The sequence below is a fragment of the Schistocerca serialis genome, chromosome 3 (genome assembly GCF_023864345.2).
Source record: "Schistocerca serialis cubense isolate TAMUIC-IGC-003099 chromosome 3, iqSchSeri2.2, whole genome shotgun sequence".
Lineage (NCBI taxonomy): Eukaryota > Metazoa > Arthropoda > Insecta > Orthoptera > Acrididae > Schistocerca > Schistocerca serialis.
Window position 1 is genome coordinate 851,085,647 of NC_064640.1, and position 288,358 is coordinate 851,374,004.

Below are 288,358 nucleotides of genomic sequence, written 5' to 3' on the forward strand. Positions count from 1 at the left end.
CACCTGTATGGATGGACATTACTGATGAATGGTATTTGTTACTTATTGTAAAACTAGTGAAGAATAAATGTGTCACGACCAAAAACTGCCCTAGTTGTTTCTGTCACCAAGCCTCTCCCTTGAACACAGTGCATTGGCACGGCAATAAAGCTGGTTCACTGCACATCATGACAGTGATACCACATGTCCCCACTTCACTGGTGACCCCGACGTGATCCAAGGCTAAAAACACATGGTGACGAACGTTTGTCGGTATGAGTAATGTGGAACCGTGAGTAGGCTGAACAGTGCTCCTTAGTGATAAACGTTTTTTGTGTATGAACTCTTTTTTTGTATTGTTTTTGTGCGCATATGTTTCGTTCGTGAGCTGTCTAGTGTTATTCTTTTTTGTGTGATTTCCTTTGTCGTGTTATTTTGTGTGCTTTACTCTTTAGTGAGGATTCGACTCTGAGCTAAGATAGCGACATTGGAAGAGTTGCAAAAGGCTGTTGAAGACCCATTCGCATGCAACAAGGGGCTGGAGAGTGAGCTACAAGCATGGACTACACGTGCGGATGCTGCACAGCCACAGACAGCCCAGGACAATTTTGGCGCGCAAATCCCTGCCGCAGTGATGACTCCTATGATCACTGGAACGCCAAAAAGCACTGGTCAGATGTTGATCAGGCTGCCTCCCATTTGGCCGCGTGATCCTGTAATGTGGTTCAGCCAAGTGGAGGCAGTCTTTATGAGCAACCACATAACCTGCAACCTGGCAAAATTTGGACATGTAGTGAGCCAGCTCGACCAGAATTACACGGCCGAAGTGCAAGATGCCCCGCTGACGCAGTCATCCTACAGACGGCTCAAGGAAGAGCTGATCCGGCGGATCTCATCATCTGAAGAACAACGAGTGCACCAACTGCTGCGGCAAGAGGAATGCGGCGACTAGAGGCCCTCGCAGTTCCTGCGTCACTTACGGAGTCTCACACAGTCCAACATGGTGCCAGATTCGCTGTTATGCACTATCTGGGTGCGCAGCCGCCCAGCAGAGGTGCAGGCAGTGATAACAGCACAGATGGAGATGCAGCTGGACACTGTCGCTAACTTGGAAGACCACAAGCACGATGCGCTGACAACAGAGTGGAAGCTTACGACACCTCCCCCCCCACCTCAGTGGTGGCATGCGCCTCCCACACCCACATTGGATGCTGACCTGCACAAGCTAGTGCAAAACTTGGTCGCACAGGTGGCAACTCTCTCCACGCAAGTCGACTGGTTGGCGCGCTCGCGGCAAGAGGGCAGCACGCATCGCAGCAGCAGCAGACCGGGCTACAGGCGGCGCAGCTGGCAATGCAGCAACAGCCGCTCCAACTGTACCCTGTAGATGTCAGATCACGCAAAAATCGGCTTCTGCTGGTACCATGCCCATTTCAGCAATAAACCAACCACGTGCCAGGCTCCTTGCTTGAACCCAAATGCCAGCTACGATCGGATCTAGGCACACCCGGCTGCAGTGTGATATCGAAGCGTCTATTTGTCGTGGAACAGGGTGCAGGCGTGAGGTACCTTGTCGACACCGGTTCGGACCTTTCGATATTCCCCTGTTCTATGATACGAGACTGCAGGCGGGTCGAGGCACTCTCCCTCACAGCGGCAAACAATTCAGCAATTAAAAGTTACAGCACACACAGCCGCAATTTAGATCTAGGTCTGTGCCACACATTATCATGGACTTTTAATGTGGCCGGTGGCAATGAGCCGATTCTGGGTGAGGACTTTCTCGGCCACTACAGGCTGCTAGCCGATATCACAAATGGCCAGCTCATCGACGTGACAACAAATTTAAAGACAGTGGAACAGCTCCGGCAGGCCCCATTCTACAGTGTGAAACCTGTGAAGTGCCCCAGTCCTTACGGTGACATCCTTGAAACATTCCTCGACCTCACCCGCCCAGCCAACGCACCGAGAGACATTAAACATTCGATGGTGCACCACATAATAACCACGCCTGGACCACCCACATTGTGGCGCCCACGTCGACTCGCGCCTGATAGACTTGCAGCAGCAAAGGCAGAGTTCGAGCCATGCTGCAGCAAGGCCTCATTCGACCATCGAGCAGCCCATGGCCATTGGTGTTACATTTGGTACCCAAAAAAGACAATTCGTGGCGTGCATGTGGGAACTACCGCGCCCTTAATTTGCGAACGGTGTCGGACTGATACCCAGTCCCACACCTTCAAGACTTCAGTTATGCTTTGGCGGGCTGCGTGGTGTTAAGCAAGATAGAGTGCGCAAAGGCATACACCCAAATTCCGATGGCGCCCGAAGACATTGAAAAAACAGCTATTGTAACGCCCTTTGGGCTTTCCGAAAGCCTATTTGTGACTTTTGGTCTTCGGAATACTGCCCAGACTTGGCAGCGGTTCCTGGATGGCGTCTTGTGTGGCTTGCCATTTTGTTTCGCGTACCTCGACGACATCTTGGTGTATTCCAAGACGACCGAGCTCCACTGCCGCCACCTAATGACTGTCTTTCAGTGCCTGAGTGAAGCCGACATCGTTATTAATGCAGCAAAATGCGAATTCGGTGTGACGGAAATCGAGTTCCTCGGCCATTTAATTACCCCCACTGGATCGACGCCACTACTGGAGAAAGTGCAAGCGATACTGATCATGCCGCGACCGCAGACACACAAAAAACTATGTCGTTACCTTGGCAAGTTGAACTTTTATCGCTGACACCTGCCCAACGCTGCCGCCGAGCAAGAGCCGTTGACTAAGGCGTTACACGGTCCTACCTCAAAGGGAAAGACCCCTGTGAATTGGACAGACCTAATGGAGCAGACCTACACGGACTCAAAACAGAATCTCACACAAGTGACACTGATCGCTCACCCAGTAGATGATGCATACTTAGCTGTAGTCTTGGACTCCAGCCAGGCCACCACTGGTGTGGCGTTAGAGCAGTGCATCGGCGGGAGCTGACAGCCTCTCGGTTTTTTCTCTAAGAAGCTATACAAATCGCAACACGCTTGGAGCGCTTATGACCGAGAGTTGCTTGCGGTGTATGTGGTGGTGAAATACTTCCAACTGTCCTTAGGAGCACGACAATTTGTCATTTTCACCGGCAATAAACTGATTATGCACGCGTTCCATAACAACCACACTAAGTGTTCACCGCACGACTCAAGCAATTAGAGTTCGTGTCGCAATTTACAACATACATTCGACACATTTAGGGGATAGAAAATATTGTCGCCGATTATTTGTCTCGAGCGTGTGCCGCTATCTCACCCTCTTTGAACTTTGAGGACATCGCCCAAGTACAGGAGAGTGATGAAGAACTGCACCGCTTCCGGCACGACACTTCCAGCAGCCTGCAACTGTAGCTGGTGCCTGTCCCCGGCTCTGCACAGAAGATTTGGTGTGACATCTCAACTGGCATGCACCGACCGTTCCTTCCGGAGCAGTGCCTTCGACTGTGCACACAGACGTTCACACCCCAACACCAACACCACTGCGATGTTTGTGGCCACACGTTTCATCTGGCCCGGGCTTTGGAAGGACTGCCGTGAATGGGCGCGCACCTGCACGGCGTGTCAGTGCGGCAAATTCGGGAGGCACACCCACGCACCCGTAAGCACCTTCCCTGATGTGACACGCCGAATTGCACATGTTCACGTGGACCTCATCAGCCCGCTTCCTGTCTCTCGAGGCAAGCGGTATCTCTTAAACATGGTGGACCGCTTCACTCGCTGGCCGGAAGCAATGCCTGTCGCGGACATCACCACCGAGACCATCGCCACCACATTCGTGGACAGCTGGGTGGCACGCTTTAGATGTCCCAGTCATGTGATAACTGTCCGCGGCCGCCAGTTTGACTGCGCATTGTTCATGCACGTCACCAGACTGTGTGGCATCCGGCTACACAGGACAACAAGCTACCACCCGGCGTTGAATGGCATGGTCGAACGGTTCCACAGGACTTTGTAAGCCACCCTAACTTGCCACGACACCTCATGGCCAGAGGCACTCCCACTGGTGCTGCTCGGCGTGCGAGTAACGCCAAAGGAGGAGATTAGTGCGTCACCTGCCGACCTCGTTTACGGTCAACGTCTGACAATCCTGGGCGATTTCATTGAAGAAGTACCACTCCCACATGACACCGTGGCACCCACTCTGGCAGAACGTCTGTGCACTCACACGGCCAGCCTCCGAGCAGACGCACCGATGCAGCAAGGCATCAGGAAGCTATTTGTGCACACTGACCTACAGTGCTGCACGCATGTCATGTTGCGTATCAATGCAGTACAATCATCTCTCTGGCCGCCCTACTGCAGACTGCACCAAGTGATCGCTGAGGTGACAAAATGCTCGTCATCAAGTGCAACGGGAAGCCATCTACAGTGTCAATTGACCACGTCAAGCCAGCCTACGTCTTGCCCACTCCAGCAGCCACGCTTTTCTTCGACCCAGCAGGAGACCTGATCACAGACGACACTCCCTCAGCCAGTAGCCAGACGGAGCCCGCACCCATAGCCGCCGGTGATGCACAGCGCCAGCCTGCTGTCATCACGCCACCACGTGTGCCTAACACCACCCCGCCCAGGCAGCTGGCATGGCCACTCGGACCGCGCCCACCACTGGTGCACCGGTCGCTCCCACCACAGCCGCCAGTGGACTACGTCCCGCGCGCCAGCCACCGTCTCCGATTCAAACAGCAGTGCTGCATCACCAATGCGCCACACCACCCACAGCAGAAAAAAAGCGCCCGAGCTGCCGAACCCGTCAGAATCTGGCGTGCACCTGCCGCCATCTGCTGTAGAGACCTAGTCTCCAGCTTACCACGCTTTCAGCTGGTAACCCCAGACAATGCCTCCTGTATCTCTCGCAGCTCCTGGACGCGCGTTCGTGTCCCTGTGCCTCTGCCACATTGGGCGTTGAGGCCGGATTGACATCCGTGCCAGTTTACCGATTCGCATCACCGTCGAGCTGCAGATATCGCGCTCCGCACCGCCCGGCTTGTCCGTATCAGCTCCCAGACCTGTTTTCGAGTCATGATAGTACCATACTCATGCATGTTCTACAGACCTCCGTTGTCTCAAACGTTGAGGTCGGTTCGAGTGCTCTGCTGCTTCCGCGACTGAGTCACTCAGCGAACTTGTGCAATGTATGAACACTTGAACATGTCACTCTCAATACCATTCTGAACAATGTAAATAGCGAACTTTTTCTGTAGCTCTTGTGAATACCCGACATTGTTATTAAGAAGTCAGTGCCTTAGAGATGTCACACCAAATTACCTGCATAGTGAGACATAGTGCGTTGAGTGGTTTGGCAATTATTTCATTTAATGCAAAAAAATTATCTTCTTCTTCTGTAGCTGCAAATTTTGTAGTATAAACAACTGTCTTATATATTTTTACTTCAGTCATCAACATACATTTTAATCACTCTAGCAAATAATTGTGACTACTTGTGACAGTTTTACCTTGTACCTTAACTACAATAAAGTCACCTTTCTGCACTGTTTCAATATTTTCAACACTTGTGTACAAGTTAGCAACAGATGAATCAGTGTATTGGACGTGATCAGAATCTTCAGAGCTACTGCTCCTTTCTGCCAGTATTTGGCATACTTAATTTAATTTATGCTTATTTGGCAATAGCTTTGCTCTTCTGTCTTTTGCTGCTGCCTCTGTCCATTGTTTAACTGTTGTACTGTTAAGGACAGTTTATTTTCCTTTCCTTCTGTGTCTCATTTTTTTACTTGTACCAGCTTTAGTACATGGCCAAACTTATAATGTATGTGTAATTTCTGTTTGCTTATCTTCTGGCTGGTGTCCAAGATTCTGAACATTGTCATCTGCAGATATGCTTGCATGTTCTCCCAGTGAATCATTTGTTATTTGTTGTCAGACTGGGAAAGGTCTGCCCAATATGTAAGACGATAAAAAATTGTAGGCATAAAATACGAGAGAACTGATACGTTTGATACTCCTAACATGAAAGCCTTTCCAAATGTCAGGAAATGCAACACCAACAAGGGCTGTGTTATATATGGTATTTTTCTTGGGCACTAGAATGTGTTTCTTTGAAATTACTCATGAGATCAGAGCCTTTAGAGGTCAACATAAAGTTGAATTTCCAGGCAATTTCTGACAGCAAGCAAATGAAACTGCATGAAAAATGGTTTTTACTTGAACGTGCAAACCTTACATTTATGTAATTTATTAGATGTTTTGCAACTGTCTGGGGTTAACTGCACCAATCCACTTAATGACAAATTTTACTGGTACACTTAACCCCACCTTCACTTTATCAACGATCTTCAGCATGAAGGGAAAATGACTCCATGCACAGTTCATATTTCATGGAGTATCATAAAGCAGTAAACAATTAATCTAACTCAAAAAAATAAAACTGTAGGAAATATTGTTAAATGAAAAAATAAATTACTCTTACCCATGGATTTCAGTTTTTTTAATCTATATCTGCAAATGTAGCTAACAGACAACATCCATATTAGCTCACACAGTACAGCCCACCTAAGGGAACATATTTGTGGTATGAAAAAACAATTTTCCCTCTTGAATTGTTTATAAATGTGATGGTTGAATTAGCTTTCAGAATAAGTTAACCCAACTTTTCCTAAGTATATGAAATTCAGAAAGTCATTGCCCCAAAGTAAAATTTAATTAAGTTCAGTTGTCTGTATGAAAATTCATCTTTTCAGTGCATGTGTGCCATATTATAAGTCTCTCATGCCAAAATAAAGAATATTACAGTAATAATAACTGTTGCATACTCAAAATTTTAGTGAGAACAAAGTGTGTCATAGACTTGCTCTTCAACATGAGGAAAATAAAGTGATTATTTGAATACATTTTTCTCTGCTATGTGATAGAGAGTAATGTCTTGTCATTAATATGGGTGGTTGCTGTTGAGAATTATGCAGTAGAGTCATTTTTTGTGTATAAAGCCAAACAGAATGAAGAATATGAAGCAGTAATGTATTATGTAATTGAGAAGTATATTATAATGAATTGATGAAATAGAAAGTGAATATGAAGTGGCAAACTGAATTAAGTGCTTTGAAGTATATATGAAACAGTAATGATTAGGGACCCTGCCTTTGTAACAGCTTCTTTTGCAAAAGTACCTCTTCAGTCAACATGTCTGAAACAGAATAAATAAGTGGTATAATGAGCATTGATAAACTGGAAAGTGAAATGATACACAAGAGAATAATATTCTTTTGTTGTGATGGCATGCCTAAGTAATATGACATATCTTGTTGAGAACCTGCTGGACATTACAGCACTGTATTCAGAAACAGAGTGATGCTTTCATGAAAAAAAAAAGGATAATAATACTGAAAATTATTTAATGAAGCTAAGTGAAGTACTAATTTATTTAATGACTTGTTGAATATAAATTGCCACAAAGTTCATTTCTATGATACTGTACTGTTCACCACCTATTTGTTATCATTTTCTAACAGGAATTAAAAATGCAATGAATTTCACTAACTCAATCTTCATTTCAAGAATGTAAGTCATAGTCAGAGGAGATCTTTGTTGTAAATTCTCTGTGTGACATTATACTGATAGCTGTGTTATTTTATAACACGTGAATGTCCAATTAATGAGTAATCATTCCTATTGGAGATACACAGATAGGAATTATTAGTGCACCAATTTAGAAAATTTGTTTGTCTTTTCATGTTTGTAAATGCCGAACACCACTTTGGATCAATACAATGCAATACTATACAATACAATACATCGGATGTGAGTGAAAATTTGAAGGAGAAATCCCAGAAAGAACCTACAGCAAACCATGAGTGTGGTTTTTGTGAAGGTGGTGCCAACGATGAGTAATGAACTGTGTTAACATGGTGAAAAATTTGGGAAATATCAAGAATAAGTTATGACCCATGAAGTTCTCTGACATAAATGTGTTTTGAAATATTGTAGTTACACACTTGTATGTTTCGAAATTTTTTAAAATTTTATGTCATAAGATGGCCAGGGAAGGCTGTTACGTAACATTTAGTTAGGATACCTGATTTGAAAATTAGTTTAAAGTATTATGATAACATTGTTTCTTTTTTATGTATTTTGATACATGTAAGACTCTTATAGACCACTGAATTATCCAGTAAGCTAATTGTCATAAGTGTCTGTTTAATTCAGTTGGAGGGTGAACAGATATAGAAAGTTGTAAAATACTGCAACTGTTGTGTTTTCTGCTCATATGAATAACTAAAATTCTTTCACTTTTTCATCCTGTATCTAATGCTATCACACACATAATATGAAAGATATACAGGAATGTGTAAATTTGTTATTTATGTGAAATTTTATTTAAATTTGTGGTTCAATTGTCTGTATTTATCTTCCTGATTAAAATGATGTAGTTTTACTAGAATACTCAGAAATTAAAAGTTGTGGTTAATTAAATTTCCTGCAACAACACTTAATGGGAAAACATATTGAGCTAATGGGCAGGATAGGAAGTATTATTACCACTCATTCAAAAACAGACATTCCCAATTTTTCATGACCATATTTTAAATTATCTGAAATTAATTAACATATGGGATAAGTGACATTAAAGGTTTGGACACTCATAATTTCAATAATCTATTTTGCTTTAATGTCAGTGGGATTTTGGCCTGTGATGGTATAATTATTTTTTTGCTATATTTTTTTCTGAATCACATAACAACTCTCACTAATTAATTCAGTCATTAATTAAGATTTTGGATAACTGAGGATCACAGAATATGGATTTCAGGAGAGATGCCCTACTTGTAGATATGGGATGTCAGACTACGAAAACATAATGATGTTCCACATGATTTTATGATTTATTAACCTGAAACATCTTTCATAAGCTAGATAATAGTAAAGTCCTTGAGTCCACACAAAATAGTAAAATCTAACCAAGCCAAATTTTAAAAAATTAAGTAATTTCATAAATCACATAAAGTTCTTGTGCCTTCCTTTAAATAGCCACCCCTCCCCCAAAATCACTGGGTTGTGTCCAACTAGTGTCAATTAAAGTGAAAGTCTGTGAATGGTCAGCAACCAGGTAACATCTCTATGTCAAGTTGAGTTAGACTCATGGGTGCACTACCAAACGAACAACGTCAATGCATCAGAAAGTTCTGTGACATGCTAGCACTCAGAAACATGCTATATCATTCCGCGTGAAAGTCCCAGACTAAGTATCAAAGGCCTAATATCTCATGTGAAAATTTGTGATTTGACATCATCTGCATGACACATATTTCACATATGTAAACTCAAAGTGTTAATGTTCAATCACTATTATTTACTGGACAGTATAATTCATGTTGGTGATTGTGTAGCAAGTTATATAATGTGCACTGTTAACTACATATTTCTGTCACTGAATGTTATACCACCATGAAATTCAATAAACATTGTGACTCTGATTAGTGGTTGAATTAATTCTCATCTGGATACATTTACGAAGGAGGAGGTGCATGTCTCCTCGCCTGTTTAAACTGTAATATGTAAAACTTGAACTGACAATCAACAATGCTATAGTGCAAATAAAGTAGGAGAATTCACTTTGAAATTTAACTATTGTGTGGTCTACATAATTTTGCACTATGCTTTATAGAATTGGTATTCAGCATATTATTTCAAAACCCTGAAATTTGAGACTTTGAGATACATGGAGCCAAGTGCATCAACAGATTATGGATATGTCACAAATCATCGTCACAGCAGATATGCTGTCCACAAGTGGCCATGCTAAATGGAAACAATTTTTTGATGTGTAAAGGGTGACAGTGCTCAAAAAGTAGGTATTGTTGGTGATTAGTGAGTTTGACATGGACAGAGATCTACATCTACATTTATACTGCGCAAGCCACCCAACAGTGTGTGGCAGAGGGCACTTTACGTGCCACTGTCATTACCTTCCTTTCCTGTTCCAGTCGCGTATGGTTCGCGGGAAGAACGAATGCCAGAAAGCCTCCGTGTGCGCTCAGATCTCGGCAATTTTACATTTGTGATCTCCTCGGGAGGTATAAGTAGGGGGACGCAATATATTCAATACCTCATTCAAAAACACACCCTCTCAAAACCTGGACAGCAAGCTACATCACGATACAATGTGCCTCTCTTGCAGTGTCTGCCACTTGAGTTTGCTAAACATCTCCGTAACACTATCATGCTTACCAAATAACACTGTGACAAAACACGCTGCTCTTCTTTGGATCTTCTCTATCTCCTCTGTCAACCCGACCTGGTATGGATCCCACACTGATGAGCAATACTCAAGTATAGGTCGAACAAGTGTTTTGTAAGCCACCTTCTTTGTTGATGGACTACATTTTCTAAGGACTCTCCCAATGAATCTCAACTTGGCACCCGCCTTATCAACAATTAATTTTATATGATCATTCCACTTCAAATTGTTCCGTACGCCTACTCCCAGTTATTTTACAGAAGTAACTGCTACCAGCATTTGTTCTGCTATCACATAATCATACAATAAAGGAACCTTCTTTCTATGTATTCGCAATACATTGCATTTGTCTATGCTAAGGGTCAGTTGCCACTCCCTGCACCAAGTGCCTATCCACTGCAGATCTTCCTGCATTTCACTGCATTTTTCTAATGCTGCAACTTCTCTGTATACTACAGCATCACCCGCAAAAAGCCACAAGGAACTTCCGACACTATCTACTGTGTCATTTATATATATTGTGAAAAGCAATGGTCCCATAACACTCCTCTGTGGTATGCCAGAGGTTACTTTAATGTCTGTAGATGTCTCTCCATTGAGAACAACATCCTGTGTTCTGTTTGCTAACAACTCTTCAATCCAGCCACACAGCTGGATATGGATGAAGCCATCAATGAGATGGAGGACAATGCCAAGAAGATGACACATAGGGCTGAGAAGGACCAGATGAAGAAGATGGGAGAGAAGGTGTTAAGGTTGTGGATGAATGAAGATAGGATATCTTGACCCTAGGTCCAGATCATGAAAATATCGATAACAAATCAGAACCAGACAAGGTGTTTGGAGTTTTGGGGTTCTAGGAAGGATTCCTCTAGAAGGTCTGTAAACAGATTGGCATAGAAGGGTGCCATGCAGGTGCCCATGGCTGTGCTGTGGATTTGCTTAAATACACTGACTAAAAAATATTGCAGTACCAAGAGGGAGTTGTGCAAAACAAATGAAAGTTGGTATGTGTGTTTCTGATGTCTATTAAAATTTCATGCTAGTCGCATAAGAGTGCTGGTAGTAGCGCCACTATGAGGATGCAAATGAGGCTTGCTTTAAATACATGCTGTAACGACTATAGTGTTGGTTGAACTTGGGACTAAACATAACGACTTGATATTAGTCAAGAACCACTTTAAGGCAACAAAAATGCCATTATCAGCACCTCACTGAGTTTGAGCAAAGTCATGTAATAGAGCTATGAGAAACTGTAAGTTCCTTCTGTGATATTGCAGTAAGACTTGGCAGAAATGTAACCACTATAGATGATCATTGGCAGGGGTGGTCACGAGAGAGTACAGTCACAAGAAGATGGGGGGTCTGGACAGTCACATGAGACTACTGAGAGGGAAGACCATCATGTCTGACGTGAGGCTCTGGCGAATTGTGCTGCATGTGCAGTAGCAATTAGCACAAAGTGACATAATGAATTTTTACCAATTGGTTGCTTCAAGGGCAGCTCTGAAACAGATGCCCTGTAGTGTGCCTTCCACTGACCCCAAACCACTGTCATTTGTGACTTCAGTGGTGTCAAGTGGCTCATTGGAGGCCAGGGTCGACGACTGTTGTGTTTTTAAATGAAAGCTGGTTCTACCTCAGTGCCAGTGATGGCTGTGTGTTGGTTATAAGGAGGCCAGTTGAGAGCCTGCAACCAACCAGTTCATGTGCTAGACACACAGGACCTACATCTGGAGTTATGGTCTGGAATATGATTTTGTATGACACCAGGAGCAATCACGGGATTAGTCCACACATCCTGACTGTAAATTTGTATGTCAATCTAGTGATTCAACCTGTTGTGCTGCCATTCTGGAAAAGCATTACAGGGAGTATTTTTGAACAGGATCAAGCTCGCCCACGTACTGCTGTTGTAATCCCACAAGCTCTACAGAGTGATGAAATGTTGCATTGGCCTACTCAATCATGAGATCCATATTCAATCGAGCACTATGGGACACCATCAGATGACATCTCCAGTGTCATCCACAAAGAGCATTAAATGTCCTTGTATTGACTGATCAGTTGCAAGAGGCTCCATCCCACAAAGAGACATTCAGCAGTTGTACAACACAATGCATGCATGTCTGCATGCTCGCATTCAGAATTCTGGCAGCTAAACTGATTATTAATGTACCAGCATTTCACATTTGCATTAGTTTATCCTGTGCTTACATTGACCTGTGATCCTGCAATGTCAATCATTTAAATATGTTACCTAGACCAATGTATTCCTGAAATTTCAATACTCTACATTAATAATTTTTTGGCGTTGTGATTTTTTTTCCTGGCAATGTATCTTCCTCTCAAAGGAAGATGTAATCAGTAAGGTTTAGAAGGAGTGAGGTAGTGGGTTGATGTCAGAAGGACATTGAGAGTGGTAGTGTTGGATGGCAGGCCATTGGCCTGAGGAATGTTGGTGTGTAGTGAGGTGTCATCAACTGTGACAAATAAGGATCCAGGTGGCTATGGAGTGGGGATGGCTGAGAATTGCTAAGTGGAGTGACTTGTATGTTTGATATGAGAGGCTAAGCTACAGGCAACTGGTTGGAGGTGCTGGTCAACAAGAGTGGCGATCTTCCAATGGGAGCATAGTAACCACCTACAATTGGACATCCAGCATTGTTGGGTTTATAGATTTTAGAAAGCTTGTAAAATATGTGTGTGCAGGGGGGGGGGGGGGGCGGTTGTTGGAGGGAGGAGGGAGATGGATTCAGGGAACAGACTCTGGGATAGGCATATGGATTTGAGTAGGAATTGAAGGTTATGTTGTGCTTCTGGGAGGGGATCACTATGGTACAGATTGTGGGTGGAGGAGTTAGAAAATAGGTGGAACCTTACTTCTGGCAGTCACAGTGCTGCCACAATTTCTGCAGAGCATTTTATTTTGACATGATCTTCTACAAGCAGCCCAGAGGAATGAATGGTCATTACCTGATTACCTGATTATTAATGTACTAGCGTTTCCTAACCATTGTCATCTGGATCCTTCCCCACCAACACCAGATTTCCTGAAATACAGATAGGAGTTATCATTGCAACACATACTTCAATCATGTAATCCTGCAGACCCAGTCATCGCTAACCCACTGGCACAAAGACAACTAAGGTACCCATGTCATAACCTTAGAATGTCAAGAAATAAAAGAACTTAAAAGAAATTATACATTAAGTCCAATCGACTGATGGAAAGCAAGCTAAGAACAAGGACTTCCTCATGTAGAAAGGCCCACAAAATATGCTGTGGAGACAGTGGAAGTCCTGAACCAAAGATTAAATGTCATTTGCCACATTGCTATGAAGGATAAGACGTAAAACGCAGTCGACAACCCCTGCATCCTTCACTATAACACCCTACAAATCAGATGGCAAACATATATGACAACATAAGTAGTTAAAACAAGGACATTACGTCATGAAATGGTGAACCATCAAAGGTTGACGACAATGAGCTCAAAGTGGTGGGGGATCACCACTTAACAAATGGCGATGGCTAAAACAACAATACCGAATATGCAACCTAGCTAAAATGATCTCCTCACAGCAAAGGGGCCAAGATGACGTTGGCCAAGCTGCTAGGGGAGGTTTAATTCCCTGGAGCTTGTTGCCATGAAGAGTGCACCAGTGGTGATGCCAAAGTGACACCACCTGCCAACAGACGGCAACATAGAGATCATCCAAAGGGATGGAAGAGCTAGCAGACTGAGGTAGGAGGATTCCAACCTTGTGAGCAGCATCAGCAGCCTGATTTCCCATCAGAGCAATGTGAACAGGAGACTGCATAACCATCACAGTGCCTCCCTCAACAGACAGCAAATGGTAGCTTTCTTGGACCCATTGCACTAAGGGATGGACTGTGTACAGCACACAGAGGTTCTGAAGGGCACTGAGAGAGTCAAAATATGACTCAATTAAAAAGCCTCTCCAGCTGCATGTATTAGGTAGCCTGATAGAGGGCGAAGAGCTCTGCTGTAAATATTGGGTGGTGTTCTGGAAGCCAAAACCGGAAATGGCCCATGTCAATGACTAAGGCACACTAGACACCACAGTCAGTTTTAGAACCATTACTGTGCACAAAGGTGCTGTCACTACGTTCTGTGCGGAGGTCGAGAAACTTACTGCAATAGATCAAATTGGGAGTAGTTTACTTAGGGAATAAATAAAGTCCAAGATAAACGCAGGCCACTGCGCAATGCCAAGGTAGTGAAGGGTTCACACCTACTGGAAAACTGGCAAGGAGTGTGAAGTTAAGCTGCTGGAATAGGAGCTGAAAGCAAACTCTGGGAGGTAACAGAGAAGAGGGACGCACCCCATACTGGCAGTCAAGGGAGTCATTGAAAAAGGAGGTGTAGGATGGGTGGCTAGGCATAGCAGATAAATGGCAAGCGTATCTGTTGAGGAGAACATCACACCGGTATAACAGCAGTTGCCCAGCAGCTTCTGCATAGAGACTCTCAACTGGGCTAGTGTAAAAGGCACCAGTGGCCAAACGGATCCCAAGACGGTGGATTGTATTAAGATGGCATAAAATTGATGGATGTGCAGATGAATAAATAAAACACCAAGAGTCTAGTTTCGAACAGAAAGGGATTTGTACAAATGGAGGAGGGTGATATGATCTGCTGCCCCGGAAGTACCACTTAGAACACGTAAGACATTAGGATGCTGGGTACAGCGTTCAGCCAGATGAGACACATGGGAGGACCAAGAAAGTTTTCTATCAAGCATGAGTTCAAGGAATTTCATAATTTCAGCAAATGGAAAAGCAACAAGCCCAAGATGTAAAGATGGTGGAAGAAACAGATTGCACTACCAGAAATTCATACAAACTGTTTTGTCAGTGGAAAAGCGAAAGCCATTGTCGATACTCCACGAGTAAAGATGCTCAAGACATGGCTGAAGATGCTGCTCAAGGATACAAGTATGTGGAGAACTGCAGTACATCGCAAAGTCATCGACAAAAAGTGAGCCTGTGATGTCTGGTGGGAGACAGGCCATTATAGGGTTAATGGCTACAGCAAAGAGAACGATGCACAGGACGGAGCCTTGAGGCACCCCAGTCTCCTGGATGAAGATGTCTGACTAGGTTGTATCCACACATATCTTGAATACTTGGTCTTTTTAAAAATTTCTGAAGGAAACAGGGCTGGTGGCATCGAAAGCCCCATGTGTATAGAGTACAGAGGATACCAGCCCTTCAGCAGGTGTCATGGGCTTTCTCCAAATCAAAAAACAAAGTCACCATTGGGTATATTGGCTGAAAATGGTTAATGACATGAGTTGATAAAGTGACGAGCTGGTCAACAGCAAAATGATGCGCTCGAAATCCACATTTTGCAAGGGTTAGTAGATTGCGAGGTTAGAGCCACCATACCAACCAGCCATTAATCATACATTCTATCATCTTACAAACACAGCTGATGAGAGAAATGGAGTGGTAGCTAAAAGGAATGTGTTTGTCCTTATTGGGCTTAGATATGGGTATGATAATGACTTCACGTCAGCATCTGGGAAATGTGCCATCTGCCCAAATGTGATTGTGTGTATGAAGGAGGAAGTGCTTGCCCTCAAGAGAAAGGTGCTGCAACATCTGAATGTGAACATTATCTGGCCCTGGGGTGGAAGATCAGGATGAAGTGAGAACATGATCTATTTCCCCCATGGTAAAGACAGAATTGTAGCATTCACTCTTCTGAAAGGAGGAGGGTATCATCTAAGCCTCCTCCACTCGTTTTCGAGGGACGAAGGTGGGGTGATGTTGGGTGGAGCTCAAAATCTCCACAGAATAGCAGCCCAAGGTGTTGGAGATAGCTACCAGGTCCACAATGACATCACCTGCTACAATCATACTGGAAATCAGGTAATAGACCTTAGTCTACAAACAGACGATGGAGGTTGCCCCCCACATGACGGAAGAGGAAGTGGAACTGTTAAAAGAACTAGTAAATGAAATCCAGCTAGCTGTTTTGATATAGCGAAGAATGCAATGACACTGCACTTGCAACTGTTTACAGCAAATACAGTTTGCCATCAAAGGATGATGGTTATAAATGCAGAGAACAGGTCTTCGCATGTGACTCACATAACAGTATGCCTCAGTTCTCCTGGGGACCAGTACACAGCATGGTAGAGATGAAGTGCGAGGTATGGAATGTTCTATGATGGTAAGGATAATGTTTGTGAGGAACTATGCCTGGTCATCACAACTGGGGAAATGTTTTTTGAAGGTCTCCAGGGAGGACTAAAGGCTCCAGTCAGCCTCAGAAAGCTTCCAATTGGCTTTACACATAGGTGAGATAGGAAATCAGCAAACAGATAGCGCATGGCAGATTGTCACTCTAGTACATATCAGAGAGAATGGACTATTCAGGATGACAGGAAAAGTGGGCACTGGAGAACAAGAGGTCCAAATGGGAATAGGTGTGTGTGGAGTCTGAAAGGAATGTCGGTGCTCCATTATTAAGATAGAGAGGTTGAGTTGATTGAGGTCAGCCAAGAGAGCACCTCTCTGACAGGTTCTGGAAGAGCCCCAAATGCGATGGTGTGCATTAAAGTCACTGAGCAGAGGTGAGGCAGTTGATCAATAAGCTGGAGGAAGCCTACCCTGGCGACACCAAATGATGGAGGGACGTATACACTGCAAAGAGCAAAAGTTAAGCAAGGAAGGATAATGTCAACTGCAACAGCTGGCAGCCAAGTGTTCAGTAAGATGGTCTGGCTATGAATGTCATCCCAGATCAGCAATATGACTCCCTCATGAGATGGAATGCTGTCTTCTGCAGGAAGGTCAAAGCAGACCAGAAGGAAATATGAGAGGTCATAGCGATCTCAAGGATGCAGTTTTGTTTCTTGGAGGCAGAGAAAGAGTGGATGCTATAATTCAAAGAGCAGCCATAATTCCTCCTATTTGGATCTAATGCTGTGGAGCTTCCGCTGGAGGCTGCATGGTCGCTGTTGCAATTGATACAGCATGGAGGAGGAGGTGGCAATTGTCCTTGCGAGCAACCCTACCACAAATAACTCATTTGGTTTTGTTTCAGCAGGACATGTGAATTTAGTTGTAATGTTGCCACTAGTGGCAACACATCCAGTTTGGAATGTACAGTTGGATCATGATCACTTCATAATCTACTTTGATCTTCGGTGGGAGCACTGCTTGATCAAACGTGAGAAAAAGAGTGTGTGTAAGCACTAAAGTTGCATCACCCTTTTTCATTACCTGATGGACTGCAGTGATGTCCTGATCAGAAAGGTAAGTTTGGATTTCTCCCTTGGTCAGACCTCCAAGCAGTCTAGTGTAAATAACACCATCCAAAAAATTCAGTATTCAGTGGGTCTCAACATGATTGGCCCTGAAAATCACAATTATACTCCAAATACAAAGTTCCATTACATAAATGGTAGCAATATTTCACAGGACCTGCAATTGCAGCAAAACCTTTTTGAATAATAAACACATTAACAGTAGCAAAGGACTGACCTTCTTCAGTATTTGATACCCTGAGGGAGTGAGGTGCCACTGGGAGATTCTTTGCATCTTTAGCCTCATTCTGTTTACATTTAGTAGATGTAGACAGAAATGATGATTGGCTCATTGTGAGAAAATCCCCCATGATTGACAGTGCCTTCGATGGTGCTTTCCTTCCAACTGGGGTCCTACCAAGGGAGCCTCACCTGCCTTATGTGATTGTTCACACCTCACGTCACACCTCCCAAACTCCTGATAGAGTGACATATTGGCAATTGGGGAAGGTAACAGCTCAGGCAGTCATCCCTCCCTGCGCCTGGCCTGTAGCAGGGGCTACGTGCGAACACAACCTGTTGACCTGGGGCTAGGAATAACACATTACCAGTCAGCTGTTACATGTCAAACATATAGGCCAGCCTTCAGGAGCAAACAGGAAGGAAGAAGAAACAAAGAGGAATCTCAAATGTTGAAGCAGAGGAACGGCAGGAGATGGTGAATGAAGAAAGAAAGAAAAACAGTTGAGGAACTGTTCTGATGTCAGGATACGAAAGCTTCAGAACGAATTCCCAAAACTACCCAGACATATTTCCCAAGGGAGGGCAAAAAGAACAGCTGGAAGATAGACATTCAGCACAGGTGCTGCAAAGGCTTGGGCTGTACCTGACCTCTCAAGATGTTGACAGACCGTTAGGAAAGTTTGAAGAAAATAATATAGCCTATTCACCTTCACACATGTGCTCCATGAAGCTGACTGGAAGGGTGTACATTGTGATAGTGATGTTGACTGTAAGGTACAAGAATTTGAGTATTCTGTACAACCATGAAGATGTAGCATTTCCAACCAAACTTAGATCTAAGCAAACTATATGGAAAATGTCTAGTAATAAATTGCTGGTGTCAGGAACACAAACCTCTTGTACAAACAAAAGACTGCTCTATACTTACAGTAAAACTACATACAACAAGTTATTCAATAACTATTTCAAAGTCAACAAGTTTGTTGTGAAGCCAAGACAATGTACAACTAGCAGTTTATACTCAATTCAAGTAATAAATCAAAAGCTATATGGAAAGTCATCAGTGAGACGGGTGGTGAAAAGGAAAGACGTCAATCAACAACATGCGTTAAGAATGAAGATGGTGTTTCCTCTGATCAAAAAATGTATGTGAAATATTCAACAATCACTTTATAAACATTGATGACAAACTTTCTTCTTTTATCAATCCTTCTGTACCTAGTCACTGTACAAGCTTTGTGCTACTCCCAAGATAACTTTTTCCTTGCCCGCTCACACCTACTGAAATTTGCAGTATTATAACACAAAGCCTAATGAATAATCCTGTGGTTAGGATAATATTGCTTATTATCTTCAAAAACCAGTCTGACATCTTGTCCATTTATTACCAGCTCTGTGTTGTTAACCAGCCATAGCTGGACAGACTGCGTCAAGATTACAGTAGTATTACAACAATAAAATGAATGAAAGACTGCAGTTTAAACTATGATGCTATAAAATATATAATGAAGAGAACAACTCGATTATAATCTAATGTACAATGACAATACAACTATGAAATCAGTTCTAGAACATAGTGCACAGTTCAGACAAAATTTTAGTCCTAAATTGCTCCATTGGTAATGACAGGATACCCTTAGGTAGTGCATTCAACAGTTCGAGAGCCGCCCTGTGGACACCCTTTGTGTTTTTGTTAATCAAGATCCAGGGCTTTCTATACTGTCTATTGTCAGTGCTGTGGTGATGAAATTTATTTCTCTTTCTGTAGCGTGCATGATTTACCTCCATATGAGCAAGGCAGTTGAATAAAGATTGGCTAAAACAAAGTATATTCTTGCAGCCTGCAGAGTGCCTCCACAGCAGCAGCCCATGTCTCATGCAGCTTTGGAACATTACATGGTACACTGTTGGTAGCTACTTGTCCGATATTACACCTTGTAATTTCCCCAGGAGATACAGGACCCAGGAAAGTTTGGAATATACCATTTTGTGGGCTGCTGCCATGTTAACATAGAATCAATGAAAAAGCCCATGGCTGCTGTGTCACACAGGGCTCCAGTTTCGTTCAATAAGGCTCCATGTCGTTCTGTGTTTTGTATTCACTAATTTTCATCTTGTTCATAATAAACTAGGCCTTGGCTTTGCTTAATAGGACTTCTGCTGGTTGAAAAGCCTGAGCGACACTCTCCCTTTTTGAGAACAAATGGTATTATCTGCAAACTGCAAGGTGTGCCCATTGATGCTTATGTCACTAACAAAAATCAGGAACAACAGAGACCCCATTACAGGTTCTTATGGTGCACTCCATTTCAACTTCTTTTCAATTGAGTCTACTCCTTGCACTGATACAATCTGCTGTCTGTTATTTAGGTCGGAATTTGCTCAACAGCTTGCCCAGCACCACATGATTTTACATTGCTGAGGAGGGCCTTATACGAGGTACAGTTGAACACCTTACTAAGCTCACAAGGTACCAGTGCTCTAGACTCTTTTGTCTTCAAAACCCTGACTTATATTTGTAACTAAGTCAAGTACTGCTACTGTCATTGACCTACCATTCTAAAGGCAATATTGTGATCACAAAAGAAGTTACTTCCTCCAAATAACTTATCCATATTAGAAGATTACTAAATACTTCAGTGAATAATGCATTTATTGTTTACTAAGCCACTGAAAAGGGAAAGGTGGACGATCATAAAAATGTCACTCTGACTTTTGTAATAGAACTATTGGAAACTCACAGGGAGAGACTGTGGTGTATGTCTTTTGCTTCAATAGTTGTTTTAAAATATAGCACACTGGAAGTTCATTTCAAGTTATCATCTGTGTTTAATGCATAATAAAGGACTATTGTTAACAATTCTCAAAATTTTCATTAATTGTTAACAAATCATTCCTATGCTAGAGTAATTTAGATGAAATTCCATGTTTCAGTACCAGCTGGCCACAGAAACTAGTGCCGGTAGGTTAGCTGCAAGTGCAACAACTATTGGCCGAAGAGCTTCCTTAGAAGTTATTGCTCATTGGTTCTCCAAAAGTTTGTCTTTTTAGAAAGGGTAATGATAAATGGAGCTTTATATTCATTTTGATTAATTCTATAGTGCATTTTGTAAAAGAAAACACACAACAGGCTATTCCTTGAGCTCACAAACTTTGACAACCATACATTACATTTGAGAAATTATGGTAGTATCGAATTAGGGGAAAATGCAGTTATCGGTTCAGATCATATCTTTTGAATAGAGTCCAAAAAGTTGTAATCACCAAACAAGTAGTGAAAGTGTTGGTTAAAGCAGTAAGTAGTAAGACAAGGAATTCCTCAATTTTCACACTTTGAGCAATTCTGTTTATCATACTTTGCAATGATCTGTCCCTAAACATTCAGGATGGTCTATTGGTAATGTCTTCTGGTGATTCTAATATACTGTTCTCATCAACTCAAAGCTCTGACTGCTGATACAAACATAAAAATGCAACTACAAAATTTCTCAGAGTATGTTGACAGACAGTACTCGACAGTAGGAATACTTAAAGAGAAGTCATTAAACAGACTGAGTAAAGTCATCAACACAGAAACAGTCAAATGTGCCTGCTTTGCAGTTGTACATTTCGTAATGCCACGCTGCATTACATTTTGGGACATATCTCTCAAAAATATATTTATTACACAAAAGAGGAAATAATGAAATAAGTGCCTTTCTCTTCCATCACTTGACACCTTTGAAAGAACTCAATGTTTTGCCACTGTCATGTATCTATATGAAACAGTGAGCTCAATTTTTAACAGAATTTACGTTCTTCACTTCAAATATTCTGATAAATTGTTGAAAGAGTGGCTAATGAGGTATTATTTTGTTTTGTTTTTAAATATTTGCAAATGTTCAGTTTTCTGCTTGCAGCCCACTTTTATAGACTTTTGTATGCAAAAATAAAACTCCATTATGAAACCTAGAAAGGGATACATAGCTGACATGGGAATTATTACTTCATCTAGTTAGGTGATTGTGAATTGCAGAGTTCATCCTAAATTCACTCTTGCTGTTAACGAAAAATACCACCAGGGAGAGTATACATGTAACAATCCCTAGGTCCATAAAGAGGCTTCTATAAGATGTTCAGTTGCAAAGTCTACCAAATGTACGCATTTATTAATTTTATTATGTACATTTCAGTATAGGTCTACAGTATGAATTACTGTACAATGTGGGACCATGTAAGGCCACCACCTACTACATAACAATTACATACAGGGAAAAACAGTGTATTAGTGAACAAACAAGAACAGGAAGCAACAAAGAATATGAGTAATTAAAGACACACTGCACTTGTCACACATTTATTGGTTGATTATGTCACTCCCACACAGCATTTGCTCTCCCCCCCCCCCCCCCCCCCCCCCTCCTAAAAGATGAGAGGGAGTTCAAATTTGAACTCACAGCCAGCTTGTGTGTGGGTGGCTGGACATGATGGACATGTAACTGCAGTCAGTGACACAGCCAGAACCGTAGAATGATGGTTGGTAGGAGTGCCATTGGTAGCAGACAGAGGGGGAGGGGAGTGAGTTTTTCCTTCCCCTGGTAACATTGTGTAGCCACTGGAAATCGGTGGTAGTCATTTTCTGGCAATCCAATGGACTTGTGACGATATTGTAGACCAGGTCTGGTAGAGATATGGTGAACCGTAGTATGTGTGCCCATGCCCTGTGATTTTACGGGCCACAGTTACTCCGTGGACGCAGTTGTGTGCAAAGCACAGATGCAATGCTTAGGTGTCCTATGTTGTTCTTATGTTTTGTGGGCCACTTGGAGTTTGCCTTCTGTTTCCAATAGGGTATCATTCAACACCATATTGTCCTCATGCAACTTGATTATTTCACACCTGATTGTTACATAATCTTGTTTCATGGTACGGAGATGTAATTTCAAGTTGCAGCAGTACGACTCCCAGTAACGTTGATGGTCATTTGAGGTGTTAGCACTTAAATTATACTTATTGGACATTGTGTACTTTGATGAATGAGCCTTTCCTGCAAGAATAGTATGACTGTTGACAGAGTGTATCAGTCATTCATTTAGTAAATTGGTGGTCAGTGCAGCCTGTGTGAGGAAATCAGCACCTGAAATAGGTTGAGCAATGTTGATTAATTTGTAAGTCCACTTGCAGTTCTCAAAGAGGCAATTGTCAGCCTCAAACGTATTGTGACCATATGCACATATGACGGACTTGTTAACTGCCATTAAATTGGCCTTAGTGTGGCAGTGTGCTGATCTCTGATCCCATTTGATTAATAACACTAGCCCTGAATAGTGGTTGGTAATGAACAGCCTTTGTGATGTAGTGCTGTGTAGTCATTTGGTAGTCATCAGCTTTGGAGGCATGCCGATAGAAGCGTTAGGCTGAGCAGTCCTATACTGTCTTTTTGACATAGGGTGCTAACTGTTCTAAAACAGTAGGTGCTGTAAATGGGTGTCAAACTGTTGCACCTGAGCTAAATCATCTCTCGGCGTTGAGGTGCAAACATAATTTCTTGCACTTCATTGCCAGTTGACCAAAATGTCTGTGGAACAGTAAACATTTGTCTGAGTGGTCTCATGGCTATGAAACCACTGTGGGCATGTGCAAGGGGCTCGTTTGTGCTCAGCTGTCACGATCAATAGTTGCAACATTTACGACTGCTTAGTTAGCCGCTTGACAGTGGCATGGGGAGTTCACAGGTCCTCGAGAACACTCTGTGACTTTCAGGCAGATGTGGCATGGTAGCGAGGCAGCAGCATGCTGGGCTGGTCACTCTTCCTTCAGAGTGAATGGAAATTATCAAGGTGGCCACTGTGGCATATGTTTTGGGCAAGGTGTGTGCTTTATTGGTAACTAATATAATGGTTACCCTTCCTGAGCAATTAAAATTAACCTCATTTTGGTAGCAATTGTTGTTGACAAATGTGTAACAGTAAAGCATCCAAACTGATAATCATTCCATGCAGATGTCTCCAGAATTCAGACAGAATCATGTCATCATGTCTCTCATGGTACAGGACTTGTGTGAGCCTTTGACCCATTGATTTTGTGCAATGTGAAATAAGCACCATCATGAGGGCATTGTAGGCTTGGTGCAGGGAGCATCATAATATAATGTCCAACACTACTGAAGTAACACGTTGATCAAGATTACTGGTCACCAAAGTGAACTATTTAAAAGAGTCACTATTTGCTGTTACTTGAAAATGCTCTCCATTTACTGCAACTAAGTTTTCAATTGACTGGTTGCAAACAGTTGGGGTGAATTTGCAAATACAGTGTGGGAGGACTGCGAAAGCTGATGAGAGGATATTTCTGTTGATCTCACATGTGGTACCAGTGAACACGAAATGACTGGAAATATGTTCACTCTGAATTTGATGTCTTATGACAGTGCTGTAATTATGTGTGAAGCAATGTTATGTGATTATATCACTGTGTCCAATGTCATGACCAGTGTGTTTGAAACCGAGATGTTCCAAAGTGGATCGGTGTGTGGCACGGAGTCTAGTGGTTGAAAAACAGGAGGCAGGCAATGTAGAATCTGTATCTCATTTTTAATGACCTGGACGGTACCACTGATGGAATGTAGAAGGTTATGTGTGGTATGCCTGACGGAACTTATCTATGCCAACTGCAGCAGATAACCTATCCACGAGAGCAGAATTGCTTCTTTGGGTTCACAAATTATGGAAGAACACTGTCTCCTACAAATAAAATACATTCACGGACTAACAGTGTAATACACTGAGGTGTCAAAAGTTATGGGTTGCCTCCTGATATCATGTTGGACGTGCTTTTACCCGGATTAGTGTAGCAACATGACGTGGCGTGGAGTCAATACATTGTTGGAAGACCCCTGCAGAAATATCGTCCCATGCTGTCTCTATAAGTGTGAATGTTCCTGGTACACAAGTTTGTGCATGAACTGACATCTCAATTAGGTCCCATAATTGTATGAAAGGATTCACATTGGGTGATCCTGGTGCCTAAATCATACACTTGAATTGTTCAGAAAGTTATTCAAACTGAGTGCGAACAATTGTGGCCCAGTGACCAGGTACACTGTCATCTATAAAATTTCCACCATTGTTTCAAACATGAATAGCTGCAAATGGTCTCCAAGTAGCTGAACATAAACATTTCCATTCAATGATTGGTCTAGTTGGACCAGAGGAGCAAGTCCATTCTATGTAAACACAGCCCACACAATTATGGAGCCACCAATAGCTTGCACTGCGCTTGAAATTTGCTACTGTCGAAACACTCTTGGCACTGCGGATCTCAGAATACTGAATTCCCTAATGATTTTTGAAGTGGAAAGTCCCGCACATCTAGCAGCAACTACCATTCCGTGTTCAAAGTCTGTTAATTCCCCTCATATGGCTGTAATCAGGTTGGAAACATTTCACATGAATCACTCAAATACAAATGACTGGTCTGCTAATGCATTGCCCTTTTATACACTGTATACATGATATTACCACCATGTGCACATTGCTATTCTATGACTGTTTTTCACCTCAGTGTAAACCACACTTTATTGTGCACAGATACAAAAGACACATGTGTACACATTAGCAAACAAACCAGAACAGGAAGCATCAAAGAACATGAGAAATTAGAGAGACACTGCACTTGTCACATATCAATTAGTTGATTACATCACTCCCACAACCGCATTTTGTCAATTCCCAATGTAAAAGTAGTTATCAAAATTATTCACGGAACCATTGACTGTATGTGAATGATTTGGTGTAGATAAAAATAAATAAATACCTTATCTCCATTCAGTATTTCAATTTTGTGGGCAAATAATGTAGAATAAGTGATCAAGTCTGCTCTGTTATGACACTTGCGGCAAAATTACTACATTGGATAGAGAATGTTTACAAGACTTGGCAATGTCAACACAGCACTAGGACTACTACCTACAAAGTTCTGTGACTATAATGAAATGGAATTAGATTACATTAGATTTAGTTTTTGTGCCAGAGACCCATAAATGAGATGATTCTCACGGGTGTGAAACAAGTCAGAAAGTATAACATAAAAAAACATAAAACATCTGAATATAATAATCACTACCCTGATCAATTATCAGCAGACTGTCAAAATAGGTAAATGCATTTCTGTAAACTAGAACACCTAATATTTACAGAATTAATACTCTGTCAGGATGAAACACAGCTATACACTATTAATAAATTTATCATTCATAAAATACCTAATCTTGTCAGTTGTGACCTATTGGTGCAAACTAAAATTTTTCCTTAAGATGGTCTAACAGTCGCTGTTTAGATATTTATTTGTAGCATAGAAGGAGTTGCCTATCAGAAAGTCTTTCAAACTCTGTTTAAACTGTGCTTTATCTGAAACCAAGTTTTTAATGGTTGCTGGTGATTTATTGAAAATGTGTGTTCCTGGATATTGGACCCCTTTCTGATCCAAGGTAAGTGATTTTAGGTTTTTATGTAGATTGTTCTTATTCCTAGTACTAATACTATGTATTGAGCAATTGGTTGGAAATGGAGATATATTACTTGCAACAAATTACATTAAGAATAAATATACTGAGAAGCAATGGTTAGGATACAAAGTTCCTTGAACAGGTTTCTACATGATTTTCTTGAATTTACACAACAAATGAGTCTTGTTATATGCTTTTGCTTGCTAAAAACTTTTGCTCGGCTTCGTCAGTTACTCCCGAATATGATCCCATATGACATTACAGAAAGAAAATAAGAAAAGTATGCAAGTTCTTATTATATTTACTACACCTGACATCATTCTGACTGCAAATCCCATCCCAACTGAATTTATTATCGAGTTATAATCCCAGAAATTTAACACTGTCAACCTCTTTGATCTGCATGTCTTCATGTGCTATACACATGCTAGAAGGAAATCTCTTACAGGTTCTGGTGTGTCTTTACAAAGTTTAATGTCAGTGAATTAGTTTTAAATCATTTATTAATGTCAGTGAAAACTTGATTAGCAGCCATTTCTAAATCTGTACTTGACTTCCTACTTATTGTAATGTCTGTACCATCTGCAACAAAACAAACTTAGCATCTGGCAATGTAATGGGCAAGAAGTCATTAATGCACACAAGAAAAATCAACAGACCCAAGATGGAACCTCCAGGAACACTACACATAATTAATTCCCAGTCAGATGAAGACTGACTGCTTAATGCTTGGGTATTTCACAATGACACCCTTTGTTTCCTGTTAGTTAAATAAGACTCAAACCATTTCGCAGCACTACTGTTGACACCATAATATTCTAATTTACTTAAGAGAATGCTGTGATTCACACAGTAAAAGGCTTTTGAGAGGCCACAGAAAAAGCCACTAACCTCTAATTTGTTATCTAGTTCATTAAGTACATTCTCACTATACATGTAAATAGCTTTCTCTCTATCAGAAAGTTTTTAGAAACCCAAACTATGACTAGGACAATATATTATTTGCAGTCATATACTTAAGGAGACACTTGAATACAACCTTTTCAAATATTTTGGAAAAGTTGGCGAAAGTGAAATTAGGTGATAGTTTGATGGAATCTCTTTATCCCCCTTCTTGTAAAGAGGCTTAACTTCGGCATATTTTAGCCAGTCTGCAAATGTTCTGCTGATAAGAGATTGATTACACAAATAGCTTCAGCCAGAATTCACCTTGCATGAGCACTCTTTGATTAACTTTGTTTATATAATTTACCATAACCACTAGAATACTTAGATGTTAAGGATTTTATAATGAATGCTACTTCTTTGGGAGATGTGTCATTCCATTTTACTGCAGTTATTTGTAAAGACTGGTCTCAGATACTCCACTGCACTGTTTACTGAACCTGAAAAGCCCAAGCAGTCAGTAATAGAAACAAAGTACTTGTTTAAGAGGTTTGCAACATTACATGCATTTGTCACCAAAGTCTCACATATTTTTAGAGCTATCTGTTCCTCTTCCTTTTTGGCCCTACCTGACCCTGTCTGCACAAACAAGGCAAAAAACACAAGATTATTGTTTCGCATGTATAACTTGCTCTACTCTGTATCTGCTCCACAGGATGATTTGCCCTGCAAAAAGTTTTAAGTTCGTTTATTTACCTGGCAGCTGCAGTTAAATGTTTTGCAGTACCATAGTGAATTCACAAGTAAGATATTTTCTTCGATACAACCAATATGTACACCTGTTGCAAGTCGTTTGATTTGACACCACTTTGGTGACTTGTGCGTCGATGGGGATGAAATGATGATGATTAGGACTACACAAAACCCAATCCCTGAGTGCAGAAAATCTTCGACCCAGCCGGGTCTAATTGAATTGAACCCGGGCCCTTAGGATTGACAGTCCGTCGCGCTGACCACTCAGCTACTGGTGGCCGACCCATGCATGTAATCAACCTTAATGCATCAACATCTACACATAAACAAGTCATTACAAGCAAGAGGCAAACAGAATTGTCATTATCCTGAACAAGTGACTCAAAACATGTTGTACAATTATTTATCATTTCTTTCAGGTCACATGAAGACTTGAATTCAGACACTCAGTTTGAACACCTATGGTTATGCTAGACATTGTCTACAATCTAAACCCATAGGATGTACTCCCCCAGATGAGAGAGAGAGAGAGAGAGAGAGAGAGAGAGAGAGAGAGAGAGAATATCTATTATAATTTTAATTCTCTACTAGTAAAGTTAATAACAATGTTACTTTCAGGGTAATCAGTGCATGTTTCAGCAAGTGGAAGGCAAGGTTGGTCATAACATTAGCAGATCAACAGTAAGCTCAATTATAAATTAGAAATTCAACTTTTCTTCAGATGAGGGCAGTCTAAGGGATCACTGTAATTTTTGCCAGATTTACTACTAGTCATACTTTGAATTCTTTCTCTATCATGTCAGAAAATGTAGCTGAGACAACTAAACATTACAAAGAGGTTATAAATCATATTCTAAATACATACTCGTACTGGACTATGTGGTAATCTATATGACTGTGAACTTTACTCAACAATATTATTATTCCATTACTAGAAATTTAAAGCCCAATAATGAAATTTAATTCACAATTTCTATTGACTGTTTTGATGAGATGAAATTTTCTTTCTAGATTAGATTAAGTTTTTGTTCCACAGACCCAAAAATGACATGACTCTCATGGGCATGGAACATGTCAGAAAGTATGACATAAAAAATATAGAACACATGAATACAACACTCACTTCCCCAATCATTTGGCAGGAGATTGTCACAATATGTGAACATATTACAATAAATTGGAACTGCTAATATTTACAGAATTAATACACTATCAGAATGAAACCTAGTTATAAGTATTTGACAAATTTATCGTCATACACATCATACCAAATCTTAACTGTTGTGACCAAGTTCTGTCAAAACAGAAATTTTTACATAAGCTGGTATAACTGTCCTTGTTAGGGTATTCGTCTACAGAGTAGATGAGTTTCCTAACAAAAAGTCTTTTAAACTCTGTTTAAGCTGTAATTTATCTGAAGCCAAGTTTTGAATGGTTGCTGGCAGTTAACTGAATCTGTGTGTTCCTGAATATTGGGCGCCTTTTTGGACCAAGGTACGTGAGGTTAGGTTTTTATATAGATTGTTCTTATCACTAGTATTGATATAATATATTGAGCTATTGGTTGTAAATAGGCACATTATTTTCAACAAATTTCATTAAGGAATAAATATACTGAGAAGCAGTGGTTAGAATATCCGATTCCTTGTGTCCACTACTACAATAACTTTGTCTAGACTTCGAAGCTGAACACGCTATCCTTTCGTACTGACAAGCCCTTTGGCGATGTTACACTGACCCGATAATAGCAGGAATTGGCACAAGCACGGAGGGTGTGCAAGTTATCCACTCGTAAACTGTTATATTTTGCTGTTATAAGAATAGCGATAACCAAGAAAAATTTTATTCAATTGAAATGGTTAAGCCCAGAAGTATTTGCATTTCGGTTGAAGAGATTTGGGAAGCTCCAACATTCCTGCTTGTTACGCTCGTTGAAATTGTGTGGGTTAATCAATATTATTATTATTATTATTATTATTATTATTATTATCGTCGTCGTCGTCGTCATTACGACTAAGGTATAAAGCTCTACAGGATCTCTCCAACTATTTTATGTCGATTCTTTACAGCTTCTGCACTTCGCCAACCCTCCTCCTTTCTCCGGGCTTGGGACCGGCAACAGCAACTGCAGAGCTACTTAATTCACTCCAACAGTAACTGCAGGCGGAGTTAAAGTGGTTTCCCACACCAACATTTCAATTTCTACGTTCACACTACAAACAAATTTACGATAAGTGCTACTGCTTTTGACTCTGCTGTACTTCAATTTTCTCTATCAATTGCAGCTTTTTTTTTTTTTTTTTCTTTTTTCTTTATTGTGTTTCAATTCCCCATCAGGGCAGGCTGGCAGCAGCATATGCGCTGCTCTTCAGCCGAAAGACATAGAACAAAACAATAGAACACATTAAAAAACAGCAAAGGAGAGAAGAAGGCGAACATAGATATAAAAAGGGAGAACATCATGGAAGGCAATAGACAAAGAAAAAAAAAAAACGGGGTGACTGTAAAATGGAGATAAAAATGGTTTAAAAGTAGCACACACAAAAAGCCACACACTGCAACGATTAAAAGAACACAAGGCACAGTATGACTGGAGCATAAAGGTGTTGACGGATGGCATAGCACACAATGTAACACTGACGGCGAACCTCAAGGCAGTACACAATTAAAATCACACCTCTTGACGCACACGAGAAACAGCACTGAACACAACACTGATGTGGCACACTGATGATGATCAATACAGAGGATCTGCCAGGTTCAAGGAGATGAGGGAGACCTGAAGAGGGGAGGGAGGGGAAGAGATGGGGGAGGGGAATGGGGGGCGTGTGGAAGAGGGCCAGGTAGGGAGGGATGTGGGAAGGAGAGAGGCAAGTATGGGGTGCAGGGCCTCAGGGGAGGGGGGGATGGAGGAAAATCCGCTCTGGGAGAAGGAGGAAAGAGGAGAAGGGGGCCCTGGGGAGGGAGGGCGGGGGGAACAAGGCCGGGTTATAGTTGGAAGGAAGGGTATATGTCAGGGCGAAGTTCGTCATCCGGGAGGGGGAGGCGTTGGAAATTGCCCTGATGAAGGAGATGGAGGGTGTGGAGGTGGAGAGAGGGAGGGATACAGCGATAGAGGTGCAGCAACGGGCGGGGGGTGGAGAGGAAGGAGGAAACCAGAGGGTGGGGGGGATCAACCCTGCGAACAATGTAAAGGATGCGGACATGTTGGAGGAACAAGAGGAGGTGGGGGAAGGGGATCAGTTCATACAGGAGCCGTGTGGGGGAAGGAAGGCGGATACGGAAGGCAAGGCGGAGCGCATGGTGTTCAAGGATTTGGAGGGCCTTGTAAAAGCGGGTAGGGCGGAGATTCAGGCGACGCTGGCATAACAGAGGATAGGACGGATGAGGGATTTGTAGGTGTGGAGGATGGTAGAAGGATGCAATCCCCATGTCCGGCTGGACAGGAGTTTCAGCAGGCGGAGGCGGGAATGGCCTTTCTGCTGGATGGTCAGAAGATGAGGGGTCCAGGTGAGGTGTCGGTCAAGGGTGAGGCCAAGGTATTTCAGGGTGGGGGTGAGTTGGATAGGACGACCATAAAGGGTGAGGTAGAAATCATGGAGGCGAAAGGAGCGAGTGGTGCGGCCTATGATGATTGCCTGGGTTTTGGAGGGGTTGAGACGGAGGAGCCACTGGTTACACCAAGTGGTGAACTGGTTAAGGTGGGTTTGGAGGGTACGTTGAGACCGTTGAAGGGTAGGATAGAGAGCCAGGAAGGCGGTGTCATCAGCATATTGGAGAAGGTGGACTGGTAAGGGTGGCTTGGGCATATCAGCTGTATACAAGAGATAAATGAGAGGGGAGAGGACAGAACCCTGGGGGACGCCAGCCGTGGGATAAAAGATACGGGAGTTGGTGTTGTGGAGGGTGACATAGGAAGGACTGTGCGAGAGGAAGGAAGCGACCAGACGGACAAAATTGATAGGCAGGGCGTAGGTTTGGAGTTTAAAGAGGAGACCGGGATGCCATACACGGTCATAGGCATTTTGGAGGTCAAGGGAAACAAAAATGGCGGAGCGACGGGAGTTGAGCTGGAGGTACAGAAGGTGAACAAGGTTGAGGAGTTGGTCATCAGCAGAGAAGGAGGGTCGGAAGCCACACTGGGTAAGGGGGAGGAGGTGGTGTTGAGCAAGGTGCCGATGGATACGGTGGGAGAGGATGGATTCAAAGACCTTACTGAAGACGGAGGTGAGGCAGATGGGACGATAGGAAGAGGCGGCAGAAGGGTGTTTGTTGGGTTAGAGGAATAGGAGGACGTGGGAGGTCTTCCACAGGTCAGGGTAGAAGCCAGTAGAGAGGATGAAATTATAGAGATGGCCGAGGACAGTTAGGAAGGAATAGGGGCTTTCTCAAAGGTGACGATAGGTGACACAGTTGTGACCAGGGGCCGTGTTGCGTTTGGACTGGAGGAGAAGTTTAATGTCTTGTGCTGTGATGGGAGTGTTGATGTCGGAGGGGGGCAACTGCCCCAAGTACTGGAGACTAGGAGCAAGTGGAGCGACTGAGGTATCAGCACGTTCCATGACAGTGGGGAAAAGGGAATAACCAAAGTGGGGATCATCGGGGATGGAGAAGACCTCGGAAAGGTGGGAAGCGAAGTGGTTGGCCTTACTGAGGTTGTCTGGAAGGGGGCGATCGTTATGGAGAAGGGGGTAGTGGGGAGCGGAAAGGGAACCAGTAAGACGATGGAAGGCAGACCAGTACTTGGAGGAGTTGATAGGGAGGGTGGCATTGAGTCGTGTGCAGGTCTGGCGCCAGTCCCGGCGTTTCGTTGCTGTAATAAGGTTCCGTACGTGTCGCTGTATTTGCCGGTGGCGTTGGAGTGTATCCCTGTCACGAGTGCGGAGGAAGGAGCGATAGAGGCGGCGGGATTCACGGAGGAGGAGGACATCCCGTGGAGGGAGAGTGGGACGGTGTGGGTGGATGGTTTTAGTAGGAACATGGGCCTCCACGGCGTCAGTAATTACCGTCTGAAGGAAGGATGAGGCGCGGATGATGTCGTCAGGATGGCGAGAGGTAAGAGGGTGGCTTTCGACCTGGGTGGAGATGGAGTCCCGGTAGGCATCCCAGTTGGCACGGCGATAGTCATGGACGACCTTGGGAGGGGGTGCAGGTTGCGGAGCAGGAGGGGGGCGGTTTGCAGACGTTATGGTGAGAAGGACAGGGAGGTGATCGCTACCTGTGGGGTCACGGACGGCGACAGTGATATGCCCAAGGAGGTTGGCGGAGGCAATGACAACATTGGGGGTGGTGTTACTTTCGGGTCGGGTGTGCTGGGGAATGGGAACAAGGTCACCCTGGGTAGTGGAGAGGAACTGATGCCACCGCCGTAGGGCAGCAGGAAGAGGAGCAGTGGAGCGGACATAGATGGTGGCACAGGTAATGGTGAGGGAGGGGAAGAAGACGCTAAGGATAAGGTGTTCAGTGGGGTCATTGAGGAGAGGTTGTGGCCGGACGGGGATATGCTTAAGGTGGCCAATCGCGACTCCACCCTGCGCACGAGGACCAGGAGCATCAGTGCGGTGGAGGATATAGGGGGAGGTGCGGATAGAATGGTGGGGCTGGAGAAAGGTTTCGTTCAAGAGGAAGGTGCCGACCTGGTGGTGGGAGAGGGTGTGCATGATGAGGTATTTGTTGGAGCGGAAGGAGCGAATGTTCTGGAAGAGGATGCGAGACTCGTGCTGCGCCATGACGGGAAGGAGGGGGGGAAGAGAGGGAAGGGAAGAGACTTAAACTAGGGTGTCGAGGCGGGTGAAGGTGAAGTGGGCTTGGTTGTGGGAGTAAGTGGCGAAGGTGTTCATGTGGAAAACAGAGCGAGCAGCAAGGGATATTTGATGGAAGGTGTGCGGGTGCTGAAAAGGATGAATGATTTGGAATACAACGGTAATGAACCGGATGATGTCCTCGGCCGTGGGGGGTGGATGGAGGGAATTGTTAGGATGGACAGGAGGATCGACGGGACGAACTGGGACTGTAAGTTCAGGGGTGGCTGGAGGGGGTTTAGCTTTACACTTGTGGGAGTGTGTGGGATGGGGGCCATTGCAGGTATTACAGGAAGGAGGAGCAGCGAGGTTGGGGCAGTTCTTGAGAAAGTGGGAGGCCTTGCAATGGGGACAGGTGGGGGGGTTTTTGCAGTTGGGAGTCAGGTGGTCATTGTACATCAGGCACCGCTGGCAACGGTAGGATTGGGGAGGGGATTTGGAGGATTCAACAGGGTGGCGACGGTGGTATATCAGGGCACCCTGGGTGAGGAGATGGTCTATGGATGGGGTGGACTCTGAGAATACCCGCATGAGGTAGGTGGGACCAGAGGCATTGTGGATACGGCGGGCAGAGCGGATTTCCAAGTCCGGGTGGGAGTTCAGTTCTACCAACACTTCATCCCCTGTGATCACTGGGCTGAGCTTGGTGATCACAGCGGTGTAGGTGGGGGGGTGACGGAGAGGCTGGGGCTGACGAGGAGTGGAAGCAGAAAGGAAGGGTGTCAGAGAGGCGTGGGGGCCAAACATAACTCGTGGGAGTTTTCGCAGGAGGTCTGTGTGAAAGGATGGGGACGGGGACTTGATAAGGACTGAGTCCCTGCGGGGAATGAGTTGGGAGATGGGAGCACCAGGTAAGTACTTTCGTATTTCCTTGGTGAGGGTACGAGCGTCGAGGAACTTAGGATCGGGAGTTGACAGGACAAAGGTGTGGAGGGTGGGGGCCAAGGTAGGGGTGGCAGGAGGAGGGGTGGTGTCCATGGTGACGGCAGGGGGAGGGGGAGGTGGTGTTGATTTTTTGTGGGAAGTGGCGGGAGCAGAGTCGGTAAGGACGCGCTTTTGGGGTTTTTTGGAGACTGGAGGCTGGGAGAAGGGGAGATGGACGGGGAGGAGAGGGAGGTGGCGGGTGGCAGATCCCTGTGGCATAGTGGAGGCACCGGGAGAAGCAGCTGGTTCAGTGGTGGCGATGGTGGCTCGGCGCGACATGATGCGTGCGGGAGATGCAGAAGACGAAGCGACGGGGTCGGTGAGAGAGGGGAAGCCAACCACCTGAGGGGCGGTAGCAGAGGCGGCAACAGAGGCGTACGTGAGGGCGGAGGTAGTAGTGGGAGCTGTTGAGGGTGTGGAGGCTGGAGGAAGAGTGTAGAGGTGTGGGCATACAGCAGGGGAGGAGATAGGGGGGTGGGTAAGTGGGGGAAGGGAAGGGGAGGTGGAAGGAGGGAGGCCAGAGGCGGCACTCCAGGAAGTGACTGTGGGAGAGGGGGAGGGGGAGGTGTAGATGACGGTGGAGGTGGGAGTACTCATTGCAGACGAACGGCGACGGACAGACGGACGTGCAGCAGGCAGCGTCGGCATCGGCGGGCAGACAGACAGACAGACAGACAGACAGACAAATACACACAATCTTCGAAGACGGAGATTCCACCCTGAGAGTAGCCTAGGCTTTGCAATCTGACGCTTTCGAAGGAGGGGATCCAACCCTCTAGATGAAATTTTGCAGCGCTGAAGACTCGCTATTTATAGGCTACAAGATTGCCGCACACAACTATCGATAGTTAACGAGTGTCGAACCATTGCAAAGAAATTTATTACACTTGTATTTCCATGGACCTAGGTTTCGTTGAATTAGTCAATTTACTTTGTTTTGCAATACTTGTAAATGTGTAATAGAGCGATACAAGTACAGTGTTTGGCGGTGAATCGCACAAGACTTTAATAACAGCGAAACAAGGGGAAGTGATATAGTTCTCAGAAGTTACCACATCCCATTTGAGGGCGTTGTGAGTATTAACTTTGAAGACGAAATTTTTGGCGAGCGGAAAGATCTGTGTTTGTTATCGTTTTGGTTCGTGGAACTGTAGTGGTAACTCAGCCATAGGCTTCGTGCTGTTCCGATTTATAAGAAACGAAAAGCAGAACGCAAAATGGGTTGCAAAATTGTTGGAGAGAGAATAGGAAACGTAATATACATTGACATTCTGGGAGGCAAGTGAGTTGATCAGTTAAAATGATTGTGGTTAGCATATCGTATTTTACCGTAGAATATAAATGTAGAGGATTTATCTAATACTGTGTCGTATGTGCCCAAGCTGCAAGTACAGCGTTGTACTGAGAACGTTATAAACTGCAGACTTAGTTTCATAGATGTAAGTAAATATTAAAGAGTACGAAGGTATGTTGTATGCAACTTAGTACTGTTTATATGGTTGATGGAAGGCTTCTTGAAAGTTAACTATCATTTAAACATTTTGAGTTGTTAAGTAGTGAAGTTCTTGAACTTTATTTTCAGTCACTGAAGTGTTTAACGATGAAACTTGCTAAAAGCAGAAGGTGACATCCAGCTAAACAGTAGATACTGTGAGAAATTTTTTCATTTGCAAAACAGGATACTGATGTTGCAGGTAAGGGTTTATGCGGCTTACATTCAGAAAATCAGCGTCTTCAAAATTCGCTGTTTAATTAATCTTAAGTACCAGTGGGGGGTAAATGGTTTAGGGTGTAAGTATATGAATTTCAGTGTTAGAATAGACAATTTTTAAATCTTTGCTGCACTGATTAAAAAGAATATGCTGTAGTACAGATTGAATAAAATTGTGCTGTCAGTCTTGTTTGTGGGCCAGTACAGTGAGAAAGATTTCTAAGTGCAAAGTAGGCAGTGCTGACGTTTTTTGGGTTGTACCAAAAAGATGCACACACTGAACAAATGTTCCAACAGTAATTAAGGTTCTATCTAGATAATTTAGTCCTGTTTCCTTGCCAATTGGCAGTCATTGCCTTATCAATATTTGTGAGGCGGAAAGCGAAAAGGGACCTCTTGTCGAAAATTTTGGAATTTGAGTTTTTGTAGTTTTTACATTCAGCATTGAATTCTGAACAACCTGTAAAAAAAATTTATTTCTATCTCTAAATTTGAGGAAGTTATGGCAGGTTGAATATTTATGACATAAAAGAGGTGTTTTGAGATATGGGCTTTTAAAGTTTCACTTTATTATCATTGCTTGACTATACATACTTAAGAAACAAATTCTGCATATATATTACACATAAAATGTCCTTTGTCAAGTGGTTTTGAATTTTTTAAATTAACACTTCACAATAAGTGGATTACTCCCTGAGACCTATATCACATCAGAGTGTAAATACATTTGAAACCAAATAAATTGGCCCCTTGTTGAGAAATATATAGCAAGACCCGTGCTTATTTTTTTGGCATAATATTTATATTTTTACATTATGTTATGGCATCTTTTGGATCAAATTTTGATTCTGCAGCAATTAATTGTAGTTGACAAACGACTTGATTTTCTGTTCATAAAAAAATGTCTGAATGGGGTTAAACGCACTTTAACAAGAGCGTTTTCACCTCTTCTTTTTTTTTACTGGAATATTTGTTTGTTCAGGTTCGTCATCAGGATCTTTACTGTCGCTGACTTGAGTTTCTGGTTCACATTCTGAGCCTACTTCAACACACATAATGTCTTTGTAGTTCTCTTTGGAATAGGGCCAGATGTTTTTAAAAGGATACTGTTTTCGTTGTCTTGTCATGCCTGGAGGAATTACTGCAGCAGGAAACCCAGTGGGTTCATTGTCATGGGGGAAGGTGCGATACACAAATTCATATCCATCAATGTCCAATTTGCAATGTACTCTACCTTTGTAGCTAACATTGAACTCAAAGTGGTTGTATTTAGTTATGTGAGGTACTTTGTTAGCATTACTATCCTTCAAGAAATTTAGCCAGTCATATGTATTCACAGCAACTTGACCTATTTCATTTCCAACAGCAACAGTTGAGTTAACATGTGTTGTAGATGTAGATTTCTCAATGCAGTCGGCGAACTCTTGTATGGAAGAGATATAGGTGACCCTAAATCTTTTCTTTAAAAGTCCAGATGCCCAGTCACATGCAAATTGTGTGTGACCTACTGGCATGAATGACAAAAAGATTCTCTTATTTTTGTTATTACTGATTCTCTGAGCAAGATATCCTAATAAGATGTTGTTCTTGTTCTGACCTACACAATTGTCAGCATGAATGAACATTGTCTTCTCCATGACTGTAGTTTTTTGAGTAGTTGTGGAAAAGACTGGCAACAACATTGGATCCCTTTGTTGTTCCTACACTTTCTGGGAGTAGATAGTTTACTTGTTTGTTCACAGTCTCACACATAACCCCAAATATTCCTATTCTGAATGGAACCAAGAACTAAATAGGTCCAGGCTGCAATGGGTTACTGGGTATGTAAACCTGCTGGGCCATGTCAAAACCGTAGTGTACACAACTTCTATCACCATCTTCAAAATTTTCCTTAGTCTTTTTGATAGTTCCCTTATAAAACTCTATTTTGCAACAAGTTGTAGATGGGACCTCATTTTTTCAATAGTTTCCATTTTAGTTTCTTCAGGCACTGATGCCATTGCAGTTCCTGGAGTGAAATGCCATTGGCAAAATGCACAAAGATCTGATTTGGGCTTCATGACAACTATTTTTGGGCATATCTCTTTCCAAATATTACTGAACACTTTACTTGATACTAGTTTTACGGACATATCATTTGTAAAGGAAGCCATGTAAGTTTCAAAAATTTTGGCTTTATTAGCACTTGAAGGTAGAAGTTTGAAATTTGCATTAAATTGAGTGCTACTTCTGCCTGGTAAAATTATGGCATGTTGTTCTGCATAGTTGTGTAAAATCTTTACAACAAACTCTGAATCAGAAAAAGAAGTCACATTCTTAGGAAGTTTTCTTGCATTACCATGAGCTTTGACAGTCAATCCTGTATCATTTTACATTTTTGTTAGAGCGCTTTAATCTTTTAATTTTAATATTGTTGGAAAACATGTAAGTGTTTTTACAAACATGCCGACCTTTTACTTAGTATTTACTTCTGGTTGTTTCCTCTCAGTTTGTACTTTATGTTTACGAGCTGTTAAAGAAGAATCTGAAGTTACACACCGCAATTGGCCTAAAATTACTTGATCTAATGTGTTGACATTGTTCTCATACTGCTCAATCTCAGCACATTCATGACGTATTTCCAAATAGTCATCAACTGAACAGTAATTGCAACATTCTTCTTTGCACCAGCAACCTGCTTTTAAAAACTCTGAAACGAGAGCATGATCTCTGTCAGCATCAAAAGAGTCAATTAAATTTATGCAGCCATCAGGTCAAAGTCTTGAGCACCATCGTTCTCATCTACAACTTGATCACTATTAACTTTTCGTTCTATTTCAATAATAACATTATCAGTAACATTATCGTTGTTACCTAAGGCTTCATTAAACTTCGGAATGTCTTGTAATAAAGAAATACCAGATAGGTTAACTGATTCATCACCTTGAGGTTCCAGTTCCTCATCACTTGATTCGTCTCTACTTCGCATTCTTCCAGAAAAATAATCTCGAAATACTTCATAAAATTTATCATATAAATCACCACCAACACCAATATCGTTTAGTGCTTTCATAAATCTATCTTCACACATTGCATACTTTAAACTGAGCAAGCTGTAAACACAAATTTGTAACGTCAGCTGTCAGCTGTTCTTTAAGGGCTACCAACTATACATTGGCAACATCTGTAGGCATTCCCAAAAATAGGACCACGTGTGTTGTTTGGCATTATTGAAATCACAAAATGGTTCTATTTTATACGAAATTACTCTGAGCTCCTTAAAATGCTTCTAAAATTTAAGAGATGCTACTTTGGGAAGTACTGCATGTATAGCTGCGATATTTAGAAAAGGGACCTCTTGTCGAACCAATGTTATTTCCACATAACAACAAGAGGTCCCTTTTCCGCAGACTAACATAGATTGTTTTTAATGATATAATTGACTCTTGTTGCATTCAAACAAGTTTCAAATCAATACGAGTGTGTACAGAATGAAATAAACTATTATTATATATATATATAAAAAACGAAAATTGATATTTTACACATTATTTAATGTTTTTGCTTGTACTGAAAATTTTACTCTTCCGACAAGAGGTCCCTTTTTGCTTTCCGCTTCACATTTACTATCTGAGGCTACTGTCATGTTATTTGCTCAAGATCAGGTGCTGATGCTACACCCATCTGCTTAGACCTGTGACGTACCTGTGATGTGGTGTTAATGTCATGGTGAGGTTTGATGTTGCTGTGTGTTTGTAGATGGTGTGTTGTAGTATTTGGAGGCACTCTCTTGTGCTGGATGTATGTTAGTGAGTTGTTTTACATGAATTGAATGTTTCAGGTTACTATTGGAAGAATTTCTGCTGGTTTTCTGCTGAGATAGTTTGAATTTTCACATTGTGCCTGATGGATTCATTTTTATGTTTGGAAACATTAGTGGCATGTGTTTCTTATGGTCAGAGATTTAATATTAATTTTTTCTTTTTTCTTCAGTTGTGAATAAGATACAGATATTTATGAGTAGGTCATTACTTGTTGCAGTGGGAGATATTTTTGTTTTTATTATATGTTTTATGATGGCGATGAATGAGTCGTCGCCAGTGTTGGCTGGTGACCAGTGCTAAATAGAAACATATAAATCACAGCAGGTTCGTCAGTAATGTCAATAAGGTGCTGGCTGCATGGTCTGGATCTGCAACGACTTAAATAATTAGAAGTCATTGGGAAAAATTATATATATTGTACTTAACTGGTTGTTCAGGATTCTTCTTGGCTTCATATGTATAATTATAAACAGATAGCTATTGAGGCCTCACTTAGACCATACATTACTAAGTGCCTTGTTAGAGGTTGCTTCCTATCAGCTGAAGGTTATGCTTCTTTTCTACTTGATGTTCCGAGCAAGAATTGACGAGAGCTCGCTAGAAACTTGATACAAGCTGCAGAGCAGCGCTAGCGGCGCTGGTTATGACTCATGGGTACAATGATACTAATACGGACAGCAATTGATAACTTCAACCACTGACAATTGTTATCATACGTTGATCCCACATTACCCCCTCGCAAATCTGCGAATGGCCGTTGAATGTGGCTTATGGCCGCCACGTGGGGGACGCCATGCTGATGTAGTTGAGGAGGTGGGGAGCCTGACTGCAGGCAAGGCGTGCCCACCTACGCCTTGCCATTCCGACCAACGGGATACAGGAAACGCCTGGAAATCTACTCCAGGGTGCACATCAACATGAGGCTTCTGCGCTTCTACAACTATGGGAGCAACCGAAGGGTCGACCTCCATCGGGTCGAGCACCTGACTGGCATCAAAGACTGGAAATCAGGAAGTGCAGACTGTTCTGCGGCGTTGGATGGCATTGTAACCTGAATTTCACTGTGGCCTATCACAGTTGAAGGCACCTGGTCCATATGGTCATCTGGTCCCCGCAGCGTTGCTGGCACTGCGGGCGACTCCCCTGTGAGACATGGTATGCGCGCTGGCATGTCATCGCGCGGCAAAGGCGAAGCTACGGGTGCTGGCACCCAAGGGTGAGGAGAGCAAGAAAGAGGGCCCTTCGGGGGCACCCCCGACGGCGCCGACACTGGAAACATAGGGCAAGTGGCAGAGACACCACGGCTAGAGACGCATCTGCTTCTAATACCTGTACACCTCACCAGATGGACCTGATATGACAAACATAGCACTTCCAAGATGGCAAAGGGTGCACCCTTTCAACCATCGGCGATTGCCGTGGGAATGATGAAAATAGACAATATCATCTGGCAAGAATTTGTGGGTCTGTCATGGCAGAGAAACGCGGTGTGGGGGATGCAACAAATGCAGAGTTCTGTGAGGATGACCTTGCAGCGATTCACCTGCAAAGCACCGTCGCATGGCTGCGATCGGTACAAAGACAAAAACAACAAAAGAGCATCCTCATGAGAATGAGTCAATCATTTGCGACTTAAATGTCCGAACGAATCTTTAAACGGCTCCGTTCGTTTGAGGGGAGAGTGGTGCTGAAGTTAAATGCTGAATACCATTAGCTTCATAAAAGGTTTTGAACCCTGCAGACACAAATTGAGGTCCACTGTCGGTGACAATGACTTGTGGCAATCCTTCTATGCTAAATATAGAAGATAAGTATTTGATGGTAGCAGATGATGTTGATGACATGTGAACAACAGATGGAAAACTGCTAAAAGAATTAACCATTGTGCATCCCAGACAGGACAAGCGAAATCTAAATGTAAGCTATTCTGTGGCAAAGTTGCCTTAGGCCAAGAGAAAATTTTCTGCGGTGGTGCGGATTGGTTTTCTGCACACACAGAACAAGAAGAACAAATCTTGGGTATGTTAGCAACAATACCAAACCAGGTACGGTGACGGCGAGCCAACTGTTTTGTCTGTACGATTCTCTAATGACCTTGGTGAAGAAGTCGTAGCACAGGTGACTGCAAAGAACGAGAAACAATAATACGAGACTGATCGATCTCTGCGCAGAGCAAAATAACACCACGTTGGACAAAACGTCGTCTGCACAAAAAAAAGATGAACCAATGGATCTTCGATCCAAATTTTAGACAAAGGCCGCTGCTTGGTAACATAAAGCAAAACAACACTTAATATTAGGTTGTTAGCTGTTGCTGTGGGGTTATACAACAAAAGTCATCAGAAAAACTTTCTACTGCATCATCATTTTGCACACCAGTGAACATACAAGCCTGTTCGGAATTGTCGAACAGCAAGTCTTCAGCTATTGGCAATCTGGATAACGTGTTGGCGTGGGTTTTCGTAACTCCAAAAATCAAAGCAAGAGCTTCCTTCTCGATCTGCGAGTAGTTACGCTGCGCAGAGGAGAGTAGCTTTGATGCAAATGCAATCAGGCAATCGTGCAAACCAATTTTGTGTGCAAGAACAGCTCCGATCCCAAAATCGGAAGGGTCAACCATGAGGCCAAGAGGTTATGTACTAGATAACAACGCAGATTTAAGCTGCTGAAAGGCACATTCGCATTCAGGCGGCCAATTGAACGAAACATTCTTTCAACATAGTCGATGTAACGCTGCTGCAAGAGATGATACGTGAGGCAAAAACTTGTGATAATAATTGAGCTTTCCAAGGATGGATTGTAATTATTTAACTGTCTTGCATGCTGGTAGCTCTGATATTGCTCTTATATGATCCGGACTTGGGTGGATGCCTTGAGAGTTTATTACGTGTCCTAAGTAGGATAACTGTTCAGAAAAAAATGTACACCTGTCCTTATTGAGTTTAAGTCCATGCTCATGTAACACTTCAAATAACTGTCTCAAATTATGCAAATGTTCATGCTGTGTAGAAGCAGAAGCTACGATGTCATCTAGGTAATTACACACTGAAGAAATCGATGCACAGAGTCTGTAAGTACTGCTGAAATAGTACAGGTGCAGAGCCTCATCCAAACAGAAGCCTCTTAAATTTGTAGAGACCTAAATGCGTTTTCACGACGAGGATCTTGTGGGATTCGTCATCCACAGGAATTTGAAGATATGCATCTTGCAAATCTAACTTGGAAAAATATTTACCTTGACACAATTTGTCAAACAAGTCTTCTGGACATGGCATAGGAAATCTTGCAACAACAAGTTGAGGATTGATGGCGGCTTTAAAATCCATGCACAGTTGCAGTTTGCCTGATGGTTTTGTTAAGATAACCGACAGTGAAGCCCATAGTGATGCTGTCACTGGTTCAATCACTCCTTGTTCCTTAAGTGCATGCAGTGTTTTAGCAACTTAATCTAGAAAGCGCGTGAGGTTGTGCATTGTCCTTCAATTCAGTATGCGTCTGAATATTTGTCTCGCACCCTAAACCTAACGAAAAAATATCGGCAAGCTCTTGACAGTTCGGAAACACTGTTGGTGGGAACACGTTTAGTGATGGCTAGTATGTCATCGTGCATAATTAAGGAGAATACATCAAATAAATCAAGATCAGGAATGTTTACAGATGAGGGTGAACACAGTACATGAAAAGAAATCACTTGAGTTTGCCCACGGTATGTCACTGGCAAACTGCCCAGTCCTAAAACCTGATTCTTTGACCACTGTAGGTAGCTAACGTAATATTTGTGTTACTCAATGGAGGTGAACCAAGCAATTCCTAAGTTTTATGATTCATGAGTGTAACAGAAGCGCCAGTGTCCAACTGAAAAGGGATCATATGATTCTGAATGTTCAGGTCTACAAAAAGTTTGTTCTGCCATCAGTGAAGAATGGCATTGAGAAGCAGTGTGCACTGGCTTATGTTGACAGGCAGATCGTGTGTGACGGGTCTCCTTATGTGGGCTTGCACTGGCATCACAAAGAAAATTCACACACTCGGGCAATGTCACAGGTACTGGAGGCGAATGTACAACATTTATTTCCATTGCTTACGGCTCATTTTGGAAACCGTTCCGGTGGAAGCTACTTTGTCTGGAAACGTAATATGGAGCATTAGCTTTTTGTCTTTTGAGGCACACTGCCTGGACATGTCCCTTCTTGTTGCAAAAATGGCACACGGCCTTGTGCAATGGACAGTTCTGGTGTGAGTGCTTTGAAGTACATTGCGGACATGAGCGCAAAGCAGGCGGCATCTGCCAGCGCATAACAGGTGTCTGTCTCCTGGAAGTGAATTGGGCAGGCGCGCACCGAGCCGGTACAGCATCATGTATGTGTGATGCGCGTGCAGCCAGCTTGCTAACCTGACAGACAGTGGGAGGCAATTCAAAAGAATTTGCAGCAAAATCCAAAGTGTCCTGCCTGTCCAAAATGTCCAACACCTGTTCTAAAGTGGGGTTGGATAATTTAAGAATTTGCTTTCTAATGCATGTGTCTGACATGTTTTCCACAATAGTGTCCTGTACCATGATGTCAGAATATGATATGCCACAAGAACATGAAAAGCCACAGTTGCGAGTGAGGCCTTGCAAAGTGGCTACCCACTCACGGTAATTCTGCTGAGGTGCACGTTTTCTGCGGAAAAATTTGTACTGCTGAGTGACAACATTCATACTTTCCTTGTAATAATCAGTTAATTCCTGAACAAGTCCTTCGAAACTGTGCTGATCTGGAGAACTTCTCGGGAAGAGTTTGAGGAGAATGCGGTACGATGCCATGCCAACACAAGATAAAAGCACATGCAGCCGTGTTTTACGTTGGATGTCATATGCAGCAAGGTGGTGTGAAAACTGTACGTGTCACTCATGCCAGCTTTCCACGCAGAAGTCAAATACGCGAAACGGCGGGGCTGTGACCTGCTGTACGACCGGCTCCTGTGCCGCCGGTACTTGTGGCACAGCTTGTTGTTGTCCCTGGACGAGCAGTCCCAATGTGTGTAGTAGTGCGTTGGGCTGCTGATTCTGTGATCATAACAGTTCTGCCTCTGGATTTGCCATCACAACAAAAGCAAATAATTACAAACGGGAGTAGGAAAAAATGTCATGCACTCACAATCACACCATGTGGAGAGGATGGGTGGCACAGCCGGGTATATAGTCTGTAAACATGTATAAATCGGCTGCTTTCACTGTTCCACTTTCCAAAAAATCTGTACCTTTAACCTTGTCGCCAATTGTTATGACGACGATGAACGAGTCGTCACCAGTGTTGACTGACATATAAATAACAGCAGGTTTGTCAGTAACGTCAATAACGTGCTGGATGAATGGTCTGGATCTGCAACGACTAAAATAATTAAGTCGTTGGTAAAAAAATAATATATATTGTACTTAACTGGTTGTACAGGACTCTTCTTGGTTGCATACATATAATTATAAACAGATAGCTACTGAGGCCTCGTTTGGGCCATATGTTACTAAGTGCCTTGTTAGAGGTTGCTTCCTATCAGCTGAAGGCTTTACTACTTGACGTCCCGAGCAAGAGCGCATGAGAGCTCGCTAGAAACTTGATACAAGCCACGGAGCGGCGCTGGTCGCAACTCGCGGGTCCAACGATACTAATATGGACTGTGGTTGATAACTTCAACCCCTAACAAGTGTGGTATCGAACATTGATACCACACTATGTATGGTATGAGTTTGTTGACTATAGTTTCTTTGTGTATATTGAAATTGGTGATGACCAACTTTTCATAAATTTTGGGATTTTTCTTGTCAGTGTGTGGTAATTGTGTTGGACTGTGATTGGTTGATATCCTGGTTATTGATGTACCATTAGAATATGTTTCTGATATTAGTCATGTGGGCATGGTTTGGTTTGTTGTACTGTGGTCTTTGCATTAGGTAGAGTAAGTGAAAGTGTGGAAAATAGATTTTAGCATTTGAATGTGTTTCTTTTTGTACAGTGGGCTTTGTTTTTTGGTGCTATATAGGTCATTTTGTGTCATCGGGTTTTGGAGTTGGGTGCAAGTTCACGATATCAAGACCTTTGCTTGAGGATTATGGGTGAAGTGAAATTTGCAACACCATGTTTTAGAGTTGTATGTTGGTTCCTGGTGTCGAGGGCTTTGTTGGAGCTATGTAGGTGAAAATTGTGGTGTTGAGTTTTATAGTTGTGTATGGGTTACTGGTATTGTAGTCCTCATTTGAGATATCGAAATTTACAACACCAATAGATTTTGTTTTTGTAATTAATTTGTGTTAAATTTTGAGGATTTCATGTGCTTGATTTTTGGGCAAATATTTGTTTTGCTGTAATGTCATTATTCTTACTGTCTTATATTTGTCCGCGCCCGAACCCACCTCCATCATAGAGTTCTCCTGTCAGTTTCATTCTGATGTTGGAGTTAAAGACTTCACATGTTATTTATGTTTGTTTGCAGTTGTAATAAGTAATGTCAAGGTCACCGTATTGTATGTGCTTGAAATAGTTTAAACCATGTTGATGACATTACTGTTCAAAACAGGTGGGTGGAGACATGATTTTTGTTTTGCCAATCTACCTTTTATAATAGAGCAGTAGATCCCTTTATATAGACTGATTTTGTTCTTCAGATATAGTTTGTGTGTCTAACTAGAAATAATGCTATGTTCCAAGGATCATTGGTCTGTTTGTACCAAAATGGTGTAGGTTACATTGGTTTTACACTCTGTGTCTTCTGTGTCTACATTCTAGCTACTTACAGATTAGCAGCTAGCTCACTGGCTGAAAAGTAATAATAATGAACATATTGGTCTCTGTCACTGCTCATGTTACTGTGAAGGAATATTGACATTTAGTTCTAAATAGCCCAAGCAATCGTAGTCTTATGCCACAAGGTTTTTGTTAAATACCTCTCTTCAGGCAGATGTTGCCAGAAGAAGCAATTTCAGTTCAGGTTTAAAATTGTGTAAAGGTTTCCAGCAACCAGGCACCTTTGATTTTATTCTTCAGTTTCTATTTACCATGACTGGTTTTGAATTCAAAAGAGATTTTTTATCAGATGGGACATACTTATTGCATATTTCCAGCATTGTTGTGGCTCATGTAGCTATGGCCAGAGAACAAAACATGTACACACTGAATGTAGTGAGAAGTATGTACAGTTCACGCCTGGCCACAGCAGCACCACTCCAGCAGTGCTGCAAACATGCACCATCTGATGATAAGGCAACAGTTGGCCCTCCCTATCCTGTGCATCATACTGCACCTGAGAATGCTGTCTGGTGGGTAAAAAAAAAAAATCTGTCATTATACTGGGCATATAGGTGTCATGAAAGAACTGTAGTGTGGCTGTGAAAAATCAGTTCAAGCTGAACTGTGATCTGCACCATCAATACAAGACAGAAATCTAACTTAGGAATTATATCCTATGGTGTGAAGATATTTGAGAAGCTCCCATCTGACATACAGCAAGTAATTGGTTATCTCAGCCAATTAAAAACATTCCTGGTGATGTCTCCTTCCACTGCTTATCTTAGTGCAAGGGTTTGATTCCTCCTTTGGATGGATGGCAAGTAGTATGTTGTAAACTATCCTGTGTAATAACAGATTTAGGTTACTGTTTTCTTTGAAAAATACTTAATTAACTAAGTAGATATTAAGTTCCTGTTAAGACAGTCTGCAGCTACCTAGCGTAACTGAAGTCACAGCAGCTTTCTTTCTAATTCATTAGAACACTTTTAACTGGCAGAGACAGAACTATTATTAAGCAGTATTGTGATAGTTTCTTGTTAATATAATGTAGGGCTTAAGCAATGTTTGGTTGTTTACTTGTTCCATAGCCCTGTAAGTTCACCTTCTTGGTGGGATGTACAGAACATGGTGAATGAGTAGAAGGAATCACTATTCTTTCGAAATTGTGATGGTTTATTTATGTCAAGCCAAATTAGTAAATGTATATCTTGTGAAGGAGCTGTTAGAATGTGTGACGTTTGCCTGCTTTATTTCTTCCTTGATAGTCCTCTGTGTCGGCGTGCTGCATTGTTATACTAGCTGAAAAATAGTGGGTGGAAGCTCAACACTGACTACTGTAAATGATGTAGCCAACAGTTGCACAATTGCGATTCACAGTTCTTTACTTTCACTGTTCAGAACCTGCCCAATATTAAACAATTATATGGCGGATTAACTATGGGTTATTGTTGAAAAGCCTCATTAATAGGTTGCAGGCAACATCAGCATATTGCTACAATAGTTTGCCATTGAATATCTATGAGCAGAAAAAACCTAACTAGGCAGTTCTTGCAGGATAATACGATGACACTATTTCTCAAATAAATTGAACAGACATTGTCATTAATTGTTCTAACACACGGCTTATTTGTGTTACACTTATTCCACTGTTAAGTTGATGGATTGTTGTTAATTTAACGAATACATAATTCCTGTCTGAAAATCGGCTGTGGACTGACTGTCTCAGCACCAAAAATCAGTTTTTTGTATATCCTCACAATAATAGGCACTGAAGCTTTACATTTTCACTGTATAAGTTACAGAAATTACAATTAAAATTTAACTCATAACTCATTCTTTTTAGTAGTTCCTTCTACCACAAAGATTAGGCCAAATCATTTGTTTAAATAATGAAATTAATATAGTTACACAAACAATACTTTTGACAAACCTGGTAATTATTTTGGAATTAATTAAGGGCTGACTTTGCTAATATGTTTTTGAATAGAGCCAAATAGATACTTTAAGAATCTGAGTAGTCTTTCTTCCAAATGTTTATATTTACTACAGAATTTATATTTGTTTATAAGTCAACAATAGAATCTGTCACAAAACAATTACTGATTTCACCCTATAACAAAAATTTAACTAGGAATGGTCAAAATAAATTAGGAAATTAATTACATATACAAAAGTAGGCACAAAATTAGACCTCGTGCTATATTCCTTAAGACGGAGGGCCAGCATTTCTCTTTTATGGAAATGCAGATTATATTCATACATGTAAAGGTAACTAGGCAAAAATTAAAATGAAAATAATTTAAGGAGGCAGGTGGAAAAATAAGAGACGAAGTAAAGAGATCCCAGCTTGCTTCGTCACAAATGCTTAAGGCCTTGAAGATGCACCTATAAAATGACTCTTGGTAAACACTAGCATCACTGTCCGCAGCTGCCCATTTACATTGTGAATGCAACATGTTACCAGATTAGCTGATTATATGCTTCACCATTTTACAGCTTAATATTTGCTCAAATGCAGCAGTTTTCACTCATAGGTGCTTCATTGGCAATGGAGTGGTGTACTCTACACACAAAATTCATGATACTAATCAGTACATATTTAATTCTTTTCTAATTTGACATACAGTGATGTTATTCTACTTATGTTTGTTCTTTTCACTCATTCAGTATATCTTTGATTTATTTTCAGAAAGATATCGCAACTTCAGTAGTACCACAACAGAACAACTACAGGAGCGAAATGTACACCTCGCCACTCTAAATTGGGGCCCAGCTCATCGCCAGACTGCAGAAGGACGTCTCTGTGAAATAGGATCCCCTGGACTGTATTTAAGCTCTTATGGGGTGTGATGGTTACAGAAACATCCGCCAGCTTGTCACAAGCTAGTAATGTTGGTGACTGGGCTGAGGATGCTGTTTTGATCAAGACTGACCCACATCTCGTTTTGGACAATCCCTCCACCACTCCAAATGCTCCACAAAAAACTGAGGCTTCATTGTCATGAAAGACTGCCCATCAGCTCTCGAACATACTAGGTACCGTGGCGAATAAGTTCCGCTGCCATCCTTAGCCTGATGTTCCTTCCATGGTGTGGCCAAGAAGGGGAACGATTTGGCGTCACACTTCTGTGCGTTGAATTGAACTTGTGATCGCTTAGAGACTGCTAGTGTTTCACCACCACCAGCAAGAGATGATGGACTAAGCTTCATCGTGTGTCATTCGCCCTGATGCCACCCACTCAGACCAAGGGCACTACCCACAGGTGCCACCTAGCCACAGTAAAGGCCACCTGGCAGGACGGCCATTGCCGGACGTCCCGATGCCCCAGGGGGATGGGTATCTACCCCTTGGCATACATGGGGATTTAATGGCGCAGGCATGAGCAGAGCGATCCCTGTGTGGTCAGGGGGCTACAACCAACACGGTACATGGCGGCCCCACCACAACAGACTGGCTACCATGCTGGATATCAGGTGCAAAGAAATCCATGGTCATCGTCGACACAGAAAGTGACACTGCACAATGCATGGTGGAAAACACATCCAGGAAGGTGTCCTCGCCCAATAGATGGGGAATGAGCGGGACTGAGATGCGACAATGAGGAAGTGGGCTAAAGATTTCAATGCACGATGGACATTATGCATCATGTAAGGCTCCCTTCCCCAACTGGCTTGATCTTCGGGAAAATTTTGAAGAATGGAGTTCAAAACCCTACAGGGGACAGTCACATAAAGGCCGAAACGTGGGAAACTCCTTTTAATCGCCTCTTATGACAGGCAGGAATACCTAGGGCCTATTCTTACCCCCGGACGTGCAGGGGGAGAACCATCAGTGATTTCATCGTACAGGCAAAGCAAAGATGACTGATGTGAATCTTCTACTTACTATCTAAACATTTTGGGGATGACTGGAAGAACATAGGAGATTTAGATTTCTGTGCAAACTTCATTGGTGCAGTTCCTATTGTAACTGGCAGTGAGGAAGGGGTTTGTACATCAGCTTGTAGTTGCTTGAAAGGAGCATGAGGACCTTACCAAATATTAAGAGAAACCAAAAGAATGGCAATTCTCAAGATTCTATAAATCAAAATATTTACCAGAAAGACATGCTGAGTTTGATATGAAATGATTGTGACCATATTTATTGTGTAATAAAAATGTTTTCAAAGACAAATGTCGCCAAAAAGGACATCATTAACACTATTATTCTACAATAGTAACAAAAATAAATACTTAGTTATGTATTTGCCTCATTATTTTTATATTTGTATTTAGTCATGGCGTATTAAGACCGACACATTTTCCTTAAATATGAAGAACAGAATTGCAAAATTGATTTCACTTTTTCATGTTTCTAGAACAACATTTCAAACATAACAACTTCACATTTTAAAATTTGTGAAAAATTTCCCAGGTTACAGGTAATGAGTTTTTTTGTCATTATGCAATTTGAAATGATGCTCCCCAGTTACACATAGTGGACAATTTCATAAGACAATGAATTCACGGGCAATGAACATAAGTACATTCTCTCAAAGAATGCATTTTGGACCTTCGGCATTAGTATCTAACTGCATAGATAGTAAATTGAGCCAGATATAGCTTACTGTTGATGCTATTTTTAATGTTGCTGCAAAATATTACAGGGTTACTGACAGATAATTACAGGTAAGTTCTTAAATATCCATGGCAGTGTTGTTCCAATTTGATGGGCATTTGGATGCCAATTTGAATTTCATTCGTCTTCTGCATCATCAACCTCAATGACATGCAGAGAATGCATCTACATCATAATTATCTAAGAAGATGTTTCATGAGACTTTTAGGGGTGCCACTGAATGGGATGAGGGCTTGTGGGAAGTAATCATCACGAATAGTTAAGTAAAATTTCCACAGGCATGATGAATTAACCCCATGCTAATATACAAATGGAGTAACCAATTTCGAATGAGATGTTTACCCTGTTTTTATTTTTCAAGGTAACTGCCACAAGACGTACATTCTTCCCAGACTACTCACCGTGCCATTTCTTCCTGTGTGGACCTCAAGGGCAAAGACCATATTCCTTGATTTCTAACAACCGAATTGAGAAAGTGCACCACCACAGTTAATGAAAATGTTAGACTATATCTGCTAGAAAGAACTCGATTCTCGTTACAGAGATAATGTTAGGATAATGTGTTTCTTTGTTTATTTTATATGAAAAATGGCCTTCCTGAACTTCCGGTTTCTGTTCACCTTATACACTGAAGTGACAGAAGTCGTGGGCTACCCCCTAATATATTGTCAGACCACCTTCTGCCCGACGTAGTGCAGCAACTTTATGTGGCATGGATTCAGAAAGTCATTAGAAGTTCCCTGCAGAAATACTGAGCCATGCTGCCTCTACAGCCACCCATGATTCTGAAAGTGTTGCTGGTGCAAGATTTTGTGCACAAACTGACATCTTAATTTTGTACCATAAGTGCTTGATGGGATTCATGTCAAGTGATCCAGGTGGCCAAATCATGTAGAATATTCTTCAAACTAATCACGAACAGTTGTGGTGTGGTGATATGGTCAATTGTCATCCACAGAAATGAAGTCCATAAATGGTTGCAAATGGCCTGCAAGTAGCTGAACATAACCATTTCGTCAACCATTGGTTCAGCTGGACCAGAGGATCCAGTCCAGTCTGTGTAAACTCAGTCCACACCATTATGGAGTCACAAACTGCTTGCACAGTGCCTTGTTGATAACTTGGGTCCATGGCTTCATGGGGTCTGCACCACACTAGAATCCTACCTTCAGCTCTTACCAACTGAAACAGGGACTCATCTGACCAGGCTACAGTTCTCCAGTCATCTAGGGTCCAATCAATGTGGTCATGAGCCTAGGAGAGGCACTGCAGTCTATATCGTGCTATTAGCAAAGGTACTCCTGTCGGTTGTCTCCTGCCATAGCCCATTAACACCAAATTTCACCATGCTGTCCTAACGGATACATTCATCATGTCCCACAACAGTTTCTGCAGTTATTTCATGCAGTGCTGTTTGTCTGTAAGCACTGACAACTCTATGCTGCATTTGTCAAGAATGTATACAGAGTTCCTTTAATACTTTGTTCTTATCTTCCTCCCTCATTCTTTCTTCCTCTTGTCTACTAACAGCATATCTTATTAAGAAAGAAAATGTATGCACTTAGACACTGGAATCTCCATTAATATGATGACTGCCATGAGGTCATAGCAGAGCCTCACCCCTAACACTGTGTGCCTGGTTTGGCCTGGTGGTGAAACATTTTTCCTCATACTTGCCACTTATCCTAATTTTCTTACTAACATGTATGGCAGTGAAATTGATGATCTTGAAACCTCCACCACCAATAAAAATTTATTCACAGTGCTAGAAAAGAAATAAAATAAGTTTACAATGCTTGCACTTCAAGATGACAATCACTTGAAATGATATCATGTAGCTGACGACACATTTCATGTCTTAAAGAAGTTAGACTTCACATCTTGCAAGACTGGCACTGAACTTCAATTAATTTCCTCCTGAATTTGATCCTTCATTTCCTGGATGGTGTTCGGTGGGTCCACTGGAACATCTGAGATTTCAAATGACCCCAAAGGAACAAATCACGTACTGGAAGGTCAGGGGATCTTGGAGGCCAGGAAATGTCCCCACTGTTGGAGATCAGATGACCAGGAAAGATGTTCTGCAGCATGTTAATGGAATGTTGCAAGGTATGGTCTTGTTGAAAGAATGTCTCTAAAGTTACAAGAAGATCAGGAAGTTGTCACATTAGGGTGTGTTTCACTATGTGAACATAATATTTTGTATTCATGGTACTGGCATTAGCACAGTTGTCTTAGAAAAAATCGCACCCATCAATTCCAAACACTAATATACTGCACCACACCACCACTTTATGACTGAAGTTGTGTTTCATGAAGAATTTCAGGATTTTCACATGATCAGTCGCTAAAGTTTTGCTTGTCAGCAAAGCCTGACACCTCAACATTCATGGTCAGATTGTTGCACAGACATGGGTGGTGGTTCTTGAACCCCAAAAATATCTGGTGAAAGAAAAGTATTTTCAGGAGCTCGTTTGCATCAGTTTTTTGCACTATCTGAATTTTGTATAGGTAGTTTTGCAGTTCTTTGTGCTATATTCACCACACACTGCAATCTGTTGCATCAAGTTTCAGCACATGCTTTTGTGCAGAATGCCTGGAATTTTGGCTGAAGGCTTCTTCCATTCTTGCAACATTCTCTAGTGTACACACCCATTTTGCACTTCCATCCCTCTTTTGCACCTCATCACCCATTTCCTCAAAGTTCTGTACCTGTACTTTGATAGCATGTGCTGATGGGACATGGGCATGACTTGCGAGATTGTAATGAGTACAAAAAACACACTGCATAGCTGCTTAGTTGTCATTTTTGGAAATCACCTTCGTGGCAACAACACATTGTTCACTGGCCCATGATGGCATCTCCACTGAACATAAATATCAGGGTCAGTGGCATCACTCCCGTTTTGTGATTCCTACTTCCAGTGTTGCCAAATCTCTCATTTCACTGCCGCACCTGTTGTTTGTTATTTTACCTTTCCTATCCAAAGCTAAATAACCAATGCATGTGTATATGACATTGATAAGTGCTTTAAGTGATCTTCAGTGGTTTCAGTTGTAGTTTTCATGTTCATGTTTCATTAATATTCCTGATGCACACTTAATTGTGATATCATAATGCAATGGACAATATGGAGATACTACTATACCTGAAAAATAAACTTACTTCCTTACTACTTTATTTTCCAAGAGGCTAAATTACTGCCTCAGATTAATTTTACAAGTAGTTAGCAAAGTTTGTGTCAAATGTTATCAAACAGTGTTTTTTCCAAAGATTGTAGCCAATGGATTCTACTCTCAGCCAATATTGCAACTTATTTTTACTCTCTGCATAGGACATTACATTACTATGAAATAAACACAAGTGACCTCAACTTACAACATTAGTCTTCCTTCTTCTCTGACTTTTGAACTATGAAAATGAAATGTGCATATGGCATATTTTGCCAGGGGTACCCTTTCATAGAGTTTGTCAGCTGCAAGTCGTTTTAGTTGATTTCATTTTGATGACTTACATGCCGGTATTGATGAGGACAAAACAATACCCAGTCCCCAAGCAGAGGAAATTGCTGACTCTGCTGGTAATCAAATCTAGGCCCCTTAAATGGCATTCAGCCACACTGACCACTAAACTATGAAGGTGGGAGTGAACTATGAAATGCAGTTAAATAAGTTCATAATTGAAGTATCAAAAATTCAGTTATATGCTTAAAATAATTAGACATCACTTTTGATTATAGATTTTCACAGTTATTAATTTACAAGATATGTCCACAAAGCAAGTTCCATTTGGTTATATAAAACAAACATGCACAGACACAGAAAAAATATTAATTGTAAAATATCTACAACTGTTAAACTACTTTTTTACATAGCTTCTAAAATTCTGTAGGCCTTCTTCATAGAAGGTTGCCACCTGTGTATTCAACCATGTGGTACCATGTTCTTTTAGCTCGTCACTATCATTGAAGTGTTGACCACCAAGGACAGATTTTAGGTGTAAGAAGAGAGCTAGGAGCAAGGTCTGGGCTGTACAGAGCATGATCAAATGCATCCCAGTGAAATTCCGATAAGAGCTGTGAGGTGGGGGAAAAAACAACACCTTTTGACAGTAATCCTTGGCACAATTTCGTGATGGTCTCTCCGTAACCATGTGCATTGATTTCTTACCATGAGGCCATATCAATCAATCAGAAAAATGCCTTTTCTGTCCCAAAAAACGGTGCACATGACTTTCAGAGGTGTCAAGATTTGCTTAGGCTTAACCTTTTTGGGGATGAAGTGTGCCTCCATTCCATTGATTGCTGTTTTGTTTCTGGGGTGACTTACATTACCCAAGTTTCATCCCCCATGACTAAAAAAGAAAACCATCGATTTCTTCACTCTAGTGTGTCAAAAACTGAAGTACACTGCCCATCCGTTGTTTTTTGTGTTCAGTAAGAAATTTGGCTACCCAACATGAGCAAAGTTTCCGAAATTTCAGTTTTTCAGTAACAATTTCATGAATTAGTGATAGTGAGATTTGCAGAACTTTCATAGCAAGGGCACTAAGTGTAAACTTATGGTTGTGCTTAATCTTCTCTTCAATTGTGTGAACAAGTTCATCAGTAACCACAGACGGGTGTTCACTCCTATCTTCATCGTGAACTTTATCACGTCTTTCATTGAACAGTCTGACCCATCTTCTAACCATTGAATCACTCATAGCATTTTGTCCATAAACCTCACAGATTTTCCAATGAATTTCCTTTGGTTTAACTTTCTTTGCATTTAGAAAATGAATCGCAGATCTGATTTCACACGCGACGGCATTTTCAATTATGGCTGGCATTATAAAGAAGCACTACAAAGCACATGTCGGCAGAAGCAATTTGAAAATGGCTTACATGTCTTCTCATTGAGGCAGAGTAACTGCCGTGCATGCTCGGAACTGCGATCGTAGCGCTGCCGCAGATAGAAATAGAAACAGAACTTAATTTGTGGACTACCCTCGTATTATTCAGTGTGGTCATTTAAAGATAGAGAAGGGATGAAATTATCATGACTAGACTTTTGAAAATATATTTCTCATTTATCTGAAACAACTCTGTATCTTCAGAGTAATTCTACTTTTTTAATAAAAATAAGGAAATGTGATTCTTGGATTATCTTAGAAGAGAATAATTTACAATAAGCACTGTAACTACACACACCTCAAGTGGAGGGTCATTACCACAGTAGCACCAGCAATGCCTGAATGATAAATTCTGATTTAGACACTGTAGTTAGGTCACTATTCCCATTTAATTCTGTTCTTTGATGTGGCCAGTAATCATGAAGAACATATTTCTGTCAGTCTAATGTGATATTTTATAGTTTTAAACAAATGAAATGGTAGTGTCATCCCAAAAACAATATTGTGGTGTACATATAGAAGGGAAAAAGCAGGGTTAATAGCACTGAGGGGATTTTAAAATATTGCTTCTTTGGAAACAGCTCATACAAAATAATACCAGTTTTTAAATTTTTCATAAAACAGTTTTTAAACTAAATATAGCATCACCTGGTTCCTTTAGAGGCTGTGAGGAAGTACATGAACAATGAGTATTATACAACTTTCTTAACAATGGTACAGTTTTAAGAAAATCTGCACATGAAAGAAATATTTTATGTACATCATGTTCCTAGCCAAGCATGTTACTCATATTCACTATCCATCAGAACTGCTAAAAACAGTTAAAGTTCAGCACACAGATTATTCCTCGCTGATAAGCTTGGCAATATTTACAGTTAACAGTGACTAAAATAGCTTTTTATGGATTTAAAATTTTTATTCAGTCATAGTCAGAGGAACAATACAATTCATTTCTACATCTTATGTTCTCAAAGTCTCACACTATTTACTGACAAAAGAAGTAAAATTATGCATCTTTCCACAGTATAGTTAACACCATAATCTTGAATTACAATGGAAATAATTTTTTTTCAAGTCTCTGTTCCTTTTTACTTACATTTTAGCCCAAGAAATATTTTATACTTAAGCTAAAGCCAATGACTGACTGTAGAAATATCTAGTAGGTGTTACACAAAATATATAACAGGAAAAACAAAGAGTCGTTAAGATGAAAAGTTCTCCTCATGCAGATCTTGTCAGAGTACGTCTGCCTATCACATTTATGATGGATTTACTAATAACCTCATTTGTTTTAGTTTTAGCCATCTGAGGGCCTATTAGTATTAAATTTTTAAAAATGAAAAAGTGATTTTTGATGAACAATCAATATTAGTCTGCAGAGAAAGTAATATTTCAATAATTTACTTGATTTTGCAAGAAGAGCGCCAAACTTCTGCCTGATACATAATACCCACAGTTAACAAATGTCACAGTACAGATTATAAACCAATACATAATAATAATCTTTCACACAAATAAGATATAAGTAATGTCATTATGTTGAGTCATAATTAGAAAAATATGGCGTAAGAGCAAAAATAAAAGAATTAGAAACTATCAAAGCAAGTTCATATCCCCCCCCCCCTTCACCTTTCAATAGGCAATTACATTTTAAAATCAAAGGTTTACTGTCAGTCATGAATCACAGCAGTTTGACAGCCTCCAGATTATCATGGCTTTCCAAAGTTGCTAAGGCTGCATATGATATGATGTGTTATTTCTTCATTAGTTTTCATTTTATTGACAATGAATCATTCTTTGATGTCAAATGTGATTGTCTATATGACACACACACACACACACACACACACACACACACACACACACACACACACACACTTAATAGGGAGCATGTCCACTGTTTTCACATGGATAACAGCAGTGAGGTGACACATAATGGCATGTAAGCAGTGAGGTCTTGGTAGGTCACTGTAGGGAGCTGGCAATACACCTGCACACCCAAGGCACTCTATTTCCATAAATTCTAGGGTGGGGGGGGGGGGGGGCGATGAGCTCTGATGTCACGTTCAATTGCATCGCAACTGTGTTCAATCAGATTCAGATCTGGCTAATTGAGGTGGCCAGCACATCAATTGGAACTCACCACTGTGTTCCTTGAACCATTCTGTCACACTCATGGCCCTGTGATATCACATTATCTTGATGAAAAATGCAACTGCTGTCGGTAAACATGATTGTCATGAAGGGGTACATGTGGTCTGCAACCAATGTACGATACTCCTTATCAATCATGGCCTAGCGTAAGCTCCACTGGACCCGTGAGTGTCTACTTGAATGTTGCCCAAAGCGTAAGGGAGCCACTGCCAGCTTGTCTCCATTCCAAGTGAAGGTGTGAAGGAGATCTTCCACTGGAAGATGACGGATTTGCACCCACACATTGGCATGATGATGATGGCATCGAGATTCAATGCTCTGCCACTGCACCAATGTACAGTGCCAATGGTCACTTGCTCTTTTCAATTGTAGTTGTTGATGTTGTGGTGTTAACATTGGCATATGCGTGGGTCATTGGGTGCAGAGGCCCATCACTACGAGTGTTCAGTGCACTGTGTGTTCAGACATACTTGTACTCTGCCTAGTATTGAAGACTGAGGATTGTTTTGCTGCAGTTTACTGCCTGTTCTATTTTACCAGTCTGCTCAGCCTACAACGTCCGACATCTGTTATGAGTGGCGGTCCCTCAACCCCATGACGTTTGGATGTGGTATCACCATGTGTTGAAGGCAATCACCACAGCACTTCTCAAATACCCGACAAGTTGTGGAGTTTCCGATATGCTCATGCTGAGCCTCGGGCCATTACCATCTGCCCTCAGTCAAACTCAGACTGCGCACCTTCCCCATTCTACACACACACACACACACACACACACACACACACACACACACACACGTGTGTAGCAGTCATTCCTCACAAGGTGACACTGCTATTGGACAGGTTTATATTGATAGTAGGTTGGTGACCCTAATGTTCTGTGCATGTCAACCAGTAACTTGCAATATCTCTGTAACACATGGTCAAATTACATTATCATGGCAAGTCCCAACTATTTAAAAAAATTATATTATTTCTGACAAAAATCACTTACACAGAACAGACAGAAAGAAAGAAGTTAACTTGATTTCTTTATCATCACAGTAATTTCTTTTGTATGGTTGATATGGATATTGTGAAAAAGCTAAAATGTTTAAAAAATGAGACCATACTAACTGATACCCATATGAAATGAAACAGAAAAGCCATTTTTAAATATCCTTATCAGGGTACAACTCCTTATTTACCTTTTAACATGAAATGCCTTAGTCTGAATGGAAATCTCTAAATAATAACAAAGACTTGCTGGAGGCCCATTATGCACACAGTAACTAGTACAAAATTGATACTAAAAACCAGTCATATCTGTAAATCACTTACACATAGCAGATCTGATATTCATTTACATGGCAGTACTGGCCAGAAACCAAATTCTTATAACAACCTCCAGACACCTACTTATATTTGTACTGTTCATTTACAGACAAACAACATTATGATTACAACAAAGTAATTTGGCCCTCATAAGTGGCTGAAAGTAACTTGTCACTAAAAAAAGGAAAATAAAAAAAGCAGTCCTGCCTGAGTACAGGAGATACAACTTTACATTTAAGAGCCCTGGAGTAAATTATAATAGATACCCAGTTGGCAGACACTGAGGAATGACTGCAAATGGAAAAACAAAATCATCCTGAAATTAATCATACAAGTTTTACCTAAGTGTTAATGAGGAACAGATGATGAAGAATCAGTATAAGAGGAAGAAGGTGGCGAGATAAACAGAATACCAAAGATATGGTTGAAATTTTTCTTTCATATTAGAGCAAAAGTGAGAATACGGAGAAACAATAAATGTCCTTGAAAGAAAAATGACTTATGTAGTTCAGTTTCTTCATGGTTACTGATCTGTCAGATGACAACATTTTATTTCTCTGTCTCCTGAACCCTATTTTTCTGAAAATAATTTTAACAAAAAGGAATAATAGTCTAGTAGTGCCATGACATTTAAATAAACCATCATTGCGGAGAATTAAGAGAGATTAAAACACTGCTCCACATAGTATATACACATTCTTTGACTTTTAGAACAAAGTTTTGATTTCACAGATAGAGGAGGAAAAATGACAGTTGTGTTACAAGTAAACAAAGTTGTCATGACAACATCTGTTTTTACATCTGCAAATATTTGTTGTTGACAATGAATTGGGACATTATGCAGATCCAAACACACACAAAACACGACTACCTTCCCTCTCCCCCCCCCCCCCCCCTCCCTCACACATGAAAGCCAAACATTAATCACATATTTCAACAAAAGCCATATGCACACAAATTGCAAATATTTTAAATAATTATAAAAGATATTTTAAATAATTATAAAAGATATTTTATATATAATTTTGATGAACAAAAAAACTGTAAGCAGATAGCTTAACATTATAATGAAATATTAAGAATGAAATGAATATTAGAGTGAAGGAATAAAGAAGTTTACATTTATAGGATGCTGATGACTGTTTAACAATAAATACATATCTCACTACAATTTTTACGTTTATTACTTCAGAACCCAGATCTCCAGAAGGAAATCTATGTAACCTTGTAGTAGGGCACATTTCTGTTTTCCTGATGAACTAGTGTCTCACAAGTTTAAACTTTTTTTAGCATTGGAAGGTTCGACACCTCTGGTACTTTTATATCTTCAAGCTTTATTTTTGATGGATTAAAAGGAAATCTTACTGGGAACATGAATTTTGTGTCCATCAGCAATGTGGCCTGCAAGAGCAACAAGGTTATGCAAATAGTGCATGAATTTACAGTTTAAAGAGTTAATGATTCCCAGACTTAATTAACAAAAATGAGATATGGTACTGCATTTTTGCAAATACCTGTTTATCTTCTGTGCTTCAAATGCCAGTACTAGCTCCACAACCTCATTTATTAAGTGTACATGACTTTCATAGTTGATACTAGCAACATTCTTCAAACCTTCAGTTTGCTTTGCTAGAATACAGTGTAACTGAATGCATTCCTCTCGCCATCTGTCAACTTCAAGTTGCAGCTGATTGTACTGCCCTGAATGAGAACAAATTTATAACACTGTCATAAATAAATGAAATTAATACTAATTCAAGTATAACAAAATAACACCAGTCGTGTAGAAAATCAGATGTTATGCTGTTGAACAGTCACCTGTGAATGTCAAGTTACCATCCCTAGAGTATTTGGAAACACAGACTTAAAATGCACATCAAGAACACATTCTCAAACATTATTTCTATTATGTTTGTTTTAATGTTATAGCAATTTTATACCTTTAGCATGTAGTATGATAGAATAATTATTTCTGTCTAGAACTGGCAGTATTTGTAAAAACCTGCACTTACAGAAGTCCTCAATTATTAGAAAGAGCGTCTGTGGAGGGAAAAAAAACTGTTTTTCAGAATGAAAACCATGAACTTGGGCGTTTGGGAACAACAGCAACAAGAAAGATCCTTACTATGATGAAGGAACAATTTGAACTTACTTAGCAATTCTTCTCGTCCTGGTCCATCATCTAATGTTTGATTAGAACAGCAATCATCGAATGATAGCTGAAGTTTAGTCATATTTGCATGTAATCTTCGATTTTCCACTTCCAGTTGCTGCAACTGAAATTGAAATATAAAAGGTGTCTCAAGAATGATGCCTCAGAGATAACAGATACTTAAAACAGAATTAAACTGACTCAACACTGCTCAGTTTATGTTCCTGGCTCAAAAAAGATTTTTATGTAATGATGTCACTTATCATTTTTTATGTGCAATTTGAGGTACCTTAATATGCAGTGGTCTTTATAGTATTGTATACTTGAGATTACCTCAAAGTCTGTCACACATCTATAAGTATGAAGAACATTGTCTCTTAACTGTGTCCACATTGGAGTCTATTTCTCAACAGAGTATTTGTTAAACAAACATGCTGTAAATGTCAATTTTCTCTGGTCCTCTTCCCTAACAGTTAGTTGAAAATGGAGCTATTTATACTTTTTAACACTACTGGTGAATGGGGTTGTTCATATTAGTAGTTGGGTCTTTTGCAGCTCTGTTTATTTTATAATCAGTTTCATCATACCAATAATAAACACCCACAGCCACTGCACATACCAAATGTTTAACAGTGTCATGTGTAGCCTGCAACATCAAATGTTGCCTAAAGAAATAGTTGTTTTATGTTATGGACTAAAATCTACATCCAAGTTTTATTGCAGTTTCAACACCATGTCTAAATGCCATAGTAAACATGTTTAAAATACTCTAATGCTAACTACAAATGAACACTTTTTAAAAAACAAAAATTATGACATTGTAGCCTCGTTGCCTGGGAGGCCCCATCCAGGAAAGTTCAGCCCCAGGTTGCAAGTCTTATTTCAGGTGATGCAATGTTGGGTGGCTTGCATGTCAGTGGTGGTGGTGGTAGTGGTGGTGAAGGTGGTGGTGGTGGTGGTGACACAACATGGCCGGAAATCGAACCTGGGCCCACGGCGTGGCAGGCAAACATATTACCACTCAGCTAAGCAGGTTGACTACTAATAACAAATCAATATACATGCGCTGCAGACCACCATATAGTGCACAGCAGAGGATACTTTGTGCCACTATTAATCACTTCCTCTCCTATTTGACTTGCAAATGGAGCAATGAAGAAATGAATATCTTAAAGCCTCCATACAGGCCCTAATTTCTTACATCTTATCTTCATGATCCTTATGTGAAATGCATGTTGGTAGCAGTAGATTCATTATGTAGTCAGCCTCAAATGTTGGTTCTCTAAATTTCAGGAATAATGCCTTGCAGAAAGAGCATTATCTTTCCACAAGGGATTCTCATTTAAGTTCATAAAGCATCTTCGTAACACTTGTGTGCTGATGGTGCCATGTACCCCTCATTCACCTAAAGGGATCAGCAACCCCTCAGACACTGATCCATCATGGGCTTGCATATGTACAAGGTATTGCCTCACTGCATTGAACTGATCACATAAAGGATGACAGACAGCAGGACGAGCACCACCAGAGGTCCTCCACGTCAGGGACCTATTTCCTCAACTGGGTTGTGTGCAGAACTGGATTGGCATGAATTCCTCCATGTCCCATCTATACAGGACAGTGCAAGCCAACACGATTTGACGGTTCACCACACCAGGGTTCTGGGCCAATTCACACACAAGCTCTAAGCAGCTAATGAGTCAGGGCCTCATTAGAAGCCCCCACAGCAGCACTTGTAACTTTCCAGTGATATCCTGAGACATACCTGTCAACCAGCTATGTTGAGCACTCAACCTCTGTCATTAGGGACTATCTGTGGCATGGTCTTCATGCCCCACAATGTTTATTCACTGAGTGTTCGAGGTGTGTGCCTGTTAGTGTCAGAGAAGTTGTATTATATTTTATTGAGAAGAGTTTTCCTTTGTTATTAAATCTCTCTATTGTGGCTGTAATAGACCCTTGTTCTTGTTTAGCTGTATCTTACTATTTCTTATTAAGCATCTACCCATGGGACAAATTGCAGATTGAATCTACTGGTAACAAATCCAGCTGCCCACTTTGAACTGCTTCATGTCTTCCTTTAATCCAACCTGATGGGGATGCCAAATACTTGAATGAATGAATAGCACTAGCATTCTATACACCATCTCCTTTATGGATGACACTTTGCCAAAATTCTTCAATTAAAATGAAGTCTACCATTCACCTTCCCTACTGCCATTCTGAGGTATTCAATCCACTTCATATCTACATCTACATCCAATCATTTCACTTATGTCGTACTGCACAACCACAGAAAAAAAAAACCTATACAAAGGGTAGAAACTGGCACATCCCCATTATGATTACAAAAGTGGCCTCCTGCTGCTGCTCATTTGATACAGAATTCTTAGGATAACACAGCTATAAAACATTCTCACAAAAATAGGAGTATGCCATGCTGAAACTTTTGCTTCCACTGATAGAAATACGTTGCACAGAAGCTCACTAAAAAGTGTATAATCAACTGTTTGAAATATTTCTCAATAATAGTTGCAAAGAGGATCCAAGTTTGTACCATTTATCCATCTTATTTGCTAAGTGAATAACAATTTCTGATAATTAGACAAAGTTAATTAGCAACAGGTAGAAAAAGTACCCTTTTAAGAAAGTGTCATTTGCAGCCTGTCTAAGTTTTCTGATTTATCATGGTATAGTTCTCTAACTGGATTCCTTCATGTCATGGTATAGTCCTCTAAATACATGTTTACATTAAGTATACCCCTCCTAACTAATCTTTCTTACTACTATATTGAAAGTCATTACTGAATTGAATCTTTACAATAGGAAATGTTCCCATACATCACAGCTATTAACTACAGGCAGTGTAGATAACTGTTATGAGCCTGTAACAAGAGGACTGAGTGGAGAGCAAAAAGTTTCACTTCTTAATCAATACTGGTTCTATGATACTGGTATAGGATAATTGCGGATTAGAAACTGACATTTGTTTTATGTGGGTGACATGAGCTGCGTACAATTTAATAAAGTATTGAAAAAGATTAGCTCAACATCCTTCTGGTAATGACAAATCAACCATGTCCTCCTCAACAGTAATATCTCATCATTCACCATAACTGATTTAGGAAAAATATAAAACATGTGTTTGAAACCTGGGAAAATAGGCAACTTTATCTCCACAAAAAATTAAGACCTGCCATGCAACTGCATGAGGTCGGGCTTGCTGATCACAGCTTACTGTAATTGTGATAGTGCTATAGGTTAACATCAACAGTGATTCGATAAACAATTAACCATTATGATAAAATTCTCTTGGCCTCACAATAACATCAAATGGTGTAAAATCATCAAGCCCTTGGGCCAAGTACTCCTCTGCCATTGTCAAGTGGTGACTATCTTTTGGTTGCTGCCATCATACTTATACAGCAGTGCTTCCTTCTTTGTTGTCACTGGTGTTTGCTCCAATGCCATATAGTGTAATACTTTCATTGCACACCCACAGTACCCACTTCAATTTTCTGATGGTAGGGTCCGAAGGCTTGCTTAACTATAGGCCATCAACTTCATTGAGAGTGTTGTTACAAATTTTTATCTCTACTGCTTTTTTAATTATGATATCCTAGAAACAACACATCTGTGTAATAACTGATGTCTTTTTGAATGAAATGTGATGTCTGTTTTCCAGAGCATGCTCTGCTACCACTGATCCCTCAGGGTAACAAAAGTGAAAGTATCTTGTGTTCTGCTCAGCACTGTTCATTAGTATGCACAGACTGTCCAACATAAAAATATCCACACCCACACAGTATTTTATGTACTACTGGCATTCAAACACCTATACCATCTTTCAAAGGACTGATGAGTTGTGAAACTTTTGTTGGAGCCCTGATGACCGAATCTATTTCATGCCTCTTTAGGAAATGGCTGATCTTTCCCATTATTGAGCCATAGAATGGAAAAGACACAAGCTTATATTTCTTCTCGTGGCCCTTCTGCTTCTATGTTTCCAGGAAGATGGCTTTTGAAATCTGGCGATTGTTGTAGCCGTTTTCCTTGAATACTTTCTGTAAGTGACTCAGTTCCTTTGGCAACCTTCCAGTGTATGAGAGAGCTTTCTATTGATGCACCAAGGTCCTCAGAACAAAACATTTCTGTGACAGATCGTGATAGCTGTTAGCTTGCAGATCCTGATGTGTGTGGGTGGATTTCCAGTAAACACTGTGACTGAGACACACATTGCCTTACAGCAGATGAGGACATCAAGGAACAGCAAGGCACTATAGGTCTCCACCTCAATTGTGAACTTTATATTGACATGGATATTGTTGATGTGATCCAAGAATTACCCCAGTTTTTTCACATCAATGAGACCAGATGATGAATGTGTCATTGATGTAATGATAAAAGCAAACAGACTTTGCAGGAGGCATGTCCAGCATGATGTTCTCCATAAACAAGTTGGGTATAACTAGAGCTAATGGACTTTCCAATGTGAGGCCGTCCATCTGATTTTGTATGATGGAGAATATAGAATATTTTAATCAGACAAATGCTTTTCACTGGCTGTGGCTCCTGCAAATCCTAGTTGCTTTTATCATTACATTGACAATACATTCATCATGTGGTCTCATGAATGTAAAAAGCTTGGGGAATTCTTGGACCACATCAACAATATCCATGACAACATCAAATTCACAATGGAGGTAGAGACTGGTAGCGCCTTGCACTTCCTTGATGTCCTCATCTGCCATAAAGCAATTTGTGTGTCAGCCACAGTGTTTACTGGAAACCCACCCACACATACTGCAGATACCTGCACATTAACAGCTATCACTATCTGTCACAAAAATATTCTGTTCTGAGGATCTTAGTGCATTGTGTGGAAGGTGTCTCAGATGCTGAAAACCTGCTGAAGGAACTGAGCCACATACAGAAAGTATTCAAGGAAAACAGATACACTAGTTACCAGATTTCACAAACCACCTTCCTGAAAACACAGGAGCAGAAGAACCCTGAATATAACTCAATGAAGCTTATGTTTTTTTCTGTTCTGTGGCTCATTAATCAGAAATATTAGCCACTTCTTAAAGGGGTATGAAACAGATTCAGTCTACAGGCCTCCAACAAAAATTTGACAACTCACGAGACCTGTAAAAGTGACGTAGGCCTCAGAATGCCAGGAGTATATAAAATACTGTGTGAGCATTGACAGTTTTCTGTCAGACAGAACATGAGAGATGCTTTCCCCTGTCATGTCATAAGAAATCAGTGATAGTGGAGCATGCTGTAGAGTATTCACATCATACTGCATTCAAAGTGACATCATTTATTACATGGACTAGTTGTTTCTGGGATAGCATAATTAAAGAAGTGATAGATAAAAGTTTGTGAAAACACCCTCAGCAAAGGTGGTAGCCTACCGTTGAGCAAGGATTGTAACACAGCCATCAGAAAGCTGAAGCAGGTGCAGCAGGGCCGCAATGCAAACATTACCCCATATGGTGCTGGAGTGAGCACCAGTGACATCATGTAAGGCAGTGCAGCAGTAAAGGATGTTAGCGGCAACCAAAAGACAGTCACTACTTGACAGTTGCCAAGGAGTACTTGACTGAAAGCTTGTGAGTTTTAAACCACTTGCTGCAACTGGAAGTTCAAGAGAGATTTAGTGGTACATATCACTGCAAAACCATGCATTAATATAAATCCTCCATAATATTTTAAATGACTCCACATCATACTTAATCAACATGGAATGAGGTTCAGAAATGTTATATTTATGTATGGCCAACTTCACTGATTTGTACATCACTAAAACTAACCGACTTACAGCTAAGATCTTCCCAATTTCATATTCAAAAAAGATAAAAGGAGCACTAACAACTAGCCCCATGTTAGCACTTTGCCATCCTCACATCTTGTACAAATTTAAACACTTGGCGCCGGCAGCACTAATTCAGATTACTTGGCTTGTCACTGGCCACTTGTCACCTTTCCATAGATGACAAGCTTCTAAAACATTGACTTTTGTGAGCTTTAATTTTCCAGAAATCCTCTATTTTGCCATGTCATTCCACAAACTCAAATTTTCTTTTCAAGTAACTTCTTTGCAAGTTCTACACTGTTATAATAATCAGCCATGAAGAAGTGGTGCCACTTTCCCTCAGAAGGTGTCAATAGTTCCATCACTGTTTTTGCTAAAGGCTGTCCAGCACCAGAATATATCTCGAATGAAGAAATGTATCCTGTACTCGAATCACACAGCATCCGAATGAGTATGCTGTATTTCATAATTTTTGATGGATTATAAACTTTAAAATTTAACTGTCCACCCAATGGTGTCATTCCTTCATCAGTTGAAATGTTCTGACTTGGATTAAACATTTCTTCAAACTTTTTGGAAAAATAATCTATTACGAATTGCACTTTGACTAGCCGGTCGGCATTATCCGGTTTACTGTTGCTGTTGGAAAAATGTAAAAATGATAATATATGTCTGAATCGGTTGCAGGACATCGTTTTGCAAAATATCAGTGTGTCTATCAATGGATTTGTTGACCAATAATAATCAATCCTTGCTGTATTTATAATTCTCATAAGTATAGCAGCCCAAACCAATTTCTATGCTTGGGTCCCATAACGTTGACAAATTTGGCATTTTTTAAATCCAGTTTCCTTCTCTTGCAATGTTGACTATAGTATTCGTTGGTTTCATTGCTAATATATTCAAATAGATCATTCCCGATATCTAATTCTACGATATCCTCGATGCTCTGTGTATTTTTGGGAAATATGTTTGGACCCGAGGATCCTTAAAATTTATTATTGGTCCTTGGTAAATCAAAGTCTGACGCCTGTGCACTGTCTTCTTCATCTGATTCAGCCGAATCAGTTGGAAACCGTAGCCTTCACTGAATTCTTCTTGGACGTATTTTACTATCTTCCTACAATTCTGCTTCACTTTAATTTTTTTGATATCCTATGTCTTTTTCCTAATCAGCCAAGTCATTCAAAATGTCAGACAAGATGCCTGCACCTTCATTGTAAATAATCCTATTGTCTCTTTCATCTGCCATGATGAAAGTGTGCAAGTACTTATAAAAACAAAAAACTTATTGATGTGTGTAACTTATTGTTACCTAAACAAAATACCAACAGAAAGCAAAAGATACTGAAGTGCTGGCGCTGGCCACTGCATCATACTATGCTCATGACACCACTGTAGTGTCACCGACCACTGAGCGATACTATGCAGATGACACCACTCTGGCGTCGCCGGCCATTGACTGCTATTTTGTGCACGACACCACTGTTGTATCACCAGACAACGTAGTGTTAATATTTCTGAATTATGAGAAGGAATTTGTTCTGTCCTGTGATGCAAATAACTAGCCAGGAGGGTGTACTATAAGCAAAGATGTGAATGGGAAAGAGCACCTTGCAGTCTATGCATCAAAACAGTTAAATGAAGCTGCAAAATTACTTGAGTGTGGAAAAGGAAATGTGGAGTTTGATGTGTGGTATCATGTACTTCAGGCGCTATATTTATGCCAGGAAATTCAAAGTCTTAAATGATCACACAGTGTGAAAATGGCTATTAAGCTTGAAGGAGGCTCCAAGCAGGTGGACTTGGTGGGAATTGAAATTAAACGAATTTGACTGGAGGAGATTTATAAGCCAGACAGAAAGCACATAAAATGCAGACAGATTAAGCAGAAAGTTTGGTGTCATATGGACACTTGGCTGTAACCATACAGAATGATAGAAGCTGCTAACTGCTGATGCTGACTTCAAGCTGTGGTGTCACCACCAGACACCACACTTGCTAGGTGGTAGCCTTTAAATCGGCCACGGTCCGATAGTATACGTCAGACCCGCGTGTCGCCGCTATCAGTGATTGCAGACAAAGCGCCGCCACACGGCAGGTCTAGAGAGACTTCCTAGCACTTGCCCCAGTTGTACAGCCGACTGTGCTAGCGATGGTTCACTGACAAATTACGCTCTCATTTGCCGAGATGATAGTTAGCATAGCCTTCAGCTACATCATTTGCTACGACCTAGCAAGGCGCCATTATCATTTGCTATTTATCTTGTGATGCATGTACCGTCAGACTGATGTTTACCAATTATGGATTAAAGTTAAGTATTCCAGAAGCTATGTACTTTTTTTACTAGACTCAGCTCCTTTAACTCTTCCAGACCTCACGCCAGCCTGCGTGAGCTTAAACGCGTGCATTTCGGCTACCTCATAGTTGGCTTGGCTGTCTTGCCAAGTCACAACACAAGCTATTCAAAACATAGCCACAATCTGCCATGCACAATGGAATGCTAGGTAGGCCACTGAAGCTTGAGCCATGCATCATGATGTCTGCTGCATTATGGGAAGAAGTATTGAAAGAAGTTCACAACCACATTCTAACTGGGCACAGAGGTCAAAGAACAATAGATTGTAAGGTTGCTCAACAATATTGGTGAAGAGTGTGAAGACAGGATGTTGACAAGTATGTGAGAAATTGTGTGCTAGGTGCATAGTGTGCTTCATCAGCAAGTACCACTGGTAAAGGGACACCCTCCTCTAACATTACCTTCTTTCAACAGAAGTTATCAATAGCAAAAAAAACTTTCTACCTTATAAACAGGTTAATATTATCTCATCGGTTTAACTAAAAGAATTCCATATGATTTTGTGAATGATGTATTATACTTCACTCTAAAATGTGTAAAAAGACATTATTTTATTGCAATTGATATGTATTAACTGTGTATTTACAGTTAAAATTACTTTTCTTTTGGAAATATTTGAAAACACAAAATAAAATCATGAAATATCTGGCTCACTTAAAATTCCTATTATTAATTGCACAATGTGATAATATTTATTAAATTTGTTTCTGGTCTCATTTATAAAATAATTATATAGCTTTGTGAAAACTCTTCTTTTGTCAAGAAAGTTTGTAAACCCTGTTTTGTAAACTCTTTGGACTGCTGTTAGTACCACAGAATGAAGTAATACTGGGCACAAATCTGATGGAATTGGACATGTTTTTAATTTTGGCAATAAAAATACAATTTTTGGTTTTATGGAAGTGTAAATTGTAAAGACAGTGTGATATAGAGAAATGTGATACAATAAAAAAAGTACAAAAACAGAAATTACACAACAGACTTACTTAACAGTTATCATGTCATCTGAAAACCTACAAAGTCAAAAAATTTAAGCCTCAAGAATCAACCCCTAGATGTGACAAACTGGAGCCAATGATGAGAAAAGAAGGTAAGTAAAAAAGTTTATTTGTCAATCTTACTCCTCTCAAAGCTTATGAAACAAGTCAATTATTTAGAAGAGTGAAAACCAACTGTTGATGTGAGGGAGGGTAATTTTACAATTGGTGGCATGATCAGTTGACTGATAATGAAGTTTTGTCTGTTAGAGAAGGGACAGTGATTTGTGCCTTTTGCAGTTTATATTGAATTTCCCATCACTCAGAGAAAGAAGACCGAGAGCTGCACAGTCAAGTTATAACAACAGTGATGAGATACTTCCAATAATGATGGACCGGATCAATTGAAAGAGGGCTTTACAACTACAATGAGGGACATCAAAAAGGAAAGCTAAGTACAAAGTATTTGTGAAATTAATTTGTTTGTGTACTTGTGTGATTGTTAACAAAATGAAGAGAGATGAGGGCAGGGGTGACGTAGAAGTGAAAGCTGTGGGACCCAGTCAGGACATGTATGAGCCAAGTGAAAATGTAGTCAGCAAAGAAACAATAAAAACTGATATTTTGCAGTTAATTTTGGCAAAGCTAGAGGAAATGAAGACAGATAATAACAGTAAATTTAGTGCATTATTAAGCAGTCAACTGAAATAGGCACGGACAATGATAGAAAATTTACTTCACTACAAGGACAATTAAATGACCTAAAAGCTGAAAACAATAGTAAAATGGATAAGGTACAATACCAAACAGACCAACTTAGTAATCAGGTTTCAGAGCTAAAAAATGGGTTTTCCAAGGGATTAAGAAGTGTGAACAAAAAAGTTGATGTCTTAGAAAATAAATTTATTGTTTTGGAAAATGAGTTAGTTGCCGAGTCTGCAAGACAGATGAAGAATGTTAATGACATCAGAGTTGAACAGAAGGTCATAGCAGAAAAAATGGAAAAGAACTTTAGTAGTTTAAATCAAAGAATTTTAAATGTTGAAAACAGTATGCAAACTAATGTAAATATTTTAGATCAAAAAATTTCAGCAGTTCAGGAAAACTGTATTTACAAAAATCTGCATCAAGCAATAGTGTTGCGTGGCACAACATTCCAATCAAAATTTTTTCTGGAGGACAATTCACATCCAGTAGATCTTCTGCACCACTGTAAAGAGAGTTGTGTGTCCGGCATGAGTGACAGTCAAAAAATTAAATTTGTTAAAAGATGTCTTGAAGGCGAAGCTCTGTCTTGGGTAAATCTAAATTTAAGTCAGTGGGAAACATCTCAAAGTTTCAAAAAAAGTTTTTTAAATAAATTATAGTCAGAAGCTGAACAGGGGAGAATTAAAAGTGAACTTTTGAATGGTCCTCATTATAGGAATTGGGCAGTACCCTGAAAGAGTTTTGTAAGAATCAACTTCAGAAATTTATGCACCTTGATAAACCATTTGATGAAATGGCAATGACTGATGCACTCGAAAGGAGATTACCAAAAAGGTTGCAGTGGGATTTAGTGCACAGAACTGATGATTGCCTTGAACAATTTTTACGGTATGTTGACAGGCTGGATAGGGCAGTAGAAAGAAGCATGTACCAAAATAATCAAAATGAGAGAGATTACAATGGTAATAACTACAGAAACAGAGATAATGGTAGCTTCTATCAGGGTCAAAATGTTAATAGAGACAGAAATTTTTAACATCAGCAGGATAGGAATAATGGGGATAACCAAGGGCAATTTAATAGAAGAAACAATTGTAGATGTAACTACTCAAGAAACAGCAATCCGCCTCAATGAAGGTCCATAGTTTTGGGGCATGGAAACACAAAAAGCATGGGACCTTCAATTTGCACTTTTAATTAGACAATAATGACAGTGTTAATAAAGTGGCACAGATATCTGAAGTTGAACAGAAGGAATATCAGATTTCTCACTTATGTTTTGATAAAAAGTTTTGAGATACTATATTTAATTATAGTGTTGTCAGTACTAATTACAATCCAGAATGTGACACTAATGGGTGTTTTGGTGCAGTATGTACTAAGGATTTCTTCTTTTGCTCAGAAAACAGTGTTATTGATGTATACCAGTCAGGTGATGACTCCACTGGATCTGAACTAGATAGTATATTTTATATAGATGCGAATGAGAGCTGTGAAATGACTGAAATTGCTATGTCTGAGACTGGTAGCTTATTGAGAATGAATGTATGATCATCAATCATAATCACCAATCATAATCATCATCAGGGATTATGATTATGATGATTGTCATGTAGTTGTGGAGTTTAAGAATAATGAAGTTTCAGAGTTATTTGTGAATAAAGGTAAGGTGATGTATGTGATGGTGTAAGTGAGAGTCCTGGAATACCAGTACAGTCAAAGCAGATTTTCATTAATATCACACAGAGTAAGCCAAGAGAAAAAGGTCAAAACATTTTTAAGTTTGTTTTGGACGAGACTGATGGTAACATAGATAAATGTGCATTCTGGAATAAGTTAGCTGTGGTTAGTCAAAATTTATATCCAAATTGGTGGAATGAAGTCAAAGAAGATCTGAGCAGGAAGTGTAATTTTGACAGTAATATATTTTTTGTGTTCCTTCTGCAATAAGTGAGGTCAGTTGCACTATGGAATCCATTCCTTGTCTTTAATCTATACCTGACAAAATGAGTAACCAAAGTGATTCTATGATATCAGCAAAGTTGATTAAACCCTGTAAAAACAGTGTGGATGTATCATTTAACAAAATTGAAAGTGATATTTTACATGAAGTGTCTATTATCAGAGATGATGATTCAGATTTTGGATGTCCATACATTAACATTAAGATTGATCAGTGGGAAGGGAACTGTTTGTTTGAGACAGGTACCAATTTGTGGTATATCTGAACAGTTTAGAGACAAGATCCAGTATAATAAGAATTTTGTGGAAATGTCCATTGCACGTGTAAAGATAGGAGGAACTAGTGGTAAGTAAAGCAAGTATGTAAAATGTTAAGTACTGTTAACTTTTAGTATAGAGGACAAGACCTATGACCATGGATGCTTAATGATCTAGAAGAAAATACACACTACATTTGCAGATTCATAAGACTACATAATTGTGGTGTGTTTATCAAGAATGTAGTATGTAAGATAATGTCATTCCTAGAGTTTTGTCTTATCTATAGGCTGTTCAAATTTATGATGCACTATATAATGATGTTTTGTAATAGATTTGTGCTTTAGAATATGATACATATATGCTATGAGACTACATGAGTAGATCCTTTTGCAATTTTGAAATGGGATAATATACATAATTTGTACTGTAAAAAATAGGAATAGTATGTTAGTATATCTGTGTGTATCACCTTGTTAGTTTATTCTTTCCATTGCAGTTAACTCTGTTTATCAAAGTTTCATGTGTGAACCGTTTTTAAATTTCATCTCACACAAGTAACTGCTTTTGGAAACTTAATAGGGAGAGCATACTCCGTGTGATGTAAAGAAGGTATTGAACAGCATATTTAGTACATAAAACAATGTTTCAGGATTTGGTTGAATGCTAGACTGAAAGTTTGAGAACTTTGAATCAGTATGTACTTTTTTTATCAGTTGTAAATGAGTCTTCTAGGCCTTTATGTATGTAGGTTAGTTTGTATGTCTTCCACACTATTTGCTAGCATAGTCAATATAACAAGATGTACACATGTCTACTTCCATACACTGATATTTATCCTCAAGCTACTTTATTATGTCATCATTTAAAGCTATTTATGACTCTCCCTCTCCCTCCTTTTATGAATCAACATATCCTCAAATACTCTGGTTTATGTGGCTGATTGATTTTGTACTATATTCCTACTCATAATTGAGTATATTCCTCTGGTCTGTACCCATCGTCGTATTTTTAGAATCGGCTCACTCATCGTACACTTAGGCTCTGAATTTTTTCTCGTCTCTTTTTAAGGATTTGAAGGTGTGATTTTATGGATGTATACTTACAATTTGTAATTATAGTCTCTGTACTTATTTCCAGAGTGTAGAGTTGTAATGTTATAGTTTTGACTTTGTATTATTTGTCTTGTAAAAGTATGCTCCACAGATCTCAAAAGCTGAACGCCAAGCCCTGACATATGTATAGATTATGACTTGTATAGCAGATATTTTTCTGTTTTCTGTAATATGTTATGTACCAGATACTTCTATACATCAGTATTCAACCTTTTGGCATCATTTTGTACACCGATTGTCAAACTTTATAGTCTGTCACAAAATATTGTAAACAAACAGTTTCAAAATTTTGTGAAGGGGATACTGTAAAGGGACATCATCCTCTAACATCACCTTTATTCAACAGAAGTTATAGATACCAAAAATACTTTCTACCTTTTGAACAGGTTAATATTGTCTCAGCTATTTAACTAAAAGAATTTCATATGCTTTTGTATATGATGTATTACATTTCAGACTAAAATGCACAAGGAAAAATTATTTCATTACTTTATCACAATCTATATGTATTGACTCTCTATGTACAGTTACAATTGCTTTTCTTTTAGAAATATTTTAAATTACAAAATATCTGGCATACTTAAAATTCCTATTGTTAATTGCACAATCTGACAATATTTATTTCTGGTCTCATCTATAAAATGATATAGCTTGGTGAAGATCCCTCTTTTGTCAAGAAAGTTTGTAAACTCTTTTTGTTTTGTAAAATCTCTTGAATATTTTTAGTACTGCAGAATGAAGTAGTAGTGGGTATGGATCTGATGGAACTGAATGAGATTTTAATTTTGGCAATAACAATGCAATTCTTGGTTTTATGGAAGTGGAAATTGTAAAGACAGTGTGATATCAAAAAATGTGATACAATAAAAGAAGTACAAAAGTAGAAATTACACAGCAGACTTACTTAATAGTTAGCATGTAATTTGAAACCTACAGAGTCAAAAAAATTTAAGCTTCAAGAATCAACGCCTAGATGTGACAAACTAGAGCCAACAATAAGGAAAGAAGATATGTAAAAAAGTTTATTCGTAAATCTTCCTTCTCTCAAAGCTTATGAAACCGGTCAATTATTTATAAGAGCGAAAATCAACTGGTGATGCAAGTGAGGGTAAGATTACACAATTCAATGATTACCAGGGTCACCCAGGCCATTATAGATGGTTGGAATGAACAGTTTTTGGTCCATTGAGCCAAAAATGATGGGCAACCACTCTTTTTTGACTATCATAGACCACTTTTTGTGTTACCTTGCAAAGATTACAAATCAGCTAGCAATTACAGTAGCACAAGCAATTGTGAATAACTGGTTACTGAAGTTTGGTATCCCCAACATGATAATCACTGAACAGGGCACCATCATTATGTCAGAGATAATGAAACAGCCATTACATCCATCACACATCTGGAAACAAAGAACCAGTCCTTGCACCTGCAGTCTAAAGAGAGGACTGAACACATTCACCAAACCATAAATAAGGTGCTGAGCTACTACTTCAACAGTCACCATAATGACTACGATGTTTACTTACCCTGTGTAATGGCTGTGTATAATTGAAAGGTGCACATTAGTGCTGGGTTGTAACCATATAAGGTGACGCATGGAAGAAAGATGCCATAACTTTTTGAGGTATTAAACCTAAGACAGGGAAAAATGGGAAACACATGGAATTATTACAAAGCATTAAAAGATATAAGAAAGTAAATGCAAAAGGCAAGCAATAAGGCATTCGATTGGCAAGAGAAAATGGGACAGTATAAAGTTAAACTGCCAGAGTACAGAGCCAAGTGAAGGGTAGTGTTAACTGGCCCCTATAACCAAAGAGTAAACTGAAGAAATTTATTACGCAATATTATGTGCCATATCAAGCTGTGGAAATGACATCACTAGTAAACATTCCATTGCAGTTTCTGACACACAAACCATTGCTCAGGTGGAGCACAGTTAATCTTTTAAAGGTGCTTCAGATACTACTACCATTGCCAGCACCACTACCTTGAAAGGAGATAGATGGCAAGAGTAAAGGGAAGTAAAGAATCAAACTTGCATGCAGGCTGCACACAAGATACTATATGCTCTTAGGTCACGCACATAAGTGGTTTCTATGTATATTTTATGAATATTTTTTGTATGATTTATTGTATGGGAGATATGGAGTACATGATAAACTTCGTGGTAGATTCTGTTGTGTTTGTATAGTTTTCTTATTTTTCTGTTAGTGTTTTCACTTTGATCTGTTTTCTAATAATAGGCTTGGTATGAAGTGCAATACAGGAGTGGAACACATGTATATCAGCAATACAGAATGAGTTATATCATGTCTGGTGTATAACAATGGACCATGGGCAGTGTTCTCATGAGGGGGACATAGGGTGATGCAGATTCCATTTCCCCAGGTGGTGTTGCCACCAAAAATGGGCATGAGTGCAGTCTTTGCAAGCAATTTTGGTTACTTGCAATATTTTACTTGTGCATGAATTTTTCTTGGGATAAGGTGTTCATTTCTTGTGCTTTCATGTCAAGAAGAGTATGCTTGGATTATGGGAACCATTCCAAACTGTTGTATTTTTTGTGCATTTTTATTGTTATTTGTACTGTTTATGTAGTGAGTTATGGGTTGTGTATTCAGTTTGAGGGTGTATCCAAAATTATGTTTGTTTGTTCTAAATAGTGGAAAGCTCTGGAGAAGTACACACAACTAAGGACACATGAGGTGATGCTGATCTCCAAACAAAGGCGATGCTATGTGTTAGTGTTAGTGGATGAGATTTGTCAATGGCAGAGAGGATGGGTTACAATATGCCTAACTCAGATGCTCCAGACTGACACAAAGGTGTGTGAGAGTTATTTTTAGGTTGGTTAGTTGGTTGGTTGGTTGGTTGGTTAGTTGGTTGGTTGGTTGGGGTTGAAGGGACTAAACAGCAAGGTCATCAGTCCCTTGTTTCAAATGTGGTCCATTCAGACAGTCTGACATCTCAGAAAAGTCAGAAAGATGAAAGAAAAAGGCTGAAAAAACGTAAAAGTGCAGTCGTGCCGTCAATGGTAAAAACAAAATGAGGGAAGTCAGCAAGAGAGCAACTCCAAGGCTATGCTAGAAGCAGGAAATATCCCGCCTCTGAATGCTTTTAAATAGCAGGTGGTCTTGCCTCTACTGCATCAACCACTAGAATGTAGATGTGTGTACTGGAAAAGGAGACTAACTAATTCTAAAAAGTGATAAAAACAGAGTAAAAGGGAAAGAAAAGAGGATATTGGCCCTGCCCCAACACCAGAGTGAGGTTAAAAACCTTAAAACTGAGAATAAAAACCACTTTCATGGAGGAAACTGAGAACCAGTTCGACCATCTGGGACCTGTCAGCCAACATTAAAGGTAAAGTGTGGGGAAGTCTGTACTTAGTCAGAGCCAAAAGAAGGCGGCATTCCACCAAAATGCTGAGACCAAGGGATGGCAGGAAAAACTCTGGTCAATAGCCAGAAGGCCACTCATTAAGTCCGTACATAACAAAACATGGTTGCGTTGGGACTGTTTAATAAAGGTAAGGGCCTGGGAAACTGCCATCAATTCTGCAGTATACACCCCACATGTAAGTGGGAGGAGATGATATTCCATGCCAACAGAGGATATGAGGGCATATCCCACATGATCATCAGATTTAGAGCCATCAGTGTAAAAAACAACAGCATCCAGAAACTCCCATAAAATTTGGCGGAAAAAACAACAGAACACCATTGCGGGAGTGGAATCTTTCGTACCTCGAAGGAGCAGGTGGGTGATGCCCATGGTCTGAGAACAAGATAGAATAGGAAGGATGAGTGAGAGAGGAATGGACAGCGATTGCATAAGAAACCAAAAGCTGGGACCGCCGAACAGAAAGGGTGATGGGGGGGGGGGGGGGGGGGGGGATCCCAACTTCCACCAGGAGTTTATCAACAGGGCTAGTACGGACGGCACCGGTGGCCAAACTGATACCACAATGGTGGACCGGATCCAGGAGGTACAGTGTGGAAGGAGCAGCTGAACCATAATCTTGACAACCATAGTCAAAGCGAGACAGCACTAAAGCCTGATAAAGGCGGAGAAGGATGGAGCAGTCCGCACCCCAAGAGCTGTGGTCAAGGAAGCGAAGGACATTGAGTTCACGGAAACATCCTACCTTCAGGAGTCTGATATGGGGCAGCCAAGTGAGCTTGCTGTCGAAAAGAAGACCCAGGAAATGAAACTGTGGGACCACAGGCAATTGTTGTGCATCATGATAGAGCTCCAGATCGGGGTAGATCGTAGTACGGCGACAGAAGTGGACCACCCATAGTTTTAAAGAAGAGAATTGAAACCCATGCGAGGGAGTCCATGCAGAGGCACGCCGTATAGCTCCCTGGAGCTGCCGCTCTGCAGAGGCCATCGAAGAGGAACTAACCCAAATGCAGAAATCATCCACATACAGAGCAGGGGGTGACCAAAGAACTGACAGAGGCCACAAGGCCATCAACAGCAATGAGGAAAAGTACTACACTCAATACGGAACCCTGTGGGATGCCATTATCCTGGGTCTGTGGAGAACAAAAAACAGTACCAACCCAAACCCTGAACGACCGATGGAACAGAAACTGGCAGATAAAAATCGAGAGTGGGCCTGGAAGACCCCACTGATGACGTGTAAGTAAAATGTGATCGCGCCAAGCCGTGTCATAGGCCTTGCGAAAGTTGAAAAATACTGCAACCAAATGGGGTGCTGGGAAAAAGCCTGCGAAACTGTGGATTCCAAGTGAAGTAAACGATCAATCAGAGACCACCCCTCTTGGAAACCACACTGGTAAGTGGACAATAGACCCCGAGATTCGAGGATCCAAGTGAGCCCACGGGCTACCATCCATTCAAGTAACTTGCAAACAACATTTGTCAGGCTAATTGGCCAGTAGCTTTCGACAAAGGGGGGTTCTTGCCAGTCTTAAGGACAGGAACCATGATGCTATCCCTCCACTGAGAACGGAAGTCACCCTGGAGCCAAATACGGTTAAACACACAGAGAAGATGTTGCCGTTGAGGAGCACTGAGATGTTGAAGCAGTTAATTATGAATGGAGTCTGTGCCAGAGGCCGTATAATGAGAAGAATAAAGAGTGGAAAGAAGTTCCCATTCAGTAAAAGGTTTGTTGTAAGATTCTGATTGACAAGGGGTAAAACATAATGTGGAAGCTTCGGCCCGCTGTTTCTGGTGAAGGAAAGCAGCCAGATAGGAGGCTGATGCTGATGCTGTTGCAAAATTGGTCACAAGATGTTCCATGAGAATCAACGGGTCTATGCAAAGGCCATCCAGGACGTGAAGGCCTGGGAGGGTGGACAGCAACCTTGGAGAGAGTGAAGTGTAGCCCATACCCATGACATAGGGACAGTAGAACCGAGGGAAGGAACAAAGCTTTCCCAACACATCCATTTGCTCTATTTGATTAAGTAAAGGGGCTTTAGCACGAAGGCATTTAAAGTTAATAAGATTGGCAACAGATGGGTGCCTCTTAAGGTGTTGCAAAGCTTGACTGCGATCACGGATGGCAATGGCAATTGCCATACTCCACCACAGGACTTGCTTGACAGTGATCACGAATGTCAATGGCAATGGCCGTACTCCACCATGGGACTTGCCGGCGGCATGATGGTCCACTTGAGCGCAGTACAGCAAGGCTAGCAGCGCGAACAATTGCATCAGACACATCACATAGGACGTCATCAATACAACCTGACAAACATGGAGAAAAAACGAACTGTGCAGTATATAGAGGCCAATCGGCACATTGGAAAGACCAACCTAGATAGATAGATAGATAGATAGATAGAAAGATAGATGTTCTGCAAGAAACTGGTCTATGAGAAGACCCTATCTAGATGGAAATGCACTGCCCCACACGGGATGATGAGCAACCCCGAGAAAGAGGAAGGGAGGAGGAAGTTGCTGAAGAAGGGCAGTTAAGGCAGCAGGTGTAAGAGTCCTGTCAGGAGGGAGCTTAAGATTGCAAACCGTGACCTCAGAGTCGAGGTGAACCCTAACAGCAACCGCTTCCAATGTAGTTTGAAGAGGAATCCACAACGTCCGTACGGACCAACGTACAAAAACCACCAGAGGCCCGCAGGGGGCCGACCCGATTTCAACAGAAAACATGGAACCCACAGATGGTCAGTGAGTGATCATCAGTAAATTGAGATTCCTGTAGAAGCACAAAAGCTGTAGAGTAAGACGAAACAAGGGATATCAATTCTGGAAGCTGATGGTGGTATCCATTACAATTCCACTGGCTAACCGCAGAATGATGATTCAAATGGGGGTTGAACAGGCTAAAGCCAGTCATGCCACCGGGTCACCACTTGTCACCGACAAGGAGGGGCGACACCCACGAACAACAGATCAGAATCAGGATGCAAAGGTGGGGATGGGACCTCTGGTGACACCAGAGGCTCCTTGTCCCAGAACTTATGTCTCTTCTTCTTTTCTGTTTTAGATCATGGAGGGCTGTGTGGCATAAAGGAGCCAGCTGCAGCAAGATCGGGAACAGAAAGAGATCAGGTGACCTGGGGGCCCACAGACCATGGTTCTCGTGGTCATCTCGTGGCAGCAGACCTTTGACCTGGAAGGTGCCGGTAAGGGGCATCCCAGGAGGGGCGCCCTTGACCGGCAAACGCCGAGGAAATGGGACACGTATAGGCTGGTGAGGGGGAACAGCGCCCAGAGGAGAAGATGTGGGAGCCGCAGGGGAGGGGGAGGAGAGGGGTTCGGGACTGGCGTAAGGGAGGCGCAGGAAGGGCTGAAGATTTAACTAAAGCATAGCTAGACGTCATGGACACAGGGTGAAGACGTGCATACTTCTTACGAGCCTCGGTGTAGGTTAAATGGTCAAGGGACTTCTACTCTTGTATCTTCTTATGAACTGGGCAATCTGGTGAACATGGAGAATGATTGGCATGGCAATTAACACACACAGGAGGGGGAACACAGGAACTCCTCTCAGGGAGTGGATGTCCACAGTCACCACAGGGAGGGGCCTGCGAACAGCGGGAAGACTAGTGCCCAAAATTCAAGCACCTAAAACATCTCATAGGTGATGGGATGTATGGCTTCACATCACATTAATAAATAATGATCTTTACTTTTTCAGGGAGCTTATCCCCTTCGAAGGCCAGGATAAAGACACCAGTATCAATGCAATTGTCCTTCGGACCCTTCTGAACACGCCAAACAAAGTGAACACCCTGCCAGCTGAGATTGTCCCGTAGTTTCTCATCAGTTTTAAGGATAAGGTCCCTGTGAAGAATCACACCTTGAACCATGTTTAGATACTGTTGGGGGGTGATGGACACAGGAATTGTGCCAAGATGGGTACAGGCACGAAGGGCCACAGACTGGGCAGCTGAAGCAGTTTTTATCAACAACGAACATGACTGCATCTTTCTCAGAGAGTCCAATTCGTCAAACTTGTCTTCAATGTGTTCCACAAAAAAGAAAGGTTTGGTATCGGTGACAGTATCCCCATCAGTCCTGGTGCAAACTAGATAGTGGGGGAAAGGTTTCGCTCCTAGCTGATGAGCCTGACCCTCCTCCCAGGGGGTAGCCATGGATAGGAAGGCCGAAGGAGCAGGAGAAGCAGCACTAAAAGAATCAGTTCCACGCAGAGAGATGGCTGCAGAAGAATGGCCAGAGTTCTGGACCTGTATGCGTTTCATTTGCATAGCGTTCGCCCTGATACCACCCACTCCAATCAGGGGCTCTCGCAATGGGCGCCACCCAGCCACAACAAGGGCTGTCTGGCACGGTGGCCATTGCCAGGAGTTCTGATGCTCCAGGACAACAAGCAACCACTCCTAGGCTTACACGAGGAGGTCACAGCTCAGGTATCAGAAGTGTGATCCCTGTGTGTTCAGGGGGCTCAACCAAAAGGGTACATAGCGACCCCACCACACGGGCTGCCTACCGTGCAGGCTATGCATCCTAGCATCAGACAACGATATGAAAGAAAAGGTGGAATGAACTAGGAGGGCACATGTCGAAGACACTAGGTAAGGCACTCTTCCCCAAATTGCTCACACTATGGAACTGAAGTTTAGTAATGGAGGTCAAACCCCAGAAGGGAACCAGGGAACGCCAAAAGGATGAAGTGATTATCCAACAAAACCAAACTGCAAAGCCAACAGAACCAGGAGGATAACAGGGCCAACTTAAAAAAGGACACCAAGAGAGGGAGAGGAGAGGGGGAAGGGGAAGGAGCAAGGAGAGGAAAGGAAGGATAGGGCACGGAAATGCAGCCCTGGAAAGAAGGAAGGCTGCAATAGCTTGGGGCCCCATGCTCGCCATGCACGTACTCAAGGAAGGACCGTGAGGCCCATTGGGGGGGGGTTATTTTTAGGGATAAAAGATGCCTTAGGATGCCAAAGGGATGTCATGGCACTGTATCCTTACTTTCAAAGTTCTGGAATGTATTATATCTAATCCATATTTACAACCAAAATAGTTGTTATAAACTGCTATGAGCAAGGATGACAGAAAGGGAGGATGAGGCTAAAATTATGAGGTAGTGTGCTACTGGTAAATGGTACAACTTGTGGCATAGCAGGAACTGCCTTACAGCTAATATCAATGGAACCACTATAATGAATATGATACAGCCATTATTGTATTAGCTGAAAAAAAAACTACTGAAACTACTACCAATCCAGACTTAAACTTACATAAGCAGCCCTTAAAACCTGACTTCCTTTCACTGGTTAAGCTTACAGCTACACAGAAATCATGCATTACTGCAGAGCAGGTGCTCCAGCATGTGTGGCAACACCATGATCAGTTATTCATAAAAAACATGACACAATGTCCTGGTGTCTGGTATCACCATGGTTGTGACTACTGTGTGTTACTTGTATCTACTTTAAGTGGGAAACTGCCTGATTCCTTTAGCTTTTATTATGACTACCAGTAAACTGTGTTAATATTCGGAAACAGTACTTAAGTTAGTAAACAGCAAATGAACAAAGTGGTTCACACTGAACCTGAGAAGAGAGAAGTGGAGAATATCGGACATATATGAAACATCTATTAAGATTTTCTTTATAAATGTTAACATATCACAACTGGAGAGACTGAATCTGAAAGTGGAAGGTAGTGCTCTACCATGGCTTTGCCTGGTGTAGCAAACAACTGCTGTGTTCATTCAGCAGAATGATGTCATGAGGAGGGAAGCGTACATCAGCTCAATAATTAGGTGATATGGCACAAGAGTGCATATTCAGCACTCAAGAACATGTATTCAGTACACTGAAAATGGAGAAGATGCCAGCCATCATCTACAGAAGTCCAGAAGTTGAAGTTATGATGCCTCCCTACTCCAGTAGAGCTTCTGGAGGAGCTAGCAAGATAGGAAAACCATGGCAAATGAAGTCAGTTTCCCAATGATTAAGTCTGACAATAGCAACCTGTTGTGACTTACAGGTCAGGACTGCTGTCGTTTGAGAAACACTATCCAGCCCAGCTCATCTACATACATACACACCCCTCTCCCCCCACACACACACACACAAAACCTAATTTAGTCCATCAGTCTCAGTAGCATTAATCTGCACACAGAAGGCCCAGTTACGCAGTTTATGCTGGCCACTAGCTATGAAAAGAAATTTGCTTGCAATCAAAGATGAAGCAACCAGCCATTGCTGTCAGACTTTGCTGTCAAGAGCTGCAGGCCTCTGCTTGAGCTGAGCCTGTATGCATTTTACTGGTTGACTACCATCTGCCAACAGCCACCTCCCTGGTGGGCCATGGTTTTGAGGCTGGTGATCTAGCTACCCTTGCATCACTGCCCTCTGTGGACACATGTAATTGCTGTTCACTGCTCAGAACAGGCACATGCCATTGTCATCAGTCATCCCAGTGGCTGCAGTTTAACCCCACCTACTCCATTGAATTCTCTGGCGGGTCATAAAAGCAAGTGAGAACTAAGGTGGCTTCCTACTCCCTGTCACCTGTAGCCATTACTGCCTTGCATCAGCACTCTGCTGCTGTGCTGATTTGCTGATTACAGCATGATGGGTTACCATCGTACTGTGTGCCACCCTGGACCACCCTCCTTGCAGACAACTGCTGATGCCAGCACACTTTAGCAGCTATTGTCACCTACATCATGGATGCAAATGACACTTCCCTGATGCCATCACTGTAACTGTTATGAATAAAAGACTTTCTCAATCAGGAACATTTATCTGATGGGTCACCATACAACAACTGCTACCACCAGCACTGCAGACATGCTAGAACAGGGAAACTGCACTACAGTCTGAAATATCAGCAGCCCAATTCACTTGCCAGCTCAGGGGTGATGCTCTACTGCTCATCATGGGTACAGCACTGACCTGTGCAAGTGATGTCACAAATGTAAACAATGTGTGCCAATGCCATCATAGCCAATCTACTTACTGCTTCCCTTTTATATCTTTTGACAGATAACTACTGTCTGGTTTCTATGAAAGTTGTAGACAGCCTGCAGTTCCACGTGTTTTATCCACACTACCTTCAGAAATGTAGTTTTGTCTTCCAAGGTAAGCCCTAAGCCACAGACTCAGTATCACTTCATGTGTTCTTATATTCTTCCAGGAAGATGTATAAATATGATAGTACAGGATCTTTGGCTGACAGTCTCATCTTGCATAAATATGTTGTTATTGTTATTGATGTTACTTTTAATTATTAATAATCGAGAAACAATTATTTATATTCTACTATTACTAGTATTAATGAATGATTAGTAATTGTTAAGATCAATAATAATAATAATAATAATATTAATAATAATAATAATAATAATATGCCAGTCGTAAAAGGCAATGAAAAGAACAAACCACTAACAGGGCTAACCCCCCCTTTTAGTGTGATTAGTTGGTTCAGGACAGAACTAATGAAGCCTCGGACAAGTGCTGTCATGGTCGGGGACGACGCTTGAACCCTATGCCCATCCACAATGGTAATGACACTGCTAGCCACACGGAAAATGATTTAAATCCAAATAGAGGTGTTTTGCAGGATATGCTTCCTGCAACCACCCTAGAAGGAAAACAAAGACAGAGGATGAGATGGTCTGATGAAGTTAACCGACACCTCATGTTCTGTTATTACCAAGCAACATACTTAGGAACCAACACAACTGGATATAGATCACAAGTATACACAACATTTATTACCAGATACCCAGAATTAAAATTCTTAACAGAACGACTAGCTGATCAGATCCATGTAATAATAAAAAATAACAGGATACCCCAGTCAGAATTAGAAAACATCAAGCATCAAGTACAACAAATACTGGAACAAAATAATATGCAATCAGAAGAAGAATAAAATACAGTAATGGACTCAAACATCCCAGAGCAAACAAACAAAGAACACCACGCATCAATTAAACAATCAGAGGAAAACGAAATCTTAAGACAGCCACCAGAACAAGCACAAATAGAACACGAAGTGACACACATGTTAGATATAGATGAAAAATTTCAGCTGACATATACAGAATACAAAGACACAAACACAGACATTAGACCATTCTTGCATAGACCACCAAATAACCCACAAGTCGAAACAACAATAACAACTATCGACACAATCATACACAACAAAATAAATGCAAATACAACTATGGAAGAGTTACAACTACTGGTTTATATAGGAGCACTCACTACACTAAATATACACACTAGGCAGAGATCAGAACCAACCAACACACAGAAGAAACCCACAAAACCAGCTTGGCAACACAGGCTACAGATTAGAATAGAATAACTGAGAAGAGACATCGGACAGCTAACACAATTTATAAGAAATGAAATATCAGACAAAAAATGAAAAAGGTTAGGTAAAATCTCACAACAAGAACTGATAGGGCAATTAAATGAAAAGAAGCAGAAATTACAAGCATTGGCGAAACGACTTAGAAGATACAAAAAAAGTAAAAATAGAAGGAAACAAAACCAAATATTCAACACAAACCAAAAGAAATTTTATCAGACAATAGATAACACACACATTAAAATAGACAACCAACCAAACATAACAGACATGGAACATTTCTGGAGCAACATATGGTCAAACCCAGAACAACATAACAGACATGCACGGTGGATACAAGAAGAAACAGACACATACAAGATGATACCACAAATGCCTGAAGTGATAATTTTGCAACATGAAGTCACCCGAGCAATTAATTCTATGCACAATTGGAAAGCCCCTGGAAAAGATAAAATAGCAAATTTCTGGCTAAAGAAGTTCACCTCAACACATTCACATCTAACTAAATTATTTAACAGTTACATTGCAGACCCATACACATTCCCTGATACACTTACACATGGAATAACTTATCTGAAACCTAAAGATCAAGCAGACACAGCAAACCCAGCAAAATATCGCCCCATAACATGCCTACCAACAATATACAAAATATTAACTTCAGTCATTACACAGAAATTAATGACACATACAACACAGAACAAAATTATAAATGAAGAACAAAAAGGCTGCTGCAAAGGAGCACGAGGATGTAAAGAGCAATTGATAATAGATGCAGAGGTGACATATCAAGCTAAAACTAAACAAAGGTCACTACATTACGCATACATTGATTACCAAAAAGCTTTTGATAGTGTACCCCACTCATGGTTACTACAAATATTGGAAATATACAAAGTAGATCCTAAATTGATACAGTTCCTAAACATAGTAATGAAAAATTGGAGAACCACACTTAATATCCAAGCAAATTCAAATAATATCATGTCACAGACAAAACAGATTAAGTGTGGAATATACTAAGGAGATTCATTAAGTCCTTTCTGTTTCTGCCTTGCTCTGAACCCACTATCCAACATGCTAAATAATACACATTATGGATATAATATTACTGGTACATACCAACACAAAATCACACATCTGCTATACATGGATGATCTAAAACTACTGGCAGCAACAAATCAACAACTCAACCAATTACTAAAGATAACAGAAGTATTCAGCAATGATATAAATATGGCTTTCGGAACAGACAAATGTACGAAAAATGGCATAGTCAAGGGAAAACACACTGAAAGTATGCAGTCATGTGAAACCAGGAGCACCAATGTGGGAAATTATTAGGGACGTTTTACGGGACCAACAAGACAACAAAAATCATCATGTTGTATTAATTGGAGGAGCAAATGACGTGTATTGTAACGAGTTAGCTAATGCTATTATCAGTCTCAAAAGTGCCTTCAGCTCATTAGAAAACTAAAAAGTAACTGTTATTGGTATACCTCATAGGCATGACCTCATATCTGTTTCATGTGTGAAAGCCGAAATTAAGGAAGCAAATAAACAGATACAAACAGTGTGTCAAGTGTACTCAAACATAAGATTTCTATCAGTTGATTTCCTGGATAGATGCAGCTTTACAAAACATGGCATGCACCTGAATAGAAGAGGCAAGTCATCTCTGTGCAAAGCAATTTATGAAACATTAGAAACATATGAAAAACAGAGTATCTATGAGTCAGTACCAACTATTGCAATGAACTACCGATACATTACTGAAAGCAACCATGCAGGAAGTGAATATGTCCTGGAGACAACAACTAAAGCAGCTACAGAACCACAAATTGTTACAGCATCACGATCAAATTCAGTAACAATGGCAGCACCATCAAAACCAGCAACATCTGAACTAGCTCGAGCAACAAGACCAATAACAGCAGCAGCACAAGCAACAGAAGCAGAAATGGTGACAACAACAACTGTAGCAGTTCCACTGCAGTCACTGGTAGAAAAGAGGAAGGAAACCACAGTCAGTATTGTATCACAACCTCCATCCTACGCCAAAGTGTTATCAAGTGCCTCCACTCAGCCTGCCCACATAAACTATGTAACATGTGAGACAAACAAGAACCTTGAGAAACAGACATCAAAAATGTCACCTTGATTAGCGGATAAGAAGACAGAAACCTAAGCAAGTATTTTATCATCTCCATCCCATAGTGAAGTGTTATATAGTGCATCAAATCAGCCATCCCACACAAATGTGTCATCAAGTAGGCCTATATCAAATCCCCCATGTCAGATAAATTATGCAGGAAGTGAAATAAACAAGTCTGCCACCCGAGCCTCAAACAGAACCAAAAAAATACCACAGAGAAGTAATGATTTTTATGGCCTGCCACTAGGAAGTCCAGGCGCTACCAAAACATAACACCATCACCACACCAAAATGAGGACCAGTGAAAGGCAAACCACCATGTGTGCATCCCGTTGGGCCCAGGACATCATGCATCTTCCCTCTTGCTGTGAAAAATCAATATTATTCATGCACATAAATATTAGATCTCTGAAATATAAAGCTGATGAACTTGGTGTTGTATTGAATGGAAACAATAGAATTGTATTATGTTTTAATGAACACTGGTTAAGAGAAGAAGAGATAAAACTGTATGTACCACCATGTTTTAATTTAATTACAAGTTACTGCAGGCCCAATGAAGGTTATGGGGGTTCCTCAATATATATAAGTGACAACCTAGGGTTAAGATATACTGTGGTTGATGTTAAGGACATATGTGTTAAAGGCATTCTTGAAGCGGCTGTCATGCTACTACCAACATTAAAACTCACAGTTATTTCAATATACCATTCTCCTGATAGTGATGCTGATCAGTTTGTAGAGTGTTTAGATAAACTTATTCACCATACAGAAAAATATACCAAACACAAGACAGTAATTTTAGGAGATTTAAATTTTGATGTAAGGAAAAAAAACACACACACACAAAAATACTAATTTGCTTAACATGCTAAGATCCCATAATCTCTTCTGTGCAAATTATAGTCCCACAAGGCAACTTTCTTGTCTCGACAGTTTTATCACAAATATACATAAAGATGATTTTGAATTGGGACTCCTTAATGTTGACCATCTGACAGATCACAAAGGTATATGGGCAAAACTAACAATTAATGAAACAATGGGGGATTGTGAACCAACCCGGTTTGTCAGGTTATTAAATGATAAAGGCATAAATAGCTTCAGGGATAAGCTGAAGGTACTAAACTGGAATAATATAATATATGCTTCCAACAATGTTGAGGAGGCTTGTAGCAGGTTTCTTAGTACTTTATCTGAAATTTTCAATACCTCCTGTCCAATGGTTACCAAACAAAACAAAACTATGGCAAGAAAGCATGGTAGAACTACTCCACACAGGTGGTTCACACCATATTTACAGAAGCTAAGATTAATGGTCTTGATATGCTATGATAAGGTAAAAAATGGTAGTGTTGACAATGAAACATATGTTAGCCTCAAGAGACACTATAGATCACAAATCAGAGTAGCAAAATGTAGAGCAAATGATATCTTCATTAAAAACTCCAATAATAAGTGTAAGGCTGCATGGAGGGTCATTAAAGCAGAATTAGGTACAGGTAGTCATAGTGTAAAAGTTACAACTGGTGTTAATGTCACCCCAGATGAATTTAACCTCTTTTTTATCAATGCAGCAAATCCTAATCCCTCATCTCCTCATAAGAACAGTTCAAAACCAAATTCACAACCTACTTATACAAACCAGTTTTTACAAAACTTTGCTGATACTGTGCCAACCTGTAATTGGGGACATGTGGAAATATGTGATGTAATTAAATCAGTGGCAAAGTTAAGTGACTCTAGATCAGAAGATATTTATGGCCTCTCAAATTTTGTGATTAAAAAAAATAATCGATTTGATGTCATTCCCCCTCTTCACTGGATATTTGACTGTGGTATTTCTCCAGAATGTCTAAAGAAGACAGTAGTAATTCCATTACACAAAAAGGGTGATAAAAACTGCACTAATAATTATCGTCCAATTTCTCCGATACCTATTCTTTCAAAATTAATCGAATATTGTATACAAAAGCAAATTAACATGCATTTGTCAAAAAACCGTGTACTGACTAAGTCTCAATGTGGTTTTAGGGCCCAGTTATCAACAATTAATGCTGTTGAAAATGTTGTTTCTATTGTGCAATCTTCTTTTGAATCTAAATTATCTGCTGAAGCCACACTACTGGACTTAATCAAAGCATTTGATTCTGTAAACCAAACAATACTGCTGGAGAAACTATGGTGTTATGGCATTAGGGATCTGGAACTCTCCCTCATTAAATCATATCTCAGTAACAGAAAGCAAACTGTAAGCTACAACTGTCAAAAGTCACAGTTACTGAACGTCACTAGAGGTGTACCCCAAGGATCAGTGCTTGGGCCATTACTGTTTATAATATTTATAAATGACCTGACCAGCAATATGCCATGCAAATCTGTGCTTTACGCAGACGATACAACTTTCATCAATTCAGGGAAGGACATAAATAAACTGAAGGAGCAAAGTAAAGATTTTCTCAGATTATCCAATATGTGGTTCGAAGCCAATGAGTTAGCTATTAACTATGAAAAGACTGTAAATATATCCTTCAGCTTATCCAATGCTGATACTGAGTACACTTCTACCAAACTTCTTGGCATATACTTAGATATGAAATTAACCTGGCAGAGTCACATAGACAACATATCTCGAAAGCTTTCGCGAGTTATCTATCTACTGAAAAAATTACGCACATGTGTTTCTGAAAGCCTGCTGATTAATTCCTATTATGCATTCTTTCATTGCCATATTAGCTATGGTATTCTTCTATGGGGTAATTCTCCATGGTCCAGGAAAATTTTTATTTGGCAGAAGAAAGCCATCAGGAGCATTTCTGGGATTACCAAAAATAACATATCATTTAGGTCATACTTCAAAGAATTACAGATAATGACAGTCCCTTCTCTTTTTATATACAGCTGCCTTTTGTACATAAAAGAAAACTTTAACAGTTAAAACCTTAGGCAGTCCGTTCATAATCGTAACACTCGTCAAACATTTAAGATAGACATACCAACAACTCGACTCAAGAAAACACAAGACAGTTATGAATACATGGGAATAAGGCTTTTCAACACATTACCTGTGCAGGCACGTTGTGTCTCTCTTAATATGTTTAAAAGTAAGACTAAAAAATGGCTGATAGACAAAGCTTTTTACAGTGTTAAAGAATTTGAAAACTCTTCAAAAATAGACCTGACTTACGAAACAACTTGCAACTCTGTTTGTACCTCTAAGCTTTTTTTGTCTCTGTAGTTCCAAATTTAACTGTTAAACATGTGGAGAAATCCTTATGTATGAAATGTATTCTTTTATTATGCACATTCTTTAAAATGAACACTTTAGTTATGTGGGCTATCTTTATGTACCAAATGTATTCCTTTATTATGTATGTTCTTTTAAAATGTATACTTTAGCTTTGTGTGATACCTCACAATACTTATATTTCTTAATATGTAAATTGTACATTACTCATGACAATATCGATTGCATGTAAATGCTTAAAGATGGATAAATAAATAAATAAATGCACCACAAAATGTACTGGAGAATGATTAATACAAATTATACTGGAACAGAACCATTATAACAGATAAAACACCACCATGTAACAAACCTGGCATCATACTCACCAATAAAAAGAAGAAATTGACACAACTAATCGAAATATCCATACCCAATACAACAAATATACAGAAAAAAACAGGAGAACAATTGAAAAATACATCCAACTGGCTGAGGAAGTCAAGGACATGTGGCATCAGGATAAAGCTGACATTATACCAATTGTACTATCAACTACACGAGTCATACCACACAATATCCACCAGTACATCAACGCAATACAGCTACATCCAAACATATATATACATCTACAGATGTTGGCTCTGAGCACTATGGGACTTAACATCTATGGTCATCAGTCCCCTAGAACTTAGAACTACTTAAACCTAACTAACCTAAGGACATCACACAACACCCAGTCATTACGAGGCAGAGAAAATCCCTGACCCCGCCAGGAATCGAACGTGGGAACCAGGGAGTGGGAAGCAAGAACGCTGCCGCACGACCACGAGCTGCGGACTACAACTACAGAAATCTGTAATTATTGATACATGTTCAACTACCCGAAAGTTCCTAAATGCAATGTAACATATACCGTACAGTTAAAAGGAAGTCACGCTTGATCAAGGTCCATGTCACTTTCCATTTTTAGCCAGACATAACGTCTGAGAAAGGGAAGATAATAATAATAATACAGACCAGCCAGTAAAACTGGAGAATTGGAAAAGGTGAAGATCTTTTAAAAAGGATAGGTGGTAGGCAAAAATGCCAGTTATAATACAGCAATATGTCTAATAGGAAAAATACAAAGATCCAGACAAGTTTTCAGAAAAAGTATGTGCACAGTTCAAAGAGAAATGATTGTAGTATTAATATGTGTAGACAACCATTTAATGATTATTAAGTTTATGGGGAGCCAAATTCACCATTTCTTGTGTCCATATTTTAACATTCTAGAAAATTATTTCCTTGTAAAACATATACATGTGTTAATAAATCTGACATTTGTGCTTGGAATAGAGAAGACTAAACCTCGGTATATATGATAATGGAAGATTCAGTCACAAAAACATACAGCTCTTCCTCACTGAAGCTAAGCCACTTATGAGACAACATGCGAAATATACTGGCAGTACCTCAGTTACGTAACATTTCTGCTGGAAGTGTAAACTGGTGTGTCCAATACAAAATAAATGACAAATGCACCATTGTTCAGTTTTGACTGTAACAGTATACACTCTGGGCACAGTGCAGAAAATTGTCCAACAACATCATGTGCGAGCAATCATCCAGTTTTTATCATGTACTGAAGTCACTGCCCTGAAGTAACTCTGCTAAATGCATGTAATAGGGTGGAAGGAGAGCTCTGAGCAAAAACACCAGCCACTGCATATCTGAAGCATGAAAGATTCCTCTTTGACTGGTGAGTCACATTACACATTGCTACACAGCAGTGGCAAGGTAGAAGCACATAAAAACCACAATAAATTATGGATCACTCTTAGCAGCAAGATTCAGTTCAGGCTAGTGGTAGTACTTACACATTTAAACACGAAAATGTGAACTAATCATGTGTTATGGCACTACATTTCCAAATCAATGTCTGCAACCTGCACCCAGATGAACCACCAGGTACCTTACCAAATTATGGTGCCTGTACTGGACACACACTGAGCTGACATGAAGGAAACCTCTGCTCCAGCACTGAAGTGTGTACATTTGCCACATACTAGGCCCTGCCAGCTGCTGCTGGGGCTGGAACACTGTTCACACAGCATGGTGTGAGATCCAGGCTATTGCAGTGACTACCTGGATTACATCCTGCCAGGGCATGGCACTCTGCTGCTTCTGTGGTCTAAGTGGCCAAAAGTGACATACTGTCATAACAGAGCCAGATCGAGCGGCCCCAAATATCGCATGCCTCATCCAACTGTTGTCAACTGCACCATACACTGAAAAGTACTCCATGGTGATCGTCGACCCAAAGTGGGTCATCTCAACTACAACTAGGTGCTACCTCCTCTACCTATGCATCTATGACCCACATGTAATCTCAATGCTGCCAGTAGCCAAACTGTTGCCTGCCAGCTAGAGGCCTACTGTTGGCTGTCATCAACTGACTCTGGGGCACCTTCTGGTGTCCTCGGTTCATTGCCCATCCTTGCATATTTTCTGCACCATGTCCAATGCGAGCTCCTGGCCTGCTGCATTGGCACCTGATAGCATAGCCAGCCTACACCAGAGTTTTCTGTTGTTGTGTGTCTGATGTTGGCAGGCATGACACAGCTCCACACCAGACAATGTGCTGACTTCAGTACTTCTGTGGCCACTTGCCCAGCCTGACATCTTTGCACTAGTGGAATCTCCCACTGCCAAGTGTCAAGCAAAGGAAATACCACAGCCCAGGGTCAACACGCGTCACTGGGACACTGACTACTTGACTTGCATGACTTTGGCTATATAAATAATAATGTTACCTTCACTGTCTTTACAATTCTATGACAGCTGAGAAACTGGTTCTTCTAACCTACTTTTCAGTCTATCATTCTCATCCATTGTGAGATTAATAGCACTAAGACCATCCTGACTCCATTACACATGCTTTGTTTCTTTAATTTACAAAGGGCTGAAATGGTGCTGCTCATACATCTTTTCTTCTACAATGTATGTGAGTTACACAAAAAGCTGCAGGCAGAGTTTGAAAATTCATTGAGGAAGTATCACATCCCCACCCAAAAATTTGGTCAGTGGTTTGATCAACAAGCCATGGAAATTCAGTTACCTACCAGGTCCTCAAGATCACCTGAACACAATTTTATTTAGTGTAGCCACCTGGAATTCTGTTGAGAGAAACTGGCCCATCTTGGATCCTACTTAGTCTGAAAGATACAGTTGTTGATAGACCAAAGGGTAGTGTGACACTGTTACTTTTGGAGATCATGTGAACTATTGCTGCTACGACTATTGCAAGGCTGGTGCAGTATGTTTCTAGAGATAGTTTTATACGTCACTAATTCATTAAGGCAGAGAAATCACCTTCACCTAACCCCTTTCTACATAAATACTGTCAATATCTTGTCTTGCAAGAACATGGCCCCTGCAACATTACAGTACTTTCAAAATGCCTCTCATTTAGCTCCAAATCCAGTTTAAGAATGATGGAATAGCAAAGGCCCTGCTTTCCTTTATTTGTTCCCTTCAGTCAACTCATTTGTTTGTCATCTGCACAACTGAGCTCAGCCAGCAAAAAATCACACACCAGCTTGTCTCAAACTCTTCCAAGCTACTACTAATTGTGGTCCTCAATCCATCCTAAGCAGCCATTCCTGATAACTTTCCAGGAACTCCTCACATCCAACTTAACATTACCTTCCTGCCTCAGATCTCTTTCCAGTAAGGTGAACTGCACACTTACAAAACAACCTCAGCCTTAAAATGAACTTCAGCCCCCTTCAGAAAAGGGCTCCAGAAGCATGGTCATGGATCAAAGTAACCACGAGGCAGAGGGAACTCTCCTCATGTTTTCAACACCAATGCTTACATACTTTACCACAGGATGCTATCCCTATACGACCTTCAGCCTACACAACCGCCAGCAGCTCTTTCCAAAGCTCTTACCTTAATCCACGTGCTCACACATTGTCAACCACTTGAACCCTTATCTTCACTTTCACCCCAAATTTCACAAAGCTAATACCACTAATCCCCTTACAGTTCGCCTCACTGTGACTCATAGAAAGATCTTCCAGCCTTTGTTGAGCATCATCTCCAATCAATTGTCCACAGTCTGCCTTCTTACATAAAAGACTAAATCACTTCCTCCTGTGCTTTGCACTATGGATGCTATTTCCTGACACATCATCCCCTATGCTCATAGCTTTATTGCCATGAACACATATCCCAGTAACCTGCCAATATGAATCCACCACTTAAATCCTAATCCTTTCAGTCAATGACATTCTGCCCTATAATTCCCTCTTTGAAGCCTAAATCTACAAAAGCTCCATGGAATTGTGATGAGTATCAGTTTTGCATTAAATGCTAACCTGTTTGTGGGCAACCTAAACAAATAATCCATTCCTGTTTGACCCCTAACAGCCCTTGTTTGGTTTAAATTAATTGACATCATCTTCATGATCTTGGGGCTTTTTTTTCAAGTTGCTTCATCATCATCATCATCATCATCATCATCTCCAAAACCTGCTTCATCTGACCATCATTGAGCTACCTTCCCAGATGATGATTTCTCTGTTTGAGATGGCTCAATAAAACCACCTGTTGATCTCAAACACAAAAACCACCATCTGTAACCCTATTTCAGTAGCAATATGTTCCCACTCCACAAAAAGTTTCTTTCCACTAACCTTAAAACATTTGGATGTTGTTTCTGAAATCTGAAACAAGAGTTGACAATGGAGTTGACCACACAGATGATGCATTTTAATATCGATTTACTATGTAAGCTGTATGTATGTTTTGTGAGAAAGTTTGTACTGTCCTAATGTATCATTCAAATTGTAGGTTACAAAATTCATCTATGTGTTGTTAGCTAGTGTTAATGTACAGAACTGGTCAGGCAAGGAAATTTGAAGAAACATAAAAAAATTAATGCAAGCAACTTATGTCAATACACATTAAAAAAACCATCATATAGATCAAAGCAGCACAGCACCCATGATTCAAAATGGTTCTTTTATTGCATTTCAAGTCATCATCTAATACTCTTCTTCATCTTCTTCTTTTCCTTCAGCATTTGTCCCATGTGCCTGTGGGGTCCCCTATATGGGTCCGTTGTCTCCATTTTGCTCTATCAAGGGCTGCATCTGGGTGGATGTTTACACATTTAAGGTCTTTGTGAATTGTATCAGCCCATTATTGCTTAGGTCATCCTTAGGGTCTGCTGCTGACAACTTCAAGTGTGTAACCCACCTTGGCAATAGAGTCATCACCAGCCCGTAAAACATGCCCAAACCATCGAAGATGACACACACACATCTTGTTCTTACAAAAAACAGACACAGAAAAAATAATCCCCTAATCAATATTATTTTTGATATCAAATTCTAATATACTATCAAATAGATTATTTAAATAGTAGTACACAGAATTGAAAGTTTAATCATCACTTCAAGTCATACTCTAAAACCAACATGTGTAAGAGCTGTATCACCACATGGACTATCTTTTACTTTCTCTACCTCTTCCATTTGTTTCTGCAACTTGATTGTTTCTTTTTCCAGTTCTTTTACCTTCTGGTGGAGCCTGAGAACCAATTGAACACCTTCAGTCTGAAAACAAAGATAGCACTGAAAAGCATGACTAAAGCACATGAATCAATAATAAAGCTTCCTTACTGGTAGAGTTTTACTTCCATATCCTGTATTTTTGAGGTGAAAAGCCTGGTTTTCAATAATATTGGCAAACACAATTTGAATGTCTTCTTACGTAGCAAAGTATCTACCAATGAGCCAAATTTCTTTTCATATTAAAGTACATACCATGGTCTTTATACTGGTGTCCTAAGATGAAGTTTCCAGAAGAATGTGGAAATGGAATTGATCAGACTAATTATAACTCACCTCTCTGGAGACCTGAAGAAAGATGTTTGTGGCCACAGATTTGCTTTGGATAAAGAGGTGCATGTCTGGGTACAATCATGGCTTGGTAGGCAACCACAAACATGTTTCTATGATGGTATTGACTGTGTATCACATAGTGGGTTAAGTTTATCAACAGTTATGGTGATTACTTTCAAAATAATGAACAGTTTACTTACTTTTTCCATCTGATTTCCAGGTAAATTCATTACATTTTATATTTTCTACAAAGTGGTAACAATGAATAAAATTATAAACATGTTTGCACATACTTTTTTGACCATATACGCTATAATGAAATTTATTTTGGAAGCTTCAAAATGGCTGACAGTTCTTGCAGTAACTCGCGGAATGGTATTCTGTGTGCACTCTACTGGGACAACATTCAGGAATATGACAGGAATGATCATTTGGGGGAAAAAATAATAATCTAGTGAACTTGGGCTCTGAAATGCATACCTTAAGATCTGTGAGCACTTATTCAATAGAAGAGATACATTTCACAGTAGCAAAAATGTACATATTCTCATAGAGCTTAAGGAATGCATTTTAGAGCCCATGCTTACTAGACTTTTTTCCTTGGAATGGTCCTTCTCATCATATCCATGAATATTGACAAATCCTCTTGGGACACCAGTATAAAGGCCAAAAGGCCATGGTATGTACTTTAACACTGAAAAAAATTGAGTCATAGGTAGATCCTTTGCTACAGAAGAAGATATTCAAATTATAACCGTGTTTATGGTTCATTTTACAAGTGCTGGAATAACCAAAGTGATCATACATTCATCATCAGGTGGATATATTTAAATTAACAGAGCATAATATTGATACTGTTCCATCTACTTCAGCAAGCTGTGGAACCTGAATAACGATTTTTTTCTTTTGCTGGAATTCCCTTCCTCCTTTTAACATTCACATGAGACAAGCCTGAAGTTTTAATTATTATTTTGAATTTGAAAAATATGTGAAGACAAAATTGTTTAATCTGTGTAAGTTATCTGATTCTGCATTACCCCAAAATGCACCAAAATGCATTTCACCTACAAGTAAATCCCATAGTATACAGACATTGCAAACACAAGATAAACACAGTGGGGGATAATAAAGGAATAAAAACTTACATCTTCCCCATGGTCAGATACACCACTTATAGTTTTATCTTGTGCACTAACAGTGATTGGACTATAAAAAGAACACTGATGAGTACATTTAGAATGCCCATGCCATTGCAGGTGACCCATTTCATTCTTCAAGCTTTCATTTTGTTTTTTCAATAGGTTGTGCTCTTCCAGGAGTTTCTGATATCCATCTCTATCTTTGCTCAGCATCAGCCTTTTTAGCTCAACACAGGCCTGTAGATTCTCTACTAAAATTAAAGAAAATTATTGCGTAACATCACTAAAATATATACCATTTAGGGTAGCATGTCCAGTGGAAACAATTAACTACAGTATATCCTTAAAAAGGTGTCTTCATTTTAGCATACATAATATACTAGTCTCAATAAATGTTGATAGCATCAAAAGAAGCATTATTGGAAATACAAATCTGAGTGACTACAAAGTAAGTGTATACATTTTTTTAGTGCCATGGAATAATAATACAAACATGAATCATTCTGATAAATTTAAGCTCAACTATAATCAGATAGTGAATGATTAACCGAAAACAAGCATAAGTCACCAACTGAAAAAGCTGTTGCTCTTCTGCATAGTTTTACACTCCTGTATACATAGTACAAGGTGCTGCTTTTGTATTCAAAGGAATTTTTAACACAGAATACTGACAGTTAAAAATTACACACAAAGTCTTACCAATTTTGAATATTACAGGCTCAATAATGAAAAATAATGGGCCAGAATGAAGTCCTCAAATGACTTTAAATGCAATGTCATTTTTCCAGGAATGTTGTTTCAAGATTCAACAATGTGTGAGAATAGAAGAGATGAAAGTATTTATTAGTGTCACTTTCCACACAGTAGCTGCTTGATGTCAGCTAGGTAGTTCAATCACAAGCTTTCCTGTGGATTTTTTAAAATGTGAGTGGCAGAATAAATTGTTATAAGAATGATTATATTTGGCATCTGCAGGCTTTTCTTCTCCCATCAATATGGTCCTGAAATATTACAATGAATTAACAATTACGATTAAGAATTAACAATTGCATGAAATAAATACACCCTGATATCAAAGTTGGTCCAAACATACAGAGGCATTCACTACCAAAGAGAACTTTATACACATACAGCTGAGGAAAAGATACCAACGTGTTTAGCATACTCTAAAGATATGAGCCTATATCAGGCTAGGGATATCATAAATCCCATATGCTCTCCTAAATAACATCTCAGTGAAAGTGCCTTACAAATGCCCCTGTTTGGCCTGTTACCAACTATTAAGTGTGCATCTACATTCTGTGATTCTGTGGATAACTGATAAGCAATGGTGTCACATTGTGGTGTTGGAGACAAGTATGGAACAAATGGGAGGTTGAGGTATGGTTGATGGTCTCCCAAACCTAGCATAAGGTGGGAGACACCTCAACCAAGCCACCCACCCCCACCACAAAAGTAGTTGAAAACATTATGTTATTGTTATTGTTGTTGTTGTTGTTGTTGTTGTTGTGGTCTTCAGTCCAAAGACTGGTTTGATGCAGTTCTCTGTGCTACTCTATCCTGTGTAAGCCTCTTCATCTCTGTGTAATTACTGTAACCTACATCCTTCTGAATTTGCTTACTGCATCCATCTCTTAGTCTCCCTCTATGATTGTTGCCCCACACACTCCCCTCCAGTACTAAATTGGTGATCCCCTGATGTGTCCTTCCAACAAATCCCTTCTTTAATTCAGTTGTACCACAAAATTCTCATCTCCCCAATTCCATTCACTCTATACTCAATGTTAACAAATTTCTCTCCTTCAGAAATGTTTTTCTTGCCATTACCAGTCTACATTTTATATCCTCTCTACTTTGACCATCATCAGTTATTTTGCTTCCCAAACAGCAAAACTCATTTCCCAATCTAATTCTTTGAGCATCACCTAATTTAATTCTATTACATTCCATTATCCTCATTTTGCATCTTATATCCTCCTTTCAAGACACTATCCATTATGTTCAACTGTTCTTCCAAGTCCTTTGCTGCCTCTGGCAGAATTACAATGTCATTGGTAAACATCAATGTTTTTATTTCTTCTCCCTGGGCTTCTAATTCCTACTCCAAATTTTTCGTTTGTTTCTCTTACAGCTTCCTCAATACACAGAATGAATAACATCAGGGATAGGCTACAAGCCCATCTTACACCCTTCTCAACAACTGCTTCCCTTTGGGCACCTTAACTCTTACAACTGCTATCTGGTTTCTGCACAAATTATAAATAGCCCTTTGCTCTCTGTATCTTACCCCTACCACCTTTAGAATTTGAAAGAGTGTATTCCAGTCAACATTGTCAAAAGCTTTCTCGAAGTCTACAAATGCTATAAATGTAGGCTTATCTTTTCTTAACCTATCTCTATGAGAAGTGGTCATATTGCCTCATGCGTTCCTACATTTCTATGAAAACCAAACTGATCCTCCCCAAGTTGGCCTCCACCAACTTTTCCATTATTCTGTAAAGGATTCATGTTAATATTCTGCAACCGTGACTTATTAAGCTGATAGTTCAGTAATTTTCACACCTCTCAGCTCCTGACCTCTTTGGAATTGGAATTACTACATTCCTCTTGATGTCTGTAGTTATTTCACCTGTCTCATCCATCTTGCTCATCAGATGGAAGAGTTCTGTCATGGCTGGCTCTCCCAAGGCTATCAGTAGCCCTAACAGAATGTTGTCTACTCCTAGGGCCTTATTTTGACTTAAGTCTTGTAGTGCTTTGTCAAATTCTCCATGCAGTATCATATCTCCCTTCTCATCTTCATCTATGTCCTCATCCATTTCCATAATGTTGCCCTGAAGTACATCTCCCATGTATAGACCCTCTACATGCTCCTTCCACCTTTCTGCTTTCCCTTCTTTGCTTAGGACTGGTTTTCCACCTGAGCTCTTGATATTCATACCGGTGGTTCTCTTTTCTCCAAAGGTATCTCTAATTTTCCTGTATGCAACATCAATCTTACCATTAGTAATATATGCTTCTACATCTTTACATTTGTCCTCTAGCCATTCTTGCTTAGCCATTTTGCACTTTCTGTCGATCTCATTTTTTAAACATTTGTATTCCCTTTCACCTACCTCATTTGTTGCATGTTTACATTTTCTCATTTCACTGATTAAGTTCAATATCTTTTATGTTACCCAATGATTTCTACTACATCTTTTTACCTGCTTGGAACTCTTCTGCCTTCAGTATTTCATCTCTCAAAGCTACTCATTCTTCTTCTACTGCATTTCTTTCTCCTGTTCTTGTCAGTCATTCTCTAATGCTCCTTCTGAAACGCTCTACAACCTCTGGTTCTTTCAGTTTATCCAGATCCCATCTCTTTAAATTCCTGCCTTTTTGCAGTTTCTTCAGTATTAATCTACAGTTCATAAACAATACATTGTGGTCAGAGTCCACATCTGCCCCTGTAAATGTCTTACAGTTTAAAACTGGTTCAGAAATCTCTGTCTTGCCTTTGTATAACAATCTGAAACCTTCTGGTGTCTCCAGATCTCTTTCACGTATACAACCTTCATTCACAATTCTTAAACCAAGTGTTAGTTATGATTAAATTATGCCCTGTGCAAAGTTCTACCAGGCAGCTTCCTCTTTCATTCTTTTCCCTCCAGTCTCCATTCACCTATTACTTTTCTTTCTCTTCCTTTTCCTACAGTCGAATTCCAGTCCCCCATGACTATTAAATTTTCATCTCCCTTAACTATCTGACAAATTTCTTTTTCCTCACCATACATTTCCTTGATCTCCTCTTCATCTGCAGAGCTAGTTGGCATATAAACTTGTACTACTATGGTGGGTGTGGGCTTTGTATCTAACTTTGCTACAATAAGGCATTCACTATGCTGTTCATAGTAGCTTACTTGTGTTCGTATTTTGTTATTTATTATTAAACCAACTCCTGCAAAGCCCCCATTTGATTCTGAATTTATAACCCTGTATTCACCTGACTAGAAGTCCTTCTGTTCCTCTTGCCACCGAACTTCACTAATTCCCAGTATATTTAGCTTTAACCTATCTACTTCCTTTTCGAATTTTCTAACCTACCTGCCTGATTAAGGAGTCTAACATTCCACACACTGAAATGCAGAATGCCAGTTTTGTTTCTCCTGATAATGACATCCTCCTGAGTATTCCCCACCCAGCGATCTGAACAGGGGACTATTTTACTCAAGAGGATGTCATCATCATGTAACATGCAGTAGAGCTGCATGCTCTTGTAAAAAAAAATTACAGTTTTAGTTTTCTCTTGCTTTCAGCCGTTCACAGTACCAGCACAGTGAGGCCATTCTGGTTGATTTCACAAAGCCAGATCAGTCAATCATCCAGACTGTTGCCCCTGCAACTACAGAAAAAGCTGCTGCCCCTCTTCAGGAACAACATGTTTGCCTGGCCTCTTGACAGATACCCCTCCATTGTGGTTGCGCCTCCATTACAGCTATCCACACGAGGCATGTAAGCCTTCCCACCCATGGTAAGGTCTATGGTTCATGGGGGAGAAAACATATCTGACAAAAAACCAATGTCATGGAGAACAACAGGAAACCAGTCCAACTGCCCATGAGTTGATTGTCAATATTAGAGGCAAAGAATTAAAGCCAGGAGGGGGCACTCTACCAGGTTGTGTGTACTACTGTCTGTAAGGTCCCATAACCACAATGTGGAGGTAGCTTGTTACATGAAGTAAAGCTGTGAGTTAGTATGGTATGAGTGATAAGGAAGCGACATAGAACAGTAGATCCCTTCTGGGAGGGATGGAAGGAGGAGTGGCATGTAGTCTCCCTTATAGTGTGGAGTTTATTAGAAGGGGCAGTAGCCCACCAGATGTTCCAACTCAGTCTGAGCAGAGACTATTTGCACTGGAAAATGTCCATCTGGGGTGATCAAAGTATATGTGGGCATTTAACTGCTTTTCTAGTCAGCCAGTTCATTCCATTGGATAGCCACATGACTTAGAGGTCAGAGAAAGACAACTATGCAGGCAGTGAGACTAAGGTAAGAGAGGTTATAAGCAGCCAATATTACAGGATGACAAGAATAGCATTAGATAAATGTCCAGAAAATTGCTCCTTGAGCCACAAATTAAAGAGCTATTAACGGAGGCCAGTTTAAGAAAACTTAATGCTCTGTTAATGGCTATCAGCTCCACTGTGTGAACACTACATGTTCCTGGGGCTGAATGTAAAAGCACATGTCATCCTGTCTATGGTTTCAGAGCATAAATGAGAGGTAACACCCTGATACTAAAACTCAAAGTAACAGATGCTGAAAAGTCATGGTGGCAATGTAAACTCTACAACTACGAAACAGATTGGTCTTAATTCATAGCTTGGGTATTGACCAAAGGGGAGGATGCAGGGAGTATGTTCTCAAGAAGTTAAGTGGAGATCCCGGCACAGGGCTGTGAGACATACGCCAACTGGTAATCCTATCAGGGGGTTGGTGTCAGGAGATCAAAGCCAAAAAATATGCTGGGTTGGGTTGATTTGGGGGGGCAGACCAAACTACGAGGGCTATCCACAAAGTACAATACATTTTGGAATTAAAAATAAATAAAGTATTGGATTTTTTTTTACTATATACATATGAAAGCCACACTTAAATACTACTTTCCTACATAGTTGCCATTTAAATTAAGGCACTTATCATAGCGATGGACGAGCTTGGAAATTCCTTCGTCATAAAATTCGGCCACCTGCACCTTCAACCACGTGGTTACCTCTTCTTTTGGGAAAGAAAAGGTGTGATTTTTGTGGATTTCCTGGAAAGAGGCACTACAATAAACTGTCAAAGGTATTGCCAAACTCTGCACAACCTCAGAAGAGCAATACAAAACAAGCGCAGGGGAAAGTTGGGCTCAAAGATCTTGCTGATTCACGATAATGCCCGGGCCCACACGGCAAATGCCGCTCGTGAAGTTCTCGAATCTTTTAAGTGGGAGTTGTTTCCTCATCCGCTGTACAGTCCTGACCTGGCACCGAGCGACTTCCACTTATTCCCAGCGATGAAGAAGTGGTTGGCTATGCAGCGTTTTGATGACGACGCACAGCTTCAAGAAGAGGTAACCACATGGTTGAAGGCGCAGGTGGCCGAATTTTACGACGAAGGAGTTTCCAAGCTCATCCATCGCTATGATAAGTGCCTTAATTTAAATGGCAACTATGTAGAAAAGTAGTATTTAAGTGCGGCTTTCATCTGTATATAATTAAAAGAATTTCCAATACTTTATTTATTTTTAATTCCAAAACGTAATGTACTTTGTGGATAGCCCTCGTATAAGGTCATTGGTCTCATTGGATTAAGGAAGGATGGAGAAGGAAGTGAACCATACCAGCATTTGCCTGAACTGATTTAGGAACATCACAGGATGGCCAGACAGGGTATTGAACTATCGTCATCCTGAAAGTGGGGCCAGTGTGCTAACCACTGCGAGACTTCTCTCGGTCAAAAATGTGTGACCAGTTGGATGATTAGGGAATTGTCTGATGGTAACAGCATAAGTGAGCAACAGTTGGTACTGTCAGAAATAAAGAGGGAAGATTCTTGCTTTAGCAAGAAGTCTGTCTAGGGGACTAATCAGGAAGGTGCCAGTGCCCAGTCTTACCCCATGATGACTGACTGGATCTAACAGTTTCAAAATGTAAAAGGGTGCCAAAACACAAACCTGGCAACCATAGTCCAACTGTGGCAATAGCAGGGCCTGATAAATACAGAGAAGAGTAGTGCAATCAGCACCTGAAGAGGTGTGGGCAAGAAAGCAAAGACTGTTAGTCTTTAGTTGACAAATATCGTGCAGCCAAGTCAGTGTTGAGGCTAACTGACATATCTGTCAATGGACAAAGGGGTTTTTGCCTAGCTTAAGAACTAGTATGATGATACTACCAAACCATTGTGAAGAGAAATATGGTTAAAGATCCTCAGTACATGGAGCAACTGAATAATATTCATTCAGATGTTGGATCATCTCATAATGAATTTAATCAAGGCCTGGAACCATACTGTGAGATGAGGAAAGTGCCTGAAGTAGCTCCAATGCAGTGAAATGTTCATAGTGCTCCCTACATTCATTTTTACTGCATTTAATTAGATAGTGAACCTCAGAATTTAGTTGCCTGAAAGGGAGGATGGTGGATTTCCTGGAAAGAGGCACTACAATAAACTCTCCAAGGTATTGCCAAACTGAATAGGCATTGCAGCTTCTTTGGTCCACCATGGCACATACAATGGCGGAGGCAACCTTCAGAAAGAGGAATAGCAGTTCCAGCAGCATGGGAGATTGTATCAAAAACATCTCCCACAACCTTGTTGAAGCAATCTGACAGACAGGCATCAAAGATGATAGCAAAAGCATACAACTGTCATTGGTTCTCTGAAGTGCCAAACATGGTTATTGGTCCATAGGGCTGTGACAAGTGATAGGACACTGAAAAATGGTCACTGTACGAAGCTCATTGGGTACAGGCCATTCTAGCAAAGCCATGAGCTTAGGAGAAAGAGATCATAAGGTCAGCAGCTGAATAGGTGCTATGGGAAGCAACAAAGTGGCTAGGAGTATTGTCATTGAGGGGAGACAGACCAAGATTGGAAAAAAGTTAGCTAATCAGAAGGCCTACCAGAAGAAATGGAACTTCCCCAGGGCATGATGGTGTGCACTGTAATTGTAAAGTAAGAGGAAAGGGCGGGACTGATTGATTAACTGAGAGAGTATGGGACCAAACGGTGAAGTCATCAGTCCCGCGATTCCAAAGGGGGTTACATTAGAAAGAGAGTCCGCTAGAAATGAAAAGATTCATTCAGAGGAGTAAAATTATAAATGAATGAACATTAAACACACACAGTATAAGCATAAAAGGTGAGACCAAACCTAAAAACTGGAAAAAGGGAAAGAAGGGGGGGGGGGGGGGGGTGGAGGCAGTCATGGGATCACAAACCGTGAAGACTGCAAAAGGAGTCCCAATCACAACCAACCTGCCCCTGCTCCAAGACAAAAGGAGAACCTCATATCTGGAAATAAAAACCACTTTCATAGAATAATGTGAGGACCAGGTCAATCATCTGTGAATCATCCGCTAACATTAAATTTAAGGAAGCAAGGAGACTATACTTAGCATGAAGGGTCGAAAGAAGGGACATGCCACCAATATGCGAGATTTCGCCAGTCGGGCGTCACAACCACATTGTGGGGGGTGGGTCGTTATGTAGGAGGAAACAATGGGTGAGCCGGGTATGGCCAATAAGTAAACAACATAAAACAGTGGACTCCTGAGAGGGGGCAGAAAGAAGTGCCCCAAACTGCAGTAGACTCCTTGATTGTGCGGAGTTTATTACTACGAGCAGTAGCACTCCAGATGGCATTCCACTGTTGGGCAAAGAGAGATTTGACATAGATCCACATATCCGCAGTTGGAATCGTGAAAGGAAAAGGGGGTAAGTATCTGCTTCTCTAGCCAAACAGTCAGCCACTTCATTCCCTGGAATTCCCCCATGACTTGGGACCCAGACAAAGATGACTTAACAGGCAGCATGCTCAAGGGCAGAGAGAAAGTCATGGATGGCGGAGACCAAGGGGTGATGAGAGTAGCATCGATCAATAGCCTGAAGGCTGCTCATGGAGTCTGAACAAATTAAAACACTATGGAGGGAGGCCTGAGAAACAAAAAAGGAGGGCCCTGTAAATGGCTAGAAGCTCTGCTGTAAATACACTACATGATCCTGGCAACAAATAGTGCTCAAAGCTGGTAAGAGACGTGAAAGCATATCCCACCTTATCAGTAGACTTAGAACCATCAGAGTAAAAGATGGTGGCACCCTGGAACTCTGCAAGGATGGCACATACAAGATGCCAGTAAACCATAGGATCAACATAGATCTTAGGAACCTGGAAGAGAGTGCAGATGGAGATCCTGACAGAGGGTAGTGAGATGCATGCCAACTGGCAATCCCACCCTTGGGCAGGTGTTATGAGGGAGACATTCCTCATTGGTGAAGACTGCAGTGCATAGAGGATGGTCAAGGAAGTGGTGAATGGCAACTGCATAGGAAACAAGGAGTTGGCTCTGTTGGATGTCTATGGGGGGAGGGGAAATTCACGCTTATGTGAGGAGACTATCAACAGGAGTAGTGCAAAGGGCACCAATAGCCAGATGCACCCCACAATGATGGACAGGGTCAAGGAGTTTCAAAGTGGAAGGAGCTGCTGAAGCATAAACCTGACTACCATAATAGATAATAGAGTCTGGACAAAACCAGAGCATGGTGGAGAAGGAGGAGGAGGAGGAGGAGGAGAAGAAGAAGAAGAAGAAGAAGGAGGAGGAGAGTGGAATGGTCTGCACCGCAAGATATGTGGGCCAGGAGGTGGAGAGCAGTAAGCTTCCGTATGCATGTAGTTTTTAGGTAGTGAATGTGGGGCAGCTATGTCAGCTTGTTATCAAAAATAAGGCCCAAGAAACGGGACTGTGTTACAAAATCAAGGAGCTGGTTGCCTAAGTAAAGTTCTGGATCAGGGAGTTGTGGGTTGACAACAAAAATGCATAACCTGCGTTCTGGAGGAGGAAAACTGGAAGTCGTGGATGGTGGCCCACACAGAGGCCCATCGGATGGTGCCTTGGATCTGGCACTCAGCAGACGTCATCGAGTGGGAGCTGCACCAGGTGCAAAAATTGTCAACGTACAACGCCAGGGTAACTAGAGGCCCAACAGAGGTCACAAACCCATTAATGGCAGTGAGAAAGAGAGTAACATTTAGCACAGAACCCTGTGGTGAAGTGCCAACTTGAACTCGGAAGAACCAGTAAGATAAAAACTCACGGATAAAAATCTGAAGAGGACCATGGAAGCCACAGTCATGGAGGGTAACTAAAATGTAATGGCACCAAGCCATGTCATACACCTTATGTAGGTAAAAGAACAGTGGGACAAGGTGTCAGCAGTGAGTAAAAGCCTGTCAGATGGCTGATTCCAATCAGAGTAAATCGTCAGGTGAGAGAGTGGGGTGGGGCTGGGGTAAGGACGAGGGGGAAAGGGGGGGCATGGTAAGAGGAGGAGGAGGAGGAGGAGGAGGAGGAGGAGGAAAGGAAGTAACAGAGGCAAAAGTTGAAGATAGTGATCACGGATGGAGTCTCTCATACTTTTGGCGAGCCTCAGTGTAAGACAGGCGATCCAGGGGCTTATATTCTTGTATTTTCTTTTCTGTCTTGTAAGCCGAGCAGTCTGGTGAGTGAGGGGAGTGGTAGTCAGCACAATTACCACACACATGCAGCGGAACAAGGGCTTCCCTCATGGACGGGGTGGTCACAATCACCACACAAGTGGTCCGCCGTACAGCGGAAAGACGTATGCCCAAAACGCAACCCCCAAAAGCACCACATAGGTGGAGGAATGTACAGCTTCATGTCACATCTGTAACACATAACCTTAACGTTCTCTGGGAGGGTATCCAACTCTAAAGCCAGGATGAAGGCCCCAGTATTGGTGCAGTTGTCTTTGCAACCCTTCTGCACACGTCGGACAAAATGAACACCACGCCACTCTAGATTAGCCTGGAGTTCCTCATCAGTTTGCAGGGCAAGATCCCTATAAAAAAATGACTCCATGGGTCATATTCAGAGATTGGTGAGGAGTGATAGACACTGGGACATTGCCAAGACGATCACAGGCACAAAGAGCTGCAGATTGGGTGGCAGAAGTAGTTTTGATCAACACGGAACCCAATCACATCTTACTAATCGACTCCACTTCACCAAACTTGTCCTCTATATTTTCCACAAAAAACAACGGCTTTGTGGTGGTGAATTTGTCCCTCCTATCTGTCCTAGTACAGATGAGGTAACGGGGAAAAGGTTTCAGCTCCATGGGAGCCTGGCCCTCCTCCCATGGTGTAGCCATGGAGGGAAAAGTTGCCAGGTCATGTGAGACAGCATTTAAGAATCCTTCACCATTTGAAGAGATGGCTGTGTGAGAACAGCCAGATTTTTGCAGCTTGCGCCAAGCATCCGCCCTGATATCACCCACTGCAACCAGGGGCTCTCCCCATGGGCGTCACCCAGTCACAGCAAGGGCCATCTGGCACAGTGGCCGTTGCCAAGAGTTCCAATGCTCCAAGAAGACAAGCAACTACTCCTTGGCATACACGGGGAGGGAACAACTAAGGTATCAGCAGTGTGATCCCTGTGTTGTCAGGGGGCTCAGCCATATGGGTACATAACAGCCCCACCACAAGGACTGGCTACACGTGCTGGTGACCTAGCAGTGTGGAAGGGGGCTAGACTGGGAAAGGGAGAGGCGAACTGATAAGGGAGAGGAATCCACACCGTAAATGCTAGGGAGGGAGTTCTTCCCCATATGGCTCACAATAAAAACAGGAAATTTTGAAGTGGAGGTAAAACCTCAAGTGGGGACTACAACGTCAAAAGGGTGAAAGAACGGGCAAAAGGAACAAAATTGCAACCAATACAGGAAACCAGGAGAATAGCCAGGTCAACATAAAGCAGAACACCAAGAGAGGGGACGGAGGTGGCAACAGGGAAGGAGCAGGGATAGGGAGGGAGGGGGCAGGGAGAAGGAAAAGCAGCGAGGGAATGAAAAATGAGCTGCAATAACTCGGGGCCTCATGTGCACCACACACGAACTCACGAAAGAACCATGAGCCCCCTGGAGAGGAAAGATGGGAGGGGGAGGGGAGTTGTTGGATTAAGTTGGTCATCTCAAGGTAAATAATAGCCTGCCTTGGAGGTGGTGGTGATTGCTGAGGTCATTCTCACATGCACTGCAATTGCTTCCACTGTAGTACAAACAGAAATTCACACATTGATGGCATGATAACAATGCAGCATTGGGAAATAGTCATCAGTGAAGCATGTTTGTTATAGAGCAACACGAATTGTAGAAGATGAGTAAATGAGATAATGTAGTTCTGGCAGGTGACAGTAATATCCATTACAGTTTGATTAGATCATCATGTGCTGGGTGTCCTGATTAGGCTAGAAGGGCCAGAAAGATCAGTTATGCCCCAGAATCACTACCTGTCATCAGTGGGGATGGAATCATATTGATTAACATTTGTTCCACATCCAAATGAGTGGAGAGATCTGATGCCTCTGGAGTCACTGGAATGGCCTTCTCCTGGTATTTCCCTTCTGCTTCACAACCTTTGGTCACTGACATTCTTGTGAGGACTTATCAAAAATGGTTCAAATGGCTCTGAGCACTATGGGACTTAACTTCTGTGGTCATCAGTCCCCTAGAACTTAGAACTACTTAAACCTAACTAACCTAAGGACATCACACACACCCATGCCCGAGGCAGGATTCGAACCTGCGACCATAGCCGTCGCGCGGTTCCAGACTGTAGTGCCTAGAACCGCTCGGCCACACTGGCCGACGAGGACTTATCCACAGCAGTTGTGGATAAGGATGAAGGGCAGACAACTCTGGCACCCCCAGGATGTGGCAACTCCAGGCAATAGTTGGTGCCACACCTCTGACCTTGGGGTTTTAGGGGAAAGGGGTCCCAAGAGGGAGCCCTGCTAGAGGAGGGAGCTGCTTCTCTGGATGGGAGCAGGATGTGGTTCCCAAAGATGGGGCCATGGAAACCATGAGAGAAGGGCAGAGGCAGGATGTAAGTATTCATTTTTTTTAAGCATCAATATATGACAGGTGCTCAATTTTTTATATTTTTGTACTATTTTCTTTTTTAAATCTGGGCAAGTCAGTAAACGCGGAGGTTTTTTTTTTTTTTTTTTTTTTGCAAGTGAGACACAAAGAATAAACCACCATTTGACTGTAAATTACTATATTTTTCTTCTGTACTACCTATATTTCACATTTAACATAGTTATTGAGTACAATGCTAAAAGCTCTTACACCATTAAGACATCATATGTAGTTATATCTGGTTTTTCACCATATATAATGTGTTAATTGTCGAAGAACTTTTAGCATTGTACTTGATAATGGCATAAAATCTGAAATATAGATAGTACAGAAGAAAAATACAGTAATACACAGTCAAATGGCGTTTCATTCTTTTAAAAAATACTGCATGACTGTGACTCAGCACAATCAAAAACCTTTTACAAAGGTGGTTGTTTAAAAGGCTCTTCATGGAATGGCCATCTACAGTTGCCACATTTTATGGCATGTGGCAGGATGACATATGACCAAAGCATACGCATTGGAAGGACCTCGTGGGTGATAGGACATAACGTTTCATTTCACACCTGTACACCATGATTAACTTCCTCTGGGAGGAGATTTGCTTCAAATACTAAGATGAAAGCAGCTGTATCTGTTCGGTTATTCTTTGGACCTTTTTGTACATGCAAAAAAATGGAAACCATGCCATTTGAGATTAACCTATAGCTGCATGACTATCTACAGTGTAAGGTTTCCTTCGACCGGATTAGAGATTTACATGGGGCAATAGAGAGTAGTCAGGAGTACTGATTGCCATGCAGTGGACCTGGGTTAAAATCCCAGTACTTCTGGGATTTTTCCTTGGTGGGAACACTGGAACAGGGTTCACTCAGCCTCATGATGCCAACTGAGGAGCTACTTGACCTAGAAGTAGTGGTTCCAGGTTATGAAAACTGACAGTTGGGTCAGCCATGTGCTGATCTGACACCCCTCCATTGCACATCCAATAGTCCCATTGACTGAGGATGACACAGCGGTAAGTCAGTACTGACGAGCCTGCCAGGGCTCAAGGACAGAGTTCAGCTTAGTGAACAGTCATTGGTAAGCTACCCAGCCGTCCACATGTTTAAAGAGCTTGAGATTGTGCAGCAGAGGTGGCCTTAAAAGTGATCCAGTGTGCATTTCTCACAGGGAGTCAACTACAAATTTATCTTCAATTTATTCTACACAAAAATAATGGTGTTTTCACTGTAGAAATATTCCCATTTACTCTAGTACATACCAGGTACTGAATAAATTTTTTTGCTCCCAGCTGTCTGGCCCATTAGGTGGACAATGTGGAGAATTGTTTTTGTGTTTTATTCATCTCATGATGTACATTTGCAATCCATTTGGTTTGCATATAGGAGACATGTCAAAAATCTATAAAACAGTTACAATGATTTTTACATTAATAAATAATAGCACCATAATAAATAATAACACTATAAGGATATTTCTTAGAACGTGTAACACATTGTCCAGCTCAAAAATTTCCAGTTTGTCATGCATGAATTCATCCACTGAGTACTAACACTTCCATGTCAGTACCTCATATAGCTTGCTTTTAAGTGAGTCTAAATTCATCTGCATTAACTTGTTCCCTTTTAATTTATTACAAATTTTCATTCCCATGTATTGAGGTCCCTGGCATACAGTCTGATGTGGTGGGTGGGGAGCATAAAATTTTCTGTTTCTAGTATCACGTGAATGGACAAAATGGTTTCTCTCAAATAATTCATGTCTGGTGTACAGAAATATAATAATCTCATAAATGTATAAGGATGGCAGAGTTAATATTTTAAGTTTTCTAAATACTGGTCAGCATGGTTCTTTGTGATTTGCACTGCACATATTTTGTATGATTTTTTCTGTCCTTTTAGTATCTGCACTATTTGTCGAGTTACACCAAAAAACAATACTATACCTAATAATGGATTCAAAGTAGCTTGTATATGCTACTTTTTGTGTGTCCACGTCAGTTGCAGTTGATAATATTTGCATTGCAAATGTAAAGCTGCTCAGTTTGTTTGCCAGGTATTCAACGTGTGCCAGCCAGCTCAAATTTTTATCTACATATAAACCCAAGAATTTGACTGAGTCAACTTCTTCTATAGGTTTGTTGTTGTGTACAATCTTAGTCTGCTCATTTTGGACTGTTTGGTTTTGAACTGCATCATGCGAGTCTTAGATACGTTTAGATTCCACCCATTTAGCTGAAACCAAGTTTCTAAAGCACTGAGGGTACTGATCACAGATTTGGGAATTTTTTTCTGAATCCTGATCTTCAACTAAGATAGAAGTATCAACTGCAAACAGAACTGATGGGGAGCTGATATTTAAGGGTAAGTGATTAACATAAAAGAGAAATAGGACTGAGCATATTATGGAGCCTTGTGGAACAACCTGAAATATTTTTTTTTTTTTTTTTTCCAGTCAGAAAAATAATATATGCCATTTGAAGAAATGATAACTCTTTACTTTCTGTTGGATGAGTAGGATTTAGGATTTAAGCCATTGTAGGGCACTGCCACTAATGCCATATTTTTCAAGTTGGTAAACAAGCAATGTATTGTGTACAGAATCAAACACCTTTGTGAGGTCGCAGAAAATTCTTGCCATCTTATTTCTCTTGTCTAATGATGTACTTATTTTCTCAATGAAACTGTTTACTCCGTCTCTAGCGTTTTCCCTCTGCTGAAAACCAAACTGATTGTTTAGAATAACAGAATATTTTGCAATGAAGTTTTGGATTTGTGCAACAGAAAGTTTTTCAAATAAAATATTTTAGATAGGACTGGGAGAATTGAGATAGGATGATAATTTCCCATGATCTCTCTTGATCCCTTCTTGAAGAGTGGTTTGACTTCAGCATATTTTAGTTCCTCTGGGAAACAGCCCTCTTCAAAACATTGATTCATTATTTGAGCTAGTGGGTTTGCAATTTTATTGTGTACCACTTTAATAACTTTGGTGGGTATTCCATCCCAACCCGCAGATTTTTTGTTTCTCAATGTTAGAATAGCATTTTCTACATCCTCCACAGAAACTTTTAAGAATTTTGTAAAGTTTTCAGAGTTTTCACCTAGGACAAAGGGATTTACTTTGTTGTGGCAATCTATTACATCTACATCAGACTTTGCTACATTTATAAAGAATTTATTACAGTACTCTGCCATTTGAGTTGCATTTACAATAGTATTTCCTTCAATGTCAGTTTTTGAAATTGCTTGGTTACAGGCTTTAACACCTAACTCAGATTTAATGACTGATCACACAGCCTTTGACTTATTTTTATGGTTTAAAATTAGCCTGTTATCTGCCAGTTGTTTTGCTGCCCCGACAACTCTTTTAAATATGGTTTTATAGAGTCTAACATATTTAATGAAATCTTCTCTGTGCAGTTGCCTTTTCTTTACACTGAAAATTTTTATGCCCTGGATAATCCACTTTATTTTTTTTATTTTATTGCTGCACAGTCTAGGTGGAAACGTTTCATTAGATACAGCAAGATGACTATTTAGGAATTTCTCAAGGTTTTCATCACTTGAGTTACAAAGATCAAAAGGCCATGTTTTCTCTTTTAGCTTCTCACTAAATGTTAGCAAGTTTTCTTTGCTAAAGTTCCTGCTCGTATGGGTTCTCACACATGAAAAGTTCCTGTGTCAGTCTTTGGCAGCTCAATGAACAATGCACAACGATCTGAAATACCTGGATCTGGACAAAATTTATACACATCTTCATATACATAATTAGTTAGAACATTGTCAATACATGTTGCTGATTTCCCATTGTCTCTGGTAGATTCAAGGAAATTTAACTTGAAACTGTATTTTTTTTACTAAGTCATTGAATCGAAGTGTGGCTACCATCACACATGATATCAATATTAAAATCAGCAGCTATTACAATTTTTTTCTTTTTTTCCTCTACAAAAGTCTTCTAGCATAATTTGAAGCTTAGATAAGAATAGTTCTGTTGTTGATGCCCCTGGAATTCTGTATATTGAGATTATTATGACATTTGTCAGTGAGTCCACTAATTCTACAAAACAGCTCTCAAACACACATTCTTCATTTAAATAATTAAAACAGTTTCTCATCTCATAAAGTTTATATCACTATGTAGAAGTATACATGAGCCTCCACGTGACTTGTTTCTTCTGCAAAAGTTACTTGCTTATCTGAAGTTTCCTATATTGTTTAGAATTTTGATTGTGTCCTCTGTAAACCTGTGCTCATTTAAACAAGCAACTCTTCGATTTGCACATTCTGACAGAATGATTTCCAATTCATCTATTTTGGAGCTTTTGTTGTTAGAAGCATCAGTGTTTAAACCATTTATATTCCAGTGGATACCATACCTACTTTCACTATTATTTATGGGCTTTAGCACATTTCTCACCAGCAGAACTGGAACTGTCTGCACTGAAATTCCTAGACTTCTCTGATGAGACAACCAGATCAGAACAGCCATTGTGACAATTTAATTTTCTATGTCTGATGTGCAAAATGTCTGCCTGATGCCATCTACTCCAGTCTAGGGCTCTCCCTATGGACAAAACTCATCCACAGCAGAGGCCATCTGGCACAATGACTACTGCCGGGAGTTCTGATGCCCCATGAAGTTGGGAATCTACTCCTTGGCATGCATCGAAAGTTAGTATCGGAAGTGTGATCCCTGTGTTGTCAGAGGGCTCCACTGAAAGGGTATGCAATGACCCCACCATGTCAGATTGGCTACCACATTGGCTTTTAAGCACATGTATGAGTCTAAGCAGTTATCTTCAACAGATTATCTTTAACACAGTATGTAGTGGATGCTACTGACAGTGTTGTTCTCCAGGTATTCCACATTACAGAAAAAAATTAAAAATGAAGATAAAACCTACAAGGGAACTAAAATTGGTATAATATAATTAAATGAAGATTTCAAGGAAATAAAGCGGAACCTAGGCAACAGCCAGGTCAACATCAAAGGTTGCCTCCATGAGGAAGTAAGATGAGTATAGTTGGAGATGGGAGACTGCAGCACGAGAAAGCAAGGAGATACTACAATAGATTGGGGGGCCGTGCTCACCATGCGTGTACTAATGAAAGAGTTATGAGCCTCCTGGGGGAAGGGGACAGCAAGTGGCATGGACAGAGTGGCAGCATAAAAAGTAAAAGAGAGGAAGGAAACAAAGGGGTGCAAATGAAGGAGATAAACCATAGAAAAGAGGTATTAAGTGCTGATGATCCCAAGTAAGTAATCTCATCTGCAAGCTGTATGTCAATATTACAGATCTACAAAATTTAACTGATCAAATAACTTTCAAACTTAAATAAATAAATCAAAGTAGAAACAAAGTAAAATAAAGTTGGTGAAACTTTGGTATTTATGAATGACATATGTTTAATGTGCTACTGGTTTACCTGCTGCTCCAAACTGATTAGATTTTATTCTCTCATTTAATTTGTCAAGCTCAGCTTTTAATCTAAGATTTTCTTTATTAATTCTTTCTACTTCTTCTGCTTTTTCTTTTTCAAAATGTTCCTTTTCATTAATTATAGTCATTTTTTCTTTCCTTTCATTTTCAAGCAAGCTTTTCAGAGTTTTTAAGTCTTCATCCTTTCTCTGCAACAAGGCAACCATCATTTTTTTTCTCTGTCTCCACAACTCTCAAGGCATCAAACTTTCATTTCATTTCGAGTAATTCTACCTGTGCCATCCTTAAAGCATTGTTCTCTCTAACCTGCAAACAAATTGTAAACAAGCAATTTTCAATAACAAATTGGTATCATCTGCATTACTGGTCAGCAATATTACCTCACATTCAGGAACATGCATAATATCATGAATGTGAAAAGAAATCCTACCTTCAGATGCCATTTTAACTGAGTTACAAATAAATTAAATTCAAGCTATAATACAGAAACAGTCACAACATATTGCAAAACCAGGTAAAGAACCACAACAAAGAGCAGCTAGTTGTTGATACAGGATTTCACTGAGAGAAGCTCTGTGACAATGCTTTATCCTGCTACCAGTGCATGTGACATATATAATAGAGGGAAACATTCTACGTGGGACAGTTTTATATAAGAAACAAAGATGCTGTGATTTACCAAATGAGAAGGCGCTGGTAGATAGACACAATAAAAAACACACGAACACTCACACAAATTTCAACCTTTCGCAACCCATGGTTGCTTCATCAGGAAAGACGGAAGGAGAGGGAAAAACGAAAGGATGTAGGTTCTAAGGGAGAGGGTAAGGAGTCATTCCAATCCCGGGAATAAAAAAACTTACCTTAGGGGGAAAAAAAGGACAGGTATACACTTACCTTAAAACCCACATCCTTTCGTCTTTCCCACTCCTTCCGTCTTTCCTGATGAAGCAACCTTGGGTTGCAAAAGCTTGAAATTTGTGTGTGTGTGTTTTTTATTGTGTCTATCTACCACTGACTGGTGACTGCCCCTGGGAGGCGTTATGCATGGAGCAGAGCTGACTCTCTCTGTTTACCCAGTTGTACATTTTACACTCATTGTTCTGTGTCTCGTATTGTGTGGATTCGTGAGAGGCCTATTTCTGTTACTGTTCAGAGGTTTATGAATAAAACATTTATTTGTGTTACTTTGATAAGTTTCTTGTATTACTAGGTAAAGTCAGGCATCGAATCATTCCCTAAACTACATGCCTACAAATGACATCTATCAGAAATCAAAATAAAAGCTTTTTCAAAAGAACTAGAAAAACAAAGATGGGATGAAGTGTATAAGGAAACCAATGTGGATATGAAATTCTCTAAATTCTCCACATTGTATAAATTTAACTTTGAAAAGGAATTTCCAAAAGTATGCATGTCTGTATCAACATCTCACAAAAACAGATGGATAACAGCAAGTATTAAGAAAGAAGTGCTCCCAAACACTTAAACACCTCAGTTCCATGGAAAAGATTCGCAATGATCCAGAATTCTTAAATTTCTATCATAGATACAAAAAGATCTATAAGAATGGGCTGATTGCTGCAGAAAAGTCATTTAATGATAAAATAATATATAATGCAGAGAATAAAAGCAAAGCAGTCTGGGATGTTATAAAAATAGGAATGCAGAATAACATACTGCTAAGGGAGGGGGATAAAGTAATAAATGATTGAAAGCACTTAGCAAACTATGTAAACTAGCATATTTGAAGTACTGCAGAGACAAAAATTCCCCCAAATAAACATAACACCTGTAAATAATGTTGCACTAAACATGGCGATGTTACTTCCAACCACAGAGAATGAAGTCAGTAAAACAATTCAGAAACTAAAAAATAAAAAGTCTGTAGGTTTAGATGAAGTACCAATGTGTGTACTGAAACAATGGGTAGGGATTATACAATGCCCCTTAACAAATATAATGAATGAATCCTTCACATCAGGGGCATTTCCAGAGCAGTTAAAACAGGCAAGAGTTGTAACTTTGCTTAAGAAAGGTAATGCAGAAGACATAGAAAATCACCAGCCCATTTCCCTGCCGTCGGCATTCTCAAAAATAATAGACGCAATTATGAAAGACAGATTAATGAATTACCTGAATAAATACAATCTTTTCAGTTTGGTTTCTGAAGTGGCAAAAATACGGAGTCAGCCACATTAGAATTCACAAAAGTTGTACTTGAAGCCCTTGATAAAGATGAGTGTGCCACAGGCATATTTTTGGATCTTTCTAAGGTGTCTGATACTGTCGACCACAAGATTCTATTAAATAAATTAGAAGCATCAGGAATAAGAGGAGTAGCTAATGACTGGTTTCAATCATACCCAACAGATACGGTAAAAAAAGTAGAGATAACACATACTTCAAATAGATCAAAACATTTAGTAAAACACTTATCAGAACCAAAATACATTAATATAGGGGTTCTGCAAGGTAGCATATTAGGACCAATATTGTTCCTGATATACATCAATGACTTTTCCAGTAGTGTTACTCATGGTGAAGAAATCCTCTTCCCTGATTATTTTTTTTAATTTTTTGTAGGGTTTTAGGGCGCTCAACTACTGAGGTCATTAGTGCCGAGTTAAAAATGTAAGTGCACACATAATTCGGTACAACTCAAGGGGGGGGGGGGGGGGGTACAAGAAAGTTCTTACAAAGACACAGATAAAATAATTAAAAGAGTTAGATGTCTTTGGATAAGTCCGTCAAAGTAATAAAACAAAGAACACGAGCAGCTGCTCAAGCGTCATCAGCTAAAATTTTCTGTAGGGTAGAGGGCAGAGACAGGACAACACGAGATTGAGTAAAATGGGGACACAACAATAAAACATGGCGCACTGTCAATGCATTACCACAAGGGCACTGCAGGGTGGGGTCACCAGATAGCAGGTAGCGGTGGCTAAACCGGCAATGCCAAATCTGCAACCTGGCCAAAATGACTTCCTCTCGCCGAGATGGTCAGGAGGAGGTTGTCCAAGCTGTTGGGAACGGTTTTATGGCCCAGAGCTTATTTTCTTGAAGTGACTACCAAGTATCCCACCATAATGACACAAACCTCTTACTAACAACCCCACTAATGTCAGATGATTGGACACAAAGGGAGGATTGCCGAGGCAGGAGCAGTGCAGCCTTGGCCACAGCATCAGCAGCCTCATTCCCAGGCACTCCTACATGGCTTGGAACCCACATAAAGCTAACTGGAGAGCCATCATCAGCAAAATAATGGAGGGATTGATGGATCCGTTGCACCAAGGGATGGACCGGATATGGAGCTCCATGGCTCTGAAGAGCACTGAGTGAATCAGAGCAGAGTACATACGGAGAATGGCGGTGGCGGCGGACATACTGAACGGCCTGAGAGAGAGCAAAAATCTTAGCCGTGAAGCTGGAACACTGGTCGAAGAGCCGGTATGTAAAGGTGATGTCCCCGACGACAAAGGCACAGCCGACACCATCATCAGTTTTGGAGCCATCAGTGTAAATAAAAGTGTTACTGGTGAGTCACGCACGAAGTTCGACAAACCACGAGCAATACACTGCATCCGGAGTACCCTCCTTCGGGAGTGAGCTGAGGTCAAAATGAATGTGAACCGGAGCCTGGAGCCAAGGTGGTGTCGGGCTCTCACCCCCTCTGAAGGTGTTAGGGAGGGCAAAATCCAATTGTCGAAGCAGGCAACGAAAGCGGACTCCAGGGGGCAGCAGGGCAGACACATGCAACCCACGCTGACGGTCGAGAGAATCGTCGAAGAAGGACTGATAAGAGGGGTGGTCGGGCATTGACAACAGCTGGCAGGCATACTGACAAAGCAGTATGTCGTGCAGGTAGGTCAATGGTAATTCAGCAGCTTCAGCATAAAGACTCTCGACGGGACTGGTATAGAGATCTCCGGTTGCAAGATGTAACCCCCAGTGACGGATGGAGTTGAGACGGCATAAGAGGTATGGCCGAGCAGACGAGTAGATGAGGCTCCCATAATCCAGCTTTGATCGGACTATGGACCGATATAAGCGAAGCAGGACAGTGTGAACCATTCCCCATGATGAACCACTAAGAACACGTAGGACATTCAGAGAACGTGTACAACGGGCAGCCAAATAAGAGACATGCGGAGACCAACAAAGTTTCCTGTCTAGTGTGAGCCCTAAAACCTTTGTTGACTCCATGAAGGGGAGAACAACAGGACTGAGATGTAAGGATGGTGGAAGGAATGCTTTATATCACCAAAAGTTGATGCAAACCGTCTTCTCTTCAGAGAACCGGAAGCCATTAGCTGCACTCCATGAATATAGGCTGTCAAGACAACGCTGAAGGCAGCACTCCAGGAGGCATGTTCTCTGGGCACTGCAGTAGATCGCGAAGCCATCAACGAATAGAGAGCCGGAGACGTTAGGTGGAATGCAATCCATAACGGTATTGATCGCTATGGCAAAAAGGGCTACGCTCAAAACGGAGCCCTGAGGCACTCTGTTCTCCTGGAGGAAGACGGACAATATGGAACCCACATGTAGCCTAAACATTCGATCTGTTAAAAATGAATCAATAAAAAGGGGCAGGTGACCACGTAGGCCCCACCTGTGCATAGTGCGGAGGATACCTCCTCTCCAACAGGTATCATAAGCCTTCTCCAAATCGAAGAACACAGCTACCGTTTGGCGCTTTCACAAAAAGTTGTTCATGATGAACATCGACAAGGTCACAAGGTGGTCAACAGCGGAGTGGCGTTGACGAAAGCTGCATTGAACATTAGTAAGTAGTTGTCGAGATTCAAGAATCCAAACCAACCGAGCGTTAACCATGCACTCCATCACCTTACAGACACAGCTTGTAAGAGAAATGGGGCAGTAACTAGAAGGAAGGTGTCTATCCTTCCCGGGTTTGGGTATGGGAACGACGGCCTCACGCCAATGCGTGGGGACCTGACCTTTGGTCCAGATGCGATTATAGGTACGAAGAAGAAAGCATTTGCCTACCTGAGAAAGGTGTGTCGGCATCTGAACGTGAATGGCATCTAGCCCTGGAGCAGAGGACTGGGACAGTGCAAGTGCACGTTCGAGTTACCGCATGGTAAAGGGGGTACTATAATCTTCCAGATTCAGCGAGTGGAAGGAAGGTCGCCGAGCTTCTTCTGCCTCTTTTCTGGGAAGGAAGGCAGGGTGGTAATGGGCGGAGCTTGAAACCTCCGCAAAAAAACGGCCGAAGGCGTTGGAGACATCCACAGGGTCGACAAGTACCTCATTACCTGAAGTCAGGCCAGGTATTGAGGAGTGGGCCTTAATGCCCCACAGCCGGCGCAGGCCACTCCAGACGACAGAAGATGGAGTGAAACTGTTAAAGGAGCTTGTGAAAGAGGCCCAACAAGCTTTTTTGCCGTCTTTGATGACTCGACGACATTGCACTCAGAGTCGTTTGTAATTAATACAATTCGCCAGTGTAGGATGGCGGCAAAAAGTGTGTAAAGCAGGTCGTCGAGCACAGATAGCATCTCCGCAAGCCTCATTCCACCAGGGGACTGAAACGTGATGTGAAGAAGAGGTAGTACGAGGAATGGAACGTTTGGCAGCAATGATGATAACAGCCGTGAGGTATTCGACCTGACTAGCACAGCTGAGAAAATCTTGGTCTGGAAAGGTCGCCAGGAAGGAGTATAGTCCCTAGTCAGCTTTTGGTATGTTCCAGCTCGAGGGAAGTGGGGATGGGGTGTGGTGCAGGAGACGAACAACACAGGGGAAATGGTCGCTCGAATAGTTGTCAGAAAGGACATACCATTCGAACCAATGGGCAAGATTGGTAGAACAGATCGAGAGGTCCAAGTGGGAGTAGGTATGAGTAGAGTCTGAGAGGAAAGTCGGGGCGCCAGTATTGAGGCAGACAAGATTGAGATGGTTGAAAACATCCACCAAGAGGGAGCCTCTCTGACAGAATGCAGGAGAACCCCAAAGGGGATGATGGGCATTGAAGTCACCAAACGATAAAAACGGCGGAGGAAGCTGAGCAAACAGGTGCATCATGTCAGCCCGACTAACTGCGGATGCCGATGGAGTGTAGACAGTACAAACAGAAAAAATAAAGGCACATAGAGTAATACGGACAGCTATTGCTTGGAGTGGGGTGGTCAATGGGATGGGATGGTAATAGACATCGTCCCAAACGAGCAACATGACCCCACCATGAGCTGTAATACCGTCCACAGGGGTTAGGTCAGATCGCTCGGAGGTATAGTGGGTAAAAGCAATACGGTCAGTTGGGCGTAACTTCATTTCCTGGAGACCAATGACGAGTGGACAGTGCAGGCGGAGGAGCAGTTTTAATTCCTCCCAATTAGATCGAATACCTCTTATGTTCCAATGTAACAGAGCCACCGTGAGTCAGAGAAAGGGGGAACAAAACGGGGGAGAGCTGGTCACCTCGATGGCCGCGGAGGGCCAGGTTTCGAGGAAACATCGCTACAACCGTCGGGAGGCGGATCCTGTTCCATCGAGTCGTCGCCAGCTGCGGCCACATTATTGGGTTGCACAGGACGGGCAGCATTGTCTGCTGGCAACAGGCCTGCTAAGCGCCTGGCAGCCGAGCATCCCGGCGAAATTGAAGACGGCCGGAAGCAGCGACTGTCAGATGGAGCATCAGACGAAATGCACCGGGGTGGAGAGGGGGATAAAGACTTCTTCTTGGAGGCCTTCTTGGAAGACTGATGAGTCACAGGGATGGTGAGCTGTGGGGGCTGGACCCGAAGAAAGTCCTCACGCTTGGGGTCCTTTTTTGAATGCCGGACCTCGGAAGCTGGGGTCCGTAATGTTTCCCCGATGGACGCCTGAGAAGAGGATCGCTTCTCAGGACGACGACGACAACGACGACAACGACGAGGATGAGGAGGAGGATGAGGATGAGGATGAGGATGAGGATGAGGATGAGGATGAGGAGGAAGAGTGGCCCCTGGGGCAGAGGGGGCAGGGGCCGCGAGGGAGGAGGATTTGGAAGGGAGGGATGTGGGAGGCGGAGGCATAGACCCCGGATGGGGTGAGGAGGTGGAGGGGGGACAGGATAGGGGTGAGGACACTGCAGAAGGAGTGGACACGACTGAAGCAAACGACGTTGTCAACATTACGGGATGGAGGCGGTCATATTTCTTCCTGGCCTCAGAGTAAGACAGACGGTCCAAGGTTTTCAATTCTTGTATCTTCTTCTCCTTCTGATAGGCGGGGCAGTTGAAAGATGTAGGCGAATGGAGGCCAGGACAATTGACGCACTGAGGTGGTGGGGTGCATGTATGTCCCTCATGAAGACGACGTCCACAATCGCCACAAAGCTGCTCAGCTTCACACCGGGACAACATGTGCCTGAAACGCAAACATCGAAGGCATCGCATAGGAGGTGGGACGTAAGGTCAAACATCGCACTGGTAGCACATCACCTTTACCTTCTCCGGGACAACATCCCCCTCGAAGGTGAGAATAAAGGCCCCAGTGTCGACGCAATGATCTTTGGGGCCGAGCTGGACTCGCCAGATGAAATGCATGCCACGGCGCTCCAGGTTGGCCCTGAGCTCCTCATCAGATTGCAGCAGGAGGTCCCGATGGAAAATACTCCCCTGCATCCTATTGAGCTCCAGATGTGGGGCAATGGACACTGGGATATCCCCTAGTTGGTCGCATGCCTGGAGCGCCGCCGACTGTGTAGCGGAGGTGGTCTTTATGAGAATGGACCCCTAGCGAATTTTATTAAGAGCATCAATTTCTCCGAAGATATCCTATATATGCTGTACAAAGAACATAGGGTTGGAGGTGGCGAACATCCCCCATTGGTCCGAGAACAGACTAAATAGCGGGGGAAGTATTTAGCCCCAAGCCGCCGGGCCTGTCCTTCCTCCCAGGGAGTGGCCAAGGGGGGAAAGGCAAAAGGACCAGAACCAGAGACAGAACCTTTCCTCTTAGAAGACGCGGCCGCAGAGCGCCCCGATTCATGTTGACGTTTCATCTGCGAAACGTCCGCCCCAATACCATCCACTCTGACCAGGGGCTCTCCCCACAGGCACCACCCAGCCTCAGCAAGGGCCACCTGGCAGGATGACCATTGCCGGGAGTCCTGATGCCCCAGGTAGACGGGCATCTACTCCTTGTCTTACGTGGGGAGGGTGCAGCTCAGGTACCGGCAGTACGATCCCTGTGTTGTCAGGGGGCTGCAACCTAGAGGGTACATGACGACCCCACCACAATGGGCTAGCTACTGTGCTGGATTTCGGGTGCCATGGAAAGTCCATCACGATTGAAGGTGCAGAAGGGGACACACTACAGGCGTAACTTGTGCAACCCATCAGGTGTTTAGGCCCAAATTGATGATCAGTGGGTGCAGTTACGACGCCGTTATGGTGATGAGTGTCAAGGTCTTACTGCACTGAGGACCGGTGATACACCACGTAAGGTGTCCTTCCCCAAAAGGCTCATACTTCTGTAGAATTTTGAAAAATGGAGGTCAAACTCCAATGGGGACCATCACGTTGAAGGCCGAAATGGTTGAGACTCCTTTTGGTCGCCTCTTACGACAGGTAGGAATTCCTCAGGCCTATTCTTACCCCGGACCCGCAGCGGGGCTCTTCCCTGATGACAGCAGTATTATAGTCACTGAGAAAGCAAGAGAACTTCTTGCTGAGAAAGCAAATGAAACTCTCAAGGAAGTTTGTGATTGGTCAATAAGCAATAAGGTGACATTGAACATGAAGAAAACTAATGTCATGAATTTCAGTTTGGAGAGGAGAAAAGACCATGTTAAATTAAATGTAGATTTTACCTCTATAGGCTGTGTAACAAGTGCAAAATTTTTAGGAATGGTTATTTATTCTCAGTTGTAGTGGTGTGAACACACAAAGGTACTTGCAAACAAAATGTCATCAGCATGTTATGCCCTTAGAATCCTATCATCACTGTGTAACATGCAGTGTCTTTTAGTTACATATTATTCATATGTACACTCAATTCTTAGCTATGACATTCTTTATTGGGGAACAAATGCACAAAATATGAACACAGTTTTCAAACCCCAGAAAAGAACCATAAGAATAATAACCAAAAATAGTAGTCAAGCACATTGTGAAGATCTGTTCAGAACATTGGGGATTTTAACTGCTCCATGTGAATACATTTAGCAGTCAGTTTTACACATCAAAAATAACATTTGTAATTACTGCACAAAGAGCTCTGTCCATGACCATCCAACAAGAGAGAGACTCAACTTACATTTACCAAGAAAAAATAAACATAAAACTCAAAACAGCACTTTCTACCCAAGAGTAAAACTGTACAATAAATTACCAAAAGAGATTAAAGAATTTGCAAAAATACAGCTGAAAAGTACCTGTTATGCAATACATTTTATACATTCAAGGATTACTTAGCTAAAACAGGGTATGGGTTTGATAAAAAATGTTATACAAATAAATAATAATAATAATAATAATAAAGAACAAAAACGCTGCTACAAAGGAGCACGAGGATGTAAAGAGCAACTGATAATAGATGCAGAGGTGACATATCAAGCTGAAACTAAACAAAGGTCACTACACTACGCATACATTGATTACCAAAATGCTTTTGATAGTGTACCCCACTCATGGTTACTACAAATATTGGAAATATACAAAGTAGATCCTAAATTGATACAGTTCCTAAACATAGAAATGAAAAATTGGAAAACCACACTTAATATCCAAACAAATTCAAATAATGTCACATCACAGCCAATACAGATTAAGTGTGGAATATACCAAGGAGATTCATTAAGTCCTTTCTGGTTCTGCCTTGCTCTGGACCCACTATCCAACATGCTAAATAATACGAGTTATGGATACAATATTACTGGAACATACCAACACAAAATCACACATTTGCTGTACATGGATGATCTAAAACTACTGGCAGCAACAAATCAACAACTCAACCAATTACTAAAGATAACAGAAATGATATAAATATGGCTTTTTGGAACAGACAAATGTAAGAAAAAAATAGCATAGTCAAGGGAAAACACACTGTACAAGAAGATTACATATTGGATAACCACAGCGACTGCATAGAAGTAATGGAAAAAACAGATGCCTATAAGTATCTAGGATACAGACAAAAAATAGGAATAGATAATACAAATATTAAAGAAGAACTAAAAGAAAATATAGACAAAGACTAACAAAAATACTGAAAACAGAATTGACAGCAAGAAACAAGACAAAAGCTGTAAATACTTATGCTATACCAATATTGACCTACTCATTTGGAATAGTGAAATGGAGTAACACAGACCTAGAAGCACTCAATACACTTACACGATCACAATGCCACAAATATAGAATACATCACATACATTCAGCAACTGAAAGATTCACATTAAGCAGAAAGGAATGAGGAAGGGGATTTATCGACATAAAAAACTTACATTATGGACAGGTAGATAATTTAAGAAAATTCTTTATAGAACGAGCAGAAACTAGCAAAATACACAAAGCAGTCAGTCATATGAATACATCGGCTACACCACTGCTATTTCATAACCAGTTCTACAACCCTTTAGATCACATATCAACAGATAAAAAGAAAGTAAATTGGATAAAGAAAACACTACATGGCAAGCACCCATATCATCTAACACAGCCACACATTGATCAAGATGCATACAACACATGGCTAAGAAAAGGCAATATACACAGTGAGATGGAACGATTCATGATTGCAATACAGGATCAAACAATAAACACCAGATATTACAGCAGGCATATTATTAAAGATCCCAATACCACAACAGATAAATTCAGACTTCGCAAACAACAAATAGAAACAGTAGATCTCATCACAAGTGGATGTACAATACTAGCAAATACAGAATACCCCAGAAGACATGACAATGTAGCACAAATAATATATCAACAAGTTGCCATACAACTTAAACTAATAAAACAACACATTCCCACATACAAGTATGCACCACAAAATGTACTGGAGTTCCATTAAATTTTAGGTGTTTGATGATGCTGGTGTTGAGAACTTGTTCAGGATAGACACATTTCAAGCATTTAAGTTTTCTATCACTGGCACAGTTCACCTTATATCCAATCAGGTACAGTGTTCTCTATTGGAAAAACTGTGTGAGGAGTTTTTAGGCTTGTTTTTGGAAGGTGTAGCATGTGCTGAGAATTTTTCTGCTCATATTTTGTTAAAATTCATGTATCTGCCTCATTTTTGTCATGCGCGTCCTATTCCTGTTGCCCTGAAAGATCAAGCGAATGCAGAATTGGATAGAATTCAATCTCTTGGGTTGGTGCAATGTGTTATAGATAGTGAATGATCATCTCTGCTGACTGTAGTTCAGAAGCTGTCAGGGAAACTTCACCTCTGTGGCGACTTCAGTACTACTGTCAATGCACAGTCGATTGTGGATACATATGCTCTCCCATGCAAGGAGGAACCGTTGTCAAAAATATTGGGTGACCAGTACTTTTCTAAAATTGATTTGTCTAAAGCATATCTGCTGGTTGCTGTGGACAAAGTGTCTTGGTGAGTTCTGGTTTTGAATACTCCTTTTGGTTTATATCAATATTTGCACCCTCCTATTGGTGTGGCTAGCATTCCTGCTATTTTCCAAGAATTTTTAGAGGAATTGACTATGGCTGTCCCAGTTTGCATTAATTATCTGGATGATGATGTCATGAGCTGCTCTGCAGCGCTGCCTAGTTTGGCCGAGTGGTTCTAGGCACTTCAGTCTGGAACCGCGCGACCGCTACGGTCGCAGGTTCGAATCCTTCCTTGGGCATGGATGTGTGTGATGTCCTTAGGTTGGTTAGGTTTAAGTAGTTCTAAGTTCTAGGGTACTGATGACCTCAGATGTTAAGTCCCATAGTGCTCAGAGCCATTTGAAGCATTTTTCTGTTCTGCAGCAGATCACTTGAAAAATTTGCACATTTAGTTTTACCTCTTATGGTGTAACCTCACGAAATCTGAGTTTCTTTCAACTTTCTGTTTATTTGTGGTTCGAGATCTCCCTGTTTGGTGTTCACCCTCTGCTGGACCCCACCTCCACTGTTACATCTATCATCTATGCCTCACTCCACATCTATCACAGCTGAAATCATGGTGGATTAGAAACAGGTTGATACCAAACACCTGACTTGCCGCATTTTTGTGGAGGTCGTGTCCATTTATCTGGGAGGATGGTTGGTTGGTTGATTGGGTTTGAAGGGACCAAACAGCAAGGTCATCGGTCCCTTGTTTCAAATGTCGTCCATTCTGATAGTGTGACATCTCAGAAAAGTCAGAACGATAAAAGGGAAAAGCTAAAAAATGTAAAAGTGCAGTCACGTTGTCAATGGTAAAAACAGCAAGTCAGCAAGAGAGCAAACCCAACGCTATGCTAGAGACAGGAAATATCCCACCTCTGAAGCAGTAGAGGCAAGCCCACCTGCGACTTAAAAGTGTGCAACTGCTAGAATGTAGAAGTGCGTATGGGAAAAGGAGACTAACCAATCCTAAACAGTGATAAAAACAGAGTAAAAGGGGAAGAAAAGAGGATCTCGACCAGGGAGGGGAGTCGGGAATCTCCAAACACAGCTTACAGTAGGAGATACCCCAACTCACCACCCTGCCCCAACACCAGAGAGAGATAAAAACCTTAAAACTGAGAATAAAAACCACTTTCCCAGAGGAAACCGAGAACCAGTTCGACCATCCAGGAATCGTCAGCCAACATCAAAGGTAAAGTGCAGAGGAGTCTGTACTTAGCACGCAGAGCCAGAAGAAGGGGGCATTCAACCAAAATGTGGGCTACTGACTGGAAGGCTCCACAACCACAAAGTGGGGGTGGCTCATCACGCAAAAGAAAACCGTGGGTCAGCCTTGTATGGCCAATGCGGAGATGACACAGTGTGGTCAAGTCCTTTCGGGAGAGGTGAAAGGAAGAATGTCATGGGCCTGGTGTCACCTTAATCGCATGAAGTTTATTAGACAGGGATGTAGCCTCCCAAGAATTGCCCCTTATTGTGTGAAGTGGGATTTGATTTGAAGCCATAAATCCGCTACAGGAGGGGTTACAGATAATGGGGGGTAAGTGATTGCTCCCCCAGCCAAACGATCAGCAAGCTCATTACCTTGGATACCCACATGGCCAGGGACCCAAAGGAAGTCAACGGAACAAGCAGCACGGCGAATATCAGCGAGATGGTCATGGATGGCAGAGACCAAGGGATGGCCCAAAAATCATGGGTCAATAGCCAGAAGGGCATTCATTGAGTCCATACATAACAAAATGCGGTTGTGTTGGGACTGTTTGTTGGCACTGTTTAATAAAGGTAAGGGCCTGGGAAATTGCCATCAATTCCGCAGTAAACACCCCACATGTAGGTGGCAGCAGATGATTTTCCATTCCAACAGAGGACGTGAAGGCATATCCGCCATGATCAGCAGATTTAGAGTCATCGGTGTAAAAAACAGCAGCATCCCGAAACTCCCATAAAATGGAATCTTTTGGACCTTCGTGCAGATCCATCTGAATTCGGGGCTGAGGAACTAACCAAGCAGGGGTGGAGGTGGGTGGAGGGAGCGTGGAAGACAGGACAAAGAAGGAAGCTGAAAATCACGGTGAAGAGACGCAAAGCAGAGCCCAACCGGTAAACCTATCCAAGGGCAGGAATCAGGTGGATGGCGTCCATGGTTTTGGAACAGGACAGAATAGGAAGTATGGGAGAGGAACGGACAGCGATTGCATAAGACACCAGAAGCTGGGACCGCCGAACAGAAAGGGTGGGTATCCCTGCTTCAAACAGGAGACTATCAACAGGACTACTAGGGAAGGCACCGGTTGCCAAATGGATACCATGATGGTGGACTGGATCCAGCACATGCAGTGTGGAAGGAGCAGCCAAGCCATAAACTTGACAAGCATAGTCCAAGCAAGACAGAACTGAAGCACGATAAAGGCAAAGAAGGAGGGAGCGGTCCACACCCCAAGAGGTGTGGGCAAGGAAGCGAAGAACATTGAGTTTACGGAAACATCCTACCTTCAGAAGTCTGATATGGGGCAGCCAAGTGAGCTTGTTGTCGAAAAGAAGACCCAGGAAACGAAACTGTGGGACCACAGGCAATTGTTGTGCATCAAGATAGAGCTCTGGATCAGGTTGGATCGTAGTACGGTGACAGAAGTGGACCACCCACGATTTTAAAGGAGAGAATTGAAACCCGTGTGAGAGGGACCATACAGAGGCACACCGTATAGCTCCCTGGAGCTGCCGCTCTGCAGAAGCCATCAAAAAGGAACTAACCCAGATGCAGAAATCATCCACATACAGAGCAGGGGTGACCAAAGGACCGACAAAGGCCACAAAGCCCATATAATGAGAAGAAGAAAGTGTGGAAAGAAATTCCCATTCAGTAACAGGTTTGTTTTAAGTTTCTGACTGACAAGGGGTAAAACATAAGGCGGAAGATTCGGCCAGCTGTTTCCGGTGAAGGAAAGAAGCTGGATAGGAGGCTGATGCTGATGCAAAATGGGTTGCAAGATGTTCTGCAGGAATCAACAGGTCCGTACAAAGGTGAAGGCCTGGGAGGGTGGACTGCCGATGGCAACCTTGGAGAGAGTGAAGTGTAGCCCATACCCGTGACATACGGACAGTAGAACCAAGGGAAGAAACAAAGCGCTCCCAAAATATCCATTTGCTCCGTTTGATTAAATAACGGGCTTTACTGCGACGGCGTTTAAAGGTAATATGGTTGGCAATGGATGGGTGTCTCTTAAGGTGTTGCAAAGCTCGACAACGATCACGGATGGCAATGGCAATAGCCGTACTCTACCATGGGACTTGCCGGCGACGAAATGGTCCAGATAAGCGCAGTACAGCAATGCTAGCAGACGTCATCAATACAACCCGACAAAGAGGGAGAAAACATGACCTGTGCAGTATATAGAGGCCAATCGGTGCATTGGAAAGACCAACGAGGTAATCTGTCCATTGGGGAGCGGGAAGGGAGCAAGAGAATCAACGGGGAATGGTCACTATCACAAAGGTCATCGTGTGGCGACCAGTGTAATGAAGGGAGGAGGGAGGGAGAAGAAAGAGAAAGATCAATGGCAGAAAAGTTACCATGACCAGCAAGAAATGAGTAGGGGAGCCATCATTAAGAAGGCAGAAGTCGAGGTCTGTAATAAACTGGTCTGTGAGAAGACCTTGTCTAGATGGAAAAGCACTGCCCCACAAGGAATGATGAGCATTAAAATCCCTGGGAAGGAGGAAGGGAGGAGGAAGTTGCTGAAGAAGGGTAGTTACGGCAGCAGGTGTAAGAGTCCTGTCAGGAGGGAGATAAAGATTGTGAACCGTGACCTCAGAGTCCATGTGGAACCTAACAGCAACCGCTTCCAATGTAGTTTGAAGAGGAAGTCACGTGCTAGCAACATCTGTACGGACCAATGTACAAACGCCACCAGAAGCCCGCAGGTGTCAGACCCGATTTCGACAGAAAACACTGAACCCACAGAGGGTCGGTGAATGATTATCAGTAAAATGAGATTCCTGTAGAACTACACAAGCTGCACAGTAAGACGAAATAACTGATTTCAACTCTGTAAGGTGATGGTAATAACCATTAGAATTCCACTGGATAACCACAGAACGATGATTCAAATGGGGGTTGAACAGGCTAAAGCCAGTCATACCGCCGGGTCACCACCCATCACCGACAAGAAGGGGGCGACATCCATGAACAGCAGGTCAGAATCTGGTTGTGAAGCTGGGGATGGAACCTCTGGTGACACAAGAGGCTCCTTGTCTCAGGACTTATGTTTCTTCTTCTTTTCTGTTTGAGATCGAGGAGGGCTGTGCGGCATAATGGAGTCAGCTGCAACAAGATTGGGAACATAAAGAGATCGGGTGACCTGGGGCCCAACAGACCATGGTTCTTGCGGTCGTCGCGTGGCAGTAGACCTTTGGCTTGGAAGGTGCCGGGAAGGGGCACCCTGGGAGGGGCGCCCTTGACTGGCAGACACTGAAGAAGTGGCTTGGGTGGGGGAGCAGCGCCTGGAGGAGAAGATGTGGGAGCCGCAGGGGAGGGGGAGAAGAGCCGTCCGGGACTGGGGTAAGGAAGGGGGAGGAAGGGGTGAAAATGTAACTAAAGCATAACTAGACATCATGGACACAGGGGAAGACATGCATACCTCTTACGAGCCTCAGTGTAGGTTAAACGATCAAGGGACTTATACTCCTGTGTCTTCTTTTCCTTCTTATAAACTGGGCAATCTGGTGAACGTGGAGAGTGATTGGCATGACAATTAACACACACAGGAGGGGGAACACAGGAACTCCTCTCATGGAGTGGACGTGCACAGTCACCACAGAGAGGGGCCCGTGAACAGAGGGAAGACTTAAAACACCTCATAGGAGGTGGGATATGCGGCATCACATCACATCGATAAAACATAATCTTTACTTTCTCAGGGAGGGAATCCCCCTTCAAAAGCCAGGATAAAGACATCAGGATGAATGCGATTGTACTTCAGATCCTTCTGAACACGCCGAACAAAGTGAACACCCCACCATCCGAGATTGTCCCGATGCTCCTCATCAGTTTGAAGGATGAGGCCCCTGTGAAAAATCACACCTTGAACCATATTTAGAGACTGGCGGGGGGGGGGGGGGGGGGGGGGGGGTAATTGACACAGGGGAATCAGGAATTGTGCCAAGATGGTTACAAGCACGAAGGGCCACAGACCGGGCAGCTGAAGCAGTTTTGATCAACAACGAACCCGACCGCATCTTTCTCAGGGAGTCCACTTCACCAAACTTGTCTTCAATGTGTTCTGCAAAAAATAAAGGTTTGGTATTGGTGAATGTATCCCCATCAGTCATGGTGCAAACCAGCATTACCGATGGAGGATGCTGCAAACTTGTAAGTGATTTTCAGCCAGCTGTCCAAATACTTTTGATCACATAGTGTACATGGATGCTAAATCAGTAATGCTCACACCACATTTGCGTTTTTCAATGATTTTACGTTTCATTTCTAAGGCCACTTTCTCTCTCTTATTGTCGTCTCCTAATGGCTTTATCTAAGGGACATTTGTATGAAAGTTATTAACGTTTGCACACAGAAAAACACTATGTGAACACAAATTTAGAAAAATGTATGATCATAATCTGCACTAAGATGGTAGCTGCAGACAATGAAAGGTGTTTATGTTGTTGAACGTTTCTCCTGCTATGCACAAAAGGCTGGTGACATCACACTAGCCATCGTCACTCATTATGTATAACATTGCTCGTTAATCGAGTCTTTTTTTACCATTTGTTTTGCTTGTTATGCGAATTGCACGTCATGAGCAGTGCTCGTTAAGTGAGGTTCCATGGTATAGCATTTGTATCCACCTGATTCCGACGAGAAAGTGATGTCCCCTGGCAAGTCCCACATCCCAGTTCATTCTCTCGAAATCCCATTACGTCCTGACACCACCATTCTATTAGTTAGAAGACTGTCTATTCCTCCACCCATCACTGACTGGGCAGAGAGATATCGCAATGAGAAAAATAGAACACTAACATGCAGAAGGAAATTCTCAACTATGCAGGGTATACATGGACGGTACAAAGAAATTCGGAAGCACTACACCTACAATTCATCGATATCGAATGACTGTCTATAAATATCCCCCTGTACATGTCCTAATCTTTATCATATTCCTATGATTACTACGCTAGATATACAACAGTGTAATAGTGTCAGATCGTCAGATCCTTTGTTAATGGCAAAGTCTCTCTTCTTCTCCCGCGTCCGGCCATCCTGATTTAGGTTTTCCGTGATTTCCCTAAATCACTCCAGGCAAATGCCGGGATGGTTCCTCTGAAAGGGCGCGGCCGACTACCTTCCCCATCCTTCCCTAATCCGATAAGACCATTGACCACGCTGCCTGGTCTCCTTCCCCAAACAACCAACCAACCAATCTCTCTTCTTCTTCTTTTTCTTATTCTTCTCTCTCTCTCTCTCTCTCTCTCTCTCTCTCACACACACACACACACACACACACACACACACACACACACAATTTGCTTTTATAATATCCAATGAACTATTAAAACTTCACCAACACCACCTGGTAGAGAATGGTGGTAAGGTTTTAACATGCCTCTCATTTCCAATATGTCGAAAACAAATACTTTCTGCATGCTGACATATCTGGAGATCCTATTAAATATGTAGGTATTGGCACACTGAAGCAGGTGGCCAGTGGTTAAAGTTGCTTGCACAGAGCAGTGCAAAGTTTTTTCGTCTGTGCTGGAGGAAGGACCATATCCTACAGACCATCAGTCACAATAGAGGGTTCCTGTGTTGATGTTTCATAAGCAGTTTGATACATTGATTTTTTTTTTAATGCATCGAAACAGTGTGTGGCTACAGCTTTGTACACCACCATACATTTTGGTTTTCTACCTTGACTTTGAGGTCTGTGTCAGGTGCTAAACTGACATTAACACTTTTCAATCCCTGAGCTCTCACAGAAACTTGGACATACCATGGCATAAACTAAGCTGCTCCCAAAACACACAGGATGGTTGAAATAAAAGACAGAGGTGGTGTTTCTTATTGACGAAAATGTGGATGAGACTGCAACATATGGAAACTGGTAAATTTTGCAGTAATGTAGAGCATTTCCAAACAGATATCTAAAGGTGATGACGTCTGCATTTAAACTCATGTTCCACAGTGATGTGGTAGCAGATGTCTCAGTGTTCCATTTTTTAAGAGTCCAAAAGCATTGATTCCTCATACTGGTGGTGCTTATTGCACTCACATGTGGGGTTACTGTTTTGGTGGCCTCGGTAGTCATCATCATGATCTCTGAATCTTTGGACACTGCGTCTTTCATTTTTATGGCTTACAATGCATAACCACATGTGGAACATGGGGGTTTTCTGTAGGACTTAAACCCATAGAGCATGGATAGTATGCAGAATCAGTTGTCAATTACACTGGTGGAGGAATGGAATGATTTTTGTACACCCAGGCGATCATGTAAGTACCCTTATTCCTTCACATTTCTGTCGCATTTACCTCAGTTTTACGTATTTTCCATTAATTTTCGTAATTTTGCCAGGTTTCCCATAAGGCAATTTTCCCAATTACTCGACTTCCAGACCACCACTCTCGACGACTTGTCAATACAACAAAGAGTTTCGTTGTGTCAATCTCGTTATGCTATCAGCCAATGGCACTGCAGCATGAGTCTCATTTTCTGTATCACTGCTAAACCATACCCTCCATTACTTTGCGAGTGCTATATACATGTGGACATATCCCAAACCCTGTTACACTTCCTACATGACATGAGACAAATACTGTTCTTTAATGTGGTAAATAGTCATTAGCAGAGAGAATGTGCAAAAGCTACTTTCCTTAGCCAAAACACTGCATACATTCTGTAAGATTTTATTGCAGTTGCCTATGTCCCTTGCATTCATAGAATAAAGTCTGAGATTGAAAGATCACCTTTGATAACTACCATCCCAACAAAAGAATCATATTCATAGCAGCACTCTGCCCTCTATATCAAAATGAGCTGCCCCTTGATTGAACCTGTCGACTAATGATCCTGAGAAAAAACTCTAGATGCTCTCTCTATGCACCTTGTAACTGTCTCTTGGCCTTTAACCAACCTTCCCTGCGCACATTGTTGCCGACTTAATTTGGAACTGACCTGAAGTATGAGCGCACTATACCCACTACATTCGATACCTTGTTAAAGAACGGGATGAACTGAGTTCCATGTAATCAATATATTTCGATATTGTGCTTTCAGAAAGAGCATAACACGACTTCCAAACTTGCACAACCGACTGATACTAGCGATACAGACCAGTATGCACATTCCACTACTGTAGCTGCTGTTCTGTGAAGACTGTTTGATACCAATCTTACATCACTCATCCAATTACACACGATCTCTCTAGATGCATCCACGCTGAGGAGGTTAGCGCTCTTTACTTGTGTGAAGCGAATACGAGCCTGATACATTTGAGACTGTTGTGGTGATATAACAGATGATTAAGAAGAAGAAACGTATGGTTTATGCATGATGGAACTCCAGGAGGAAGGAGTTTAAAAAATTGAACATAAATCACTTGTGCTAGCAATTCTGTAGTAATGGAAAAAGATAAATTGTCGCAGAACATGAACATACACTCGTAAGACTACACGATTCAACACTTAAACATGCTATAATGTAAAAGCAGTGTGGTTTCCAATACGTTAGTTACATGGAATGCGATGCTATTAATACTCCAATGGAGTAAATATATGTCCAACACGTGACATATATTCACCCTCTAAGATTTCTATCCTACTTACTATGGTGAGAAGCTTTATGATGATAAAACTACTACCTTCTACACCAAGAGGAAAAAATAGATTCTTTGTGAAACATGCACTATATAGCTTTCTGGAGGTGTACAGCACACACTGTTCATGTCCAAATATGGTTCAATAATTATTCTACGCTCGCATCAGTCATATAAAATGACTGTCAGCAATGGAAAATTCATGAAACTACCACATCTTATGAGGAAAAAGACAAACGCATAGCAGTGGTGTTTGACATGTCAGACTACACCAATGCTGCACTATCTATGAGAACAGAACACAATCTCTTCCAAACACAATAACTGTGAAGCAAATGTATACGCAGGGATTACAGTACCTCATAAAGCCCTGCCTCAATTTATGTTCAAGATGTGGCAGGGGAATGGAGTACTTTGCATACATTTTCATTTGTTTAGAGGAGGATGCTGAAATAGGTTTTCCATCGGTTTGGTAGACATGGTTCATCACACATGCGTTGGAAGTGCTCCGCTGGCTGTGGTATGGAGGGGTTTCCTGTTAATGATCGCAGGTACATAGCTCTCTAAATCACATGTAGAACATACAATTATATATGAGTTGAATGAAAGTTATACCACACAACTGATACACTATGAGAAAACATCAGAAAAAAATGGTTGAAAGTGCAATACATGACCTGCCACAACTTCTCGCTGTCTCTAGAATGCATCATCAGTCTACCATTAAATCATAACTCATTACAGCCCCTCTCAGCTGATTAATCCACCTACTTTTTATCATCTTTTAGCACAGATCTATGTCAATTTAGATGCAGAGGGTTTTCTTTTCTAGTAGTGCAGTGAACTTGCATATATCTCTATTATATCAGTAGACATACATGTCGTTAAAAAGCATTCTGGAAATGTTCTGAAAGGTATCTGTTAGCTGACACCACATGATTGTCAGTGGTAACTGCCGTCTGCTACACATCTCCTGTGCAGCAAGCAACGTAAATTTAAGTATTAACTGTGTTTTACTTACTTGTCACTTCTTTTTCCATGTGTTTTTGCTTTTAGGAAACTTTAATTTTCGAGCACTAGTAATAGTGTTCCATAGATTTTGTGTTTGTTTCGAATACAGTCCAGAGACAGTTAGTGCTTAGTCTCATTGTTTCCAACAAGAAGTGTCTAGTAACCACAGTTTAGTCAGCTATTAGCCACCTTTACTGAATTAGCAGTCTAGTTCAAAACTGATTACTTAACGCTCTACAGTAAATTGTTGATTCCATGGGATGGACAGGATGTGTGACTGCTGTGTACGGATGCAGGAGGAGCTGGCCACTGTTTGCGAACAGCTGAACATGCTGATGGCCACAGTCAGCCGTCTTCAGGCTGCTGCCTCGGAGTGTAGGGGCAGTGGGGAGTCTGATGCATCCCATGGTACACCCCAGGTGTTACATGCTTCACCCACAGTCCCTGCTGTCGAGACATCTTCGCGGGTACCGGGCACAGTTGGGCCACCCTCTTCCCAAGGGGAGTGGCGGGTTCAACGATGTTCGCGTCGCATGAGGCGGAGGGTCAATGTGGAGGGTGTCCATGTGGCATCGCCCGCTCAACCTGTGAGTGGACATGTGGCCGCTCCTTTAGCAAGGTCCGAGCAGGCACATGGGGGGAGGGGTTTATTAGTGATTGGGAGCTCCAATGTTAGGCAGGTGATGGATCCCCTTAGGGAAATAGCGGAAAGGTCAGGGAAGAAGGCCAGTGTTCACTCTGCTTGCCATGGAGTCTCATCCGAGATGTGGAGGAGGCCCTGCCGGTGGCGATAGGGAGCACTGGGTGCACCCGACTGCAAATTGTTGCTCATGTTGGTACCAATGACTCCTGCCGTCTGGGTTCAGAGGTCATCCTCAGTTCATATAGACGGTTGGCGGAGTTGGTGAAGGTGGCTGCCTAGATCGCAGGGTGGAAACGGAGCTAACTATTTTGAATGTCATTCCCAGAACCGATCACGGGCCTCTGGTTTGAAGCCAAGTGGGAGGCTTAAACCAGAGGCTCAGACGATTCTGCAGAGATCTGGGGTGCAAATTTCTCGAGCTCTGCAATCGGATTGAGAATTGTAGTGTCCCCATGAATAGGTCATGCATGCACTACACCCAGGAAGCGGCTACAAGTTAGCGGAGTATGTGTGGAGTGTGCATGTGGGTTTTTTTGGGTTAGAGATTTCCCTCCCTGGGCCCAACAAGACGCCTCCTAGGACGCGACAAGGTAGCAGTAGGCAAAACGCAACAGCGAATGACAATATTAGTGTGGTAATAGTAAACTGCAGGAGCATCTATAGAAAGGTCCCACAACTGCTCTCATTAATAAACAGTCACAATGCCCACATGGTACGAGGAACGGAAAGTTGGCTGAAACCAGATGTAAACAGTAATGAAATTATAAACTCAGATTGGAATGTATACTGCAGAGACAGGCTGGACAGTGAAGGGGGAGGCGTGTTTATAGCGATAAAAAGTGCAATAGTATTGAAGGAAATTGACGGAGATCTGGTATGTGAAATAATTTGGGTGATGGTCACGGTTAAAGCAGGCTCAAACATGGTAATTGGATGTCTCTATAGGTCCACTGGCTCAGCAGCTGTTGTGGCAGAACACCTGAAGGAAAATCTGGAAAATATCTCTAGTAGATTTCCCGACCATGCTCTTGTTTTGGGTGGAGATTTTAATTTACCAGATATAGACTGGGAGACTCAAACTTTTATAATGGGTGGCAGGGGCAATGAATCCAGTGAAATTTTTTTAAGTGCATTATCTGAAAACTACCTTGAGCAGTTAAACAGAGAACTGACTTGTGGCGATAACATATTAGACCTTCTGGTGACAAATAGACCCGAACTATTTGAAACAGTTAACGCAGAACAGGGAATCAGCGATCATGCGATCATAAAGCTGTTACAGCATAGGTGATTTCAGCCGTAAATAGAAATATTAAAAAAGGTAGGTAGATTTTTTTGTTTAGCAAAAGTGACAAAAAGCAGATTTCAGAGTACTGGATGGCTCAACACAAAAGTTTTATCTCAAGTACAGATAGTGCTGAGGATTAGTGGACAACATTCAAAACCATCGTACAATACGCTTTAGATGAGTATGTGCCAAGCAAGATCATAAGAGATGGAAAAGAGCCACCGTGGTACAACAACCGAGTTAGAAAACTGCTACGGAAGCAAAGGGAACTTCACAGCAAACATAAACATAGCCAAAGCCTTGCAGACAAACAAAAATTACATGAAGCGAAATGTGTGTGAGGAGGGCTATGCGTGTGGCGTTCAACGAATTCGAAAGTAAAGTTCTATGTACTGACTTGGCAGAAAATCCTAAGAAATTTTGGTCTTATGTCAAAGCGGTAGGTGGATAAAAACAAAATGTCGAGACACTCTGTGACCAAAATGGTACTGAAACAGAAGATGACAGACTAAAGGCCGAAATACTAACTGTCATTTTCCAAAGCTGTTTCACAGAGGAAGACTGCACTGTAGTTCCTTCTCTAGATTGTCGCACAGATGACAAAAATGGTAGATATCGAAATAGATGACAGAGGGATAGAAAAGCAATTAAATTCACTCAAAAGAGGAACGGCCACTGGACCTGATAGAATACCAGTTAGATTTTACACAAAGTACACAAAGGAACTTGCCCCCCTTCTTGCAGTGGTGTACCGTAGGTCTCTAGAAGAGCGTAGCATTCCAAAAGATTGGAAAGGGCAGAGGTCATCCCTGTTTTCAAGAAGGAACGTCGAAGAGATGTGCAGAACTATAGACTTATATCTCTAACGTTGATCAGTTGTAGAATTCTGGAACACATATTATGTTTGAGTATAATGGCTTTTCTGGAGACTAGAAATCTACTCTGTAGGAATCAGCATGGGTTTTGAAAAACACGATCATGTGAAACCCAGCTCGCGCTATTTGTCCACGAGACTCGGAGGGCCATAGATACGGGTTCCCAGGCAGATGCCATGTTTCTTGACTTCCGCAAGGCATTTGATACAGTTCCCTACGGGCGTTTGATGAACAAAGTAAGAGAATATGGACTATCAGAGCAATTGTGTGATTGGATTGAAGAGTTCCTAGGTAACAGAATGCAGCATGTTATTCTCAATGGAAAGAAGTCTTCTGAAGTAAGAGTGATTTCAGGTGTGCCACAGGGGAGTGTCGTAGGACCATTACTATTCACAATATATATAAATGACCTTGTGGATAACATCGGTAGTTCACCGAGGCTTTTTGCGGATGATGCTGTAGTATATCGAGAGATTGTAACAACTGAAAATTGTACTGAAATGCAGCAACGAATTGACTCATGGTGCAGGGAATGGCAATTGAATCTCAATGTAGACAAGTGTAATGTGCTGCAAATACACAGAAAGAAAGATGCTTTATCATTTAGCTACAATATAACAGGTCAGCAACTGGAAGCAGTTAATTCCATAAATTATCTGGGAGTAGGCATTAGGAGTGATTTAAAATGGAATGACCAAATAAAATTAACTGTTGGTAAATCAGATGCCAGACTGAGATTCATTGGAAGAATCCTAAGGAAATGCAGTCCGAAAACAAAGGTAGTAGGTTGCAGTACACTTGTTCGCCCACAGTTTGAATACTGTTCACTGGTGTGGGATCCGTACCAGATAGGGTTGATAGAAGAGATAGAGAAGATCCAACAGAGAGCATCGCACTGCGTTGCAGGACCATTTAGTAATTGCGAAAGCATTACGGAGATGATAGATAAACTCTCTGCAACAGAGACGCTCAGTAGCTCAGTACAGGCTTTTGTTGAAGTTTCGAGAACATACCTTCACTGAGAAGTCAAGCAGTATATTACTCCCTCCTACGTATATATCACAAAGAGACCATGAGGATAAAATCAGAGAGATTAGAGCCCACACAGAGGCACACCAACAATCTTTCTTTCCACGAACAGTACGAGACTGGAATAGAAGGGAAACCAATAGAGGTACTCAATGTACCCTCTGCCACACAGCGTCAGGTGGCTTGCGGAGTATGGATGTAGATGTAGATGTAGATGTAAATGTAGATGTAGATGGTAGAGAGGACAGAGGAGCATATTGTAAATTATGTTTGTTAGAGTTTAAAACACTTAAACAGTCATACACAGCGTCAAACACACGGTCCATTCTGTAGTTGTATATTGCAGTCCACAAGCTGGTAATAAAATGCTCTTAAGCTAAGGAGGACATAAAGTTTATTATGGTAACATGTCACATATCTACTGTGACCTTACAAAGGCATTCAATTCTGTGAAGCACTCCATGCTGCTTCATAAACTAGACAGATATGGCATCAGGCAAAATGCTCTGCAGTGGCTCAGGCGTTTTCTGACAAACAGGTAGCAAATGCTAATCAAGACCTTCTTTACACAATTTAGAACCAAACAATAAAAAGTCAGTGACTTCAGTATTGTACACAAAAATCAAGTTATGGTCGAAGCTCTGTCCATTAAATTCTTGGAAATAAACTTGGACAAAAATCTAAGCTGGCAAGCACATATAGATTATTTAACTCCAAAATTAAACAGCCTTGCCTTTGCAGTGGTATACCAGACATAAGCTGCAGAAAAGCGGTGAACCACAGTTACTTTGAACCTGTAATTAGATATGGTTTAATTTGGGGGGAGGGGGATTCAAGCTACATGTCATGAATCCTGCTACTTCAAAAAATAATTATTAGAAAAATCTGTGCTGCCCCTCCAAGAACATCCTGCCACCAATTATTCAAGAACCTAAAAATATTACCTATCCCTGCAATGTACAGATTTTAAATTATCATCTTTTTAAATAGTAAACCTGAGCTGACAGAAGAAAACCATTTTAAACATACGTACAACACTAGACACAAAGAAAATTTCATGCTTCCACATCACTTAAAACTCTACCAACGGACACCTCAGTCCATGGAAATGAAAATTTACAATAAACTCAAGGGTAGAGATGTACTGAGCATGGAGATAGGTTCATTGAAGAGAAAACTATATAATATCCTCTTGGAAAAATGCTACTATTCAATTGAGGAATTTATCAACAATGAAATTGTCATTTGAATAGTGTGACTGTTTAATATTATAGCATTGGGTATAATATTGGATACATATATAAAGATAATGTACTGTTACATCATAAGAAAAACAATTTTATATAATTACTATGGCCATAATTTTTACAGTGTGACTGTTTAATATTATAGAATTGTGTATAATATTGTACACATATATAAAGGTAATGTACCGTCACATCATAAGAAAAACAATTTAATAGTAGTGCTGTGTCCAGTATCAACCAGTAATGGTAAAAATACTGTTATGTAATTATGTATATCATAAGGCTAAATTTGACGTGTATTCTGTACAGCATGATCGGATAATCTGTAAATGTATGTTATGAGATGAATACAAAGTATCACATAGCCTTTAAAAAAAAGTTTGAGCACTCCACGAATACCCCTGCTACATGAGTAGCTCCTTCCTTTGTGTAATACACCCATGACCTGTCAACAGGGGTCCTACGACTTTCCACTCAATAATGTAGCCCTGGAAATCTGCATCCAAGATCATCACAGAGCCAAAGATAATGGTTGAGGAAACAATACTGCAATTTGCCATCTCTGGTTGCATCCCACAGGCGAGGCCAGCAGGCTACTCCACTTCCCCGAGCCACTGGCATGAATTGAGGATAGGCTTGTGGCGGCCACACCATTCAAAACTGCTGAACTATTGCACAGACGACACAAGTAAGCGACGATCGGCATTCACGAGTGCAGCTATACCGTTATACCAAGTTTTGGCATCAATGCATCCCATTCCAGATCATACAGGACAAAGCAGACAGACAGTGCGAGCTGATCAACGCGACGCAACACATGTCTCTGACTTCTCATGCCGCGGACCACATGCATCGAGTGAAAGTGACTCCACCGCAAATGCATGTGCGCAGTACTAAATGGAGTCGCCCGTTTAGTGGTGTACACTCTTCCATTGGCAGTGCCTTTCGCCCTTTCACAGACATCACGGCGCCTCCGGTCGTGCCAGGAGCTAAACTTTTGGTGACACGGCTTTTGTCTCAGTCAGTCCACACTGTCGTGCCAAGGCTCATCACTGGAGTGTACACCCTCCAGGATTGGTGATCAAGCTGTACAGCTAGCTCAACACACCTGTATGGATGGACGTTACTGATGAATGGTATTTGTTACTTATTGTAAAACTAGTGAAGAATAAATGTGTCACGACCAAAAACTGCCCTAGTTGTTTCTGTCACCAAGCCTCTCCCTTGAACACAGTGCGTTGGCACGGCAATAAAGTTGGTTCACTGCACATCATGACAGTGATACCACACGTCCCCGCTTAACTGGTCTATTTGTCTGCGAACGGGATGCAGGCGTGAGGTACCTTGTCGACACCGGTTCGGACCTTTTGATATTCCCCTGTTCTATGATACGAGACTGCAGGCGGGTCGAGGCACTCTCCCTCACAGCGGCAAACAATTCAGCAATTAAAAGTTACAGCACACACAGCCGCAATTTAGATCTAGGTCTATGCCACACATTATCATGGACTTTTACTGTGGCCGGTGTCAATGAGCCGATTCTGGGTGAGGACTTTCTTGGCCACTACAGGCTGCTAGCCGATATCACAAATGGCCAGCTCATCGACGTGACAACAAATTTAAAGACAGTGGGACAGCTCCGGCAGGCCGCATTCTACAGTGTTAAACCTGTGAAGTGCCCCAGTCCTTACGGTGACATCCTGGAAACATTCCCCGACCTCACCCGCCCAGCCAATGCACCGAGAGACATTAAACATTCGATGGTGCACCACATAATAACCACGCCCGGACCACCCACATTGTGGCGCCCACGTCAACTCGCGCCTGATAGACTTGCAGCAGCAAAGGCAGAGTTCGAGCCATGCTGCAGCAAGGCCTCATTCAACCATCGAGCAGCCCATGGCCATTGGTGTTACATTTGGTACCCAAAAAAGACAATTCGTGGCGTGCATGTGGGGACTACCGTGCCCTTAATTTAGAACGGTGTCGGACTGATACCCAGTCCCACACCTTCAAGACTTCAGTTATGCTTTGGCGGGCTGCGTGGTGTTTAGCAAGATAGAGTGCGCAAAGGCATACACCCAAATTCCGATGGCGCCCGAAGACATTGAAAAAACAGCTATTCTAACGCCCTTTGGGCTTTCCGAAAACCTATTTGTGACTTTTGGTCTTCGGAATACTGCCCAGACTTGGCAGCGGTTCCTGGATGGCGTCTTGTGAGGCTTGCCATTTTGTTTCGCGTGCCTCGACGACATCTTGGTGTATTCCAAGACGACCGAGCTCCACTGCCGCCACCTAATGACTTTCTTTCAGTGCCTGAGTGAAGCCGACATCGTTATTAATGCTGCAAAATGCGAATTCGGTGTGACGGAATTCGAGTTCCTCGGCCATTTAATTACCCCCACCGGATCGACGCCACTACTGGAGAAAGTGCAAGCGATACTGATCATGCCGCGACCGCAGACACACAAAAAACTACGTCGTTACCTTGGCAAGTTGAACTTTTATCGCTGACACCTGCCCAACGCTGCCGCCGAGCAAGAGCCGTTGACTAAGGCGTTACACGGTCCTACCTCAAAGGGAAAGACCCTTGTGAATTGGACAGACGAATTGGAGCAGAGCTACACGGACTCAAAACGGAATCTCACAGAAGCGACACTGATCGCTCACCCAGTAGATGACGCGTACTTAGCTGTAGTCTTGGACTCCAGCCAGGCCGCCACTGGTGTGGCGTTAGAGCAGTGCGTCGGTGGGAGCTGACAGCCTCTCGGCTTTTTCTCTAAGAAGCTATACAAATCGCAACACGCTTGGAGCGCTTATGACCGAGAGTTGCTTGCGGTGTATGTGGCGGTGAAATACTTCCAACTGTCCTTAGGAGCACGACAATTTGTCATTTTCACCGGCAATAAACTGATTATGCACGCGTTCCATAACAACCACACTAAGTGTTCACCGCGCCAACTCAAGCAATTAGAGTTCGTGTTGCAATTTACAACATACATTCGACACATTTAGGGGATAGAAAATATTGTCGCCGATTATTTGTCTCGAGCGTGTGCCGCTATCTCACCCTCTCTGAACTTTGAGGACATCGCCCAAGTACAGGAGAGTGATGAAGAACTGCACTGCTTCCGGCACGACACTTCCAGCGGCCTGCAACTGGAGCTGGTGCCTGTCCCCGGCTCTGCACGGAAGATTTGGTGTGACATCTCAACTGGCATGCACCGACCGTTCCTTCCGGAGCAGTGCCTTCGACTGTGCCCATAGACGTTCACACCCCAGCACCAACACCACAGCAAAGTTTGTGGCCACGCGTTTCATCTGGCCCGGGCTGTGGAAGGAGTGCCGTGAATGGGCGCGCACCTGCACGGAATGTCAGTGCGGCAAAGTCGGGAGGCACACCCACGCACTCGTAAGCATCTTCCATGATGCGACACGCCGAATTGCGCATGTTCACGTGGACCTCATCGGCCCGCTTCCTGTCTCTCGAGGCAAGCGGTATCTCTTGAACGTGGTGGACCGCTTCACTCGCTGGCCGGAAGCAATGCCTGTCGCGGACATCACCACCGAGACCATCGCCACCACACTCGTCGACAGCTGGGTGGCACGCTTTAGATGTCCCAGTCATGTGATAACTGACCGCGGCCGCCAGTTTCACTGCGCATTGTTCACGCACGTCGCTAGTCTGTGTGGCATCCGGCTACACAGGACAACAAGCTACCACCCGGCGTTGAATGGCATGGTCGAATGGTTCCACAGGACTTTGAAAGCCACCCTAACTTGCCACGACACCTCATGGCCAGAGGCCCTCCCACTGGTGCTGCTCGGCCTGCGAGTAACGCCGAAGGAGGAGATCGGTGCGTCACCTGCCGACCTCGTTTACGGTCAACGTCTGACGATCCTGGGCGATTTCATTGAAGAAGTACCACTCCCACATGACACCGTGGCACCCACTCTGGCAGAACGTCTGTGCACTCACACGGCCAGCCTCCGAGCAGACGCACCGATGCAGCAAGGCATCAGGAAGCTATTCGTGCACACTGACCTACAGTGCTGCACGCATGTAATGTTGCGTATCAATGCAGTACAATCATCTCTCTGGCCGCCCTACTGCAGACTGCACCAAGTGATCGCCGAGGTGACAAAATGCTCGTCATCAAGTGCAACGGGAAGCCATCTACAGTGTCAATTGACCACGTCAAGCCAGCCTACATCTTGCCCACTCCAGCAGCCACGCTTTTCTTCGACCCAGCAGAAGACCTGATCACAGACGACACTCCCTCTGCCAGAAGCCAGACAGAGCCCACACCCATAGCCGCCGGTGATGCACAGCGGCAGCCTGCTGTCATCGCGCCACCACGTGTGCCTAACACCACCCCGCCCAGGCAGCTGGCACGGCCACTCGGACCGCGCCCACCACTTGTGCACCGGTTGCTCCCGCCACAGCCGCCAGTGGACTACGTCCCGCGCGGCAGCCACTGTCTCCGATTCAAACAGCAGTGCTGCATCACCAATGCGCCACACCACCCACAGCAGAAAAAAAGCGCCCGTGCTGCCGAACACATCAGAATCTGGCGTGCACCTGCCACCATCTGCTGTAGAGACCTAGTCTCCAGCTTACCACGCTTTCAGCTGGTAACCCCAGACAATGCCTCCTGTGTCTGTCGCAGCTCCTGGACACGCGTTCGTGTCCCTGTGCCTCTGCCACATTGGGCGTTGAGGCCGGATTGACATCCGTGCCAGTTTACCGATTCGCATCACCGTCGAGCTGCAGATATCGCGCTCCGTACCGCCCGGCTTGTCCGTATCAGCTCCTAGACCTGCTTTCGAGTCATGATAGTACCATACTCATGCATGTTCTACAGACCTCCGTTGTCTCAAACGTTGAGGTCGGTTCGAGTGCTCTGCTGCTTCCGTGACTGAGTCACTCGGCGAACTTGTGCAATGTGTGAACACTTGAACCTGTCACTCTCAATACCACTCTGAACAATGTAAATAGCGAACTTTTTCTGTAGCTCTTGTGAATACCCGACATTGTTATTAAGAAGTCAGTGCCTTAGAGATGTCACACCAAATTACCTGCATAGTGAGACATAGTGCATTGAGTGGTTTGGCAATTATTTCATTTAACGCAAAAAAAGTATCTTCTTCTTCTGTAGCTGCAAATTTTGTAGTATAAACAACTGTCTTATATATTTTTACTTCAGTCATCAACATACATTTTAATCACTCTAGCAAATAATTGTGACTACTTGTGACAGTTTTACCTTGTACCTTAACTACAATAAAGTCACCTTTCTGCACTGTTTCAATATTTTCAACACTTGTGTACAAGTTAGCAACAGATGAATCAGTGTATTGGACGTGATCAGAATCTTCAGAGCTGCTGCTCCTTTCTGCCAGTATTTGGCATACTTAATTTAATTTATGCTTATTTGGCAATAGCTTTGCTCTTCTGTCTTTTGCTGCTGCCTCTGTCCATTGTTTAACTGCTGTACTGTTAAGGACAGTTTATTTTCCTTTCCTTCTGTGTCTCATTTTTTACTTGTACCAGCTTTAGTACATAGCCAAACTTGTTATGTATGTGTAATTTCTGTTTGCTTATCTTCTGGCTGGTGTCCAAGATTCTGAACATTGTCATCTGCAGATATGCTTGCATGTTCTCCCAGTGAATCATTTGTTATTTGTTGTCAGACTGGGAAAGGTCTGCCGAATATGTAAGACGATAAAAAATTGTAGGCATAAAATACGAGAGAACTGATACGTTTGATACTATTAACATGAAAGCCTTTCCAAATGTCAGGAAATGCAACACCAACAAGGGCTGTGTTATATATGGTATTTTTCTTGGGCACTAGAATGTGTTTCTTTGAAATTACTCATGATATCAGAGACTTTAGAGGTCAACATAAAGTTGAATTTCCAGGCAATTTCTGACAGCAAGCAAATGAAACTGCATGAAAAATGGTTTTTACTTGAACGTGCAAACCTTACATTTATGTAATTTATTAGATGTTTTGCAACTGTCTGGGGTTAACTGCACCAATCCACTTAATGACAAATTTTACTGGTACACTTAACCCCACCTTCACTTTATCAACAATCTTCAGCATGAAGGGAAAAAGACTCCATGCACAGTTCATATTTCATGCAGTATCATAAAGCAATAAACAATTAATCTAACTCAAAAAAGTAAAACTGTAGGAGATATTGTTAAATGCAAAAATAAATTACTCTTACCCGTGGATTTCAGTTTTTTTAATCTATATCTGCAAATGTAGCTAACAGACAACATCCATATTAGCTCACACAGTACAGCCCACCTAAGGGAACATATTTGTGGTATGAAAAAACAATTTTCCCTCTTGAATTGTTTATAAATGTGATGGTTGAATTAGCTTTGAGAATCAGTTAACCCAACTTTTCCTAAGTATATGAAATTCAGAAAGTCATTGCCCCAAAGTAAAATTTAATTAAGTTCAGTTGTCTGTATGAAAGTTCATCTTTTCAGTGCATGTGTGCCATATTATAAGTCTTTCTGGCCAAAATAAAGAATATTGCAGTAATAATAACTGTTGCATACACAAAATTTTAGTGAGAACAAAGTGTGTCATAGACTTGCTCTTCAAACATGAGGAAAATAAAGTGATTATTTGAATACAATTTTCTCTGCTATGTGATAGAGGGTAATGTCTTGTCATTAATATGGGTGGTTTCTGTTGAGAATTATGCAGTAGAGTCATTTTTTGTGTATAAAGCCAAACAGAATGAAGTATATGAAGTAGCAATGTATTATGTAATTGAGAAGTATATTATAATGAATTGATGAAATAGAAAGTGAATATGAAGTGGCAAACTGAATTAAGTGCTTTGAAGTATATATGAAACAGTAATGATTAGGGACCCTGCCTTTGTAACAGCTTCTTTTGCAAAAGTACCTCTTCAGTCAACATGTCTGAAACAGAATAAATAAGTGGTATAATGAGCATTGATAAACTGGAAAGTGAAATGATACACAAGAGAATAATATTCTTTTGTTGTGATGGCATGCCTAAGTAATATGACATAACTTGTTGAGAACCTGCTGGACATTACAGCACTGTATTCAGAAACAGAGTGATGCTTTCATGAGAAAAAAAAATTATAATAATACTGAAAATTATTTAATGAAGCTAAGTGAAGTACTAATTTATTTAATGACTTGTTGAATATAAATTGCTACAAAGTTCATTTCTATGATACTGTATTGTTTCACCACCTATTTGATATCATTTTCTAACAGGAATTAAAAATGCAATGAATTTCACTAACTCAATCTTCATTTCAAGAAAGTTAAGTCATAGTCAGAGGAGATCTTTGTTGTAAATTCTCTGTGTGACATTATACTGATGGCTGTGTTATTTTATAACACGTAAATGTCCAATTAATGAGTAATCATTCTTATTGGAGATATACAGATAGGAATTATTAGTGCACCAATTTAGAAAATTTGTTTGTCTTTTCATGTTTGTAAATGCCGAACACCACTTTGGATCAATACAATACAATACTATACAATACAATACATCGGATGTGAGTGAAAATTTGAAGGAGAAATCCCAGAAAGAACCTACAGCAAACCATGAGTGTGGTTTTTGTGAAGGTGGTGCCAACGATGAGTAATGAACTGTGTTAACATGGTGAAAAATTTGGGAAATATCAAGAATAAGTTATGACCCATGAAGTTCTCTGACATAAATGTGTTTTGAAATATTGTAGTTACACACTTGTATGTTTCCAAATTTGTTAAAATTTTATGTCATAAGATGGCCAGGGAAGGCTGTTAGGTAACATTTAGTTAGGATACCTGATTTGAAAATTAGTTTAAAGTATTATGATAACATTGTTTCTTTCTTATGTATTTTGATACATGTAAGACTCATATAGACCACTGAATTATCCAGTAAGCTAATTGTCATAAGTGTCTGTTTAATTCAGTTGGAGGGTGAACAGATATAGGAAGTTGTAAAATACTGCAACTGTTGTGTTTTCTGCTCATATGAATAACTAAAATTCTTTCACTTTTTCATCCTGTATCTAATGCTATCACACACATAATATGTAAGATATACAGGAATGTGTAAATTTGTTATTTATGTGAAATTTTATTTAAATTTGTGGTTCAATTGTCTGTATTTATCTTCCTGATTAAAATGTTGTAGTTTTACTAGAATACTCAGAAATTAAAAGTTGTGGTTAATTAAATTTCCTGCAACAACACTTAATGGGAAAACATATTGAGCTAATGGGCAGGATAGGAAGTATTATTACCACTCATTCAAAAACAGACATTCCCAATTTTTCATGACCATATTTTAAATTATCTGAAATTAATTAACATATGGGATAAGTGACATTAAAAGTTTGGACACTCATAATTTCAATAATCTATTTTGCTTTAATGTCGGTGGGATTTTGGCCTGTGATGGTATAATTACTTTTTTGCTATATTTTTTTCTGAATCACATAACAACTCTCACTAATTAATTCAGTCATTAATTAAGATTTTGGATAACTGAGGATCACAGAATATGGATTTCAGGAGAGATGCCCTACTTGTAGATATGGGATTTCAGACTACAAAAACATAATGATGTTCCACATGCTTTTATGGTTTATTAACCTGAAACATTTCTCATAAGCTAGATAATAGCAAAGTCCTTGAGTCCACACAAAATAGTAAAATCTAACCTAGCCAAATTTTAAAAAATTAAGTAGTTTCATAAATCACATAAAGTTCTTGTGCCTTTCTTTAAATAGCCACCCCTGCCCCAAAATCACTGGGTTGTGTCCAACTAGTGTCGATTAAAGTGAAAGTCTGTGAATGGTCAGCAACCAGATAACATCTCTATGTCAACTTGAGTTAGACTCATGGGTGCACTACCAAACGAACAACGTCAATGCATCAGAAAGTTCTGTGACACGCTAGCACTCAGAAACATGCTACATCATTCCGTGTGAAAGTCCCAGTCTAAGTATCAAAGGCCTAATATCTCATGTGAAAATTTGTGATTTGACATCATCTGCATGACACATATGTCACATATGTAAACTCAAAGTGTTAATGTTCAATCACTATTATTTACTGGACAGTATAATTCATGTTGGTGATTGTGTAGCAACTTATATAATGTGCACGTTTAACTACATATTTCTGTCACTGCATGTTATACCACCATGAAATTCAATAAACATTGTGACTCTGATTAGTGGTTGAATTAATTCTCATCTGGATACATTTATGAAGGAGGAGGTGCATGTCTCCTCACCTGTTTAAACTCTAATATGTAAAACTTGAACTGACAATCAACAATGCTATAGTGCAAATAAAGTAGGAGAATTCACTTTGAAATTTAACTATTGTGTGGTCTACATAATTTTGCACTATGCTTTATAGAATTGGTATTCAGCATATTATTTCAAAACCCTGAAATTTGAGACTTTGAGATACATGGAGCCAAGTGCATCAACAGGTTATGGATATGTCACAAATCATGGTCACAGCAGATATGCTGTCCACAAGTGGCCATGCTAAATGGAAACAATTTTTTGATGTGTAAAGGGTGACAGTGCTCAAAAAGTAGGTATTGTTGGTTATTAGTGAGTTTGACATGGACAGAGATCTACATCTACATTTATACTGTGCAAGCCACCCAACAGTGTGTGGCGGAGGGCACTTTACGTGCCACTGTCATTACCTCCCTTTCCTGTTCCAGTCGCGTATGGTTTGCGGGAAGAACGAATGCCAGAAAGCCACCGTGCGCGCTCAGATCTCGGCAATTTTACATTTGCAAACTCCTTGGGAGGTATAAGTAGGGGGACGCAATATATTCAATATCTCATTCAAAAACACACCCTCTCAAAACCTGGACAGCAAGCTAGATCACAATACAATGTGCATCTCTTGCAGTGTCTGCCACTTGAGTTTGCTAAACATCTCCGTAGCACTATCATGCTTACCAAATAACACTGTAACAAAACACGCTGCTCTTCTTTGGATCTTCTCTATCTCCTCTGTCAACCCGACCTGGTATGGATCCCACACTGATGAGCAATACTCAAGTATAGGTCGAACAAGTGTTTTGTAAGCCACCTTCTTTGTTGATGGACTACATTTTCTAAGGACTCTCCGAATGAATCTTAACCTGGCACCCGCCTTATCAACAATTAATTTTATATGATCATTCCACTTCAAATTGTTCCGTACGCCTACTCCCAGTTATTTTACAGAAGTAACTGCTACCAGCGTTTGTTCTGCTATCACATAATCATACAATAAAGGATCCTTCTTTCTATGTATTCGCAATACATTACATTTGTCTATGCTAAGGGTCAGTTGCCACTCCCTGCACCAAGTGCCTATCCACTGCAGATCTTCCTGCATTTCACTGCATTTTTCTAATGCTGCAACTTCTCTGTATACTACAGCATCACCCGCAAAAAGCCTCAAGGAACTTCCGACACTATCTACCATGTCATTTATATATATTGTGAAAAGCAATGGTCCCATAACACTCCTCTGTGGTACGCCAGAACCAGACAAGGTGTTTGGAGTTTTGGGGTTCTAGGAAGGATTCCTCTAGAAGGTCTGTAAACAGATTGGCATAGAAGGGTGCCAGGCAGGTGCCCATGGCTGTGCTGTGGATTTGCTTAAATACACTGACTAAAAAATATTGCAGTACCAAGAGGGAGTTGTGCAAAACAAATGAAAGTTGGTATGTGTGTTTCTGATGTCTATTAAAATTTCATGCTAGTCACATAAGAGTGCTGGTGGTAGCACCACTATGAGGATGCAAATGAGGCTTGCTTTAAATACATGCTGTAACGACTATAGTGTTGGTTGAATTTTGGACTAAACATAACGACTTGATATTAGTCAAGAACCACTTTAAGACAACAAAAATGCCATTATCAGCACCTCACTGAGTTTGAGCAAAGTCATGTAATAGAGCTACGAGAAACTGTATGTTCCTTCTGTGAAATTGCAGTAAGACTTGGCAGAAATGTAACCACTATAGATGATCATTGGCAGGGGTGGTCACGAGAAAGTACAGTCACAAGATGATGGGGGGTCTGGACAGTCACATGACACTACTGAGAGGGAAGACCATCATGTCTGGCGTGAGGCTCTGGCGAATTGTGCTGCATCTGCAGTAGCAATTAGCACACAGTGACACAATGAATTTTTACCAATTGGTTGCTTCAAGGGCAGCTCTGAAACAGATGCCCTGTAGTGTGCCTTCCACTGACCGCAAACCACTGTCATTTGTGACTTCAGTGGCGTCAAGTGCCTCATTGGAGGCCAGGGTCAACGACTGTTGTGTTTTTAAATGAAAGCTGGTTCTACCTCAGTGCCAGTGATGGCTGTGTGTTGGTTATAAGGAGGCCAGTTGAGGGCCTGCAACCAACCAGTTCATGTGCTAGACATACAGGACGTACATCTGGAGTTATGGTCTGGAATATGATTTTGTATGACACCAGGAGCAATCACGGGATTAGTCCACGTATCCTGACTGTAAATTTGTATGTCAATCTAGTGATTCAACCTGTTGTGCTGCCATTCTGGAAAAGCATTACATGGAGTATTTTGGAACAGGATCTAGCTCGCCCACGTACTGCTGTTGTAATCCCACAAGCTCTACAGAGTGATGAAATGTTGCATTGGCCTACTCAATCATGAGTTCCATATTCAATCAAGCACTATGGGACACCATCAGAAGACATCTCCAGTGTCATCCACAAAGAGCATTAACCGTCCTTATATTGACTGATCAGTTGCAGGAGGCTCCATCCCACAAAGAGACATTCAGCAGTTGTACAACACAATGCATGCATGTCTGCATGCTCGCATTCACAATTCTGGCAGGTAAACTGATTATTAATGTACCAGCATTTCACATTTGCATTGGTTTATCTTGTGCTTACATTGACCTGTGATCCTGCAATGTCAATCATTTAAATATGTTACCTAGACCAATGTATTCCTGAAATTTTAATACTCTACATTAATTACTTTTTGGCGTTGTGATTTTTTTTCCTGGCAATGTATCTTCCTCTCAAAGGAGGATGTAATCAGTAAGGTTTAGAGGGAGTGAGGTAGTGGGTTGATGTCAGAAGGACATTGAGAGTGGTAGTGTTGGATGGCAGGCCATTGGCCTGAGGAATGTTGGTGTGTAGGGAGGTGTCATCAACTGTGACAGATAAGGATCCAGGTGCCTATGGAGTGGGGATGGCTGAGAATTGCTAAGTGGAGTGGCTTGTATGTTTGATATGAAAGGCTAAGCTACAGGCCACTGGTTGGAGGTGCTGGTCAACAAGAGTGGCGATCTTCCAATGGGAGCATAGTAACCACCTACAATTGGACATCCAGCATTGTTGGGTTTATAGATTTTAGAAGGCTTGTAAAATATGTGTGTGCGGGGAGGGCGGTTGTTGGAGGGAGGAGGGAGATGGATTCAGGGAACAGATTCTGGGATAGGCGTATAGATTTGAGTAGGAGTTGAAGGTTATGTTGTGCTTCTGGGAGGGGATCACTATGGTACAGATTGTGGGTGGAGGAGTTAGAAAATAGGTGGAACCTTACTTCTGGCAGTCACAGTGCTGCCACAATTTCTGCAGAGCATTTTATTTTGACATGATCGCCTACAAGCAGCCCAGAGGAATGAATGGTCATTACCTGATTATTAATGTACTAGCGTTTCCTAACCATTGTCATCTGGATCCTTCCCCTCCAACACCAGATTTCCTGAAATACAGATAGGAGTTATCAATGCAACACATACTTCAATCATGTAATCCTGCAGACCCAGTCATCGCTAACCTACTGGCACAAAGACAACTAAGGTGCCCATGTCATAACCTTAGAATATCAAGAAGTAAAAGAACTTAAAAGAAATTATACATTAAGTCCAATCAACTGATGGAAAGCGAGCTAAGAACAAGGACTTCCTCATGTAGAAAGACCCACAAAATATGCTGTGGAGACAGTGGAAGTCCTGAACCAAAGATTAAATGTCTTTTGCCACATTGCTATGAAGGATAAAATGTAAAACGCAGTCGACAACCCCTGCATCCTTCACTATAACACCCTACAAATCAGACGGCAAACATATATGACAACATAAGTAGTTAAAACAAAGACATTCGGTCATGAAATGATGAACCATCAAAGGTTGACGACAATGAGCTCAAAGTGGTGGGGGATCACCACTTAACAAATGGCGATGGCTAAAACGACAATACCCAATATGCAACCTAGCTAAAATGATCTCCTCACAGCAAAGGGGCCGAGATGATGTTGGCCAAGCTGCTAGGGGTGGTTTAATTCCCTGGAGCTTGTTGCCATGAAGAGTGCACCAGTGGCGATGCCAAAGTGACACCACCTGCCAACAGACGGCAACATAGAAATCATCCAAAGGGATGGAAGAGCTAGCAGACTGAGGTAGGAGCATTCCAACCTTGTGAGCAGCATCAGCAGCCAGATATCCCATCAGAGCAATGTGAACAGGAGACAGCATGACCATCACAGTGTCTCCCTCAACAGACAGCAAATGGTAGCTTTCTTGGACCCATTGCACTAAGGGATGGACTGTGTACAGCACACAGAGGTTCTGAAGGGCACTGAGAGAGTCAAAATATGACTCAATTAAAAAGCCTCTCCAGCTGCATGTATTAGGTAGCCTGATAGAGAGCGAAGAGCTCTGCTGTAAATATCGGGTGGTGTTCTGGAATCCAGTACCAGAAATGGTCCATGTCAATGACGAAGGCACACTAGACACCACAGTCAGTTTTAGAACCATTACTGTGCACAAAGGTGCTGTCACTACGTTGTGTGCGGAGGTCGAGAAACTTACTGCAATAGATCAAATTGGGAGTAGTTTACTTAGGGAGTAAATAAAGTCCAAGATAAACACAGGCCACCGCGCAATGCCAAGGTAGTGAAGGGTTCACACCCACTGGAAAACTGGAAAGGAGTGTGAAGTTAAGCTGCTGGAATGGGAGCTGAAAGCAAACTCTGGGAGGTAACAGAGAAGAGGGACGCACCCCATACTGGCAGTCAAGGGAGTCATCGAAAAAGGAGGTGTAGGATGGGTGGCTAGGCATAGCAGATAAATGGCAAGCGTATCTGTTGAGGAGAACATCACACTGGTATAACAGCAGTTGCCCGGCAGCTTCTGCATAGAGACTCTCAACTGGGCTAGTGTAAAAGGCACCAGTGGCCAAACGGATCCCAAGACGGTGGATTGTATTAAGATGGCATAAAATTGATGGATGTGCAGATGAATAAATAAAACACCAAGAGTCTAGTTTCGAACAGAAAGGGATTTGTACAAATGGAGGAGGGTGATATGATCTGCTGCCCCGGAAGTACCACTTAGAACACGTAAGACATTAGGATGCTGGGTACAGCGTTCAGCCAGATGAGACACATGGGATGACCAAGAAAGTTTTCTATCAAGCATGAGTTCAAGGAATTTCATAATTTCAGCAAATGGAAAAGCAACAAGCCCAAGATGTAAAGATGGTGGAAGAAACAGATTGCACTACCAGAAATTCATACAAACTGTTTTGTCAGTGGAAAAGTGAAAGCCATTGTCGATACTGCACGATTAAAGATGCTCAAGACATGGCTGAAGATGCTGCTCAAGGATACAAGTATGTGGAGAACTGCAGTACATCGCAAAGTCATCGACAAAAAGTGAGCCTGTGATGTCTGGTGGGAGACAGGCCATTATAGGGTTAATGGCTACAGCAAAGAGAACGATGCACAGGACGGAGCCTTGAGGCACCCCAGTCTCCTGGATGAAGATGTCTGACTAGGTTGTATCCACACATATCTTGAATACTTGGTCTTTTTAAAAATTTCTGAAGGAAACAGGGCTGGTGGCATCGAAAGCCCCATGTGTATAGAGTACAGAGGATACCAGCCCTTCAGCAGGTGTCATAGGCTTTCTCCAAATCAAAAAACAAAGTCACCATTGGGTATTTTGTCTGAAAATGGTTAATGACATGAGTTGATAAAGTGATGAGCTGGTCAACAGCAAAATGATGAGCTCGAAATCCACATTGTGCAAGGGTTCGTAGATTGCCAGGTTAGAGCCACCATACCAACCAGCCATTAATCATACATTCTATCATCTTGCAAACACAGCTGATGAGAGAAATGGAGTGGTAGCTAAAAGAAATGTGTTTGTCCTTATTGGGCTTAGATATGGGTATGATAACGACTTCACGTCAGCGTCTGGGAAATGTGCCATCTGCCCAAATGTTTCCGAGGGAGGAAGGTGGGGTGATATTGGGTGGAGCTCAAAATCTCCACAGAATAGCAGCCCAAGGTGTTGGAGATAGCTACCAGGTCCACAATGACATCACCTGCTACAGTCATACTGGAAATCAGGTAATAGACCTTAGTTCCAAACAGACGATGGAGGTTTCCCCCCACATGACGGAAGAGGAAGGTTGGTTGGCTCTGAGCACTATGGGACTCAACTGCTGAGGTCATTAGTCCCCTAGAACTTAGAACTAGTTAAACCTAACTAACCTAATCACACCACAAACATCCATGCCCGAGGCAGGATTCGAACCTGCGAACGTAGCGGTCTTGCGGTTCCAGACTGCAGCGCCTTTAACCGCACGGTCACTTGGAAGAGGAAGTGGAACTGTTAAAAGAACCAGTAAATGAAATCCAGCTAGCTGTTTTGATATAGCAAAGAATGCAATGACACTGCACTTGCAACTGTTTACAGCAAATAGAGCTTGCCATCAAAGGATGATGGTTATAAATGCAGAGAACAGGTCTTCGCATGTGACTCACATCACAGTATGCCTCAGTTCTCCTGGGGACCAGTACACAGCATGGTAGAGATGAAGTGCGAGGTATGGAATGTTCTATGATGGTAAGGATAATGTTTGTGAGGAACTATGACTGGTCATCACAACTGGGGAAATGTTTTTTGAAGGTCTCCAGGGAGGACTGAAGGCTCCAGTCAGCCTCGATAGCGCATGGGAGAGTGTCACTCTAGTACATATCAGAGAGAATGGACCATTCAGAATGACAGGAAAAGTGGGCACTGGAGAACAAGAGGTCCAAATGGGAATAGGTGTGTGTGGAGTCTGAGAGGAATGTCGGTGCTCCATTATTAAGATAGAGAGGTTGAGTTGATTGAGGTCGGCCAAGACAGCACCTCTCTGACAGGTTCTAGAAGAGCCCCAAATGCGATGGTGTGCATTAAAGTCACCGAGCAGAGGTGAGGCAGTTGATCAATAAGCTGGAGGAAGCCTGCCCTGGCAACACCAAATGATGGAGGGACATATACACTGCAAAGAGCAAAGGTTAAGCAAGGAAGGATAATGTCAACTGCAACAGCTGGCAGCCAAGTGTTCAGTAAGATGGTCTGGCTATGAATGTCATCCCAGATGAGCAATATGACTCCCCCATGAGATGGAATGCTGTCTTCTGCAGGAAGGTCAAAGCAGACCAGAAGGAAATATGAGAGGTCATAGCGATCTCAAGGATGCAGTTTTGTTTCTTGGAGGCAGAGAAAGAGTGGATGCTATGATTTGAAGAGCAGCCATAATTCCTCCTATTTGGATCTAATGCTGTGGACCTTCCGCTGGAGGCTGCATGGTCGCTGCTGCAATTGATACAGCATGGAGGAGGAGGTGGCAATTGTCCTTGCGAGCAACCCTACCACAAATAACTCATTTGGTTTTGTTTCAACAGGACATGTGAATTTGGTTGTAATGTTGCCACTGGCGGCAACACATCCAGTTTGGAATGTACAGTTGGATTGTAATCACTTCATAATCTACTTTGATCTTCGGTGGAAGCACTGCTTGATCAAACGTGAGAAAAAGAGTGTGTGTAGGCACTAAAGTTGCATCAACCTTTTTCATTACCTGATGGACTGCAGTGATGTCCTGATCAGAGAGGTAAGTTTGGATTTCTCCCTCGGTCAGACCTCCAAGCAGTCTAGTGTAAATAACACCATACAAAGAATTCAGTATTCAGTGGGCCTCAACATGATTGGGCCTGAAAATCACAATTATACTCCAAATACAAAGTTCCATTACATAAATGGTAGCAATATTTCACAGGACCTGCAATTGCAGCAAAACCTTTTTGAATAATAAACACATTAACAGTAGCAAAGGACTGACCTTCTTCAGTATTTGATACCATGAGGGACTGAGGTGCCACTGGGAGATTCTTTGAATCTTTAGCCTCACTCTGTTTACATTTAGTAGTTGTAGACAGAAATGGTGATTGGCTCATTGTGAGAAAATCCCCCATGATTGACAGTGCCTTCGATGGTGCTTTCCTTCCAACTGGGGTCCTACCAAGGGGGCCTCACCTGCCTTACGTGATTGTTCACACCTCACGTCACACCTCCCAAACTCCTGATAGAGTGACATATTGGCAACTGGGGAAGGTAACAGCTCAGGCAGTCATCCCTCCCTGTGCCTGGCCTGTAGCAGGGGTTACGTGCAAACACTACCTGTTGACCCGGGGCTAGGAATAACACATTACCAGTCAGCTGTTACACGTCAAACATATAGGCCAGCCTTCAGGAGCAAACAGGAAGGAAGAAGAAACAAAGAGGAACCTCAAATGTTGAAGCAGAGGAAGGGCAGGAGATGGTGAATGAAGAAAGAAAGAAAAACAGTTGAGGGACTGTTCTGATGTCAGGATACTAAAGCTTCAGAACGAATTCCCAAAACTACCCGGACATATTTCCCAAGGGAGGGCAAAAAGAAAAGCTGGAAGATAGACATTCAGCACAGGTGCTGCAAAGGCTTGGGCTGTACCTGACCTCTCAAGATGTTGACAGACCGTTAGGAAAGTTTGAAGAAAATAATATAGCCTATTCACCTTCACACATGTGCTCCATGAAGCTGACTGGAAGGGTGTACATTGTGATAGTGATGTTGACTGTAAGGTACCAGAATTTGAGTATTCTGTACAACCATGAAGATGTAGCATTTCCAACCAAACTTAGAGCTAAGCAAACTATATGGAAAATGTCTGGTAATAAATTGCTGGTGTCAGGAACACAAACCTCTTGTACAAACAAAAGACTACTCTATGCTTACAGTAAAACTACATACAACAAGTTATTCAATAACTATTTCAAAGTGAACAGTTTTGTTGTGAAGCCAAGAGAATGTACAACTGTCAGTTTATACTCAATTCAAGTAATAAATCGAAAGCTATATGGAAAGTCATCATTGAGACGGGTGGTGAAAAGGAAAGACGTCAATCAATAACATGCATTAAGAATGAAGATGGTGTTTCCTCTGATCAAAAAATGTATGTGAAATATTCAACAATCACTTTATAAACATTGATGACAAAATTTCTTCTTTTATCAATCCTTCTGTACTCAGTCACTGTACAAGCTTTGTGCTGCTCCCAAGATAACTTTTTCCTTGCCCGCTCACTCCTACTGAAATTTGCAGTATTATAACACAAAGCCTAATGAATAATCCTGTGGTTAGGATAATATTGCTTATTATCTTCAAAAACCAGTCTGACATCTTGTCCATTTATTACCAGCTCTGTGTTGTTAACCAGCCATAGCTGGACAGACTGCATCAAGATTACAGTAGTATTACAACAATAAAATGAATGAAAGACTGCAGTTTAAACTATGATGCTACAAAATATATAATGAAGAGAACAACTCGATTATAATCTAATGTACAATGACAATACAACTATGAAATCAGTTCTAGAACATAGTGCACAGTTCAGACAAAATTTTAGTCCTAAATTGCTCCATTGGTAATGACAGGATACCCTTAGGTAGTGCATTCAACAGTTCGAGAGCCGCCCTGTGGACACCCTTTGTGTTTTTGTTAATCAACATCCAGGGCTTTCTATACTGTCTATTTTCAGTGCTGTGGTGATGAAATTTATTTCTCTTTCTGTAGCGTGCATGATTTACCTCCATATGAGCAAGGCAGTTGAATAAAGATTGGCTAAAACAAAGTATATTCTTGCAGCCTGCAGAGTGCCTCCACAGCAGCAGCCCATGTCTCATGCAGCTTTGGAAAATTACATGGTACACTGTTGGTTGCTACTTGTCCAATATTACACCTTGTAATTTTACCAGGAGATACAGGACCCAGGAAAGTTTGGAATATACCATTTTGAGGGCTGTGGCCATGTTAACATAGAATCAATGAAAAAGCCCATGGCTGCTGTGTCACACAGGGCTCCAGTTTCATTCAATAAGGCTCCATGTCATTCTGTGTTTTGTATTCACTAATTTTCATCTTGTTCATAATAAACTAGGCCTTGGCTTTGTTTAATAGGACTTCTGCTGGTTGAAAAGCCTGAGCGACACTCTCCCTTTTTGAGAACAAATGTTATTATCTGCAAACTGCAAGGTGTGCCCATTGATACTTATGTCACTAACAAAAATCAGGAACAACAGAGACCCCATTACAGGTTCCTATGGTGCACTCCATTTCAACTTCTTTTCAATTGAGTCTACTCCTTGCACTGATACAATCTGCTGTCTGTTATTTAGGTAGGAATTCGCTCAACAGCTCCCCCAGCACCACATGATTTTACATTGCTGAGGAGGGTCTTACATGAGGTACAATTGAATACCTTACTAAGCTCACAAGGTACCAGTGCTCTAGACTCTTTTGTCTTCAAAACCCTGACTTATATTTGTAACTAAGTCAAGTACTGCTACTGTCATTGACCTACCATTCTAAAGGCGATATTGTGATCACAAAAGAAGTTACTTCCTCCAAATAACTTATCCATATTAGAAGATTACTAAATACTTCAGTGAATAATGCATTTATTGTTTACTAAGCCACTGAAAAGGGAAAGGTGGACGAACATAAAAATTTCGTGCTGACTTTTGTAATAGAACTATTGGAAACTCACAGGGAGAGACTGTGGTGCATGTGTTTTGTTTCAATAGTTGTTTTAAAATATAGCACACTGGAAGTTCATTTCAAGTTATCATCTGTGTTTAATGCATAATAAAGGACTATTGTTAACAATTCTCAAAATTTTCATTAATTATTAAAAAATCATTCCTATGCTAGAGTAATTTAGATGAAATTCCATGTTTCAGTACCAGCTGGCCACATAAACTAGTGCCGGTAGGTTAGCTGCAAGTGCAACAACTATTGGCCTGAAGAGCTTCCTTAGAAGTTATTGCTTATTGGTTGTCCAAAAGTTTGTCTTTTTAGAAAGGGTAATGATAAATGGAGCTTTATATTCATTTTGATTAATTCTATAGTGCATTTTTAAAAAAAACACACACAACAGGCTATTCCTTGAGCTCACAAACTTTGGCAACCATACATTACATTTGAGAAATTATGGTAGTATCGAATTAGGGGAAAATGCAGTTATCGGTTCAGGTCATATCTTTTGAACAGAGTCCAAAAAGTTGTAATCACCAAACAAGTAGTGAAAGTGTTGGTTAAAGCAGTAAGTAGCAAGACAAGGAATTCCTCAATTTTCACACTTTGAGCAATTCTGTTTATCATACTTTGCAATGATCTGTCCCTAAACATTCAGAATGGTCTATTGGTAATGTCTTCTGGTGATTCTAATATACTGTTCTCATCAACTCAAAGCTCTGACTGCTGATACAAACATAAAAATGCAACTGCAAAATTCCTCAGAGTATGTTGACAGACAGTACTCGACAGTAGGAATACTTAAAAGAGAAGTCATTAAACAGACTGAGTAAAGTCATCAACACAGAAACAGTCAAATGTGCTTGCTTTGCAGTTGTATATTTTGTAATGCCACACTGCATTACATTTTGGGACATATGTCTCAAAAATATATTTATTACACAAAAGATGAAATAATGAAATAAGTGCCTTTCTCTTCCATCACTTGACACCTTTGAAAGAACTCAATGTTTTGCCACTGTCATGTATCTATATGAAGCAGTGAGCTTAATTTTTAACAGAATTTATGTTCTTCACTTCAAATATTCTGTTAAATTGTTGAAAGAGTGGCTAATGAGGTATTATTTTGTTTTGTTTTTAAATATTTGCAAATGTTCAGTTTTCTGCTTGCAGCCCACTTTTATAGACTTTTGTATGCAAAAATAAAACTCCATTATGAACCCTAGAAAGGGATACATAGCTGACATGGGAATTATTACTTCATCTAGTTATGTGATTGTGAATTGCTGAGTTCATCCTAAATTCACTCTTGCTGTTAACGAAAAATACCACCAGGGAGAGTATACATGTACCAATCCCTAGGTCCATAAAGAGGCTTCTATAAGATGTTCAGTTGCAAAGTCTACCAAATGTACGCATTTATTAATTTTATTATGTACATTTCAGTATAGGGCTACTGTATGAATTACTCTACAATGTGGGACCATGTAGGGAAACCATCTACTACATATCAAGTACATACAGGGAAAAACAGTGTATTAGTGAACAAACAAGGACAGGAAGCAACAAAGAATATGAGTAATTAAAGACACACTGCACTTGTCACACATTTATTAGTTGATTATGTCACTCTCACACAGCATTTGCTCCCTCCCCCCCTCCCCCCTCCTAAAAGATGAGAGGGAGTTCAAATTTGAACTCACAGCCAGCTTGTGTGTGGGTGGCTGGGCATGATGGACATGTAACTGACTGTCAGTGACACAGCCAGAACCGTAGAATGATGGTTGGTAGGAGTGCCATTGGTAGCAGACAGAGGGGGAGGGGTGTGAGGTGTTCCTTCCCCTGGTAACATTGTGTAGCCACTGGAAATCAGTGGTAGTCATTTCCAAGCAATTCAGTGGACTTGTGACGATATTGCAGACCAGGTCTGGTAGAGATATGGTGAACCATAGTATGTGTGCCCATGCCCTGTGATTTTACGGGCCACAGTTACTCCGTGGACGCAGTTGTGTGCAAAGCACAGATGCAATGCTTAGGTGTCGTATGTTGTTCTTATGTTTTGTGGGCCACTTGGAGTTTGTCTTCTGTTTCCAATAGGGTATCATTCAACACCACATTGTCCTCATGCAACTTGATTATTTCACACCTGATTGTTACATAATCTTGTTTCATGGTATGGAGATGTAATTTCAAGTTGCAGCAGTACGGCTCCCAGTACTGTTGATGGTCATTTGAGGTGTTAGCACTTAAATTATACACATTGCACATTGTGTACTTTGATGAATGAGCCTTTCCTGCAAGAATAGTATGACTGTTGACAGAGTGTATCAGTCATTCATTTAGTAAATTGGTGGTCAGTGCAGCCTGTGTGAGGAAATCAGCACCTGAAATAGGTTGAGCAATGTTGGTTAATTTGTAAGTCCACTTGCAGTTCTCAAAGAGGCAATTGTCAGCCTCAAACGTATTGTGACCATATGCACATATGACGGACTTGTTAACTGCCATTAAATTGGCCTTAGTGTGGCAGTGTGCTGATCTCTGATCCCATTTAATTAATAACACTAGCCCTGAATAGTGGTTGGTAATGAACAGCCTTTGTAATGTAGTGCCGTGTAGTGATTCGGTAGTCAGCAGCTTTGGAGGCATTCCAATAGAAGCATTAGGCTGAGCAGTCCTATACTGTCTTTTTGACATAGGGTGCTAACTGTTCTAAAACAGTAGGTGCTGTAAATGGGTGTCAAACTGTTGCACCTGAGCCAAATCATCCCTCGGCATTGAGGTGCAAACATAATTTCTTGCACTTCATTGTCAGTTGACCAAAATGTCTGTGGAACAGTAAACATTTGTCTGAGTGGTCTCATGGCTATGAAACCACTGTGGGCATGTGCAAGGGGCTCGTTTGTGCTCAGCTGTCATGATCAATAGTTGCAACATTTACGACTGCTTAGTTAGCCGCTTGACAGTGGCATGGGGATTTCACAGGTCCTCGAGAACACTCTGTGACATTCAGGCAGATGTGGCATGGTAGCGAGGCAGCAGCATGTTGGGCTGGTCACTCTTCCTTCAGAGTGAATGGAAATTATCACGGTGGCCACTGTGACATATGTTTTGGGCAAGGTGTGTGCTTTATTGGTAACTAATATAGTGGTTGCCCTTCCTGAGCAATTAAAATTAACCTCATTTTGGTAGCAATTGTTGTTGACAAATGTGTAACAGTAAAGCATCCAAACTGATAATCATTCCATGCAGATGTCTCCAGAATTCAGACAGAATCATGTCATCATGCCTCTCATGGTACAGGACTTGTGTGAGCCTTTGACCCATTGATTTTGTGCAATGTGAAATAAGCACCATCATGAGGGCATTGTAGGCTTGGTGCAGGGAGCATCATAATATAATGTCCAACACTACTGAAGTAGCACGTTGATCAAGATTACTGGTCACCAAAGTGAACTATTTAAAAGAGTCACTAATTTGCTGTTACTTGAAAATGCTCTCCATTTATTGCAACTAAGTTTTCAATTGACTGGTTGCAAACAGTGGGGCCTGAATTTGCAAATACAGTGTGGGAGGACTGCGAAAGCTGATGAGTGGATATTTCTGTTGATCTCACATGTGGTACCAGTGAACGCGAAATGACTGGAAATATGTTCACTCTGAATTTGATGTCTTACGACAGTGCTGTAATTATGTGTGAAGCAATGTTATGTGATTGTATCACTGTGTCCAATGTCATGACCAGTGTGTTTGGAACCGTGATGTTCCAAAGTGGATCGGTGTGTGGCACGGAGTCTAGTGGTTGAAAAACAGGAGGTGGGCAATGTAGAATCTGTATCTCATTTTTAATGACCTGGACGGTACCACTGATGGAATGTAGAAGGTTATGTGTGGTATGCCTGATGGTACTTATCTATGCTAACTGCAGCAGATAACCTATCCACGAGAGCAGAATTGCTTCTTTGGGTTCACAAATTATGGAAGAACACTATCTCCTACAAATAAAATACATTCATGGACTAACAGTGTAATACACTGAGGTGTCAAAAGTTATGGGTTGCCTCCTGATATCATGTTGGACGTGCTTTTACCCAGAGTAGTATAGCAACATGACGTGGCGTGGATGCAATACATTGTTGGAAGACCCCTGCAGAAATATCGTCCAATGCTGTCTCTGTAAGTGTGAATGTTCCTGGTACACAAGTTTGTGCATGAACTGATATCTCAATTATGTCCCATAAATGTATGAAAGGATTCACGCTGGGTGATCCTGGTGCCTAAATCATACACTTGAATTGTTCAGAAAGTTATTTAAACTGAGTGCGAACAATTGTGGCCTGGTGACCAGGTACACTGTCATCTATAAAAATTCCACCATTGTTTCAAACATGAATAGCTGCAAATGGTCTCCATGTAGCTGAACATAAACATTTCCATTCAATGATTGGTCCAGTTGGACCAGAGGAGCAAGTCCATTCTATGTAAACACAGCCCACACAATTATGGAGCCACCAATAGCTTGCCTTGTGCTTGAAATTTGCTACTGTCGAAACACTCTTGACACTGCGGATCTCAGAATACTGAATTCCCTAATGATTTTTGAAGTGGAAAGTCCCGCACATTTAGCAGCAACTACCATTCTGTGTTCAAAGTCTGTTAATTCCCCTCATATGGCTATAATCAGGTTGGAAACATTTCACATGAATCACTCAAATACAAATGACTGGTCTGCTAATGCATTGTCCTTTTATATACTGTATACATGAGATTACCACCATGTGCACATTGCTATTCTATGACTGTTTTTCACCTCAGTGTAAACCACACTTTATTGTGCACAGATACAAAAGACACATTTGTACACATTAGCAAACAAACCAAAACAGGGAGCATCAAAGAACATGAGAAATTAGAGAGACACTGCACTTGTCACATATCAATTAGTTGATTACATCACTCCCACAACCGCATTTTGTCAATTCCCAATGTAAAAGTAGTTATCAAAATTATTCATGGAACCATTGACTGCATGTGAATGATTTGGTGTAGATAAAAATAAATAAATACCTTATCCCTATTCAGTATTTCAATTTTGTGGGCAAATAATGTAGAATAAGTGATCAAGTCTGCTCTGATATATGACACTTGCGGCAAAATTACTACATGGACTAGAGAATGTTTACAAGACTTGGCAATGTCAACACAGCACTAGGACTACTACCTACAAAGTTCTGTGACTATAATGAAATGGGATTAGATTACATTAGATTTAGTTTTTGTGCCAGAGACGTAAAAACGTAGTGATTCTCACGGGTGTGAAACAAGTCACAAAGTGTAACATAAAAAAAACATAAAACATCTGAATATAATAATCACTACCCTGATCAATTATCAGCAGACTGTCAAAATAGGTAAATGCATTTCAGTAAACTAGAACACCTAATATTTACAGAATTAATACTCTGTCAGGATGAAACACAGCTATGCACTTTTAATAAATTTATCATTCATAAAATACCTAATCTTGTCAGTTGTGACCTATTGGTGCAAACTAAAATTTTTCCTTAAGATGGTCTAACAGTCACTGTTTAGATATTTATTTGTAGAGTAGAAGGAGTTGCCTACCAGAAAGTCTTTCAAACTCTGTTTAAACTGTGCTTTATCTGAAACCAAGTTTTTAATGGTTGCTGGTGATTTGTTGAAAATGTGTGTTCCTGGATATTGGACCCCTTTCTGATCCAAGGTAAGTGATTTTAGGTTTTTATGTAGATTGTTCTTATTCCTAGTACTGATACTATGTATTGAGCAATTGGTTGGAAATGGAGATATATTACTTGCAACAAATTACATTAAGAATAAATATACTGAGAAGCAATGGTTAGGATACAAAGTTCCTTGAACAGGTTTCTACATGATTTTCTTGAATTTACACAACAAATGAGTCTTGTTATATGCTTTTGCTTGCTAAAAACTTTTGCTCGGCTTTGTCAGTTACTCCAGAATATGATCCCATATGACATTACAGAAAGAAAATTTAAAAAAAAATATATGCAAGTTCTTATTATATTCACTACATCTGACATCATTCTGACTGCAAATCCCATCCCAACTGAATTTATTATCGAGTTATAATCCCAGAAATTTAACACTGTCAACCTGTTTGATCTGCATGTCTTCATGTGCTATACACATGCTACAAGGAAATCTCTTACAGGTTCTGGTGTGTCTTTGCAAAGTTTAACGACAGTGAATTAGTTTTCAGTCATTTATTAACGTAAGTGAAAGCTTGATTAGCAGCCATTTCTAAATCTGTACTTGACTTCCTACTTATTGCAATGTCTGTACCATCTGCAACAAAACAAAGTTAGCATCTGGCAATGTAATGGGCAAGGAGTCATTAATGCACACAAGATAAAGCAACAGACCCAAGATGGAACCTTCAGGAACACTACACGTAATCAATTCCCAGTCGGATGAAGACTGACTGCTTAATGCTCAGGTATTTCACAATGACACCCTTTGTTTCCTGTTAGTTAAATAAGACTCAAACCATTTCACAGCGCTACTGTTGAGAGAGAGAGAGAGAGAGAGAGAGAGAGAGAGAGAGAGAGAGAGAGAGAATTTCTATTATAATTTTAATTCTCTACTAGTAAAGTTAATAACAATGTTACTTTTGGGGTAATCAGTGAATGTTTCGACAAATGGAAGGCAAGGTTGGTCATTACATTAGCACATCAACAGTAAGCTCAATTATAAATTAAACTTTTCATCAGATGAGGGCAGTCTAAGGGATCACTGTAATTTTTGCCAGATTTACTACTAGTCATACTTTGAATTCTTTCTCTATCATGTCAGAAAATGTAGCTGAGACACAACTAAACATTACAAAGGGGTTATAAATCATATTCTAAATACATACTCGTACTGGACTATGTGGTAATCTATTTGACTGTGAACTTTTCACAAAAATATTGTTATTCCATTACTAGAAATTTAAAGCCCCATAATGAAATATAATTCACAATTTCTATTGACTATTTTGATGAGATGAAATTTTCTTTCTAGATTAGATTAAGTTTTTGTTACATAGACCCAAAAGTGACATGACTCTCATGAGTGTGGAACATGTCAGAAAATGTAACAAAATATAGAACATATGAATGCAACACTCGCTTCTCCAATCGTTTGTCAGGAGATTGTCGCAATATGTGAACATATTACTATAAACTGGAACTGCTAATATTTACAGAATTCATACACTATCAGAATGAAACCTAGTTATAAATATTTGATAAATTTATCATCATACCTAATCTTAACTGTTGTGACTAAGTGCTGTCAAAACGGAAATTTTTACATAAGCTGGTCTAACTATCCCTGTTAGGATATTCGTCTACAGAGTGGATGAGTTTCCTACCAAAACGCCTTTCAAACTCTGTTTAAGCTGTAATTTATCTGAAACAAAGTTTTTAATGGTTGCTGGCAGTTAACTGAATCTATGTATTCCTGAATATTGGGCGCCTTTTTCGACCAAGGTACGTGAGGTTAGGTTTTTATATAGATTGTTCTTATCACTAGTATTGATACTATATATTAAGCTATTGGTTGTAGACACATTATTTTCAACGAATTTCATAAAGGAATAAATATACTGAAGCGGCGGTTAGAATATTCGATTCCTTGTGTCCACTACTACAATAACTTCGTCTAGACTTCGAAGCTGAACACGCTATCCTTTCGTACTGACAAGACCTTTGGCGATGTTACACTGACAGATAATAGCAGGAATTGGCACAAGCGCGGAGGGTGTGCAAGTTATCCATTCGGAAACTGTTATATTTTGCTGTTATAAGAATAGCGATAACCAAGAAAAATTGTATTCAATAGAAATGGTTAAGCCCAGAAGTATTTGCATTTCGGTTGAAGAGATTGGGGAAGCTCCAACATTCCTGCTTGTTACGCTCGTTGAAATTTTAATCAATATTATTATTATTATTATCGTCGTCGTCGTCATTACGACTAAGGTATTAACCTCTACAGGATCTCTCCAACTATTTTATGTCGATTCTTTTACGGCTTCTGTGCTTCGCCAACCCTCCTCCTTTCTCCGGGCTTGGGACCGGCAACAGCAACTGCAGAGCTACTTAATTCACTCCAACAGTAACTGCAGGCGGAGTTAAAGTGGTTTCCCACACCAACATTTCAATTTCTACGTTTACACTACAAACAAATTTACGATAAGTGCTACTCATATTGACTCTGCTGTACTTCAATTTTCTCTCTCAATTGCAGCGCCGAAGACTCGCTATTTATAGGCTACAAGATTGCCGCTCACAACTATCGATAGTTAACGAGTGTCGAACCATTGCAAAGAAATTTATTACACTTGTATTTCCATGGACCTAGCTTTCGTTGAATTAGTCAATTTACTTTGTTTTGCAATACTTGTAAATATGTAATAAAGCGATACAAGTACAGTGTTTGGCGGTGAATCGCACAAGACTTAAATAACAGCGAAACAAGGGGAAGTGATATAGTTCTCAGAAGTTACCACATCCCATTTGAAGGCGTTGTGAGTATTAACTTTGAAGACGAAATTTTTGGCGAGCGGGAAGATCTGTGTTTGTTATTGTTTTGGTCAAGATAGTAGGTGCTTCGTGGAACTGTAGTGGTAACTCAGCCATAGGCTTCGTGTTGTTCCGATTTATAAGAAACGAAAAGCAGAACGCAAAATGGGTTGCAAAATTGTTGGAGAGAGAATAGGAAACGTAATATACATTGACATTCTGGGAGGCAAGTGAGTTGATTAGTTAAAATGATTGTGGTTAGCATATCGTATTTTCCCGTAGAATATAAATGTAGAGGATTTATCTAATACTGTGTCGTATGTGCCCAAGCTGCAAGTACAGCGATGTACTGAGAACGTTATAAACCGCAGATTTAGTTTCATAGTTGTAAGTATATATTAAAGAGTACGAAGGTATGTTGTATGCAACTTAGTACTGTTTATATGGTTGAGGGAAGGCTTCTTGAAAGTTAACTCTCATTTAAACATTTTGAGTTGTTAAGTAGTGAAGTTCTTGAACTTCATTTTCAGTCACTGAAGTGTTTAACGATGAAACTTGCTAAAAGCAGAAGGTGACATGCAGCTAAACAGTAGATACTGTGAGAAATTTTTTCATTTGCAAAACAGGATACTGATGTTGCAAGTAAGGGTTTATGCGGCTTACATTCAGAAAATCAGCGTCTTCAAAATTCGCTGTTTAATTAATCTTAAGTACCAGTGGGGAGTAAATGGTTTAGGGTGTAAGTATTTCAGTGTTAGAATAGACAATTTTTAAATCTTTGCTGCACTGATTAAAAATAATATGCTGTAGTACAGATTGAATAAAATTGTGCTGTCAGTCTTGTTTGTGGGCCAGTACAGTGAGAAAGATTTCTAAGTGCAAAGCAGGCAGTGCTGACGTTTTTTGGGTTGTACCAAAAAGATGCACACACTGAACAAATGTTTCAACAGTAATTAAGCTTCTTTCTAGATAATTTAGTCCTGTTTCCTTGCCAATTGGCAGTCATTGCCTTATCAATATTTGTGAGGCGGAAAGCGAAAAGGGACCTCTTGTCGAAAATTTAGGAATTTGAGTTTTTGTAGTTTTTACATTCAGCATTGCATTCTGAACAACTTGTAAAAAAATTTTATTTCTATCTCTAAATTTGAGGAAGTTATGGCAGGTTGAATATTTATGACATAAAAGAGGTGTTTTGAGATATGGGCTTTTAGAGTTTCACTTTATTATCATTGCTTGACTTTACATATGTAAGAAACAAATTCTGCATATATATTACACTTAAAATGTCCTTTGTCAAGTGGTTTGGAGTTTTTTAAATTAACACTTCACAATAAGTGGATTACTCCCTGAGACCTATATCACATCAGAGTGTAAATACATTTGAAACCAAATAAATTGGCCCCTTGTTGAGAAATATATAGCAAGCCCCGTGCTTATTTTTTTGGCATAATATTTATATTTTTACACTATGTTATGGCATCTTTTGGATCAAATTTTGATCCTGGAGCAATTAATGGCACTAGAACCACAAGAAATTGGAAGTCACAAATCCTCCAAAATAGATTACTGAGATCCCATATTTTGTAGTTGCCAAACGACTTGATTTTCTGTTCATAAAGAAAAGGCTGAATGGGGTTAAAGGCACTTTAACTAGAGCGTTTTCACCTCTTCTTTTTTTTTACTGGAATATTTGTTTGTTCAGGTTCTTCACCAGGATCTTAACTGTCGCTGACTTGAGTTTCTGGTTCACATTCTGAGCCTACTTCAAGACACATAATGTCTTTGTAGTTCTCTTTCCAATAGGTCCTGATGTTTTTAAAAGGGTACTGTTTTCGTTGTCTTGTCATGCCTGGAGGAATTACTGCAGCAGGAAACCCAGTGGGTTCATTGTCATTGGGGAAGACGCAATACACAAATTCATTTCCATCAATGTCCAATTTGCAATGTACTCTGCCTTTGGAGCTAACGTTGAACTCAAAGTGGTTGTATTTAGTTATGTGAGGTACTTTGTTAGCATTACTATCCTTCAAGAAATTTAGCCAGTCATATGTATACAGCAACTTCACCTATTTCATTTCCAACAGCAACAGTTGAGTTAACATGTGTTGTAGATGTAGATTTCTCAATGCAGTCGGCGAACTCTTGTATGGAAGAGATATAGGTGACCCTAAATCTTTTCTTTAAAAGTCCATATGCCCAGTCACATGCAAATTGTGTGTGACCTACTGGCATGAATGACAAAAAGATTCTCTTATTTTTGTTATTACTGATTCTCCGAGCAAGATATCCTAATAAGATGTTGTTCTTGTTCTGACCTACACAATTGTCAGCATGAATGAACATTGTCTTCTCCATGACTGTAGTTTTTTGAGTAGTTGTGGAAAAGACTGGCAACAACATTGGATCCCTTTGTTGTTCCTACACTTTCTGGGAGTAGATAGTTTACTTGTTTGTTCACAGTCTCACACATAACCCCAAATATTCCTATTCTGAATGGAACCAAGAACTAAATAGGTCCAGGCTGCAATGGGTTACTGGGTATGTAAACCTGCTGGGCCATGTCAAAACCGTAGTGTACACAACTTCTATCACCATCTTCAAAATTTTCCTTAGTCTTTTTGATAGTTCCCTTATAAAACTCTCTTTATTTTGCAACAAGTTGTAGATGGGACCTCATTTTTTCAATAGTTTCCATTTTAGTTTCTTCAGGCACTGATGCCATTGCAGTTCCTGGAGTGAAATGCCATTGGCAAAATGCACAAAGATCTGATTTGGACTTCATGACAACTATTTTTGGGCATATCTCTTTCTAAATATTACAGAACACTTTACTTGATACTGGTTTTACGGGCATATCATTTGTAAAGGAAGCCATGTAAGTTTCAAAAATTTTGGCTTTATTAGCACTTGAAGGTAGAAGTTTGAAATTTGCATTAAATTGAGTGCTACTTCTGCCTGGTAAAATTATGGCATGTTGTTCTGCATAGTTGTGTAAAATCTTTACAACAAACTCTGAATCAGAAAAAGAAGTCACATTCTTAGGAAGTTTTCTTGCATTACCATGAGCTTTGACAGTCAATCCATATCATTTTACATTTTTGTTAGAGCGCTTTAGTCTTTTAATTTTAATATTGTTGGAAAACATGTAAGTGTTTTTACAAACATGCCGACCTTTTACTTAGTATTTACTTCTGGTTGTTTCCTCTCAGTTTGTACTTTATGTTTACGAGCTGTCAAAGAAGAATCTGAAGTTACACACTGCAATTGGCCTAAAATTACTTGATCTAATGTGTTGACATTGTTCTCATACTGATCAATCTCAGCACATTCATGACGTATTTCCAAATAGTCATCAACTGAACAGTAATTGCAACATTCTTCTTTGCACCCGCAACCTGCTTTTAAAAACTCTGAAACGAGAGCATGATCTCTGTCAGCAACAAAAGAGTCAATTAAATTTATGCAGCCATCAGGTCAAAGCCTTGAGCACCATCGTTCTCATCTACAACTTGATGACTATTAACTTTTCGTTCTATTTCAATAATAACATTATCAGTAACATTATCGTTGTTACCTAAGGCTTCATTAAACTTCGGAATGTCTTGTAATAACGAAATACCAGATAGGTTTTTGCTTGTATTGAAAATTTTACTCTTCCGACAAGAGGTTCCTTTTTGCTTTCCGCTTCACATTTACTATCTGAGGCTACTGTCATGTTATTTGCTCAAGGTCAGGTGCTGACGCTACACCCATCTGCTTAGACCTGTGACGTACCTGTGATGTGGTGTTAATGTCATGGTGAGATTTGATGTTTCTGAGTCTGTCTGTGTTTGTAGATGGTGTGTTGTAGTATTTGGGGGCGCTCTCTTGTGCTAGATGTATGTTAGTGAGTTGTTTGACATGAATTGAATGTTTCAGGTTGCTATTGGAAGAATTTCTACTGGTTTTCTGCTGAGATAGTTTGAATTTTCACATTGTACCTGATGGATTCATTTTTATGTTCGGAAATATTAGTGGCATGTGTTTCTTATGGTCAGAGATTTAATATTAATTTTTTCTTTCTTCATCAGTTGTGAATAAGATACAGATATTTATGAGTAGGTCATTACTTGTTGCAGTGGGAGATATTTTTGTTTTTATTATATGTTTTATGATGGCGATGAATGAGTCGTCGCCAGTGTTGGCTGGTGACCAGTGCTAAATAGAAACATATAAATCACAGCAGGTTTGTCAGTAATGTCAATAAGGTGCTGGCTGCATGGTCTGGATCTGCAACGACTAAAATAATTAGAAGTCGTCGGAAAAAATTATATATATTGTACTTAACTGGTTGTTCAGGATTCTTCTTGGCTTCATACATACAATTATAAACAGATAGCTATTGAGGCCTCACTTAGGCCATACATTACTAAGCGCCTTGTTAGAGGTTGCTTCCTATCAGCTGAAGGTTATGCTACTTTACTACTTGATGTTCCGAGCAAGAGTGGACGAGAGCTCGCTAGAAACTTGATACCAGCCGCAGAGCAGTGCTGGTTATCACTCATGGGTACAATGATACTAATACGGACAGCAATTGATAACTTCAACCCCTGACAATTGTGGTATCATACGTTGATACCACATTCCTCCTTCCACATCTGCGAATGGCCGTTGAATGTGGTTTATGGCCGCCACGTGGGGGACGCCATGCTGATGTAGTCGAGGAGGTGGGGAGCCTGACTGCAGGCGGGGCATGCCCACCTACACCATGCCATTCCGACCAATGGGAGACAGGAAATGCCTGGAAATCTACTCCAGGGTGCACGTCAACATGAGGCATCTGCGCTTCTACAACTATGGGAGGAACCGAAGGGTCGACCTCCATCGGGTCGGGGCACCTGACCGGCATCAAAGACTGGAAATCAGGAAGTGCAGACTGTTCTGTGGCGTTGGATGGCGTTGTAACCTGAATTTCACTGTGCCCTATCACAGTTGAAGGCACCTGGTCCATAGGGTCATCTGGTCACCGCAGCGTTGCTGGCACTGCGGGCGACTCCCCTGTGAGACATGGTATGCGCGCTGGCACGTCATCGCGCGGCGAAGGCGAAGCTACGGGTGCTGGCACCCAGGGGTGAGGAGAGCAAGAAAGAGGGCCCTTCGAGGGCACCCCCGACGGCGCCGACACTGGAAACATAGGGCAAGTGGCAAAGACACGACGGCTAAAGAGACGCATCTGCTTCTAATACCTGGACACCTCACCAGATGGACCTGATATGACAAACATAGCACGACCAAGATAGCGAAGGGTGCACCCTTTCAACCATCGGCGATTGCCGTGGGAATGATGAAAATAGACAATATCATCAGGCAAGATTTTGTGGGTCTGCCATGGCAAAGAAACGCGGTGTGGGGGATGCAACAAATGCAGAGTTCTGTGAGGATGACCTTGCAGTGATTCACCTGCAAAGCACCGTCGCATGGCTGCGATCGGTACAAAGACAAAAACAACAAAAGAGCATCCTAACAAGAATGAGAGTCAATCAATTTAGACATTTGCGACTTAAATGTCCGAACGAATCTTTCAACAGCTCCATTCGATTGAGGGGAGAATGGTGCTGAAGTTAAATGCTGAACACCATTAGCTTCATAAAAGGTTTTGAACCCTGCAGACACAAATTGAGGTCCACTGTCAGGGACAATGACTTGTGGCAGTCCTTCTATGCTAAATATAGAAGACAAGTATTTGATGGTAGCAAACGATGTTGATGACATGTGAACAACAGATGGAAAACTGCTGAAAGAATTAACCATCATGCATCCCAAACAGGACAAGCGAAATCTAAATGTAAGCTATTCTGTGGCAAAGTTCCCTTAGGCCAAGAGAAAATTTTCTGCAGTGGTGCGGATTGGTTTTCTGCACACACAGAACAAGAACAACAAATCTTGGGTATGTCAGCAACAATACCAAACCAGGTACGGTGATGGCGAGCTAACTGTTTTGTCTGTACGATACTCTAATGACCTTGGTGAAGAAGTAGCACAGGTGACTGCAAAGAACGAGGAACAATAACACGAGACTGATCGATCTCCATGGCAACACGTTGGACAAAAAGTCGTCTGCACAAAAAAAAAGACGAACCAATGGTTCTTCGATCCAAATTTTAGACAAAGGCCATTGCTTAGTGACTTAATGCAAAACAACACTTAATACTAGGTTGTTAGCTGTTGCTGTGGTTATGCGACAAAAGTCAGCGGGAAAACTTTCTACTACGTCATCATTTTGCACACCAGTGAACATACAAGCCTGTTTGGAAGAGTCGAACAGCAAGTTTTCAGCTATAGGCAATCTGGATAACGTGTCGGCGTGGGTTTTTGTGACTCCAAAAATCAAAGCAAGAGCTTCCTTCTTGATCTGTGAGTAGTTACGCTGTGCAGAGGAGAGTAGCTTTGAAGCAAATGCGATCAGGCAATTGTGCAAACCAATTTTGTGAGCAAGAACAGCTCCGATCCTAAAATCGGAAGCATCAACCATGAGGCCAAGAGGTTATGTACTAGATAACAACGCAGATTTAAGCTGCTGAAGGGCACATTCACATTCAAGCGACCAGTTGAACGAAACGTTCTTTCAACATAGTCGATGTAATGATGTTGCAAGAAATGATGCGTGAGGCAATAACTCCTGATAATAATTGAGCTTTCCAAGGATGGATTGTAATTATTTAACTGTCTTGCATGCTGGTAGCTCTGATATTGTTCTTACATGATCCGGACTTGGATGGATGCCTTGAGAGTTTATTACATGTCCTAAGTAGGATAACTGTTCAGAAAAAAATGTACACCTGTCCTTATTGAGTTTAAGTCCATTCTCATGTAACACTTCAAGTAACTGTCTCAAATTATGCAAATGTTCATGCTGTGTAGAACCAGAAGCTACGATGTCATCTAGGTAATTACACACTGAAGAAATCGATGCACAAAGAGTCTGTAAGTACTGCTGAAATAGTGCAGGTGCAGAGGCTCATCCAAACAGAAGCCTCTTAAATTTGTAGAGACCTAAATGCGTTTTCACGATGAGAATCTTGTGGGATTCATCATCCCCAGGAATTTGAAGATGTGCATCTTGCAAATCTAACTTGGAAAAATATTTACCTTGACACAATTTGTCAAACAAGTCTTCTGGACATGGCAAAGGAAATGTTGAAACAACAAGTTGAGGATTGATGGCAGCAATTTGCCTGATGGTTTTGTTAAGATAACCAACAGTGAAGCCCATAGTGATGCTGTCACTGGTTAAATCACTCCTTGTTCCTCAAGTGCATGCAGTGTTTTAGCAACTTCATCTAGAAAGCGCGTGAGGCACTGTGTGAGAGCGGAAACATTTAGGCTGTGCATTGTCCTTCAATTAAATATGCGTCTGAAAATTTGTCTCGCGCCCTAAGCCTGGCGAAAAAAATGTCAGCAAACTCTTGACATAGTTCGGAAACACTGTTGGTGGGAACACATTTAGTGATGGCTAGTATGTCATCATGCATAATTAAGGAGAATACATCAAATAAATCAAGATAAGAAATGTTTACATATGAGGGTGAACACAGTGCATGAAAAGAAATCACTTGAGTTTGCAGTCCTAAAACCTGGATACTTTGACCACTGTAGGTAGCTAACTTAACATTTGCGTTACTCAATGGAGGTGAACCAAGAAATTCATAAGTTTTATGATTTGTGAGTGTAACAGAAGCTCCAGTGTCCAACTGAAAAGGGATCATATGATTCTGAATGTTCAAGTCTACAAAAAGTTTGTTCTGCCATCAGCGAAAGATGGCATTCTGAGAAGCAGTGTGCACTGGCTTGTGTTGACAGGCAGATCATGTGTGACGTGTCTCCTTACGTCGGCTTGCACTGGCATCACATAGAAAATTCACACACTCGGGCAATGTCACAGGTACTGGAGGCGAATGTACAACATTTATTTCGATTGCTTACAGCTCATTGTGATAGGAAGTCTTATTTTGAAAACCATTCCGGTGGAAGCTACTTTGTCTGGAAACGTAATATGGAGCATTTGATTTTTGTCTTTTGAGGCACACTGCCTGGACATGTCCCTTCTTGTTGCAAAAGTGGCACACGGCCTTGCACGATGGGCATGAGCGCAAATCAGGCGGCTTCTGCCGGCGCATAACAGGTGTCTGTCTCCTGGAAGTGAATTGGGCAGGCGCGCGCCGAGCCGGTACAGCATCATGTATGTGTGATGCGCGTGCAGCCAGCTTGCTAACCTGACAGACAGTGGGAGGCGATTCAAAAGAATTTGCAGCAAAATCCAAAGTGTCCTGCCTGTCCAAAATGTCCAACACTTGTTCTGAAGTTGGGTTGGATAATTTAAGAATTTGCTCTCTAATGCATGTGTTGGACACGTTTTGCACAATAGCGTCCTGTACCATTATGTCAGGATATGATATGCCACAAGAACATGAAAAGCCACAGTCATGAGTGAGGCCTTGCAAAGTGACTACCCACTCACGGTAATTCTGATGAGGTACACGTTTTGTGCGGAAAAATTTGTACTGCTGAGTGACAACATTCACACTTTCCTTGTAATAATCAGTTAATTCCTGAACAAGTTCTTCGAAACTGTGCTGATCTGGAGAACTTCTCGGGAAGAGTTTGAGGAGAATGTGGTACGATGCTATGCCAACACAAGATAAATGCACATGCAGCCGTGTTTTACGTTGGATGTCATATGCCGCAAGGTGGTTTGAAAACTGCACATGTCACTCCTGCCATCTTTCCACACAGAAGTCAAATGCACGAAATGGCGGGGCTGTGACCCGCTGTACGGCCAGCTCCTGTGCAGCCGGTACTTGTAGCACAGCTAGTTGTTGTCCCTGGACGAGCGGTCCCAATGTGTGCAGTAGTGCGTTGGGCTGCTAATTCTGTAATCGTAACAGTTCTGCCTCTGGATTTGCCATCACAACGAAAGCAAATAATCACAAACTGGAGTAGGAAAAAATGTCATGCACTCATCAATCACACCATGTGGAGAGGATGGGTGGCACAGCCGGGTATACAGTCTGTAAACATTTATAAGTAGCTCTGCTTTCACTGTTTCGCTTTCCAAAAAATCTGTACCTTTAACCTTGTCGCCAATTGTTATGACGACGACTACGAACGAGTCGTCGCCAGTGTTGAGTGGTGGCCAATGCTAAATAGAAACATATAAATCACAGCAGGTTTGTCAGTAACGTCGATAACTTGCCGGCTGAATGGTCTGGATCTGCAACGACTAAAATAATTAAAAGTCGTTGGTAAAAAAATAATATATATTGTACTTAACTGGTTGTACAGGATTCTTCTTGGCTGCATAAATATAATTATAAACAGATAGCTATTGAGGCCTCGTTTGGGCCATACGTTACTAAGTGCCTTGTTAGAGGTTGATTCCTATCAGCTGAAGGCTTTACTACTTGACGTCCCGAGCAAGAGTGGATGAGAGCTTGCTAGAAACTTGATGCAAGCCACGGAGCGGCACTGGTCGCAACTCGCGGGTCCAATGATACTAATATGGACTGTGGTCAATAACTTCAACCCCTAACAAGTGTGGTATCGAACATTGATACCACACTATGTATGGTATGAGTTTGTTGACTATAGTTTCTTTGTGTATATTGAAATTAGTGATGATGCAATTTTTCATAAATTTTGGGATTTTTCTTGTCAGTGTGTGGTAATTGTGTTGGATTGTAATTGGTTGGTATCATGGTTATTGATGTACCATTAGAAAATGTTTCTGATATTAGTCATGTGGGCATGATTTGGTTTGTTGTACTGTGGTTTTTGTTTTAGAGTAAGTGAAAGTGTGGAAAATAGATTTTAGTGTTTGAGTGTGTTTCTTTTTGTACAGTGGGCTTTGTTTTTTGGTGCTATATAGGTAAATTTGTGTCATCGGGTTTTGGAGTTGGGTGCAAGTTCACGATATCAAGACCTTTGCTTGAGGATTAAGGGTGAAGTGAAATTTGCAACACCATGTTTTAGAGTAGTATGTTAGTTCCTGGTATCGAGGGCTTTGTTGGAGCTATGTGGGTGAAAATTGTGGTGTTGAGTTTTTTAGTTGTGTATGGGTTACTGGTATTGTAGTCCTCATTTGAGATATCGACATTTACAACACCAATAGATTTTGTTTTTGTAATTTTTTTTGTGTTAAATTTTGAGGATTTCATGTGCTTGATTTTTTGGGCAAATATTTGTTTTGCTGTAATGTCGTTATTCTTACTGTCGTATATTTGTCCGCGCCCGAAACCACCTCCGTCATTCAGTTCTCCTGTCAGTTTCATTCTGTTGTTGGAGTTAAATACTTGTTATTTATGTTTGTCTGCAGTTGTAATAAGTGATGCCATGGTCACCGTATTGTATGTGCTTGAAATAGTTAAAACGATGTTGATGACATTACTGTTCAAAACAGGTGGGTGGAGTCATGAATTTGTTTTGCCAATCTACCTTTTATCATAGTCAGAGCAGTAGATCCCTTTATATAGACTGATTTTGTTCTTCAGATATAGTTTGTGTGTCTAACTAGAAATAATGCTATGTTCCAAGGATCATTGGTCTGTTTGTACCAAAATGGTGTAGGTTACATTGGTTTTACACTCTGTGTCTTCTGTGTCTACATACTAGCTACTTACAGATTACCCAGCTAGCTCACTGGCTGAAAAGTAATAATAATGAACATATTGGTATCTGTCACGGCTCATGTTACTGTTAAGGAATATTTATATCTAGTTCTAAATAGCCCAAGCAATCGTAGTCTTATGCCACAAGGTTTTTGTTAAATATCTCTCTTCAGGCAGATGTTGCCAGAAGAAGCAATTTCAGTTCAGGTTTAAAATTGTGTAAAGGTTTGCAGCAGCCAGGCGCCTTTGATTTTATTCTTCAGTTTCTATTTACCATGGCCGGTTTTGAATTCACAAGCGATTTATCATCAGATGGGACATATTTATTGCATATTTCCAGCATTGTTGTGGCTCATGTAGCTATGGCCAGAGAACAAAACATGTACACACTGAATGTAGTGAGAAGTATGTACAGTTCACACCTGGCCACAGCTGGACCACTCCAACAATGCTGCAAACATGCACCATCTGATGATAGGGCAACAGTTGGCTCTCCTCATCCTGTGCATCATACTGCAGCTGAGAATGCTGTCTGGTGGGTAAAAAAAAATCAGTCATTATAGTGGGCATATAGGTGTCAAGAAAGAACTGTAGTGTGGCTGTGAAAAATCAGTTCAAGCTGAACTGTGATCTGGACCATCAATACAAGACAGAAATCTAACTTAGGAATTATATCCTATGGTGTGAAGATATTTTAGAAGCTCCCATCTAACATACAGCAAGTAATTGGTTATCTCAGCCAATTAAAAACATTCCTGGTGATGACTCCTTCCACTGTTTATCTTAGTGCAAGGGTTTGATTCCCCCCTTTAGATGGATGGCAAGTAGTATGTTGTAAACTGTCCTGTGTAATAACAGATTTAGGTTACTATTTTCTTTGAAAAATACTTTATTAATTAAGTAAATATTAAGTTCCTGTTAAGACAGTCTGCAGCTACCTAATGGAACTGAAGTAATAGCAGCTTTCTTTCTAATTCATTAGAACACTTTTATCTGGCAGAGACAGAACTATTATTAAGCAGTATTGTGATAGTTTCTTGTTAATATAGTGTAGGGCTTAAGCTGTAAATGATGTAGCTGACAGTTGCACAAGAAAGAAGGATCCTTTATTGTATGATTATATGATAGCGGAACAAACACTGGTAGCAGTTACTTCTGTAAAATATCTGGGAGTATGCGTGCGGAACGATTTGAAGTGGAATGATCATATAAAATTAATTGTTCGTAAGGCGGGTATCAGGTTCAGGTTCATTGGGAGGGTGCTTAGAAAATGTAGTCCATCAACAAAGGAGGTGGCTTACAAAACGCTCATTCGACCTATACTTGAGTATTGCTCATCAGTGTGGGATCCGTACCAGATCGGTTTGACGGAGGAGATAGAGAAGATCCAAAGAAGAGCAGCGCGTTTTGTCACAGGGTTATTTGGTAACCGTGATAGCGTTACGGAGATGTTTAATAAACTCAAGTGGCAGACTCTGCAAGGGAGGCGCTCTGCATCGCGATGTAGCTTGCTCGCCAGGTTTCGAGAGGGTGCGTTTCTGGATGAGGTATCGAATATATTGCTTCCCCCTACTTATACCTCCCGAGGAGATCACGAATGTAAAATTAGAGAGATTAGAGCGCGCACGGAGGCTTTCAGACAGTCGTTCTTCCCGCGAAACATACGCGACTGGAACAGGAAAGGGAGGTAATGACAGTGGCACGTAAAGTGCCCTCCGCCACACACCGTTGGGTGGCTTGCGGAGTATAGATGTAGATGTAGATGTAGATGAATTGCTCTTCACAGTTCTTTACTTTCACTGTTCACAACCTGCCCAATATTACACAATTATATGGCTGATTAACTGCTGGTTAATGTTGAAAAGCCACATTAATAGGTTGCAGGCAACATCAGCATATTGCTGCAATAGTTTGCCATTGAATTTCTATGAGCAGTAAAAACCTAACTAGGCAGTTCTTACAGAATAATACGATATGTGTGACACTATTTCTCAAATAAATTGAACAGACATTGTCATTAATTGTTCTAACACGCAGCTTCTTTGTGTTACACTTATTCCACTGTTAAGTTGATGGATTGTTGTTAATTTAACGAATACATACTTCCTGTCTGAAAATCGTCCGTGGACTGACTGTCTCAGCACCAAAAATCAGTTTTTTGTATATCCTCACAATAATAGGCGCTGAAGCTTTACATTTTCACTGTTTAAGTTACAGAAATTACAATTAAAATTTAACTCATTCAATGAAACTCATAACTCATTCTTTTTAGTTTTTCGTTCTACCACAAAGATTAGGCCGAATCATTTGTTTAAACAATGACAATCATATAGTTACACAAACAATACTTTTGACAAACCTGGTAATTATTTTGGAATTAATTAAGGGCTGACTTTGCTAATATGTTTTTGAATAGAGCCAAATAGATACTTTAAGAATCTGAGTAGTTTTTCTTCTAAATGTTTATATTTACTACAGAATTTATAATTGTTTATAAGTTGACAATAGAATCTGTCACAAAACAATTACTGATTTCACCCTATAACAAAAATTTAACTAGGAATGGTCAAAATAAATTAGGAAATTAATTACATATACAAAAGAAGGCACAAAATTAGACCTTGTGCTATATTCCTTAAGACGGAGGGCCATAATTTCTCTTTTATGGAAATGCAGATTATATTCATACATGTAAAGGTAACTAGGCAAAAATTAAAATAAAAATAATTTAAGGAGGCAGGTGGAAAAATAAGAGACAAAGTAAGGAGATCCCAGCTTGCTTCGTCACAAATGCTTAAGGCCTTGAACATGCACCTATAAAATGACTCTTGGTAAACACTAGCATCACTGTCCGCAGCTGCCCATTTACATTGTGAATGCAACATGTTACCAGATTAGCTGATTATATGCTTCACCATTTGACAGCTTAATATTTGCTCAAATGCAGCAGTTTTCACTCCTAGGTGCTTCATTGGCAATGGAGTGGTGTACTCTACACACACAATTCATGTTACTAATCAGTACATATTTAATTCTTTTCTAATTTGACATACAGTGATGTTATTCTACTTATGTTTGTTCTTTTCACTCATTCAGTATATCTTTGATTTATTTTCAGAAAGATATCGCAAATTCAGTAGTACCACAACAGAACGACTACAGGAGCGATATGTACACCTCGCCACTCTAAATTGGGGCCCAGCTCATCGCCAGAATGCAGAAGAACGTCTCTGTGAAATAGGATACCCTGGACCATATTTAAGCTCTTATGGGGCGTGATGGTTACAGAAACATCCGCCAGCTTGTCACAAGCTAGTAACGTTGGTGACTGGGCTGAGGATGCTGTTTTGATCAAGACTGACCCACATCTCATTTTGGACAATCCCTCCACCACTCCAAATGCTCCACAAAAAACTGAGGCTTCATTGTCATGAAAGACTGCCCATCAGCTCTCGAACATACAAGGTACTGTGGCGAATAAGTTCCACTGCCATCCTTAGCCTGAGGTTCCTTCCATGGTGTGGCCAAGGAGGGGAACGATTTGGGGTCGCACTTCTGTGCATTGAATTGAACTTGTGATTGCTTAGAGACTGCTAGTGTTTCACCACCACCAGCAAGAGATGATGGACTACGCTTCATCGAGTGTCATTCTCCATGATGCCACCCACTCAGACCAGGGGCACTACCCACAGGTGCCACCTAGCCACAGCAAAGGCCACCTGGCAGGACGGCCATTGTCGGGCGTCCCGATGCCCCAGGGGGATGGGTATCTATCTACCCCTTCGCATACATGGGGATTTAATGGCGCAGGCATCAGCAGACCGATCCCTGTGTGGTCAGGGGGGCTACAACCAACACGGTACATGGCGGCCCCACCACAACGGACTGGCTACCATGCTGGATATCAGGTGCAAAGGAATCCATGGTCATCGTCGACACAAAGCGACACTGCACAATGTATGGTGGAAAACACATCCAGGAAGGTGTCCTCGCCCAAGACATGGGAATGAGCGGGACTGAGATGCGACAATGAGGAAGTGGGCTAAAGATTTCAATGCACGATGGACATATGCACCATGTAAGGCTCCCTTCCCCAATTGGCTTGATCTTCGGGAAAATTTTGAAGAATGGAGTTAAAAGCCCTACAGGGGACAGTCACATAAAGGCCGAAACGTGGGAAACTCCTTTTAATCGCCTCTTATGACAGACAGGAATACCTCTGGCCTATTCTTACCCCCAGACGTGCAGGGGGAGAACCATCAGTAATTTCACCATACAGGCAAAGCAAAGATGACTGATGTGAATCTACTACTTACTATCTAAACGTTTTGGGGATGACTGGAAGAGCATAGGAGATTTAGATTTCTGTATGAACTTCATTGGTGCAGCTCCTTTTGTAACGGGCAGTGAGGAAGAGGTTTGTACATCAGCTTGTGGTTGCTTGAAAGGAGCATGACGACCTTACCAAATATTAACAGAAACCAAAAGAATGGCCATTCTCAAGATTCTATAAATCAAAATATTTACCAGAAAGACATGCTGAGTTTGATATGAAATGATTAATGTGAACATATTTATTGTGTAATAAATATGTTTTCAAAGACAAATGGCACCGAAAAGGACATCATTAACACTATTATTCTACAATAGTAACAAAAATAAATACCTAGTTATGTATTTGCCTCATTAAATTTTTTTATTTTTATATTTATATTTAGTCATGGCGTATTAAGACCGACACATTTTCCTTAAATATGAAGAACAGAATTGCAAAACTGATTTCACTTTTTCATGTTTCTAGAAGTACATATCAAACATAACAACTTCACATTTTAAAATTTGTGAAAAATTTCCCAGGTTACAGGTAATGAGTTTTTTTGTCATTATGCAATTTGAAATGATGCTCCCCAGTTACACATAGTGGACAATTTCATAAGACAATGAATTCACGGGCAATGAACATAAGTACATTCTCTCAAAGAATGCATTTTAAACCTTCGGCATTAGTATCTAACTGCATGGATAGTAAACTGAGCCAGATATAGCTTACTGTTGATGCTATTTTTAATGTTGCTGGAAAATATTATTGTGTTACTGACATAACTACAGGTAAGTTCTTAAATATGCATGGCAGTGTTGTTCCAATTTGATGGGCATTCGGATGCCAATATGAATTTCATTCGTCTCGTGCAACATCAACCTCAATGACATGCAGAGAATGTCTCTACATCATAATTATCTAATAAGATGTTTCATGAGACTTTTAGGGGTGCCACTGAATGGGATGAGGGCTTGTGGAAAGGAATCATCATAAATAGTTAAGTAAAATTTCCACAGGCATGATGAATTAACCCCATGCTAATATACAAATGGAATAACCAATTTCAAATGAGATGTTTTTCCTGTTTTTATTTTTCAAGGTAACTGCCACAAGACGTACATTCTTCCCAGACTACTCACCGTGCTGTTTCTTCCTGTATGGACTTAAAGGGCAAAGACTATATTCCTTGATTTTTAACAACCGAATTGAGAAAGTGCGCCACCACAGTTAATGAAAATGGTAGACTATATCTGCTAGAAAGAACTCGGGGAAAAAATGGGACTTAGACTTCAACACCTGTGATGTTTCTAATGGGTCTCATACCTGGTACCTCACACATTTCAAATTCTCGTTACAGAGATAATGTTAGGATAATGTATTTCTTTGTTTATTTTAGATGAAAATATGGTCTTCCTGAACTTCCAGTTTCTGTTCACCTTATATACTGAAGTGACACAAGTCATGGGATACCCCTTAATATATTGTCAGACCAACCTTATACACTGAAGTGACACAAGTCATGGGATACCCCTTAATATATTGTCAGACCACCTTCTGCCTGACGTAGTGCAGCAACTTTATGTGGCACGGATTCAGAAAGTCATTAGAAGTTCCCTGTAGGAATATTGAGCCATGCTGCCTCTACAGCCATCCATGATTCTGAAAGTGTTGCTGGTGCAAGATTTTGTGCACAAACTGACCTTTTAATTTTGTACCATAAATGCTTGATGGGATTCATGTCCAGTGATCCAGGTGGCCAAATCATTTGCTCAAATTGTGTAGAATATTCTTCAAACCAATCATGAACAATGGTGGTGTGGTGATATGGTCAATTGTCATCCACAGAAATGAAGTCCATAAATGGTTGCAAATGGCCTGCAAGTAGCTGAACATAACCATTTCGTCAACCATTGGTTCAGTTGGACCAGAGGATCCAGTCCAGTCTGTGTAAACTCAGTCCACACCATTATGGAGTCACAAACTGCTTGCACAGTGCCTTATTGATAAACTTGGGTCCGTGGCTTCATGGGGTCTGCACCACACTAGAATCCTACCTTCAGATCTTACCAACTGAAACAGGGACTCATCTGACGTGGCTACAGTTTTCCAGTCATCTAGGGTACAATCAAAATGGTCATGAGCCTAGGAGAGGCACTGCAGTCTATACCGTGCTGTTAGCAAAGGCACTCCTGTCGGTTGTCTCCTGCCATAGCCCATTAACACCAAATTTCACCATGCTGTCCTAACGGATACATTCATCATGTCCCACAACAGTTTCTGCAGATATTTCATGCAGTGCTGTTTGTCTGTAAGCACTGACAACTCTATGCCGCATTTGTCAAGAATGTATACAGAGTTCCTTTAATACTTTGTTCTTATCTTCCTCCCTCATTCTTTCTTCCTCTTGTCTACTAACAGCTTATCTTATTAAGAAAGAAAATGTATGCACTGAGACACTGGAATCTCCATTAATATGATGACTGCCATGAGGTCATAGCAGAACCTCACCCCTAACACTGTGTGCCTGGTTTGGCCTGGTGGTGAAACATCTGTCACTATGCATGTGGCAGTCAACATGTTAAAGTCAAACACACTATTAAGACTTTTTTTCATTTCTTCCCCTCCTCTCCCCTCTCCAACTCTAAGGAACTATACAGCTCTTAGCAGAAGTTCCTTAACATTTTTCCTCATACTTGCCACTTATCCTAATTTTCTTACTAACATGTATGGCAGTGAAATTGATGATCTTGAAACCTCCACCACCAATAAAAATTTATTCACAGTGCTAGAAAAGAAATAAAATAAGTTTACAATGCTTGCACTTCAAGATGACAATCACTTGAAATGATGTCATGTAGCTGACGACACATTTCATGTCTTAAAGAAGTTAGACTTCACATCTTGCAAGACTGGCACTGAACTTCAATTAATTTCCTCCTGAATTTGGTCCTTCATTTCCTGGATGGTGTTTGGTGGGTCCACTGGAAGATCTGAGATTTCAAATGACCCCAAAGGAACAAATCACATACTGGAAGGTAAGGGGATCTTGGAGGCCAGGAAACGTCCCCACTGTTGGCGATCAGATGACCAGGAAAGATGTTCTGTTGCATGTTAATGGAATGCTGCAAGGTATGGTCTTGTTGGAAGAATGTCTCTAAAGTTACAGGAAGTTGTCACATTAGGGTGTGTTTCACTATGTGAACATAATGTTTTGTATTCATGGTACCGGCATTAGCACAGTTGTCTTAGAAAAAATAGCACCCAACAATTCGAAACATTAATATACTGCACCACACCACCACTTTATTACTAAAGTTGTGTTTCATGAAGCATTTCAGGATTTTCACATGATCAGTCGCTAAAGGTTTGCTTGTCAGCAAAGCCTGACACCTCATCATTCATGGTCAGATTGTTGCACAGACGTGTGTGGTTGTTCATGAACCCCAAAAATTTCTGGTGAAAGAATAGTATTTTCAGGAGCTCATTTGCATCAGTTTTTGGCACTATCTGGATTTTGTATAGGTAGTTTTGCAGTTCTTATTGCTATATTCACCACACACTGCAATCTGTTGCGTCAAGTTTCAGCACATGCTTTTGTGCAGAATGCCTGGAATTTCGGCTGAAGGCTTCTTCCATTCTTGCAACATTCTGTAGTGTACACTTCCATTTTGCACTTCCATCCCTCTTTTGCACCTCGTCACCCATTCCCTCAAAGTTCTGTACCTGTACTTTGATAGCATGTGCTGATGGGACAGGGGCATGACTTGCGAGTTTGTGAGGAGTATGAAAAACGCACTGCATAGCTGCTTACATGTCATTTTTGTAAATCACCTTCGTGGCAACAACACATTGTACACTGGCCCAGGGACGGCATCTCCACTGAACATAAATATCAGGGTCAGTGGCATCACTCCCGGTTTGTGATTCCTACTTCCAGTGTTGCCAAATCTCTCATTTCACTGCCGCACCTGTTTGTTATTTTACCTTTCATATCCAAAGCTAAAGAACCCATGCATGTGCATATGACATTAATAAGTGCAGTAAGTGATCTTCAGTGGTTTCAGTTGTAGTTTTCATGTTCATGTTTCATTAATATTCCTGATACACTTAATTGTGAGATCATAATGCAATGGACAATATGGAGATACTACTATACCTGAAAAATAAACTTACTTACTTCCTTACTACTTTATTTTCCAAGATGCTAAATTACTGCCTCAAATTAATTTTCCAAGCAGTTAGCAAAGTTTGTGTTAAATGTTATCAAACAGTGCTTTTTCCAAAGACTGTAGCCAATGGATTATACTCTCAGCCAATATTGCAACTTATTTTTACTCTCTGCATAGGACATTACATTACTATGAAATAAACACAAGTGACCATGCTCAACTTACAACATTACTCTTCCTTCTTCTCTGACTTTTGAACTATGAAAATGAAATGTGCATATGGCATATTTTGCCATGGGTACCCTTTCATGGAGTTTGTCAGCTGCAAGTCGTTTTAGTCGATTTCATTTTGATGACTTGCATGCCGGTAATGATGAGGACAAAACAATACCCAGTCCCCAAGCAGAGGAAATTGCTGACTCTGCTGGTAATCAAATCCAGGCCCCCTTAAATGGCATTCAGCCACACTGACCACTAAGCTATGAAGGTGGGAGTGAACTATGAAATGCAGTTAAAAAAGTTCATAATTTAAGTATCAAAAATTTCAATTATGTGCTTAAAATAATTAAATAGACAACACTTTTGATTATAGATCTTCACAGCTATTAATTTATGAGGTATGTCCACAAAGCAAGTTCCATTTGGTTATATAAAACAAATGTGCACAGACACAGAAAAATATTTATTGTAAAAAATCTACAACTGTTAAACTACTTTTTTACATAGCTTCTAAAATTTTGTAGACACTTGTCATACTGTGGCACAAGTTTTTGTATGCCTTCTTCATAGAAGATTGCCACCAGTGTATTCAACCATGTGGTAACATGTTCTTGTAGCTTGTCATTATCATTGAAGTGTTGACCACCAAGGACAGATTTTAGGTGTAAGAAGAGAGCTAGGAGCAAGGTCCAGGCTGTACATAGGATGATCAAATGCATCCCAGTGAAATTCTCATAAGAGCTGTGAGGTTGGGCATTATTGTGGAAAAAAACACCTTTTGACAGTAATCCTTGGCGCTTGTTCTGTATTGCACGGCACAATTTCTTGATGGTCTCTCAGTAACCATGTGCATTGATTTCTTACCACGAGGCCAATCAATCAACAAAATGCCTTTTCTGTCCCAAAAAATGGTGCACATGACTTTTAGAGGTGTCAAGATTTGCTTAGGCTTAACCTTTGTTGGGGTGAAGTGTGCCTCCATTCCATTGATTGCTGTCTTACATTACCCAAGTTTCATCCCCCATGACTACCCGAGAAAGAAAACCATCGATTTCTTCATTGTAGTGTGTCAAAAACTGAAGTGCACTGCCCATCGGTTGTTTTTAGTGTTGTTCAGTAAGAAATTTGGGTACCAAACATGAGCAAAGTTTCCGAAAATTCCGTTTTTCAGTAACAATTTCATGAATTAGTGATAGTGAGATTTGCAGAATTTTCATAGCAAGAGCACTAAGTGTAAACATATGGTTGTGCTTAATCTTCTCTTCAATTGTGTGAACCAATTCATCAGTAACCACAGACGGGCGTTCACTCCATTCTTCATCGTGAACTTGATCATGTCCTTCATTGAACAGTCTGACCCATCTTCTAACCATTAAATCACTCATAGCATTTTGTCCATAAACCTCACAGATTTGCCAATGAATTTCCTTTGGTTTAACTTTCTTTGCATTTAGAAAATGAATCGCAGATCTGATTTCACACGCGATGGCATTTTCAATTACGGCTGACATTATAAAGAAGCACTACAAAGCACATGTCGGCAGTAGCGATCGTAGCGCTACCGCAGATATAAATAGAAACGGAACTTACTTTGTGGACTACCCTCGTATTATTCAGTGTGGTCATTTACAGATACAGAATGGATGAAGTTATCGTGACTAGACGTTTGAAAGTATATTTCTGATTTATCTGAAACAACTCTGTATCTTTATAGTAATTCTAATTTTTTAATAAAAATAAGAAAATGTGATTCTTGGATTATCTTAGAAGAGAATCATTTACAATAAGCACTGTAACTACACACACCTCAAATGGAGGGTCATTACTACAGTAGCACCAGCAATGCCTGAATGATAAATTCTGATTTAAAGACACTGTAGTTAGGTCATTATTCCCATTTAATTCCATTCTTTGATCTGGCCAGCATTCATGAAGAACATATTTCTGTCAGTGTAATGTGATATTTTATAGTTTTACCGTATTTACTCGAATCTAAGCCGCACTTTTTTTTCCGGTTTTCGTAATCCAAAAAACCGCCTGCGGCTTAGAATCAAGTGCAAAGGAAGCGGAAGTTATGAAAAATGTTGGTACGTGCCGCCACAACCAACTTCTGCCATCGAATATATCTAGCGCTACGCAGGCATGCTTTGTAGGCACAAAGATAAATACTGGCGCCAAAACCTCTGCGTCAGTAAATAAATTTAAAAAAAGTGGAAGACGAGCTTTTTTCTCCCCCGCGAGTTTCGACCACTGCATTTTCATACATTATCCAACGAAGTAAATACAAATTCCGTACTGTTCATCTTCGAATGTAGCACAATTTCAGTGTACTACGAAAATCTGACTGGCAAGACTGTTTGGGATGTTTGTCAATATGGCCAACTCGACGTTCTGAATTTTTTCCTATCTGTGAGAAGAGATAGTTGCTAATAGGAACCTGATAAAATTTGAATCACATACAGTATTCTCTTCACCATAAGAATAATACGAATATAAACATTTTGCCATGTATTCTTTCGTGTTTGCTGCTATCTCATTTAAATCCTGTCTGCCTAATAAACTACGAAACTAGAGTGAGACAACAGCAAACGCGGAAGAATATACATATCGTGTCATGTTTATATTCCTATTATTCTTATGCCTAATAGTGATACAGTCAGAAATGAAGCACGGCAAGTGACTAGATTTTTAAATCTAAGATGACTAATTTCTGTGCAGAATTTGATGTAATAAAGAAGCGGCTGCAAAGATTTACAAACGGAGAAAAATTTTCGCCTAACTCTCGTTCAGAACATGTTCTATCATACGCAGTGTATCATTTGATTCTTGTTGATCATTATCAAAGAAAGCAGCAGTGTAAGTAACAACAAATAGCAGTCTCTTGCCATTGTTCCGCTAATGAGACGATCCCTTTTTTTTATTGTACGCGGCGGTAGCGCGCACAAAACCAAGCCATGCCGCGAGCCGCGACAGGTCGTAAACACGCACTATCAGAATGCGACAAACAATGCATGACACAATGCAGTAATGCATTTTCAGCTTAGTGACGCAAACACCTATGACAAAGAAAACGGCACTTATCAGATCAAAGCAAAATAAGCAATCGACTCAAACCAGACGAAGCACGTGAAAAAGGAAGGGTACCCGTATAAATACGGACGGAGCACCTGACGCATAGCAATGGCTACGTGGTAAATCTTAACTGCTAAGCTTACGATTCGAACCAAACTACTGTAACTGTATCGTCATTCATTCGACCTGAATTGTGTCTCATATTACAATGGACCAACTTCGTTTAGATTTGGAGGTGCGGCCTAAAACTTTTCTCTTCCCTTGAATTTCGAGTCTCAAATTTCAGGTGCGGCTTAGATTCGGGAATTTTTTTTTTCCTTTGTTTCGAGTCTCATTTTTCAGGTGCTGCTTAGATTCGAGTAAATACGGTAAATGAATTAAATGGTAGTTACATCCCAAAAACAACATTAAATTTTTCATAAAACACACTTTTTAAACTAAATATAGCATCACCAGGTCCTTTAGTGGCTGTGAGGAAGTACATGAACAATGAGTATTATACAACTTTTTTTAACAATGGTACAGTTTTAAGAGAATCTGCACATGAAAGAAATATTTTATGTACATCATTTTCCTAGCCAAGCATGTTACTCATATTCACTATCCATCAGAACTGCTAGAAACAGTTAAAGTTCAGCGCACAGATTATTTCTCGCTGATAAGCTCGGCAATATTTACAGTTAACAGTGACTCAAATAGCTTTTTATGGATTTAAAATTTTTATTCAGTCAGTCAGAGGAACAATAGAATTTGTTTCTACATCTTATGTTCTCAAAGTCTCTCACTATTTACTGACAACAGAAGTAAAATTATACATCTTTCCATAGTATAGTTAACACCATAATCTTGAATTATGATGGAAATCAATTTTTTTCATGTGTCTATTCCTTTTTACCAAGATTTTAGCCCAGGAAATCTTTTATACGTCAGCTAAAGCCAATGACTGATATAGAAATATCTAGTAGGTATTACACAAAATATATAACAGAAAAAACAAAAAGAGTCATTAAGATGAAAAGCTCTCCTCATGCAGATCTTGTCAAAGAGTAGGTCTGCCTATCACATTTATGGTGGATTTACTAATAACCTCATTTGTTTTACTTGTAGCTATCTGAGGGCTTATTAATATTAAATTTAAAAAAATGACAGTGATTTTTGATGAACAATCAATATTAGACTGCGGAGAAAGTAATATTTCAATTATTTACTTAAATTTGCAAGACGACCACCAAACTTCTGCCTGATACATAATACCCACAGTTGACAGATGTCACAGTACAGATTATAAACAAATACATAATAATCTTTCACACAAATAAGAAGATATAAGTAATGTCATTACATGATGTAAGAGCAAAAAATAAAAGAATTAGAAACTATCAAAGCAAGTTCATCCCCCCCCCCCCCCCCATTCAATAGGCAATTACATTTTAAAATCAAAGGTTTACTGTCAGTCATGAATCACAGCAGTTTGACAGCCTCCAGATTATCATGGCTTTCCAAAGTTGCTAAGGCTGCATATGATATGATGTGTTATTTCTTCATTAATTTTCATTTTGTTGACAATGAATCATTCTTTGATGTCAAATGTGAATGTCTATATGAGACACACACACTTAATAGGGAGTATGTCCACCGTTTTCACATGGATGACAGTGGCGAGGTGACACATAATGGCATGTAAGCAGTGAGGTCTTGGTAGGTCACTGTAGGGAGCTGGCAACACACCTGCACACCCAAGGTACCCGATTTCCGTAAATTCCTGGGAGGGGGGCGATGAGCTGTGTTAAATCAGGTTCAGATCTGGCTAGTTCGGGTGGCCAGCACATCAATTGGAACTCACCACTGTGTTCCTTGAACCATTCTGTCACACTCTTGGTCCTGTGATATATCACATTATCTTGTTGAAAAATGCCACTGCATGTGGTCTGCAACCAGTGTACGATTCTCCTTATTCATCATGGTGCCTAGCATAAGCTCCACTGTACCTGTGAGTGTCTACTTGAATGTTCCCTAAAGCATAATGGAGCAACTGCCAGCTTGTCTCCATTCCAAGTGTAGGTGTGAAGGAGATGTTCCACTGGAAGATGACAGATTTGCACCACCCATTGGCACGATGATGATGGCATCGGGATTCGTTAGACTATTTAATTCTCTGCCACTGCACCAATGTACACTGCCAACGGTCACTTCCTCATTTCAGTTGTCGTCGTCGATGTTGTGGTGTTAGCATTGGCATATGCTTGGGTCATTGGCTGCAGAGGCCCCTCATTACAAGTGTTCAGTGCACTGTGTGTTCAGACATACTTGTACTCTGCCTAGTATTGAAGACTGAGGATTGTTTTGCTACAGTTTACTGCCTGTCCTGTTTCACCAGTCTGCTCAGCCTACAACGTCCAACATCTGTTATGAGTGGTGGTCCCTCAACCCCGTGACGTTTGGATGTGGTATCACCATGTGTTGAAGGCAAATCACCACAGCACTTCTCAAATACCTGACAAGTTGTGGAGTTTCCGATATGCTCATTCTGAGCCTCGGGCCATTACCATCTGCCCTCACTGCCCTCAGTCAAACTCAGATAGACTGTGCACCTTCCCCATTCTACACACACACACACACACACACACACACACACACACACACACACACAGTGTGTGTGTCTAGCAGTCATTCCTCACAAGGTGACACTGCTATTGATGGACAAGTTTATATTGATAGTAGGTTGGTGACCATAATGTTCTGGGTGATCAGTGTCTATATTAAACTGTGCATGTCAACCAGTAACTTGCAATATCTCTGTAACACATGGTCAAATTACATTATCATGGCGAATCCCAACAACTTAAAAAATTATATTATTTCTGACAAAAATCACTTACACATACACAGAACAGACAGAAAGAAGTTAACTTGATTTCTTTATCATCACAGTAATTTCTTTTGTATGGTTGATATGGATATTGTGAAAATTTTAGCTAATGTTTAAAAAAATGAGACCATACTGATACCCATATGAAATGAAACAGAAAATCCATTTTTAAATATCCTTATTAGGGTACAACTCCTTATTTACCTTTTAACATGAAATTTACATCTATCATTTATATATGTGAACTGACTTAGTCTGAATAGAAATCTCTAGCTAAATAATAAGAACAAAGGCCTGCTGGAGGCCCATTATGCATGCAGTAACTAGTACAATATTGATACTAAATACCAGTCATATCTGTAAATCAGTTGCACATAGCAGATCTGATATTCATTTACATGGCAGTACTGGCCAGAAACCAATTTCATATAATATCCTCCAGACACCTACTTATATTTGTACTGTTCCTTTACAAATAAACCACATTATGATTACAACAAAGTAATTTGGCATTCATCAGTGGCTGCAAGTAACTTGCCACTAAAAAAAATAAAAATAGATACCCAGTTGGCAGGCACTGAGGAATGACTGCAAATGAAAAACAAAATCATCCTGAAATTAATCATACAAGATTTACCTAAGTGTTAATGAGGAACAGATGACGACGAAGAAGCAGTATAAGAGGAAGAAGGTGGTGAGATAAACAGAATACCAAAGATATGGTAGAAGTTATTCTTTCTTTCATATTAGGCAAAAGAGAGAATATGAAGGAATAATAAATGTCCTTGAAAGAAAAATGACTATGTTATCTATTTCAGTTTCTTCATGGTTACTGATCTGTCGGATGACAACTTTTTATATCTCTGTCTCCTGAACCCTATTTTTCTTGAAAAAATTTTAACAAAAAGGAATAATAGTCTAGTACTGCCATGACATTTAAATAAACCATCATTGTGGATAATTAAGAAAGATTAAAACACTGCTCCACATGGTATATACACATCCTTTGACTTGTAGAACGAAGTTTTTATTTCACAGATAGAGGAGGAAAGTGACAGTTGTGTTAACAGAAGTTGTCATGATAATATCTGTTTTTACATCTACAAATATTTGTTGTTGCCAGTGAATTAGGACATCATACAGAGACAAACACCCCCCCCCCCCCCCCCCACTCACTCACACATGAAAGCCAAACATTAACCACATATTTCAACAAAAGCCATATGTACACAAACTGCACACATTTTAAATAATTATAAAAGATATTTTATATATAATATTTTTGATGAACAAAAAAACTGTAGCTTAACATTATAACAAAATATTAAGAATGAAATAAATATTAAAGTGAAGGAATAAAGAAGTTTAAATTTATAGGATGCTGATGACTGTTTAACATTAAATACATAAGTCATTACAATTTTTACATTTATTACTTCAGAACCCAGATCTCCAGAAGGAAATTTATGTAAACCTTGTAGTAGGGCACATTTCTGTTTTCCTGATGAATGCTACTCTCACAAGTTTAAACTTTCTTTAGCATTGGTAGGTTCAACACCTCTGGTACTTCTATATCTTCAAGCTTGATTTTTGATGGATTAAAAGGAAATCTTACTGGGAACATGAATTTTGTGTCCATCAGCATTGTGGCCTGTAAGAGCAACAAGGTTTTTACCATAATGAGCAGTTATGGGCACCAGGAAACGCCCACGGTATGCGGCACCACATTGCACATCATCAATTCACAGTTAACATTTGGGTGGGTTTGGTTAGTGAGTGCTTCGTTGAGCAGTACCTTTTACCATCGCACTTATCAGACTTTTCTAGAACAGGTTCTTCCCAGTTTGCTTGAAAATGCTACAGTAAATGTGAGGCACAGCATGTGGTTCCAGCATAATGGGGTGCATGCTCATTTTGGATTGGCTATTTGTAGGTGTTTGAACAGGTCTTTCCTGCATCAATTGATTGGGCATGGTGGACCAGTTCCCTGGCCTCCATGGTCACTGGATTTATTGAGTCATGGTTTGTTTCAGCGAGAGCCATGAAATCTCTCATGTATCGTAAGCCTGTGTAGTCTGAAATGGATCTTGTCACAAGAATTTTCTTTGCAGGTGTTGCAATCAAAGAAACTCCTGGTGTGTTTGACTATGTCTGGCAATCAATGCATACTTTGATTTCATCATTTTTGAATGCTGAAATTATACTTTTATACTTGGTGCTTGCCAATCAAATGAAATAATGTGGAAACGAGCTCATCAGGCAGCATGTTAATGATTTCATGAATGCATTCAAGAAGAGTATTGCCCTGGGGTCCTGAATAAACAAAAAACATCTACAGCTTTTTGTAATACAAATATGTCATAATAACCAAATAGCACTTAACAGGAAACACTGTAAATTAATTCCTCACATTGGTGAAGAGCCTTCACACTTTTTTTTAATGTATTTGTTAAATCTCCTCAAAACATACCTGAACAAGGGATTGTGTTTTCCGCCGCAGAAACGATCATTATAGTGACCTGCTGAACTACCACATCGATGGCACCTTGTGGGGGAGATTCAGTGGTGACAGCAGAGGTGAAAGCTTCCCAATCTGCCTTGTTTAAAGCCCATCTTGTTGGACGTCCAGTAAGATGGGAAAGTGGTCACTACTACACAAGTCGTCGTGGGCTCTCCAGTGGACAGGTAGGACAAGTCCTGGACTGCAGAGGGATAAATCAATGGCCGAGTAAGTGCCATGAGCCACACTGAAATGTGTGGGGGCCCCAGTATTTAAGAGGCAGAGGTCGAATTAAGACAGGAAAGTTTTGACATCTCTACCTCAGCCAGTAAGCACAGTGCCATCCCCACTAGGAGATATGGCCGTTAAAATCTCCCAAAAGTAGTAAAGGTTTAGGAAGTTGATGAATCAGTGCAGCCAATGTGTTCAGGGGTACTGCACCATCTGGAGGAAGATATATGTTGCAGACAGTTATTTCCTGCGTCGTCCTTTTCCTGACAGCCACAGCTTCAAGAGGGGTTTGAAGGGTCTCAGGTTCACTGCATACTGAGTTCAGGACATAGACACAAACTCTACCTGACACACTATTATAGGCACTACTGTTCTTGTAATATCCCTACAGCCATGGAGGGCAGGGGCTCACATTGCGGGGAACCAAGGTTCCTGGAGGGCAATGCAGAAAGCAGGTGTAAAGCTTAACAGTTGCTGTAGCTCAGCCAGGTGGTGGAAAAAGCAGAGCAATTCCACTGGAGCATGACGATATTGTGAGGTGGGGAAAGCATGAAGCATGCAAGGAGGCAGGTTACGCCTCAGGGTCACCCGCTCCCACCGATTGAGTATTTGTATCCATTCCTATTGTGGATGATGTGTCAGTGAGATCCAGGTCCTTAGGGGATGGTGAAATATCCACCTCAACCGCAGGTGCATAATTGGTCATCGGAGGGTCCTTCTTCTTAGCAAACTTCTTTGTTTGCTTGCCTTCTTGCTTCTCTTTAGGGGCTGGCTGGGAGTACTTCTCTGAAGTAGCTTCAGGCACGGAGGAAGACCGAGAAGCTCTTCATCCAGCAGCTTTTGGCCCCTTTAGCCACTGGTGTGTGTCCCCTGTGTCATTGGTAGAGACCTTGGGAGAGAAGGTAACAAAGGACCCCTTCTGCATGAGAGGAGCTGACGGAGCCTGTTGCTTCTCTGGCTGGAGGGAGGGGACTGATGTCCCCTGCATTTAGGGGGGCCTTGCTCCCGAAGTAGGTACTATGGGAGAAACAGAGATTTTCCCCCTACCACCTAGGGGGGCAGATGTATTCTGGAGGCCTGGAGGGCCCCCAGTTCGTGGCACACAGTGTGTGGTATTGCTGGTACTTGTGATGGCGATTGTAACGTAGCAGCAACACATGTGGACATCAACCAAATGGGGTGTAATCGATCAAATTTACGTTTAGCCTCTTAGTAAGTCAACCGGTCCAAGGTCTTGTATTCCATGATTTTTCGCTCCTTTTGGAGTACTGTGCAGTCTGATGAGCAGGGGGAGGGCTGCTCTCCACATTTGATACATGTGGTAGGAGCAGCACAGGGAGTATCTGCTTGCAGTGGATGTTCGCAGTCTTGACATGTGGCACTGGAAATGCAGTGGGAAGACATGCCTGAATTTCCAGCACTTAAAGCACCGCATAGGGGGAGGGATGTATGTTTTATCATCACAATGGTAAACCATCACCTTGACCTTTCAGGCAATGAATCACCCTCAAAGGCCAAGATGAAGGCACAACCCTGTTGTCTTTGGGTCCCCTGTAAACGCACTAGATGAAAAGAACACCCTGCCAATCTAGATTGCCATGTAGCTCATCATCAGATTGCAAGAGGAGATTGTGATGGAAAATAATCCCCTGGACCATGTTGAGGCTTTTATGGGGAGTGATGGAAACACGAATATCATGCAGCTGGTTAGAAGTGAGTAACGCCTAGGATTGGGCTGGGGATGCTGTCTGAATCAAGACTGCACCACTGCTCTTCTTGCACAGTGCTGTCACTTTCCCAGGCTTATCCTAAAGATGTTCAAAAAAAATTTGAGGCTTCGTAGGTAGAAAGGAGTCCTTGTCTATTCTGCTACAGACTAAATACCGAGGCGAATATGGCTCTCTTCTTTCTTTTTTTTGTTTGTTATGGTTTTATGGCGCAAAACTGCTACGGTCATTAGCACCTGGTCTGTGACTTAGGAAAAGCTAAAAAATGAAACTGGAAACCAGCAGCAATTGGAGCAAAACTCAAAAAAGTGGGGAAACCAAAAACAGAAGGGAAGCTTAAAAAACCACTAGAGAAGGGGGGTTGTTTGTCCCCAAAATGAGCTTAAAATTACTGACGTCATCTCACTGGCACTAATGAACTTGAGGACGCTATCGGCTGAATGCGTGTCATCTGCTAAAATGGAAGATATATCACGCGACAGCTGTAGACGGGCGCATAACAAAGTAAAATAGGGGCACTCAAGTAAAAGGTGTCTCACCGTCCACAGTTGAAAGCAGTGAGGTAGGATCGCCGCTTAAAAGATGTCGATGGCTAAAAAGACAGTGCCCTATACACAGTCTAGTTAAAATTACCTCCTCCCGATGATGAGTTCGGGAGGAAGAGGTTCAAGCACAGGGAAGAGCTTTCACCTCCCACAATTTATTATTGGGAAGTGTCGACCAATGTGCGTGCCATAAAAGAGCAACACGATGACATAAAACACTCCGTAGATCGGCGAAGGGAATCATGCGAATAGCTGGCTGAAGAAGAGAGACTCCAGCCTTGGCCGCTATATTGGCCACCTCATTTCCACAGATACCAACATGTCCAGAGGAACGCCACAGAGACACCCCTCAAGTGGAGGCAGTCCTGAATCCGGTGGACCAGAGGGTGGACAGGGTAGAGAGCTTTGAGACTGAGGAGAGAGCTGAGAGAATTTGAGCAGATAACATACTGTCTCTGCTGATGGCGACGGATGTGTTGGACAGCCTGGAGAACAGCATAAAGCCCCGCAATATAAACCGAACACTGGTCGGGATGCCGAAATCCATTTGGGGTGTCGCCAATAATATAGGCACTCCCAACACCAAACGATGTTTTTGAGCCATCAGTGTAAATAAATGTGGTATCCTTCATTTGTGCGCATAGAGCAGCAAAAGCCCGACGATAAACAAGGGAAGGGGTACCATCCTTGGGAAACTGACGAAGGTCACAGAGCAGGCAGGTCCAGGGCCGGAGCCAAGGCGGTGCTGTACCCCAAGATGTCAAGAAAGTTTTAGGAAAGTGGAAGGAAAGAGAATGGAGCAGTTGACGGAAGTGGACTCCCGGTGGTAGTAGGGAGGAAGGGCGGTCAGCATACCCTAAATCCAAGGAGATGTCGAAAACAATTGTCATGGGCCAGATTTGCAGGCATGGAAGACAGATGGCTAGCATAATGACTCAGAAGGACAGTTCGCCGATTGGACAGAGGAGGTTCAGCAGTCTCAGCATATAGGCTTTCCACAGGGCTGGTGTAAAAAGCTCCAGACACTAAACGTAATCCATGGTGGCGGATAGAGTCGAGACGCCGAAGAATAGACGGCCGAGCAGAGGAGTAAACTATACTTCCATAGTCCAATTTCGAGTGCACTAAGGTGCGATAGAGGCGGAGAAGGACCACTCGGTCCGCTCCCCAGGAGGTGCCATTCATGACACGGAGGGTGTTGAGGGATCGCAGATAGCAAGCCGAAATATAGGAAACGTGGGAGAACCAGCAAGCTTTCTGTCAAACATAAGACCCAAGAATTTAGCGACATCCACGAATGGAAGGTTGACAGGGCCTAGATGTAAGGAAGGTGGAAGAAACTCCATATGATGCAAAAAACTAACACAAACGGTGTTACTGGGAGAAAAGCGGAAGCCGGTTTCGATGCTCCAAGAGTGGAGGCAATCGAGACATCCTTGAAGAAAGCTGGTCCGTTGAGAGCTGTAATAGATCTCAAAATCGTCCACAAAGAGGGAGCCGGAGACATCAGGAAGGAGACAATCCATAATTGGTTTTATGGCAATGGCAAACAGTACAACACTTAGCATGGAGCCCTGGGGTACCCCGTTTTCTTGGGAGAAGTTACGGGAGAGAGTAGTGTTCACCCGCACTTTATATGTGCACTCTGCCATAAATTAATGAAGAAAAAGGGGCATCAGACCTCGATAGCCCCAAGAGAACAGTGTGCGGAAGACGCCTGTCCTCCAACAGGTATCGTATGCTCTCTCCAGATCAAAAAATGTCGCAACTGTTTGGCGTTTCCTGAGAAAATTGTACATGATATAAGTGGAGAGAGCAACAAGATGGTCATTTGCAGAACGTTGCTTTCGGAAACCACATTGGGCAGGTGTTAAAAGACTGTGGGACTCCAGCCACCAGGCTAAATGGCAATTCACCATACACTCCAAAACCTTACATACACTACTTGTGAGAGAAATGGGGCGATAGCTAGATGGGAGATGTTTGTCCTTTCCAGGTTTCGGAACAGGAACGACGATAGCTTCCCGCCATCGTCTGGGAAAAGTACTGTTGGTCCAAATTCGATTGTTAAGGCGAAGGAGGTAACACAGACTATGGTATGATAAATGCAGCAACATTTGTATGTGGACCATCCGGTCCTGGGGTGTAAGAGTGAGAAGAAGAGAGTGCATGTTGGAGTTCCCGCATGGAGAAAACAGTATTGCAGCTTTCGCGATTTTGAGAGGAAAAGGCAAGAAGTTGCACTTCCGCTGCACGTTTCTTCGTGAGAAACGCTGGCGGGTAATTTGAAGAGCTCGAAATCTCAGCAAAGTGTTGACCCAATGAGTTAGAAATTGCGACGGGGTCCACTAATTTATCATGCATGACAGTGAGCCCAGAGACCGGGGAGAAATTAGGTGCTCCAGATAACCGCCGAATCCGAATCCTAACTTCCGAGGAGGGAGTGAAGGTGTTAAATGAGCTAGTAAAGAAGTCCCAGTTTGCCTTCTTGCTATCGCGAATGACGTGACGGCATCGTGCACGGAACTGCTTATAGTGGATACAGTTGGCCAAAGTAGGATGGTGTCTGAAAACGCGAAGAGCACGTCGCCGCTCACGTATTGCGTCATGGTATGCCTCATTTCACCAAGGAACTGGGGGGCGCCGGGGCAATTCGGAGGTGCAAGGTATTGAATGTTCTGCAGCTGTAATATGAGTGACCTCATCGTTGACTCTAGGGAAGTGACGGTCATCGAATGTCCCTAGAGACGAAAAAAGTGTCCAATCGGCTTGGGCAAACTTCCAGTGTCTCGGGTGCATATATGGCAGTTGTGGCTGCAATCGTAGGACACATGGAAAGTGGTCACTCGTGTGTGTATCAGCAAGAGTGAACCATTCGAAGCCCCGAGCTAGCGGAACAGTACCGACCGAAAGTTCCAAATGAGAGAAATTTGTCATGGAGGCAGACAAAAACGTAGGGTCCCCAGTGTTGAGGCAAACAAGATCCGCTTGGTGGAAGACATCTATCAATAGTGAGCTGCATGGACAAGGATGCGGAGATCCCCAAAGCAGGTGGTGGGCATTGAAGTCCCCAACCAGCAAAAAGGGGGGCGGAAGCTGACCAAGAAGATGAAGGAGATCAGCTCGTGCCATTGGTGTGGATGATGGAATGTAGACACTATAAAGAGAGAAGGTGTATCCAGAAAGGGAAAGACGGACAGCGACACCTTGGAAGGAACTGTTTAAGGGGATTGGGTGATAATGGAGAGTATCATGGAGAAGAATCATGAGTCCTCCATGTGCTGGAGTGCCTTCAACAGAGGGGAGATCAAATCAGACCAACTGAAAATGGGGGATAACAAAGCAGTCGTGGGGACGCAGCTTTGTTTCCTGAAGACAGAAGATGACCGGCGAGTAGGATCGTAAGAGGATCGACAATTCATCCCGATTGGCTCAAATGCCGTGGATATTCCAATGGATAATGGACATAGGGTGGACAGAAAATGGAAGAATGTGACCAAGGTTGCCCTAAACTCAACGACTGCTCAGAGCTTGAGACTGACAGCGTGGAACGGCATTCAACTGAAGGCAGAAGATCCCAATCCATAGGTTGTTCAGGAGCAGCTCCTGCCACCAGCGATCGGCCAGTTGATCGGCCGCCAGCAGTGCGCCTCGGCGACACAGAAGACGGCTGAGGATGGTTACCACCTGGCGGTGCTGTAGGTGAGACACACCGTGGTGAAGAAGGAGAGGAACTGGGTTGCTTATTAGCCCTTTTGGAAACAGAACATTGAGATGAAGGAGGAACCAATGGTTGAGAAGTTGGGGTACGTAAAAAATCTTCACGAGTAGGCTTTTTTTTGGAAGTCCGGGTGTCTAATGTTGGGGTTCGAGATTTAGCAGAACCCAATGAACGGTGAGCCATAGAGTGAGCAGGTGAGAGTGGGGAGGTTGAATGGCCGATCTTTGCACTGGCCGATCTAATGACCATGGCACTAAAGGTGAGATCACAAGTCCGAGTGGCTGCCTCCTTTGTTGGCCAAGGAGAGGCAAGGACAGTGCTGTATTTACCTGTGTGAGGCACAGTGGGCTTTCGAGTGGCGAATAACTTTCGAGCAGCAAAGGTCGACACCTTTTCCTTCACTCTGATTTCCTGAATGAGCCGTTCGTCTTTAAAAATGGGGCAATCTCTAGAGGAAGCAGCGTGGTCACCCATACAGTTGATGCAACGAGGGGATGGAGGTGGACAAGCACCCTCATGGGCATCCTTTCCACACGTAATGCATTTGGCCAGATTGGAACAGGACTGGCTGGTATGATTGAACCGCTGACACCGATAGCAATGCATAGGGTTCGGGATGTAAGGGCAAACAGAAATTATCTCATAGCCCGCTTTTGTGTTCGATGGGAGGTGAACTCTGTCAAATGTCAAGAAGACAGTATGGGTTGGAACGATGTTCGTGTCAACCCTTTTCATGACTCGATGAACAGCCGTGATGCCCTGGTCAGACAGGTAGTTTTGAATTTCCTCGTCGGACAATCCGTCAAGGGAGCGTGTATAAACGACCCCATGTGATGAACTTAAAGTGCGGTGCACTTCCACCTGGACAGGGAAGGTGTGTAGCAGTGAAGTATGCAGCAATTTTTGTGCCTGTAGGGCACTGACTGATTCTAACAACAAGGTGCCATTTCATAATCTGGAACAAGACTTTACAGGACCTGCAATTGCATCGACACCTTTCTGAATAATGAAAGGGTTGACTGTGGAGAAGTCGTTACCTTCGTCAGACCGAGAAACAACAAGGAACTGTGGCAACGATGGAAGAACTTAGGCTTGTGAGCAGACATAGTAGATGATGAGGAAACCATTGCGGAAGTATCCCCCATGATTACCGGCATCTCCGATGGAGCGCTCCTTCCTTGTGGGGGCCCTCTCTGAGGGCACTCCCGCCTTAGGTAATTGTTCACACCTCAGGTCACATCTCCCGAGAAATGGACGGAGGGACCAATTGGCACTTTTGGAAGGTATCAGCTTGGGTAATCACCCCTCCCTGGGCCTGGCCATTACTAGGGGTTACGTAGGCGTTGCCCTGTCACCAGCTAAGCATAGGAATGCGTGGGTCGGCTTTCAGACATGCACAGGGAGGAAAAAAGAGGAAGGGAAAAACAAAGAAAGGGAAGGGAAAGGAAAGAAGTGAGGTCTCAAACGCTGCAGCGGAGAAAAGGGTAAAGAGAAGAGGTAAGGAAAAAAGAAGGACAAGAACTTGCCAGCAGAGAAAGTGAAGAAGAGAGACTGTTTTACATTTTAGAGCATCCATCTCCGGACGAAGGCAAAAAAATACTCCCAGAGGGGGAGAAAGGGAAGGAAAGAGGCATTGGTGAGGGGTGGAAGGGGGGGTGGGCAAAGATGGGGGATTTGGAAGGATGCGGAAAAGGAAGGTATGCACCCCGGAAAGGAAGGAGGGCCACATTAGCTCGGGGTCCCGTGCTCGCTACGCACATATCCACAAAAGAGTTGTGGACCCTCTGGGGGGGGGGGTCTTCTTTCTGTAGCCTTATGTTCCTCGCATGGTGTAGCGAGGGAGGGAAACGATTTAGTGTCATATCTGTCAGCATTGTACTCGATCTCGCCCTTCGTAGAGACTGCTGACGGTGTATGGTCACCAGCGAGAGATGACTTAGTCCACTTCATTGCAGGTCATCTGCCCTGATGCCACCCTCTCCGATCAGGGGCTCCCCCATGGGCGACACCCAACCACAGCAAAGGCCACCTGGCATGATGACCATTGCCAGGAGTCCTGATGCTGCAGGAAGACAGACGTCTACTTCTTGGTATACATGGGGAGTTTACAGTTCAGGCATCAGCAGTGCGATCCTTGTGTTGTCAGGGGGCTACTACCAAATGGGTACATGACGGCCCCACTACAACGGACTGGCTACCATGCTGGATAGTGGGTGCAGAGAAATACAATACTTTCATGAGGGCGAAGGAGGACAGGAGGCAACGGAAGCAGATGACATACCCCGTAAAGTGTCCTCGCCCAAATAGTTGAGTTGCAGGTGGAGATGCAAAGCCATGACAAGAGGTTCAGGAGATCGAATCTAAGGGCACTATGGACAACTCTTGCACCATGTAAGGTGTCCTTCCCCATATGGCCTGCACTTCTGTAGAATTTGGAAAGTGGCAGGTCAAATCATAAAATGGGACCTGAACTTAAAGCGCCAAAAAGTGCGAGATTCCTTTTAGTCACCTATTACAACAGGCAGGGATACCTCAGTCCTATTCTAACCCCCGGACCCACAGGGGGATCTCTGAACAGTCAAAGGAACTGTGTCTGTGATACAATATCCACAGTCAACATCTATCTTTAGGAGTTCTGGGAACCAGGGTGATGCAAAATGTTTTTTGATGTTTGTATAATCAGAACCAGCCAAGACCAAACCTTGTTAAGACAAGTCTGTGCATTTCATCTGTGGGGTGGAGCAACTCATTGTGAGCTACATATAGTATTGTCAGGAACCAGATTGAAGCATTGTTATGCTACTAAATGTCTAGGTCCAAATCAGGTGAATCTGGTGGTAAAGACATCAACGTGAGGTAACTGTATTGCCTCCTAGATCACTACAGGATGTTTCCAGGCATGAGACATGGAAAGTTATGTTGGAAGATGCCATCACTGGCAGAAAGAAATCAAGCATGAAGGAATGTAAACGGTCTACAACAGTGTCCATATACTCCATAGCTTTAATGTGTTTTTGATTATTATCATACTTCCCATGAAAAACAAGGTGAATGTCCAGCAGAGAATTAAAGTACTTCCACTGGCCTGCATACTTTGTGCAACAAATGATTCAAGCAGCTGTTTGTCTGGATGACTGTATATCTAGACACAATCACTGATCTTGTGTAACAAGAAATGTGATCCATCTAACTAAGCAAGACATTTACACTGATTCATGGTCTAATCTCTCTGCTGCTGTGGCCACTGCAATCACAACTGGCAGTGTTGTTGGGTCAACATGTAAACACACAAGGGTTGTCTGTCGTGGAGGTTTATTTTCTATAATGTGCATGAAACTATGTATCCCTTAACACTGTTCAGCACTGTACTGTGTCATCAGATGTACCACTGAGCACTCCCTGTCCGCCTTGACAGAGCTGGCAAGTCTCTCACCTCCACATTCTACGATCAGCCATGGACATTCAGCATCTTGTCACCTACCAGTGCTTTCGCCATCCTTCAACCACCACTTTCTGTAGGTGCTCATAACAGTTGCATGTTATAGGTGACCTTGGGGTGGACAGTTGGCTATGATGTCAGGATGGGAGACAGTGGGGAGTTGAGGCTGGTTAGTAGGCTGGTGAAGGATGAGAGAGAAGAGACTGTCAAAATTAATGTTTTATTTTGCACCGTTACATTATCACTGTATCTATACTGCGAGATGGCCTTGCGCCATTCTATGGGTGTCAGCAATGCATGAAGGTGAAGAGTAATCTTGCAGAGGTAGCCAATCCTGCAAATGAGTTACTGCACCCAGGCAGCCTCTGCATGTGGCACAGAGGCATGTCCACTGTGGTGTTGAGAAACAGCTGCTGTGCATGGGCTGCAATTTGTTGCCTTGTTGCCCCCATGACAGGAGTTGGGCTGCTGCTGGAGTGAGCCAGGAAGGTCTGCTGCACTGTGGTACTAAGTCTGAAGCAGGGACTCCATGTCGTCTCCTTGTCTGCTATAGCCCTGTGCTCATGTGCAACTGCTGCCTGAGTAAAACTGCTACAAAATTGATGACACTGATGGGGGAAAAGAATCGCAACACCAAAAAATAATTGTATGCTCTATAACTATTTATTTGCACTTTGTTACCTATATATGTTTGGTTGGTTGGTTTGTTTAAAGGTGGGAGAAGGGACAAAACTACAAGGTCATTGGTCCCTTGTTCCTAATAAAATAATGCCAAAAGTGTGAGAATGAAATGGACAAAACATATAACACAAAACGGAAAGAAAGGAAAAGCCACAAGAGTGAAGGGAAGGCAATGAACACTAAAAGGAGCAAAAGAGGACAAGGAAACACAACAGAGACGCTAGAAATAGAAGAGAGTAAAACATGAAAGCAAATTACAGTGGCTAGCCAACCACGAGAATAAAAAGGGAAAGCCAGTCACTCAGCAATACATTAAAACCTCCACCCTAAAAGCACTAGGGTGGAGGACACAGAGGGACAAAGGACATTGACAGAGAAGTATGGAGGCAGCTTCAGTGTCCGGCTCCTCCGATGGAAAACGCGCGCGAGGTGCTTGTATCGATGCACTCGTGTGATACGAAGTTCACAAAAAAAAGGAGCACTCGACGACCAGCAGCTCTGTTACAGCCTGAGCGCGAACGGATACTGAGTGTTGGAGCTCACGCAACACTGTGCAGCCGCTGTGAGTGGCTGACGTGTGGGTGACGAAACAATCCAAACTTTAAACTGCTAACCGCCATGACTTCCATCGTACATACTGGAGGAAAGACATTTGTACACTTGTGTGACTACATCTTCATATGTAAATTAAGCGATTTTCTTGAGCTGAAGTTAAGATGAGTGAGAAGTAGATTGTTAGATTACTCAGACCTTAAAGCCATTAATCCCGGCACTCCTGAACACTGCTAAAATGAATTATAATCCTGTCTCTTGATGGACAAAGAAAATGAATGTGCACTATAGGAAGACCCTAAACTCCAGACCAGTCCCGATCCTTAACAAATGTATCCAATAGGTTATAAGTTATACTAATAGTTTTCCACTTCTTCTGTTTCATATTGTAAATAAAAACCCGGGAAGCCGCATGAATTCCTGGCACCACAGCGGAAAGGACAGATGTACTGCATGATGAACGCCGTAGACAGCTAACACAGAAAGTGAAAGCATCACGAAGTGTAGTGCTACGTTATTAAACTGTAATTGAACCACAATGAGTCAACAGATGCTCGAACATTGTCCACTCTAGTTTAGTGAAAATAAGCACTCACTGTACTCATGTATTAGTTGTTAAGCTTAAGAGAAAGTAATTTCTGAATTCTATCCCCTGAAGAGCGAAATGAACGTTCACTTATTGTTATACGCAAATATGGACCAAACTTAAAAATGCACATAAATGTTAGTCTTGGTATTATGGAATGAAGTGACTGATGAACAAAGAATGAAAAACTTTATTTTGAAAAATGATAAATATCTGATATATGTTTATAAATGTAATTTCAATTTAAGTACATAGTACGCCAGTAACATTATGTAAATGTCACACCAAAAATCACGAATATCTCATGAGGACATGAGGATCGAGGTAATCCTTCGGCATTCCCTCTCTCCTCATGGGAGGCAATGAGATATTCGCTATTTTTGACTTCATTAAAACAGTAAATACGAGTAGTTAATACTTTCAGCCAGAAGGCAAATACTTGTTTGTAAATAATGATTAATGTATAATGAGGCGTCGCATAGCGACGGTGGAATTTTCTAATGATGTAATTCGTCGTCTTTGGGCGGCAATAAAAACAGAAAAATACGGATAGATATGCGATCCTTCACTATTTTGTTCGCTGGAGAACAAATGAAGCCTTGAGCGCTAAAAAGACTTGTACTGTTTTTCTCAAGTAAGACGGATGCAGATTTGTGGCAGTCTGATCTAATTTTTTACTAAATGTATAAAAACGTGTGATGTCTAAGTTTGAGTGAAGTGTTATAACTGTTATAACTTACCGTGACGACGCACGAGCGACTCAAAGAAGACAATGGCCATATAAAAGAGCGCTCAGTGGACATGATACGGACATAAAAATCTACAGTCATTGTAGTACTAAGCTTAAGGTACGATATATGTTTTAGTTTATAATAAATATTTGTTCTGGGAATACTGAATCATTTAGCAGTGCTCATTCCTATCATCTCCTCAGTATTATTTTCATTTTAATTATGCATTTTGATAAGATTACAGACACGGAGATCAGCAGTCCAATGTGCGTGTTACATTGATAAAAAGAAAACTGTTTTATCGTCGTTTTGCATCAGCTTTAATATCGAATTTCCCTTTTGTGTGATGTTACAGTTGTTTTTGCGCCCTTAAGAACTTTCTGGTCCCTTAGGAAATTGTTTTGTCATAACAGTAACTTCACAACCGGGTATGATCGTATCTACGATCATGAAGTCATTAGAAAGACGATAATGCGATTTCTTAATCCATGGCACGCTAGTTGTGACTGCCTCAAGCCACGCGAAACTGCAAGTAAAAACTAATCACATCTCATAATGCAATATTTTATGACAATGGTCAATCCATGATTCTTACGCCAATTGTGATTGATAAAACAGTAAGCTAAATCTCAATTTCCAACTTTCCATTGAATAACAACATCAATTTTATTTTGTAACATCACAACATGCACTAAAACCTAGATAGAAGTATAAAACACACTCTCATGGATAAAATGTAAAACTGAAGCTGCTACGGAGGCATTGTTGACCAACACCAAAGGCAGGGTGCTGGGAAAGTTAAAAGTCTGCTGCAGAGTGGCTAAAAGTGGGCAGTCCAGCAAGAGGTGGACGACTGTCATTTGGGGCTACAGTGACACTGAGGTGGGTCCTCGCAATGGAGTAACCATGCGTTAGTCACGTATGGCCAATACGGAGCCGACAGAGGACAACTGATTCCCTGTGAGAGGCCTGCGTGGAAGAATCCCACACATTCATAGTCTCCTTAATGACATGCGGTTTACTGTGCATGCTGTTATCCGTTCCGTCTCCCAAAGCCGGAAAACCCTGTGGTGTAAGACAGAATGCAGGTCAGCTTTGGAGATGCCTATCTCCAGAAGCAGTTTCTGCATTGCCTGTTTGGCTAGCCTGTCAGCAAGTTCATTGCCGGGGATTCTGACGTGTCCTGAGGTCCACACAAACACCACGGAATGGCAGGACTGTTCCAGAGAATAGATAGACTCCAGAATGGACACCACCAGAGGGTGGCGAGGGTAGCACTGGTCGATAGGTTGTAGGCTGCTCAATGAGTCAGCACACAGGAGAAATGACTGGACGTACTCAAAAGCACGAGATATGGCCGCCAGCTCTGAAGTGAAAACACTGAAGTCAACTGGCAAGGAGTGCTGCTCAACATGCCCTCCACAAACATATGCGAAGGCTACGTGACCATCAGCCATTGATCCATCAGTGTAAACCGCTTCACAGCCCGGAACACGTCAAGAATCATGAGGAAGTGACGGCGGAGAGCCGCAAGTTTAACAGAGTCCTTAGGGCCATGCAAAAGGTCCAGAAGAAGCTGCGGCCAAGGCGTACACCATGGAGGCATACATGAACGGACTGCAAACAGAGGTGGGAAAGGGAAGGACTCCAGTTTGGAGAGAAGGGACCGCACGTGAACCACAATCATTAGCCCAGATCTGGGCCATCGATGTGAGAGATGGACTGCCGCGGGAAGGAAAACGAGATGGTAATTCGGATGCTCAGGAGAACTATGAATGTGTGCAGCAAGTTTGATCTGCAGTGGAGGGACACCAGCCTCCACCAGGACACTGGTCACTGGACTCGTACTAAAAGCTCCTCACGCTAATGAAATCCCACAGTGGTGCACAGGGTTGATTAAATGCAATGTTGAAGGCGCTGCTGAACCATAAACCACTACCATAGTCAATTCAGGATTGGACAAGGGCTCTGTAGAGGCTGCAGCAGTGTAGAGCGATCTGCACCCAAATTGTTGTTGCTCAGGCAACGGAGGGCATTGAGGTGCTGCCAGAACTTCTGCTTAAAGCTGAGAAAGATGAGGGAGCCAAGTCAATTGAGCATCGAAAAACAGTCCTAGGAATTGATATGTCTCCACTACAGTTAGTGGATCATCATTAAGGTAAAGTGCGGCTTCCGGATGAACAGTACAACGCCAACTGAAGTGCATGAGACACGACTTTGCGGCTGATAACTGGAAGCCATGGGCTAGAGCCCATTACTGCGCTGTGTGGATGGCTCCCTGTAGGCGCCGCTTGGCAACAACAGTAATTTAGCAGCAGTACAAAATGCACAAGTCGTCTGCATACAGAGAAGGTGAGACAGAGGGCCGACAGCTGCTGCTAGACCATAAATGGCCACTAAAAATAGAGACACACTCAATACAGAGCCTTGAGGGTCTCCATTCTCCTGGATATGGATGGAACTATTGGGAGGCATCAACTTGGACACGGAAAGTACGGAGCGACAGGAAGTTTTGGATAAAAATCGGGAGTGGTCCATGGAGATCCCACTCATTCAATGTGGCAAGGATATTATGTTGCCAAGTCATGTCGTATGCTTTACCTAAGTCAAAAAAGACGGCAATCGTGTTGCCATCTAGAAAAGGCTGTTCGGATGGCAGACTCTATGGACACAAGATTATCAGTGGTAGAGCGACCCTGGCGAAAGCCGCCCTGACGTGGAGCCAGCAAGCCACGTGACTCCAGGACCCAACCCAACCGCCGACATACCATACATTCCAGCAGCTTACAAAGAACGTTGGTGAGGCTGATGGGCTGATAGCTATTCACATCGAGCGTGTTTTTACCGGGTTTGAGCACCGGAATGATGGTGCTCTCCCATCATTGCAACGGAAAGATGCCATAGCAGCAGAGCCGGTTGAAGATGACAAGAAGATGTCGCTTGTAGTCAGATCAGAGATGTTTAATTATATGGCTGTGGATGCGATCAGGCCCAGGAGCTGTGTCAGGGCCATGTGCAAGGGCACTGAGGAGCTCCCACTCTGTAAATGGGGTGTGATAGGATTCACTGCAGCGTGTAGTGAATGAGAGGACATTCCCTTCCAGCTGCCGTTTGAGTGTGCGAAAGGCTGGAGGGTAATTCTCCAACGTAGAGGCTTGGGCACAGTGCTCGGCAATCGTGTTTGCGTTGGTACACAATTCGCCATTTATGGTAACGCCGAGGACAGCTGTTGGGGCCTGGTACCCGAAAAGACGTTTGATCTTTGCCCAGACTTGCGAAGGTGATGTGTGGCACCCAGTGGTGGAGAATTATCTCTGCCAACACTCCTTCTTCCATTGTTTGATAAGGTAGTGAACACAGCACGGAGCCGTTTAAAAGCTATGAGGTGCTCCACGGAAGGGTGCCGCTTATGCCGCTGTAGAACTCACTGACACTCCTTAATTGCTTTAGCGACTTCCGGTGACCACCGAGGGACTGCCTTACGCCTTGGGCAGCCTGAAGAGCAGGGTATCACGTTTTCTGCCACAGAAACAATTGTGCTAGTCACCTGCTCAACCATCACATCCATGTTACCATGTGGGGGAGATTAAGCAGTGACAGCAGAGCTTAAAGTTCCCCAGTCCACCTTGTTCAAAGCCCATCTGGGCAGGTGTCCTCGTGCTTGGCGCTGGGGCAGTGACAGGAAGATGGGGAAGTGGTCACCACCACACAGGTTGTCATGTGCTCTCCAGTGGATAGATGGGAGAAGTCCTGTGGTGCAAATTGATAAATCAATGGCCGAGTAACTGTCATGAGACACACTGAAATGTGTGGGGGCACGTGTATTTAAGACGTAGCTGTTGAATTGCAACAGTAAAGTTTTGACATCTCTGCCTCGGCCAGTAAGCATGGTACCACCCCACAAGGGGTTATGGACATTAAAATCTCCCAGAAGTAGGAAAGGTTTAGGGAGTTGATCAACTAGTGCAGCTAATACATTCAGGGATACTGCACCATCTGGAGGAAGATATACATTGCAGACAGTTATTTTCTGCATCATCTTTATTCTGACAGCCACAGCTTCAAGAGGGATTTGAAGGGGCACAGTTTCACTACAGCTTGAGTGTAGGACATAATCGCAAACTCCACCTGACACACTATTATCGTCGCTATGGTTCCTGTAATATCCCTTATAGCTGCAGAGGGAAGGGGTTCGCATTGCTGGGAACCAGGTGTCTTGGAGGGCAATGCAGATAGCAGGTGTAAAGCTTAACAGTTGCCGTAGCTCAGCCAGGTGGTGGAAAAACAAGCTGCAATTCAACTCGAGGATTACACCGTGAGCCTGGGAAGGCAGGGAACATTCAATGAGGCAGTTTAAGCCTCAAGAGTCATCTGCTGCCACTGATTTATAGCCTGAGCAGTCTATAACCATTGTGTTTGAGGGTCTAGCGAGCTCTACGACCTCAGTGGACACCAAACTCTTCCCCCCCCCCCCCCCCCCCCCCATCTTCAGCCACAGAGCTTGTAGGTAGTGGTGGTGTGGATGCTACCACGATTTCCTTGGTCTTATGGGTTTTCTTTTTGGATTCCTCTTGTTGCTCCTTGGGTTTCCCTGGCTGGGAGGACTTCACTGGCTCAGTCTCTGGGACTGAGGATGAGTGTGAAGCACTATAACCAGCTGCATCTGGTTTCTTCAGCCACTGGCGGGTGTCATCTTCCCCACTAGAAGAAACCTGGGAAGGGAGTGACCCAAGGGACCCCTTCCTAGACTTAAGCTTCTCTGGCTAAGAAGTGGGGAAGGGTGTCCCCGATGGTTGGGGGGTGTTGCTCCTGAAGTAGGTGGTGCAGGAGCAACAGGAAGGGAAGTGCCCCCCACCATCAAGGGGTGGGCAGGTGTAGTCTTCCACCTCTGAGAGGTGACCTTGGTTGGCAGAGCTGATGGTGCCAGAACTGTTGTAGTGGTGGCATAAGACAATGTCATATGCACAGGATGCAGGTGTTCAAATTTCCTTTTAACCTCAGTGTAGGTCGGTCGGTCGGTCGGTCCAGGGTCTTGTACTCCATGATTTTCCTTTCTTTCTGGAGAATCCTGCAGTCAGGTGAGCAAGGCGAATGGTGCTCTCCGCAGTTGACACAGATGGGAGGCAGGGCACATGGAGTATTGGGATGTGATGGGCGTCCACAATCTTGATATGTGATGCTGGAAGTACAGTAGGAAGACATAAGCCGAACTTCCAGCATTTAAAGTACCACATCAGGGGAGGAATATAAGGCTTTACATCAGACCAGTAGACCATCACCTTGACATTCTCGGGCAATGTATCACCCTCAAAGGCCAAGATGAAGGCACCGATGGGAATCTGATTATACTTCGGACCCCGGTAGACATGCTAGACGAAATTTACACCTCGCGGCTCTGAACTGGCGCGCAGCTCATTGTCAGACTACAAAAGAAGGTCTCTGTGAAATACGATACCCTGGACCATATTTAAGCTTTTAAGGGACATGATGGTTACAGGAACATCTCTCCAGCTTGTCACAAGCGAGTAAGTCCCGTGATTGGGCAGAGGATGCTGTTTTGATCAAGACTGATTGAGATCTCATTTTGGATAAGCCCTCTACCTCCCTGAACTTGTTCTCTAAATGCACAACAAAAAACTGAGATTTCATCATCATAAAAGATTCCCCATCAGCTCTCGAACATACAAGGTACTGGGGTGACTAAGGTCCACTGCCAACCTTAGCCTGATTTTCCTCCCATGGTGTGGGTAGGGAGGGGAACAATTTTGATTCGTACTTCTGTGTGTTGAATTGAGCTTGTGATTGCTTAGAGACTGCTGGTGTTTGACCACCAGCAAAAGATGATGGACTACGCTTCATCACGTGTCATTCACCCTGATGCCACCCACTCTACATCTACATCAACATCCATACTCTGCAAGCCACCTGACGGTGTGTGGCGGAGGGTACCTTGAGTACCTCTATCGGTTCTCCCTTCTATTCCAGTCTCGTATTGTTCGTGGAAAGAAGGATTGTTGATATGCCTCTGTGTGGGCTCTAATCTCTCTGATTTTATCCTCATGGTCTCTTCGCGAGATATACGTAGGAGGGAGCAATATACTGCTTGACTCTTCGGTGAAGGTATGTTCTTGAAACTTTGACAAAAGCCCGTACCAAGCTACTGAGCGTCTCTCCTGCAGAGTCTTCCACTGGAGTTTATCTGTCATCTCCGTAACGCTTTCACAATTACTAAATGATCCTGTAACGAAGCGCGCTGCTCTCCGTTGGATCTTCTCTATCTCTTCTATCAACCCTATCTGGTACGGATCCCACACTGCTGAGCAGTATTCAAGCAGTGGGCGAACAAGCGTACTGTAACCTACTTCCTTTGTTTTCGGATTGCATTTCCTTAGGATTCTTCCAATGAATCTCAGTCTGGCATCTGCTTTACCGACGATCAACAATATATGATAATTCCATTTTAAATCACTCCTAATGCGTACTCCCAGATAATTTATGGTATTAACTGCTTCCAGTTGCTGACCTGCTATTTTGTAGCTAAATGATAAAGGATCTATCTTTCTGTGTATTCACAGCACATTAAACTTGTCTACATTGGGATTCAATTGCCATTCCCTGCACCATGCGTCAATTTGCTGCAGATCCTCCTGCATTTCAGTACAATTTTCCATTGTTACAACCTCTCGATATACCACAGCATCATCTGCAAAAAGCCTCAGTGAACTTCTGATGTCATCCACAAGGTCATTTATGTATATTGTGAATAGCAACGGTCCTATGACACTGCCCTGCGGCACACCTGAAATCACTCTTACTTCGGAAGACTTCTCTCCATTGAGAATGACATGCTGCGTCCTGTTATCTAGGAACTCCTCAACCCAATCACACAATTGGTCAGATAGTCCATGTGCATTTACTTTGTTCATTAAACGACTGTGGGGAACTGTATCGAATGACCAGGGGCCCTCCCCACTGGTGCCACCCAGCTGCAGTAAAGGCCACCTGGCAGGATGGTCATTGCTGGGAGTTCAGATGCCCCAGGGTGATCGGCATCTACCCCTTGGCATACGTGGGGAGTTAACGGCACAGGCATCAGCAGAGCAGTCCCTGTGTGGTCAGGGGGCTACAACCAACAGGGTACATGGCAGCCCCACCAAAATGGACTGGCTACCGTGCTGGATATCAGGTGCAAAGAAGTCAACACAGAAACTGATACTGCATAATGCATGGTGGAAAATGCACCAAGGAAGGTGTCCTCACCCAAGAGATGGAGAATGGGCAGGACTGCAATGTGACAATGAGAAAGTGGGTTAAAGATCTCAATGCACAATGGACATGATGCACCTTGTAAGATGCCCTTCACCAATTGGCTCGCTCTTCAGGAAAATTTTGAAGAATGGAGGTCAAATCCTACAGGGGACCATCACATATGGGTTTTATATTTTGGGAAATACCATTTTGACTATCTGTGTAATTTGAAAATGTATCCCAAGCCAAAACTTGTCAATGAGTAAATGAAAGTGAAATTTTTAACTTTTTCTGTTTTTCCATTGTATTGTATATTTGCTTCATTGTTCTGTCCCAGCTCATATGTATGTACAATGACCTTGCATATTCTGTTGGTATAATCCTCTATGGCTTGTCAATGCCTCCTTGTAATAGCTCTCAATCATTCCTGAAAGAACATTGCACTGCTCTGCTTCTTGTACCTCTTGAGAAACCCCTACTTTACCTGCTCAAACATTTATGATTTCTTAATGCCTCTGTATATCCCACAGTAGTTTTCAATTCTACCACTAGATGTAATTTTGACACCCACAACAACTGAACATTGGACTAATCACCAATACCTGCTGACATCATTGGGTCCTCAACAAAGACCACCACATCCTCAGATGACCTTCCAGGAAAGGGGGTCTAGCAGCAGCTGATCTATTACTTGGTCTGGTGCCTGGAGCAGTGCCATTTCCTCATCCTTAACTGCAGTTTGCCCCCATTACTGTTTTATCTGCTGACAACTGTACTACCTTTTCTTTCAAAACATGAACTGCCTTAATCTCCAAACTGCATCATGTGTGCCTGCCATTGCAACATCTTTACTCCTCATCCATACACAATACCCAAAGTATAAATATGCAACAGTTCACAACCTGAAAAAATAAATAACAAATTACAAACCATACCTTATCATTAACACTCTACAATCCATATATAGCCTTGCAACATGACCATATTGTAGCATGTAAAGCAAGTTACATGTACTGACTCAGCCCACACTGCAGAATTCCCAAGCAGATTATATTGTGAATATCAACAGGCTCCAAACACTGAGCCTTACCATTGTCCTGAAACTTAGACACATTATCCATTTGCTCTGACCTAAACCAAATAACGTCAAGTAATTTAAAGGGGGAGGGGGAGAGAAAGGGGGCAGAGGGAGCGGGTCAGAGGGAGGGGGGCAGAGGGTTGGGGGCAGAGGGAGGGGGGCAGAGGGAGGGGGGCAGAAGGAGGGGGGCAGAGAGTTTCCTATGATCTTCAAAGATTCCTGCTGCAACACCTTTGAATGGAAGTTTTTAACTATGGAAGGAGAAACCACTCTGGACCACAGGAGGGCTGCCACTGAAGAGGAGACAGACTTCAGGAATACAGTCTTCAGTGTTACCCAGCAGCAGTTTTTGGTTACACGGATATGCATTTTCAGACTGCTTTTATTTTGCTAATTGCTTTGTTTCATGGTAAATATTTTTTCTTCCCGAAGGCTTATTCTTCCACTTCCTGCTCCTGTAGAATTATCATTCCACCATCTTGCTAATCAGTGATATCACACACAAAATACTAGATAATGAGTAATAGTATAGGTCAGGGATGAAACTGTGGGAGATGTCACTGTCAAAGCTATCGAGGTGGTCAGTCAGGAAATGGAATACTCCTCTCAAAGAGCTCTCCAGGACTAATTAATTTTTCATTGGACTACAAAAACATCATACTGCTGAGCAGAATTAAAATGGAGAAGGCTAATTGTGGTACCTTTGTCAGTGTAGAAAATGCAACATATTACATGGTTTATAGATGTCTGACAATTTCTCTAAAAGGTTCAGTAGTTATGAAACATTGCAAGAGCAGCAATTTGCTCTCATTTCTCCATACCTGTTTCTGCGGTTCAGTTGTTTCCAGGAGCTTGGCCTGTATTCTGTGAATAAAGCTGACAGGAACACATTCTTCAGATTCATCAATGGTTGTATACAGATTGAGTATTTTGATTATCTGAAAAACATGTGTAGCAGTTAGAACCATAGAAAAAAAAATGCAGTAATAACTAGAGAAGAAATATTCATTTCAATTAATGGCTGTACTACTACTACTACTACTACTACTACTACTACTACATTTGCAATGATTATGTATGAGACAGACAAAACTGTTCCTCAAAGAAGAATTTCAGAAGGAAGAACTAATTGTACCTACAAATAGTACATAATTCAGAGACAACAGCTGATACTCATTAAGACTTCAAGCGCATAAAATTCAGATTATATTCTGTCTTCAAGTATCATGTCACCATATCTGACAAACAAATGCCAACACATTTGTGTTCTGACACTGACAATGGCAGATATCATTAGCGATGAAAGACCCATGTCTTTGTCACAGGAGGAGACAATTCCATTTACCAATATACATGGATGCCTGCAGTGCTGTGTATGTCACGAAGTATTTAATTTTGCCAATATGTATACCATACAACATGATTGTACGAAGACATCCTGAAAAGCAATGCCTCTGAATTTTCTACATGAAAACTCTAAGATTCTTAAAGAAAACATATGTTTTTAGCGGTCTGTATCCCTATTCTCAGCATAGTCTTCCTGGTAACACATTTCTCTCCGAGATGACAATTTCTTGGTACAGTCATTGCAGAATATTTGACTTGGTTGATGGACCCAGAACCTCACCTCAGCTTGTACCACTTTATCATTGTCAAAGCAACATATTTGAAGGTGTTCTTTAAGTTTTGGAAAAATGAAAATTTGATTGTGCCAAGTTGGAATTGTATGGAGGGTGATCGATGACAGTGAATCGAAGGTGGATGATTGTTGCAGATGTCACAGTGCTAATTTGTGATATACCTTTGTCATACTAAAGGAGCAGGTGCTACATGTGTGGACAAACTCTTCTAACCCAGAATCTGATTTTAGCATGCTGTTTCTCATCCACTGACATAGTTACATTACTCACCACCATGTTACATGCTACAGTTCAGAGACCTCTCATGGCAGAGGGCTGCAAATATATAGAAATGAAGAATAAAGATGTAGAATGTTAATAACATGTGCTTTATTTAAAATACATTAAGAATTTATGTATAAAAAACGTGGAGGCATACCTTTTCAGCACACCCTTGTACATGCTCCCATGCAATGCATTAGGAGCAGATAGAGGGCAAAGTACTCAGAGATCTAACAGACTTAAAAGCACAATATCAAGAGGGTTACGTCTGAAAAAAAGTTTATTGTAGCAATAAGTGTGGTAGCAGATGCATAATACTTGTTTCCAAAGGAGTTGCAAAGAATTTAAGGAGTTTTCCTTCCCAACAAATTGCAACTCACAGGAACTTGGACATGACAACCATGGTAGGAGAAAGATATGGATGCAAAGTATGAGGACATACCTAACCACACTACAGTTAGCTTGATTGGTAACTTCTTGTTAACTACTTTCACATTTGTGTGCAAGCTTTTCCTTTTGCCAAAGAGATAGGGAAAGATGAGTAATATCTGAAAGATTTAAAATGTTTATCAGAGCTAGCATTCTTGCCAGACATAAAAATACATCTGAACAATTGAAATTGTTACTGCAGTGGATGGAGAATTAAATGGTTGACGTGTAAAACAAAATCTGAGTGTTCTTGGTATAGCTATGTTTGAGACACAAATGAGAAACTGCAATTTAACATTTTTGGGCCACCTGGCTTCTTTAAGATTACTAGTTTTACTGATTACCAAGTCAAGATAAACCAGTTCAGCATGTCCTTAAAAAGGGACTGCAGGAGCTCAATATTTTGGAAATGGAAATTAAATTATTCAGCAATCCTTTCTTGGTTTCATTCCATGGTCTGTCACCATTATCAAAGTTAAAATCTGTGAATGTAGTATTTCTAACTTCACTGAAAGATAGATACCACAGCACACTGACTTCGTCCTAGTGGGATTTTTCATTACAGCAAAAATGTTTCACAACCTATACAAAAATATGGTCATGATCATGTGCATGTTTGGGTATATATACTGATGTGATCACTTTTTTTGTCCATAGCAAGACTAAAAAGCAGAGAAGGGAGTTTTCTTTATGAGATTACAATGAATCTTCCACAGTAACACCGCAGACACTTTGATTCTCAATATTTCCTCTTAATAAGTGAAACAGGCAAAAAGGAATACAAACGTCTCAAAAATGAGATCGACAGGAAGTGCAAAATGGCTAAGCAGGGATGGCTAGAGGACAAATGTAAGGATGTAGAGGCCTATCTCACTAGGGGTAAGATAGATACCGCCTACAGGAAAATTAAAGAGACCTTTGGAGATAAGAGAACGACTTGTATGAATATCAAGAGCTCAGATGGAAACCCAGTTCTAAGCAAAGAAGGGAAAGCAGAAAGGTGGAAGGAGTATATAGAGGGTCTATACAAGGGCAATGTACTGGAGGACAATATTATGGAAATGGAAGAGGATGTAGATGAAGATGAAATGGGAGATATGATACGGCGTGAAGAGTTTGACAGAGCACTGAAAGACCTGAGTCGAAACAAGGCCCCCGGAGTAGACAATATTCCATTGGAACTACTGACGGCCGTGGGAGAGCCAGTCCTGACAAAACTCTACCATCTGGTGAGCAAGATGTATGAAACAGGCGAAATGCCCTCAGACTTCAAGAAGAATATAATAATTCCAATCCCAAAGAAAGCAGGTGTTGACAGATGTGAAATTTACCGAACTATCAGCTTAATAAGTCACAGCTGCAAAATACTAACACGAATTCTTTACAGACGAATGGAAAAACTAGTAGAAGCCAACCTCGGGGAAGATCGGTTTGGATTCCGTAGAAACACTGGAACACGTGAAGCAATACTGACCTTATGACTTATCTTAGAAGAAAGATTAAGGAAAGGCAAACCTACGTTTCTAGCATTTGTAGACTTAGAGAAAGCTTTTGACAATGTTGACTGGAATACTCTCTTTCCAATTCTAAAGGTGGCAGGGGTAAAATACAGGGAGCGAAAGGCTATTTACAATTTGTACAGAAACCAGATGGCAGTTATAAGAGTCGAGGGACATGAAAGGGAAGCAGTGGTTGGGAAGGGAGTAAGACAGGGTTGTAGCCTCTCCCCGATGTTGTTCGATCTGTATATTGAGCAAGCAGTAAAGGAAACAAAAGAAAAATTTGGAGTAGGTATTAAAATTCATGGAGAAGAAATAAGAACTTTGAGGTTCGCCGATGACATTGTAATTCTGTCAGAGACAGCAAAGGACTTGGAAGAGCAGTTGAATGGAATGGACAGTGTCTTGAAAGGAGGATATAGGACGAACATCAACAAAAGCAAAACAAGGATAATGGAATGTAATCTAATTAAGTCGGGTGATGCTGAGGGAGTTAGATTAGGAAATGAGGCACTAAAAGTAGTAAAGGAGTTTTGCTATTTGGGGAGCAAAATAACTAATGATGGTCGAAGTAGAGAGGATATAAAATGTAGGCTGGCAATGGCAAGGAAAGCGTTTCTGAAGAAGAGAAATTTGTTAACATCCAGTATTGATTTATGTGTCAGGAAGTCATTTCTGAAAGTATTCGTATGGAGTGTAGCCATGTATGGAAGTGAAACATGGATGATAAATAGTTTGGACAAGAAGAGAATAGAAGCTTTCAAAATGTGGTGCTACAGAAGAATGCTGAAGATTAGATGGGTAGATCACATAACTAATGAGGAAGTATTGAATAGGATTGGGGAGAAGAGAAGTTTGTGGCACAAATGACCAGAAGAAAGGATCGGTTGGTAGGACATGTTCTGAGGCATCAAGGGATCATAAATTTAGTATTGGAGGGCAGCATGGAGGGTAAAAATCGTAGAGGGAGACCAAGAGATGAATACACTAAGCAGATTCAGAAAGATGTAGGTTGCAGTAGGTACTGGGAGATGAAAAAGCTTGCACAGGATAGAGTAGCATGGAGAGCTGCATCAAACCAGTCTCAGGACTGAAGACCACAACAACAACAACATGGAAAAACCTCAACTTCAGAAGCCCAATGAACATATTATATACTATTAATAGATTTCCTTATTATTTATTTCCTTTGTTTTCTGCAATTTTTAGTTAATGTAACACTCCAAATTTGTTGTTGACAATAGCATAATGTGCACCATTTATAGTTGTCAGGTTACAAGGTGCTGCTGTGCAGGCTAATTCAATTCCTCACTGACACCAACACTGGTTGGAGCAATCCACAAATTACTACAAGCTCATAAGCTGGAACAACCTGATCTAGCTGCAGAGAATTACATCATCAGTTGCTGTATAATATACGTATGAAGCACCAAGAAATGCTAATTACTTTAATGAAAAAACAACTGTAGCTCACAAGTCTTTATAAATATGTTTCTTCCTAACTCAGATGGTATATAAACCAGTCTTGAACATGAGTGGATGCATTACTATGTAAGAACCATCACAATGGGCAATCTAATCATGTGCAAAATCAATAAATCAGTTATAACTGACACCAATTTGAAACAATGATACAGTTAATTTTGAATACATACCTGCAACATTGAAAGTTTATCACACATATTGCATACATCCTGAACATTCTCGTCCAGCATACGAGCCTGTAGCAAGTGGGCAGCCTGAATTATGGGCTGTAATGTGCTTGGCACATCAGTATACTGGAACAAATGTGATAATTAACCATTTGAAACACTGAATTTTGCTGCATTTAAAATTATTAAGAGAACACCAAGTACTATGTTTTGGTCTGTATTGACCAGCGGAATTGAATAGACATCTACAAGAGAAATCTGAACTCTTCAGTTTACCAAATGTGGGCACTGATATAATCAAGTTATGTGTCATAAGTGGACCTCTGCTGGTGATAATCTAAAGTACCATTTTATGTAAAAACTAATGGAATATGGAATACTGGTAAAAGAAAAAATATGTACATTCCCATTTCCTTTCAAATTTTAATGCTCTGTTGATAATACGGCCAGGAAAGGGAGGAACACTTGTGATAAAGTGAAAGGGTCAAAAAAGAAATCAGTGGTGAAGAGTAAAAAATTTAGGACTGGTCCTGTATGAAATTCCATAAACAAACACAGATGAATGATTTTAGTGTCACATGAACATCTTTGATTATTATTCACAAAGAAGGGGAGCACTCTACAACACAAATGTAGAGTGGGGTTCCTACAAATGATAGCTTTTCTCCTATAGAACTCTATTCCTGCACTACAACACAATTGTAGAGTGGGGTTCCAACTAATGATGGTTTTTCTCCTATAAAACTGTATTCCCTACAGGAGTACACAGATCCACTTCACTGCATTATTAAATCACTTAACTCAGTCACAAATGGGAAACTGGGATGGCTGGTGCAGTTATTCCTACTCACTGAAATGAATGGCTACAGATGACAGTGATAGACCACCAATATGTTAGAAATATCAATAAACTGCCAAAATAATACCGATATTCATACATTGCTACTGTACCACTGATATTTTTCTCACTGTACTGGCCTTTCATAATTATATTTGATACACATTTTTACTGGATACTGAATTAAGTAATCACTGTTTTTCAGGTATCCCTGTTAGAGGGACTCGGTAAAATGAAGACTCATTAAGTACTGTTAATACCAGATTGATATGACACATAATAAAGAAGATTAGAGATTGTTACATTCATAAAATGACCAGTAAATATCAATGTGCAAAGCATGGTGCGCTCTGAAACATTTGTGCTTGCATCAGTGTTGCACTTTGTTGTTGGATCTTTCTTAATCTGTGTTACAGAGCAGACAAACTTTCAATCTCCATGTACTTTGGTGGGGTGCAAACGTCCAACAATGTCACCTACTCATATTTTCACTGCCCTTCAACCACTTTCCATGGATACTGATAACAGTAGCACACAAAGAGCTAACCAACTTAGGTTTCAAGTCATAATAACTGCCATTTGTGGTGGTAGTAGTAGTAGTAGCAGTAGTAGTAGTAGTAGTAGCAGCAGCAGCAGATTTATTCATCCGTAGATCTCTTATTACAAGGATATTGGACATGTCAAAGTATTTACAAGTTTAGAACAATTTAAAATAAGTTAGAGACAATCATTAGATTTACTCCTGGTATAGAATACTTTTTTGGTTCCTCCATAATGAGTGAGATGTTGAGTGCAGAAAGATGAAGAGATGTTAGTATTGTGCTATGCATAGCTTGGGGGTAAGTTTTTCTAGAAAGGAAAAGAGAAGGAACAAACAAGGTGAAGGTGTTATGTGGAATGTTGTATGTTTTATCATTGTCATCATCATCATCATCATCTATTTATTTATTTATTTATATAACTTTTTTTTTATCAAAGCCCTACTCTGATTTAGCTAAGTAGTCCTTCAGTGTATAAAATATATTGTATAACAGGTACTTTTTAGCAGTCTTTTTAAATAAGTGAATTTTTGTAATTTCTTTAATCTCATTTGGCAATTTATTTTGCAGTTTTATGCCGTGGTAGAAAATACTGTTTTGAGTTTTATGTTTATTTTTTCTTGGTAAATGTAAGTTGAGCCTCTCTCTTGTTGCATGGTCATGGACAGAGCTGTTTGTGCAGTAATTACCAATGTTATTTTTGATGTGTACAATTGAGTGGTAAATGAATTCACAAGAAGCAGTTAAAATCCCCAGTGTTCTGAACAGGTCTTTACAATGTGCTTGACTACTATTTTTGGTTATTATTCTTGTGGCTCTTTTCTGGAGTTTGAAAATTGTGTTCGTATTTTGTGCATTTGTTCCCCAAAAAATAATGCCATAGCTAAGAATTGAGTGTACATATGAATAATATGTAACTAAATGACACTGTGTGTTACACACTGATGATAGGATTCTAAGGGCTGATGACATTCTGTTTGCAAGTAACTTTGTGTGTTCACACCACTTCAACTGAGAATCAATAGCCAGTTCTAAAAATTTTGCATTTATTTCACAGTCTATAGAGGTAAAATCTACATTTAATTTAACATGGTCATTTTTCCTCTTCAAACTGAAATTCATGGCATTAGTTTTCTTCATGTTAAATGTCATTTTATTGCTTATTGACCAATCATAAACTTCCTTGAGAGTTTCATTTGCTTTCTTGGCAAGGAGTTCTCTTGTTTTCTCAGTGACTATAATATTGCTGTCATCAGCGAAGACAATTTTTTCACCATGAGTAACACTAGTGGGAAAGTCATTGATGTATATCAGGAAAGTATTTGTCTCAATATGCTACCTTGTGGAACCACTATAGTAATGTGTTTTGGTTCTGATAAGAGTTTTACTAAATGTTTAGTTCTATTTGAAGTATGTGTTATCTCTACTCTTTGTGCCCTATCTGCTTCGTATGATGGAAACCAGTCATTAGCTACTCCTCTTATTCCTAATGCTTCTAATTTATTTAATAGAATCTTGTGGTTGACTGTATCAAATGCCTTAGAAAGATCCAAAAATATGCCTGTGACATACTCATCTTTATCAAGAGCATCAAGTACAACTTTTGTGAATTCTACTATGGCTGACTTCGTATTTTTGCCACTTTGTAAATCAAATTGTGATTTGCTTAAAAGAATGTATTTATTCAGGTAATTCATTAATCTGTCTTTCATAATTGTTTCTATTATTTTTGAGAATGCTGACAGCAGAGAAATGGCCTGGTAATTTTCTATGTCTTCTGCATTGGATTTCTTAAGCAAAGGTACAACTCTTGCCTGTTTTAACTGCTCTGGAAATGTCCCTGATGTGAAGGATTCATTTATTATATTTGTTAAGGGGCCTTGTATAATCCCTATACATTGTTTCAGTACACACACTGGTACTTCATTTAAGCCTGCTGACCTTTTATTTTTTAGTTTTTGAATTGTTTTACTGACTTGATTCTCTGTGGTTGGAAGGAACATCATTGTATTAAGTGAAACATTATTTACAGGTGTTATATTTGTTTTGGGGAATTTTTGCTGTAACTTGTCTGCAATACTTGAAAAATGCTCATTTATATAGTTTGCTAAGTGTTGTGGATCATTTATTACCTTATCCTGCTCCCTTCGCAGTATGTTATTCTGCATTTGTTTGCCTCTTTCCATTTCCTTTTTTTATAACATCCAAGACTGCTTTGCCTTTATTCTCTGCATTATATATTATTTTATCATTAAATGACTTTTCTGCAGCAGTCAGCACATTCTTATAGATCTTTTTGTATCTATGATAGAAATTTAAGAATTCTGGATCATTGCAAATATTTTTCTTGAGGTGTTTAAGTGTTTGGGAGGACTTCTTAATACCTGCTGTTATCCATCTGTTTTTGTGAGATGTTGATACAGACATGCATACTTCTGGAAATGTGGAGAATTTAGTGAATTTCATATTCACATTGGTTTCCTTATACACTGCATCCCGATTTTTGATAGATGTTGTTTGTAGCCTTGGAGTTTAGGGAATGATTCAATGCCTGATTTTTACTACTGTTATTTGACAGAGATTGTCTGATAGTTTGAGATCTTTTACAGCTAAATCACATTTTTCCCTGTCCATATTTGTGGCCACATGGTCAATTACTGATGCAGTCATTGTAGTAACCCTTGTTGCACTATTGACCAATAGGGACATGCCAAAACTTTGAAGGATGTTTATGAAGGTGCTGCTGGATTCATCTATGATATTAGTGCTGATGTTAATGTACCCACACAGAATTACGTTGATCTTTGCACTTCAGACTACTTCTAGAACTTCTGTTAATTTATTGAAAAGAATGTCCACACTACTACTGGGAGATCTATACTCACACAAAAGGATTAATTTCTTGGTTATATCAAGCCCTGTTAATTCAGTAGCTGATATTTCAAAGTGTTTGTCTTCACTTACTGTACTGAGGTCATATCTTCATTTGAACTGTATTCCTTTTTTAATATAAATGCATGATCCTCCACTCCTTGAAGTAGTTGCCCTTTCATACAATGATAATACTACATATTTGATTTCTGTGTCTCTACACCAGTGCTCAGTAATACAAACTACTGTGCAGTTCAAAGATTGGAGCTCAACTTCTAATAGTTGTATTTTAATTTTTATTGATTGCATGTTTTGATGGAGAATTGTTAAGTCTATGAAATGCCCCATGTTACTCTTTCCAATGGTTTATTTTTATTTGTGTCATCTGGTATGTGTGATATTTGAAGTGTTAAAATATGTCTTGTGAGTGATTGTTTCAGTATTTTTTAAACTGCTCAAGATAATCTTTATGATGGGAACCTGGTGTCTGGATTTATCCTAAAAAAGACCTACTTTTCCTACCTATGGCGACAGTTATTTGACCATGTGTGGCCAAAGATCCGCTCCCTATACTTTCATGAATCAGCTGTACTAATCTTCCCTTCCCAGTCCTGTTTAGGTGCAGGCCATGCCTAGTGAAACCCCATCTGTTGATAATCCCGATGGGCAGCAGAGAAACATGAGCAAAGGTGGCTGTCCTCAGAGCCGGTCTTAACCCCACATTGATTCACGCCACAGCTCCATCAAGTTGTGGTTGATCATGAAGCAGGAACAGCTCAACAAAGTATACGTTGGTGACATGAGTCAGGGAAGGTATCTTGTCCAAGTCACCACCTATGTCATATGCCCCATCCCTGTCCAAACTGTTTCCCATCCCACCCACTATCACTACATAGTCCTCTGCTGTAAAGTCCTTACATAAAGACCCTAGGTCCTCTATCAAATGACTTAGCCCTGCATTTGGCTTGAAGATACTGGTGGCCTGGTACGCTGCCCTTTAACTGAGGACCTACACCTCGACCATGGCTACTACCTAGCAGGAGCACTTTCTTCTTCCTAACACTTTGTACATTCCTAGACTTCTTGGCCATGGTTGAAGTGTGCTGCATATTTCCTGCTCCTCATTCTACCTGAGGCTCTTCTCCATGTAACTCTGGTAGTGGTAGATGCCTGTTTTTGCTGTTGACGATAAAACTGTCAGATCATGTTCTCTTTCTTCCCATCCTCCTACCAGCTGCCACTTCCCAGCCACCCTCCTCCCCCTATCTCCCTTGATCCTTATGAATTCCTTCCTTGCTCCCTCCGAGTGTGTCTGGAGGGCATAGATTTTCCTTTCCTGTTCCGCAATCAAAATGTTCCTACTGCATACTCTGCATTCCAGGAGAGAGCCTCTTCTGTTCTCCCAACATTCTCCCCATTTCTATGTTTGCTGTTTACTTGTACATGAATAAATAAACATTGTTCTTTGGGCCACACTATTGTTTATGTCTAACATTATGACACAATTGGTGTTGAGTGTGGTGTTCACTTCATCATGCTCAGTGTATTTGGTTTTTCTGTCAGTTCTCATGTCCATGTAAGCAGTACTGAAATCTCTCCTTTAGGAAAAGGAGGCCCTTTCAGTTGCTACCACAAATTTGTCAGCCACACTGACTGTGTAGGTAGGCTTCTATGTTGTCAGCATAACCACTACCCTTTCCCCATTATGGTGTTGTGTCTGAAGACAATTGGCTTATTAGAAGTGGCTTAGGTAACACCACTTTGTTTTTGGAGTCACCAGTGCAATCATGTTTAAGGCTTTGTTCACTTCTTGGATTTCTCCTCAAATTTACCAGTTGTTGTTCCATCTTGTCCCGCTCCAGGAACCATCATCACTTTCTTTGATGAAATATTTAAGTGTGTAATTTCTCCAGTTATCACCAAAAAAGTGCATGCATGTAATTGCAGCACATGTTGAGTTCTATTGTTGACATAAACAACCTTATCAGTCCTACAGCCTCAGTTGCAAATATCAGTTTGTTACTGATGCTTGTCAGGATTCACATGCTGATTCTATGGTCTGTGAAGCCACCATTTGATTGGCTCCAGAAAGGAGGGGCATCAACACAGACTACAGTCTGATACTCTATTTTTGGCTGAAGTGTTGAATATTACTCAATCTTTTGAGGCATCTCATGCTGTTGGTGATTAGACTGAGGCTTGGTGTGATGTCACCACAGCAACGTCTGTTCCTGGTTGTTTGGAATCAGTTAGTTCTTGGGGGAAGGAGGAGGGGAGGGTGGAGTACACCACTCAGGTTCCTTTCAGAGTATGCAGGCACAATAGCGCTTCTCTTAGCAATTGTATACAACCACTCACTTGACGAAAGGTCTGTTCCTAAAGACTGGAAATAAGCACAGGTCACACCAATATTCAAGAAAGGAAATAGGAGTAACCCATTGAACTACAGACCCATATCACTGAAGTCAATTTGCAGTAGGATTTTGGAGCATATACTGTACTCTAACATTATGAATCACCTTTAAGAAAATGACTTATTGATACATAACCAACACGGATTCAAAAAATATCTTTTTTGTGCAATGCAGGTAGCTCTTTATTCCCATGAAGTAATGAGGGCTGTTGACAAGGGATCTCAGATCAATTCCATATTCCTAGATTTCCAGAAGGCTTTTGATACTGTTCCTAACAAGTGACTATTAATCAAATTGCGTGCATATGGAGTATTGTCTCAGTGGTGTGACTGGATTCGTGATTTCCTCTCAAAAAGGTCACAGTTCATACTGATAGATGGTAAATCATCAAGTAGAACAGAAGTTATATCTGGCGTTCCACAAGGTATTGTCATAGGCCCTCTGCTGTTCCTGATGTACATAAATTATCTAGGTGATAATCTGAGCAGCCCCCTTAGATTGTTTGCAGATGATGCTGTAATTTACTGTCTAGTAAAATCATCAGATGATCAATTCCAATTACAAAATGATCTAGAGAGAATTTCCATATGGTGGAAGAATTGGCAATTGGCACTAAACAAAGAAAAGTGTGAGGTCATCCACATGGGTACTAAAAGAAATCTGATAAACTTTGGGTATATGATAAATTGCACAAATCTAAAGGCTGTCAATTCAACTAAATACCTAGGAATTACAATTATGAGCAACTTAAATTGGAAAGACCACATAGATAATATTTCGGGGAAGATGAAACAAAGACTGCGCTTTGTTGGCAGAATACTTAGAAGATGCGACAAACCAACTAAAAAGACAGCCTACATTACACTTGTCCATCCTCTGCTGGAATATTGCTGTGCAGTGTGGGATCCTTACCAGGTGGCATTGATGGAGGACATTGAAAAAGTGCAGAAAAGGGCAGCTCGTTTCGTGTTATTGTGTAATAGGGGTGAGAGGTTCACCTGACATGATACGTGAGTTGGGGTGGCAGTCACAGAAACAAAGGCAGTTTTCTTTATGGCAAGATCTATTTATGAAAGTTCAATCACCAACTTTCTCTTCTGAATGCGAAAATATTTTGTTGACAACCACCTATATAGAGAGAAATGATCATCATAATAAAATAAGAGAAATCAGAGCTCGAACAGAAAGATTTAGGTGTTCCTTTTTCCCACGCGCCATTTGAGAGTGGAATGGTAGAAAAGTAGTATGAAAATGGTTCGATGAACCCTCTGCCAGGCACTTAAGTGTAAATTTCAGAGTAACTATGTAGATGTAGATGTAGATGGCAAGTTGCCCAGTGCCTAGGGCACATGGCCTTGACATGCTACATGAAACAGTGTGGGAAAGATGAGTGAGGTAGTTGGTTGTCATTTGTCACTGTCCATGAGGATGCAGAAGCTGCATGAGCTATATATAATATTTTGCATGCATCATTCTCAGCCCTCTTCTGCAGGTGTTAATTGTGTATCTCCAATGCTTATGACTTTTAACACACTGTTTATTGAAGTGTGAGTAATAGACAAAGAGTTCAGGCAACAAGTGGACACACATATACAGCACTGACATTGCTGAACTTGTTAACATATGTTGATTTGGTATGTTTGGCATTGTGTCTGTGTACTTAACATCTGGCGAGTTACAACTGAACAACGTATTTGAGTTTTGGGGCAATTTACAGCTTACACTGTGTATAAATCTGTGGTTCATTCCTTAACTCTTCAGGTAATGGATGATGCTGGTGCCAACAATTTATTTGGTCTGGATGCTTTCCATGTTTCTGGTTTTTTATTGCAGATGCAGTGCACCTCGCTTCTGATGAGGTCCCTTTAGCAGCAGTTAGATTCGCAGATTCTGAGTTCACATTTTTTTATGTTTTAGGTTGTGCCACTAATTTTACAGCCCACATTACCTTGAAACGTACTGCGCAGCCACATTTTTACATGCGTACCCTATTCCTGTAGCTTCGAACAAACAAATGAAATCAGAATTTTATAATTATATAGGCTGATGATTCTGGGGTCTTACAGCCTATTACAACAAATATGTGGCCTATCCTCACTGTCTGCTAAGAAATCAAATGGTGAGTAGTGCCTCTGCAGTGACAAAGTTTCCGATAACACACACACTATTATTGACACTCACCCTTTGCCCCATCAGGATGAGTTGTTGGCCAGACTTATAGGAGGCTAGTTATTTGCTAAAACTGAATTATCTGAAACCTATTTACAGGTTGCATTGGATGAGGATCCAAAAAGGCTCCTTGTGACAGGGACGCTCTTTGGAATATACCAAAATCAGTGCCTCCCATTTGGTGTGGCTGGCACACCTGTGATTTTTCAGCATTTTTGGGACAATTTATGATGTCTGTTCTGGCATGCATCAACTATCCTGATGATATTGTCATGATGGGTGCATCCAAGGAAGAGCATTTATGCAACTTATGCTACTTGGTCATGGCCTTAAATACTGCAGCCATCAATTGTGTATTTGGGGTTTGAGTTCTTTCAGGATAACATAAAGCAGGGTTGATCAAGATTTTAGCTCCCAGGCCATGCCCAGAGACAAGGGCCAAAGTGCTCAGCCTCCCTTCATGTTTCCCGTATTGCCATGATACACTGTCTCAGCGCAAGGTGGGAGAAGAGGGGAGAACGGAACACACCTCATTTAAACGGCAGTGCAAGCACACTGCATACTACGTGGTTTTATATTTCACATTTACCAACAACATAGCTAACAAAAAAACAAATTTTCGGTATTATTTAATTATTTTTGGCTCATTGAAGACATAATTTTTATCTGGTAGCAACTGTTGGTATATGGACAGATGCAGACAATTTCACAGTTTTGCACTCATGTTGCCACATAACTGCGACTTATTTAGTTTCATAGTAAAAAAAAATGTTTTTCACACAAATATGATGATTGAAACATTGTAGCACTTTTGTAATCTCATTATGATGACTTTGAAACTCTACCTGGTGAAATATGGACGTTCTGGACAGTTTTAATGCAGAAAGATTTGTAATTAAAACTAGAATTACAAGGCAGTTCAATCAATTACATCTGTATAAGGCTGGGGGCACTTTCAACTGAAACAAAGGGTATAAAAAAACTGATGTACAATTGACAGTGTCCTCAAAATCTTTATAAAACTATCCTTGTAATTCTTGCAAGGCCACAATGGATTATTCAAACTTTGTATTTTCTTTCATGGCAGTCAGCTTACGGAACTGGACTGTCTTTCCCAGGATGTATCCCTTCTACAACACGATTTTCTTTTCAAATGCATCCACATAAAATCAGAAAGAAGTGTGAATAGTGAGCAGTCGAGTCTACTTCAAATGCAAAGTCTGCACTCCATTGTGGATGTTCAAATTTTCATTCCTGCTCTCCTTTTTCCTTCACAAATTCAACAATTGTGACTTTTAAGTCAAGAAATCATTCCAGGCATGCCCCTTGACTTAATGAATGTACTTTCAGCAATATATGAAGTCTCTGCACCCTTTGTTCAGTTCTATTGAAATGTATTGCAACTGACAATGGAATAATGTGTGTGACTTCAGAAATTTTACTGGTCGTGCCGTCAATTTCTTCAGGCACTCCAGGCCTGCAAATGTCTAGATGCTACCAGCACCATTCTCACTGGCCCTCACTTACGATGGTTTGCAAGAGCTGCACATGTCAGGGGCCATATCACTTCCACCTTTACTCACAAGTTCCAGGCCAGAATCTGCTCCCATATCCACCAACATCCACCAACATCTCCAATGCCCACCACATAGGTCATGGTTGTGTCATCATTTGCCCCAATTCTGGCATCAGGGGAGTAACCTTTTGGTAAGGGGGGAGGGGTGCTATAATCCCGTACAACATATATGGATATGATCCATGTTACCAGCTTACCAGTGCACTACAGTCATACTCTGCCAGTGGCATCTGTGCGAGATGGCCACTGGAGGCTGCCCATAACTTGGGCACATGGTGCATCTGCTGGAGATCTCCTCCATATAAGGACAGCAACAGCAGGTGCTCATCCTCAGATTATGTTCTACTGTTTATTGTACCATTTGTGTGTGTGTTGTTTACTTGTATGTGGTTAAACAAACTTTGTTCTTTGTGGCCACACTTTTGTTTGTGTCTGTCAGCACAACAGACAGGTAACAGCCAATCATCACAACTGTAGACAGAATGATGTGCCATCTAAACAATATTATTGATACACATACGAAGATACATAAAATGATGAGACAGAGTCATTGTATGACAACTGTTATATTTAATAAAAAAATAATAGTTAAACTGATTTTAAGGTTGTAATCTAACATCTGCATAGATGAACCTTAATTTGACATGAGAATGAAAACTGTGTTTTGTTCAAAAAATGTTCAAATGTGTGTGAAATCTTACGGGACTTGACTGCTAAGGTCATCAGTCCCTAAGCTTACACACTACTTAACCTAAATTATCCTAAGGACAAACACACACACCCATGCCCAAGGGAGGACTCAAACCTCCGCCGGGACCAGCCGCACAGTCCATGACTGCAGCGCCTTAGACCACTCGGCTAATCCCGCGCAGCCTGTGTTTTGTCATTTAAAACTAAGCTGGTATTCTATATCATATGTTTATTGATTTAAACTATCCGTTTCCCTTTTTTCTTAAAGTCATGTAAAATGTCACAGCGCACATCTTAATGCATTATTATTTCTTAAGAGATGTTGTGCAAGGTTGAACTCATCTTCCATAGTGTCCATCTTCTCTCATGTTCTGACAACCTAACTACCACAGATCTGCTTGACTGTGTTAGCAGTTGATTTTGTACACAGTGATCTGCTCTTAATATTTCATTGTGTCTTTAACATAAAATAATGATTACATTATGGATATTGTTTGAATATCAGATTTGGATAATGGAACCACACACCAAGGAATTGAAAGCTTGTGGCTGGATGCTACCATCCTGCACAGGTCACAGTAGAAGTAGCTGTTTTTCTGTAAGTGATAAATAGACCTTTAATTGTGTTAATGGGAGATTCTTCTATGGAACATTTGCCATATCACAATTAAAAAGTGCTGCTGCCAGTAGTGGTGCTATCTTGTGTGGTGAAATTAATACAGTTATCAAGTTCAAGAGGAAACTTGTGTCCAGTGATGTTATCTCTAAAAAAGTCAAAAAATAAAAATTCCTAAATAATTCTAAATTTCACAATCTGCATGAAGATCCAACTGCAGCTTCTAACAACCAAGAGGAACAAAACACTACAAAATCATGTGAAAATTTCAGCTCAGAAACCAACAGCTGGACACTTGTAAATATGAATCCAATGGCTCCTAGATGTTTTGGTTTACCTATGTTACATACAAATGACATCCAGTACAGCCAGAAGTGCCCTGTTTCTCTGCTTCTTGTTGATTACTAGGGAAGAAACTAGATTACACCACAAGAAGAAAACAAAACTTAAACTAATATTTGGCATCAGAAATTCCACAGCTCTTGTAGCTAAAATTCAAACAATATTGGTTTTAACTACATTGCCTGACAAAAAGTCACTTAACAGCCATGGTCAGATATCAATTTACTCTCATATACATATGCATGATTGTCAAGTACGTAATGATTAGAGTTGCAGGTAGTCCATTACTGTTGTTCGAGTTAAGTGTTGTTACCAAGCCTGGTAGGATATATAAGGAGCATGGACAGTGTAAGATGTTGAGTGATCACTGTGAAGAACATGGAGGTGCCGCATACTCTTTTTTTTAGATAGTGTTATCAGCACCTGACAGAGTTTGAAAGGGGCCTCATTGTGGGTCTTCAATTGGCTGGCTCATCAGATTGTGCAATATCCAGATTTGATGGCATTTGTATGTGACAGTGGCTATGTTTGACTGTATGGGAGTGTAGGGTCACATATAATTATTGTGAATGTTTTGGTGAACTGCACCTGACCACCACATAGAGGGACTGTCATATTTTGCACTAACCACACTGTAACCCCTCCTCACTTACACCTGCCTTCCCAGAACAAATAATGAACTCCTGCTACATTCTGTGTCATTCCACACCATTGGTCAGAAACCAGCAGCAGTTTGACCAGAGAATTACCATCCCATGAGGTGGTCATTAAAACCACAAACAGCCTTCTTTTTGGAGTGATGCTGTGGCCAGGAAGAATAAACTGCTATTAATGTTGTCACATTGTCTTTGTTGATGAACTGAAGTTTTGTACTACCCTGGATGACCGCCATTGGTCAGTACAATGCCGGTCTGGGAGAGGTCCCATTTTTTTATGGTTTTGTAGAGGCACAAGGTGTTACTCCTGCATGCAGTATATTAAGGACTAGTTACAACAATTGTGGGCCAACTTGCCTCAGGAGAGGACACAAAGTCCTTATGATGCCTTTTCCAACCAAATTCGTGCATACATCCATTTCAGAGGGGTGCAACATCATACTGGTAAGTGGACTCATACTATTAAGTTCTTCGTAAATTTGATTCAGTTTTGTAACCACTGCTGTAACATCACATAACTTCTCAACCTGTGAAGTTTACTTTTTCCCCTTCTTGGAGCTTCACTTTTTTGTCATGTAGGATAGGTTTGTTCAACATCACTCGTTGTATACGAATACTCCCACTGATGGCTGTAAAAACAAATCGAGATACCATTTATACATACCTAAGCTGAATTTCATAGTGCTACACATCAACAATTACCACTGAAAAATGTGTAAAACAGAATTATTTTCTGTTTGAGAACACTTACTACAGACCATTTAATGACATAACTATGGATTTCTTTTATTAGTCCTACACTACATGATTTTTCGCAGACAAATTGAACAAGCACTCTTCCTGTGAAAGCAACAAGAGCTGCAAAATTAAATACTGGATCAGATATGTGGGCGATGTGAAGTGTTTATGGAATAGTATCACTAGACAAATGCATTCCTACAAGATTTAAAGTCACAACACAAGGTGTACAACTTTGCTTCCACCGTTTGCCGATAGGTGGCGACAATGGTAAGTAGTGGTTGAAACAAAGAGATTGCAGACATCAGGCAGTTAGCTTGGACCACAGTCAACATAGCCTCATTCAAACATTAGTTGATTTTTGTCTGCATCATGAAGTTGTACTTGATTGCAAATGTCAGTTTACGAGCCCAATACTCATCATTTGTGGGAGGTGATACTGTTTTGTTTCAATATGAAGAAAACAGCGGCTGAGCCTCATTGAATGCTCTCAGGTATGTATGGTAAGGATGCTATTAGTGAAATAATGTGTCTTGAGTGGTTTCAATGCTTCGAGAACGGTGATTTTAACGTCATAGACTGGCATAGTTGTGGAAGAGAGAACGTTTTTGAAGATGCAGAATTGGAGACATTGCTGAGTAAAGACTCGCTTCAAACTCAAGAAGAATTGTCACAATTAGTGGGAGTGACACATCAAGCAATTTCAAAACTTTGTAAGGCTATGGGCATGATTCAGAAAGAACAAACTTGCGTCCCGTGTGAACTGAAACCAAGAGACATTTAACGGCGTTTGTGTGTTTGTGATCAGTTGCTTCAAAGGCAAAAACCGAAGGGATTTCTGCATCACATTGTGATCAGGGACAAAAAATGGGTTCATTACAATAATCCTAAATGCAAAAAATCATGGAGATGTCCTTGCCATGCTTCTACATCAATGGCCAAACCGAATATTCACGTCTCCAGCATCATGTTTTTCATTTGGTGGGACCACCTTGGCATCGTGTACTATGAGGTGTTAAAACCAAGTGAAACAGTCACAGGTGCTTGTTATCAAATGCAATTAACGCGTTTGAGCAGAGCATTAGAAGACAAACGGCCCTAATACAGTGAGATGCACAATAAAGTGATTTTGCAGCGCGACAACGCTTGACCCCACGTTGTAGAAGAGGTCAAAACATTTGTGGAAACGTTAAAATGGGCAGTCCTACCCCACCTGCAGTATTCTCGAGACATTTCTCCCTCAGACTATCACCTGTTTAGATCAATGGCATGTGGCCTGGCTGACCAACACTTCCAATCTCATGATGAAGTCACAAATTCGATCGATTCATGGATCACTTCAAAATATGAACAATTTTTTTGATGTGGGATTTGTACACTGCCTGAAAGATGGGAGAAAGTGGTGGCCAGCAATGGAAAACAATTTGTTTCATTAAAGCCTCAAATGTTGGGGAAAAAACGGCGGAAGCAAAGTTGAACACTTTGTACAATAAAATACAATTCACTATGGAGATGGAAGGTTTTTCTGTAAATTATTTCAATACAGATCTAGTGCTCCATACAATGAAACATCAGTCATGAAGTTAGTTTAATCTAAGTGTATCTGTCATGTTTTTAGAGTAGAAGGTATCCTATGCAATATTATCGCATATGACATCAAGGAATTATACAGGGTGGTCCATTGATAGTGACTGGGCCAAATATCTCACGAAATAAACATCAAACAAAAAAAACTACAAAGAATGAAACTCATCTAGCTTGAAGGGGGAAACCAGATGGCACTACGGTTGGCACACTGGATGGCGCTGCCATTGGTCAAACGAATATCAACTGCGTTTTTTAAAATAGGAACCCGCATTTTTTATTACATATTCGTGTAGTACGTAACGTAATATGAATGTTGTAGTTGGACCACTTTTTTTGCTTTGTGATAGATAGCGCTGTAATGTAATGTTCCGCCAGTGTGGACGATATTTGCTTTGTGATACATTACACACGTTAAAACGGACCGTTTACCAATTGTGGAAAGGTCGATATCATGTTGATGTATGGCTATTGTGATAAAAATGCCCAAAGGGTGTGTGCTATATATGCTGCTAGCTATCTTGGACGACATCATCCAAGTGTCTGGACAGTTCACCGGATAGCTACGTTACTTAAGGAAAGAGGAAGTTTTCAGCCACATGTGAAACGTCAGCCACGACCTGCAACAAATGATGATGTCAAAGTAGGTGTTTCAGCTGCTGTCGCAGCTAATCCGCACATCTGTAGCAGACAAATTGCATGAGAATTGGGAGTCTCAAAAATGTCTGTGTTGAGAATGCTGCCACTGGGCACAAGAGAAATTACTGATCGATGACAGATTTTTTGCATGCGATGAACCGTCATTCACCAACAGCTATAATGTAAACCGGCATAATATGCACTATTGGGCAATGGAAAATCCACGTTGGCTGTGGCAAGTGGAAAATCAGTGACCTTGGTGGGTTAATGTATGGTGCAGCATTATGGGAGGAAGGATAATTGGCCCCCATTTTATCGATAACAATCTAAATGGTCCAATGTATGCTGATTTCCTACATAATTTTCTGCCGATGTTACTACAAGATGTTTCACTGCATGACAGAATGGCAGTGTACTTCCAACATGATGGAAGTCCGGCACATAGCTCAGGTGCAGTTGAAGTGGTATTGAATAGCATATTTCATGACAGGTGGATTGGTTGTCAAAGCACCATACCACAGCCCGCATGTTCGCCGGATCTGATGTCCCTGGATTTCTTTCTGTGGGGAAAGTTGAATGATATTTTCTATCATGATCCACTGACAACGTCTGACAACATGCATCAGCTCATTGTCAATGCATGTGTGAACATTACGGAAGACGAACTACTCGCTGTCGAGAGGAAAGTCATTACACGTATTGCCAAATGCACTGAGGTTGACGAACATCATTTTGAGCAATTATTGCATTAATGTGGTTTTTACAGGTAATCATGCTGTAACAGCATGCATTCTCAGAAATGATAAGTTCACAAAGGTACATGTATCACATTAGAACAACCACAATAAAATGTTCAAATGTACCTACATTCTGTATTTTAATTTAAAAAACCTACCTGTTAGCAACTGTTTGTCTAAAATTGTGAGGCATATATATGAGACTATTACAGCGCCATCTATCACAAAGTGAAAAAAGTGGTCCAACTAAAACATTTATATTTCTTTATGTACTACACGAATATGTAATAAAAATGGGGGTTCCTATTTAAAAAAAAATGCAGTTGATATCCATTTGAACTATGGCAGCGCCATCTAGCGGGCCAACCATAGCACCATCTGGTTTCCCCTTTCAAGCTAGACAAGTTTCGTTCAAAAAGTTTTTATGTTTGACACTTATTTCGTGAGATATTTGGCCCAGTAATGATCAATTGACCTTCCTGTATACAATTCAAAGTGTAGATGTTGGTATTATAATTGTAAAGCATTTTATCTACATTCAGCATTTGCAGATGAAATGTACATGCCTTCCACAAGAGTTGCCACATTTGTCTTCAATCCTAGAAGTCTGATGTATGACACTACATGATTAAACCATTATTGATGGCTGTAATAACACCAATACACAAGGAATTATTCAATAGAAATTACTTATAGTACATTTTTATTGTAACAGAGTTGCACTGTTAGATGTGACACATCAACAGATTTCCCTCTGATATGTTATTTGCGGGGCTACATTATGCAGTTCCAGATGACAGTCTATTCCTTATGTTATCTGCAAGTTACTTTGAGTCATCTGCTACACTTAGTGACAAGTCACTGTTGAGCAACAGGAAAAGAGGGTGTCCCAGAGCAAAACACTGTAGATACCCCAAGTAAGTGACCTAATCAGACCAATTTTAATTTTTAGTTACATAACAGTCTAAAACAACATTATTTTTCCCACAACATAATGAGATTTAAGGAACTGCATGGATTTCCCTAAATCCATATTGTTGTCAATTCGACAATACGAAAGTGATTCCATAAGCCAAAGCCTATGAATACCCCACGTTTCATTAATCATGTATGTTTTCTTTGCAGGGAGGAAGAAAAAAAATAGACTATTGATAACACTGCGTGTACCTGTAGTCCCATGTCATGACACCACTGTTCAAGATGTGATAGATTATATCTTATCTGCATTCCTTTACTCCAATGACACAAATCCTTTCGGAGCATTAGGTTGTTCAGTGAAATGGCACAGATGTAGTAGAACATCTGGAAAATTAAAACACACAACTTCACTTAAAATGGTAACATTGTCATGGGTATTTTCTTTTATTTCTGGTTTGCAATCTACTAGAGACTTCAGTATTTACAAAATACAGCAGTTTCCTTCTAGTCTAGGATCATGTAACTTACTGTTAGAAAATTTGTAATCTCACCTACCGAAACATCTGGACAGTAAGTTCTGGGTCAACACCATGGTTCCCCACAATTTTATAGATATAATTTAGTTCCTGCAAGAGTGCATCCAATGACTTCTGTACACCCAAAAATGGCTCAGAATCTCTTGATGTCAACACAGCTCTTCCTCTCTTTCCACTAGCTATCTGGCTTGTCAAGCCACTTATTTCTTCATGTTCAAGAATAGCTGGCACCACCAGTGGCTCCATCTTTTCTTGTATATGCCCAGCAAGACTCTGAATAATGGCATGTGAATCTTAGATGTTATTTTGGGGACAGTTAAATATACCTGGTAGATGAATTCATAAAGCTGCTACTTTCATAGATGAAATAAGACCAAAACAATCTGTTAAGGAAAACTCAAAATAAGATTAAAAATGTTCTTACTTCAATCTTTTAATGCAGATATTCAATCCACTATATAGCCAACAGAACAAATCCCCACTTTATGTCCTCAATCCAATGATTTAAGAAATAAATAAATAAATAATTAACAAAGAAGCATATAATTGAGTCTGTAATGTTTCTCAGCACTTACATAAGTAAACCAAAGAGAATACAAAGACTATAAACTATGTCTTTGCTGTACTTTAGTGCATTCAGAGTTGAAGCAATTTACAAAATCCACCAAAATACGAACAGACCTGTTCGACATTGTTTCTTCACCTCTGTGGACCTCTGTTGCATCTCATACTGTGGTGTTCATATAATCTCAGGGAGTATTACATACTACATCATTTGGACAGTAACCCCAGAGTCACTCTGCACTTTATCATGTAGCCGTGTAGTTGTCACACACTATGTTGTTGTTGTGGTCTTCAGTCCTGAGACTGATTTGATGCAGCTCTCCATGCTACTCTATCCTGTGCAAGTTTCTTCATCTCCCAGTACTTACTGCAACCTACGTCCTTCTGAATCTGCTTAATGTATTCATCTCTTGGTCTCCCTCTACGGTTTTTACCCTCTACACTGCCCTCCGATGCTAAATTTGTGATCCCTTGATGCCTCAGAACATGTCCTACCAACTGGTCCCTTCTTCTTGTCAAGTTGTGCCACAAACTCCTCTTCTCCCCAATTCTATTCAATACCTCCTCATTAGTTATGTGATCTACCCATCTAGTCTTCAGCATTCTTCTGTAGCACCACATTTCGAAAGCTTCTATTCTCTTCTTGTCCAAACTATTTATCGTCCATGTTTCACTTCCATACATGGCTACACTCCATACAAATACTTTCAGAAATGACTTCCTAACATTTAAATCTATACTCGATGTTAACAAATTTTTCCTCTCCAGAAATGCTTTCCTTGCCATTGCCAGTCTACATTTTATATCCTCTCTACTTCGACCATCATCAGTTATTTTGCTTCCCAAATAGCAAAACTCCTTTACTACTTTAAGTGTCTCATTTCCTAATCTAATACCCTCATCATCACACGATTTAGTTCGACTACATTCCATTATCCTCGTTTTGCTTTAGTTGATGTTCATATTATATCCTCCTTTCAAGACACTGTCCATTCTGTACAACTGCTGTTCCAAGTCCTTAGCTGTCTCTGACAGAATTACAATGTCATTGGTGAACCTCAAAGTTTTTATTTCTTCTCCATGGATTTTAATACCTACTCTGAATTTTTCTTTTGTTTCCTTTACTGCTTGCTCAATATACAGATTGAACAACATCGGGGAGACGCTACAACCCTGTCTTACTCCCTTCCCAACCACTGCTGCCCTTTCATACCCCTCGACTCTTATAACTGCCATCTGCTTTCTGTACAAATTGTAAATAGCCTTTTGCTCCCTGTATTTTACCCCTGCCACCTTCAGAATTTGAAAGAGAGTATTCCAGTCAACATTGTCAAAAGCTTTCTCTAAGTCTACAAATGCTAGGAATGTAGGTTTGCCTTTCCTTAATCTATTTTCTAAGATAAGTCGTAGGGTCAGTATTGCTTCACGTGTTCCAATATTTCTACAGAATCCAAACTGATCTCCCCCAAGGTTGGCTTCTACTAGTTTTTCCATTCGTCTGTAAAGAGTTTGCATTAGTATTTTGCAGCTGTGGCTTATTAAACTGACTGTTCGGTAATTTTCACATCTGTCAACACCTGCTTTCTTTGGGATTGGAAATATTATATTATTTTTGAAGTCTGAGGCTATTTCGCCTGTCTCATACATCTTGCTCACCAGATGGTAGAGTTTTGTCAGGACTGGTTCTCCCAAGGCTCTCAGTAGTTCTAAAGGAATGTTGTCTACTCCCGGGGCCTTGTTTCAACTCGGGTCTTTCAGTGCTCTGTCAAACTCTTCACGCAGTATTGTATCTCCCATTTTGTCTTCATCTACATTCTCTTCCATTTCCAGAATATTGTTCTCAAGTACGTCGCCCTTATATAGACCCTCTATATACTCCTTCCACCTTTCTGCTTTCCCTTCTTTGCTTAGAACTGGATTTTCATCTGAGCTCTTGATATTCACACAAGTGGTTCTCTTTTCTCCAAAGGTCTCTTTAATTTTCCTGTAGGCAGTATCTATCTTACCCCTAGTGAGATAAGCCTCTACATCCTTACATTTGTCCTCTTAGCCATCCCAGCTTAGCCATTTTGCACTTCCTGTCTATCTCATTTTTGAGACGTTTGTATTCCTTTTTGCCTGCTTCATTTACTGCATTTTTATGTTTTCTCCTTTCATGAATTAAATTCAATATTTCTTCTGTTACCCAAGGATTTCTACTAGCCCTCGTCTTTTTACCTACTTGATCCTCTGCTGCCTTCACTACTTCATCCCTCAGAGCTACCCATTCTTCTTCTACTGTATTCCTCCCCCCCCCCCCCCTTTCTGTCAATCGTCCCCTTATGCTCTACCTGAAACTCTGTACAACCTCTGGTTTTATCAGTTTGTCCAGGTCCCATCTCCTTAAATTCCCACCTTTTTGCAGTTTCTTCAGTTTTAATCTACTGCTCATAGCCAATAGATTGTGGTCAGGGTCCACATATGCCCCTGGAAATGTCCTAGAATTTAATACCTGGTTCCTAAATCTCTGTCTTACCATTGTATAATCTGATACCTTTTAGTATCTCCAGGATTCTTCCATGTATACAACCTTCTCTTATGATTCTTGGACCAAGTGTTAGCTATGATTAAGTTATGCTCTGTGCAAAATTCTACCAGACAGCTTCCTCTTTCCTTTCTCTCCCCCAATCCATATTCACCCACTATGTTTCCTTCTCTCCCTTTTCCTACTCTCGAATTCCAGTCACCCATGACTATTTAATTTTCATCTCCCTTCACTAACTGAATAATTTCTTTTATCTGATCATACATTTCATCAATTTCTTCATCATCTGCAGAGCTAGTTGGCATATAAACTTGTACTACTTTAGTAGGCATGGGCTTCATGTCTATCTTGGACACAATAATGCGTTCACTATGTAAGTGTACACTATTCAGTAGGTGTGATCTGATTTGAGCTAGAACTTAGGTATTATTTTGAATATGTCATAAATACAATGAGAAAATCAAGTGCCTATCACCTCCATGAAAATTTTCATGTTTTACCAAATGAACCTAGCTCCAACTACTCAAAAATTTGACACTGAACTGTGCAATCTGTGCATGGTTCTTAGTAGAGTCACATTTCCATGTTAACACTGTATAATATTAGCTTGTTTCTTCATACTTTGAGTGCAGTATCTACGTCTTATTCTGTATTTAATCTGCATCAAGCTCTTGTGTTCCAATCCAAAAGCTATCCTATACAATGGCACACTAAGAACCTGAGGTTAAGGGGGAGACTAAATTTCAGTTCAGACTAATTCTCACGAATCTTGCAAGGAGCATATGGAGTTTACACTTGAAATGTAATGAAATAACATTCTAAGCATAGCCTCATGAGGTAATCAGTTAAGTGGGAATTCTTACATCATACTCTCAGGTCAGCTGATGAATAATTATTGCATCACTTAACGCAATGGGAGAACATTAGGTGGTATTTAAGAAATATTCTCAGAAAGTTAAGTTAGATCTGGATTTTGCACATGAAAAATTTAGACAGACACAAAATAGTTAAAAGAAATCTGTTTATGGCTTGGGCATGCATAAAATACAGAGCAGAAATTATAATAATCCACAAAGTGAGTGAGTAGGGAGAAATTTCAACACACAAATTGCCATGTTTATGTTCCAGGTTACAAATATTGCTCAATGTTATGACCACCTGCATCCATGACAGCCTGGGTACCATCTCAATTGTTTGTATCTCTTTTTGAACAGAGGACAATGGAATGTTCAGCAGTTGTGGCACAGCTTGAAAATTGTTACTGCGTCCAGCTTTTTCTGCCACGGCAACAGTACATTCTTCAACATGTGGCACAATTGGCCACCAGCCTTTTTCAGGAGTAATTTCCAAATTGCCAGTTAGTTCAGACTTCTGAATCATGTTCTTCAACACTGGTGTAGAAAGAGGACCTCTTCAATATTCTTTTAATGCCTGAGACTTGTGAAGAGCAACAACACTATTGCTGCTGTTTTGACAAAAAAAGTTCTATGAGTAAAGCCCTGCTCACATGTCCAGACTCTTATTGACTGTCTGCAGCTGTAATGCACATTGATACTTACGTTTCAGCACTTTGTCTCTGTACCAGTATTCCTACTAATGGCAAGTCATGATACTAACACTACTGACAATGCAAATCCTGCAGCACACAGTCTGAATGCTGTAAAGTTGGGCACCAATACAGTAAATGGTTTTCCACCTACACTTGCTCAAATAGCGAAGTTCAATAACAATACTCCCCATCCCTCACCTTTCCCCCCTACTCCCTGGATTGAATTCAGGTGTTCTAGAAAGTCATTCAAGTTCTCACTGCCATGAAGCCAAATAACAGAAGTATCATCTATGTATCTGAAAAAATGTGCAAGTTTCAGCTGCAGACTCCAAGGTGTGTTCCTCGAAATCTTCCATAAACAAATTGGCAATGATGGGTGACAAGGGGCTTCCCATCGCAATTCCATCTGTCTGCTCGCAGTACTGGTCATTGAATAAAAAGTAAGTGGGTGTCAACACATCGCTTACTTTCAGCAGTTTTGCGTTGAAAATGGCAAGGTATGCTCCTGTTGAAGTATCTGCTGTTGTCAACGACGCCTCCCAGCTGCATTATCTTAAGTTATTTGAACACTGTATATGTCAGAAGAAACTAAGATCTCACATTGTTTATTTCTATTGGGAGGAAATTATCATTGCTTGTGGAGGTTGGATAAATTTTGCAGCAGTACAGTAAGATTAAAATGTGCATTGTCATTTTTACTGCAGTGTTGTGATCAAAATATTGTTCCAACATTTGCCAAAGTAGCGCATCGTATTAATTCTCCTGCCATCAGTCTTTATCAAGCAATGCACTGGCCTAGATATTGTTTATGAGAGGCTCTATTACACTCACTGACAGTTGGATGTTGTTTCCAAGGAATTGTTTCAGCTTCATTTAACCACTGCTTCAAAATTTCAGCTTTTTCTTGGGATTGGCGGATGATGCTTCATGGCACTGGGAAACAGATTTTTGTGAATATGTAAAAGATTAATTTCTTTGACAGGGGTCCAAGTAATGCTCAGCGAGGTCCTGTTTCTGATTCAAGATCTTATCCACTTTCATGAGAGCAGATATTGTGTTTGGCATGCATAAGTAGTTTGAGTATGCATAGACAGGGGACTGTAAGCATTTTATGCACAACAAAATATGATCTGTTGATCACCGAAAAAAATATACTCCTGATGGCAGCATGCATTGCATATTTCAACACTGTTAGAAGGTACCCATATGGACTACCAGAAGTACGACTTATTTTTACAGTACATGTACTTGGTGCTTCACAATTCATGCTCTACAGACTGTAGAGCAGATTTAGCAGATCAAGTTTTACGTAGGAACCTGCATCTGGAAGCATCATACAACAACACCACAGAGTGTCAAAGTTGCAGGAACTGGCACCTGTAAATGTATGTATATACAGTGTGATTCCATGAGGATGATACAGACTTTCAAGGATGATGGAGAAGGATAAATGTATCAATTTGAGGTAATTACCTGGTACAGAAATGAACGATTCAAAAGTTATAAGTGAAAACCATTATGGTACCACTGACAGACTGCAAGATATCATTAATTTGTATCAAAGTGTAGAATACAACAGTTTTCTTTTAAGAAGAGAGATTGGGATCACTTAAATGACATCTTCCACAACTGCTAACTTTCATTATGCCCAGAAATTAGGATTGTTCTGTCCAAAATCCTTCACACCTCTCCAAAAGGGGTATTTCACCACCTGAGACCCTTGGATTTGTATTCTGACAATTACTGACTAAGCTATAATGACACAAGAATTTTAGCACTTAACAGTCTGCCATCCAGCGACACCACAGTGGTGTCATCCACGAAATAGTGGTCAACGGCCAGCAACACCACAGTGGTGTCGTATGCATGGTATTGCTCAGTGGCCGGCGACACCACAGTGGCATCGTGAGCTTAGTATCACACAGTGGGCAGCGACAACATTTTGGTATCTTTTGCATTCTGTTGGTGTTGTGTTTAGGTAACAATAAGTTACACATGTCAACAAGTTTTTTTGTTTTTATAAGTGCTTGTGACCTTTCATCATGGCAGACAAAAGAGACAATACAATTATTTATGATGAATGTGCGGATGTCTTGTCTGACGTTCTGGAAAACTTGGCCAACTCAGAAGAAGACACTGGATATCGAAAAAGTGAAAGTGAAGCAGAATTGTCAGAAGATAGTGATACACGTCCAAGAAGAATTCAGCGAATGCTACGGTTGCCAACTGATTCAGATGAATCAGACGAAGAAGGCAGTGCACAGGGGTCACACTGATTTACTGAGGACCAATAATAAAACTGAAGGATCCGTGGGTCCAAACATATTTCCCAAAGATACAGAGAGCATCAAGGATGTTGTCAGATTATATATTGGGAATGATCTGTTTGCATATAACAGCAATGAAACCAACAAGTACTACAGTCAAAATTGCAATAGAAGAAAACTGGATTAAAAAATGCCAAAATTGTTGACGTTACAGGACCCGAACTTAGAAAATGGTTTGGGCTGGCTATCCTTACGGAAATTTGTAAAAAAAGCAAGGATTGATGATTATTGGTTAACGAATCCATTGATAGACACACTGATATTTTGCGAAACGATGTCCCGCAGCCGATTCAGACAAATATGATCATTTTTACATTCTTCAGACACCAAAATAAACTGGATAATGCTTACCAGCCATATTTGATTATTTTTCCAAAAAGTTTAAATGAACAAATATTTGAAACAAATTTTGTATTTATTTACATATGCATATCTTCGAAATTTCGTGAAAGTAGGGGAACAGGGTTGGGAACTTACGAGAACTAATGATGAGATTAGTAACACTTAACATTTCATAATCTCCTGATAATGTCAAGAATGGCTGGTGACAAGCCAAGTAATCTGAATTAGCACTGCCGGTGCCAAGCAGATCAATCTGTATGAGATGTGCAGACGGCAAAGTGTTAATATAGTATCCCATAGCAGCATGGCTCTTCGCTTCCTCTGCTCTTCTCATATCATCATCATCTCTTCTCCTTCCTTTTGATTCCCATTCAATCCAGCAGACATATATTGCCCAACAAGTAATGATAATAGTTCTTTACGTGCAACATAATACATTCAGTGTCTCAAAATTATAACAAATTATTGTTGTGTTAGGGGTTATTTCTTAGTGCTTAACTGATGAATCACAGTATGATAATACATATATATATGAATTCCTTCTTCAGGAATTAACTGTAAGCGAAAATCAGTAATGGCAGTATCAAGAGATTGTTAATAGCAGTGTTTTAGTCATGTGCCATTTTCAGAGTGTGGTACCTTCTTTTGTTAGCTGCAGCTGCTTTCAAGCCACATGGCAATCTCCCATCTCCCCATTATATGCCTCCTTTAAAATTATTCCTGCATATGTCTTTTTCCACATTCAGATTAAAAAAAGAAAGAAATATATTCCATACAATATGGACGTCACATCAAACCTTATTCTTTTTTAAATTTACAACTTCTTCGTCAAATATCTGGCAAAGTTTAACTTCTTGAACTGATGAAATACCAGGACCACAGAAATAAAAGGCCTCAAATGGCACATCTGATATCTGAAGGCAATGGCTTGTTATCAGACCCACTTCAAACAAAATTCCCAATTGAACTCCATGACAGAAGCTGTCAATTTCATACAGAGCAACACAGCAAAAGCATGTCCACAGCTCATAATAGTTACTCACTACTGAAATTTGCAATAATACATTAAATGAGACGTTATTAGTACTAGCTTCTCTCAAAAGTGAAGAACTTTCCAGAGTGACTGAGTCCTTATCTAATATACAAGTGAACCTTCCAAATTTCAGTCTAAAATATTGTTACACCAAACTTCTTGTTTGCCTGTAGTAACTGTTCAGAATGGGAATTGCAATTAAAAATCATGGCAGATGTAAGAAGCCATTCAGTAAAATGGTTTTTAGTGGCATAAATATCTCAGTGTCACTGACATACATTAAAAATAATTATTGTATGAGAACTGAGTGTGATGAATGAAGGTTGTGCACATTGTAATGTGCAGTAAGCCATTTGGACCATGTATATTCTCAAATTTACAATCTTATCCTTTTTTCAATCTTATTTGAACTGTTTTAATCTCTGACTATATAATATGTCGTGCTAACACAATTAACCCCTGTGATTAAAAAAAAAAAAATCAAATTTCATAAAAATTACTATACTACAAAAAGATAAATTTTTGTTATAATAGAGGGAAACAGTTTTTGGTTGGCCTGTATGAGGATGCTCTGAATAGCCAGTGTGGATGTGGGAGAGGAAAGATTGAGGACTTTTATTAAGGATAGGAGTTGACAGGTGTGTTCATTGGCTGAGTTGATGTGTAGGTGAAGGATTAGGTGAGTGAGGGCAATGGATTGTTCAGTTTGGAACTGGTATAGGGACTGATGGAAAGAGGGGTTGCAGCCAGAGGTGGGAACTTTAAGTGTGAGGCCTTTGGGGGTTATGCCAAATGTCAGACAAGCCTGGGAAAATAAAATATGTGAGCGTAATCTGGCTAGGGTGAAGGCATGTATGCGGAGGGAATGTAAATAAAACTTAATGGGGTCGTTGTGGGGGTGTTGTGAGGGTGACATGGTATTAGAAGGTGGAAAGTGTAACATGAGGTTGAAATGAAAATGAAAGGTAAAAATATATGTGGAGAGATAAGGGTGAACTAGAAAGTAACTGGAGATCTGGTATGAAAAAAGGCGAAAAAGTGTTGGTTAAATTGATCCTGTGGTGAACTTGGGTTGGTAGACAGCGATGTGCATGAAGGTTAGGTGGTTGTGTTGCCGCTAAAACAAAAATTCGAGAAAATTTCGAAAAAACGTGTAAATGTATTAAAAGGAGTGGTGGTGTGGTGAAAGATTACGAAAATGGGGCTAACAATTGTCTGACGAAGAAATAATGACGTTAAAACCTATGGGGAGCGGCTAAAAATGATCAGTGATGTGCGAAAAACGGAAGTGGAAATAAACTGAAAGTTATTAGAACTAGCCGAAATGGTTGTTTAATACGTGAAAGCAGCTGTTATTGAACTAGAAACGGTGGATTTTATAGCAGCGGTAGTGTTGAAAGCGGAAAATAAAATTTTTTTTTTTGGTTATGGTTTGGAAGTGGGTTACGTATTATTGAGTGTATATAGGCGGGATAAAATTGTATTACGGTAAAAAGGGGAAGGTGAATACAAAGTGAGACTACTGGTGAAAACAGAGAGAGAAAATAAAGAGAAAATAAGGCGACAGGAAAGATTTCGAAATGCAACAGCGACAATAACAAACGTAATTGTTGGGTTCGAATTAATGATATGGTTATAATAGAGGGAAACATTGTTTGGTTGGCCTGTAGGAGGATGCTCTGAATAGCCTCTATTATAACTCACACCGGCTATTCAGAGCATCCTCCTACAGGCCAACCAAAAAATGTTTCCCTCTATTATAACCATCACACCGGCTATATATATATATATATATATATATATATATATATATATATATATATATATATATATATATATATATATATATATATATAAATAATTGTTCTATTGTGCTGCTGAGTGAATTTCATTTTCTGTAAATTATTTTCAATTTAATGTTCTATTTTTCACTCCTAGTATGACTATATCTTTACTGATGTAGTATGGAATGATGTGAAGTGGGTGCCAGTTGGTTGTACATTGTCTGGCCGGAAGGAAGGAAGGACGGAAGGAAGGAAGGAAGGAGAGATGTAAAGGTGTCTGGAGTTTCATACAAATGGAATGTATTTCACTGAGTGAACATTGTAGTTGATGGCAGTAAGGCATCTAGGACTATTAAAAATGAAAATTACATATGAGTCAGTTGGTTGTCTATGTTATTTCAAGGAACACATCAACCTATAGAAATTCAAGCAACGGATTGAAGGATATCCTTAAAAAACAAGATTAGTATTTTTTTCTTTAAAACTACCACTAGATCCAAGCTTTCCTACTCAATGAACAATTATTACAATTAACAGTCATCCAATGTGCATAACAAAGGAGGTCGTTAAAGTGGTGCCCTTGTGACCAGGATATTTGTACGTTTGGATTTTTGACAGTGTTTATGTTTCAGGTGATCAAAAAGCATATAATTGTGTTGCAAAGTGGAATGATTTTAAACCAGATATTGTTTGACATAGTAAATGTTGAGAAGTTTTGAATGACACAACACTACAAACATACATGGTTTTAAAAGGCTGAAGCATTATTACGAAAGTTGACACCACCTACCCAATCCAGGACAATAATAAGCTAAGTACCACTTAAAACATTTATTTTTGTACTTTCTCAGTGCAGTGTTGTGTGGACATTTTGACTGGCATTTTTTCTAGCATTGTTAATTTATGAACAAATTTACAACAAATGGATCATGATAAGAACAATGAAATAAATATGCCGAAGCTACCAGCTTCAACTAATGACTTTAAACAGGACAGAGCCAATAAAGACATGTTTCAAGACACATTAGACAATAGTCAATCAAAACAATTAAATGAAATCCATGCAGACTCGAAATTTTTAGACAGTAGCATGTTCGATTCGAGTCCAGACCGTGAGAAACAAGTACAGTTGCACATAGTGAAACAATGCTGAGTGAAAAACCCAAACAGTTAAATTTACAAGACATGTTTACTGTATTAATGTCATCAATGAAAAAAAGTGAGAAACTATCATTGATAGAGGAAAATAGTGAAAAAAAACCTGTCATCGATAGAGAAAAGTAGTGAAAAAAACCCTGTCATCGATAGAGAAAAATAGTGAAAAACTTGGAAAAGTTGATAGTGTCAGAATGCAATGTAATTAGAGCAGAGCTTAATGTGCAAATTTCAGACATTAAAAAAGACTTAGTTGGTGTGTTTTCTCAAGTTAAAGCTACAGATGAACATGTGAAAAAAGCAGAGGGGAAGTTAGAGGCTTCAGAATCAAAAATTCAATCATTAGAGACAAAGCCGTAGGAAGTAGACAAGGATCTCAGATCTGAGATAGGTGCTGTTGAAGTCAGATGTAAAGATGCTGTTGGAGACACTAGTAAACAAGCTGTAAATTTTGTAAATAAGCTAAATGAAAAAATAAACAGTGTTGCCTCAGAAGTAGATAAAAATTTCAGAAGATAGCTGAGATAACAGACTCAAATCTGTTAGACTTACATAGTGATGTCACTATTATCAAGAAACAAGTACAAAAGTTACAAGATGGGGCTTATCTAAAAAAAATTCTGCAATGTAGGACACTCAAGCTTTCCTACTATGCCACTAAAATGTTTCCCTGATGACAAGCATTTTCATCCAGTTGATTTTATATGACATTGCCATTGTAGTTTTCTCCCTGGTATGAGTGATGAATTAAAAATTAAGTTTATTAAAAGATCATTAGAAGGGGAAGCCCTATCATGGGCCAACCAATTTGACTACAGCAATTTCTTCATAGATGAATTCGAAAAGTGTTTCTTGAAAAACTTTTGGTCTGACACTGAACAGGCACAGATAAAGAGTGAGTTTTTAAATGGTCCAATGTACAGGGAGCAGAATGGGGATATGAAAGAGTTTTGAAAAGACCAGATCATGAAACATTCTTACTTACACCAACCTTTTTCATGAATTAACTCAAATAGGTGCACTTAAGAGAAGGCTACCAGAAATAATTCAAATGGGGTTTAATCTATGGGACAGATGATTCTGTAGGCCAGTTCCTGAAATATGTAGAAAAGTTGGACAGGGCGTATAACAGGTTTGGCCAACACAGTACAGATTCCAGGAGGCTTAGCTGGAGTAACCAAAATTATAATAGAAATTCAAATAATAAAGACAATTTTAACCAAGGACATAACAACAACACCCTGGTGAGGAAAGACAGGAATCCAAATAATTTTAGCAATTATCAGGATGTAGCACCAAACCATGGGGACCAACAGTTTTACGAGAATAGAAATTCTGGGAACAGAAATGGTGATAGGAATTTTGAAAATAGAGGTGGACAGAGTACAAATAGTAACTAGTCCCCCCCTCCCATTGTGCATCACAACCACAGGTGGAAGCACAAGCGGCCAAAGACACTGCTAGCTAGGGCATAGCCACCTATGGTAAACTAACATACGCAAACAGCGACAAACGTCGGCAAGCCCCTGCATAACAGCAACAGTGACTGGCAACTACCAGCTGCTATTAGAGCCAACCAACAGGCCACAGCAGGGACACCGACGAACTCGCCCACAGATGCACAAACAATCTGCCAACATTCCCTCACACTGTGCCTCCGGTATATGACCTATCGGACACAAGATCGATAACAAACCTAACTGTTGCAGGTAGCTGATGCTGAACGAGGACTCTGTACCAGCACCCAGCGCCAGCCGCCGAACAGCACAAACACACAACATCAAGGTATTGACATGCATGATACCCACTACTAACAAACCCTATCCTTGCACAACCTATCACAGGCGGCAAGACAACCGCTACTGCTCTTACCGCCCGACCTAACTTTCGCAGAGGTTTTTTTCCCTTGGCTCTTGCCTTGGCACTTTTTTTTCCTCTGCCCTTCAAACTGCTACCCTTCATCAGATTTCGACCAATCTATCTCCAGATGAGCGCGTATTAATGGTTAATCCTAACCAGACGTATGCAAACATCGCAGTACCCACATGCTGCAGCACCTCACTTTAGTGAATACTAACCCTTATGCAGAGATGGCAGTAGACCTTTTGTGTTGGCCATCATGCCGGTGTGGGCGTGAAGGGGCTCCACCTCTTCTTGCCCCCTCCCATTGTGAGAGATAATGATAGTAGAGGTGATAGATTAAACTGAAACCCTCTCGGTTGGCAGAAACATTGGTGAACAATCATTTTTGACAGTAAACAGTAACATAAAACCTATACAACACTGATTATGTAAAATTCAGAGTGTTAACAGCTATTTGATTATTTTCTGAGTACAAAAGTAATCAGAAGGAGGTTTTTCTGTTTATGGTGAAAAAAGTTTCTCGATTATACCAAAAAGGTAAGGTAATGGAATTTTACAAAATGTACAAGTATATCAAAATAATTTGAGCACCCTGAGTAACCAGTAAACATGAAAGCATAAAAGGTTGTATAATTGCGAGATTAATGATACTAGTACACAGTGTGTACACAATTTTTCTACATCTACATCTACATCTACATCTACATCCATACTCCGCAAGCCACCTGACGGTGTGTGGCGGAGGGTACCCTGAGTACCTCTATCGGTTCTCCCTTCTATTCCAGTCTCGTATTGTTCGTGGAAAGAAGGATTGTCGGTATGCTTCTGTGTGGGCTATAATCTCTCTGATTTTATCCCCATGGTCTCTTCGCGAGATATACGTAGGAGAAAGCAATATACTGCTTGACTCTTTGGTGAAGGTATGTTCTCAAAACTTTAACAAAAGCCCATACCGAGCTAGTGAGCATCTCTCCTGCAGAGTCTTCCACTGGAGTTTATCTATCATCTCCGTAACACTTTCGCGATTACTAAATGATCCTGTAACGAAGCGCGCTGCTCTCCATTGGATCTTCTCTATCTCTTCTATCAACCCTATCTGGTACGGATCCCACACTGTTGAGCAGTATTCAAGCAGTGGGCAAACAAGTGTACTGTAACCTACTTCTTTTGTTTTTGGATTGCATTTCCCTAGGATTCTTCCAATGAATCTCAGTCTGGCATCTGCTTTACTGACGATCAACTTTATATGATCATTCCATTTTAAATCGCTCCTAATGCGTACTCCCAGATAATTTATGGAATTAACTGCTTCCAGTTGCTGACCTGCTATTTTGTAGCTAAATGATAAGGGAACTATCTTTCTATAGATTTGCGGCACATCACACTTGTCTACATTGAGATTCAATTGCCATTCCCTGCACCATGCGTCAATTCGCTGCAGATCCTCCTGGATTTCAGTAAAATTTTCCATTGTTACATCCTCTCGATACACCACAGCATCATCTGCAAAAAGCCTCAGTAAACTTCCGATGTCATCCAAAAGGTCATTTATGTATATTGTGAGTAGCAACGGTCCTATGACACTCCCCTGCAGCACACCTGAAATCACTCTTACTTCGGAAGACTTGTCTCCATTGAGAATGACATGCTGTGTTCTGTTATCTAGGAACTCTTCAATCCAATCACACAATTGGTCTGATAGTCCATATTCTCTTACTTTGTTCATTAAACGACTGTGGGGAACTGTATCAAATGCCTTGTGGAAGTCAAGAAACACGGCATCTACCTGTGAACCTGTGTCTATGGCCCTCTGAGTCTCATGGACAAATAGTACGAGCTGGGTTTCACACGACCGTCTTTTTTGAAACCCATGCTGGTTCCTACAGAGTAGATTTCTAGTCTCCAGGAAAGTCATTATACTCGAACATAATACGTGTTCCCAAATTCTACAACTGATCGACATTAGAGATATAGGTCTATAGTTCTGCACATCTGTTCAACATCCATCCTTGAAAACGGGGATAACCTGTACCCTTTTCCAATCCTTTGGAACGCTACGCTCTTCTAGAGACCTACGGTACACCGCTGCAAGAAGGGGGGCAAGTTCCTTCGCGTACTCTGTGTAAAACCGGACTGGTATCCCATCAGGTCCAGCGGCCTTTCCTCTTTTGAGTGATTTTAATTGTTCCTCTGTCCCTCTGTCGTCTATTTTGATATATACCATTTTGTCATCTGTGTGACAATCTAGAGAAGGAACTACAGTGCAGTCTTCCTCTGTGAAACAGCTTTGGTAAAAGACATTTAGTATTTCGGCCTTTAGTATGTCATCCTTTGTTTCAGTCACAGAGTGTCTGGACATTTTGTTTTGATCCACCTACCGCTTTGACATAAGACCAAAATTTCTTAGGATTTTCTGCCAAGTCAGTACATAGAACTTTACTTTCGAATTCATTGAACGACTCTCGCATAGCCCTCCTCACACTACATTTCGCTTCGCGTAATTTTTGTTTGTCTGCAAGGGTTTGGCTATGTTTAAGTTTGCTGTGAAGTTCCCTTTGCTTCCGCAGCAGTTTTCTAACTCAGTTGTTGTACCACGGTGGCTCTGTTCCATCCATTACGATCTTGCTTGGCACATACTCATCTAACGCATATTGTACGATGGTTTTGAACTTTGTCCACTGATCCTAAACACTATCTGTATTTGAGACAAAACTTTTGTGTTGAGCCGTCAGGTACTCTGTAATCCACTTTTTGTCACTTTTGCTAAATATTTCGGGCGCTGATAACCTCACTGTTGTGCGCCCTAAAACACTAATCATCATCATCATCTTTTGCTAAATAGAAAAATCTTCCTACCTTTTTTAATATTTCTATTTATGGCTGAAATCATTGATGCAGTAACCGCTTTATGATCGCTGATTCCCTGTTCTGCGTTAACTGTTTCAAATAGTTCGGGTCTGTTTGTCACCAGAAGGTCTAATATGTTATCGCCACGAGTTGGTTCTCTGTTTAACTGCTCAAGGTAGTTTTCAGATAAAGCACTTAAAAAAATTTCACTGGATTCTTTGTCCCTGCCACCTGTTATGAACGTTTGAGTCTCCCAGTCTATATCCGGTAAATTAAAATCTCCACCCAGAACTATAACATGGTGGGTAAATCTACTCGAAATATTTTCCAAATTATCCTTCAGGTGCTCAGCCACAACAGCTGCTGAGCCAGGGGGCCTATAGACATATCCAATTACAATGTCTGAGCCTGCTTTAATCATGACCTTCACCCAAACTATTTCACATTTCGGATCTCCATCAATTTCCTTCAATACTATTGCACTTCTTATCGTTATAAACACGCCTCCCCCTTCACTTCCAGCCTGTCTCTGTGGTATACATTCCAATCTCAGTTTAGGATTTCATTACTGTGTACGTCTGGTTTCAGCCAACTTTCTGTCCCTAGTACTATATGGGCGTTGTGACCGTTTATTAATGAGAGCAGTTCTGGGACCTTTCTGTAGATGCTCCTGCAGTTTACTATTAGCACATTATTTTGTTATTCCCTGTTGCATTTTGCCTACTCCTACCTTGCTGCCGTCTCAGGAGGCGTCTTGTCGGGCCTAGGGAGGGAATTCTCTAACCTAAAAAACCCACATGTGCACTCCACACGTATATTTTGGTGAATATTGAGAAAGTATAGGGTATATATAGCTATTAGAAGAAGAATACACCTGAGATATTTAGTGTCATGCACTAGCTTGTAAAGTGTTTGTATAATGTAATAAGTGAAAGTACAGTTGCCTAGTGAAGTGTATTTGAAAGTAATGAAGTGATTGTAGGGAGTGTTACCTTTCTGACCCTTAACCCTTATGTGGTCGCGCGGCTATTCATAGTGTTAATAGTCATGCGGGGTGTTGCTAACACCCCAAATAATAGTGGCTATAATGACGTTGTTGTGCAGCATATCACTGATATGAGTATGTTTACTTCACAAATGGTTATTTAGAATGTTATCTCCCAGTACATTATCATTTTATTTAATATTACTTTAGTATTAAACTGGGTTATTTGGAACATATGCAATAATTCCCATTTTCTTACAATATTTTGTTTAATTATTTATTTCTGTTATTCTTCATACTGTATTACAGGTGTAAGACATTATATTTATAAATGAACATTTGTTCAGTTAACTCATACAAACATTTTATGAAATCAGTCACTATCACTGACTGCAAGGGCCGCATTATCGTAACACTTTTCCCACACATTTCTCATGTGCTTTACACACATAACTTTCAAACATCGAGCACAGTGCAATTTAACTTTTATATCTTTACTCCGAGGACAAACTGTGCAGTGCCTGGGCTTAAGTATTCTTTGTTCAGAAGGTGGTGCATTGTTGCTGTCTTCAATTCTTGCCATTTTTGCGGCTTTCTGTTTAACTTGTTTAGGCAGGGAGTGAGTGGTTGCTCTCTTGCACACTATGGGATTTACTGATGACCTTCTGACATCACGTAAAAACATTCTTCGGAAAATACTCTCATTGTTGTTATTCGCATATATGATGAAGGCGTTAATGCAAGCAATGTCGATCATTCGGAAAAATAGGGCAAGTGGCCAGCGTCTAGTTTTTCCTTGAGGTTGAATAAGTAGTGCACATTTCATCTATTGCGTCCACACCTGTTTTGGTCTTATTGTACATTGTTATAATTTCTGGTTTATTTTCCTCCACAGTATTAGTGTCAATGGCACAATCATGATACAAAGATGCAAGAAGAATAATGTTTTTGCCCTTCTTTGGCACATATGAAACTATGGTGATATCCTTTCTGAATCCAAAAAGGCTGTTTCCAAGTTCATGACCTCTCGTGCAAACAAAGTCTGGAGGGAGCTCCCTCTTATTCTTTTTAAGAGTTCTTCTACTTTAAGTTTCTTTTTCAGGAGCTCTTCAGACAGTGGTATGGAACAAAACCAGTTATCTAGTGTCACATTGCGTCCTGTACCTTCGATAGGCCGTACAAGTCTATTTACTATCTCCTTAGGCGAGTTTGACAGTGCAAAGGGACCCTCTGGCTGTTTCCCAACATAGATTTCCATCCCCAAAGTATACCATGTTCTTGCGTCACATAAGGTGAAAATTTTCAAACCATATTCCACAGGCTTGCTTGGTATATACTGTTAGAAACTGCATTTGTCTCTAAATGTGACCAGTTGTTCATCCACTGTTGTATATTCAGACACCGTATAATTATTGACACAGTTTGACATGAATAATTCAAATACGTCTCTGAATGCAGCTAGGTGATCAAGTTCTCTATGATGTGGTCTGATTCGAATATCCTGAATCTCAAACAATGCAATTAGAAACGAAAGTGCTGTAAACTCATTGTTGCATGAAATATTGAAATTCCAAAACCATTTGTGTCCCATAAGTCTGCCAGGTTTTGGTGTCCTGTCCTGTAATGGCCAGCCAATAACAGAAGAAATTTTGATTTCTTCCTCATTTGTTGGTTTGGCATTACAGTCTCTTGTGAAATTTGATGCAATGTGTTGTATGTAAATATTTGTGCATGATGTAATCATTCTATGTCACTTATAAATATCGAAAAACAGTCCACAGCAGTTTTCACAGATTTTGCGATAGCTTTCACGCCAGGGAGATTAATGAGGTCTACACTTTTAATTCTTATGTTACAACTACGACAACTTTTCATCCATTTTGCAACCTTATCCTTTCCAATAAAAAAATCATGCTTGCTTTCATTATCTGCTGCACTTATTCGCTGTTCCAGTTCCATGTTGTCTTCATCCTCCATTTCTGTGTCACTGTGATGAGAGAGAACTTCGCAACTGTCTGTTTACGCCTCTTCCTCTTCTCCTCCTTCAAAAGTTTTATCTAAGACCTCTTCCAGAAGCTTGCACACTCTTTCTTGTTCTATTTCATAACAACCCATAGCTTTTTTAACTGCAGAGAGTGACAAAATACAAGCAGCTGCTACGGAACACAACTGTGCGCTTTCTTGCAGCACTGCAACATAAAGAGGCCTGCGGGGTACCAACACCACCCCAAGGCACATTGTTGCGTGTTTTCTTGGAACTTGCCCTTCCATTGTGGATTCTATTGGTACTGAAAGCTTTCATATTATGTCCTAGAAAGGTACCAAAGAACATGACGTTATACTCATATCCATTATGTAATAATCCATCGATAAGAATGACTGGGGTGTTCTGAACACCCTGCGCGGCTGCTTAAGGGTTAAGTTGAAGTAATATGACTGTATAAAGTAATGAGTTGTGCAAGCAATGCAGTTATTACATACAGTAAGGTAATAAAACATGTAAATAGTGTAATGTCTGTTTCTATTGTTAGAGGAAAATCTATACCAATTATGAGGTTGGTAGCCCAGTAGCCAGGTGACTAGCACGAGTTTTTGGTGTTCTCATTAAGATAAGTCATTTTAGATTATAACAACATTTAATTTAGTACTGATTACATGGTAAATAGGTGTATTAGTGTGCTTTTTAAGCGTACCTTTTTAGGTTTCATTTTTCTTTACTTAATGTAGCAGAAAATGTGAAAAGATGATACAGTCGGGTTATAGTCATATTTTCTGTTTACGTCTTGTGCAGAAAATCTATAGAATTTCATTTAATTGTTATTTGCTATCTCCAGCTATTCAACTGTAGCATACCTCTTCATTATTTAACTCACATTTCCAGAGAGTAGCATAAAGTTTAAGTTGTTGTTACAGAAACTTTGCGCTGTTGTTTCTGTTTACATACAGTTGCGTATAGGCTAAATTTGTGGAATCATCTTTTCGTGTTTAACTGTAATTTAACTGACTTATTTTTAATAAACTATTACGTTTATCATAAGTGAAAAGTGCTTGACTTGCCATAGAATTGTTAGATCGGTGCTTTGGTGTGATGGGTGCTGTAGTTTTTTCCATGTGGGCGACTGTAGTGGCGTGGGAGCAGGGGAAGTAAATGAGACTCGTCAGTGGTTTCATAGGATATGTAATACAGATAGGAAAATACTATACCAGGAGGGGAAAATTGCCGCCCTTCAGGCTGAGTTAGACAAGACCACGGGAGATCTTGACACGTTAAGGAGGGAGAAGGGCGAAAAGAGGCGGGAAGTGGCAACAGGAAGAACAGGCCTAGAACTTTGTCTGACAGCTTCGTGGTGAATGTGGAAAATAGATTTGACCTGTCGCTTCAGTTAGAAGCTGGTGAGCCTTAAGCAGTCGTAGGTGTAGACAGGGCACAACAAACTTTCAGCATCAAATTGAAAATTAGGAATATAGGGAAATCAGTAAAGAGTAAGAAAGTGTTGTTGTTAGGTAGTTCCCATGGAAGAGGTGTTGTCCAAGTTTTGCAGGATGAACTAGGATCAGAATACCAGGTCACCAATTTTTTTAAATATAGTGCTGGTCTGGAGCAGGTGACAGAGGATTTAGGATCACTTTGCAAAGATTTCACTAAGGAAGACACTGTGGTTATAGCGGGTGGGCCAGGTAATAGTATTGACAGAGTTCCTGGGTACTGTACAGAGTGTGACCTGGCAAAATTGCATCAGCATCAAAGCATACTAATGTTGAGTTTGTATCTGTTCTTGGGCACCATGACTGACCTAATTTGAACTCCTCTGTCAGGAGAGTTAATTTTGAGCTGGAACAGCTGCTTATGTCAGGTGCAGGGTCACACATCTCTGTTGTTCCTGTCGGTTCTCTCGATATGTGGGATTATACTAGGCATGGCCTTCACCTCAACAAGAAAGGGAAGGATAAACTGATTGGGTAAATAGCAGGACAGTTAAAGGGGGGAGGCACTGTCATGAGTGATAAAATACCAGTGGTTTAGGGTTCAGAGAAGACCCTTTTTTAGGGTAGGGAGGACAGAAAGAAATCAAGTTTTAAGAGGGGTTAGGATTGAGACAAACCTTCAGTTTGAGAAAGAAACCAAAAAAAAAAAAAACATAATTCTAGCTTGTTACATCAGCATAAACAGCTGTTGGTTAAGAATTTTCAACAATCAGCAGAAATCTCAACTCTACCAAATTTGAACTCTGCCAATGTGAAATGTCAGCTATTTTTATTGCATCAAAATATTCAAGGACTGAGAAATAACATTAATGAAGTAATTATCTGCATAGATGAATTAGAATCCTCAAACCCAGCTGACATAATCTGCCTCTCTGAAAATCATGTGACCACTGGTATAGTACTTTTAAGTGTTACAGGGTTTAGGTTAGCATCTCACTTTTGTAGAGCAGAAATGGAGAAAGGAGGAGTTGTCACAGTAATCAGGAACTGTCATAAATTTAAGAACATAGACATTCATAAATTTTTCTTAGAACGGCATATGGAAGCATGTGCAACAGAAGCAGAATTTCACAAACAAATCCTTCATAATATTAAATGTATATCGAGCACCTGCAGGTAAACTTTAATCCATTCATAAACCACACCAAATCTGTACTGGCCCAGTTAACAACCAAAAACAAAGAAATAGTGGTTGCTGGTGACTTCAGTGTAGATTTTCTTGAAGACTCTCCCAATAAGAACTTACGTGAGATAGTAAGACTATCATTCAACTTAATTCCCACTGTAAAGTTCCCAACTAGGGTAGCCAATTGCTCAGAAACAGCCATTGATAATATCTTTATAGAAAAGTCCAATGAACAAAATTATATTACAAAACTAATAGTCAATGGCCTCTCAGAGCATGACATGCAGTTCCTTCTGTTAAATGTTAATACTGAACAGGATATAAAATCTGTTAAATCTGAACTCAAGAGGGTAATCAATAAGGAAAAAATTGATTATTTTAGGACACTCCTCAGAGACATTCACTGGAGTGATGTTTGCAGTGCTCATGACATGAATGAAAAATATAACACTTTTGCTAATAAAGTGCTTACCTTATTTGAACACACTGTTCCCCCAAAACTAGCCAAGGTTAGAGCAAAGTCTACAAAGAAGTCATGGATGACTCAAGGAATAGAGGTATCTTGTAAAACAAAAAGAAAACTGTGTCTGTCAATCCAAAACAGTTCTGATGATGATGATGCTATAGCACATTACAAGAGATACTGCAAAATATTAAAGACTGTAATACGGACATCAAAGCAAATATATTACAAGGAAAAGATAGTCATATCAGATAACAAAATAAAGACAACATGGGATATAGTGAAGTGGGAGACTTGTAGAATCAGGTATGAAGCGGGACAAATAGCATTAAGAGTAAATAATACATTGGTGACAGATGTTTCAGAACTTTTTAACAAACATTTTATAACTGTTACTGAAAAGAGGGGGTTGCCAGGTTCTGTAGATGCTGCCATGGGATACCTTAGACCAGACATTTCAAGTAACTTCCATAATATGAATTTGACCCTCACTACCCCAACAGAAGTAATGTTCATTTTGGCCCACCCCATTACCCATGCAGTCTAACGCACTGCTTTCAGGGGGGGGGGGGGGGGGGGGGGAAGGCATGCCAGTCCCTGGCACAAACCTGCCTGATGAATTAGTGTCAAAGTCCGGTATGCCAGCCAGTCTGTGGATGGTTTTTAAGGCAGTTTTCCATCTGCCTCAGTGAATGCAGGCTGGTTCCTCTTATTCTGCCTCAGTTACACTATGTCAGTGATTACTGTGCATAAACTCTCCCCACGTATGCGTACACCATATTTAGTTTACCACAAAAACATAAAACATTGGGGCTACACTCTGGTGTGAAGCGTTACTAGGGAAGAGGGTCCACTGGGGGACGAACCGCACAATAACTCTGGGTTCAGTGTGGGGCGGTAGTGGGGCGAGTGGACTGCTGTAGCCTGTTGTTGGGTTGTAAACCACTGAGGGCTATGGCAGGGATAAAGCCTCTCCATTGTTTCTAGGTTCCCAGTTCCACACAACACAATATGATACAATGTCCATCATAAAATCTTTAAAATCAAAAACATCTGGTGGGTATGATGAAATATCAACACAGTTAATTAAAGAATGTGATTCTGAGTTAAGTAAGATATTAAGCTACCTGTGTAACCAGTCATTCATCAGTGAAATCTTATCACAAATAACATACTGTCAAAGTCGCAGTTCAGATTTCTAAAGGGTTCTGATATTCAGAAGGCTATCTACACTTACAGTGAAAATGTACTTAATTCATTAGACAAAAAATTGCAAGTAAGTGGTATATTTTGTGATCTCTCAGAGGCATTTGACTGTGTAAATCACAATATCCTTTTAAGTAAATTACAATATTATGGTATAACAGCAAACGCTGCAAAATGGTTCAAATCTAATATCTCTGGCAGGAAACAAAGGGTGTTATTAAGAAAGAGATGTTTATTGAGCTATTAGGCATCAGCCAACTGGGAACTAATTACATGTGGGGTCCCACAAGGTTCCATCTTAGGGTCCTTACTTTTTCTTGTGTATATCAATGACCTCAATGTCTTCTGGGGTATTCTGTATTTGCTAGTATTGTACATCCACTTGTGATGTGATCTACTGTTTCTATTTGTTGTTTGCAAAGTCTGCATTTATCTGTTGTGGTATTGGGATCTTTAATAATATGCTTCCTGTAATATCTGGTGTTTATTGTATGATCCTGTATTGCAATCATGAATCCTTCCGTCTCACTGTATATATTGCCTTTTCTTAGCCATGTGTTGGATGCGTCTTGATCGATGTGTGGCTGTGTTAGATGATACGGGTGCTTGCCATGTAGTGTTTTCTTTTTCCAATTTACTTTCTTCATATCTGTTGATGTTACGTGATCTAAAGGGTTGTAAAGGTGGTTATGAAATTGCAGTGGTGTAGCCGATGTATTTATATGAGTGATTGCTTTGTGTATTTTGCTAGTTTCTGCTCGTTCTAGAAAGAATTTTCTAAAATTGCCTACCTGTCCATAATGTAGGTTTTTTATGTCGATGAATCCCCTTCCTCCTTCCTTTCTGCTTAATGTGAATCTTTCTGTTGCTGAATGTATGTGATGTATTCTATATTTGTGGCATTGTGAACGTGTAAGTGTATTGAGTGCTTCTAGGTCTGTGTTACTCCATTTCACTACTCCAAATGAGTAGGTCAATACTGGTATAGCATAAGTATTTATAGCTTTTGTCTTGTTTCTTGCTGTCAATTCTGTTTTCAGTATTTTTGTTAGCCTTTGTCTATATTTTTCTGTTAGTTCTTCTTTAATATTTGTATTATCTATTCCTATTTTTTGTCTGTATGCTAGATATTTATAGGCATCTGTTTTTTCCATCGCTTCTATGGAGTCACTGTGGTTATTCAATATGTAATCTTCTTGTTTAGTGTGTTTTCCCTTGACTATGCTATTTTTCTTACTTTTGTCTGTTCCAAAAGCCATATTTATATCACTGCTGAATACTTCTGTTATCTTTAGTAATTGGTTGAGTTGTTGATTTGTTGCTGCCAGTAGTTTTAGATCATCCATGTATAGCAAATGTGTGATTTTCTGTGGGTATGTTCCAGTAATATTATATCCATAATTTGTATTATTTAGTATGTTGGATAGTGGGTTCAGAGCAAGACAGAACCAGAAAGGACTTAATGAGTCTCCTTGGTATATTCCACGCTTAATCTGTATTGGCTGTGATGTGATGTTATCTAAATTTGTTTGAATATTAAGTGAGGTTTTCCAGTTTTTCATTACTATGTTTAGAAACTGTATCAACTTAGGATCTACTTTGTATATTTCCAATATCTGTAGTAACCATGAGTGGGGTACACTATCAAAGGCTTTTTGGTAATCAATGTATGCGTAGTGTAGCGACCTTTGTTTAGTTTTAGCTTGATATGTCACCTCTGTATCTATTATTAGTTGCTCTTTACATCCTCGTGCTCCTTTGCAGCAGCCTTTTTGTTCTTCATTTATAATTTTGTTCTGTGTTGTATGTGTCATTAATTTCTGTGTAATGACTGAAGTTAATATTTTGTATATTGTTGGTAGGCATGTTATGGGTCGATATTTTGCTGGGTTTGCTGTGTCTGCTTGATCTTTAGGTTTCAGATACTTTATTCCACGTGCAAGTGTATCAGGGAATGTGTATGGGTCTGCAATGTAACTGTTAAATAATTTAGTTAGATGTGAATGTGTTGAGGTGAACTTTTTTAGCCAGTAATTTGCTATTTTATCATTTCCGGGGGCTTTACAATTGTGTGTAGAATTAATTGCTCGGGTGACTTCATGTTGCAAAATTATCACTTCAGGCATTTGTGGTATCATCTTGTATGTGTCTGTTTCTGCTTGTATCCACCGTGCATGTCTGTTATGTTGTACCGGGTTTGACCATATGTTGCTCCAGAAGTGTTCCATGTCTGTTATGTTTGGCGGATTGTCTATTTTAATGTGTGTGTTATCTATTGTTTGGTAAAATCTCTTTTGGTTTGTGTTGAATGTTTGGTTTTGTTTCCTTCTATTTTCACTTTTTTTGTATCTTCTAAGTCGTTTGGCCAATGCTTGTAATTTCTGCTTCTTTTCATCTAATTGCTCTATTGCTTCTTGTTGTGAGATTTTACCTAACCTTTTTCGTTTTTTGTCTGATATTTCATTTCTTATAAATTGTGTTAGCTGTCCGATGTCTTTTCTCAGTTTTTCTATTCTGATCTGTAGCCTGTGTTGCCATGCTGGTTTTGTGGGTTTCTTCTGTGTGTTGGTTTGTTCTGATCTCTGCCTAGTGTGTATATTTAGTGTAGTGAGTGCTCCTATATAAACCAGTAGTTGTAATTCTTCCATAGTAGTGTTTTCATTTATTTTGTTGTGTATGATTGTGTTGATAGATGTTATTGTTGTTTCGAATTGTGGGTTATTTGGCGGTCTATGCAAGAATGGTCTAATGTCTGTATTTGTGTCTTTGTATTCTAAATTCTGAAATTTTTCTTCTATATCTAACATGTGTGTTACTTCGAGTTCTATTTGTGCTTGTTCTGGTGGCTGTCTTAAGATTTCGTTTTCCTCCGATTGTTTAATTGATGCGTGTTGTTCTTTGTTTGTTTGCTCTGGGATGTTTGAGTCCATTACCGTATTTTCTTCTTCTTCTGATTGCACTATATTTTGTTCCAGTATTTGTTGTACTTGTTGTTTGATGTTTTCTAATTCTGACTGGGGTATCCTGTTAATTTTGATTATTACATGGATCTGATCAGCTATTTGTTGTTCTGTTAAAAATTTTAATTCCGGGTATCTGGTAATAAATGTTGTGTATACTTGTGATCTGTATCCAGTTGTGTTGGTTCGTAGGTTTGTTGCTTGGTAATAGCAGAACATGAGGTGTTGCTTAACTTCATCTGACCATCTCATCCTCTGTCTTTGTTTTCCTTCTAGGGTGTTTGCAGGAAGCATATCCTGCAAAACACCTCTATTTGGATTTAAATCATTTTCCAGTTGGCTAGCAGTGTTGTTAGCATTGTGGGTGGGCATAGGGTTCAAACAACGTCTCCGACCATGACGACGCTTGTCCGAGGCTTCTTTAGTTCTGTCCTGAATCAACAAATCACACTAAAAGGGGGGTTAGCCCTATTGGTGGTTTGTTCTTTTTGTCGCCTTTTACGACTGGCAGAACATACTGGAGTCCTACTCTTTTCCCGGGCCTCCACGGGGTTTATTATTATTATTATTATTATTATTATTATTATTATTATGGAGTATTTAGTGGAGTAATAAGGTGATATTATGAGGATAATAGGTGAAGTTATTATGTTGATACAATGAGGAGATATTTGATGTATTTAATGAAGTGTTGATGTACTACTTATTAAACGAGGAGAATGATGTTAGGTAGGGACTGGTTTGAAGTATCAGATGCAAGAAAATACTCAGTTAAATTTATGCAGAAAGGTTGATTCTATGCTAAGTGTGACATCTTTTGTAATTAGGCGACATGTCAGTAATCTGTGCACTGGAAAGTGATTAATTGTCTTAATTGTAATTAATGTGAAGAATGTGACACTTTAAAATAGGAAGTAAGCTGGAGAATATTTTTAGTGAATTAACAACTATACCTATACACCACTACATACTTTTACACCGTTGAAAGATAATGAGAAGTCAGAAATGTTTCTTTCTGAACTTATGAAATCTTTTTACTTATGCTGAATCATACAAGATAAGCCAGGAAAACACATCTGAACACTTGTGGGTAGATGTATTCAATACTCAAAAGGCTTTATAAATTGAACTACTTATTGTATCAGACTATTTACTTGAGACATATAACTGTTCTGTTACTGTTTCTGAAAATCTGATGAATGATGGGCGTTATATAGTTACTTTTCTGAAAACATGATGAGGTATATATTAAGTTTTTGAAACATTTTACCCCAGATGGGAGATTTATAATGAATTTGTTTTGTGCTTGATGTGCACCAAGTGTTAAAACCCAACAGTGACTTACTGACAAATGTAATGATCAACATTTATCTGCACAGAAATTCTAGTTTTTACATTTTTTTTAACTGTTTCACCACAACCATATCCCACACAATGACTTTTAAATATCTAAGTGCTGTTACATATTTTCTTTGCTGTTTTGTTATTTATGCAAGCAACTATGAGTATGGGAGTGATTCTTGAATGATACTAACAGGTACAAAGGCTACTTTGCCATTGAATACTATACCCACACCCCATAAAAAATTGCATAACACTATCATTTTTGTAAATACCTTGAAGATACTGTCTGATAACTAGTAATATATGTATACTATTCTTTGTCTTTGAACTACTTGTAAACAGAAAGCACCATGCAATTTTATGTAAATGTCTATGATACAAAACTCTGAAACAAGCAAATCCTATAATCACTGAAATGCGTAAAAGATATCGGGCGAGTTATTGACATCTGTGGGCACTTGCTTCCCAAAATTTGATACATAATATCATCTGTGTACAGTATATAATTTTGTGTATTACCTTTGTGGACATTGTCCAATTCAATCCAGTTTTAAGTGAGAATTCAACCAGAAATGGTATGTAAATTTCAGACAACACCATGATCTGGAGAGGACATTTTCATTTTTGTGCTTTAAGTGTTAGTTACATGACATGTTCTATGGACATTTACCATAGTGTTAATAAATATGTTTTTTCATTGATGTTGTATATTATCCTTACCCACGAGTTGAACCAAATTGGTAGTGAACTGGGCTGTGTGTTTAAACACACTACATGGTACCCTCAACTGGACTTGAACTTAAATTGTCATAAAGAACTTTTAGTTGAGTGATAGATTTTACCATATGGTATCCTAAATTGAAGCTGTGCCATGGTAGCACACTGGACTTATATTTGAACTACTATACACATAATCTAGTATCCTGGAACTGAGTAGTGCTTATGTAGCACACAGAACTTTAACAAATGCCTTGACGTTTTAGTAGTGTCTATGCTGCACACAGTATTTCATGAACTACTGACAATGTGAAATAGTACTGTAGCCATGGTAGTGCCAAAAAGGTACAGAGGACTTGCTTCTAAGATATGGTATTGCATTTTTCTGTAGCAAAATTGGTACAGTAATCTACAATAGCGTAAATGGTATAGTATTTTACAGTTATGATGAAAGTAACAGAAAAGACTGTTTTCAAAATAGTATTAACTTTTCAAAAAATTTAGCAACTTTATGAAGTCAATTGACTAAGAAAACAAATCATTTATCTTAGTATTTTCTGCATCCAGGTTAAAATTTACAGATTGCTGAGTGTTAGTTTCAGGCTTGTTACCCCTAATGCATTAATATTTACTTTACAGTTTTTGTCTTAGTGTAAGTATTTTTCTTTAATATTACTAATCAGTAGTCATACAAAATTTATCAGCATTATTACATCTGACCCCTTTTTTTTTTTTTTTTTTTTTTTTTTTTTTTTTTTTTTTTTTTTTTTTTTTTGCGGGAAGTAACACATTCAAATTTATTTATTTATTTTTCAAGAGGAGTTAGTAGTTGCTTTTGCCTAAGGGTTTGCCAAGCATTCTTTTCACTTAAACTTCAAATCAGTTAAGAAGTCATTTTGATGTTTTTCTGGTTTCTTTTTGAAATGCAGATTCTGAAAGCCTTGTTTATCTTGGAATTTTCTCATGAAATATTTCACATATGTGATTAGGGAACATTGGAGTATGAAGCTGATACACTGAAAAATGTTGTTGGAAATATCCTTGGAGCTGTGTCCACACCTAAAAAATCAAGATCATCAGCAGTATGAAGAACCATCTGTCACCGCCCTCCAAATTCAGTGCACACCAGACACCTCCTTTTACCAGCCTTCAACTATTCAGGCCACAGAAACCTATGATGATATTTCATAAACACATGTGTTACTGCATGTTATACTTTTCAAATTTGTTAACATTGTGCATGCCTGCGAGACTTTCCCTCGCAGTGGAATGTGAGCGAAACTCTCAGGGGGCTGTGTAACGTGCAATAAGCCATTTGGACCTTGTATATTCACAAATTTATGATCTTATCCTTTTTTTATCTTATTTGAAATGTTTTAAAATCTGACAGTATAATATGTTGTGCTAACACAATTAACCACTGTGATTTAAAAAAAATCAAATTTCATAAAAATTACTGTACTACAAAAAGATAAATCTTTGTTTATGTGAATATATATTTTCATAATTGTTCTATTGTGGTGGTGATGATGACGACAATAAAAATTACTGTCAATCTAACACTGGTGGCTCACGCAAAATTTTACCGATGTGCTACAATACTACAAATATAAACAGATTTTGTTTCACTGTATCGTCATGACAGGATTGACTTAATATTGTTGTGATATTAGCTTTACATAATGAACTAAGCTCATGTATGATATTTGTATCTACATCTACATAGATACTCGGCACTTGACCACATGGTGCATGGCAGAGTGTAGCCTTTACCAGTGGTAGTCATTCCCTTTCCTGCTACACTCAAAATATAGCAAGGGAGAAATGACTGTCCAACTTTGTGTGGGCCCTAATTTCTTGTGTCTTATCTTCTTGGTACTTATATGGAAAGTATATTGGTGGCAGTAGAATCATTCTGTAGTCAGAGTCAGATACCATTTCTCTAAATTTTCTCAATAGTTTTCCTCAAAAACATCGTCTTCCCATTAGAGTCACTGAAGAATCTCCATAATACTTGTGTGTTGTTCAAAACAACTTGTAACAAATCTAGCAATACACCTCTGAACTGCTTCAATGTCTTCCTTTAATATGATCTATTGCAGGTCCAAAATACACAAGCAATATTCCAGAATAGATCACTAGTATCCTATATGACATCTGCTTTACAGGTAACCACAAAACTGGTTATCATTCACCTTCACTACCACAATCCTCACATTCACATTCTATTTCATATAGCTTTGCAACATTACATTCACATGTTTAAATGGTTTGACTATGCCAAGTGGCACACTACTAATGCTGTATCAGAATAATATTCTTTCCCTACTCATCCACATTAACTTACATTTTTGTACATGAAGAGCTAGCTGCCATTCACGACAACAACTAGGAATATTCAAATAAAATTGTAGTTGAAATATGGACAAAAAGCAGCCATATAATGGAAAGACGATAATGAAAATTTGTGCTGGGCTGGGACTTGAACCCAGATTTCCTGCTTATTGCAAGAGGTCATCTTGCCATTACGCTATCCAAGCATGCCTCATGGGCATACTCCCCATTATGATTACAAAAGTTGCCTCCTGCTGCTGCTCATTTGATACAGAATTGTTATGATAACACAGCTATAAAACATTCTCACAAAAATAGGAGTATGCCATGCTGAAACTTTTGCTTCCACTGATAGAAATACGTTGCACAGAAGCTTGTTAAAAAGTGTATAATCAACAGTTTGAAATATTTCTCAATAATAGTTGCAAAGAGGATCCAAGTTTGTACCATTTATCCATCTTATTTGCTAAGTGAATAACAATTTCTGATAATTAGACAAAGTTAATTAGCAACAGTTAGAAAAACTACCCTTTTAAGAAAGTGTCATTTGCGGCCTGTCTAAGTTTTCTGATTTATCATGGTATAGTTCTCTAACTGGATTCTTTCATGTCATGGTATAGTCCTCTAAATACATGTTTACATTAACTATATCCCTCCTAACAAATCTTTCTTACTACTATATTGAAAGTCATCACTGAATTGAATCTTTACAATAGGAAATGTTCCCATACGTCACAGCTATTAACTACAGGCAGTGTAGATAACTGTTATGAGCCTGTAACAAGAGGACTGAGTGGAGAGCAAAAAGTTTCACTTCTTAATCAATACTGGTTCTATGATACTGATATAGGATAATTACAGATTAGAAACTGAGATTTGTTTTATGTGGGTGACATGAGCTGTGTACAATTTAATAAAGTATTGAGGAAGATTAGCTCAACATCCTTCTGGTAATGACAAATCAACCATGTCCTCCTCAACAGTAATATCTCATCATTCACCACAACTGATTTAGGAAAAATAAAAAGCATGTGTTTGAAACCTAGGAAAAATAGGCAACTTTATCTCCACAAAAAATTAAGACCTGCCATGCAAGTGCATGAGGTCGGGCTTGCTGATCACAGCTTACTGTAATTGTGATAGTGCTGTAGGTTAACATCAACAGTGATCTGATAAACAATTAACCATTATGATAAAATTCTCTTGACCTCACAATAACATTAAATGGTGTAAAATCATCAAGCCCTTGGGCCAAGTACTCCTCTGCCATTGTCAAGTGGTGACTATCTTTTGGTTGCTGCCATCATACTTATACAGCAGTGCTTCCTTCTTTGTTGTCACTGGTGTTTGCTCCACTGCCATATAGTGTAATACTTTCATTGCACACCCACAGCACCCACCTCAATTTTCTGATGGTAGGGTCCGAAGGCTTGCTTAACTATAGGCCATCAACTTCATTGAGAGTGTTGTTACAAATTTTTATCTCTATTGCTTTTTTAATTTTGATATCCTAGAAACAACACATCTGTGTAATAACTGATGTCTTTTTGAATGAAATGTGATGTCTGTTTTCCAGAGCATGCTCTGCTACCACTGATCCCTCAGGGTAACAAAAGTGAAAGTATCTTGTGTTCTACTCAGCACTGTTCATTAGTATGCACAGTCTGTCCAACATAAAAATATCCACACCCACACAGTATTTTATGTACTACTGGCATTCAAACACCTATACCATCTTTCAAAGAACTGATGAGTTGTGAAACTTTTGTTGGAGCCCTGATGACCGAATCAATTTCATGCCTCTTTAGGAAATGGCTGATCTTTCCCATTATTGAGCCATAGAATGGAAAAAACACAACCTTATATTTCTTCTCTGGGCCCTTCTGCTTCTATGTTTCCGGGAAGATATGGCTTTTGAAATCTGGCAATTGTTGTAGCCGTTTTCCTTGAATACTTTCTGTAAGTGAGTCAGTTCCTTTGGCAACATTCCAGTGTGTGAGAGAGCTTTCTATTGATGCACCAAGGTCCTCAGAACAAAACATTTCTGTGACAGATCGTGATAGCTGTTAGCTTGCAGATCCTGATGTGTGTGGGTGGATTTCCAGTAAACACTGTGACTGAGACACACATTGCCTTACAGCAGATGAGGACATCAAGGAACAGCAAGGCACTATAGGTCTCCCCTCAATTGTGAACTTTATATTGTCATGGATATTGTTGATGTGATTTTCACATCGCGCACATTACTATCTAACATCTCACTTATTTTCCACCACGGGCCTAATCTTTTCAATTTTTAGACATGATAAATGTAAATACATACCCGTTCAACAGACACAACAAACATTCAACCACGTGTCCACGCTAAGTGGTGGTTCCCAAGCCCAACTCACCTCCTACGCTTTGATGTTACCGCTGGCAATCTGAACAGCAACCAAGACCAACCGCTTGGTTGGCTTCGAGTTGCCAGTTTTTTCACATCAATGAGGCCAGATGATGAATGTGTCATTGATGTAATGAAAGCAAACAGACTTTGCAGGAGGAATGTCCAGCATGATGTTCTCCATAAACAAGTTGGGTATAACTAGAGCTAATGGACTTTCCAATGTGAGGCCATCCATCTGATTTTGTATGATGGAGAATATAGAATGTTTTAATCAGACAAATGCTTTTCACTGGATGTGACTCCTGCAAGGCCTAGTTGCTTTTATCATTACATTGACAATACATTCAACATGTGGTCTCATGAATGTAAAAAGCTTGGGGAATTCTTGGACCACATCAACAATATCCATGACAACATCAAATTCACAATGGAGGTAGAGACTGGTAGCGCCTTGCACTTCCTTGATGTCCTCATCTGCCATAAAGCAATTTGTGTGTCAGCCAGAGTGTTTACTGGAAACCCACCCACACATACTGCAGATACCTGCACATTAACAGCTATCACTATCTGTCACAAAAATATTCTGAGGATCTTAGTGCATTGTGTGGAAGGTGTCTCAGATGCTGAAAACCTGCTGAAGGAACTGAGCCACATACAGAAAGTATTCAAGGAAAACAGATACACTAGTTACCAGATTTCACAAACCACCTTCCTGAAAACACAGGAGCAGAAGGACCCTGAATAAAACTCAATGAAGCTTATGTTTTTTTCCGTTCTGTGGCTCATTAATGAGAAATATTAGCCACTTCTTAAAGGGGAATGAAACAGATTCAGTCTACAGGCCTCCAACAAAAATTTGACAACTCACGAGACCTGTAAAAGTGATGTAGGCCTCAGAATGCCAGGAGTATATAAAATACTGTATGAGCATTGACAGTTTTCTGTCAGACAGAACACGAGAGATGCTTTCCCCTGTCATGTCATAAGAAATCAGTGATAGTAGAGCATGCTCTAGAATATTCACATTATACTGCATTCAAAGAGACATCATTTATTACATAGACTAGTTGCTTCTGGGATAGCATAATTAAAGAAGTGATAGATAAAAGTTTGTGAAAACACCCTCAGCAAAGATGGTAGCCTAGCAAGGATTGTAACACAGCCATCAGAAAGCTGAAGCAGGTGCAGCAGGGGCGCAATGCAAACATTACCCTATATGGTGCTGGAGTGAGCACCAGTGACATCATGTAAGGCAGTGCAGCAGTAAAGGATGTTAGCGGCAACCAAAAGACAGCCACTTTTCGACAGTTGCCAAGGAGTACTTGACTGAAAGCTTGTGAGTTTTAAACCACTTGCTGCAGCTGGAAGTTCAAGAGAGTTTTAGTCGTACATATCACTGCAAAACCATGCATTAATATAAATCCTCCATAATATTTTAAATGACTCCACATCATACTTAATCAACATGGAATGAGGTTCAGAAATATTATATTTATGTATGGCCAACTTCACTGATTTGTACATCACTAAAACTAACTGACTTATAGCTAAGATCTTCCCAATTTCATATTCAAAAAAGATAAAAGGAGCACTAACAATTAGCCCATGTTAGCACTTTGCCGTCCTCACATCTCGTACAAATTTATACACTTGGTGCCGGCAGCACTAATTCAGATTACTTGGCTTGTCACTGGCCACTTGTCACCTTTCCATAGATGACAAGCTTCTAAAACATTGACTTTTGTGAGCTTTAATTTTCCAGAAATCCTCTATTTTGCCATGTCATTCCACAAACTCAAATTTTCTTTTCAAGTAACTTCTTTGCAAGTTCTACACTGTTATAATAATCAGCCATGCAGAAGTGGTGCCACTTTCCCTCAGAAGGTGTCAATAGTTCCATCACTGTTTTTGCTAAAGGCTGTCCAGCACCGGAATATATCTCGAATGAAGAAATGTATCCTGTACTCAAATCACACAGCATCCGAATGAGTATGCTGTATTTCATAATTTTTGATGGATTATAAACTTTAAAATTTAACCGTCCACCCAATGGTGTCATTCCTTCATCAGTTGAGATGTTCTGACTTGGATTAAACATTTCTTCAAACTTTTTGGAAAAATAATCTATTACGAATTGCACTTTGACTAGCCGGTCGGCATTATCTGGTTTACTGTTGCTGTTGGAAAAATGTAAAAATGATAATATTTGTCTGAATCGGTTGCAGGACATCGTTTTGCAAAATATCAGTGTGCCTATCAATAGATTTGTTGACCAATAATCATCAATCCTTGCTGTATTTATAATTCTCATAAGTACAGCAGCCCAAACCAATTTCTATGCTTGGGTCCCATAACATTGACAAATTTGGCATTTTTTAAATCCAGTTTCCTTCTCTTGCAATTTTGACTATAGTACTCATTGGTTTCATTGCTAATATATTCAAATAGATCGTTCCCGATATCTAATTCTATGATATCCTCGATGCTCTGTGTATATTTGGGAAATATGTTTGGACCCGAGGATCCTTAAAATTATTATTGGTCCTTGGTAAATCAAAGTCTGACCCCTGTGCACTGTCTTCTTCATCTGATTCAGCCGAATCAGTTGGAAACTGTAGCCTTCACTGAATTCTTCTTGGACGTATTTTACTATCTTCCTACGATTCTGCTTCACTTTAATTTTTTTGATATCCTAAGTCTTCTTCCTAATCAGCCAAGTCATTCAAAATGTCAGACAAGACACCTGCACCTTCATTGTAAATAATCCTATTGTCTCTTTCATCTGCCATGATGAAAGGGTGCAAGTACTTATAAAAACAAAAAACTTATTGATGTGTGTAACTTATTGTTACCTAAACAAAACACCAACAGAATGCAAAAGATACTGAAGTGCTGGCGCTGGTCACTGCATCATACTATGCTCATGACACCACTGTGGTGTCACCGACCACTGAGCGATACTATGCAGACGACACCACTGTGGCGTCGCCAGCCGTTGACCGCTATTTTGTGCATGACACCACTGTTGTATCACCAGACAACGTAGTGTTAATATTTCTGAATTATGAGAAGGAATTTGTTCTGTCCTGTGTTGTAAATAACTAGCCAGGAAGGTGTACTATAAGCAAAGATGTGTATGGGGAAGAGCACCTTGCAGCCTACGCATCAAAACAGTTAAATGAAGCTGCAAAATTACTTGAGAGGAAATGTTGAGTTTGATGTGTGGTATCATGTACTTCAGGCACTATATTTATGCCAGGAAATTCAAAGTCTTAAATGATCACACAGTGTCAAAATGGCTATTAAGCTTGAAGGAGGCTCCAAGCAGGTGGACTTGGTGGGAATTGAAATTAAACGAATTTGACTGGAGGAGATTTATAAGCGAGGCAGAAAGCACATAAAATGCAGACGGATTAAGCAGAAAGTTTGGTGTCATATGGACACTTTGCTGTAACCATACAGAATGATAGAAGCTGCTAACTGCTGATGCTAACTTCAAGCTGTGGTGTCACCGCCAGACACCACACTTGCTAGGTGGTAGCCTTTAAATCGGCCGTGGTCCGGTAGTATACGTCAGACCCGCGTGTCGCCACTATCAGTGATTGCAGACCGAGTGCCGCCACACGGCAGGTCTAGAGAGACTTCCTAGCACTCACCCCAGTTGTACAGCCGACTTTGCTAGCGATGGTTCACTGACAAATTACGCTCTCATTTGCCGAGACGATAGTTAGCATAGCCTTCAGCTACGTCATTTGCTACGACCTAGCAAGGCGCCACTATCATTTGCTATTTAACTTGTGATGCATGTACCGTCAGACCGATGTTTACCAATTATGGATTAAAGTTAAGTATTCTAGAAGCTACGTACTTTTTTTACTAGACTCAACTCCTTTAACTTTTCCAGACCTCACGCCAGCCTGCGTGAGCTTAAATGCGTGCCTTTCGGCTACCTCACAGTTGACTTGGCTGTCTTGCCAAGTCACAACACAAGCTATTCAAAACATAGCCACAATCTGCCATGCACAATGGAATGCTAGGTAGGGCACTGAAGCTTGAGCCATTCATCATGATGTCTGCTGCATTATGGGAAGAAGTATTGAAAGAAGTTCACAACCACAGGACCACAACCACTGGACACAGAGGTCAAAGAACAATAGATTGTAAGGTTGCTCAACAATATTGGTGAAGAGTGTGAAGACAGGATGTTGATAAGTATGTGAGAAATTGTGTGCTAGGTGCATAGTGTGCTTCATCAGCAAGTACCACTAGTAAAGGGACACCCTCCTCTAACATTATCTTCATTCAACAGAAGTTATCGATAGCAAAAAAAACTTCCTACCTTATAAACAGGTTAATATTATCTCATTGGTTTAACTAAAAGAATTCCATATGACTTTGTGAATGATGTATTATACTTCACTCTAAAATGTATAAAAAGACATTATTTTATTACAATTGATATGTATTAACTGTGTATTTACAGTTAAAATTACTTTTCTTTTGGAAATATTTGAAATCACGAAATAAAATCATGAAATATCTGGCTCACTTAAAATTCCTATTATTAATTGCACAATGTGATAATATTTATTAAATTTATTTCTGGTCTCATTTATAAAATAATTATATAGCTTTGTGAAAATTCTTCTTTTGTCAAGAAAGTTCGTAAACCCTGTTTTGTAAACTCTTTGGACTGTTGTTAGTACCACAGAATGAAGTAATAGTGGGCACAGCTCTGATGGAATTGGACATGTTTTTAATTTTGGCAATAAAAATGAAATTTTTGGTTTTATGGAAGTGTAAATTGTAAAGACAGTGTGATATAGAGAAATGTGATACAATAAAAAAAGTACAAAAACAGAAATTACACAACAGACTTACTTAACAGTTATCATGTCATCTGCAAACCTACAAAGTCAAAAAATTTAAGCCTCAAGAATCAACCCCTAGATGTGACAAACTGGAGCCAGTGATGAGAAAAGAAGGTAAGTAAAAAAGTTTATTTGTCAATCTTACTCCTCTCAAAGCTTATGAAACAAATCAATTATTTAGAAGAGTGAAAATCAACTGTTGATGTGAGGGAGGGTAATTTTACAATTGGTGGCGTGATCAATTGACTGATAATGAAGTTTTGTCTGTTAGAGAAGGGACAGTGATTTGTGCCTTTTGCAGTTTATATTGAATTTCCCATCACTCAGAGAAAGAAGACCGAGAGCTGCACAGTCAAGTTATAACAACAGTGATGAGATACTTCCAATAATGATGGACTGGATCAATTGAAAGAGGACTTTACAACTACAATGAGGGACATCAAAAAGGAAAGCTAAGTACAAAGTATTTGTGAAATTAATTTGTTTGTGTACTTGTGTGATTGTTAACAAAATGAAGAGAGATGAGGGCAGGTGTGACGTAGAAGTGAAAGCTGTGGGACCCAGTCAGGACATGTATGAGCCAAGTGAAAATGTAGTCAGCAAAGAAACAATAAAACCTGATTTTTTGCAGTTAATTTTGGCAAAGCTAGAGGAAATGAAGACAGATAATAACAGTAAATTTAGTGCATTAATGAGCAGTCAACTGAAATAAGCACGGACAATGATAGAAAATTTACTTCACTACAAGGACAATTAAATGACCTAAAAGCTGAAAACAATAGTAAAATGGATAAGGTACAATACCAAACAGACCAACTTAGTAATCAGGTTTCAGAGCTAAAAAATGGGTTGTGCAAGAGATTAAGAAGTGTGAACAAAAAAGTTGATGTCTTAGAAAATAAATTTATTGTTTTGGAAAATGAGTTAGTTGCCGAGTCTGCAAGACAGATGAAGAATGCTAATGACTTCAGAGTTGAACTGAAGGTCATAGCAGAAAAAATGGAACAGAACTTTAGTAGTTTAAATCAAAGAATTTTAAATGTTGAAAACAGTATGCAAACTAATGCAAATGTTTTAGATCAAAAAATTTCAGCAGTTCAGGAAAACTGTATTTACAAAAATCTGCATTCAAACATTAGTGTTGCATGGTGCAACATTCCAATCAAAATTTTTTCTGTAAGACAATTCACATACAGTAGATCTTCTGCAGCACTGTAAAGAGAGTTGTGTGTCAGGCATGAGTGACAGTCAAAAAATTAAATTTGTTAAAATATGTCTTGAAGGCGAAGCTCTGTCTTGGATAAATCTAAATTTAAGTTAGTGAGAAACATCTCAAAGTTTCAAAAAAAGTTTTTTAAATAAATTATAGTCAGAAGCTGAACAGGGGAGAATTAAAAGTGAACTTTTGAATGGTCCTCATTATAGGAATTGGGCAGTACCCTGAAAGAGTTTTGTAAGAATCAACTTCAAAAATTTATGCACCTTGATAAATCATTTGATGAAATGGCAATGACTGATGCACTCAAAAGGAGATTACCAAAAAGTTTGCAGTGGGATTTAGTGCACAGAACTGATGATTGCCTTGAACAATTTTTACGGTATGTTGACAGGCTGGATAGGGCAGTAGAAAGAAGCATGTACCATAATAATCGAAATGAGAGAGATTACAATGGTAATAACTACAGAAACAGAGATAATGGTAGCTTCTATCAGGGTCAAAATGTTAATAAAGACAGAAATTTTTAACATCAGCAGGATAGGAATAATGGGGATAACCAAGGGCAATTTAATAGAAGAAACAATTGTAGATGTAACTACTCGGGAAACAGCAATCCGCCTCAATGAAGGTCCATAGTTTTGGGGCATGGAAACACAAAAATCATGGGACCTTCAATTTACACTTTTAATTAGACAATAATAACAGTGTTAATAAAGTGGCACAGATATCTGAAGTTGAACAGAAGGAATATCAGATTTCTCACTTATGTTTTGATAAAAAGTTTTGAGATACTATATTTAATTATAGTGTTGTCAGTACTAATTACAAACCAGAACGTGACACTAATGGGAGTTTTGATGCAGTATGTACTAAGGATTTCTTCTTTGGACAGAAAACAGTGTTATTGATGTATACCAGTCAGGTGATGGCTCCACTGTATCTGAACTAGATAGTATTTTCATATAGATGCGAATGAGAGCTGTGAAATGACTGAAGTTGGTATGTCTGAGACTGGTAGCTCATTTAGAATGAATGTATGATCATCTATCATAATCATCAATCATAATCATCATCAGGGATTATGATTATGATGATTATCATGTAGTTGTGGAGTTTAAGAATAATGAAGTTTCAGAGTTATTTGTGAATAAAGGTAAGGTGATGAATGTGATGGTGTAAGTGAGAGTCTTGGAATACCAGTCCAGTCAAAGCAGTTTTCCATTAATATCACACAGAGTAATGAGTTATCTGTAAACCAAGAGAAAAAGGTCAAAACATTTTTAAGTTTGTTTTGGACGAGACTGATGGTAACATAGATAAATGTGCATTCTGGAATAAGTTAGCTGTGGTTAGTCAAAATTTATATCCAAATTGATGGAATGAAGTCAAAGAAGATCTGAGCAGGAAGTGTAATTTTGACAGTAATATATTTTTTGTGTTCCTTCTGTAATAAGTGAGGTCAGTTGCACTATGGAATCCATTCCTTGTCTTTAATCTATTCCTGACAAAATGAGTAACCAAAGTGATTCTATGATATCAGTAAAGTTGATTAAACCCTGTAAAAACAGTGTGGATGTAGCATTTGACAAAATTGCAAGTGATATTTTACATGAAGTGTCTATTATCAGAGATGATGATTCAGATTTTGGATGTCCATACATTAACATTAAGATTGATCAGTGGGAAGGGAACTGTTTGTTTGAGACAGGTACCAATTTGTGGTATATCTGAACAGTTTAGAGACAAGATCCAGTATAATAAGAATTTTGTGGAAATGTCCATTGCACGTGTTAAGATAGGAGGAACTAGTGGTAAGTAAAGCAAGTATGTAAAATGTTAAGTACTGTTAACTTTTAGTATAGAGGACAAGACCTATGACTATGGATGCTTAATGATCTAGAAGAAAATACACACTACGTTTGCAGATTCATAAGACTACATAATTGTGGTGTGTTTATCAAGAATGTAGTATGTAAGATAATGTCATTCCTAGAGTTTTGTCTTATCTATAGGCTGTTCAAATTTATGATGTACTATATAATGATGTTTTGTAATAGATTTGTGCTTTAGAATATGATACATATATGCTATGAGACTACATGAGTAGATCCTTTTGCAATTTTGAAATGGGATAATATACATAATTTGTACTGTAAAAAATAGGAATAGTATGTTAGTATATCTGTGTGTATCACCTTGTTAGTTTATTCTTTCCATTGCAGTTAACTCTGTTTATCAAAGTTTCATGTGTGAACCGTTTTTAAATTTCATCTCACATAAGTAACTGCTTTTGGAAACTTAATAGGGAGAGCATACTCCGTGTGATGTAAAGAAGGTATTGAACAGCATATTTAGTACATAAAACAATGTTTCAGAATTTGGTTGAATGCTAGACTGAAAGTTTGAGAACTCTAGGGAGGAAACTGAATGCTGTGGGTAGATTCACTCCCACACTGCTGTATGGCTGTACCTGGCTGGACCAGTCAACTTACAAGAAATTGTAGGTGCTGGGTAATGTACTCAAGCACCTGCCAACTACATCAGTGTTGTGACTGAGATTTGTAAATTGTTAGCCAAGACTACCAAAGACAGTGTTATTTCACATAAATGTAAGTTTTTTTTTTAAGTAGGGGGATTAAATTCCCAATACATTATGTAACTTTGAATCAGTATGTACTTTTTTTATCAGTTGTGAATGAGTCTTCTAGGCCTTTATGTATGTAGGTTAGTTTGTATGTCTTCCACACTATTTGCTAGCATAGTCAATATAACAAGATGTATACATGTCTACTTCCATACACTGTTTTTGTCCTCAAGCTACTTTATTAGGTCATCATTTAAAGCTATTTATGACTCTCCCTCTCCCTCCTTTTATGAATCAACATATCCTCAAATACTCTGGTTTATGTTGCTGATTGATTTTGTACTATATTCCTACTCATAATTGAGTATATTCCTCTGGTCTGTACCCATCGTCGTATTTTTAGAATCGGCTCACTCATCGTACACTTAGGCTCTGAATTTTTTCTCGTCTCTTTTTAAGGCTTTGAAGGTGTGATTTTATGGATGTATACTTACAATTTGTAATTATAGTCTCTGTACTTATTTCCATAGTGTAGTGTTGTAATGTTATAGTTTTGACTTTGTATTATTTGTCTTGTAACAGTATGCTCCACAGATCATACATCAGTATTCAACTTTTGGCATCATTTTGTACACAGATTGTCAAACTTTAAAGTCTGTCACAAAATATTGTAAACAAACAGTTTCAAAATTTTGTGAAGGGGATACTGTAAAGGGACATCATCCTCTAACATCACCTTTATTCAACAGAAGTTATAGATACCAAAAATACTTTCTACCTTTTGAACAGGTTAATATTGTCTCAGCTATTTAACTAAAAGAATTTCATATGCTTTTGTATATGATGTATTACATTTCAGACTAAAATGCACAAGGAAAAATTATTTTATTACTTTATCACAATCTATATGTATCGACTCTCTATGTACAGTTACAATTACTTTTCTTTTAGAAATATTTTAAATTACAAAATATCTGGCATACTTAAAATTCCTATTGTTAATTGCACAATCTGACAATATTTATTTCTGGTCTCATCTATAAAATGATATAGCTTGGTGGAGATCCCTCTTTTGTCAAGAAAGTTTGTAAACTCTTTTTGTTTTGTAAAATCTCTAGAATATTTTTAGTACTGCAGAATGAAGTAGTAGTGGGTATGGATCTGATGGAATTGAATGAGATTTTAATTTTGGCAATAACAATGCAATTCTTGGTTTTATGGAAGTGGAAAATGTAAAGACAGTGTGATATGAAAAATGTGATACAATAAAAAAAGTACAAAAATAGAGATTACACAGCAGACTTACTTAATAGTTAGCATGTAATTTGAAACCTACAGAGTCAAAAAAATTTAAGCTTCAAGAATCAACCCCTAGATGTGACAAACTAGAGCCAACAATAAGGAAAGAAGATATGTAAAAAAGTTTATTCGTAAATCTTACTTCCCTCAAAGCTTATGAAACCGGTCAATTATTTATAAGAGTGAAAATCAACTGGTGATGCAAGGGAGGGTAAGATTACACAATTCAATGATTACCAGGGTCACCCAGGCCATTTTAGATGGTTGGAATGAACAGTTTTGGGTCCATTGAGCCAAAAATGAAGGGCAACCACTCTTTTTGACTATCATAGACCACTTTTTGTGTTACCTTGCAAAGTTTACAAATCAGCTAGCAATTACAGTAGCACAAGCAATTGTGAATAACTGGTTACTGAAGTTTGGCATCCCCAACATGATAATCACTGAACAGGGCACCATCATTATGCCAGAGATAATGAAACAGCCATTACATCCATCACACATCTGGAAACAAAGAACCAGTCCTTGCACCTGCAGTCTAAAGAGAGGACTGAACACATTCACCAAACCATAAATAAGGTGCTGAGCTACTACTTCAACCGTCACCATAATGACTAGGATGTTTACTTACCCTGTGTAATGGCTGTGTATAATTGAAAGCCGCACATTAGTGTTGGGTTGTAACCATATAAGGTGATGCATGGAAGAAAGATGCCATAACTTTTTGAGGTATTAAACCTAAGATAGGGAAAAAATGGGAAATATATGGAATTATCACAAAGCATTAAAAGATATAAGAAAGCAAATGCAAAAGCAAGCAATAAGGAATTCGATTGGCAAGAGAAATTGGGACAGTATAAAGTTAAACTGCCAGAGTACAGAGCCAAGTGAAGGGTAATGTTAACTGGCCCCTATAACCAAAGAGTAAACTGAATAAATTTATTACGCAAAATTATGGGCCATATCAAGCTGTGGAAATGACATCACTAGTAAACATTCCATTGCAGTTTCTGACACACAAACCATTGCTCAGGTGGAGCACAGTTAATCTTTTAAAGGTGCTTCAGATAGTACTACAATTGCCAGCACCACTACCTGGAAAGAAGATAGATGGCAAGAGTAAAGGGAAGTAAAGAATCAAACTTGCATGCAGGCTGCACACAAGATA

At 40.6% G+C, this 288,358-nt stretch overlaps 1 long non-coding RNA gene across 1 annotated transcript; it reads left to right on the forward strand.

Moving 5' to 3' along the window:
* Positions 1–36,187: 36,187 nt before the first annotated feature.
* Positions 36,188–187,893, forward strand: LOC126470969 (uncharacterized). Its single transcript, XR_007586285.1, has 2 exons — positions 36,188–36,280; positions 186,308–187,893. It is a non-coding gene; the product is annotated as an uncharacterized LOC126470969 (long non-coding RNA).
* The last annotated feature ends 100,465 nt before the right edge of the window (positions 187,894–288,358 follow it).